The sequence below is a fragment of the Gorilla gorilla genome, chromosome 4, assembly GCF_029281585.2.
Source record: "Gorilla gorilla gorilla isolate KB3781 chromosome 4, NHGRI_mGorGor1-v2.1_pri, whole genome shotgun sequence".
Taxonomy (NCBI): Eukaryota; Metazoa; Chordata; class Mammalia; order Primates; family Hominidae; genus Gorilla; species Gorilla gorilla.
This window is the reverse complement of record NC_073228.2, coordinates 40,929,514-41,217,871: the sequence shown is the minus strand read 5'-3', so window position 1 is coordinate 41,217,871 and position 288,358 is coordinate 40,929,514. Positions and strand designations below refer to the sequence as shown.

Below are 288,358 nucleotides of genomic sequence, written 5' to 3'. Positions count from 1 at the left end.
TAGTTAAAGAGCCTCTGGTGACACCTTAGTTTCTAGAAAGGTTGACTGCAAAGATTGCAGCTATCTTAAACCTTGTATTAAAATGGTTTAAGAGATTCCTATCATGTTTTCTGGAAATAAAAAGAAATTAGAATAAAGTAAGTCACCAGGGCTCCACAAAACTTTAGAATGGCAGGTAGTTTGCAAAACTAGGAGAGTTCTTTTTGGGAAAAGAGATTTGAGGGCAGTAGGCAGATCTGGATAATCAGAGTGAAGAAAGAATAGGCATTGTCATTACAAAACAAAACAAAATTAAACCTTCATCCTTACTAAAAATGCATCGATGGGGCCGAGCGCAGTGGCTCAAGCCTGTAATCCCAGCACTTTGGGAGGCCAAGGCGGGCAGATCACGAGGTCAGGAGTTCGAGATCAGCTTAACCAATATGGTGAAACCCCGTCTCTACTAAAAATACAAAAATTAGCAGGGCGTGGTGGCACGTGCCTGTAATCTCAGCTACTCAGGAGGATGAGGCAGGAGAATTGCTGGAACCCGGGAGGCGGAAGTTGCAGTGAACTGAGATTGCGCCACTGCACTCCAGCCTGGGTGACAGAGGGAGACTCCATTCCCCCCTCCAAAAAAAAAAAAAAAAAAAAGGAAAAAGAAATGCATTGATGGCTAGTGGAGGGGTGGCAAGGGAAAGCCATCTGAAAGGAATACCTGCATTTAGTGCAAAACAGAAAAAGATGTTCCTATGCCTGGGAACTACTGAACCTGTGTCACAAGGTGTCTGGATACTGTACTAAAGTGTAGAATATTTGCAGGGTATGATGATTCCATTTCTTTCTTTTTCTTTTTTTTTTTTTTTTTTGAGATGGAGTCTTCCTCTGTCGCTCAGGCTGGAGTGCAGTGGTGCAATCTCGGCTCACTGCGACCCGCCTCCTGGATTCCGGTGATTCTCCTGCCTCATCTGCCCCAGTACCTGAGATTACAGGCACGTGCTGCTATGCCCTGCTAATTTTTGTATTTTCAGTAGAGACGGGGTTTCACCTATTGGTCAGGCTGGTCTCAAACTCCTGACTTCATGATCCGCCTGCCTCAGCGTCCCAAAGTGCTGGAATTACAGGCATGAGCCACCACACCCGGCCAGTAATTCCATTTCTTAAATCATACTGATATGATACTGATAGCATTCCTTTCTATCAGTATCCAGAAGTCATCTACTTATACTCACCATTTGCTAGAAAACAAGCTAGACTGATGCCACGTCCATTCTTGACACTCTTTCTTTCTGGCCTAAAGGAAGCACAAAATTGTTTTAAGTCAGTCTTCACACTCCAAAAGAGTGTGCAACATAATTTTCCAGCTTTCTCACTAGCACTAAGAAAGAGGAAAAAAAGACCTCAAGAGCTGTAGAAGGGCATGTGGAGAATCAGAGTTTAAAAATAGCTGCAACCTGATGGCCAGGAAGGAAGTTTATGTTTAACATTCAGTGCAAAAAACAAAACAAAACAAAACAAAACAAAACAAAACAAACCCCACATAAAATCAATGTCTAGCTCATTTTGTCAATGTGGTTTTTCCACAATTATTTTTGAAACACTTGAAGAGTGTATAGGCAGAAGGGATGCGACCTACGGTATATGCCAAAGTTTGTCTAAAAATATTTTACACCTGTTCTCTGTACTGCACACTGGTCATATTTTATCAGTGAAGTAAGTACTCATAATGCCAGACGGAATGTGTTTTTCCTTCCAAGTCCTCTATGTTTTTCCCTTTGGTAAAGCAAACCTCCTCTTCTTTTCTACCTGCACTAAAATAAAGCTAGCACCATTATCCATGTGACGTATCCACCACCCAGCTACATTTTAACTACTATTCCTCAGGCAATATTGTTTAAATAAGAACAACTATGTCAATATTTTTCACAACAGCAAGGACATTCTAACTTAGCAAACACTTATGGCTGCTCCCAAAAGGAAATGTCAACTAGTATACTGAGTTTTAATCAACTTGCCAATTGTATGAAAAAGAATGCACTAGTTTCCTTCAGTGCTTCAAAACTAGAAATACAAACTCCGTGATACTTATTTTTATGAAAATAATTATACTTATTTTATGAAACATGAGCTTTTAGAATATTACTGTAGAATTTCAATTTTCTGTTGATGCAAATAACTGACAGCAAAATGTTCACATAAGGCAGTTATAATCTTCATTTACTTTCCTCATTTTAAAGGGCAGCGAACATGGCTAGAATTCTGGACTTTATGGCTTCTAAATACTGTGAGCCCCTATGGACACATGTTCTATTAGTTCACTGACAACTCTTAATAGCAAATGATTAGTTCTCATAGCTCCTCAGGGAAGCATATTGGTATCACTGTACTCATTTTGCAGATGAATAAACTGAGCCATCTGAATCAAATGACTTAATACAATTAAGCAAGGAATTTAGACCTATAGTTTCAGTTAGCCACTAGACAACTAGACAGGGACTGCCTGTTGATTAAATGCTTTCGTCTAAGGTTTGCCTAATTGTGAGATGATCTCAAAGTTCTCACTAACGGACTATATATACAAACCAAGTACCCTAAGACATAAAATCTTAAAACTTCAAATATTGAGAAATGGTTAATATAGGTTTTACTATTAATACTTACGAGTCAAATTCCATTAATAAGACTTTCAGCCCAATCTAAACCACCTAAAGCTCGACTAAGGGGTCAGCAATATTTGCTTCAATCAAATGCCAACTAACCCAACAATGTAAATAGTATTTAGTATAACAGGATTTAATCCACATAGAAACTACAGAAATTCTCCTGAGCCTTTTTTTTTTTTTTTTTTTTTGAGATGCAGTCTTGCTCTGTCGCCCAGGCTAGAGTGCAGTGCCGCGATCTCGGCTCACTGCAAGCTCCGCCTCCTGGGTTCACGCCATTCTCCTGCCTCAGTCTCCCGAGTAGCTGGGACTACAGGCGCCCGCCACCACGCCCGGCTAATTTTTTGTATTTTTAGTAGAGATGGGGTTTCACTGTATTAGCCAGGATGGTCTCGATCTACTGACCTCGTGATCCGCCCGCCTTGGCCTCCCAAAGTGCTGGGATTACAGGCGTGAGCCACCGCGCCTGTCCCTGAGCCATTTTTAAAATGGGCTTTTCTCTTTACTGTGCAAACATACTCAAAACTAATAGCAACAATCAAAGGTATGTAAGCTTGTCCACAATAGGTCATGCTTCTAAAATATGACTTTTTATTTTAAACCGAATTGTATTTTTTTTTCAAGAAAGGTTTTCAGAACGAGTTTGAAATGAGAAGTCAATTTGTTTCTTTAATGTTTTAAAATAGGCTGGGCATGATGGCTCATGCCTGTAATTCCAGCACTTTGGGAGGCCAAGGTGGGTGGATCACTTGAGTCCGGGAGTTCAAAACCAGCCTGGGCAACATGGTGAGACACCAACTCTACTTTAAAAACTATAATTAAAAAAAAAGTTTTTAATGTTTTGAAATAAAAGTAAAAGACCATTAATCACAATATCTATACGTACAGAAATCCTTAAGTTAGCTTTTCAAAGTAATTTAAAAACAAATCATAGGTACTAGAAACACATTGTTTGAAGGTAGGTCACTTGGCTTTTATTTTATTTTATTTATTTTATTTTATTTTATTTTATTTTTGAGACGGAGTCTTGCTCTGTCGCCCAGGCCGGACTGCAGTGGTGCCATCTCAGCTCACTGCAAGCTCTGCCTCCCAGGTTCACTCCATTCTCCTGCCTCAGCCTCCCAAGTAGCTGGGACTACAGGCGGCCGCCACCATGCCCGGCTAATTTTTTGCATCTTTAGTGAGACGGGGTTTCACCATGTTAGCCAGGATGGTCTCGATCTCCTGACCTCATGATCCGCCCACCTCCGCCTCCCAAAGTGCTGGGATTACAGGCGTGAGCCACCGCGCCCGGCCTTGGCCTTTCTTTAGAGTGTTTATCAATAAGCACAGACAAGGAATGGTTGTGAAAATAGCAACAGGAGGTTAACGGTTACAACTTTACCTGTAACCAACCACTAAATATAGTCAGGGAATCATCCAGTAGTTCTGAAAAGAGATGTAATTTATATGACTGAATTATGAAAACCAAAAAAACTAGAGCATTGCTAGGTGTGGTGGCTCACGCCTGTAATCCCAGCACTTTGGGAGGCTGAGGCGGGCAGATGACCTGAGGTCAGGAGTTCGAGACCAGCCTGGCCAACATAGTGAAACCCTGTCTCTACTAAAAATACAAAAATTAGCTGGGTGTGGCGGTGTGCACCTGTAATCCCAGCTACTCAGGAGGCTGAGACAAGAAAATCGCTTGAACCTGGGAGGTGGAGGTTGCATGGGAGGTGGAGGTTGCAGTAAGCCAAGATTGTGCAACTGCACTCCAGCCTGGGCAACAGAGCAAGACTCCATCTCAAAAAAAAAAAAAAAAAAAAAAACACAAAAACTAGAGCAATGATATAACAATGATTTCTAAAAACATTTCCTTATTGCCTATGAGTTCAGTTTATGACCAACAGAAATATAAAGTCTCACTCAAAATATCATCATGGCATATTCTGAGCATGTTTAATAGCCTTCCACTAGACCCCTCTCATTAACACTTTTGTAAAGGTTCTGCAAATTACGTAGCTAATACATCGAAAATGGTGTTATTACCCTGACTTCAAATCAGAATAGCAACTAATCTGAGGGAACAAAGCATAGTGCTTAAGAGCGGGAACTCTGGAACCACTACCTGCATTTGAATCACTAGTCTGCCATGTATTGGCCATGCAATCTTGGGTCCGTGAAGCTTTCTGTGCCTCAGTCCCATCCCCCTCCCCCTGACCCAGTCTATAAACTGGGTTAGAACTACACTTGACATATAGTAAGTGCTATATGTTTATTTCCTGATTTAAAAGATTTTTAAAAATGGCTCCAACTACCTGTTTACATAAGCCACTCAAAAATGGTTTCAAACTGGGCATGCAATTGGAAAATGTGCTAATTTTCCAACTGTATGCCCACAGATAATTGATCCTAAATCATTTAAACTACAAGATATAATCTTCCTAATATACCACAAAAACTAAAGCACTCTGATCTCAAATGACCTCCTGGGCCAAACTGATAAAGCATCAACTGATTGGTATACTAAACAATGCAATGGGTTTTATTCAGCAGTGACCATTTTACATACTTGTCTTCTGTTTCTCTTGTATCTGTTCTTGCACTAGAATTGTTACCCAGCATCTGACAAAAGCATGCATTTCCAGCCAAGCAAGGGTACGTATCTGATGTACCATGCCTATGCCATTTTCTGTTTGTGTAGGGAAAGGATATAAAGGAAGGTCTACCAACCGGCATTTTACTTCATTAGCTTAAGTATGTCCAATGAGACATACTTTATTTCTTTCTGTGTTACAGTGACTTATTTTAAAATAATCGAAGTCCTGAAGATTTGTTAAGTCTCTCAATTAAAATGCCAGACATGTATATGGGAATGAAATTTACACCCAATTGGAAAAACATTATTTTATTTTATTTTTTTGAGACTGAGTTTCGCTCTTGTCACCCAGGTTGGAAGGCAGTGGCGCAATCTTGGCTCACTGCAACCTCCGCCTCCGGGTTCATGTGATTCTCCTGCCTTACCCTCCCAGCCTGTAGCTGGGACTACAGGTGCATGCCATCACACCTGGCTAATTTTGTGTTTTTAGTAGAGGTGGGTTTTGCCATGTTGGCCAGGCTGGTCTCAAACTCCTGACCTCAAGTGATCCACCTGCCTTGGCCTCCCAAAGTGCTGGGATTACAGGTATGAGCCACAGCACCTGCCCTGGAAAAATATTTTAAACTCAGAGTACCTTTAGTTTCACCTTCAAAAGCTAAGTTAACTAATCACAGCATATATTGTTATCTTTAAGGAGGCATTTTGAAGAAGGCCTATATTTACATTTGCCATCTATGTATAGGTGAAAAGGACATTTCACAACATACCTGATTTCAGAAACGACAAGGCAGGGCAGAAAACGAATATACTAAACTTAGAAAGCCATTTTTTGGTATAATATTCCTTACTCATCCATGAGCTATGAAATCTGTAAGGCAACATTTTGGACACTCAGGGTATTCAGAGGCTGCTACAGTATCTGTAGTTATAGGAGTCAAAAAAATGGGAAAGGCCTATGAAAATAACGAATTCATCAAATTGTCAACCGAAATGGTCTCCCCACAGAGAGTCAAAAGTGTGATGGCACCTTGGGGAGAAAATGACTTGGAACTAAGATGTAAGCTTTTCTCAGATGTGCTAGGCAAAAGCACCTTTTAAAAATTCCCATTCCTAATGAACAAAAAGGGCATGTAAACAGGGCCTTTGTTCATTTTTTAAAAAATTATGAAGTCCTCGCTGGATGCGTTGGCTCACACCTGTAATCCCAGCACCTTGGGAGGCCGAAGCAGGAGGATCATGAGATCAGGAGATCGAGACCATTCTGGCCAACCCTGTCTCGTCTCTACTAAAAATATAAAAATTAGCTGGGTGTGGTGGCGGGCGTCTGTAGTCCCAGCTACTTGGGAGGCTGAAGCAGGAGAATCACTTGAACCCGACAGGCGGAGGTTGCAGGGAGCCAAGATTTCACCACTGCACTCCAGCCTGGCAACAGAGCGAGACTCTGTCTAAAAAAAAAAAAAAGATGAAGTTCTCAAGGACACCAAGCTCAAGTTTTAATAAAACCAATCAAGATCACATTTTGAGTTAATCATTCTCCGGTGTCAAACATAGGTACCAAGATGAAATTTCCCTAAGATTTTTGTCAATACATATATTCTTAAGATCTGAAACAGATATTCAGGCTTATGTTAACCTCAGTATTTAAAATCTGAATATATTAGTGCTTGGCTGGGTGTGGTGGCTCATGCCTGTAATCTCAGCATTTTGGGAGGCCAATGCGGGCGGATCACCCTAGTTCAGGAGTTTGAGACCAGCCCAGGCAACGTGGCGAAACCCTGCCTCTACAAAAAATACAAAAATTAGCCGGGAACGGTGGCACGCACCTATAATCCCAGCTATTCAGGAGAGTGAGACAGGAGAATCGCTTTAGTGGAGGTTGCAGTAAGCCAAGATGGCCCCATTGCACTCCAGCCTGGGTGACAGAGTGAGACCTTGTCTCAAAATAAAATGAATATATTAGTGCTCCAGACAGTTTCAAATTCTATTGTTGACCAGGCACAATGGCTCACACCTGTAATCAGAGCACTTTGGGAGGCCAAGGCAGGCAGCTCACTTGAGGTCAGGAGTTCGAGACCAGCCTGGTCAACATGGTGAAACCCTGTCTCTACTAAAAATACAAAAATTAGCCAACATGGTGGCGGGCGCCTGTAGTCTCAGCTACTCCGGAAGTTGAGGCAGGAGAATCACTTGAACCTGGGAGGTGGAGGTTGCAGTGAGCCGAGATGGTGCCACTGCACTCCAGCCTGGGTGACAGAGCAAGAGACTCCGTCTCAAAAAAAAGAAAAAATTATGTTCTGTCCAGCTGCCTTATGATTTTCAGAAAAAGCACATTACACTCGAGCCTTCATTTATAAGTAGAGTTTTCTCCCAAATGTAACTTTATCAGTCTGTAGCAGAAACTAGTGCTTAAAGCCATTATCCTGATGGTTCTTACAGCTATTCAAACTTCGTGATCACAAAAGCATGTAAGTGGTAAGTGTTGGCAGACCAGATCTCTGCGCTTGCACCCATTATTCCAATACTTCTTCATAGCCTCATTCTGTTCCCTAAAGAACAAAAGCCTCACCATGGAGCTGACAAACAGCTTAGCTCTGTTATTTCCAGTGCTTGTTTCCTTAAAACTTTTTATTGCTCTACACTGCATGGGTAAATGACAAAAGGCTTTTGTAGACCGGTGTCCAAAAAGCTCATGAGACCAAATTTATTTCATTGGTAACCCAGGCAGTGCTGGTTTCTTACTATAAAAGTACATATAAAGTTTTTTAAGACAGCTTTCTCACCAATACTATGTCAACACTGTATCAAATGGACGTTAACTTTCTCACCAATACTATGTCAATACTGTATCAATTGACATTTAGTGAAATGACTCATTTAGTGTTCTTCCCTCCAACTCTTCAGTTTTAAAAAACTCCATCCTCACCAAGCCACTCCAATTTGATACATTGTCAATATCTCTAAATCCTTCAAACCAGCAGGTTGGGTACCCACTTGCAAAAAATTAAATACATAAGCGTTTTTGCTGGGAAAATGAAAATGCTAACATCTAACAATCTGTCCAGCCGTGAATAGATTTTGACCATAAGTTCTCTAGCTACATGCAATGGCTAAACTTTAAAGATTAGTAAAGTGATGTAAATTTTTCTAAGTTCAGTCAGCCGTTTTGCCCAAGCAAGTTTTCTCAGCAAAAACAGAAAACTGATCCAATGCTCTCTCCATATAAATTTCAAATAAATCATCTCAGATCACACGAAGGAATTTCATCTTATCACCTGACTCCTCCATGTCAGCATGACATTTTGAAACTTGCTGTATAGCTAACCTTACCATACCATCTCTATAATGGGGTAGACAAACGTGGACTGAAGAGGGCTGTTAAAAAATAAAGTTGTCCCAAGCACCGGTCAGGCTATAGATTTGATAGCATTTTTTATGTGGCAAACCACGATCTGGTGCATTAGTAGAGCAACTGCTTTCCATTATTCCTTCGTGACTCAATGAGTCAGGCCTTTTTCCATCATTAGCATTTACAACATAATAACTCCAGAGGTCGATCTTCAGAAAACACTTAAAAACAAAGACAGTAGGCATTTTTAATTTTAAAGAATTTTAATACAAACTTAATATAAACTATTTCAGTCCCTCTTAACATGTAAGACACTGACTCAAAATACTTTTATACCGTTTTTTTCAAGTATTGCACAATATAGGTACAAAATTAATATTTACGATTACATTTTTCTTCCATAATATATAGCAAAAATCTTTAAACTTTTAACAGAAAATACATTTTTTTGAAAAAGCAAATATTCGTACATTTTAATTCCACCACTAAAGGAATATCCTGTACACAATTTTTAGAATAGTTGATGTCTTTAAGATGGATATTTTACAATTTCAGTAAAAAAAATACAACATGAAGCTGCTGCTGTCACAGATCACTGTAGTAAAAAGATATAAATGCAATACCATGTCGTAGAAACAATATATATATATCCTCTGATATTTTACAAACTTTGTACTAAATTAAATTATACAATTAGAAAAGACCAATAAACCCACTTATTAGTGCCAATTTTTATTAAAAAAAAATCAGCCATGTCCTTGCTATATCTTAAATACTGTAAGAGGCCATATCTGAGAGTATACTTTAAAATATACAGTCAGTATAAAATAACTTTGTGCTTGGTTGGCAAATGAAAAATGATGCATGTTTTATTATTATTTTTTTAACCAAGCTTGAATGTATCCTTACTATAAGCTTAAAAAAAAAAAATTCTCAAGGAGGTGAAAAAAAAAAATCCCCCTTGGGCCCGTGCATTTTAACTTGTACGATACATTTTCTTTTTTTTAGTTAGCCATAACAGGCTGGAATTGCTGGTTAGAATACTGCATGTTATTTAAGCTAAAATTCAAGCCATCTACAAAAGACTTCTCATTGAGGCCTCCATAGGCCGCAAACACATCAAAGGCATTACTGTACTGGAGAGGACTGAGGTTAAGGGGGCTGTCACCTGGGAACATTCCATTGGTACTACTACCTTGACCCTGCATATTAGGAAAAATAAATTCCTTGGCATTAGGAGAAAGAGCAGAGGTTTTCTGCTGTTGTTGCTGCTGTGGTGGTGGTGGTGGCGGTGGCGGCTGGGCTGGCTGTTGCTGTTGCTGTGGCTGCTGCTGGCTACCCAAGCCAAGCCCATACAGAGAGTGCATTGAGGAAGAGATGGCTTTCTGCTTCAAGAGGTCATTCACATTCAGGCCGAGGTTGATGGGAGAAGTACGTGCAACCTTGTTGCTACGGCCACTATTCTTCATTTTGGTAGAGCCGAACTTGGTGGCAGCAAAAGTGGCAGTGGTAAAGGTTAAAGGCTGAGTGGACCGGGGCATGAAGGTAGGGCTTACAGCAGCAGAGTGACCAAAAGGAGGCGATGGAGAGCTGGACACTGATGAGGCTGGGTCACTTATGGGCATAAAAACCTGGGCCTCTGGGTTAAAGCTGTTTTTGATCTCCTTATCCAACTCACATCCATTTTCATTATTATCATCCACGTAAAGCACCTTCACTGGTCCCTTTTCACCAATTTGGTAAGAAACCTCAAATGGGTCGATCCAAACACTAAGATCCTGTGGCAGATTGCCACGAACATCATCAATGTCCAAACCACTCTCTTTGGATGCTTGTTCAATCACTGGGTCCACTTTCTCCCCTATGTGTATACATCTAAACCCCGATCCTTTGTATGGCTTTTCAGGATACCAGTGCCCTTCATATTTCTTCTTAAGAAGTCTTTCAAGTTCTTCACCAAAAATGTTGACACGTCTCCTGGGAAGCTTATTGTACAAATACGAAATAATAAAATTTAGTGCTACTTGGATTTCAAGCTGCATAGCTGCTACGCCACAAAATTAGGTTTCAACTCCCCCACCAAAAAAAAAAAAAAAAAAGATGTTCAGTTTGTGGCAGAGAAACAAATTTTCATTCAAAGTGCTGGTATTGGTAGATTATCCTTCACCTTGAGTGATCTTGTTCCTTAAAACAAAAGCAAACATATCCAAATAAGATAAATGTAATATAAGTCCCATGACCTTCCCCCCTCCAAAGTAATTTCACCTTTCAAAATGTCTAAGATCCTGTGTTAGTCTGCTAAAGATAAAAAGAAAAAGAAAACGTCTACTAGGACAGAAAGCCTGAAAACTGTTACTAGCACAAAATAAACATAAAACAGAAAATCGTTTATTAAAGTTTAAAATCACACAGGAAAATGTAGATTTACAAATGAAATAATGCTTTTAAAAACCTGTTTCTGAATAGAGTTCTAAGAAGAAAAATCTCTAGAACATGTATTCTTCTCTCCTCAATTCTCACAAGAATATTTATTGTACTCAGCATCCTCCCCCTACCCCCATATATATAGATGCCACTTTTAGGTAGTAATTTTTATTGTTATTCACCAACTTAGAAGTGAATCCACGTTTTAGTTTGCTTTGGATATATACTGTTTAAATCTGCTCTGTCACTGACATTTAAAAATTTGGTAAGTTAGGAAGATCATTTTAATTTCCATAGTACATGATGCTAAAATTAAAGACACTGAGTACTAAATGAATTTCATCCTAGTGAATAATTATGAACCAAATTATTCTATATAGTTTCGGCCTTAAGTATACTAAGAGCATACAATATAATAAAATCCAGCTTCTCTGGGCCTTTTGTTTTCAATGTGTATTTTTCTAAATCTGAAAATACCTATTCGGCAGCAAGTATAACAAAAGCAAAGACACAAATTAAAACTATTGATTATTCTGTTTAAGGCCAGAGTTTCTGAGTTTTAGTCTGATTTTAAAAAACCTCCGTCCGTCCCTCTCTCCCTCCCTCCCTCTCACGGTAACAGCCGGAGAGGCAAGTATGGTAAGGTCGACCTTTAAACGTTTGCTGGATCAGCACTGGGTGGGGATAAGAAAAGATCAAGGGCAAACAGAAGATATTTGCGAAAGGGATCTATTTGCACACTGAAGTTGATTTAAAAGTACGTTTAAAAATCAAGTTGGTCTTAATTCGTCTGTTCTATTTTCCATATTCGTGGTGACAAAGGGAAAAAGAATCTCTGGCTGCCCCCAAACTACAAACACTTTCCAAGTCAAAAGCCTGAGTGCCGGCAGAGGCAGCTGATTAAGCCCAATTGCTTGAAGGTGCAGCCGAGCGAAATTCAGGCTCGGTGGAAGGTAGTTACAAAGCAACGCCTTAACACAGGCAGGATTGTGAAGAATTACATAAACAGCCAGTTAGATCTCATTAGATTTCTGCTCACAGCCCTCGGAGCCCAAGCGCTACAGCAGCAGCAACAGCAAGAGGAGGTGGAGGTGGAGGAGGAAGAGAGTACGAGCCGCCTCGGAGAAGGAGGAGGAAGGTCCGGGAAATGGAAGAGCAACCTCTCCCGGCTGGGCACCCAGCACCGAGCAAGTCGGGGCGCCGGGTCAGCCGCTCCCCTCCCCCGCCGTAACCCGACCCGCTGCTCCCCGCCCCGTGGCCCCCGCCCCGGGCTCCTGGGACCCGGCCAGAGCCTGGGGGAGCACCGGTTCCTCGGCACCATTTTCAGCCTCGCGGCCACCGGCCCCTCGAACCCCAGCGTTCCACTGCGAGCTCGTCGCTCCTCCGGGCACCCCAACCCCCCAATTCCCGTCAGCTCGCCCCGGGCCGCCCGTCCCCGGCCAACTGCCCAGGACGAGCCCGACGCGCCGGCGGCCCCTCGGAGCCGCTCCCCTCGGGTCCTGGCGCTGCCCCCTCGGCGCCCAGGGCCGCGACCCCGCCGTCCCCGAGCTCCCGAGGGCCCAGGGCTCGACGCCGCTGCAGCCCCTCCTCCGCCGCCTGGGCCCGGAGCTCCCGTCTCCTCGCCGACCCCGCCCGGCGCCCCGAGATACTTACGGGCTGCTTCGGGGCGGCTTGGACCACAGACCCGCGGCTGGGCGGGGAGCAGCGCGGCAGGGCGGGGGCGCGGGAGGGTCGGGAGCGGCGAGCTCGCCGAGTGCAAGACGTCGCCTCTGCGGGGCTGAGGACAGGGGACAGAGGCCTCGGGCAGGCCTTGGGAGATCGCCGTTGGTGGCTCGGGGTGGCGGGCACGGGGGTCAGACGAGCGCGCTCACTTCTCCACACAGCCCGGTGCCCGGCCCAGCGTCCCCGTAGTGCGCCCGCTCCACGCCGGGCCAGAGCTTCGCTCCTTCTGCCGCGGCGCGCGCCCCGCCTCTCGTTTTATGGCCTCCTCCCCGCCCCCATCCCCTCCGTCGGGGTGCGCGCGCCCGCCTCGCGTCACACAGCTCCGGCGGCGCAGCCATTCCCCGCGCTCCCCGCCCCGCACCCCGGTCCCCCGCCGGCCGGCTCCGCCCCTGCCCTGCCCCCCGACGCCATTGGCCAAGTCCCGCCTGCCCCTGTCCGGACGCGCGGTGGACGCAGGGGTGGGGAAGCCGCACCCTCCGGGCTCCAGGAGGGCCAATGAACCGACGATCGGATCACTGGGGACGGAATGAAGAGAACGTCTGGAAAGGGACTGTGGGGGTAGACGTGCCAATGAGAGAGAAAGAGGTGGGGTAGGGCGGCTGACGCCCGGTTTAGGCGGAGAGCGCCGGGCAGAGGGGGAGGGGGACGAAGCTGGTGGCGAAGCGGCTCAGGAGAACCGGGGCTGGAGGAGCGGCAAGAGTACCCAGAAAGTGCCCTCTCCGCGGGGGTCTGCGGCCAAGGAGGATCCTGCTCGTGGAATAGCTACCAAATCGGCCTCCAGCCCACCTCAGGGGCGGGGTAGAGAAAGGGCAAACTGTGACCGGGACTTGTGCACCCGATTAATTGAATATTAATCACCCCAAGGCCTAGGCCAACCGCCACCCAGAGAGTGGCAGCTGCAGAACCCAAAGACGTGGAGCCGGGCTGGGGGTGGGGAAGGGAGGCCGCCACAGCTCCCGCCCCGCCGGCAGTTTAACTGCTTCCGCAGCCTCAGGTCTCCCGGTGCGACCCCGGCTGCGACTCGGATCCGTTTATTCCAAATGTCCCAGCCCACGCCGTGCCCAGAGTGTGGCGACACGAGGCCAAACTGCGTATGTATCTGTGTCCATGTCTACACACACACGCATGCGTGCATTTCTAGGGCTTGCTGGATCGCAGGTGCACAGAATAAACGCGGTGCCTGCTTGTAAAGCGCGTTTAAGATCATTCTTGGCTGAAATATGTGCGGGTACCTAGGGAGTGGGGTAAGAGAGGGACTCGTGGTGGGGGGCGGGTAAGTGCCTTTTTCACAACCTGCCCCAGAGAAATACACGAAATTACATCGGGAGTGGAATCGAGCGTCCCTCTCAGCTAAAAATATTACTCACAGGTAGCAACGACGCCTGATTGGCTGCGCTGGTCCCTTCTCAACGAGGCGATTGGCTGCCTGGTATCCAGGAGACCGACGTCAAACTCGGACTGGGAAAAGGGGAAAGTCTGGGGGGAGAGAAGGAGGGGACGGGGAGAAAGAAGCAATGAATGAAACGCCCATCGCCTGGCCTTCCCCTTTCCCCTTTCCCCTCTCCTCTCCATTCTTGGAGCACTTCCTGGAAAAACACCAGTTGGGGCGCCGCCTTCCCCTCCAAACGTTGGGGCCTGCACTCTCAACCTGCTATAAGGAAGTTAAACCGCAGCTCACCGAGGAGTAGGGTGTCTACGGGGCGGGCCCGTGTAGACCAGCTGCGCTCCTCGGGCACAAACCCGCCGTACATGCCAGGCCTAGAAGCTTTTGGCTTTGTGGACGCAAAATGTGGTTGGAGCCGCCTTCTCCACCCCGACTCTCCCGCCTCTCCTTTTTAGAAGGAACCGCACTGAGAAAGGGTATTTCTGAAGGCTCAATGCGTAGGAGAAGGGGTGGGAAGATGGGTTTGTGGAATGGGCTGAGGGTGGGGAGTGGTCAGGTGACTGATTTCATGTTTATTGTACAGATTCCGAAAACATAGTTTTTTTTTTTTTACTAAGTGACTCCTTAAATTCTGATTAATGTGATTTTTTTTTAAGTGTTTGGGTTTTTTAGTTGCAAACAGGAGTGGAATTGAAATGTGAAAGTATGGCAAAACTGTGAAAGCATTTAAATTAAAATGTCCCTTCCTCTGCATTGAAATGTCATCAAAACGTCAAATATAAATGATTTGTTCGGTTTTCTTTTTTTATTTGTTTGTTTTGGTTTTCTGTAATGACAAGTCCATCTGTAATAAAAGTGAGTTATTTTTAGTTTTCTAATTAAGCACAGAAATTTCAAGAAACTAGACAGGATATCCTTGGAATGCCTTACCAAAAGAAACACTTCATTTTTCACGTGTTCTAGAAGCACAACTTCTCTTACCATTAGGCAAATAATGGTACTGTACCAAACATCTAGAACTGCGGGACCATGTGTCTTGATTAGTAATTTTATATTGGGGGGGCATATTAGGCATGGCTGAGACTAAAATGTCTAAAGATAGGTGAATTGTAATTTTGTCAAACTTATCTGTACTTTTCAATAATTCTCTAAAGAGAAGGGACAAGTTCTCTTTTCTGAATGTCTTCAATCTGTAATTCCAGATTTGAAATACGAGAGCAGTCATCTGATAGGTACTGATTAAATATCAGTAGCATTAAAAGCATTTTTAAGTCAGAAATGTAGATGTCAAAAATTTATGAGTTATTGCTGCTTGGCCTAGGAGTGTAAGAAGATGTCTGACCAAATATAAACACACATACACACACCACACAAACACACACGGAGGCCCCATGGCATACTGGAAAAAGCAATGAAGGGTGGGTACTGGGAGGTCTGAGTTTCACACCAGTTTCTATAAACTTTTAGTTTTCTCACCTATAAAAAGGGTTGAATTAGATCATATCTAATGTCTCCTTCAATTAAAAAAAAATTCCACACTTGGCTGGAAGCAGTGGCTTACGCCTGTAATCCCAGCACTTTGGGAGGCTGAGGCAGGCAGATTACCTGAGCTCAGGAATTTGAGACCAGCCTGGCCAACACGGTGAAACCCCGTCTCTACTAAAAATACAAAAATTAGCCGGGTGTAGTGGCACACGCCTGTAATCCCAGCTACTTGGGAGGCTGAGGCAGGAGAATTGCTTGAGCCTGGGAGATGGAGGTTGCAGTGCGCCGAGATCGTGCCACTGCACTCCTGCTGGCCGACAGAGCGAGACTCTCTCTCAAAAAAATAAATAAATAAAATATTCCGCCCTTAAAACTCAATGTTCCTAACATATATACTGCAGCTGTTTTTCAAATACAGATTGCAAGTCAGGGCGCGGTGGCTCTCGCCTGCAATCCCAGTACTTTGGGAGGCCAAGGTGGGCGGATCATCTGAGGTCGGGAGCTCGAGACCAGCTTGACCAACATGGAGAAACCCTGTCTCTACTAAAAATACAAAATTCGCCTGGCATGGTGGCGCATGCCTGTAATCCCAGCTACTCGGGAGGCTGAGGCGGGAGAATCACTTGAACCCGGGAGGCAGAGGTTGCGGTGAGCTGGGATCGCGCCATTGCACTCCAGCCTAGGCAACAGGAGCAAAACTTCGTTTCAAAAAAGAAAAAAAAATACATATATATGGATTGCAAATAAAAGGGAAAACTGATTCACATCTCTGAACATTGCCAGTCACGAGGTATAAAATGTTCTTTATCCAAGTTTTGCATATGGCTTATTACTATCTAACATTTACTTTGGAATTGTGCAGGGGAGTGGAGGGCTAACTGCTAATTGTGCAGGGAATTAGACTTACGGGGGAAAAAAGAATTTGATATTAGGCTCCAAGTGTATCACAATCAAGAGGTATTCCTCTCTCTGAGCAAATAACAGTCACTAGAAACTACAGCCTTTGCCTTTCACATCCCTACGTTCTACACAATTCCCAGTGGGCCCTTACAATAAAGGTAATCGTTTGGTAAAAAATAACTTCCAATATCTTCATAAAATACAGCTCTTGAAAGTGCCTTGAATTATTACCTAATCCACACAAGGACACACACATGCAACACCTTGATTTCTGAGATAGAGACATCCTAAGCTTTCTAATTCTTAATATGCTTCCTTGTAAATTGAGAAAGGGTTACAGGAGAATAGCTATCACATGATGTATAATTATTAATACTCATTTTACTTCTTTTTTTTTTGAAACAGAGTCTCACTCTGTCGCCAGGCTGGAGTGCAGTGGCACAATCTCGGCTCACTGCAACCTCTGCCTTCCGGGTTCAAGTGATTCTCCTGCCTCAGCCTCCCAAGTAGCTGGGACTACAGGCATGCGCCACTACTCCCAGCTAACTTTTGTATTTTTAGTAGAGATGGGGTTTCACCATGTTGGCCAGGATGGTCTCTATCTCTTGACCTCGTGATCTGCCCGCCTCGGCCTCCCAAAGTGTTGGGATTACAGGCGTGAGCCACCGCACCTGGCCGACTCATTTCACTTCTAAGGAATCAACCTTTTACCTTTATTTGAAAATAAGACAGGCAAGGCAAGGTGGCTCACATGCTCGTAATGCCAGCATTTTAGGAGGCTTGAGGCGGGAGGATCCCTTGAGCCGAGGAGTTCGAGACCAGCCTATGCAGCACAGTGAGACCCCTATCTCTATTTTATTTAAAAAAAAAAAAAAAAAAAAAAAGGCGGGAGTGGTGATGCACACCTGTAGTCCCAGCTACTTGGAAGGCTGAGGTGGGAGAATCTATTGAGACAAGGAGGTGGAGACCAACCTATGCAGCATAGCGAGGCCGTTTCTATTTTATTTTCTTTTATTTTTTAAAAATTAGCTGGGCGTGGTGGCGCACACCTGTAGTTCCAGCTACTTGGAAGGCTGAGGCAGGAGGATCTCTTGAGACCAGGAGGTCGAGGCTGCAGTGAGCAGTGATCGTGCCACTGCACTCCAGCCTGAGCAACAGAGGGAGGCCTTGTCTCAAACTAACAACAACAAAAAAACCCCATAATGTTCTTATCATGATTTTTATTTATTTCTTTTTAAACGGTCATGCAACATAAATCATAGCACACACATTTTAAAATTATTATTATTAATTTTTTTTGAGACAGAGTCTCACTCTGCGCCCAGGCTGGAGTGCAGCTCACTGCAGCCTCCCGGGTTCAAGCGATTCTTCCACCTCAGCCTCCCGAGTAGCTGGGATTACAGGCACCCGCCATCATGCCCAGCTAATTTTTGTATTTTTGTAGAGACAGGGTTTCACCATGTTGGCCAGGCTGGTCTTGAACTGCAGGGATTACAGGCATGAGCCACCATGCCTGGCCTAAAATTAATTTTTTAAATCATGTGCTAGTCATTGAGTTATTGAAAACCAAGTAAACCAGTTCTCTTATAAACATTTCTCAAAAAAAGGCAATCCAGTTACGTCTGAGGAAACCTCAGTGTGGTTTCCTGTGGCTTTTCACATGGGTTTGTAGTGGAGGGCTATATAGTCTCCAGAAGACACTGGCACACAGACATTTGTAATTAAAAGATAACTAGATAATGTTGAACAAGCCTACTAAAGCAATGTGGTCTGATAGGAGAATGTTTCCTTATAATTTGCTCACTTTCTATTATCTTGATGAACAAAATCCAAACCAAATCTTGCAATTTCTTTCCATTAGCCAAGGAGGAAGATTTTGATTTCAGTAAAGAGATTATAGTGCGGGTTCTAGGAGTGATACGGTGTTCATGACATTCTAAGTACAAAGAACATTTATATAAAGTACTCTGAGAGCAAATGTTATTAGAGTACTTTAAATACATTTAAAGCATGGGTTGCATATGTTATTATGCAGCTCTGCTTACTAAAATAGAATGTAATTTTATATATATAACCAATTGTGGCAGACACTGTTGCCAGCTCACCCGTTTCCCATGCCCCATCCTCATTCCCTTTTCTTCCTGACTAAAGAGGCTAGAAGAGCTAAATGCATGTTTTCCCAGGCTTCATTGCAGTAGAGATGGCACTGTGACACTGTTCTGCAGATAAGATGTAAACAGAAGTCAGCTGGGATGGTTTCTGAGGGTGTTATGCTTTTCCTATCAGAGAGGTTTGTTCTAGTTACTATTGCTGCATGAAAAACTATCCAAAACACGCATTTATTGTGGCACAAAAGGTCAATTTTATTATACCCTTGGATCCTGTAGGTAAGAAATTCAGGCTTGGCCTGGTGGCTCACACCTGTAATCCCAGCACTTTGGGAGGCCAAGGAGGGCGGATCACTTGAGGTGAGGAGTTCGAGACCAGCCTGGCCAACATGGCAAAACCCCCTCTCTACTAAAAATACAAAAAAATTAGCCAGGCACGGTGGTTTGTGCCTGTAATCCCAGCTACTCAGGAAGCTGAGGCAGGAGAATCACTTGAACCCAGGAGGCAAAGGTTGCAGTGAGCCAAGATAGCATCACTGCACTCCAGCCTGGGTGACAGAGAGAGATTCCGTCTTAAAAAAAAAAAAAATTCAGACAAGGCACAAGGGGATGGATAGCTTATCACTGCTCCATAGTGTCTGGAACCTCAGCTGGAAAGGCTCAAATGCTCAAGTATCATCTGAAGCAGGTCTAACAGAACTTCCTCCAGTGATGGGAATATGCCATATCCGTGCTGTCAAATATAATAGCCACATGCAGCTCTTGAGCACTTGAAATGTGGCCAGTGTGACTGAGGAACTGAATTTTTACTTTAATTTAGTTTTAATGAAATTTAGATTTAAATAACCACATGTGGACAGCAGCTTCTGAATTGGACAGCATGGACCTGGAGCCTTTTTCAAAGCACATGTCTAGCACCTGGGCTGCAGTGACTCAAGGGCTGGGCTTAGTTGGCACTGTTGTTTGGAGCATTTCCACATGGCCTCTGAATTTCCCCTGTGGTTTGGGCTTCTTATAGCGTGGCAGTTGAGAGGAAGCAGAGCAGTTTCTGGAGAGTGAACTTTTTAAAAATTAAAACCATTTTTTTCAAGTTTTTTCTAGAGATAGGGTCTTGCTGTGTTGCCCAGGCTGGTCTCAAACTCCTGACCGCAAACAATCCTCCTGCCTTGGCCTCCCAAAGCAGTGGGATTACAGGCATGAGCTACCATGCCTGGCCACCATGGAAGCTGCCACCATGGAAGCTGCATGGCCTTTTATGACCCAGTCTCATAAGTCACAATGCACCACTTCCATTACACCCTAATGGTCAAAGTAACCACCAGCCAGATTCAAGGGGAGGGGACATAACCACCACCTCTCATGGAGGAGTGTCAAAGAATTTGAGGCCATTTTTAAAAATCACCACTGGGTCACTTCTCTCTTCTTCCTGCCTTGAACATGGATCTCATGGCAGGAGCTGCAGCAGCTCCTACTGAATAAACCATGAATAAAACACAGGTTAATCACAGGGACAGGGGTTCTCACCAATGCTAGTCACTGCCTAGGTCTGGTCCACTTTTTAACCGACATTAAGTGTTCCATGACTTGCAGCTGAAGTATTTCCAGCAAAAACACTAATTTTACATCTTTTAAGGAAACCTGAACTTGATTTTCAAAAAATCCAAAATAAATTTTTCCTCTAATCTAAAATATCAGGGCTTCTTTCTCATTATAAAACCTGGAAATGCTCATTATAGCAAATTTGGAACACATAGAAATAAAGAAGAAAATAGCAATCATCTTTAATCTCTCCACGCAGTGCTAACCATCTTGCTCCATTTCTTTCTGAAAGAGTTTCTATCACACACACAATTTTCTATCCTGCAGTTCACTTAACATTACATTTTTCCTATTTTCTCCTGACATTAAGCATTTGTCACAATCATCATTTTTAATGACTGCATATTATATTCCACTCTATGGATTTAGAATAATTTATTTAACCATTGCTGGCCATCTAAGTTGTTGAAAATGTTTCTGTATTAAAAACAAACATATTTAACAGGCATTTTTATATGTAAATCTTTAGCTACCTCTCTATTTCCCTGGGCTAGATTCTATAAGCAAACTTAGCGAGTGGAAGAGAAGGAATATTTTTTAAGGCTGGTAACATAATGACAATCCACTTTCCAGAGAGATTGTACTTTTTTACCTTCCCAGAGGATATGCACTGCAAAATCACTACATTTTTAGCCAGCATTGCCTACTAAAAATTTTTTTTCTATCCTTGGCTAATTTGGTAGGTAAAATGATATCTGTCGTTTAATTTTTATTTCTTTGATTACATGTAGGATGAATAGAGTTTGACATGTTTGTCAGCTCGTTGTACTACTGTTTTTATAAATTTTTTATCTATGCCTTTTCTCCATTTTCTCTTAGAGGTCTTTGTGTTTTGCTTCAATTTGTATGAGTATCTTGCATATTGTGTACAGATACGTGGCTGAACAGGATCCTGGTCATAAACCTCACTCTAGAACTTGCCCAAACATTTTAAACATGTGATTTTGATGCCTAGAACCTTGATTTTCAATCTACTGTTTCACTTTATAAGGTCCTGACTAACTCCTGGGTTATCCATAAATGCTTAAAAAAAAAAAAAAAAGCAAGCCAGGTACAGTGGTACCTATAAGCCTAGCACTTTGGGAGGCTGAGATGGGAGAGAGGATCATTTGAGGCCATGAGGTTGAGACCAGCCTGGGCAACATAGCGAGACCCCTGTCTCTACAAAAAAAATAAAAATATTAGTAGGGTGTAGTGGCAAGCACCCGTAGTCCCAGCTACTAAGGAAGTTTGAGGTGGGAGTATCCCTTGAGCCCGGGAGTTCCAAGCGGCAAGTGATCATTTCATAGCACTCCAGCCTGGGCAACAGAGCGAGACCTTTTCTCAAAAACAAACAAACAAACAAACAAAAACAGTTCTAATCATTTTTACTTAGGCCTCTGTCTTCTTGACCTTTCTGTCACATTTCACACTGTTTACTAATAACTACTTCAAATATTTCCTTTTGACTTTTAAGACTTTGCCCATTGTATTAACATTCGATGTCCTAACATGGCCCCCACTTCCTATCTCAGCTGCAGTGGAGCAGAGAAGAAAAATTATGAATTCAAAATTAGAGAATTTGTGTTTGGGTCTTGCCACCTGGTATTAGTTGGGTATGGCTGCTCTGAGTCTCAGCCCTCATCTTATAAATAATTAGAAGCAATAATTACCCTCAGAGTTGTGTGAGAATCAAATGAGGTGACGCCTATGAAAACGCTCTATGAACCGTCAAGCCCCCCATAAATGTGAATATTTTCTTCCTTCCTCTCCCCCTCCCTCTTCCCCTCCTTCCCTACTTTCTCCTCCTCCTCTCCTCCTTCTCTTCCTTCTTTGCTTCTTACATCTGGCAGAAATTCAAGTATCATTTGATTCAGCTCAAGTAAAAATACATGTGAAATTGCTTTTAAACTACAAACAAGTATTATTAACACTCTCTTCTGTCAGATACAGTGTTGCCAACTCAGTCCTTTTCACCTTCAAAAAACCTCTCAGAATCCCATGGCTTGATGTTTTATATTATTATTTAATTATTAGTTTATTTAGCCTTCCGTGTGTTTTGTCCTAGCCTTTGTTGGATTCCAAGCTTTTTAAGAGCAGAAAGCATGTACCTTTACACGAGCTTTATAGTGCCTTGCAGTCAATCAGTATTGACTGATGGCTTCGCTAGGTCGCTGCTTAATCCAATGAAAGAACACAGAATATTTGAGGAAGGGTAAGTGGCTCAGAGTGGCTGCTGTGGATGGTTCAGAGGTGAGAATCTAGAGAGGAGGCTGGTTGGTAGGCAGAGGCCAGATTACCAAGGGTCTTGTATTAGGAAATCTGGAATTTTGCCTTTAACAGATGGGAAGATGTTGGGTGATTTTTCAGTTGGGAAATGACATTATTGGAATTCTGTTTGGAGCACATTTTATTTATCTCTAAATGCCCCAGAGCATAGTACATTACTTGATACTCAGGAATTGCCCTGCCAATGTGTGTTCAATTGCTAGACGTAGTTTTATCACCCAATGGAATATTCTTCAATTGTTTGGTTGTTCTGAAGAAGAAATACTTGCTGTCTTTCAAGGAAGATACAGACCCCACCTGGAGACCAATACTTCTATCCACTTGGGAACAAAAGGAAAAGTTTTGGCCGGGCGCGGTGGCTCATGCCTGTCATCCCAACACTTTGGGAGACTGAGGTGGATGAATCACTTGAGGCCAGGAGTTTGAGACCAGCCTGGCCAAGATGGTAAAATCCCATCTCTACTAAAAATACAAAAAGTAGCCAGCTGTTGTGGTGCGTGCCTGTAGTTCCAGCTACTTGGGAGGCTGAGGCATGAGAATTGCTTGAACCCAGGAGATGGAGGTTGCAGAGAGCCGAGATCATGCCACTGCACTATAGCCTGGGTGACAGAACGAGACTCTGTCTCAAAAAAAAAAAAGAAAAGAAAAAATAAAAGATTATGTGGCAAGGTATTAAGTAAAAAGAACTTTTGGTTTCTGAAAAAACTAAAACCTTTCTGTAGAAAGTTCTACTGTGGTACCAGGAGGGTTGATTACTTCCACCTTTCCTTGTTGTTAGCCTAGACAACATCTGTTCCCCTTTCTTCCAGCAACAGTTGCGATTTTTATGTGAGAACCTATACCTCTCCCACCCTTCATCCATGAGCTTCCAGTGGGACTCTTGACAAGGCAAAAGCCAGCGAAAGCATCGCATTCTCCTAACTACTGTGATGGGTTTAGGAATGGCTGATCAGAGCCAATAACTCAATTCTGGGACTTCTGTCTGAGGTCTTGGGATAAGGACTCTTTCCTATGAAATATGAACCTGGAAGTATTCATTGTGGGGGCTCCCAGGGCCATCTTAGTACCACAAGGAGAGAGCCTGTCAGAGAATGCAGCTAACCCAGGTAAAACCAAGAAAAACCAAGTCCTGGAAACAGCCTTTTGAGCAGCCCCTGAATCAACTTTACCTGGACTTTCAGCTACAGGCTGTCTTAGCATAGGTTCCTAAATAAGCAGAGCCCAAGGCAAAGGGCTTTGTGCTACCACTTTATTTTTAATTTTTATTTATTTATTTATTTATTTATTTATTTATTTATTTATTTCGCTCTGTCGCCCAGGCTGGAGTGCAATCGTGCTATCTCGGCTCACTGCAACCTTCGCCTCCCGGGTTCAAGCAATTCTCCTGCCTCAGCCTCCTGAGTAGCTGGGATTACAGTCGCGCGCCACCACTCCCAGCTAATTTTGTATTTTTAGTAGAGACAGAGTTTTGCCATGTTGGTCAGGCTGGTCTTGAACTCCTGATCTCAGGCAATCCACCTGCCTTGGCCTCCCAAAGTGCTGGGATTACAGGTGAGAGCCACTGCGCCTGGCCTTATTTTATTTTATTTTATTTTATTTGAGACGGAGTCTTACTCCGTCCTCAACCAGGCTGGAGTGCAGTGGTATGATCTCAGCTTACTGCAACCTCCGCCTCCCAGGTTCAAGGGATTCTCCTGCCTCAGCCTCCCTAGTGGCTGGGATTACAGGTGCCTGCCACCATGCCCAGCTAATTTTTGTATATTTAGAAGAGACGGGGTTTCACCATGTTGGCCAGGCTGGTGTCGAACTCCTAACCTCAGTTTGCTACCACTTTAAGAGGGAGTGAAATCCCAGGAAGCAGGAGAGAGGGGCAAAGAGAGTAAAACAGCAAAGGAGGAGAACCTATTCCAGGTTGCGTTATTAAACCAATTGCTGTTAAGTAAAATTGCTTGATTCCATGGATTAGTCCTCCAAGAAGCCCTATAAACTGTATCCCTTTATGTGAGAAAAGAAAGGGGAGAATTCATCCATTGGTTCCCATCTCCCGCTGGTCAAAGAATTTATGCCATGTTGCATAACTGTATTGCATGGGTGTGTGTCCCGTCTCTCCAAGAGGCCTGCATTGTCATGAGAGCAGGCCCGTAGCTTCTACTGCCCTGTGCCTACACCATCCACAGAATGCTTAGTAAATATTTGACTGAACTGACTTTTCATAAAGTTCAGCATTCTGCTATTTGATCATTTGCATCCCAATGTGTTTTCCCCAATTTGTGCTGTTTTATTAACCTGTTAAATGTTATCATTTGAGTGGTGCTTACACAATCAAATGCCAGCTGATTTCACATACTCAGTGGCATTTGGATTCTAAAGCCAAATCATTATCCTTCTATTCTCAATATGGTTAAAATCAAAAAATGTTAAATGACATGTAAACTAGCTCCAAGAGATTTGACGTTGACCAACACAGGGATTCCAGAAACTAAGAATGGAGAGACCAAGGGGAAGGAAATAACTAAAGAACTCAGAGGAGAAAAAATTGATGTATCAGTTAAGTAACAATTAAAGTTTTGGCTAACATAATTAATAAACTTGACTTGGTAGATATCGGTGTTCTTATAGGACTTTCCACATATAGACATTCTTTTCAACAACCCATGGACTAGTTTTAAAATTGCCTGTGTAATATGTAACCAAGAAAATTTACATAAATTCCCCCAAATAAAAACCTTATGACCTATATTGTTCATAGATCATTAAAGCTAGAAATTAACAACAAATATAGCAAAACATCTCTTTACTTGCATTTTTTTTTTCAGACAGGGTCTCACCCTATGCCCAGGCTGGAGTGCAATGCTGTGATCACAACACTTTGGAAGGTTAAGGCAGGAGGATCGCTTGGGCCCAGGATTTCGAGACCAGCCTGGGCAACATGGTGTGACCCCGCCTTTACAAAAATTTTTAAAAACTAAAAAACTAAAAAAAAACAAACAGAGCTTATTAAATGATTAAGAGCATACTATGTACAACTACATTAAATTTACAATCCTTAAGGAAAATGTAAATCATCTAAATTGATTTAAGAAATAGTATCAAACCTAAATAGACCATCAACAATGGAAAAAAACTGGTTTAAGATCTACCTCCAAAAAAGACACAAAGCCAAGGTGGTTTTATGGTAAGCTCTGCCAAAAAAATTCCTGTATTTGAATTTTCAGAGCTTAGGGAAGCATGAAGGTCTTGAAGTTCTTATAAACTCACTCTACTAGTTGGTATAACACGGATACCAAAGTGGACAATGATTTGAGCAACAACAACAGAAGATAAAATCAGGCACGGTGGCTCACGCCTATAATCCTAGCACTTTGGGAGGCCGAGACAGGCACATGGCTTGAGCTCAGGAGTTTGAGACCAGCCTAGGCAACATAGCAAAACCCTGTCTCTAGAAAAAAAAAATACAAAAATTGGCTGGGTGTGGTGGTGTGCACCTGTAGTCCCAGCTACTTGGGGGGCTGAGGCAGGAGGATCACTTGAACCTGGAAGGTCAAGGTTGCAGTGAGCCAAGATCACACCATTGCACTTCAGCCTGGGTAAAAAAGTGAGACCCTGTCTCAATCAATCAACCAATCAATCAATAACGAAAGCCTAAATTTGCTTATGAATACAGATTTTAAAATCCTAAATGAAATATTAGCAAATTGGATGAGTGTATTAAAAGTATAATGCAAGGATGGCTCAACATTAGGATATCTGTTAATGCAATTCACTATATTAATAAACCAAAAGGGAGGAATGACCTTTTCAACTGATGCAACCAAAAAAGCGTTTAATGAAATCTAATACTCTTTCATGATTAAAAACAAAACTCTTTTTTTTGTTTTGAAATAGAGAATGACATGTCTTTAACTTGATAAAGTATCCATCAGAAACCTACAGCAAAGGTTGTACTAATGGGGAAGTGTTAGAAACTTTTTTTTTGAGACGGATTCTCACTCTATCGCCCAGGCTGGAGTGCAGTGGCGTGATCTTGGCTCACTGCAGCCTCCACCTCACAGGTTCAGGCAATTCTCTTGCCTCAGCCTCCCAAGTAGCTGGGATTACAGGTGCCTGCCAAAACGGCTGGCTAATTTTTGTATTTTAGTAGAGATGGGGTTTCACCATGTTGGCCAGGCTGGTCTCGAACTCCTGACCTCAAGTAATCTGCCCACCTTTGCCTCCCAAAGTGCTGGGATTACAGGTGTGAGCCACTGTGCCTGGTCTAGAAACATCTTAAAGTCAGTATTGAGACAAGCAGGGTTGATACCATTGCCATTAGTCAGTATTGAGACAAACAGGGTTGGTACCATTGCCATTATTAAACAAGCCTGGAGTACCTAGCCATTTTAATAAGACAAGAAAAGGAAATACGAGGTATACATCATAAGAGGCTGAGGTGGGAGGATCACTTGAGCCCGAGAGGTCAAGGCTACAGTGAGCTGTGATTGCCCCACTTCCCTCAGCCTGGGTGACAGAACGAGACCCTGTCTCAAAATAATAAGAATAAGAAAAAATATATATATATATTCATATATATAAGAATATATATAATATATATAAATTATACATATATTATATATAAAAATATAAATATATATAAATTACATATATATAATATATATGATATATTTTATAATATATATATATATTTTTTTGAGATAGAGTCTTGCTCTGTTGCCCAAGCTGGAGTGCAGTGGCACAATCTCAGCTCACTGCAACCTCCATCTCCTGGGTTCAAGCAATTCTTCTGCCTCGGCCTCCCAAGTAGCTGGGATTACAGGCACGTACCACCATGCCTGGCTAATCTTTGTATTTTTAGTAGAGACAGGATTTCATCATGTTGGCCAGGCTGGTCTCGAACTCCTGACTTCAGGTGATCTACCCCCTCTCCCCCAGCCTCCCCAAGTGGTAGGATTACAGGCATGAGGCACTGCACTCGGCCTAGAAGAATAATATTTTTTAATATGGTTGAATAATTTTGATGCATCTTGTACTTTGTGGCTGTTGGTGAGTTGAATTCATATAGATGGAGAAGATACTATGTACCAGGTATTGTTCTTCCTGCTTTACATTTAAATCTTCACAAAAACCCTATGAAGAAGATACCATAATTAATGCTATTTTATAGATGAGGGAACTGAGGCACAGCGGGGTATGCACTGGGCCTCATATGAAAGCACACAGCCAGTAAGTGGCAGAGCTGAGATTTGAACCTCAACCATTTTGCTGTAGAGTCTATGGCTTAACCACATGATATGATATCCTTGGAAGATAAGAAAGCCACAGAAAAAGAGTAATCTCACCTTTATTAAAAGTAGGCTGAGTGCAGTGGCTCATACCTGCAATCCAGCCCTTGGGGAGGATGAGAGGGAGAATTGCTTGAGGCCAGGAGTTCGAGACCAGCCTGGGCAACACAATGAAGCCGTGTCTCCACAAATATATTTTTTTAATCCATCTGGTTAGATAGATTGTAAGAACAAAAACAAGCAAACAAAAAACAGGGGTGGTGGCGTGCACTTGCAGTCACAGCTACTTGGGTGGCTGAGGTAGAAGGATCTACTGAGCCCAGGAATTCAAGGTTACAGTGAAGTATGATTGCACCACTGTACTCCAGCCTAGGTGACAGAGCAAGACCCTGCCTCTAAAAAGAAAAAAAGTAGGCCGGGCGCGGTGGCTCACGCCTGTAATCCCAACACTTTGGGAGGCCGAGGCGGGCGGATCACGAGGTCAGGAGATTGAGACCATCCTGGCTAACACAGTGAAACCCCGTCTCTACTAAAAAAAATTAGCCAGGTGTGGTGGTGGGTGCCTGTAGTCCCAGCTACTCGAGAGGCTGAGGCGGGAGAATGGCGTGAACCCGGGAATGGGAGCTTGCAGTGAGCTGAGATCGCGCCACTGCACTCCAGCCTGGGCGACAGAGCGAGACTCTGTCTCAAAAAAAAAAAAAAAAAAAAGAAAGAAAGAAGGAAAGTGGAAAACATGTTTTGGTGCATAGGAGAAAGTAGTTACATTTAGCGAGGTGTAGCTCTGTGGGTGAGTGAAGGGACACTTCACTTTTGACTCCTCTCTTCATATGTTGCTTGGATTTTCCACAGTGGTCAGTTACCTTTGCAATTAAAAAGAAATTTGTTTTGTTTTGTTTTTTGTTTTTGAGACAAGGTCTCACTCTGTCACCCAGGCTGGAGTGCAGTGGCATGATCACGGCTCACTGCAGCCTCAGCCTCCTGGACTCAAGTGATCCTCCTGCCTCAGCCTCGTGAGTAACTGGGACTAGAGGTATGTCTAGTCCTCCATGCCTGGCTAATTTTTTTTTTTTTCTATATTGCCCAGGCTGGTTTGAACTCTTGGGCTCGAGCAATCCTCCCATCTTGGTCTCCCAAAGTGCTGAGATTATAGGTGTGAGCCACCATACCTGGTCTAAAATAAAATATTAAATACATTTTAACATTTATTATATTTATATATTATACATACTTTTTGTACAATTTGAATATATACATATATCATCTTTATATTTGGGGCTCACTTCTTTGTTTATGTAGTGTTTGTTTCCAAAAGCTTCCTTTATTATCTCTCACAAAAATGAGAACAGAATGCACACACCACACCTATCTGCCCTACATTCCAAAAGCATTAATTTATCACATTGGAAGAGATCTGTTTTGTTTTATTTCACTAGACCTCTTCTGTGAACAGAGATCTGATTTTTGTGCATTCTGAAATACCTATTTATTATAAGAACTCTGTAAATGGTTGGCTAAAATGGCTTTAATTCAATCCTAACATACTCCCTAATAGAGAGTTAGCCCTTTTGTCCTGTTTCCCTGCGTCTGGATTCCCATTCCATAAGCATCGCTCACAGGACTACTCTACTGGGTGCAGGAGAATAGGAGGCTGAGTAAGCCCCAGGCTAGTGGGACAGACACTTCCCAAGCCAGAAACCCAGGAGTCTTCTGAGACACCCCCTTTTGCTCACTCTGTCCCTAATTTCAAGCTGCCACTGGACCCATCCGCCTGACCTCCTACCTATTGATCTTGTCCCTTCGCCACTCTGCAGGCCATGAGCACCTCCTCCCTGGACCACCACACCAGCCGCCTACTGGTTTCCCTGCCTTGACTCCTGCCTTCATTGCTAACACCTTCTCCACCCCACAAACAAGGGATGGATCTTTTAAAAGTGCAAATCAAGCCTAGGCAACATAGCAGGATCCTGTCTCTACAAAAAAAAAAAAAAAATATGTATATATATATATATATATATATATATATATATATATATATATATATATATAAATTAGCCAGGTGTGGTGGCGTGCACCTGTAGTTCCAGGTAATTGGAAGGCTGAGGCAGGGGGACCGCTTAAGCCCAGGGGTTTGAGGCTGCAGTGAGCTATGATCGCACCACTGCACTCCAGCTTGGGAGACAGAGGAAGACTCTGTATTAGAAAAAAAAAAAAATGCAGTCCAGGCGTGGTGGCTCATGCCTGTAATCCCAGCACTTTGGGAGGCTGAGGTGGGCGGATCACTTGAGGTTAGGAGTTTGAGGCCAGCCTGGCCAACATGGTGAAACCCTGTCTCTACTGAAAATACAAAAATTAGCCAGGTATGGTGGTGCACGCCTGTAGTCCCAGCTACTCAGGAGGCTGAGGCACGAGAATTGCTTGAACCCGGGAGGCAGATGTTGCAGTGAGCCAAGATGGTGCCACTGCACTCCAGCCTGGGCAATAGAGCGAGACTCCTTCTCAAAAAAAAAAAAAAAATGCAAATCAGTCATGTTCCCGTCACCCTGCACCCACTGGGGTGAACCTATCAGTGTCTCCCATGACTTTTAGGGTGAGGACCAAAGCTCTCACTGCAGTCTACAGACCCTCGAGGATCTGCTGCCTGCCTGCCTACCCAGCAGAAGGCCAGAGCTTGCCCAACCTTCCTCCACCCTCTCTTACTTCCTCAAATACACCAGGTTCCCTCCCACTTCAGGGCCTTCTGCTAGTCCTGCCTGCAGCCTCTCACTTACTCCTCTCACCTCATTCATCCCTACTGAGCTTAGCATTCGGCTTTTATTTCCCTTCTTCAGGGGAAGCTGCCCCAGTCCTATTACAGCAAACCCTCAGCTTTTTGCTCCCATAGTTCCTATGCAGTTATTTATTCAGTAGCTGTCTCCACCGCTGAGCAATGCAGTCGAAAGGGATAGGATCTGTGTCTACTTTGTTCCTTGCAGTATCCTGGGACCCCAGCACAGAGCCTGGTTCATACAGGACTTAATGAATGAGTGAGTGAATGAATGAATGAGTGATCCTGCTGTATTACCAGACAGATTGTGGTAGGGGCAACAGTTGCTGTGGGGTTTTGGGAAGCTGTCTTTGCCTGGGAGGTGGGGAAGGCAGGGCAGAGCCTAAAGAAGCCTTGAAGGGAGAGTGTTGCTTCATGGACAGGGAAGGGAAAATGACATTCCAGACTCAGCCCCTACACAAGTGTGAGGCAGACTCCCATGGTTGTCAGGTCAGAGTAGGGAGAGGCAGAGATAAGGCTGCGATTGTGGGTGAGCTCAGCCTGGGAGGAGCTCTGCATACCAAAATAAGGACTGAACCTTGTGTAGGTAGTGGGGGAACCTGGGAAAGTGTGTTAGGCAATCTTTCCCCACCTCCTCCCTCTTTCCACCTCTCCCCTGCTTTCCTTCCTCCTGGAGATAGGGAGCAAGGTCTCCAGGGGCCAGGCAGGTGCTTCCGGTTGGAAAGGCTGTGAGCAGGACTTGTTGGGTCCATTTGACTCAACGGACCCCTTTCTTGGCCCTGTCCCCAGATGTATAGGGCAGAGCTAGAGTTGTAGAAAAAGGGGGACACACTCCTCAGGGCCACCACACTCACCCAGCAGGGGTCTGGGAGCCCCTGAAGCACCCGGGACCCCAGCCTCAAAGGTGGATGCTGGAGGGAGGATTTGAGGCAGCAGGCACCCATCAGTGAGAATGACGAGTTGACGGCACAGCTGACAAGTGTCTGGGGGTGTGCCACCTCCCTGTGCTGCTTCTGAGCTGTTTGCTTTGCCTTGGTACACTTGAGGGGTTGGAAGTCCTCAGCCTTCAGAGCTCCAGGTTTGAGGCACAGACAGGTTCCATTTTGCCCAAAGCCAGGCAAAGGCTCCTCTCTCTGAGCAGAGGTTGCTGGGTCACAGGAGCTCAGGGTGGCACTGCACTCAGGATTCGCAGCTGCCTTGACATCACCAGTGTCCCAGGTGAAGGCACAAACTCCTGGCCTAAGGTGAGGCTGAGGGAGACAAGAGCCCACCAGGCTAGGCCAGCGCTTCCCATGGGCTTAGACCCCTGCTCTCCTGCCTCCTCTGATATTTCAAATCTTTCAGAATTTCAAAACCGTGGGACCTATTGACTTCTAAGCTCCCCACCCTGCTCTTTGGGCTTAAGTTGTGCTTTATCTCAACAGCATTCATTGAGTGCCAGCTCTGTGCAAAGCCCTGTGCTAATGTGCTAGGCTCTAGAGTCATAAAGATGAAAATTTTTCTTTTTTTAAAATAGAGAATAGTCAGTCTCACTTTGTTGCCCAGGCTGGTCTCGAACTCCTGGCTTCAACTGATCCTCCCATATTGGCCTCCCAAATACTGGGATTATAGGTGTGAGGCACCTTGCCCAGCCAATGAATACTTTATGATATGATCCCTGTTTTCAAGAGACTTACAGTCTAGTTAGGGAAATGGACACAAACAGACCCTTTCAGAACAATGTAAAGACCTCAGAAGAGGTCAAATTCTATTGGAATCCATCTGCTTTTTTTTTTTTTTTTTTTTTGAGATGGAGTCTCACTCTGTCACCCAGGCTGAAGTGCAGTGGCACCATCTCAGCTCACTTTAACCCCCACCTCTGGGTTCAAGTGATTCTCCTGCCTCAGCCTCCCCAGTAGCTGGGACTACAGGCTCGTGCCACCATGCCCAGCTAATTTTTGTATTTTTAGTAGAGAAAGGGTTTCACCATGTTGGCCAGGCTGGTCTCAAACTCCTGACCTCAAGTGATCTACCCGCCTCGGCCTCCCAAAGTGCTGGGATTACAGGTGTGACTTTTTACTATCTGTAGGTAACTGCTATATATAATGCATGATCCATAATGCCCGACCCAACATTTTGTCATCTTTGCAATCCTTGATTTTATTTTTTTTCCTGTAATATTTTGGGGTTTGAGATTATTTCGTTTGGTTTGGCTACAAGGAAGCCTAGATGTGCTTCAGAGTCACCTTGAAATTTCTTCTGCATTATCAACCAGCTCAATCTCCTCTGAATTAGACCTGCCTTCTCATCTGGGAAAGGCAGATCTTTAACAGGTGGCTGGAAGCTATTGAAGGAAGAAGCCAAGATGTGGTTTCTGAAGAGCAGGCAGGAGGGTCCCTGGCCATAAATATGTCCTTGATAAGGGCCTGAAATCCCACTCTTAGAATTTTATTTTTTTGAAGTTGCACGAGCACCTGGGAAGAATACCGCCTTAAATCCTGACCACTTATCCACTCCGGGAAGATTTGTTTATAGCCAAGAGTTCCCACGATGGGCCGAGGAAGAGCAGGGGGGCAGCCAGCTTTCCAGGCAGGCCCTAACATATTATCCAGATTTTGAGGCTGTTTTAGTTATGTGTTTGTAACAAACCACCACGAAACATAATGGCTTAAAACAATGATTTATTGTTTCTCACAATGCTGTGCGTTGGCTAGTTCGACAGTTCTATTGGTCTCACCTGGGGTCACTCAGATGGCTAGAGTCATTGTAGATTAACTGAACTTCATCAATGTGCAGTGGTCTCAAGGTTATGAGAAGGTGATCACAGAAGCAGGAAGACCTGTGACCGGGCGTGGTGGCTCACGCCTGTAATCTCAGCACTTTGGGAGGCCGAGGTGGGTGGATCACTTGAGGTCAGGAGTTTTCCACTTTCTTGTGCCCTTCTGCTTAAACAACCTTTGTGCTTCGGCAGATTAAGCACAAGTCCAATAAAATGTAGCTTGAAAACAAGTATCAACAAATTAATGAAAACAACACACAAAGGGCAGCCTTGTCTTGCCATGGGAGGAGAAGATGCTTGTTTTTAAGGAAAGGTCTTGTCATTTAGGATGAATATGAAAGGAGGGTCAGGGAGAAGAGCACCTGCAGACCAAGACAAATGGAGAATGGAAGGGAAAAAACCCTGTAAAACAAAAAGTGCTGGTGATGCTGACTCCTCCCTCAGCTCAGAGCTGTGTTAAGGGCTGAATGGGACAAGCTGGAGCCCCAATGGGGAGATTTCTTTTTCAGGCCAGGCTGACCCATAGGGGCCATCACCCAATCACTTGGAAGTGAAACCAGTTTAGCCCAGCCTTCGTACTTTTCTTGAAGCAGTCTGTATTTTCTGCATTACTTCTAGCTCCCTGGGTGTGTGTGACCTCTTCCTTGTCACACTGAAGCCTCTTTGAGGGAGGTGTGGGGGAGGGGGGAGCGGAGCTTGCAGTGAGCCAAGATTGTGCCACTGCACTCCAGCCTGGGTGACAGAGTGAGACTCTGTCTCAAAATAATAATAATAAATAATAAAAAAAATTCAAAGCAACAAATATATTGCAGATGAGCTTTACTAGTTTTTTGGGGGAGGGGTGAACATGGAGAGTTGGGAGGAGGAAGGAAATAAAAAAATGAAAAGATGATCTGAATACATCCCTGCCTTAGAGAGCTTCCAGGTAAGTCCAAGAGACTGACTTCAACACAGACCTGGGCTAATTGCCCATTTCGCTCCTTGCCCTGGGGCCTATTGTTTTCCACAAATTGCGTCCCCACTTGAGACTCAGTCTTCTCTCCCTCATCGCCATGCAGTCATTTCAGCCCAGTTGCAGAACAGGAGAACATGAATGGAAAAAGGATTGAGTCCACACTGTGGTGGCTGCAAGAGGTGATTCAAGATCTGACATTCTGAGTAGTTTCCAGACAGTTGAGGACAGCCCAGGCTGGGGTCCAGAGGTGGGGATCAGGCAGGAGGAGCAGGAGCAGCCAGAAGGCAGGATCAGCCAAAGCCCTTGAAGAATGCCAAAGGGCAAACTGCAGAAAGCGAGTTCAGGGGTCAGATCCCAAAGGCGAGAGGAGGGCTGTAAGTGGGAGACGACCCAGGGGGCCCTGGAATGAAGTGGGAGCAGGTTGGGCCAGAAGTGGGAAAGCTATCACCCTCACTAGTGACTGGGAGAATTCCCAGAAGGACAGCAGAGGTGCCCACTGTGATGGCGTGGATGGGCTAGGTCAGCACAGGTGCTCAGGCCAGGACAGATACTTCGTCCCTGGCCACCCAGCCTTGGCCATGGTCCTCACAACCAAGCCCCACAAGGTAGCCCCAAGCCTGGGCAGAGGAGCCCTGGGCATGAATGCATCCTAAACTCTACCCATCAGCGCTGATCCATGACAAAGTTTTTGTCCATCAGCTACAAACTGGAAACAACAACAACAACAAAACATAAGTGAGTTTTTAATAACGTTAATTTTTGTTTCTAGTTTAAATTCTGATATGATGGCTGTTTTACTTTTGGTGATAAGATGGCTTTTCTTTTATGAAGACATGGTGATGGAAGGTGATAGGGCTTTTTTTGGTTGTTTGAATTGCCTCACTAGGTCGGGAGCAGTGGCTCACGCCTGTAATCCTAGCATTTTTGGGAAGCCAAGGTGGGTAGATCACCTGAGGTCAGGAGTTCGAGACCAGCCTGGCCAACATACTGATACCCCATCTCTACTAAAACACAAAAATTAGCCAGGCATGGTGGCACGTACCTGTAATCCCAGCTACTCGGGAGGCTAAGGCAGGAGAATCGCTTGAACCTGGGAGGTAAAAGTTGCAGTGAGCTGAGATTGTGCCATTGTACTCCAGCCTGGGTGACAGAGATGGTGTCTCCAAGAAAAAAAGGAATTGCCTCACTTGGCTAAATTTAAAGTTGACAATATTGGTTCCCAGATTTGAGGAAATTTTTTTTTTCTTTTTTTCTTTTTGAGACGGAGTCACCCAGGCTGGAGTGCAGTAGCACAATCTCAGTTCACTGCAACTTCTGCCTCCCAGGTTCAAGCAATTCTCCTACTTCAGCCTCCTGAGTAGCTGGGATTACATGCGTGCGCCACCACACCTGGCTAATTTTTGTATTTTTAGTAGAGACAGCGTTTCTCCATCTTGGTCAGGCTGGTTTCAAAATCCTGACCTCAAGTGATCTGCCTGCCTCGGCCTCCCAAAGTGCTGGGATTAAAGGCGTGAGCCACCGAATCCTGCCCCAGAAATTTTGATAAGGCATCAAATCCCAGTCTGGCCACCTCTGCTCTAAGAAACTAAGAAATCCTGTCCCTGAAACCCAGATCCTGGCTGCCAAAATAACACCATCATCCTTGCCATCAGCCACCACAAGGGCACTTACAGGGCATGCACTTTGAGCCAAGCTCAATCTAAGCCTTTGCATATGCTAATGAACTCCTTCCCTGTTTTGACCTCTTGCCCACTTACTGTCTGCCAGATTTCTTGATTTGGCCCTCCCAGCTCTGAGCTCTGACAGATCCCACTGAATACCAGTTCCAATGGCTCCGTTGCTACAGGTTTCTGCAGGTCGTGTCATGAGATTAGCTGCTATCTTAAATGGAAGCACATGAAACTGCTTCTCCGCTAAGGTAGAAGGAAACTCCATTTCGAACTCTCTTTGTCACTGCTGCTAAATGTCCCTTTTCCCAATGCTGCTGGGAATCTGACCCATGGACTTCTACAAACCTTCAGCAAATATGTGTTCCCTGGACTCTGGCTGCCTACCTGGAGGCTGACTTTGCCTGGAACTTTGCAGGCACCTCTCCTTCAGAGCTCTCATACCTACTAACACCCAGTTGCATCCTTCATTCTTTCCTAGCTTTATCCAAATGACAGTCAAGCTGCCTGGGGCTAAGGGGGATGATCTCTGAGTCCTGCATATAGATGGTGTATGAGATTTAAAGAAGGTGTGATTTTTAAAAAAGTGTGATTTGAGGGACGCTATTTATTTTATTTTACATAAAAAAGAAGAACCAGGATGCTGAAAATGATGCTATTGATTATAAATAGGAAGAAAACGCTAGTCGGTTGAAATAGCCAGTATGGTCTTGGTCGTTCATAAGGAAAGAATGGCCCCTGTCCTGGGAGCTGGCTTTAGAAGAACCCACTGTGGCAGAACTGGTCAAACCCTCCACCATCTAGTACCTGCCAATAAGGCATCAAGGTCTGCCTGAGACTTGACATCTAAAAAGCTCATAATTGGCCAGGTGTGGTGGCTCATGCCTGTAATCCCAACACTTTGGGAGGCTGAGGAAGGCAGATCACTTGAGGCCAGAAGTTCAAGACCAGCCTGGCCAACATGGAGAAACCCATCTCTACTAAAAATACAAAAATTATCCAGGCATGGTGGCTGGCGCCCATAATCCCAGCTACTCGGGTGGCTGAGGCTCAAGAATCCCTCGAACCCGGGAGGCGGAGGTTGCGGTGAGCCGAGATTGAGCCACTGTACTCCAGCCTAGGCGACAGAGTGAGACTCTGTCTCAATAAATAAATAAATACATAAATAGCCCACGATTAAGCCAGGCATGCTGGCCCATGCCTGTTGTCCCAGCTACTCAGGAGACTGAGGCAGGGTAATCCCTCGCGCCCAGGAGTTCAAGGCTGCAGTGCACAATGATTATGCCTGTAAATAGCCCCGGCACTCCAGCCTGTGCAAATAGCAAGACCTCATCTCTAAAAAAATAAGATAAAAGCCAAAATGCACACTATCTGACTCACCAAAAGGTGTGTATTTAAGGCGTTGTCTGCAGTGCCTGGCTGAACCTACTGAAGCCTGAGGAAAAAAGAAAAATCAATAATACAGGTTCTGTCTTCATTGAAAAGTTTGATATTTTGCTTCTCATGGATTTTTTGCACTAATTTGGATGTTGAAAATATTGCATTCAAATATTATCTAGCGTATTGGGTGTTTTAGGCACTCCCTTAAATTTTGTGCCTAAGGTGAGTGCCTCACTCTCCTGGTCATAGTCCTGGTGCAGTGATGTCTACAAAGACTAATAAGATTTACCTGTTACCAAGCTCCTACTCTAATAAACATACTTAGCTCATTAGATTAGCTAGTTGATACCAGCCCCATCAGCTCACATAATTGCTTCCCTGGCCCTTGTTTATCCAGAAAGTAGAGTACTGCCTCAAAGTTCTTAGCCAGTGTCCATGTCTGTACTCTTTGCTGCCAAACCCTTTCCAGACCCTTATACTGACTGCCTGGTTGGGCCCCGACTGACACTGTCGACCCTCTGAACATTGTGCAAAACCCTAGGAAGGAGCACTAGGTGCTGCCTAACTCTTTCCCGGACACTAACTCCCTGGCCCAACTGGACTCTTTCTCATTTATCTGCATCTGAGTCTCCTGGGCCTCATTCCACCCTCCCAGAAGTTCTTCCTTTACTGCTTGCCCCCTGGTCAGGTCTTCCCTGAAAAAATACCCCACCTGTGTGTGAATCTTTCTGGTTTCTGGGTCTCGTGCCTCCCCTAAGCAATGCAAACCTTGAGTCAAGTATTATGCTCTTGCCCCAGGCCTGGGATTGTTACGTTAATAACCATTGAGAGCATACCATGTGCCACTGACCCATGCTTTCCTTGTGTTAACCCACATGCACCTCATCGTAACCTTATGAGTAGATACTATTGTCATCTCCATTTTACAGATGAGCAAACCAAAGCCCAGAGAGGCAAAGTTATTTGCCCAAGGTCACACAGCTAAGAAGTGGCAGAAATGGGCTACAAACTCAGTTTCTAGAGCCCAACTCTTAACTATCATGTTACCTAGCTTCTCCTTACAATCTAAGAAGCCCTGTGTGGAAAGTTTGGAATCAGATGAGTCTCAGATTCAAATCCCAGATGTTCAGTTTATGAGCTTCATGGCTGTGGGGTGTCACTTTAGTTCTCCTGGTCCCAGCTCCCTCATCTTGCATGGCTTCGTAAGAAGTGACATTAGGCCCTCAGTACGCAGTAGACACAACCATCACCCCCAACCTTTCCTGCACGATAACCCTAGCAACCACAAACATGCCGTGAGCAGGGCCTAAGGCACTTAATTCCACACTCTGGAAATGTCAGTAACCGTTGAAAAGAATAAAGCCAGTTCTATTTGTAAAGCATTTTACTGCCAATGGAGGAGGTGAAGTGCGTGCTGCGTTTGAAGGTTTGCAGCATGAACTCTAGAGGTCAGCTACCGAAGCTGAAGCCTGGATTCCACAATCGTGTGTGACTTTGGGCAAGCTTCTTTCTCTTTTTTCTTCCTTTTTTTTTTTTTTTTTTTTGTTGTTGACGGAGTCTTGCTCTGTCTCCCAGGCTGGAGTGCAGTGGCACAATCATGGCTCACTGCAGCCTTGACCTCCCAGATTCAAGAGATCCTCCCACCTCAGCCTCCCAAGTAGGTGGGACTATAGGCGTGCACAATCACACCTGGCTAAGTTTTGTTTTTTTTTTTTCCAGAGATAGGGGTCTTGCTATGTTGCCAGGGTTGGTCTTAAACTCCTGGGCTCAAGTGATCTCCCCAGCTCGGCCTCCCAACGTAGGTTGCTACCACCATTTTGCAGTCCAGGAAACAAAGACACTGAGGGGTTGAAGGATTTGCTCAATAGCCCTCAGCTTTTGCAGAGTGGACCCCAAATTGAAATTCAGAACCTCTGGTTAGAGGGTTGCTGGCTCCTCCATTTCATCCAGGAGTTTCTTATTTCCATTTCTGACATGACTGCAATTGGCTCTGATTCCCAAGCCACGGGTTTCCAACCTTATTAATGCGCTCCTGCAAAAGCCAGGCTCCTCCTCACAGGCTCTGCTGCTGTTCGGAGCAGGCCCGGGCTGCTGTGTACCTCACAGCTCCCCGACAGAGTGCTGCACAATGACGACCTTCGGGGGGGGAGACATTCGCCTCCATCAGGCGCCTAATTATGCAAACCCTGAACATGAGACTGAAGAGGAGACTGGCCTGCCCAGGGACGATTGATGAGGCTGGCTGGTTTTATCTTCCCCATAGTGTAGGCCAGAGGCTTCATAATGGGAGCAGCTCAGCTGCGGTATCTCGGTTGCTTTGTTGCAGGCGCTGGGGCAACGAAGGGTGAACTGGGTTAATAAAATGTGCTGGTGACTCACTCCTAGGAAAGAACCTGTGATGGATCATTAAGCTGTCTTGGAACTTATTTCAGGCCCACACCCGCAAGATGAACGCTCTCAATTTGTTTATCAGGTCTCCAACAATAGGCCACTATTCTCCTTCCCCACAACTCAGTTACACAATCTTTCCCCTCGTGTCTTTCAGCCACCTACTGAAAATCTGTCTGTGCGCTGAGCACGCGCTCCCCATCCCTCTACCAAATGCCTGGCTGGCGCGTCATCCCTGGCTTTGATGGGTACATTCACTTCCCTAGCGCTGGCTTCCCCTAAGATGGAGGGACTTACCCTCCTGCCTGAGCTCTCATGCTGGCAGATTTGGTTCTTTCCATCTCCCTCTCCGCTGAGGTCTTCTCACCCTCACTGACTCCATGCTGGATCTAGACCTCTGAATGGTCCATCCTAGTGCCTGTCCTGGCTCTCCCAATTCCCCTTTAATCCAAAGTTCTTGGGTTGATCCTTTTTAAAAAGAAATTATTTTATTCTTTAAAACTATATATACATAATTCATGTTTATTATAGAAAAAAGAAATCATTTATAATCTTGCCACTCAGAAATAATCTCTGTTAACATTTTTGTGGTGGGGCATGGTGGCTCATGCCTGTAATCCCAGAATTTTGGGAGGCCAAGGTGGGAGGATTGCTTGAGCCCAGGACTTCAAGACCAGCCTGGGCAACAAAATGAGACTCCATCTCTTCAAAAAATAAAATAAAAAATAAGCCAGGCATGGTGGTGTGCGCCTGTGGTCCCAGCTACTCAGGAGGCTGAGGTGGGAGGATTGCTTGAGCCTAGGAGGTCAAGGCTGCAGTGAGCTGTAATCGCGCCACTGCATTCCAGCCTGGGTAACAGAGCAAGACCTGGTTTCAAACAACAACAACAACAAAAGCACGTTTTTAGGGTATAATCTCTTGGACCTCCCCTCATTCTAGAATTTACCTCTGTGCCCATCTTTGCTGGGACACTTCTGATAGGTGCCCCCGTGGTGTACTGGAAGTATGCAAATGCCACTTCAACTAGTTTTTTTCTTCTAAAGTCAGTAAGATAGGTACCCGGCAAATGTCACTTCTTAGTGAGCATCTACTGCAGGATAAGATGTATTTGCCAGCTTGCATGTGGATCTAGATTGTGGAATCACCTTCCTTGTGGCCTCTGCACATCTCCAAATGAGAATGTCTTGCCTGCATTTTTGGAATAGCCTCCTTCTAGTTACGTGGCCTCCAGAGTGAGCAGAACAAGACGCTAACACATCGGATCACTCCTCCGATTGCAATCTTCCGTGGCTTTGCGTCCTGATTTGGGACAGACTCGGGCCACCCGCCTCCTGTGTCTCTTCAGGACGCGAGACTTGTTTGCCTTTCCAGTTTCTTCGCTTGCCTCCTTACTGGGGGTGTTCATGCTGTAGCCTCATCAGACAATTTGCTCTTCCTAGAATGGGATGACTCTTTGCACCTAAGGATCGTTGTACGGTCTGCTCCAGCTGCCTGGAGTCAGTTTTCCTTCCCCGTTTCTTGTCCGACTAGTATTCCTACTCTTCCTTCAAGGCTTAGTCCAAATATCATCTCCCCTAACTACCCCGCCCCATCTTGTCTACTGTCACTTATGCGCGTCTCCTCTGTGGAGACATAACAGGCCACTGTTAGACTTTGACTCATTAAAAATCTGTCATCTGTCTCCCTCACCAGACTATGAGCTACCTGAGGGCAGATATTGTATTTTTTCTTTTTTTAGACAGGGTCTCGCTCTGTCACCCAGGCTGGAGTGCAGTGGCACAATCACGGCTCACTGCAGCCTCAACCTACTGGGCTCAAGTGATCCTCCTACCTCAGCCTCCCAAGTAGCTGGGATTACAGTCACACACCACCGCACCCAGATAATTTTTTTATTTTTTGTAGAGACAGGATTTCATCATGTTGCCCAGGCTGGCCTCAAACTCATGGGCTCAAGCGATCCACCCATCTTGGCCTCCCAAAGTGCTGCGATTATAGGCGTGAGCCACCATCCCTAGCTAATTCTTGCATTTTTTGTAGAGACAGGGTCTCACCATCTTGCCCAGGCTGGTATTGAATTCCTGGGCTCAAGCAATTTACCTGCCTCGGCCTCTCAAAGTGCTAGGATTACAGGCGTGAGCCACCACTAGGGATTGTATTTTTTAACACTTTTTTTTTCTTCAGCCAGTCACAAAAAATCTGGCCCACAATGCATACTGAGTTCAAGAGGATTTTTTTTTAACTGACTAGAATAAAGGAATAAAAACTATACCTATAGCTGCTCAATGTTATTGTTGCTTAAGAGGTAAGCATTTTTATTAGATCCAGGTACAGAAGAAATTTCAAAATTGACTCGGACAACAAGTTTGTACACACCTATGATCTTAATGCTTTACATTATGTAAATTACCTCATGTGAATTACTTAATTTAATCCCATCTCAACCTCACAACAGCCGCATGAGATGAGAGTAATTTTAAGTTATAGATTAGCCAGACTCAGGGATATATCAGGATCTTACAAATAGCAAATAATAGGACCAGAATTTGAACCAAAATCAAAATTATGATCATTCTCTAAACCAAAATGATTAGGATTCAATTGTCTTTAAAGTTTTCTGGGGCCAGGCACAGTGGCTCACCCTGGGAGGCCGAGGCCGGTGGATCCCTTGAGCTCAGGAGTTCGAGATCAGCCTGAGCAGCATAGAGAGACCCCCGCCTCTACAAAAATATACAAAAATTGGCCGGGTGTGGTGGCACAGACCTGTATTCTCAGCTACTTGGGGGACTGAGGTGGGAGGATCACTTGAGTCGGGGAGGCTGCAGTGAGCTGAGACTGAGCCACTGCCCTCCAGCCTGGGTGACAGAGTGAGACTCTGTCTCAAAAATAAATAAATAGATAAATAAATAAATAAACAAAGATTTTTGGATGCAGAAATTTGTTTCCAAAAGCAATATCCCTAAACCTGGACCCTTAGTCGCCTGGTTCCTCATAATGTAGCAGCTGAATAATCACGGGTTCACATCCTTCTCAAAGGGTACTGGGTGTGGTGGCACATTCCTGTAATCGCAGCTACTCAGGAGGCTGAGATGGGATGATTGCTTGAGCCAGGAGTTCGTGCCCAGCTGGGCAACACAGTAAGACCCTGTCTCTTAAAAAAACGTAACTAGCGGACTTATGATCAAATCTTTTCCCTTCCTTCATCTCAACTATGATAAACTTTCTCCAGTCATCTTTCCTCAACTGAACATTTTCTGCATAACTTGGAAAAGTGGTAGATTGTTACCCACAAACAAAGGACTGCTCATCCAGGTAGTATATGGGGTGCATTGATGTCTTGAAGATCTTAACAGAAGGACTCTGATACTGGAGGTTCTTTATGCGTAGAAAAGTGCCTTGTTCTACTTAAAGTTCTCATTCACTCAAAAACATTTACAGAGGAGTTAATAATCACAGATAATAACAGTAGCTAACGTTTATTGAGGGCTTAGTATGCGAGAGGCATTGCTCTACCTGCTTTATGAATAGTAACTCATTTAATCCTCAACAACCCTCAGGCAGGAACTATTGTTAAGACAGTCTATAGATGAGCAAACTGAGACAGAGAAGGCAAGTAACTTGCCCAAGGCCACGGAGCCTATGGTATATTGCCTCTCCCTCCATGCACAGGGCTCTCAGCCAGCTTAGGGTAGATGACACAGGCCCCGCCCTCATGGAGCCTAATTGCTCATTCAAGAGAGACATGGAACAAGGAACTTCGGTACTTGGTGCTGGGGACACATACAAGGTGATAAGAGGTATAAGAAAGAAATGTTGGGCCGGGTATGGTGGCTCACACCTGTAATCCCAGCACTTTGGGAGGCTGAGGAGGGCAGATTTCTTGAGGTCATGAGTTCAAGACCAGCCTGGCCAACCTTGTGAAACCCCATCTCTAATAAAAATACAAAAAATTAGCTGGGTATGGTAGCACACACCTGTAGTCCTAGCTACTCAGGAGGCTGAGGCAGGAGAATCGCTTGAACCTGGGAGGCAGAGGTTGCAGTGAGCCGAGATTGCACCACTGCACTCCAGCCTGGGTGACAGAGTGAGACTCCATCTCAAAAAAAAAAAAAAAAAAGTTGGACTGCTGGACTGCTAGCTGATGACTTCAGAGGATCAGAGGAGGTGACATTTTAGCTGGATCCTAAAGGATAAGTAGGAGTTCAGTAGGCTGACAAGGGTGGGGTTTGTTGCAGAGAGTAACCTTTGCGAAGAGGATAAAACATGTAAAACGTGGAGGTGGAAGAAGAATAACTTGCTTGAAGAACAGTGAGAATTTCTGAGTGATTGGCTCCCAGGGTCCACAGGGGAAGCAGCAGGAAGAAGGCTGGAAAAGTAGGTTGGGCCAAATCATGGAGGGGCTAAAGGAACTGTACATTAGTTGGTGAGAAAGGAAGACTTACTGGAGATATTTAAACAGAGGAGCAGCATGATTACATTTGTGTTATACTTATGAGCAATGGGGAAGATGGACAGGTAGGTGAGAGTTTAAAAAGGAAACCAGAAAATCAATCAAAAGGCAGTTGGAGGCTCACACCTGTAATCCCAACGCTTGGGAAGGCCAAGGCAGGAGGATCGCTGGGGTCCAGGAATTTGAGACCAGACTGGGCAACATAGTGAGACCCCATCTCTAAAAAAAAAAGTTAACCTGGTATGGTGGTGCATGCCTGTGGTCCCAGCTACTCAGGAGGCTGAGATGGGAGGATCGCTTGCACCTGGGAGGTCGAGGCTACAGTGAGCCATGATCACACCAGTGAATTCCAGCCTGGGTGACAGAGCAAGAGCCTATCTCAAAAATAAATAAATAAATAAATAAATAAATAAATAAATAAATAAAAGACCGTTAGAATTAGCTAAGAAACACATAGTCCCCCAAGGAAGGAATTGGTGGGCAAAGTATTTTAACAAGCAGAATGAATCAATAAAACTCAGTGACCCTAAAGCTTCTCACCTGGGCCTGTGTGAATGGGGAGGACATTAACCTTGGCAGGGAATAAAGGAGGAAGGGCTCATTTGTTCATCTATTTATTTGTTCAACAGACACTTTGTCAGAGCACAGGAACCTGCCTCAGGTACTGGGGCTACAGCGGCGATTCAGACACAGGCCTGCTCTCACAGAGCTCATAGCCTCATGGGCAAGGCAGACAAGTAAACACACTGATTACAAGGCAAAGTAGTGTGTGGGCCGCCCCCTGAGTCAGAGTCTGATGGTGACGTCTTGACATCTCGCCCTCGCTGGCATGGCCAGCCCTAGAGGCAGCACTGGTTCCTCTGGTCACTCTGCCACCCCCTCACTGAAGAGGTCCACTCTGGCTTCCCCAGGGCACAGGGGAAGAGCCTGATGTGGACATTTGGTGATGGCAGAACTGGAGCCAGGGCACAGCTTCTATGAAGGCAGGGCAGAAACTGGGCCTCCCAGTGGGTGAGCCACGTCAGTGCCCATCTGGGAAATCCAAGAGCCAAATGCTGGTAGAACTGGATAGAAACCCCTAATCAAGGCTGTGGGGGGAACAGAGCCAAGAGTTTATTTTTAATTTATTTTTATTTTTTTAGAGACAGGGTCTCACCCTGTTGCCCAGGTTTAAGCGCAGTGGTACAATCACAGCTCACTGCAGCCTCAAATTCCCAGGCTCAAGTGATCTTTCCACCTCAGCCTCCTAAGTAGCTGGGACTACAGGTGTGCACCACCACGCTCAGCTAGTTTTTAAATTTTTTTGTAGAGACAGGGTCTCCTTACGTTGCCCAGGCTGGTCTTGAACTCCTGGGCTCAAGCGATCCTCCCAGCTCTGCCTCCCAGAGTGCTGGGATCAGAGGCATGAGCCACCGTGCTCAGCCAAGAACCAAGAGTTTAAAGCTGGGCAGATATGAGACAAGAACAAGCCAGAATATCCAGGGATGATTGCCCTAAACCCCAGGGAACTCGCTGTTTTCTCTGATGGCTAGTATGCGCATGGTACTCGGGTTATAGGGGCTGGCAAAGAGGGTCAGAAGTAGCCCTCTAACCAGTGCACTGGTTTCTACATGCTGCAGAGAAGTGGCCCAGTCATCACATCCTTTTCCATCCTCCCAGATAACCCGCATCAGTTCATCTGGGTGTGCTGTGGATTGCAAGGCATGAAGATTGACTATCTGTAATTGTTTCTGCAGGAGGCAAGCTGCAGGAGACGGAGGGAGGTACAGCGAGGGGCCAAGTACACAGAGAGCAGGGCCTGTGAGGAGAGGATTGTCCCCCACTCCCCCTCTCCAGTTTCCTCTCTTTAGAAAGAAAAAGGAATGGACAGGGTCAGCAGAATCTGGAGGCTGCGTTGAAGCTGCCCGTGCTTCTGAACGAAGCAGCCAGTGCCGCTCGACCATCTGGGACACCCGTGGAATTCAGGGCCCCTCTCAGGACATTCAGGGCATGTGGACAAGGTCAGCCACAGGGTGAGGGAGGTGGGTAGAGAAAAAGATAACAGGAAATGAACAAGAAAGGGAGCTGCAAAGAGAAAAAAGAGAGCTGGAGAGGAGTAAAGAGGTGAAGGCCCTGTTTCCTGTCCTTGGATTCTTACAGCTCTGCTCACAGCAGCTTCATTTCACACAGTGGCACCGACGACTGATGTGACCGCTTGGGGAGGCAGTAGTGGCGGGAGAAGGCTGGGTTGGGGACCAACTGGGTATGGCGTGAGTTTCTGAACCTGGAGAACCTGAAGCCTGATGATCCCTGATGGGAGATGACAACAGGTGGACTGAGCCACTGAGGGGAGGGAGGCGAGGTAAGAGGGGAGGGGGGTTCCACGGCAAGCATGTGAATGAGGACACTGGTGGCTGGAGTCCTGGGAGCACCGCAGTCTCCTTTTGGGGTTGATTGGAGCCCTTGGCAGCTTGGACAGCAGCCATTCATTGCTGTCTTTTCATTTTATTAACTTTAATTTGTAACTGGGTTGATCAGCAACTGTTCTTCCTGGAGGGTGTAATTAGGGTTATAAATAAAGCCAAGTGGAGAGTTTGGACAACCAATGGCTGTGCATTCTGTGCTATACTGAGCCCGGGGCCCCCCACGACACCCTCCCTGGAGGACGCCATTCTCCAGCAATAGGTTTGTTGCCTCATTGACTCAAAGGGAAGGCTGAAGTCGCACAGAACCTCATACTTCATGATTTGGAAGGAGTCAGCTTTGGCAAACTTGATCTTCTAGAAACCAGCCATTTGGGGTATTTCCTGGTGGAGCCTTTTTAATTTAGAGCCCACAGCATTCAATTGATCCCAGATGTCCCAGCTCTTCCTTGAACCATCCAGGTATAGTGCATGCTCCTCCCCACCTACCCCATCCAGGCTGGACCAAAGGTCCCTCAGATCTGACAGCTTCTCTCCACCCCTACTACCCAGGCTTTAGTTCAAGGACAACTCAGTTTCCCTCTGGATTATTCCTTGGTCCTCCTCGTCTCCCATGGCCCTCTCACTGTCTCCAAAGTAACCATCCTAAAGTACAAATATCTCCTTGTTACAGCACTCCAGGACAACCCCAAACAGCCAGCCCCTCACATCTCTTGCCTTTGCACATGCAGTTTCCTTCTCTTTGAATTTGTGTCTCTCTCTTGCCCTTACACGTCCATCATTGCTTGGTCTGAAATTGGTCCTCTACTCTCTTAAATCCTGTGTGTCAGTGTCATTCTGGATTTGCAGATGCATTTTGGACAGGGATCGTATCTCTGAATTTTTTTTCTCTAAGGTCTATCCCAGATAAGGCCCATATATAGATGTTCTAGATGATAAGGTTCTAAATGTTCTATGTGATAAAGCTGCTGCTGTATATGTGGCTAAGTGTTGAAACCAACACTCTCCAATAAAACTTTATGTGGCGATGGAAATGTCCCATATCTGCCATGTCCAATATGGTAGCCACTAACAACACGTGGCGATTGAGCATTTCAAATGTGACTATTGCAGTGAAGGAACTAAATTCATTGTATTGAATTTTAACTTAAGTAATTTAAATTCAAATAGCCACATGTGGCTAGTGGCTACCATATTGGACAGCACAGGTTTGGCTTAAGCCAACTTGGAATAAGGGTTAGTTAACAAGACTTCCTGCCTGTATCAAATTCAGCACCTCACAGCTATTTTTCAATCTTTGAATAAAATAAATAGCAGTAACAACAATATTTAATCCAGGATTAAATATTGTTTTGATAGATCAGACTGGGGCAATGTCACAGGCTTATCATCCCAGGCAAACTTTTGATAGTCCAGGGCAATTTCATCTGTTTAAAACATGCTGAGGCTGGTGGGATCTTGCCAGCAAATGCCTTCTAAAGAAGGTGGAACATGGCTGGGTGTGGTGGCTCATGCCTTGTAATCCCAGCACTTTGGGAGGCTGAAGCAGGTGGATCACTTGAGGTCAGGAGTTTGAGACTAGCCTGGCCAACATGGTGAAACCCCATCTCTACTAAAAATGCAAAAATTACCTGGGTATGGTGGTGCATGACTGTAGTCCCAGCTACTTGGGAGGCTGAGCCAGGAGAATCACTTGAACCTGGGAGCCAGAGGTTGCAGTGCACTGAGATAGCACAGCTGCAACTGCACCCCAGCCTGGGTGATAGAGTGAGGCCCTGTCTCAAAAAAAAAAAAAAGAAGAAGAAGAAGGTGGAGCATGATGAACCCAGCTAAGTGAGCTGCTCCAGGCATGAGTAGTGGTATTCCCCAAGCAGGGGAGAATGGTTTCTTAGGTATCCTGAAATGTGAGAGAAATTATATCCCGAGAGTCTTACAGGGAAGTTCTGAATTTATCCTAAAAAGGTTATTTATTGGCCCAGCCCTAAAAACTTTAAAACAGGGGTAGAAATACGACTAGTTCAGCAGATGTGCAGTGCCAGGCTGTTAGGTTTCCTTAACTCTTGCTCCAAGGGTAGATCCTTTCTTCTGCCTGTACTTTCTTGGCAATTAGCAATGTGTCTGAATACAAAAAGAAAGCTTAACCCTTTCTTTCTGGGCAGCTGCATCCTTTGAGTTAGGGAAGCCCGGAGCTCTCTGGTGACTGATGGCAAGGTGGAACAATGGGTCAGACAGGGAGGTGAGAGCAGGGGTAGGACACTGACAGCAAAAATACAAAGTTCTCCAGCTCCAGTGCCTACCCCAGTTATCAGCCTGTGCTAATGAAAAGTGAAGACTCAGGAAAAGAAACTCTCAGCTGCCTTGACCTCTAGAAGAAATGGTTTTGATGGGGGTCGGGGAGCAGCAGGCTGGGGAATGGGATGAGGCTGCCAGCATGGCAGTAGCTCTGTTTAAAAACACCCTTGGCTAGGTGCGTGGCTCACGTCTGTAACCCCAGCACTTTGGGAGGCTGAGGTGTGTCAATCACCTGAGGAGTTCGAGACCAGCCTGACCAATATGGTGAAACCCCGTCTCTACTAAAAATACAAAAATTAACCGGGCGTGGTGGCATGTACCCGGCACTCAGGAGGCTGAGACAGGAGAATTGCTTGAACCTGGGAGGCAGAGGTTGCAGTGAGCCGAGATCGCATCACTGCACTCCAGCCTAAGCCACAGAGCGAGATTCCGTCTAAAAAAAAAAAAAAAAAACAAAAACACTCTCACAGGTTGGGAAGAGCTACCAAAAGGAAAATAATTATAGCATTTTAGCCAACACTGTATCTGCTTAAACTCACATATAAATAGATCCTTAAGCCCTTCTCTACTCGGCATAGCCACTTTAACCTCATCCATGAGCAGGGACTTTGAGGGGGCAGGAGAATGTTTTCTGGTGAAGCAAAGAACCGCCCCCACAACAAAAGCACCACACAAACTTACGAAAAAAACAAACAACAACAACAACACCAAAAAAAAACAAACCCTGCTCAGTCCCTGGGGAAGAGAAAAGGCCAGGATATGGAACAGGGAGGGAAGGGCTGCATTCAAAATCCCGTCCTACCCATACATTGTAAAATGGTACAACCACTTTAGGAAACAGTTGGGTGGTTTCTTTAAAAGTGAAACATACACTTACCACGTGACCCAGCAATCCCTCTTCTAGTTACTAATGCGAGAGAAATGAACACATGCATCCACATGATGATTTATATACAAATGTTCATAACTGCTTTATTCATAATAGCTGCCAACTGGAAACAACCCAGATGTCCAAACACAGGTGAATGGCTACACAAACTATAACATATCCATATAATGGAATATATTACTCTGCAATAACAAGGAAAGAACTATGATAGACGCAACAATATGAACGAATCTTGAAATTAGGCTGAGGGGGAAAAGTCAGAGGTAAGAGTAGAGTAGAAACTGTATGGTAACGTATACGAAACATGCAAATCTGATCTGTCATGACAGAAAGCAGATTGGTGCTTGCCTGGGGCCAGGGAAGGGGCATGACCGACTCAGAAGGGGCCACAGGGAACCTTTCAGGGTAACGGAAATGTTCTCTACCTTGGTTATTGTGGTAGGTATGCAAACATACAACAGTGCACCTAAAATGGGCACATTTTGTTGTGCGTAAGTTAGACCTCAACAAAGTTGACTTAAGAAATAATTCCTTCCTGAGAGCCTGGCCTACGAGGTGCGGGCAAACAGAGAGGCCTCCCTCAAGGCGCTGGCGATACTGCCAAGCTGGAAAAACGGCTCGCTGGCAGCCTGGAAAAGGCCGTTCTCTGGCTCTTGATCCTTAAAAGGCTGGAATTTCTGGCTGAACAAGAAGGCCTCGGCCCAGTCCCCAGGGGGTAGCTTCTCCTCAGCTCTGGGCAGGGTGCCCGGCCACCCCTCACACAGGTGCTGGCTTGCTGCCCAAACACAGGACCAGGGGGCCTGGGCAGGCCCCCACAGCCCTGCCGGGGGAAGAGGAGGAGACCAGCCCGTAGCCAGCCCAGCCTCAGCCCCAGCAGCCTGTGGCTGGCAGGGCCTCTGCCTACACAGCAAGCTCTCAGAGTGGGGGGATGGGAGCAGCGCCCAGGCACCCACCCAGCTCCCCCAACCCAGAGTGTCACCGGGGACCTTTACCCTGAATGGGGATGGTTTTAACAGCCCCTAGAGAGGGTCAGGGCATCTGTGACAGGACAGGGTCTGAGCCCCGGACTTTCACCTCTCAGCCCAGTGCCCTTTTCCCCGCAGCAGCCTAAGCTCCCAGTGATTCGCTGGGGGAGGGATTTCTGATGGGGCTGGTTCTGAAGAAAAGCTCTCCAGGGCAGGGCCTGTGAAACCCAAGGACTGACTGCTGCGGGGGCTGGATAGCCTTTGGGGACAGAGGAGGGGAGAGGGTGGCAGAACCTAAACAGCTGCGGCCGCTGCTTTGTCCAAGGGCAACCCAGCCTCCCAGGTGTGGCCATCGCCTCTGCCTCTGACCTGAGTCTCAGACCAGAGCCAGCTGAGGCCTGAGTGCTCCCTTCAGCCCCTTCTGGTTCTGCAATTCAAGGCCACTGCAGTTAACCCCCTGTGGGGTCATAGAGAAGTTTGCAGAGGGTGGAGCCTGGGACCTGATTCTGCTCACCCTGGACTCTGGCCCAGCCAGTGCCTTCTGGCAACAGGGACCCTCCGGGGTCCCAGGAGCCCTGGAACCTCCTCTGCTCCCTCTGGCTCTGGCTCTGTCTCCTGCCCCACCCCCTTCCCTGTTGCCACCTGCACCTGTTTTTCCGGCCTTGCTCAATCTCTCCAATCCACAGGCTGTTTGTTCCCAGGGGTCGCCTCCCCTTATCTCCCAGGCAGCTGTTGGCCATGGCCTGAAGGTACAGAATTCATTGTTAACTCTTCAGCTTCCCTCACACACTCCACCCCCAAAAACCATAGCAGCAAAGAGCACCAGGGAGGGCCCAGGGTTGGGGGCTTAGGCAGTCTGGGGTCTGGCCCTCCCTGCTGTGTGACCTTGCCGCATTGTGTGACCTTGAGCTGGTCACTTACCCCCTACACTTCTGTTTTCTCATTGGTAAAATGAGAGCATTTTACCTTTTTATTACCCCAGCTCTGTACCTCTTCCCCCACCACACACACACACACACTCACAAACTCTTTCTCTCTCTCTGTCTCTCTGTTCTTAAAATGTAGGGCTATCAAATAACACTCATCCAATAATTATTAATTCAGGAGCTGATTTTTTTTTCCAGACAGTCTTGCTCTTGTCCCCCAGGCTGGAGTGCAGTGGCGCGATCTTGGCTCACTGCAACCTCTGCCTCCCAGGTTCAAGCAATTCTCCTGCCTCAGCCTCCCAAGTAGCTGGGATTACAGGCACCTGCCACTACACCCAGCTAATTTTTGTATTTTTAGTAAAGATGGGGTTTTCCCATGTTGGCCAGGCTGGTCTCAAACTCCTGACCTCGTGATCTGCCTACCTCGGCCTCCCAAAGTGCTGGGATTACAGGCATGAGCCACCATGCCCAGCCAGGAGCTGATTTTGTATGAAGCAAAACTAATCAGAGCTTCTGAGCAGCATGTCCTGGTTTTGTTTTATATAAAACAGAATCCTGAATTAGTAATTACTGAATAAATGTACATTTATCATGTCCCTCATAATTCCAGCAATGAAACTTGACATTTTAGTTAAGCCAGTGTACCCTTCTCACAGATAAATATTCTATTTTCTGTTAGGATTTTATAAAGATAAAAAACAGCAACAGGTCTCTTTCTCCCTGCTCTTTTCTGATCTGGGGTGGGGCGTGGGGAGCCAGGAACAGGTGATCTTCCAGACCCCTTGTATTGCTGGGTTAGGAGGCCCACGTGTGTTCCACTGGCGAATACACTAGTCAATCATTAGGCCCATCATCAGTCCCACCTACCAATGCCTGGCCCCCATCAAAGACCAGTACAGAATAGAGAAGGGCCAGCAGGAGCGGGGCAGAAAACCCTGCTCCCATCACAAACCCTTCTGCCTCTGCCCGCCCAGCCCACAATGAACACCAGAATTCAGAGCTACTGCCAGTGGAAATGGGAAGGGACCACTTCTGTGAGCACTTTAGGATTTCTCCAAGGGATGAGAAAGACTGGTTAAGAGTTCTTGGGGGCACAGTGGCTCACACCTGCAATCCCAGCACTTTGGGGGGCCGAGGCAGGAGGATCACCTGAGGCCAGGAGTTTGAGACCAGCCTGGTCAACATGGTGAAACCCCGTCTCTACTAAAAACACAAAAAATTAGCCAAGCATGGTGGCAGGCACCTGTAATCCCAGCTACTGGGGAGGCTGAGGCAGGAGAATCGCTGGAACCTGGGAGGCAGAGGCTGCAGTGAGCCAAGATTGCGCCACTGCACTCCAGCCTGGGCAACAGAGTGAGACTCTGTCTCAAAAAAAAAAAAAAAAAAAAAGCTGGGCGCAGTGGCTCACGCCTGTTATCCCTGCGCTTTGGGAGGCTGAGGCGGGTGGACCATGAGGTCAAGAGATCAAGACCATCCTGGCCAACGTGGTGAAACCCTGTCTCTACTGAAAAAAAAAAAAAAAAAAAATCTCTACTAAAAAACAAAATACAAAAAAATTAGCTGGGCATGGTGGCATGCGCCTGTAGTCCCAGTTACTCAGGAGGCTGAGGCAGGAGAATCACTTGAACCCGGGAGGCGGAGGTTGCAGTGAGCCGAGATTGCACCACTGCACTCTAACCTGGGGCGAGACTCCGTCTCAAAAAAGAAAAAAAAATCCATTCCCTACTGGACAGTCTACCATGATGTCTTAGAGGTGCCTCAAATTCAATTTGTTTAAACCAACCCATTGTTCTCCCTCTAGGGATGGGAGAGATGCCCCTCTGGCTGAACCCCCAACCTATACATCTGACCGTCAATCACCCAGGCTCTGCCTTCTGACCCCTAACTCCCCTCAGCCCCTGTCAGGACTTCTAGGCCAGAGCTCCAGTTCCTAATGGTGTTTTCTCCTTCACCTCCCTCAGCCCAGTCCTCACCAGGGCCCTCATGGCTCATGGTGGGGGCCTCCCATCTTCCCACCCATCACCACACTGGAGCCAGGGGGCTTTTTCACATCACGTGTGATTGATCATCCGTAGCCTTGATCAAAACCTTCAGTGACTTCATGCAAGGACACAGCATGTATGCGAGACAATGGGGAGAAAAACAGGGAGTAACTAAAGTTCTTGGGGGAAAGGTGGTGCACCACTGATCACTCCAGACCTTTAATTTCACAAATGAGAAATATGAGACTCAGAGACACAGAGTACCCAGCTCAAGGTCACCCAGCAAGGCAGAGGGAGATGGTGTATTTGGGGGACAGTGACGCTCTGTCCCACCTGGCATGCTGTCCACCCCCCATGTCCTCACTGGGCACTGTACTCCAGCCATATGAAGCTTCTGTGTGCCCTAAAGTTGAACACCTCTTTCACCCTACTTCCTTCTTCATGTAGGCATGTCCTTCCTCTCCTCCCCACACCCACAGTCCTAGCCACCCGCCCAGGCCCAGCTCAAGTGCTGCCTCCTCCAGGAAGGCTTCCCTGAATGCCTATGCTGACCTCCTCTGCATGCCTCCCCTCCCATCACTCAGCATTCTCAGGTTTGGTTAGAATCATTCTTGGGCATGTCCTCCAGGCGGGGTGGGACTTGTCTTACTCACCTTCATATCTTCAAGAGCACCCTGCACAGTGCCTGGCCTGTCACAGGTGCTCGACAGGTATTTCTGGAAGGAATTATCATTACATTTATATTGTCATTATGCATGTCTGGCATTGACAGTTGAGTCAGCCACTGTGCTCAGTGTACGAGTCAGAAGACATGCGTCTTCAAAACAGTCCCAACGATTAGCCCCATTTCACAGATGAGGAAACTCAGGCTCAAAGGAAATTGATTGCTTGCCCTGGGTCTCACTGCCGGAAGGAGGCAGAGTTGAAACTTGACCCCAAGTGCGGCTGATTCTAAAGCCTGTGACTCTTTTTTTTTGTTTTTGTTTTTGTTTTAAAGACGGAGTCTTGCTGTGTTGCCCAGGATGGAGTGCAGTGGCATGATCTCTGTTCACTTCAACCTCCGCCTCCTGAGTTCAAGCGATTCTCCTGCCTCAGCTTCCCAAGCAGCTGGACTACAGGTACGTGCCACCATGCCCGGCTAATTTTTATAATTTTAGTAGAGACGGAGCTTCACCATGTTGGCCAGGCTGGTCTCAAACTCCTGACCTCAGGTGATCTGCCTGCCTCTGCCTCCCAAAGTACTGGGATTACATGTGTGAGCCATAGCATCTGGCCCAGCCAAGCCTATAACTCTTAATCTCTGTGTTCTCTCTGCAGCAGGGATGACGGCGCTCCTGGAGGCTGGCTGGGAAGCTGGTCAGGGTCCCAGGACTCTGACACCCCCAATGGCCCTTGTAGCCTTGGGGAGTCCTGTGATCCAAGGCTGGAGGACTGAGTCCCCTCCAGGTCTCATAGCAGACGAATAGCAGGTTCACCCAGGCCTGTTTTGTCGTGGCCCCATTCAGAGGCCGCCCTCCTCTGTGGTTTAGAGCATGCCCTGGAATCCCTAGCACAGCCAGGTGACGAGAGTTCCCCGCTGGCCCCCTGCCGCAGGAACACAAAGTACCTTTGCACATAACCTTTCTTTGTCCCCTGCTGGTGACGGCAAATAGGGCAGGCCCAGGGCAACGTGGTAAGGTGGCAGAAGTTTGTTTTGGACAGTGTTTGCAGCTTCTCTGTTCCCTTTCCACCAGGGGTTACCTCCTGCTGGCTGACCCCTTCCTGTGCTGCGGGCTGGAATATAGGGTTTAACCCTGTTATAACCCAGAGGAACACGAAAGGAGGAACATCAAGCTTTATGGAGAGACTGGAAATGAAGTGGAGGTTTTCCTTGCTCATGAAACCTGGCTCACCCTACAGGTAGTCCCAAAGAGAGCTTGTGATTTTCTTTCCCCTTTGGTCCCCCGACCCCTTCAGAGCTCTCTGGGAAGCTATGCTCTCTCACTGCTTTCCCTCCCCTGATCAGAGTCCCTGTGCCAAGGCTCCTGGATACTGGGGCTGGAAAACCTCCTGTCCCTTCCACCACTCCTGTGCCCTCCAGGGAAGGGGTCTGGGGTCTTGGGGCTCACCCCCACCTGTGTGCCAGTCCCTGTGCTAGGCCTGCACAGACATCAGCTCGCTGATCACTACGAGAACCTCAACTCTTCTCCCCATTTCATGAGGACACCGAGGCTCAGAGGTGTTCATGATACCCAAGATCACACTGCCAGAGCGTGAGTTACTGGGATTTGAACTTTGGTCCGTGTGGCTGCAAAGCCAGTGCTGCTATGATTCTCTTTCCACTTGCTGCAGCCCACGTCCCTCTGGGCAAGTCTGACACCCTAGCTGCCCTCAACTGCCTGGCCCCGTGGCATCCCAGAGGGTGAGGGGAGCACAGGGACTGGGCACAGAGGCCAGCTGGGGTCAAGGCAAGGGGGTTGCCCAGCACAGTGGTTCTGCTCCAGAGGTGCAGTCAGACTGCCTGGGTTGGCTCATGCCTGGGTCTGTCATCGTGGGCAGCGTGACCAGCCTAAACCTCAGTTTTCTCTTTTGTCACCTATGTGCTAAAAATACCTATTTCTGGAGATTCTTGTGAGGATTAAATGAGATCTTCCAAGCCAAGTGCTTTGCATAGTGACGCAGGGTAGGTGCTCAAGAAATTTTGTTGTCTGCCTGTGGTCTGGGTGGGGGCAGGGTGGGGCTGCGATGGTGAAGAAATGACACAGAAACCCACAGGAAACTTCATCATCTAGATGGTACATGGATGGCACATTCAAGGGAAGTAACAAAACGAGAAGAAAAAACTTTTACATTTTGGCTGAGCAAAGGCAACAATATAATTACCATCATTTATAAAAACTGCCTCCCATTAATGTCTAATTCCCACAAAGCGCAACAATGATTATCTCATTAACTATGTGTCAGATTAACTTTGTTGCAGGTTTTATTTGATTAAAACAGTGAACTCACAACACGTATTATGCTCATTCTTCATAGTTTGTGGTTTCTGGAGCATAGTCCTCTGTTGGTAACTTTTTCTAAATTAGAGGGCACGTTTCTGGGTAAGTTGTTTTTTAGAAATTTAGTTATCTGGAGTCCCAAAGCACCCAGGGTGGAGGGAAGGGCTCAGAGCTTCCTATTAGCTTCCACGTTTGGATTTGCTAAGGCCAGTGATGAAAGATGAATTATGTATCCATATTTTCAAGACTTTGGGGGCTGGGCTTGGGCTTGGGCCGGGCGCTGTGGCTCATGCCTGTAATCCCTGTACTTTGGGAGGCTGAGACAGGTGCATCACATGAGGCCAGGAGTTCGAGACCAGCCTGGCCAACATGGTGAAACCCTGTCTCTACTAAAAATACAAAAATTAGCCAGTCATGGTGGCAGCACCTGTAATCCCAGCTACTCAGGAGGCTGAGCCAGGAGAATCACTTGAACCCAGAAGGTGGAGGTTGCAGTGAGCCAAGATCATGCCACTGCACTCCAGCTTAGCCAACAGAGCAAAACTCTGTCTCAAAAAAAAAAAAAAGTCTTATTCGAATATTTTACTGTGTGCATTTGTATTACTTTTGTGACATATATAATTTTTTAATGTCTGGTAGCGGAAGACACTGTTTTTATTCCCTCCCCCTCCCCCTGGCCCCGATATATTGAAAACTCTAAAGTTGTTATATCCTGGATTCTGTTTCCTCCATGAGGAGGAAAGTTTGTTATCTGTCATATGCACTTAAGCACCTGATGTTTTTCTCATTTTCTGGTAGGTGGTGCAGACCCCTGTCCCCTCCTCCTCACCCCTACCTTAACAGGGAGAAGCTGCCTGTGGACAGCTCTCATCTGCACAGGGCAATCGCTGAAGATTTCTAATAGGGAAGTGTCACACTTTGCCAACTCTGGAGAAGACAGAATAATTGGCTGGAATCGCAGACCGGGTCAGTGGTACAAGAGAAGGCAGAAGCTCGGTGGGGAGGGGTTGGTTCCCCAGCATTTGGCTGGGCATCTCCCGCAATGCCAGACCAGAATCATTGTATCCTGAGGCTCGGGCCATTCCGTGGCCCCCGGTCATCCCCAGGACCTGGAGTATGTGTCTGCTGCACTGTGGGAGAGCCCCTGCACCCACACTGAACCCAAGGGTGACCCTTTCCCTGAGATCAAGTGATGTAGAGGCTCAGGAAGAGCCCAGCTGCAGTGCTCAACTCCACCGGAAGGGAAGGGGAGGGAAGGGGGCAACAGAAACCCCTGTTGTCATGCAGAAAAGGAAAGCTCGTCTGGGAAAGGGTGTCCGCACTGTCCTTCCCCAGGGCTGTGCAGACTGATGGTCTGTAGGTACAAGTACCAAGCAGAGAGGGCCTGCTCTGATTCACACTTAGCTCTCTGGGAGAGAGACAAGGGCAAGCTTGGATCCTGGAGGACCAGAGAGAAAAGCCCCTGACCTAGGAGGTAGGAAGGGGAGGGCATTTATTTGTTCTATCTGCTCCTGATCAAAATGCAGTCTCCACATGTGGCCTGCGGAAACAGACCCCTCACCTCCAGCTCAAGGCTCCTGTGTACTGTCCTCCTCTAGTCCCTGTCTCTGTGGTCTAGCTACTTTGCCTCAGCCACTGGGCATCAGATGTGGGGCAGCATGGTCTAATAGAAATATAACCCGAGCCACACATAGAATATAATATTTTCTTTTTTCTTTTTTTTTGAGATGGAGTCTCGCTCTGTCACCCAGGCTGAAGTGCAGTGGCGTGATCTCGGCTTACTGCTTGCTGCAACCTCTACCTCCTGGGTTCAAGCAATTCTCATGCCTCAGCCTCCCAAGTAGCTGGGATTACAGGCGTACACCACCATGCCTGGCTAATGTTTGTATTTTTAGTAGAGACGGAGTTTCACTATGTTGGCCAGGCTGGTCTCGAACTCCTGACCTCAGGTGATCCACCTGCCTCGGCCTCCCAAAGTGCTGGGATTATAGGCATGAGCCACTGCACCCAGCCAGCATATAATATTTTCTAATAGCCACATTTAAAACAAGGAAACAGGTAAAATTAATTTTTCGAATATATTTTGCTTAACCCAATATGTCTAGAATATTATAATTTCAACACGTAAACCATTTAAAAAGTAAAGAGATCTTTTATATTCTTTTTTCATACTAAATTTTCAAGATCTGGTTGGTATGTAGTTTACTCTTGTGGCACATCTCAGTGTGGACTAACTGTTCCAGTGCCCATGGGCACATGGCCATGGCTACCATATTGGAGAGTGCAGGTCTGGCACTTTCCTTGTGCCCTCCACTCCCCACAGGGGAGGTCAGAGGCCTCCTCAGAGGCCCCTGTCCAGACCCCTTTACCTTTCCCTGACCCAGGAGCAAATCATCCTTTGGGCCGGGGTGCCCATTTATGTTTCCTTATCGGACAGTGGGGAAGGCAAGAGTCCTGGACTGGGCATCAGAAGGCTCTGCCACTCAGCCTGCTGCGTGACCTGGAGCAAGTTACCTCCCCTCTCTGGGCACTGGCCTCATTCTCTGTCAGATGAATTTTCATTAGATTTGTGACTTTCAAACTGTGGAACCTGTTTTTCCAAGGCAATCTCATGCCGAACCCCCCATGTATAAATCACAGGAGAGTGGAGCTGCTCAAGGCACTGTGAGCTGCTGCCTCCAGCTCCCAGCCTGGAGATCACTCAGTGGCCAGGCCCTGGAGCACAGAGGGTGAAAACCCGGCACTATCAGTCTGCAACTCACATTTTCAGACCTAATTTTCTTTTTTTTTTTCTTTCTTTCTTTCTTTTCTTTTTCTTTTTCTTTTTTTTTTTTTTGAGACAGACTCTCGCTGTGTCGCCCAGGCTGGAATGCAGTCTCAGCTCACTGCAACCTCCGCCTCTCTCCCAGTTCAAGCGATTCTCCTGCCTCAGCCTCCTGAATAGCTGGGACTACAGGCGCCTGCCATCATGCCGGCTAATTTTTGTTTTAGTAGAGACAGGGTTTTGCCTTGTTGGCCAGGCTGGTCTCGAACTCCTGACCTCAGGTGATCCACCCGCCTCTGCCTCCCAAAGTGCTGGGATTACAGGCATGAGCCACCGTCCCGGCCTCACACCTAATTTCCTAAACCTGCAAATGACACCGTAGGTTGCTTATGGGCCCGTGTACATAGTAAAAGTATGAAAACATGCATAGGAAATGTGCTGGTTTCAAGTTAGTGGTCTCCTCTGATGAGGGAGGAAGAAGGATGGGCTAGGGATGTCACTTCCGTTCTATTGCCAAAATTTAATTTTTTGATTGAAAGAGACCTAAAGAGAATAGAGTGAAATATTAACATGTGTCCAAATTTAGCGGTGGGTTTGTGGCTGAGATATTACTCTGTACTTTTCTGTATATTTGAAATCTTTTACAACTTTAATTTGAAACTTTAAGAAGGACAAATAAATATAATCTGGTCTCACCTTAGGCATAGAATTTATTTATTTATTTATTTATTTATTTATTTATTTATTTATTTATTTATTTATTTATTTTAGACGGAGTCTGGCTCTGTCTCCCAGGCTGGAGTGCACTGGCGCAATCTTGGCTCACTGCAACCTCCACCTCCCAGCTTCGAGTGATTCTTCTGCCTCGGCCACCCAAGTAGCTGGGACTACAGGCACGTGCCACCAAGCCCGGCTGATTTTTATATTTTTAGTAGAGATGAGGTGTCACCATGTTGGTCAGGCTGGTCTCGAACTCCTGACCTTGTGATCAGCCCACCTCGGCCTCCCAAAGTGCTGGGATTAGAGGCGTGAGCCACCGCATCCAGCCAGGCATAGAATATTTTTAAAAGGTCAAGTAAAATGTAACTTTCCCTCCCCACAACACACTTGGTAATCCCTAAGACCCCACCCCCCCCACCCCCGCCGACCATCTCCCTGCTCTGGTAGTTCAGGAATGTAGGCGCTCAATTGACCAAGGGTCAGGAGTTCTGAGGAAGCAGACAGCAGCTGAGCATTTATTCAATAAGTATCAACTCTGCCTTTGGGGTATCAGGTATGTGGGGGTCCCAGGGAATTGAGACCCAACCCTGGTTCAAGAGGAGCCTGAGACGGGTGAGACCTTTCATGGTTAACCTGGCCTCAGGGATGGCTGTGAGGGGCCGAGGGAGGAGGAGGGATCTGCACCTCTCTGGCTCCCATGCCCCCAGCCTGCGGTCTCTGGGTGGAGGGAGGCCCCTCCTCTCCATCACTCACTGCTCTTTCCTGTCCTATCGCAGCTTGACTCTCCAATGCACTGCGGATTGCCTTGGGCCCCTCTGGTTGAGTTTTGGGGGGCTCAACTCACCCCTCTGAATGTGTGTGTGTTCTCCCCTGGGCCCCATTGCTGCTTCCTCCCAGTCACCCTTTCCCCCACATCCACTGATGACGCCCCAAGCTCAGAAAGTTTAGGAGACCTGCCAGGGTCACCCTTCTGGGCTGGGCATGGCAGGAGGAGGGTTGTGGGAGGGCAGCTATGTACCAAGTCCAGTGAGGTTATTTCACCCCAGCAAACAGGTCCTGCTGGTTTGCCATTTGGAGAGAGTTTGGCCCCAATTCCCATGGGCTGGTTAAATGGTAACTTGTCTTCAGTTGTTTGTGGAAATGTGACAGGGCACAGGCCACCAGCTAGGCCGGAAAAGCCGTGTGAGGCCCAGCTAGCTCTGGGCATTGGACTGCAAGCCATGCTTCCCTCCCCTCCCCTCCCCTCTCCTCTCCTCTCCTCTCTTTTGAGACAGAGTCTCACTCTGTCACCCAGGCTGGAGTGCAGTGTCGCGATCCTGGCTCACCACAACTTCTGCCTCCCAGGTTCAAGCAATTCTCCTGCCTCAGCCTCTTGAGTAGCTGGGATTACAGGCGCCCACCACCACGCCCAGCTAATTTTGTATTTTTAGTAGAAACAGGGATTTACCATGTTGGCCATGCTGGTCTCAAACTCCTGACCTCAAGAGATCCACCCGCCTCAGCCTCCCAAAGTGTTGGGATTACAGGCATGAGCCACTGTGCCTGGCTTTTTTCTTTCTTTCTTTTTCTTTTCTTTTCTTTCTTGCTTTTTGTCCCCCCCAAGGTTTCACCCTGTTGCCCAGGCTGGAGTACAGTGGCATGGTTACGGCTCACTATAACCTTGAACTCCCAGGCTCAGGTGATCCTCCAGCCTCAGCCTCAGCCTCCCAAGTACTAGAAGTACTAGGACTACAGACACATGGCACGCCTGGCTAGTTTTTTTTTTTTTTTTTTTTTTTTTTTTTTTGAGACTGGGTCTGGCTATGCTGCCCAGGCTAAGCAATACTTATTTTCCTTATTTTTATTCTAATAAGATTCCAGAATCTTCCCCTTTCACATGTCTTCCTAGCCAGATGAGTAAGAGCAAGGAGGAGTGGTGATGTTAATAACAGAGTGACACAGCCATTGAGGGCCTTTCATTGGCAGATTTCTTAACCAAGAGCAGCTGTGCCCATTTTACAGGAGGAACAACTGAGACAAAGAGGAGTGAGGTCACTATGAGTCACTGGCCTTTCTGGCCTAACTCAGACTAGGCTCAATATGGCTGAACCAAAGAGACAGAGCAGGCTGGGGGTGGGGATGGAAAGAAACTCTGGTTCTTCAAAGAGAGTTGACTGTTCTTGCTGGCCTTAGACATCACCCCTTCCCTTTATTCAGTGCCTGCCTGATTAGAGCTGGACATACAGGATCTCATCTGCTCCCACAACCACCATCTAAAATAGGCAGAGCAGGTTTTACTTGCCCTGTGTTAGTTACAGACAAGGAAACAGAGTTACAGACAAGGAAACAGAGTCAGCAAGATTAGGAGCCTTGTCCAGTTCTACAGCTGGTCAGGCCCAGGGAGACCAGGCCTCTGGACACCAGCTCAAGATGCAGGCTTATCTGCGATTCCCAAGCTTATACCAGGCCTGACTGTTTCCAGCGAAAGAACCCCAGGACATAATGTTTCTGAGCTGAGTGTTAGATGGATCAGGGGCTAAGGAGTTGGGAGGACCTTTCTTGAAATTAACAGCGGCTTCGAGAGTGAGGCTTCCGACCTGCCCTTTCTTTATTTCCTCTGGGCCTAGTTTGGCAGACCTCCACCCCCAGCCCACAGTCCCAGGTGGACAGAGGTAGTTCTCTCCAGCTTTTGGAGACCTCGGGGAGGAAGAAGCCTCGCTCACCCACTCCTAGACAGTGTGTGTGAACCCTCAGGCACCCAGGGTGGGCAATGCTTCCCAGGCAGAGAGGGCGTGCAATGCAAGTGAGGTGTCCATTAGACAGACCCAGGGCACTCCAAGCCCCATAGAGTGACTCACTTTCTTTCTTGGCACCCCCAAAGACTCTACCTTCCTCAGCAGGTCTTGTGAAGGTGCAGTGACACAATGTGCATGAAAGAGGCTCGAGCAGGGCCTGGTGCACAGTAGGTGCTCAACAGCTCCGCCCCGCCCCACCCCGGCCCCCCGCCACAGCTTCCTGTGCCCCTGTGCTGTGATTTCAGCCTCAGAGGAATGGAAGACCCCAGGATTTCCCCAGGAGGGAGTCTGGCATCCTCGCCATCGTGGTTGGCCCGTGTGCTCACCCATCGAGGCCACTCAATGCTGTGCTGGGGTGGGAGATTCTTTATTGAGGAATCTGCAGAGGTCAGGGGAAGGCAGGAGCCAGGGCCACAGGGGAGGCCGGCCAAGGACAGCTGCCCACAGCAGGCCACAGCTGGGGCCCTCCCCACACTGCATGCTGGCTTGTTTTTCATGCAAAACCATGTTATGTAAATCAGTGCTGGGTTGAGCACACTCAAGTCAGAATCAAGAATTGGGTCCCCCACTGCCCATCCAGGGTGTCTGAAGGCCTAGGCCAGCATGCCCATTATTCAGCCAGAGCAGGTGGCCGAGCCAGCTGGGCTCGTCCCCAAATACTTTCAGGGAGGGACGCTAGGCCTAGGACCCGGGGTCTACAGCCCTGAGGGGAGGGGGCAGAGGATGCAGCCTCGGAAAGCCCAGTACCTGGTGAGTAGGGAAGTGTCCTCCCAGGTGGTTCCAACCTTTAACCCAATTCCTCTGTCTTGGAGGCAAAGGGAAAGGATGTGGCTGATCCCCGCAGAGCCCAAGGCCAGCCACCATCCTTTCATGGAGCCAGGCAGCTTCGAGAAGCCACTGAGGCTCCTTGTGCTCCTTGTGTGGGCACAAAGTGTGGACTCCTGGAGGGGGTCCTTGGACCTCTATCTCAGCAGGGACATTCCTCCTCCCCCCGCCTTCCAGACCTCCTGCTCCAGATGCCTGGCTTCTCCAGGGCACCCCGATGGGTGGCTCTGCCACCCCAGGACACTGGACTGGGGCCACCCTTACAGAACCGGTTCGAAGCCAAACAATGGCACGTCACAGTCCAGCTGAGCCGGAGGCCTCAGCAGGGTAAGCACAAGTGAGGCTGTGGCCAAGAGGGGCATAGGTGCCAGGGACTCAGAGGCGGGTGCGCGCAAGTGCCAGCAAGCCCTCACTGCCTAACATGGCAGCCCCATGGCTTCCTCTCTTCCCCGTGACCTGACTGCAGCTTTGAGGACAGCACTTGCCCTCCCCTCCCAGGCAGCAGGCCCCTTCTCTGGCCCCAGAGGTGAAGGAGGGCGACTTCCCCGGGGAGAGGAAGCAGAATGACGGCCTGCAGCTTTCCTGCCGCGGGAGGGGCACTTCAGGTCAGAATGGCCGTCTCAACCTCATGGAAGCCTCCCTCTGGACTGACGAGTGACCGCTGTTGTGGTGGGAGGTCCACCTTCCCGCAAAGGGAGCCAAGAACCCAGAGGGGTCACTTGGGCCCAGGGAGGGTAGGACACAGACGTCTGGGTGGAAGTTGGACAAAGTCTGGCAGAATGGGGCACCAGGGCACAGTAAGACCCTGGCTGGGACACCGAGTGGGGACAGTCCCCAGCAATTCCCTTGGAGATAAAGAGCCTGCGGCAGGTCCCAGACCCTGACAGAGGACAGACGGGAGGGGACAAGCTGGTGGTGGGGGTGAGCTGGCTAGGCAGAAAGCTCTGTGGACACCTGAGACCTCCTCTTGGAATTGCCCCAAGCCATGTGGCTAAGACCTAGGGAGACCCTCACCATGTGGGGTGGGGTGGGGTGGGGGCCCCTAGCCAAAGCTGGGAAAAGGCAGGGCCTTCAGAGAGCCTCCTAGGGACAGCAGCAGAGAGGAAGCCTTCGAGGCCTTTCCGAGCTCCCCGCTGCCCAGCTTTCCTCCTGCCCAGCACACCGTGGGTGGACTCCAACCTACGGCTTCACTGATCTCAGAAGGTCCCACCCTCTCCCGCCTTGTGCTTCTGACTGTTTATTTCCTGCAGAGGAGTCAGTGTTACTGCCACTGAGAACAGAGATGGCTCCACCCAGAGGGCCCACCCTTGAGGCACAGGGGACCCTTGCCCATACCCCCTGCACCCTGGCTCCATCCTAATGCAGGGATATGAGCTTGGGCCTGTGTCACAGCTGCTTCCTGGGCCTCTGAATCCTCATCCTTGAGCTGAGGGTGTGAGACCGGAAAATCCAAGCCACCATCCAGCCCCAATGTCTCCCCATCCCATGACTCTCTTCCCCAAATAACACGTCTCCCCAAATACCTCTCCTCCTCCCCAGTGAGAGGAGGCGCAGGGGAGGTTGTTGGATAACTGTGCCTTCTCCTCCCCGAATCCCAGCCTCTCCTTCTGGATCCCACACCCAGGGGCCCAGCAGTCAAGGGGCTCAGGGTGCTCCCCAGCCTTTACAGTTTACCCATCCCTGCATAGTAGCCATGATTTCATTTCCTCCTCACTGCAGGGTAAAGATCATTAGTTCTCCTTTATAGGTGAAGAGACTTAGACTCAGACAGACCCTGTGTCTTGCTCAAAGTCACCTGGCCAGTCAGGGGTAGGGCTGGGTTTCGAACCCAGGGGCAGGCCCTCTCCGCCCCCCGGCATCGGTGCAGAGCCCTGGGTCGCCCTCCTCCAATGTCGTTGTGGTGTGAACAGCCAGGCGCCTTCATTCAGGGCCTGACTCTGCAGCCGCCAGAGCCTGGTGATGTCAGCGTTGCCATGGAAACCCTTCCCCGGGCGTCGGGCAGGACCAGCCTCCCCAGCGCAGTTTCCCTTTGTGTGGACTTTGCAATGCGTTGCCAAGGCAGTGGGGCCTGCTGGGCGGGTTGGCATGGGGTGGGGAAGGCAGACAAAAACCCACACTGCAACTGGCAGCTCACAACAGGGCCCACGGTGCTTGTGGGAGGGAGGGGCTGCAGGCTGGTGGCCTAAGGCGTGAGAGTCGGTGGGCAGGGGGTTACCCACACACCTGCTTAGGACCCCCATCTGGCAACAGCCTTTTGGCGTCTTTAGTGCTATTTTGGGGTCCTGCTGCCTAAGAATCACCTGGGCCTGGGTGTTGTGGAAAAGGCAGACCTGCTGGGCCGGGGTGGAGAGGAGTCAGCAGTTTAAACAAACCCCCAAGGCAATTTGGGTATGCCACCAATTCCGAGGACACCTTCAGGGAAGAATGACATTTATTGAGCACCTAGCTATGCCAGGCAGGCCCTTCTGCCTATTTTCTTTCTTTCTTTCTTTCTTTTTTTTCAGACAGAGTCTCACTCTGTTCCCCAGGCTGGAGTGCAGAAGTGCGATCTCAGCTCACTGCAACCTCCGCCTCCCGGGTTCAAGCAATTCTCCTGCCTCAGCCTCCCGAGTAGCTGGGACTACAGGTGTGTGCCACCATGCCTGGCTAATTTTTGTATTTTTAGTAGAGACAGGGTTTCACCACGTTGGCCAGGCTGGTCTCTCTAACTCCTGACCTCAAATGATCTGCCTGCCTCAGCCTCCCAAAGTGCTGGGATTACAGGCTTGAGCCACTGCACCCAGCCCCCTTCTGCTTATTTTCTCTTGCATTATAATCCTCACAGCAACCTTGAGTGGGAGAGGGGGACAGAAGAAAATTTTTTGTGTGGTTTTTTAAAAAAATCCTCATTTCCCAGAGGAAGATGCTGAAACTCAGAGAGGTTAAATCTCTGCTTGCCCACGGTCACTCGGCATAGATGTGGCTGAGTCCAGATTCTAACGCTGTAGCCTCCTCGCCATCCAAGCTGGGCCTGTGGCCTGGCAGTGTTCGCTTCCTCCTCTTGCTGGTTTTCCAGGAAGAATCCTAAAGTACCTTTGCAGAGTGGGCCAGCTCTGTCCGAAGCCTCCCACGAGCTCCCGGATCTAAGAGGGGATTGAGCCAAGCGAGAATCTCCAAGCCCAGGCCCCTCCCCAAACTGCCTGCCTGCAGAGGCTTAGAAAGCCTGCCCAGCCTAGTAAGGAAAACCAATGCCCTGGCCAAAGTCTCTCCTGTCCTCCAGCCACCTCGGCCCTCCAGCCATACCCTCCTCTGTCCTGCAGGCTGCCCTGGCCTCCGTGCTCCCTGAAAGAGCTCCTGAAGCCTCTGCTTCCTCCCCCCGCCCAGGGATAGGTGGCCTCTGACCCAGTCCACGGAGATGCCCCCTTCTTGGAAGTTTCCAGGAAGAGAAATTCGGTGACCTTTGCTGGCGATGTTGCAGAGCCTCCCCTTACAACCGACAGCCTTCCTGTGTCCACCCTCCACACTTCTGCTTTCTCTGAAGCCTGATTCCTTAAGAACTGTCTCTCTCTTTCTTTCTTTCTTTTCTTTCTCTTTTTTTTTTTGAGATGGAGTCTTGCTCTGTTGCCCAGCCTGGAGTGCAGTGGCACAATCTGTGCTCACTGCAACCTCCGCCTCCCAGGTTCAAGTGATTCTTCTGCCTCGGCCTCCCTAGTAGTTGGGGTTGCAGGTGTGCACCACCACACTCAGATAGTTTTTGTATTTTTAGTTCAGACAGAGTTTCACCATGTTGGCCAGGCTGGTCTCAAATTCCTGACCTCAGGTGATCTGCCCGCCTCAGCCTCCCAAAGTGCTGGGATTACAGGTGTGAGCCACTGCACTCGGCCTCTCTCTTTCTTAACAACCTCTCTGAGGGCTCAAGGGGGAGGGACCCTACCCTTCAGCCCCGGGGCCCTATTTTGCCTGCTGACTCTGAAGCTGAGACTCTGCCTGATGCCACAGCCCCAGGATCCAGGCCCCTCCCTCTCCACCTGCATCTCCTTTATTTCTCATTTACTTATTTATTCATTTTTTTTGAGACAGAGTCCCGCTCAGTCACTTGGGCTGGAGTGCTGTGGCACCATCACAGCTCACTGCAGCCTCAGCCTCCCAGGCTCAAGTGATCCTCCTGCCTCAGCCTCCCAAGCAGCTGGGACCACAAGTGCCCACCACCAGGCCCAGCTAATTTGTAAATTTTTTTGTAGAGAGAGGGTCTTCCTATGTTTCCCAGGCTCGTCTCCAACCCTTAGGCTTGAGTGATCCTCCTGCCTTGGTCTCCCAAAGTGTTGGGGTTACAGGCACCATGCCCAGCTGTGAATCTCCCTTACTAAGGTCAACAAACACTAGTGACCTCCACTGAGAGCTGGTGAGAGCTAACCTCATGCCAGGGATGCCAGGAATGGTTGGATGGTGAATGGTGTTGGGGTTCAGCTTGTGCTGGGCACACCTAAAGCCAGCCAGGGTTCCAGTCCCATCATGACCAGGCCCTGCCTGTCCCTTCATTGAACAAGTATTTCCTGAAGTCTGTGCTATGTAATAGGAAGCGTTTTTTTTTTTAAGTCCCCAAACAAGCCAAGGATGGAGGAGAATTAATAAAAGACAAACAACGGAATAACTGTGACCCCTGTGTCCCCATTGTGGAAGAGTACAACCTAGTCACAACCTAGTCATAGTTCATGTTTGACTTTGGGATGAAGAGGAGGCATACTCCTGAATGCTGACAATGGTCATCGCTAGCTGGTGGCCTTTTAGGTGACTTTTATATACATTTGCTGTGCTTTCCAAACTTTCTATGCTGTAAGATGGAATTTTTATAAGCAGAGGAGCCCTGGCAAGCCTGAGTATTTGTTGAGAGCCTCTTAAGGAAAGCTCGTTGTCTACAGCCTCTGGGTCTGGAGGATGGGGCAGAGGTCAGCTGGTCCATGCTTTCTCCTCCCTACAGGGGCACACCCAGATCAGTCGATAAATTCCCTGGCCCCACCTGTGCAGGCTGGGTGAGGCTGCCTGGGTGGAGAGCCTGGGCCCAGGGGGCCCCTGGAGACTCTGACCCCAGCCAGAGTCCATAACAACCACAGGACCAGAAGGCAATGAATGGGTAACATCCACCATGGGTCTTATAACCTCCTCCCTGGCCCAGCCAGGCTGGGAAGCAGAGGAGAAGAGATGGGGGTGCTGGTTGTCTCAAGGAGAGGGACCCCAATGTGGAACAATAATGCCTCTTGCACAGGCTGTTGGGGGAATTAAATGTGATGACTGGCCCACAGGCCACAGCGGAGGAAACACTCAGTAAACATTGTTGGGCATGTGGATAAATGCACAAGCTGGCCGTGCTCCCTTATGGGGTTGGAAATCCTCTCCACACTGCAGAGTTGTAAAATATCCTCTCCTTTACGATCTGGGTGGAAAGCACTCTCTGCTCCTGAATTCCCCCACACAGGCTGCAGCAGGATGTCCATGGCTGAGGCAGCCAGAACCACTCTTGATATCTGGCTCCCGAAGTTCTCTCGGTGCCCTGGGGCCCAGGCAGCCCCTGTTGGAAGTGCCACGTCCAGTCCTACCAGAGCCCAAGCTGCAGCCACAGAAACCAAAAGGATGATAGCTTTGTGGGAAACTCAAACATTAAAAAGAATAAAAAATTTAAAAACTGTGAAGGCCAAAAGAAGTCCTTCTGTGGGCTGCAATCTCTGTTCTAAATTTTAGCATTGATCTTACTAAAATAATACCTTTGCATTTTTATCAGGGCCTTTCTGTGGAATGATTTCCTCCAAAGAGAGGGACCCCAGTGGTGGGAAGCTCAGGCCCTTTGGCTGTGTCTGGGTCGCACTAGGCATCTGTGTGTCCTGTGCTGACTGACCAGCTGTGCTCCCCAGAATCCATCCTCAGGCACCAGTGGATCTGAGATTTTGGCAACAGTCCAGGGCATTGAGGTTTTGCCAGAAAATAGGGTAGAGGCCTCTCTGGAAGCAGAGGGCGTCAGCTATGCCCTGTGTTTGCAGAGATCATCTGCTACAAGGCTGTGGGTTTGGGATTCTGGGGCAGGTGGAGTCCCAGAAACATCCTCTCCCCAGGCTAAGCAGATTAAGGTTTCCACCTGTTCTTCCCTTCAATAATCCCTGCATTTGATTCTCTAACCAAACAGGAACCAGGCCAGGTAGATGATCATGATTTCCATTTTGCAAATGAAGAAACTGAGGCTCAGCAAGTGACTTACCCGAGGTTGCACAGGGACTAAGTTCAAGCCCTAAGAATTAGGACCATTTTATAGCAGATCTCCTAAAGGCCACAGGTATCTTATGATATTCTCCCCCAGCAGACTTTGTGGCTCTTGTGGCTAATGAAATTTCTTTCTCTTTGTAAACTGTATTTTTTAATCATTACGCAAACTTCATGTCAATATCTATTACAAGAACCCTCAAAGACCAAAAGATAATCCATAACCCATGAATGTCATTATATTGTATTTTCACATTCTACCCTCCAATCATCATTCATAGGAAAATCCTTTTCCTCGCCTCTGAGATACACAGTTTTCAAATTTCTAAACTGTAAAGGTGCATTTGTTTGTTTTGAGATAGGGTCTCACTCTGTTGCCCAGGCAGGAGTGCAATGACACCATCATGGCTCACTGTAGCCTCAGCCTTCTGGGTTGAAGCTATCCTCCCACTCAGCCTCCCAAGTAGCTGGGACTACAGGCACGCACCACCATGTCTGGCATTTAAAAAAACTTTTTTTGCTGGGGAGAGATGCGGGTCTCACTGTGTTGCCCAGCTGGTCTCTAACTCCTGGATTCAAGCGATCCTCCAACCCAGGCCTCCCAAATTGCTGGGATTACCAGCATGAGCCACTGCACTGAGTACAAATGTGTCTCATAGTTGATGTATTCACACAATGTGCCTGCAAATGTATGCCTTTTCTTTCCACCAAAAAAAACCCTGTCTTTGTAAATCAATTGTGTGTCATATAATCAAGGAAACAGGATAGATCATTTTGTAGAGATGTAAGAAAATCATCAATATGATTTGCTTCCCACTTCATTCACTTCCCTTTATATTCCCTGGCATTGGCCAACGTTTTAAAATAAAGACAACTCAGTATTTCCTAATCCCTGGCCAGCTGGCCACCTGGCCACCGCCACCCCAGGCACTTGGGCACTGGAACTAACTTTAATATAAATCAAAACAGCAAGAGGATGTGTGTAAGCCCCTGCTCTAGAAATTCCAAGGGGAAATGGGAAGGAGAGAAACTAATGCTTAATGAGCATCTGCTATGTGCCAGCCTTGTGCGGTGGAATTGGAGTGAGGAGGGCTTCTGTCTCCAGATTGTAAAGGAAAGGATGTTTCACCATTCTGAAGTCAGAGGGAGAAACGTTTCCAACTGAATTAAGAGAGAAGAGCCCAACTTGCAGTGTTCCCTGGCCCCTGGTAATTAATTAATCAAAGTAAGGTTTTCTTTTCAAAAAGTGTCTTTAAATTGACCATCTCTTGTAAAGCTGGTTATTTTCAGATGTGCCATGTTCCTGTAGGCACCAGCTTCACCTCACACTGCCTCGGTCTGAGATTGTGCGCCTCAAATTGTATTGAGTCAGAATCACCTGGTGAGCTTGTTAAACTGCAGCTGGCTGGGCCCCACCCCCCCCCCAGAGATTCTGATTCAGCAGGTCTAAGGTGGGGTCTGAGATTTTGCATTTCTAACAAGCTACCAGTGATGCCGATGCCACTGGTGCACTTTCGAATCACCTGAGGAGCTTTTTTTCAAAAAGGCTGGTGCCTGGCTCCCACCCCTAGGATCTGATTTCACTGGCCTGGATGCAGCCTGGAGTTAGGAATGCCATGGCTCCACAGGTGATTCTTGTGTGCTGCCCAGCCTAAGGGCCACTGGGTTGACCGAAAGAAGCCAGCAGACATGATGAGCATTTCCTGAGCCTATGAGATTCCTTGGATTTCAGGGACAATCTCCTAAGTCTTCCCAGATCAGGGCCTGCCAGGCAGAGTCTCTGAGGGATGGAGGGAAGCTGTCCTATATGAGCCGTACTTCCACACCTGCATCTTTCATACCAAGTCAACTGGTTGCTAATGCTAGTGGGGAAAACCATGTGAACTGATTAGTAAGATTTCTGGCTTCTCTGGCCAAGCTTCTGGACCACATGGCTGTTGCCAGTGCTCCCTCAGATGGCACACACTTGCTAGCTTGCCACAGTCCCCATCACCCCCTAGTGTGTTACCCTCCTTGGCCTGAGACTCACTGATTCGAGCTACGTGGCACCATTGATTGTCCGTCTTCCTGTTTGTGGTTGGGTGTGAATGGACAGGTGCTTTAGGAACGGGAACTCAGATCAGTACTTTCAAAGGAAGACAGGAGACACGGGAAAAGGACCCTGTGTGTGCTTTGAGGATGATGGTGACCTCAGGCCCTGCTCTTAGCCTAGAAGGGGTGGGGGATGTTAGACTGAAACCCAAGAGACTTGTAATCTCACCCCAGCTCTGTCGCTAATTTGCAGAGCGACTTTAGGTAACTAACACCGTCTCTCTATGCCTCAGTTTCCTCATCTGCAAAGTGATTGAGGGTAAGACATGCTGAGCACCCGTGTCCTTCCTGTTCTAGGAGCCGGAGAGAAAAAGAGCCCAAGTCTTATAACTAAGAGTTGGGAGGAGGGGGACCCTGAAGCCTAGGGAGGGAGAGAGCTGGGCCCCAGGATGTGGGCTGGGAAGGAGGCATGGTTCGTATCCGGTTTGACCACAGGCCCAGCCATCCCCAGCTCCTCAAAGCTGGACTCTGCGCCCCCACCCATGTGTGCAGGTGAAGCCTAATTCTTATAACAACCCTGATGCAAGGCGCTGTGGGTAGTGGTTGAACCCTGGACTCTGGAGTCGATGTGGCCCAGTCCTGTGGCTCTGCCACTTCCTGGCTGTGTGGTCTCAGGCAGGTTACCAACCCCTCTGGAGTCTCAGTATCTCACATGTAGTAATGGGTTGCTGTGGGGATCAAATGAGCTGCGCCTGGAAAGCATTTAGCTCTGTGTGTGGCAGATGCTCAGGGGTCACAATCATCATCATTAAGAGGAGGCACTCAAGTTGTACCTAGGGCCTCGTTTATGCCCCAAAATCTCAGCCCCAACCCCAAGATGTGTCTCTTTTTTTTTTTTTTTTTTTTTTTTGAGACAGAGTCTGGCTCTGTTGCCCATGCTGAAGTACAGTGGCACGATCTCACTGCAACCTCTACCTCCTGGTTTCACACAATTCTCCTGTCTCAGACTCCCGAGTAGCTGGGATTACAGGTGTGTGCCACCACTCCTGGCTAATTTTTGTATTTTTAGTGGAGACAGGGTTTCACCATGTTGGCCAGGCTGGTCTCGAACTCCTGACCTCAGGTGATCCACCACCAGCCTTGCCCTCCCAAAGTGCTAGGATTACAGGCGTGAGCCACTGCACCCAGCCCCAAGATGTGGGTCTTGATAATAGGGATCCCACTGACCTCCTAAATTCCTATGATTGAGCCCAGCTTCCCCGAAATGGGGGTCTGGCCCAGCCCAAGTTCACTGAATGGCTCTCAGACTCCCTACGGACCTGAGCGCTTGCAATCAGGTTGCCCTCTGTCCCTGCCCCAGTTTCCTCTGCCAGCTGCCACACTCAGGTGCCCTGAAGCATCCGGGACATGGAGTCAGACAGTATAATCTCCCCTAGCTGTGTGACCTTGGGCAGGTTACTTAATCTCTCTGGGCTTTTGTAAAAGGGGAATGATAACCTCCACTAGATCCTAAGCTCCTCGAGGGAAGGGATGGTGTTTGCTTTATCCACCAGTGTATACCCAGCATCTAGTCCAGTGCCTGGCACATAGTAAGTGCTCAAAAAATATTTGTTGGATCAATGAATGGGTGGCCTGAGGACTAAATTGAATAATATATGTGAAGCACAGTGCCAGGCACACAGCAGCCCCTAAATTAATGTTTCTTGGAACCGAACCTATCTGATTCCCTGAACTTCTGTATTTTCCTTTGTGCTTTCTTGTGGCCTACATGTTGGGACACATTCCAGGAACTTGGACCATGAATCGTTAAGACCTTGGTCATCACACTTGGCCCCTACAAATACCTCTCAATTTCAGCAATAGAGCCAGCCCCAGGGCCTGTCCCACAACCCTGGCCCACTTTATCTATCCTAACGAACTCAACAACCACGTCTGTGTGTACATCCATCCACCCATCCACTCACTCATTCATTCATTCAACACATTTTAAGGAGTGTCTACTATCTCCATACTTCCTCCCCAGGCTCCCCCAAAGCTATGGATTCCTACATACCATGGGTTACTTGATGTCTCCACCTGGGCCTGCCATGATGTTGTAAAAGGCCAAACCAGACCCTCCTTTTCTCATACCCACTTTTCCTCCAGGGCTCTCTAAGCTGATGGTGCCACTGCCAGCCTGGTCACCCAAAAGGGGAGCCCAAGAGTTGCCCATAATACCCCCAGATGGGCACCCAGGCCTGACTATTTATTTCTTATGTTCTTCTCAGATATCGTCCCTCCCAAACTTTTCTGCTCCATTAACCTGGGGATCTCCAAGCTCTTTTTCCTGAGATTCTCTCTCCTCACTGCTCTATCCCCATTTCTCTCTCCCTCCTGTCTATCCTCTCAATGCTGCTCCCAGGAGGCTCCATTTCGTGCCCCCACCTTCAAGCCTCCCAATTGCTTTCTGTCCAACCTGTTGGCCTGTTCTGAAGATTCTCACAATCTGGGGGCCCTGCGACCTGCTCAGCCTCATCTCCTGCTCTCTGTCTCATATGTCATAAAGAGTCCCCTGACCAGTATCATTCTATGTCTTACCTCCAGGGCTTACTCCTTCTGCCTGAAACGTCTTTCTTTCCTCAGCTCACCCCTTTACTTGGCCAACCCTTACTCACCATTCAAAGCCAGTTCAATGTCACCTGCTCCAAGAAAACTTTTCAGACCGCACCCAGCCTAGATTACAGACTCTTCAGCTCTGCTCCCATCTGACCCATGCCTGACTCCATCGTTGTAGTTGCCACATTATTTCATAATTATCTGCTTATGTGTCTGGCTTCTGCATGCTTATTCATTGTTCTACCCCTCTGTGCACAGTGCCTGGCACAGAGTAACTCCCTTTGCAGATACTATTGCTCGGTAACAAATCACCCTATAATTTAGTGGCTTAAAAGTGCTATTTAATCTTGCTCATGGTTTTGTGGGTGTAGAATTTGGGAAGGTCTCAGCCAGGCAGTTCTCATTTGGGTTCTGCCATGGACTGGATCACCCAAAGTCTCAAGAGGTTGCATGCAAATGGGCTTGGGTTCTGCCATGGCTGCATTGGATGCTGGCGATTGGCTGGGAGTTGGCCAGGCTTTCCACTGAGGTGTTACATGTGGCCTCTTGAGCACGGCAATCTCAGGGTAGTCAGACTTCCCCCGGAACCAGCGTCCCAAGAAAGCCAGAAGGAAGATGCATAGGCTTATCTAATCTAACCTTGAAAGTCAGGCAGTATTGCTTCCACCACATTCTATACGTTACAAGTGAGTGGCTAAGGTCAGCCCAGATTCGAGGAGAGGGGACAGAAGCCCTGCCTTTCGATGGGAAGAGTGTTAAAAAAATTTGCAGACATGGTTCAAAACCACCAGAACCCTCAACACATGTTTGTTGCATGGATGGTTGAAGAGATGGATGCCAAGTTGCTTCCCACCTATCCCTAACCTGCCCCATGAATACCTAGTTCTGCTTTTTTTTTTTTTTTTTTGAGACAGAGTCTCGCTCTGTTGCCCAGGCTGGAGTGCAGTGGTGCCTTCTTGGCTCACTGCAACTTCCACCTCCCGGGCTCAAGACGAGGTCTCATTATATTGCCTAGGCTGGTCTGGAACTCCTGGGCTCAAGCAATTCTCCCACCTTGGCCTACCAAAGTGCTGCGATTACAGACGTGAGCCACTGCATCCGGCCAATACTTAGTTCTTTTCTTCCTGCCTCTTTCTCCTGCCCCACCGTGACTCCAGCACATTTGAGGGTTGGCAGAGTGGCCTGGTGGTAGAAGAACACAGGCTAGCAACCTATAGCTTCTGCCTCCATGTGCCTGCTGCCAGCTGGTGTGAGATGCTAAGACAAGTCCCTCTCCTGTCCTAGGCTTCAGTTTCCCTACCCAGATAATGAAGTGCTGGGCCAGATATTCTCTAAGATCCTCCCCACCTCCCACCTTCTGCTCTAACTTTAGGCATCTCTATAATTCCTACTTGCTTTCTGAAAAGGCAGCTGGAAGCCCAGGCCAGCTCCATGCTGCAAAGCTGCCCCCAGCCATCATGTCTTTGGGAGTTCGCATCTTAATGACACAAGCACACACAGTACACTGTGGTGTGAGAAACTCAAATACTACAGAAGTATGCAGAGTAAAACGTGAAATTCCCCACGACCTTCCTTTACGCCCTGCCTCCCTCCGAAGGGGACTGCCTCCATAGTTCAGCGATTGCCCCAGCAGCCTTTTGTACACCTACTGTCAGGCAACGTGCAGCTTTCTCAGAAGGAGAAAGCTTTGCTGGGGATATGTGGTTCGTTTTATCTTTTAACAAATAAAATCATACTGTTCATATTTCTGCAAGTTTCTCTTTTTCATGTAATTCTATGTCTAGGACATCTTTCCACCACGTCCCCCAGCCTTTTTTTTTTTTTCTTTTTTTTTTTTTTTTGAGATGGAGTCTCACTCTGTCCCCAGGCTGGAGTGCAGTGGCACAATCGCGGCTCACTGCAACCTCTGCCTCCCGGGTTCAAGCGATTCTCCTGCCTCAGCCTCCAGAGTAGCTGCGATTACAGGCATTCGCCACCACGCCTGGCTGATTTTTGTATTTTTAGTAGAGACGGGGTTTCGCCATATTGGCCAGGCTGGTCTCGAACTCCTGAGCTCAGGTGATCTGCCTGCCTTGGCCTCCCAAAGTGCTGGGATTACAGGCGTGAGCCACCGCTCCCAGCCTTTTAAAAAAGATGCTCTATAATTTGAGATGGTATGGTTGCTGCAAAGTTTATGAGACTATTCTCCACATTGTCAAATATTTTGGTAACTTCCAATTTTAGTTATTTTATACAATCTTGCAAAGGGCCGTGTTCAGCGCTCCACGGAATTGCAGGGCTGGGGGACACTCCATTCCTGCGTCCTAGAGAGCCTCTTTCAAGCAAGCTCTTTCAAGCAAGCAAGGAGTGCAAATCCTCCTGCCTGCAAATTGCGGGCTGTGAGGCCTGAGCCAACTCACTGGAGCTCTCTGAGAACGGCTGTGACGAGCCGAGCTAACAATAGCCCTGCTTAGCAGCCCCGCGGCGGCTGACTTGGTGAGGCCCGCAGGCCCGCCCCAGCCCGCCCTCCCTCCGCCGTCCGGGCAGGAGGTGCAGGGGCAGCAGGGCCCGCCTGGCTCGCTGCGGCCGCTTATCAGAGCCGGCTGTGGCGCCGGTTACGTAACCGGGCGGCTAATGCTGTTTTACTTGTCGATGAAACCCAAATTAAAAGAGGAAATTATTGTCCTGATGCTCAACTCGCCTAATCCCCATCTGTCTCTTCTCTGGTCCCCCGCGCTGCCGAGCGCTCGCATCTAAAGGTCTTGAACGCGTTCCAGATTTCTAATTTCGTTTGCTTATGCAACCAAAAATATTATGGCCGCGTTTCCTGGGGGTGATGAAGTCTATATTCTGGGCTACAGGCACACTAAAAACGGCAGCGCCAGGGCCCAGCGCCGCTCGCGGGTGCACCACGCGCCGGCTTTTTTTGGTTCCTCCGAGGCGCGGGCAGCTCTGCAGCCGCGGGGGCCGCAGGAGGTGGGGGCTGGACCCGCCCGGAGCTCGGGAGGGCCCGGGATGGCCCCGGGGAGCGCAGGTCCCAGAGCCGGGAGGCAGGGGCCGAGCGAACAAGGGCCGGCCTGGGGCGCCCAGAGACGCGGGGGACCGTTCTGGTCGCAGCTGCCTGGGTGACCTCTTGGAACCTCAGCTTCCTCCTTGTTTTTTTCTGATTCCTGTGTGCTGAATCCAGGCTGTAGTGAGCTGTGATCACACCACTACATTCCAGCCTGGGTGGCAAAGGGAAGATCGAGAGAGAGAGAGAGAGAGAGAGAGAGAGAGAGAGAGAGAGAGAGAGAGAGAGAGAGAGAGAGAGAGAAATGAGGGAGACATCAACACCCTGGAATATTGTGTAGATGAGTTTTAAAAAAAAACAGGGTAGATCAAGATGTATTAACATGTATCAGATTGTTAAATTTCTTTAAGAAATAAAGTCATTGAAAAATAGAAAAATACAGAACATGGTTCAACTTGAGTTTTTAAAAATCCATGGGGTGGTGAGAAGCAAAACAGACTTCAGTGTTTTTACCCCACTTCTGTATTGTCTGAATCATCTGAAGAGACGCTGTTCATGTATTTCTTGCATAATTTTAAGTATCTGATTTTAATGGTATGAGGGACGGGATAGCAGGGGCCTTCCTGACCCTGTAATTCTCTGGAAGCAGTGGTCAGATCAGGAGTGGGACTGGCTGCAAGGCTTCTGCCCCCGACCCCCGACCCCCGACCCCAGGCTGGGGCTTCAGGATGCCTGACCACAGTGTTCTGAGGGCCTCTGACCATCAGGAGGCCACTGGAAGTCTTAGGGCTGAGGGAGGCATGGGTACTGGACCTGGGAGGGCAAACACTGAGGGCAGAGCAAGGGCCCTGGAGTCAGAACCCAGGCTTCTAGTCCCTGGAGCATTGGCTCAAATGGCAGAGTCTCCCTTGTTCCTGCGGCCACTCTGGGTCTTGAGACTGGTGGCATCCTCTGCCCTGACAGCCAGGCCAGGACCAGTGCGAGGAGGAGCCAATGGACCCTGGCTGGCTCCGAGGCTGCGGGGCTGGGTGTGAGGCCTCACCTTAGCCAATTCTGGAGACGTGCCCCTTGACGTGGCTTCTCTGGGTGAGGCCAGGCTCCCTGTGGGCCCTAGATGCAGAGAGCCAGGATTGATTCTCAAGCCACGAGGTACCCCCCATCCCTGAGATAGGCCCAGCCTATGTGCGTGGCCCTCATCAGCCAGACACTTGGAAATATCCGCACAGTTGCTGGAGAAGCAGAGAAGAGGCCGCTTGAACACAGGGAGCCATCTCCCACAGCACACCACAGACTTCCCCGTGTGCGCGCCGAGGAGCACGGATTCTGACAAGGCGTTATACCTTCAAATCAGGTTCTAATAGCCAAGAATTGCAGGAACCCCTGTGATGAACTAACTTAAGCAGGTTTCTTTACTTCAGGACTTCTCAGGACCTTTCCTATGCTTGGGTACATGATGAGTCTCCATGAAGGTGTAATGAGTGCAACTTTTACTAGAAACCCACGGACTCAGAAGCCCTTTCCTTCCAGAGCATCTCGCAGGGATAGAGGGCTCCAAAAACACTGAGCCAGTGAAGGTGGGAAACAAGCACTGAGGGTGCAGGACCATCGCAGACAGAGTTTGGGAAAACTTAAGAGGAGGATGAGGCCTGGCGCAGTGGCTCACACCTGTAATCCCAGCACTTTGGGAAGCCGAGGCGGGTGGATCACGAGGTCAGAAGTTCGAGACCAGCATGGCCAACATGGTGAAATCCCATCTCTACTAAAAATACAAAAATTAGCCTGACGTGGTGGTGGGTGCCTGTAATCCCAGCTACTCAGGAGGCTGAGGCAGGAGAATCGCTTGAATCCGGGAGGCGGAGGTTGCAGTGAGCCAATATTGCACAACTGCACTCCAGCCTGGGTGCCACAGCAAGACCTATCTTGGAAAAAAAAAAAAGAGGAGGATGAGTAAGCACTGTCCTGCATCACTCAACAAGGGGGACACGTCCTGAGAAATGCGTCCTCAGGCAATTTCGTCATTGTATGAACATCATAGAGTGCACTTACACAAACCCAGATGGTAGTATGGACTACCACACACCCAGGCTACTGCTCCCAGGCTACACACTCAGAGAGCTTGCTACTGTACTGAATACTGTCGGCAATTGTGGCACAATGGTAAGTATTTGTGTATCTAAACATATCTATACATAGAAAAGGTAGAGTTAAAATACAGTATTATAATCTTGTGGGGCTGGGCACAGTGGCTCATGCCTATACTCCCAGCACTTTGGGAGGCTGAGGCAGGTGGATCACTTGAGGTCAGGAGTTCAAGACCAGCCTGAATAACATGGTGAAACCCCGTCTCTACTAAAAATACAAAAAATTAGCTGGGTATGGTTGCGGGTGCCTGTAATCCCAGCTACTCAGGAGGCTGAGGCAGGAGAATCGCTTGAACCCAGGAGGCAGAGGTTGCAGTGAGCCGAGGTTGTGCCAGGGCACTCCAGCCTGGGCAACACAAGCAAGACTCTGTTTCAATAATAATAATAATAATAATAATAATAATAATAATAATCGTATGGGCCCACCGCTTTAGCTGCAGCCTGTAGTTGACTAAAACATCATGAGGTGCATGACTGTATAAGAAGGTGTGAGAAAAGTGGAGGCCACCTCACCTGTGAGAGATTTGTTTAAAGACCAGTCCTGCCAATAGAATGCAGGTGGGTAGGGGGTGGGGAAAGCCCGTCAACAGAGCAGGTGTGGGACTAACATTCATCTCTTTTCTCGTTTGACACCTGGGCTCATGCACATATGTGCACCTACCTAGGCACATACCCAAAGGTACACACACAAAAAGCTCACATACAAGCATGTGCTCACATGAAACACACACAAGCACAAATGGAAGAACATATCCCGTCATGGGCACACTCGCATAGAGCAAAGCACACACCCATGCACACCCCCAGGTGTGTGCCCACACAGACCCACCTGCCAAGGCAAACTCATACAAAACACATGGAAACACAGATGGAGGCACGCATATCCACACACATGAGCCGGAGCACGCACAGACATGCACTCAGCGCACCACACATCAACACTCGCATACACGCACTGGGGTGTGCATGCGGAAGACAGGTGCAGGCGCAGGCTCAGAGCACGCACCTGCATCCACACACTACGCATTCACAAGCACAGCGTGTCTAAGGCCATAACAGCTTCCCTGCCTCTTTGCGGAGGTGGGGCCAGTGGGGGTGGGAGTGACACTGTGTTTTAGAGGGAAGCTGAAGGACTCCCAAGCACGTTGAGTAAAGCAGTTCACAGAAGGCATATGTCCTTTGAGTATTTTTATCTTTAGCACTCATATGTCTAGCAGAGTCTGGGTGGCTCCATATTGCTACCAGGAAGGAGGACAAGTGGCTGGATTTGAAAGCAGATGGCCCCTGGGTGCAGAGGAAGGATACCCCTTGCTGCCTCCCCCGCCACACCACAGCGTTTCCTACCTCAACATATGGGGTCCCCCAAAGGCCTGTGCAAGCCACCTGCTTCCCACCAGGGAAACAGCTGGCAGAGCAGATTCCTCAGCCCCTAGCTGGGTGCCTGGAGAGAGGTTCTGACAGCCCCCAGCCTCCAACCAACCCCCCGTCTTGGGAGCTCAGGTCTCCAGAGCACTTTGGGCCAGGACCATCAGTCTTGGGCCTGGGCTGTGACCCACTGTGGGAGGCTCTCTGCAGCTGCCTCGAATGTGTGCATGGATGGTGTTTTCCCCTATCCCTGAGCTGGCAGGAGGTCTGGGCACGTGCCCTGGCCCTCTGGCTGGTCAAGGACAAGCCGATGGATTTCGAAAGCTATTTAATCCCTGGGTTCTGACGCACCCGGTTCACCACCAAGCGGGATCTAGTGCCCACAATCTGATGTCAGAGGGCGGGAGTGGCCTTGGCATGACTCCATCTCCTGCCCACATGGCACTGTGGTGGAGCCGGCAGGGAGCAAGAGGCGCCCAGAGCCTTCGCCTCTTGAATCACAACCATTTGTTAGGCTTGCAAACATCAGCATGGCCTAGAAAATGAGGTAAAACAATAACAAGGAAAAATAATCAGGTGCTATTAAGTGAAAAGAGCAGATAAGCAAAACATTATAATCGTGTTTATTTGAGAACAGTAATAAATATATTTAGGCAGAGGGAAAAAACTGGAAAAACCAACAGTGACTATCTTTAGAAATGTACCATTCAACAAATATTTACTGAGTACCTGCTATTGGTCAGATTGTTTTAGGTGCTGGGCATATAGTAGTGAAGAGACAAAACCCTTTAAGAAGCTTATATTCTAGAGAGTTAACAGGCAATAAACAAAATATACGAGTTCAATATATAGTCAATTAGCCAGGCACAGTGGCTCAGACCTGTAATCCCAGCACTTTGAGAGGCCGAGATGGGCAGATTGCTTGAGTCCAGGAGTTGGAGACCAGCTTGAGCAACATAATGAAATGCCATTTCTGCTAAAAATACAAAAATCAGCCAAGTGTGGTGGTTCATGCTTGTAGTCCCAGCTACTTGGGGGGCTGAGGTGAGAGAGTTACTTGATCCTGGGAGTTAAAGGCTGCCGTGAGCCGAGATCAAGCCACTGCACTCCAGCCCGGGTGACAGAGTGAGACCTTGTCTCAAAAAAAAAAAAAAAAGTTAAATGGTGTAAATTGTGTTAAGTATAAATGGTGTTAAGTACAATGGGAAAAGGCAGGTTTGGGTTTGGGAATTGTGGGTTGGGGGCTGTAATTTTTAATAGATTCAATTTTTTAAGCTCAGTTCCAGTTTTACAGAAAAATTAAGAAGACAATATGTCACAGATGGGAACTGAACAATGAGAACACATGGACACAGGAAGGGGAACATCACACTCTGGGGACTGTTGTGGGGTGGGGGCAGGGGGGAGGGATAGCATTAGGAGAAATACCTAATGCTAAATGACGAGTTAATGGGTGCAGCACACCAGTATGGCACATGTATACATATGTAACTAACCAGCACATTGTGCACATGTACCCTAAAACTTAAAGTATAATAATAAAAAAAAAGATGACACACAAAATAAATAAATTCTTGAAGAGCTGTTAAAAAAAAAAAGACAATATAGTTACCCCCAAACCCTCCCTCCTCCTGCACCCAGTTTCTCTCATCAGTGACAACTTACATTAGTATGGTACATTTGTTGCAATGAATGAACCAATATTGATACATTATTATTATTAGAGACAGAGTCTTGCTCTGTCTATGTGGTGGTGCAGTAATGGCTCACTGCAGACTCGACCTTCTAGGCTCAAGCCATCCTCCTGCCTCAGCCTCCAGAGTAGCTGGGACCACAGGTATGCACCACCACACCTGGCTAATTTTTGTATTTTTTGTAGAGATGGGTTTTGTAGAGATAGGAGTTGCCCAGGCTAGTCTAGAATTCCTGGGCTCAAGCAGTCCTCTCGCCTTGGCCTCCCAGAGTGCTGGGATTATAGACATGAGCCACTGCACCAGGCCTTGATACACTATTACTTACCAAAGTCTATAGTTTATTTAGATTTTCTGGGTTTACCTAATGTGCTTTTTCTGTTCCAGGATCCCATCCAGGATCTCACATTCTACGTCATTGTCATTGTCTTGCCTCCTGAGGCTCCTCTTGGCTGTGACCACTTCTCGGACTTTTATTTTGATGAAAATATTTTGATGACCCTGACAGTTTTGAGAAGTCCTGGTTTGGTGTCTTGGAGGATACTGCTATATTGGAATTTGTTTCGTGTTGTTCTCATGTTTAGACAGGGGTTATGGGTTTTTGGGTGTCTGATCACAAAGCTGAGGTGCCGTTTTCATCATGTATCCTATCAGAGGTCCTATCAACTGGAGTTACAAAGATGCTGACTTTGTCACAGGTATCCCTGGGTTTCTGCACCGCAGAATGAGCCCCCTTCTCCCGTTCCACACTGTACTCTTTGGGAGGAAGTCACTAAGTGCAGCCACACGTAAGACCTGGGACTTATGCTTTCAGCCCCAACTCATTAAGGGTGAAATAGTGACATAAATTGGCCTGGTGCAGTGGCTCATGCCTGTAATCCCAGCACTTTGCGAGGTCGAGGCGAGCGGATCACCTGAGGTCAAGAGATGGAGACCCTCCTGGCCAACATGGTGAAACCTTGTGTCTTCCAAAAATATAAAAATTAGCTGGGCGTGGTGGTGGGCACCTGTAATCCCAGCTACTTGGGAGACTGAGGCAGGAGAATCGCTTGAACCCAGGAGGTGGAGGTTGCAGTGAGCTGAGATTGTGCCACTGCACTCCAGTCCGGCAACAGAGTGAGATCCCATCTCAAAAAAAAAAAAAAAAAAATCGACATAAATTATTTGAAATTCTTCTGCGTGGGTTTTTTTGTGTGTGTCTTCTCCCCCATTTATTAATTAATCCAAGCGCTTATTTATAATGGACTCAGGGATATTTATTTTACACTTGGGTTATAATACTACTTCATTTTACTGCTCAATTGTTGCAGCGTTTGGTTGTTGGGAGCTCTTTCAGTGGGCTCCTTCATCCCTTTGATACCCCTCTCTCCAGCACCAATGTGGTTCTTTTCTTTTTGAGCCCTTCCTTACTCTCTGGCACTACACGATGCTCCTGTCCCAGTCCTGGAATCAGCCATCTCTCCCAGGAGCCCCGGATCCTTTCACTGAAGAATGGTATTAGAAACCAAGGTAGTAGATGTGATCTTTTTGTTGTTGTTTTGAGACAGAGTTTTGCTCTTGTTGCCCAGGCTGGAGTCCAACGGTGCGATCTCAGCTCACTGCAACCTCGGCCTCCCGGGTTCAAGCGATTCTCCTGCCTCAGCCTCCTGAGTAGCTGGGATTATAGGCGCCTGCCACCACACCTGGCTAATTTTTTGGGGTGTTTTTTTTTTGTATTTTTAGTAGAAACGCGGTTTTGCCACGTTGGCCAGGCTGGTCTCGAACTCCTGACCTCAGGTGATCCGCCCACCTCGGTCTCCCAAAGTGCTGGGATTACAGGTGTGAGCCACTGTGCCCAGCCTGATCTTTACTTTTTAACATGGTGGTTAGTGAAGGCTCTTCTGAGAAGATAACACGTGAATGAAGATGTAAAGAAGGTGAGGGACAAACTGTGGGGAGCTTCAAGGAGGGGACTTCAGGAAGGAGGGATATCCCTTGCTCCCTCCCCTGCCACCCCACAGCCTTCCCTCCTCCAACATACTGGGTACCCCAGAGGCCTGCCCAAGCCACCTGCTTCCCACCAGAAAAATAGCCAGCAGGGCAGCACGTGCAAAGGCCCCAAGGCCAACATGTGCACTGTGTAGTCAAGGAACAGAGGCCAGTGAGGCTGGAGCAAATGGGCCATGGAAAGAGATGGTGTTGGAGAGGTGGGGCAGGAGCAGATGACAGAGGGGCCGCCCGACAGGACCTCGGCGTTGCCTTAGACTGCAGGGGAAGCAGACAAGTGACACTATCAACTCACTTTTTAATAAAACCACTTTGGCTACCATGCTGGGGATAGCATGAAGGGGCAAGGGCCGATGCTATTTTAAGAATCTAATGAGTGAGGATGTTGGCTTAGACTGGATAATAGCAATGGAGGTTGGGTGAGGGGCTCAGTTTCTGAAGGCAGAGCCAACAGCATTTTCTGACAGCTTGGATGCTGGGTGAGAGAGAGAGGGATGGTGCTAAGGTTTTGCCTGATCATCTGGAAGGAGGCAGTTGTGATTAGTCACACTGGGGGAAGACTGGAGGAGCTCACATGGTGGACACATTAAGTTTGAGATGCCCATCATCCATCCAAGCAGAGACGCTGGGTTTGTGGCCGTGTGTAGGTCTGGAGTTCAGGGGAGAGGGTGGGCTGGAGGGATAACATGAGAACAGTCTCCCAGCTCAGCCCTGTTCCCCGACACAGGTGTCTCCAGGCAATGGATTTACACCTGTGGGCTTAGGCTGAATCCAACACAGGACCTTGACCAAGGAGCCAGCCTGTAACTACATGGGGAGGGGGGCAGCTTTGAGAAAACCTGGCCCCAAGTCCCGGCAGGTGGAGCAGAAGCTGCATGCGGCTCTTGGTCAGCTTCCCAAGGACCCGCCGCCTTGCTCTGCATGGGGGTGCCCCGCAAGCACCCAGGGCTCAGGGTGTGGAGAGGCCCCAGGATGGGGACTGGGCTTTCCCTCCATCTGAGCTGCTCCCCAGGCCAGAACTTGGGGGCCACACGTACTTTTTCTTCCGCTCCCAGCCTCTGGGTCCTGGCCACAGTCATCAAAACTGCTAAGTGAAAAAAGGCACAAGGCCATATCCAGAGGGCAGCCTCTCTGACTTTTGGGAGGTGACAGCACCAGGTCACTGGACTCCCGAAACAGGAGGAATGGACAGGAGAGAAGGAGGGGGAGAAGGGGGTGAGGAAGGAGAGGCCAGGGGACAGGACAGAAGACAAGGAGAGGGAGGAGGAGGGGGAGAGTCCAGAAGTGAGAGGAGGTAGGAAGAGGCTGGTGTCCTGGGCTGTGTCCTGGTCCCACAGCCTGGTGAAGGGGCAGCTGACAGCAGGGGTCCTTCTTGCCACCTACCTGTCTCTCACATGCCACATCTAGTCCACCAGCCCATGCTGTGTCCACCAGCCATGCCGTGGGCTCCCCCTCTTCCCTCGCTGATGCCTCCACCCTCGTCCAGGCCACCCCTCTCTCTGACCCGTGCCTCTGGAAGGGCCTCCTCCCACTTCCGTCCTCTACAGTCTGTTCTCAGAGCAGCCAGAATGACCCTTCTCAAACAAAACCCAGATGAGGCCATCGCTTCAGAAACCCTCTCCCTTCCCTAGAGTGAAAGGCCCCCTCTCGGGCCACCGAGTCTGCCCTCTGGTCTGCAGTCCTCCCTTCAGTCCTCCCACAGCGGCCTCCCTGCTGCTCCTCCAGCAGCCCAAGCAGGCTCACAGCTGCCGCAGAGCCTCTGCACTTGCTGTGCCCTCCGCCCGGCCTGCTCTGCCCAGCAGGTGCCTTGCTCCTTTGCTTCTTTCAGGTCAGCGCTGAAGTCTCTTCAGAGAGGCCGCCCTGCCCACCCAATCTGAAACAGACCCCTCCCACCACCGCCACTGTTCCCTTCCCCAGCTTACTTTTTCTTAAGACTTACACCACTTTATATATACATACACACACACACACACACACACACACACACACATATATTTTTAGATAAGGTCTCCCCCTCTGTTGCCCAGGCTGGAGTGCAGTGGTGCGATCTTAGCTCACTGTAACCTCCACCTCCCAGGTTCAAGCAATTCTCATGCCTCAGCCTCCTGAGTAGCTGGGACTACAGGTTTGTGCCACTACGCCCGGCTAATTTTTGTATTTTTAGTAGAGACAGGGCTTTGCCATATTGGCCAGGCTTATATAAGTATTAACGCTTCCCCACTGGAGTAGAAGCTCCCTGAGGACCAGGCATTTGTTTTGTCCACCAACGCATCCTGGCACCCAGAACAAGCTCCAGCAGGTGTGGGCTCCATGGATACCTTTGAATGAATGCATGGCCATGCCTCACCTTCTACAGTTCCCTAGGGCTGGCTCAGGGAAATTGGTTGGGCCTGGCTGTCCTCCTCAGGCCCAACTAATTTGGCTCTCAGAAGTTCTGAGACCAAAGTGGAACCTATCACACAAAAGACGGGAAGGACACTGGGCGCAGTGGCCCATGCCTGTAATCTTAGCACTTTGGGAGGCCAAGGTGGGCGGATCACTTGAGGCCAGGAGTTCAAGACCAGCCTGGCCAACATGGTGAAACCCTGTCTGTACTTAAAATACAAAAAATTAGCTAAGCGTGGTAACGTGCACCTGTAATCCCAGCTACTCGGGAGGCCGAGGCAGGAGAATCACTTGAACCCGGGAGGCAGAGGTTGCAGTGAGCCGAGATCGTGCCATTGCACTCCAGCCTCAGCGACAGAGTGAGACTCTGTCTTAAAAAAGAAAAAAAAAAAAAGAAACATGGGAACATGGGAAGGAAATTCACCAAAACCTCTGCGAGTGAATGACTCCTTTCTCCCAAATCTGTAATTTTACCATGTCTTCCCCAATCCATTCCTCACACCTTCCTGATGCCTCCTCTTCCCCCATTCCCCAGAGCCTGCTATGCCCCAGGTCCTTCCGGGACACCTCTTTTATTTTTATTTTTTAATTTTTGAGATAGAGTGTTGGTCTGTTCCCAGGCTGGAGTGCAATGGCATGATCTCGGCTCACTGCAACCTCCATCTCCCAGGTTCAAGCGATTCTCATGCCTCAGACTCCCAAGTAGCTGGGATTACAGGTGCCCACCACCACACTCAGCTAATTTTTGTATTTTAGTAGAGATGAGGTTTTGCCATATCGGCCAGGCTGGTCTTGAACTCCTGGCCTCAAATGTTCCACCTGCCTCGGCCTCCCAAAGTGCTGGGATTACAGGCGTGAGCCACCGCACCCAACCCAGGACACCTCTTAAACATCTCTCCTCTCTCCGGCCCACTGCCTTGGTGCTTATCAGCTCAGGGACCCCAGTGGTCTCAGGGTTTGCTCTCATCACCACAAGGCAGTTTCCACAGAGATCCAGGATGATCTTGCTAAAAAAGCACGTCTGATCTGCTCACTCCCAGGCTTAACCCCCTTCATTGGCCCTCAGGATTAGGTCCAGAGTCCAGAGCCATCTGCCCCTGCCCTGTCTCCACGCTCCTGCTCCCTCCTGGGCTCCTCCTGCTGAGCCTCCTGTCTGACTCAGCCGCATACCTGCCGCCAGCCCCTCGTGCCCACAGCACCTGCTCTTCCTCTCTCAGCCCTCTTCTTACTTGATTGTGATTCATTGTGTTACTGCCATCCAGACTGCCCATTTCGAGTTCCCGTGTGCAGCCTGCCTGGACGGAGGCCTTAGCCTCTGCCCTGAGTCCCGGTTGCATGGGAAGTCCTCTGGTCTCAGCTTGGATGTTTGTGAGTGAGGAGCAGCTGCGGTGGGTAAGGGGTGGCTGATGAGGATCATGGGGTGTGCTGAGACTCCCTGGTCCTTCCCTCAGTGACGCCCCTGCTGTCGCCACTTGTCCCCAGGCTCTAGAAGAACTGGGTCTCTCTCTTGTCCAGCATCTGCCAGGGAAGAGGCTCTTAGGCTCTTATCTGTTGAATGGTTGAATGGGTCACTCTAAACAGTAGCTGTAAATAATGTCCATCTTTTTTTTTTTTTTTTTTTTTTTGAGACAGGGGGCAAACTTTGTCACCCAGGCTGGAGTGCAGTGGTGCAATGGCTGACTTCAACCTCAACCTCCCAGGTTCAAGTGATCCTCCCACCTCAGCCTCAAAGTAGCTGAGACCACAGATTGCATCACCACACCTGGCTAATTTTTCTTTCTTTCTTTCTTTTTTTTTTGATATAGAGGCTCGCTCTATCCCCCAGGCTGGAAAGCAATGGCGTGATCTTGGCTTACTGCCACCTCTACCTCCCAGGTTCAAGCGATTCTCGTGCCTCGGCCTCCCGAGTAGCTGGGATTACAGGTGCCCAACATATCCGGCCAATTTTTGTATTTTTGTGGAGAGAGGGTTTCACCATGCTGGCCAGGCTGGTCTCGAACTCCTGGCTTCAAGTGATCCGCCCACCTCGGCCTCCCAAAGTGCTGGGATTACAGGCATGAGCCACTATCATTTTTTGTTTTTAAATAGAATGGAAAACAAAAACTTACCTTGAAAAATCATTCTTACTGAAATGTTGATTAAAAAGTAACATTCCTGTATCTTCCAAAGCTGAGCAGACACACACCCGGGCCCCGTCATCCCTGCCCTAGGTATTCACCCAACAGAAATGCATTCATATGTTCACAATACACAGGAACTAGAATGTTCATAGTGGCACTATTCACCATAGCCAGGAACTGGAACCTCCCCAAATGTCCATTAGCAGTAACATAGGTGCATACATTTTAACAGAGTCACACGATGGCAAGCCACCAGCAATGGGGACGAACAGCCCTTGACTGCCTGTGAGAGTACTGACAAACCTCACAAACATAATATGCAGCAAAAGAAACCAGACGCAAAACGGCACCCACTGTATGGCTCCATTTACACACAGTTCAGAAGCGGGCCAGAGTGCCTGCGGGCTGAGTCAGGAGAGAGGCTGGACTCGGGAATAGTAGGTGGAAGGGGTCTCGAGGGGCTTCTGGGTGCCGGTGAGGTGCTGTTTTTTAATTTGGGTGCTGGTTGCACAGGTATGCAAAGCATGTGCAAATTCTTTCAGTTGTACACTTTGATTTGTGCAGTGTTCTGTGTGTGTGCTTTACTTCAATTTTAAAAAGTCTTAAAAATAAAAGTCATGTCTCCTGGAGCAGGTTAAATCCACCTCCCTTTTCTATCCAAGGGCAGGTGGAGAGCAGGTGGCTGGCCTCCCTGGGGCACAACCACGTGTCCCCTCATGGGTGCTACCAGAGTCCCTCCCCAGCCTGAGACTCCTGAAGCCCCAGACTCAGGGATTTTCTTTCCACTAAGCTCTGGTAAGTCCCACCATCACAGACCAGGCCTGTGTCGGCCCCAGAAGCAGGACCAGTGTTAGCTGCAGCCTGGCCCTCACTGGCTGGGTTACTCCGGGCCTCCCTTGCCATCGGCCACCCCCAGGCTTGGCGCGGAGGTGCAGGCCGCCTGGGTCCTCGGGTTGTGTCCGGTGGCCTCCCTCCACCTTCTTGCCCCTGGTGGGAGATGGGAGTGGGGCTTGGAGGTGGGGAGGTGGGGCTGTCGGTGCTCCAGGGTCCCCGCAGAGGGCAGGGAAGCCCTGGACCTGGTCTGACCTTGCGCGCTAGCCCCAGAGGTCGCCGTGCTCTGCTGTCGGGATTCAGATGCCCGCGGTCGGGCCGGGGAGGGCAGTAATCAAGCCGGCCCGGCGGCTGGCGAGGGGCGCGGGTCCAGCGCGCTGCCCTCGGCCGCCGCCCTGAGCGGTTATTTATAACCGCGGGTCGCGTTACCTCCTGACCTTAAGCTGGGGCGGGCGATCCGCACCGATTAGCATCTATCTCCTCCCCGCCGCCCGCTGCGAACAAACACCCCTCTGTGCGCCCTCCCCCGCCCGCCCCGCGGGAGGCCCTGCAGGAAGCAGGATGTTGACCCGGAGCCTCCCTGCGCTCCTGCGGCGGCCCCGCCACGTGTGAGTGGCAGGCGGTGGAGTGCGGGTTGGGGGGAAGGGGGGAGCAGGAGCTACTCGTGTTTGATGGCTTCCCGAGTTGCCAATGTCCTGGTCTATTCTGTGTGACCGCCTTATTTACAATATAGGGCTCCCCAGCCCGTGTCTGCCCAAAGGGGTGCCCTCTCCCAAGCCAGTGGGGGCCAGCCAGCCCTGGTTGGGGCAGCACCTGCACAGGTGGTCCCAGAATCACAGGCTGCAAACCGCATCCACCAACAGCCAGGCCGTCGTTGCTCGATGGCAGCTGAAGGCCATAGGGGAAGGTGGCTGCGTCGGGGTCCCACAGCCATCCACGGCAGACCCCGGCTCCTGCCTGATGGTTTTTCCCAACGGCTCCCAGAACTCTTGATTCTGGTCTGGAGAAGCCTCATGAAAGGAGGCTGGGGTCGCAAGATTGGCCCATTCATTCAACACATTTTTATTTTATGTATTTATTTTTGAGACAGGGTCTTGCTCTGTCAACCCAGGCTGGAGTGCAGTGGTGGGATCAAAGCTCACTGCAGCCTCAAACTCCCAGGCTTAAGTGAGTCTCCTGCCTCAGCCTGAGTAGCTAGGACTGCAGGTATGTGCCACCATGCCCAGCTAATTGTAAACATTTTTGTAGAGGTCTTGCTATGTTGCCCAAGCTGGTCTCGAACTTCTGGCCTCAAGCGATCCTCCTGCCTTGGCCTCCCAAAATGTTGGGATTACAGGCATGAGCCACTGCACACCTGGACCATTCAAAACTTTTTTTTTTTTTTTTTTTGAGTCGGAGTCTTGCTCTGTCGCCCAGACTGGAGTGCAGTGGTGTGATCTCAGCTCACTGCAACCTCCGCCTCCTGGGTTCAAGCAATTCTCCTGCCTCGGCCTCCCGAGTAGCTGGGACTGCAGGTGCCCGCCACCACGCCTGGCTAATTTTTGTATTTTTAGTAGAGATGGGGTTTCACCATATTGGCCAGGCTGGTCTCGAACTCCTGACCTTGTGATCCATCCACCTTGGCCTCCCAAAGTGCTAGGATTACAGGCATGAGCCACCGTGCCCAGACTCAACAGCTTTTTTTTAAGGCACCTACTAGGTGCCAGGCACCTTTCCAGGCAAAAAATCCTTATCCTGTGGAGCTGACAGTCCAAGGGAAAGAGAGTCCTTCCCTGGAGCCTGGGGCCCCATGATGGAGCCACAGTCTAGGCAGTTGCTGAGGGCCCTGATGGGTGAGTCCTAGGGAGGGAGACTGAGGCAGGGAGTGGGAGGGCCAGGCTTGTAGTGCATTGTGGGACTGCAGCCTGCACTGGGTATTTGCTGAGCAAGGCCAAGGCTATGTGAGACACTAACATCCTGAGCCTGTGAAGGCTGAGGCCCAACAGTGGGTGTGCCCCCTGCCTAGCTTCAAATGACCTTGCACCCAGGGCAGAGGGTGAAAAGCTCACCCAGTCTTGGGAGTCATCCTGGAAGAACTCATGGAAGAGGACCCACTGAGTCAGGACGTTTGAGGAGCGCATTGAGGGTGGAGGGAGCCTGGGCTGCCCGCCTTTCTGCCACGCTCTCAGGCACTTGGAGGCACTTGGGAGGAGTTTGCCTGTGTGACGTGACCAGCCCCTGACCACTCCTTGCCCTCTCTGGGCCTCAGTTTCCACAAATGAGCAGTGAAGGGGTTGGCTGAGATGAGGCATTTCAAGTCTGGCCGCCTGTGCCTCTGATCTAGAGACCCCCCCCCCCCAAGGCCAGAGACCCTGCCACCAGAGCCTGGCTCAGGCCGGGTGCATCTGCCTGATGTAGCCCAAGAGGCTGGGCCATGGTGGACCAGGAGTAGCTGTGGCCGTGGGTAGCTGGTGGTGCCCAACAGCTCACACCAGCGTATGAGGGAGTGGCACATACACATACGTGTGGGAGTCCGGTGTGCTGGGTGTGCCTCAGTAGGTAGGTGGCTGCCCAGGGGAGTGTGTGCTTGGCATGTGTTTACAAGGGGTGTAAGGAGTGTCTGCAGCAAGTGTGTAGGGGGTGGGCCACATGTGTGTAGGTCAGGTATGTATAGTTGGGGTGTGGGCGGATATTGGAGGAGTGTCTTAGTGGTCAGGGGGAGGCTTGAGGCAGGGAGGAAGGCCTGGAGGGGCCCCTCCCTCACTCTGCAAACCCCTCTCTGGCCACATGGTCAGCCTGTGGCCGATGCGCCCTGACCAGTCAATGAACTCAGGGTCTGGAAGAGTCAGCGGCTTTTCCAACCTCTTTGCCAAATGGGATGTCAGCATGGGGGCAGGGGTGGTGGGGGTGCGGGCTGGGGAAGGTGGCAATGACTTCATGACCAGACTGCTGAGCAGCTGGGGAGAGGGGGCAGGCCGCTGGAGGCCGGCTGGGTGGGGGATCCACTCTGGGTAGGGAGGCAGCCCAGGCTCATGCTTCCTCAGGACCCCTGGATTCCCTTTGTGGGGAGGACCTCCTGGAGGGTCTGCAGGGGGCTCCCTTGGACTGAAAACCCTCCAGGGACTGTTGCATGGGGTCCCAATAAGCTAACAACAGCCCTGGAAGGTAAGGCCTCTTGTCCCTATTTGACAGATGAGGAAACTGAGGCTGGGAGAGGCAGCCACACAGCTAGAGTGAATGGTGAACTGGACTAGGAACACGGGTGGGCGCGTTTCCCACACTGCCCCACAGTGACACAGCGGGGGCGGGGACAGTCCTTAAAATCCGATCCTCCGCGAACACCTTGAATCCTCAAACCTCAATCCATCCAAAAGGGGCTCCGTCTTGGGGAGGCCCTCCGCACACTTCTCTACAATTCGGGGGGCCGTCGGCTGCAATAACCACATAGTGGGGCCACTACAAGTCAACAGAAGCAGACCCTCTCTCCAAAAACACAGCAGACCCTGTCTCCAACACAGACTAGGCCTAGTTCCTACTTCCAGAACGCCGTGGTCCAGCCCTGGCATTGCTGACTCACGGGGTCAGGCTGGCGTTGCTCCTCTGTGGGGCTGGAGGGGCCCCAGATCACAGACCTGGGGGTGGGTGTGAGCACTGTCTTCGTACCCAGAGGCTGAGGTCAGCTTTTGGGCTGCTCTTTCTTCAGCCATTTACTAGTTTCCCATCGTAATAATAACTACCCCTACCTAAGCTTTATAGCTCAGCAAGGACTTTCACAAACATTCTGTCACTCACACCATCCTTGCACCAGCCCTGTGATGAGGAGTTAATATACCCATTTTATAGAACAAGAAGCTGAAGCTCAAGGAAGGAGGTTCTGGGACTCATCTCAGATCCCATGGCCAGGAAGCGGTGGCCACTCTGGAATTCTTGACCCTGCCCAGACCAGCACCTTCCACAGCAGAGACCCCCTCCAAGGAGCGGGTGACGTGTGACTTCCCCATGGGTGGACTCTGGGCTGCAGCGATCGGCTAGCGGTGCCAACTTTAGTCTGGGAGCTGTGTGAAGCCTGCTCCCCACCTTCCCCCTCCTGCAAATATTGGGGGAGGGGCATGGAGGACAGGAAGATAGAAGCAAAAGTGGCAGTGACCGGTGCATGAGATTGGGAGATACGTGCTGGGGAGGGGTTCCCCGGAGCAGAGCTGGCTGCCCTTGGCACTGGGCCCAGGTGGAGGAGTGGCAGGACCAACAGTTCCTGGAGCACAAGTCCATCAACCGGTGCCCAGTGCCAGCCATCGCCATGTTCTCATCTGCCAGCAGCAAAATGAGAAAAATAAGGACAATATAGTGAGGTTTTACTAAAGCTAGGTTTACTCAATCCAAAAGACTGTCCTTTTATCTGAGCTTTGTATTTTCAATCGTGTGTGTGTCTGTGTGTGTGTGTCTGTGTCTGTGTGTGTGAGCACAAAAGGACCTTTCCTTTGACATTTCCTTTTAATGACCTCAAACTCAGCAAAATAAAAAAACTGGTGACTAGCCGGTGTCGTGGCTCATGCCTGAAATCCCAGCACTTAGGGATGCCGAGGTGGACAGATCGCTTAAGGCCAGTAGTCTGAGACCAGCCTGGCCAACATGGTGAAACCCCTTCTCTACTAAAAATACAGAAATTAGCTGGGTGTGGTGGCGGACGCCTGTAATTCCAGCTACTCGAGAAGCTGAGGCACAGGAGTCGCTTAAACCTAGGAGGCGGGGGTTGCAGTGAGCTGCGATGGCACCACTGCACTCCAGCCTGGGTGACACAGCGAGGCTCTGTCTCAAAAACAAAACTGGTGACGACATCAGATCCTAAATTTTTTTATTTTTTTGAAATGTTAGTGATGTGAGAAATCCGAAAGGCTGAGACCCACTGGGCTAGCTTGTACGTGGCTCTGGGTGAAACCTGGCACAGGGGGGCGATGTTTTTTAATTGAGGGATGAATCTAAACAGCTGGAAGCTTCTCCCGGGGGGAGGAGGGGCTGGGTTCTTGCCCAGACTCAGCCCCTGAGGCCCCAGCCTAGGCATCCCCAGGAAACCTGAGCAGAAGGAACATTCACATAACTGTACTGGGAATTCTGAGAAGGGCCTAGGGGCCAGTTCCCCATGCCACACACCCTCTGCTCATCCCTGACCGGGAGCTGCGAGGAAATCTTCCCTTAAACCCTACCTCGGCCTCCCCCAGCACCCCCAAGGCTGGTTCCAAAATAGTCCAGGCCCTTGGAGGAGACATCATGGGTCGGGCTGCCTGCCTGTCCCCTGAGAGGACATGGCAATAACGCTGTGGCCGAATATAGAGGGACAGTAGACACTGACGGGCCCTGGGGCCTGGGAGCCTCGCAGGTTCCACGGTGCCTGCTCCACCCCCATCCCTTCTGAGCCCTGCACCCCCTAAACTGGACAGCTGGGAGGCTGGCGCCCCTCTCCTGGCCCAGCCCGGCCCACCTGGGGACAGGTCCTAACAAGCCCAGGTAGAACAGGAGGCCGGCCTAGGAGGGCCCAGGGCCTGGGCTGGGCATGAGCTTGGGGCCACCTCTCTCTAGGGACTCAAAGCATTTTATAAGCTTAACTTCCCACAGGACATCCCGAGATCAGGAGACCGAGAGGAACCGGGGTGTCTGCTGCAGAGCCACTCCTGCTCTCTGTTCTCAGCTTCCGAAGGCGAACAGGGCCATAAAGCTGGGGTGTGGGAGGCTGAGAGGAGGGCAGGAAGCCAGTCCAAACCCCAATAAACTGCTGGTTGAATCGAATCACAAATAATTAGTCCCGATGGCCAAGATTGCCTCCACTCTCCTCTCCTGGGAATTAAAAGTCAAAGGGCAGAGCTGCTGACGCAGATGTCAGGGGAGACATGAGGCTTGGAACAGCTGGGACTCAGCTCCCAGGCTCCACTGCCCCAGGTCGCAGGCCCCGGTTGCCCTGGACACGATGTCCCCCAGGCAGGCCCCTAGAGTTTCACTGCCAACTCAGGGAAGGGGGCTCTGCTCCCTCACCCTTCCCCTGGTGCTACGTCAACAGAACTAGATTCAAGGTTAATCAGGATGCCCTGAAAACTGTTGCCAGATGACAGCCTGGAAGAAGCAGTTGCCAGCCTCTCTCCCTCCCACCCCTGTAAGAGGAGGAAGAGATCTCTGCCTCCCTGTCGAGGGGGAGCCTGGCTCCCTGAAACCCACTGTGCCCCTTCCCCTAGGTCGGCCTTGCCGCAGGCACACCCTGGACGGCTGCACCAGGTCTGCGCGCCAGCGGTGACCCCCAGTGGTCAGTGCAGGACTTGAACCTGAGCCATGGGCATGGCTGCTGCAGACTCATCACTGCAGCCTCAGCCCACAGCCAGTGACTTGGGAAGCCTTGCCGTGTGAGTGGTTTGGGGATTTGATCTTGGTAAGGCTGTTGCTGGCATTTAGAGGTACTTCGTAGGTGCTGATTTTTCCTAATTGAACTGTGGCTGGATCTTGGCCTAAAGGTCCCACTGTCAGCAAATCCGTGTCCACATGCCTAAGAATGAATTCATCATCTTCTAGCCCTAACCCGGCTCCTCCTCCTGACTTCCCTGTTTCTATTAATAGCACCGCCACCCTCCAAACCTCCGAGTCATCTTCAGCCGCTCCCCACACTGGGCGGGGTGCCTGATCTTGCCCCTCCTCCCTCCGCAGGTCACCCTTGCATTACTCTCCTGGACACTCGTAGCCTCTCACCTGCGTCACTGACATCCTCAACGATGCTGCTGGGTCAGACCTGGGCAGGGGACCCACCCCTCTTCCACTTACTGGCCTCGCGACCCTGGGCAAGTTACTTAAACTCTCTGAGTCTCAGCTTCCTCAGCTGTAATGTGAGGCTAATAATCACAGCCTCTCTCTCATAGGGCATTGCATGAATTAAATGATAGGCTGGGTGTGGTGGCTCATGCCTGTAATCCCAGCACTTTGGGAGGCCCCGGTGGGAGGATCACCTGAGGTCAGGAGTTCCAGACCAGCCTGGCCAACATAGTGAAACCCCGTCTCTACTAGAAATACAAAAATTAGCCATGCCTGTAGTCCCAGCTACTCCGGAGACTGAGGCAGGAGAATCGCTTGAACCCAGGAGGTGGAGGTTGCAGCGAGCTGAGATGTACCACTGCACTCCAGCTTGGGCGACAGAGCCAGACTCCATCTCAAAGATAAATAAATAAATAAATAAATAAATAAATAAATAAATAAAATAAAAAAGAATTAAATGATAGAATGGACATGAAGACCCTATCATGTAAGAAATGCTCGGGCCGGGCGCGGTGCCTCACGCCTGTAATCCCGGCACTTTGGAAGGCCGAGGCAGGCAGATCACGAGGTCAGGAGATCGAGACCATCCTGGCTAACATGGCGAAACCCCGTCTCTACTAAAAATACAAAAAAATTAGCCGGGCGTGGTGGCGGGAGCCTGTAGTCCCAGCTACTTGGGAGGCTGAGGCAGGAGAATGGTGTGACCCCAGGAGGCGGAGCTTGCAGTGAGCTGAGATCGTACCACTGCACTCCAGGCTGGGTGACAGAGCGAGACTCCGTCTCAAAAAAAAAGAAAAAAAAAAAAAGAAATGCTCAATGGGTATGGATTATTAGAAATCATCCAGTCCAACGCTCTCATTTTATAAGCAGGGAAACTGAGGCCCACGTGTCTTTACAACATGCTACAAAGCCAGGGACTTGGAAGTTCCTGAAATCTTGAAGCTCTTCCACTCCCTTCCTCCACCATCACGGCATTCTAGAACTCAGAACAAAAGGCCAGCTCTTGAATCCTCTGGGCCCCTTCCTCTGCTTTCAGGGGCAGGTATGCTTGGGTAAGTGTGGTGGTCACTCAGTCACAGGAAGTATGTTCTGGGATGGGACAACCACAGCTAGTATCCAGCCAGCTGAGTCAGGGCCACCCATCTGCAAGGTGATGAGTGAGGCTCGGCACGTGGGCTGGCACAGCTGCCCGCCTCAGGGCACACAGGGGCGTGCTCACATGGCAGCTGTCCAAAAAGGGCAGACGTCTCTGCCTTTGGCAATCCCGCCTTCGCCTCCCTCTCCCCACACACACCGCACCCCAGTCACAGGGTGATCACACAGGGGTCAGAGGAAGGAGGGCAGGCTGATTCAGCCTCTTCCCATCTGGTTCTGCTTCCCTGTGGGCAGGTGTCCTTAATATTCTCTCCATGAATGAGCACCTGGCACCCACAAACTCCTTGAAATTGAAGGTAGGAGCCTTGTTCCAGGATGAGGGTCATATAGCTGTCATCAGATTTCAAAAAGGATTTTACTACCAAAAAGGCAATAGGAAGAAAAGCAAGTGAGCTGGGTGTGGTGGCTCATGCCTATAATCCCAGCACTTTGGGAGGCCGAGGCGGGTGGATCACCTGACGTCAGGAGTTCGAGACCAGCCTGGCCAACATGGTGAAACCCCACCTCTACTAAAAATACAAAAATTAGCCAGGCATGGTGGCACGAGCCTGTAACCCCAGCTGCTTGGGAGGCTAAGGCAGGAGAATCACTTGAACCTGGGAGGCAGAGGTTGCAGTGAGCTGAGATCATGCCACTGCACTCCAGCCTGGGCAACACAGTGAGACTCTGTCTCACAAAAAAAAAAAAAAAAAAAAAAAAAGAAAAGAAAAGCAAGTGGACAGGCTTTAGAATTGGATGATCCATGTTCAAACAAAGGCCCATCCTGGAGTCCTTGGCACTTACTGTCTGCGACAGTGGTTCTCAAGTAGGGATGATTTTGCCCCCTAGGAACATGTCTGGAGAAATTGGGTATGCTACTGGCATTTAGTGGGCAGAGGCCAAGGATGCTGCTATGTATCCTATAATGCACAGGGCAGGCCACACAGCAAAAAAGCACCCAGCCTCACATGTCAGTACTAGTGAGGTTGAGAACCGCTGGTTGAGGTGTCCTGTCAAATGAGGAAATCTGTGCCCCACAGCCGCCTTGGGGATTAAGGGAGGCAATGGATGAAGAACCCAGGACTGGGCCCTGCACACGCTCCACAGTTGCATGGGATTCTCCTCTCCTTAGGACTTTTTGGCCTGGGACATGGTAGCTAGCGGGCAGAGGTGGAGTAGGCACATATTTTGGCTTTCATGAGAGAACTTTCTGAAATGATCTTGATGCTCCTGCCCCACCCAGCTCATGGCACAGTTTCTCTAGAACAATCCCATGCTCATTTATCAACAAGGAAAACCCAGGCATGGTGGCTCACACCTGCAATCCCAGCACTTTGGGAAGCTGAGATAGGAGGATCACTTGAGCTCAGGAGTTCGAGACCAGCCTGGGCAACATGGTGAAACACTGATTCTGCAAAAAATAAAAAAAAAATTAGCTGGGTGTGGTGGTGTGTGCCTGTAGTCGTAGCTGCCTGGAGGGCTGATGTAGGTGGATAGTTCGAGCCTGGGAGGTTGAGGCTGCAGTGAACTATGATTGTGTCACTGCACTCCAGCCTGGGTGACAGAGGGGAGACCCTGTCCCAAGGAAAAAAAAAAAAAAAAAGAAAGAAAGAGAGAGAGAGAGAGAGAGAAAGAAAAAAAGAAAGAAAGAAAGAAAGAAAGAAAGAAAAAGTGGGCTCTGGAAGGAGCCAGCCACCGTTGCCCTCTGGGCACTCACCATCTCACCCCTCAGGCTCCAACAGGGTTCCACGTGACCAATCCCCGAGGGGAGAGGAGACTGCGGAGAGGATGGGAGGCAAAGCACTTCCTTCAAGCTCCAGGGAGGCAGGAGGATTTGTTTAGGAGTGGCCCTGTGCAGAGGTAGGGGCATGGCTGAGAACACCTTGGGAGGTGGTGTGAAGCTGAGTCCAGGAGCCGCCAGCCCTCCCTGCCACTCAGCTCAGCAGTCACTTGGGTAGCTTCAGCCTCAACAGCCGTGGAGTCAAGTGTCTCCTCTACAAAAATAATTCCCAAATAAGTCACTGCCTTCACCCCTGGGACTGGCTGGTGCACCCAAATTGGAGTCGCCACCCAGCCCCCTTGAGCATTGCCTTGCTGGCTGATCCAACAGAGGCGGAATTAGCTGATGAGGCTACCACAGCGGGAGGGAACTGACCTGAGGCCGCCTGGAGAGATGGGACCCCGAGGGCCCTTTCTGGCACTACTCACTTGTTGGGTCTGGGGAATTAAAACACACTCCCCCTCTCTGGGTCTCAGTTTAACAGGGAGGAGACCACCACCTTCCAAACCTCAGTGACGGCGTCAGGCTGGGGGTGGTGCTGGGCCTCCTGCGTCTGTGTCTGGAGACGCAGCTGACTCCCTGACAAGCCCAGACATGCAGCTGTTCCTGCAGAGGAAGCAGCAGGAACTGGGGAAGGGCAGAGCGCTGAGGGAGGGGCAAGAGGGATGCAAGGACACCACAGTGACCGCGTGCAGCGAAGCGAGCATGAGCAGAGTCCCAATCTCCAGGTCCCTTCTCCGGGGAAGCACTTTTGTCTTTATTGGAAATTTCCTCCCATGTAACATCTGACCTCTACCTTCTCTTCTACAGATAAGCTCTGCTGTGAGTCCCAGCGGGCTGAGACACTGTGACTGCCCACCTGTCCCCGCGTGCCCCTTCTATACAGCCCCATCCCTTCCCAGGGATGCTCAGTGGCTGCAGCCACCCTTGCTTTCTGCCACTCAGCCCTTGCAGGGGCTTCACACCCCAAGAGGGGCAGTCTGGGCTGGGGCTCCTGGACTCCCTAAGGCATTATCCCATCCCCGCAAGTTGCCCGGCCGGGCCCTGAAGGAAAGGGGCCCCAGACCCAGACCCGAAGGCTCCTGCTCACCAGAGGCTCCGCCCAGGGACTCTCACCTCTCCAGCCACTCCAACTCCCCTCCGGCTTTCTTGTCATTTCCTGATGCCACAAATCTTCTGACATCCTCCCTCTTCCCCAGTGAATTTCTTCCCCAGGCCCTTCCCTTCCTCAAACTGCTTCATACTGGACATTCCCAGCTGGTAGGATCTGCCTGTGGCTCTGCACAGGAGGCTGGGCAAGGGTGGAGAAGACTGGGGGAGCTGTCTCCCATGACCCCAGCAGAGGCGAGAGACAGAAGCTGCATCTGGGACCTGTCGGCTGCAGTTTTGGGCATTCATACCCACCTAAGCATTCTGGAACAGCCCTGAACCTGGGCATCAAACTCCCCAGGCTTGAGAATGGTGAACACTACTATTAGGCGCCCCTTCCTCCAGGCCTATGCCGACTCCCCTGTGCCCATGGAAGCTGTGTAGTCCATGCTGGCTCTGGCTCATGTGGGTGTCCAGACAGAGTGAGGCCGAGGCGGCAAGGGCCCTTTACTCTGTGCGCTCCCAGCTTCCCATCCCAGCCAGGGCAGCCTTGACCCTCCTGCCCCCTCGCTGTGCCATGTGTCAGTTGGCTGGGATCATGCTCTTCCCCCTTCTCCATCAAAAGGATGCAACAGCATCTTGCAGCTAACACTGGGGCGTGGGAGTGAGGGAAACAAACATGGTACCCACTCTTCTGTCCTAATGTTTAGAATCATGGGGCAGAAAAGCATCCTAGAACTCATCTAGCCCAACTGTCATTTTACAGAAAACAGGACAGAGAGAAAATGACCAGCCTAAAGCTCATGGCTACTCAGGGCAGCTGGGACAGGGGTCTGGTTTCCCGGCATGGAGCCACAGTGTCTGGATGTGCTGGAACTCCGCACGTCCCCCTGAGAGTTAGCTGCAGAGGTGGCGTATGGGAGAGGAGGCTGGAGAATAGGCTTGGAGGTTTCGTCCAGGCACACAGATTCTCTCCCCCTAATCCTCAGCCCCTCCTTTTCTCCCTTTCAGCAGCAGTTATAAAATCCAGGAAATAAATGTGGATTGATGGCCTACAAAGGGCTTAGTTAGTGCTGTGACCTGCTGAGTTATGTAACTGCTATTTATTATCGGCCTTGGATGAAGTTTCCATTGAAGCAACTCACTAAGCTGATTCCGTGACATTTCTTTTAGCCTTGTTCAGAAGCAGCAGCCGCAGAAATTCTTCTGAAACTTCAAAGACTAGAAATTGATAGCGTGGATGCTTTTAAAGATTCCCTTCTTTCATCCTTTTTTAACTTTTTCTTTTTCTTTTTTCTTTTGAGATGGAGTCTCGCTCTGTCACCCAGGCTGGAGTGTGGTGGTGTGATCTTGGCTCACTGCAACCTCTGCCTTCCAGGTTCAAGTGATCCTCCTTCCTCAACCTCCCAGAATAGCTGGAATTACAGGTGTGCACCACCACACCCGGCTAATTTTTGTATTTTTAGTAGAGACGGGGTTTCACCATGTTGGCCAGGCTGGTCTCGAACTCCTGACGTCAGGTGATCTGCCTGCCTCAGAGTCCCAAAGTTCTGGGATTACAGGCGTGAGCCACCGTGCCCGGCCCCTTCTTTCATTTGGGTCAATTTTTCTCTCATCCATATCGACCCTGTTGACCTCAGCAACGGTCCCAGGCTTTAGGTGCTTGGGTCCCTGGGCTATGGGCTGCATGATGGGGGCTGAGAGAAGCTGTTTTCCCTGCCCCTGGCAAAGGAAAGGGGTTGAGAAGAACCCAGGGCTATGAGAATCTGGAGCAGCCAGTGGAAAATGCACAGAATGAAGTCAAGATTCTAGTCCCACCTCTGCTGCCACTCTCGGTCTCAGGTTGATTATTAGTAAAGTGAACTGCTTCCCTCAGCTCTACAACTTGACCCTCCGTAGTGCAGCACCCTCCTTGGTCTGGCTTGCTGTCATGCAGGGGTCGCCAGCCCAGTGAGGATGAAGAGGAGGGCTGAGGGGCTGGTAGGCTCTGGGTGCTGGCAAGCGGAAGGGAGGAAGGGTAACACTAACATGGCGCCACCGTGTGTTCAAAAGGGAGCAGAGCTGGGTCTCTCCCCAGCAAGGCAGCTTTCCTCTCCCCAACCCCTTTCCTGCTCTGGGAGTGGGTGGTGGCGGAAAGCCAAGGATCCTCCTAATTCATCTTCACCTCTCAGCCATTCACCTTAGTTGCCAAAGGGGCCCTTGGGAGAAGCTCCCCGAAGGCTGTAATGCCATCCTAAAGTAGACTTTTGGAGACTTCCAAAAGGTTCAAGAAGGAAAAGACCTGAAGGAAGTCTAGGACCCAGAGAACTCAACAGTGTCTCTCTTCCTAATTAAGACACATTCCTCCCATTCACGGAAGGGTTCATCCCGATGCCTCGGGACAAACTGGTGCGTCAAACAAAGCAGTTTGTACCAAGTGGTGCAGGCTACATGATTCTCTCCATTAAGGATCTGAGCACGTTTGTTGACTATTGGGATCTGGCTGGGCATGAAGGCTGCTAGTCCACACAACCCAAGTTGCAATGGAAGAGACGGCCCACCCTCAAAGGATGTCACCTTGAACATAGCCTTATAGGGCATCCAAGCCAAGTCCCTGCTTGTCCCCAAGGACAACTACAACTGGGGACTCAGAGAGATGAGATGACTTTTGATGGAGCAGTGGCAGGGAGGGACTAGAATCTACAGTTCTTTTTCTTCTTTTTAAAATAGGTTTTGCTATGTTGCCCAGGCAGGTCTCAAACTCCTGGGTTTAAGCAATCCTCCTGCCTTGGCCTCCCAAAGTGCTGGGATTACAGGCGTGAGGCACCATGCCTGGCCTTACTTTTTACTTCTTATTATTTTTTCAAGACGGGATCTTGCTCTGTCGCCCAGGCTGGAGTACAGTGGCATGATTTTGGTTCACTGCAGCCTCAACCTCCTGGGCTCAAACAATCCTCCCACCTCAGCCTCCTGAGTAGCTGAAACTACAGGTGCGTGACACTATGCCCGGCACATTTTTTAATTTATTTTTTTGTAGAGATGGGGGTCTCACTTTGTTGCCCAGGCTGGTCTTGAACTCCTGAGCTCAGGCGATCCTCCTGCCTTAGCCTCCCAAAGTGCTGGGATTATAGGCATGAGCCAGCCACCGAGCCTGACCCCAAAACCTACAGTTCTTTACCATGACTTGGTTTTTGAGTTGCTCACTTCCAGCTCACATCTTAACACACCAGAGGGGTCTTTGGGAAGAAACGGCTGTCACTGCGGGGTCCCAGAAACATGGCTTTAATATGGGTGGGAAGGTCTGATAAACCCTTAATCAAGTGAAGCCCAGGACTGGGACTTTAAATCAGTCAAGGCCTGCCTAGAGGCATCTGCCCCGTTTCTGCTCTTCTCCAGCTAGGCTCCTTTAGGAAGGATCAACGTTTGAGATGTCTGTAAGAATCACATGCCAGATTTCTGCTCCTAGTTCCTTATGAACAGCCCCAGGCAAACTCTCCAAGACAGAAATGTAGACGGCATACACAGTAAAAGCCTGCTTGCTCAGAAGCCTATCAGGCCAAAATGCACCAACAGGCAAACAGCTGAAAATGCTCTCCTGAATTTGGAACTCAAACCCACTGTCACTTGTCTGGGGCTGGCCAAAGGCAGGGGAAAGTCAGCTTGATGAGAAAGAACAGCAGGAAAATAAATCGAGGCCTCTGTGGGGGAAGCATACAAGTATCTGTTAACTGTCGAGTACTACATCTTTACGTGATCTCATTGGTTCTTTCCAACAATCCTGTGAATGAGAGACCATCATGACAATACAACTGATGAGGAAATCTAAGTTTCTGAAACACCATTCAACTCTCTTTGGGTATCTCTGTACCTGAGATGTCCTACAAAAAATCTTAATCCCACTTCACATTAAAGCCATGTTTCAGGAACCCCAAGGTGACAGCCCTTTCTCCCAAAGACCCCTCTGGTGTGATATATGAGCCAGAATTTTGCATTCTTGCTTAGAAGGAGTGATGCTAAGCTTTTTAATCATGTAGAAAAGCATACGACCATCCTTGCCACTGTTCCAGACCATTGTACATCTGATGATGCTAATATCTTATTTGGTCCTTTTTATCTGCTGTACCCACTTATATGCAGTGACTGTGAGTTTAATTATTGTCATAAAGCATTATGAGCAACAGATACTGAATAAATGTTTTGAGGACATCTGAAAATGTGAAATTTACCACTCTTTCATGCTTCAGTATGCCCCTCAATGTGCCTGCATAGGAATGAAATTAACTCTTAGATGCAAAAGAGAGTATGAATTATCTTGTGTTTAATTTTCACAGAATACTCCTTTTCCTTAAAATGGGGGGTGGGGGGGGGGTGGGACAACAGAGAACAGTATTCCCCAGAAGATCCAATAGGCCCAAGCGACCCCTGCTTCCTAACACAGTTCTGTTAGGACAGACATGGCCTGGAACACTGGTAGACAGAATAGAGATAAGAATATTCTGCATTCAACAGGACTTGCAGGCAGTTTTTCTTTTTATCACATTACAAAGTAGATACCATACCTACATCATTTGTTCAACTACTGCTTCTAATATGCAGCCACAGCACTTGATCACGTCACCATTTCCGCATCTGCTTTCCTTGACTAGCCCAGTCTCCTTGAGAGTGTCATAGTCATCTTCAGACACCTGGCATCTAGGAACCTCAGGTCTGCTACTGAGTGCCTAGCAGGGCCAGGTGGCAAGAACCCTTGGGGGTGTTACTCTTCTGACAGTAAGGAAACTGTGAGTGAAGGGTCACAAAACTGGGAAACAGGAGATCCAGGATTCAAACCCAAGTCTCCTGATTTGAGATGTGGCACTTGTCCCAACACACCTGCAGTAGCCTCCAGTGTTCAGTTGTTGTACCGCCCACTGAGGCACCTGAGCCTTTACTTGTCTCAGTCGGACCTCTTTACCAGTGGGCAAGGCCACACCTGTGGTTAGGCCTCTGGATCATCTGAAAGCTGTAACACTCTAAAAAGGGGGTTTCCATGAAGATCAACTGTGAATTTATAGGCTAAATACTTCAGAAAAAAACTATCAGATGTTATGCAAACGCAAGCTAGGCATGATAACAACTAAATGGTTATGGCTTTTTCTAGAAAAAAAAAAAAATCAGGAAACAGCCCTGACACGTGAATACAGACTAATAGGAAATAAAATATTTCCTTTAAGCTTTTAATGTAACAATTAACTTCCCACCTCCCTTCCCAAAGCACTGGGATGACAGGTGTGAGCCACCGTGCCCAGCCTGAGTTCCTCTTGGGCAGATGTTCCCAATGGGAGGATCAGAATCACCTGGTAATTGTTTCCCCATGTTCCCCAATAGAGTCTGATATTCTTGAGAGGAGAGAAAAAGAAAAAAATGTTTATTCTGTGAATAGCTCTCGGGGTGATTCTGGCCATGCCTCTCTCTCCCAGCTTAGCTGAGAACTGCAGCTTCTAAGTGAAGACGCTGTTCCCACGGAGCCGGGGCTTATTTGGTCCACTTCTCCTTTGGTGCTTCAAATCAAATTATAACTTCTTTTGTTTTGGAGACAGGCTCAACCTCCCCAGGGCTCAGGGGATCCTCCTACCTCAGCCTCCCAAGTAGCTGGAACTACAAGTCCACACCACCATACTCAGCTAATTTTTAAAATTTTTTGTAGAGGTGGGGGTCTCACCATGTTGCTCAGGCTGGTCTCAAACTCCCGGCCTCAAGTGATCTGCCTGCCTCAGCCTCCCAAAGTGCTGAAATAACAGGTGTGAGCCACTGCGCCCAGCTCCGTAACTCCTTTATGTCTGTGGGTGGGAGTGAATGTTCTGTGGTTAAAAGCAAGGAGCTAAACTATCTGGCTTCTTTTGTATAGTGTCATTCTGATAAATTGGAAATTCTAATTAATCCAATCCTACCCACTGGCTATCTGGGCCTCATGAGGGACTGGGCGACAATGGACTTGCAAGCAGGAGTGGTCCTTACCTGTATAGACAACAACCAGGCAAATCAGAGCCAGGGCCACAGAACCAGGGAGGGTCAGAGCTAGGATTTTTTTAGATTACCTGACTAAGCCACCCTGCATTTTAACACATGAGAAAACAAAGGTCCAAATACAAGAGAGTTGCATGCTTCAACCTCTGCTAAGTATCACACTTACCCACTACTCTTTACAGACGCCTGGGCCCAGACCCCACAGGAGGGTCCGATTCCACAGCCCTGTGTGGGAGACTCTGGGATACTATGTTAAAGTGATTTGCTAGGGTCACAGCCTGGGTTATACAGCCTTCTTTCACACCATACCACTATGTCTTTCTAAAGAAAACGAGTTTAAAGCAAAATTCTATCAATTATCCAATATTTAAGGCATTCTGAGAAGTCCCCTAACTATAAAACCTTTCCTAATAAATTGGCTGCTGCTGAAGATTAAGTCCAGGCCCCTTGTGATCTCTAGGCTTTCATGCCTACACTGAGTCTGAGGGATCGGGGGCTGGTTAAGGAAGAGCCTGGGGGCTGAAGCAGTCTCTCTCCACTAGTCTGAAAGATAGTTCTTCCACAAGGGGGACATTGCAGACTACAGTTCTAGTGATGAGGCTGGTGCTCCTGCCCTGTTCCCCAGGGACTAAGGGGCAGGCAGGGTAAGGTCCTATAAAGACTAGGAATGAGCCGCCCTAGTCATTGTATTCTAGGGCATCCAACCTCACTGAACAGATGACTATGCCTTCATCTAGTGAATGGTCCTATTAACATGCCAACTGGGGCAACTTTTACTATCACGTTAAAACCCCACGTTTCTTGAAGGCACAAACAAAACACACTGGATGAGACTAAATCTCACTGCACTGAATCTGGAGTCACATTGTGCTGCCACATTATCAGTTTTATAATCATTCTTCCTTCCCGAGTCTTGCCCAAGCAAATGGATCACAAATAAGCACGCTGCGTTAAAATTACATTACAACCTGCCTCTTATTATTGAATAATTCGGCAAATAGTATGCCTTAGTATCATGTGTGGGCTGTTACTCAGGGATCCCACATTTCTCCTAAGCCCTCTTGTCTATTCTCATATCTCACCTGAACACGTGAGCCAAGCTGACTAGCATGAGTGTTCCCCACTGCTCACCTTTAGCTGGTGCCAAATGGCAACAGTCCTGACCCTCAGGAATGACATGTGTGATGGGGAAGATTATTGGACTTGCAAATAAAAACCAAGTTCAGATCCCCAGGAACGGTAAAAACAAAACAGAACACACTAGACCTCATACATGTTCATATACATATTTATATATATTTCATGTACAAAGTTACATTCCGAACCCCAGGGATTCCATAATAGAAATAAATACTGAAATAACTACATTGCTAAATGAGCTCTTTGCTCATAGAAATGAAGCTCAGCCTCTAAGAGACAGCAAGTGGGACATTCTAGAACCCATTTTTCAGATTATAGAGGCAAGTAAAATTCTGATAGAATGTCTTGGACAAAAAACGAATTTGGAACATAAAATGGTTAAGATATATTCAAATAGAGAAATGTATGACAAAATTAATAAAACAATCTTTTAAGAGAAAAGACAGACATTTAGTGTTACAGAATAGCACAACCCTGTTAGAAAAGCATTTATGATTTCCACATTTAATTTTCTCTTCTCTCTTCCCATGTTACAAAGTGGGACCAAATGAGTCCCTTTCTGAACATGATCAATTAAGAAGAGCCCTAAATCTGGTTGAGTCCTTTGGTAACGGTCATAATACTCACAAGGAAATAAATATTCAGTTCCATGGCATTTGCAAGACACATGTTCTTTAGGACAGTTAATATTATGAGACATCTGTTTTATTTTGTTACTAAGGCAGCCTATGTTAAAGGGTCTCGTCTCAAATGTAGGAAGACCTTTACAAGAAATGAACAATACAGTAACTGAAAGAATTGATTTTAACCTTTTCTATGCAAACACAATCTGAAAAGTTATGTGCTGCATATTGTGCTCAAAATGTTTTATACTCTCCACAAGCTGCAATTAAGAGATTCATTCCTATTTTTAAAATTTAGATCTACATGGGTTAGAGAAAAATATTCTCAAAAGTGAGTTCCTAGAGAATATTATCCCTTTGCCTCACAGAGATTTTAACCTGCATTTAAGAGTAAGTGTTAGGTTGAGGCATATGATATTGTCGCTTTTGCAGATCAGCAATGGTTGAACATTGGCAATTTCATATGGTTCAACCTTGCACATGACTCAAGTGTAAAAAAAGGAGAAACCTTCAAGTATCCCTTATTTCTTCCAATAGGGGTACACTTTTTTTGTACGGTGAGATCAACCCAAAGTACGCAAGCCTCTTCTCTCCCTTGATGTGGTAGCTACAGGCAGTTACATTCCTTTGCTGCTTGTGAGAAGCTTACATTTTGGCATTTTCTTCCAAAAATTACCACGCTGACCAAAGTAAACATTACAAGAATATGAACTTGTTATTGGGGGAAAGGGGAAGTGAAGCAATCTGTAGAAAATATTTAACCGAAATTACAAACATAAGGACAAGCCTTTAAAGCAAATTATACAGGCATTTTTGTCCTCTCTCTGGTCCCTGCAGTTAATTAACAGGGCCACAGATAATCTGACATCTTTAGATAAAACAACTACACACCTATATTACTTAAGTTAAAGCCAGTAAATTCAAAAAAAGCAATTACAACCATTTGACATGTTTGTATTTTTCATCTTTAACTCCTGATTTCCTAAATTACATTCAGTCATACAAACATGGCTGAACAACAGCAAATGGGATCTGACTCTGGGATGTTTACTTCTTGGGATTAAAACTCCCAAACACTTTGGTGTCTCTTTCTTGTGAATCTATACAACATTTCCAATAAATGTTTAATAATGATTTTTTAAAAGATATTGCCAAAAATGGCTCAGATTTAAGATGAAATAAAAACATAGCAAACAAGCTATGGAAAAGTAGCCTACGTTTTGGTGCCCTGCAAAAAAGTGACTAAGTAGCTCAAGCAAAAAATTATTCTTTTAATACAGCTTTTACCAAAACAGTTTTAATACATGAGTGGCTACAATTTTATTGTGTACACAATGTGCTTATAGTCACATGTGGCCCAATGGATCCAAATGCCTCCTCTGGCTCATGAAATCCCACATACTTCACAATCTAGCCTAATCATGTATATGCATAAAAGCCACTGGTATACTTTTTACAGACATCTTTGTATAATAGTCCAGAAAAAAAAAAATCAGTGGTACTTAAGAATGCTTAGACAATTTGACATCTACGTTTGCTTTCTTTTCAGTAGTCCTTCTGATGATTGGGGGCCTTTATCCCATAGGTTTATACTGTTAAAACAGTACATAAAATTACATTTAGCTTTGCTTCGGCCCGGCGCGGGGGCTCACGCCTGTAATTCAAGCACTTCGGGAGGCCAAGGTGGGTAGATCATCTGAGGTCAGGAGTTTGAGACCAGCCTGGCCAATGTGGTGAAACCCTGTCTCTACTAAAAATACAAAAATTAGCTGGGCATGGTGGCACACACCTGTAATCCCAGCTACTTGGGAGGGTGAGGCAGGAGAACTACTTGAACCTGAGAGGTGGAGGTTGCAGTGAGCTGAGATCACACCACTGCATTCCAGCCTGGGCAACAGAGCCAGACTCCGTCTCAAAAAAAAAAAAAAATCATATTTAGCTTTGCCTAGAGTAATAGATAAAAAAGGGTAAATCACACATTTTCAAGAAGCTTGAGGGGGAAAAAATTGCAGCATCGTGGTTTTAAAAAACTTATTAAGCAAGAAAATCAGTGAAATCCAGACTTTAATCTATTTTTTGCTTGTTTGTCTGTTTTGAGACAGGGTCTTGCTCCGTCACCCAGGCTGGAGTGCAGTGGTGCTATCAAGGCTCACTGCAACCTCCACCTCCTGGGCCCAGGTCATCCTCCCACCTCAGCCTCCCAAGTAGCTGGGACTACAGGCATGTGCCACCACACCCGGTTAATTTATTTTGGTTTTTTTTTTGGTAGAGACAGGGTTTCGCCATGTTGCCCAGGCTGGTCTTGAACTCCTGGGCTCAAGCAATCCACCTGCCTCGGCCTCCTAAAGTGTTGGGATTACAGGCGTGAGCCACCATGCCCAACCTATTTTTTTTTTTTTTAATGGGCATTGTGAATGAAAATATGTAAGGTCAACCTTTACTTTATGGTATCTTAGGTTTGTCTTCTTCCCCTTCATAGTTTTCCCCTTTGAGGATAACCCTTCAAGCTCAAAAGGGCACAAAAGCTAAAATGTTATTCACATACAAAATACCAAGTATATAGCTGTTCTGCAGTTTGATACAGAACAAAAGAAAATAACTTTTCTAATTAAATCCCTCATTCTGTACTTAGGCCAGACTCCATCCCCACTACAGTTTTACTTGTATTAACAGGTTAAGAGCAATCTAGGAACATTTGGCAAACAAGTACATTTTTTACATGGAAAAAACTCAATCAACATCACCATTCTCTGGTACAAGAAATACAAAACACATTTCCTTTAAAAAATCCTCCCAGTGCTGAAGTATCTTCTAAGCTTCCCAGAGTATGTTCTAAGCTTTATAAATAATAAATCTTTCAGACATGTCAGTATGAAAATGAGACTGGTCTCAAAAAAACCCCATCAGAATATTCAGAGAAGTAGGCCTCATAAACTTTAGAGCTCTAATAAGTCAGAAACAGGAAACGTTTATTTAAATAGTGTAGTCTTAATTTCTTTAATATAAAACCCCCCCAAATCTGATGAAAACAAAGTTTTATATACCATATAAACAAGATTTGTCAGATTTGAAAGTGAAAGTTAAAGTAATTTACAGTTAGCTTTTAACCCTCTCGGGACATTTAGATACATCCTGATAATCCATCTTATATTAGTGTGTGTCAATTTTACAATACACTGGGGAAAACTCGGCTATTGTATTTAATGGTACAGTTTCATTTATCAAGGGTTTCCCATTAATTCCATTATTAGTGACAGCTAACAAGTGACCCCATCAAATGAAGTGAATGACATTAGACTGTGGCAGAGTAAACCACATCTGGATTGCTTTCTATAATTCACCAGTTTGCAGGAAGTAAACATTCTTTGATTTGTTCATAATATACTGAAGTTACCTATAACACTGGTGCAGTAACACAGCTAGTTCCTCTGTATTGTTATGGTAGAATGGATTTTGTAATATAAAGTTAACAGGAAAAAATGCTCACACATTATGTGGTGAAACTTATCTCACAAAAGAGCATTAAATAAAAGGATAGAGGGAAAATAAACCATGCAGAAGAGACGGCTTCCCCATCTCCACCTGTTTCCCATGGGCTCACTCACTGCCATACATCACTTGCCACACTATCAAGTGACTCCTTTCTGCTTTGGTGACAGAAGGTTCAAGTGGAAGATCCTCTCCAAGAAGTTCTGATTCTCCACCTTCATCACCTAGTGAATGATAAGAAGACACAAGTTAGGCTGAGCACAGAAAATATAGAACGATGTGAGTCAGATGTAATGCTCGTGGTTAGTCCATGAACAAGATGCCCAAAACTTGTCTGACTTTCACTGGAGAGTAAACAGTAGAAGAAATACTATGAGTCAGAATCCTCACCCATATTCACCCAAGCCACTGCTTGACTTCAGAAAACGTTAATTCATTTTTCAGACTGTATTTATAAAATCCAGTTCACTATACTACGTTAAAAAGCCACCCCAATATGTCTGCATACCGATGGTCCAGACATGGGAAGCTAAGAAGGCAATTAATTCTGTGTTCATCCAAAATGAAGAGTCTACTCTCACTTATTTTAAACTAAGAACTGAGAACAGTGTTATAAAATGCATGAGCACAGGTACAGAGCAAACTAACTAAACCCAAATAACTCACACTTATTATCAATGACAGGTGTAATGTTCTCCAATTGAAAATAATTGACACAAGCATATGGAAATTAAAATAATTAGCCTGCAGCACTGCAGATGGCAGATTCACCAGCTACTGGGTTTTTCTTCCAGTGATTTTCAAGTTTAGGATAGGTTGCAAATTAACAGTGTATAATGGAAAAGAAGAAACATAGAGGTTGGGGTAGCAGCCAAGATACAGGTTCTTCGGCATCACGGCTAAGTGAATGTGATCCATGGTGTCCTGATCAGACACTGGCTTCCAAGGCCCAGTCTGGGGTACACCACACTCCTCTCCATAAGACCCAGTGCAGGGCATACCATAATTCTCGATACAAGCTTGTATCAATTGTATCTGTTGTCACAGAGCAGGGTTATTTTGGCACAACCCAGTGAATAGTTGTCTAGTGGGATGGATTCTTCAGCAGAATCCTAAAAACATACACACCACAGGACCTAAAGATATATTCCACTGATCTAACAGAATTTTGTAATGTGCCCCATGTGAATTTCAGCTGGACAAAAGAAAATATTGATACTGTTGACTAGAAACAACAGAAGAGAAAAAACCCTAAATATCTGCATTTTTCTCTGCAGGCCAAACTTTCCCTTACCCAGCCCTGTAATGGCCTTTTCACAGCAATATCAAACTAGAGAGAGGAGAACACTCAGTTCCAACTCCCATCTCTGAACTGAAACATACCCAGGTGGTTAGAAGGTAAAAAAATTAAGTTTGGCTCTTAAATTTTAAAAAATTTCAATGAAAAAAATTAACTGGCTGAGACAAAAGGCTGTCGGCATTTCTTTTCTGAGTTGTTCTGAAGATTTTACTTGTAAGAAAATTATCCTGTCTGCTAGGGTCTCTACAGCCTAAGTTTTAAGTTTAAATCATTAAAAATATGGGACTGTTAGAATCAATTTCTCACTGTTAAAATATTACAGGAAATGAAAAAGGAAATGGACCCCCAAAAAAGATCAAATTTGATTTTTTACAACAGTATATTCACTATTAAAACTAGCCTATGCTAAAGACAAGTCTGTTTTTCAGGCTGGAAATAACTAGAGATACTGCCAAACCTGGTTAAGCAATTTTTGTTCTATTTTCAGGATCCACAATGGAAGGAATTTTTAGTGGAAATGGAAAAACCACAGAGATTTTATTAACAAACTCCTCAGTACGGTTCCAACTGACATACTGCACTCCAACACAAAGTTACAAAAATCACCCCAGCCAAGTGGAGTCCCTAACAACTCCTCTCATAAAAGGGAATTCAACAATAGTCAATTATTCAAAACACTTTGAAATGACTCCATTCCTGCTGACATCCCTGGAATCAATTTCTAAAGTTAACACTAACAGCCTTCCCCTCTTAAAAGTGTCAACAAACTTTTTGCATCAGATATTGGTGACACTAATCACATTTGTCACATTGTCATTTAAATGACCCTAATTTTTTTTTATTCCTTTACAGAATTCATATCTAAAGTATTTGTTACTGATCTACAACACTATTATATTCTCTCAAACTGCCTACTGCCTTATGTCTGGGAACTTTTTGAAGCACTGAGATTTTAAGCGAGTCCAAGGGATCAATTTATTTATAGCAAATAAGCTGGGTGCGGTGCCTCATGCCTGTAATCCCAGCACTTTGGGAGGCTGAGGCAGGTGGACTGTTTTGAGGCCAGGAGTTCGAGACCAGCCTGGCCAACATGGTGAAACCCCGTCTCTACTAAAAATACAAAAATTAACCAGGCGTGGTGGCACATGCCTGAAATCCCAGCTACTCGGGAGGCTGAGGCATGAGAATTGCTTGAAACCGGGAGGTGGAGGTTGCAGTGAGCCAAGATTGTGCCACTGCACTCCAGCCTGGGTGACAGAGTGTGAGACTCTGTCTCAAAAAAGAAAAATTATAGCAAATAAATAAACTTATATTTGTACAGTGTCTTACAATTTACAAAGCACTACTCTTTCACGAGCATCAGTTCTCCATGTTTTCTTTGTACCTCTCTGGCCATTCCTTCTCAGATCCCTCCATAAGCTCTAATGATCTTTAAATGGAGTATGAATTCAGGGTTCTATCCTGGAAACTTTCCTTTTTCTTTCTTTTCTTTTTTTGAGATGGAGTCTCACTCTGTCACCCAGGCTGGAGTGCAGTGGTGTGATCTCGGCTCACTGCAACCTCCACCTCCCGGGTTCAAGCGATTCTCCTGCCTCAGCCTCCTGAATAGCTGGGATTACAGGTACACGGCATCATGCTCAGCTAATTTTTGTATTTTTATTAGAGACTGGGTTTAGCCACTGGAACCTTTTCTTTTAGCTCCTTGGGCGAACTCACCAACCCTCATGGCTTTTAGTACCACTCCATGCTGACAGCCCCCAAATCCCTCCCTCCTAAGATAGAGGACCTGTATATTCAGAAGCCCAGTGGAAATTTCCCACCTAAATCACCACTATGCTCTTCAAGATCAACATGATCAGCACTGGACTCCTCTTTCCGTCCCTCCAGACCTGCTTCTCCTGTTGACAGTCCTGAGCTCTATGGCCCATTCTCTCCTTCCCCATATTCCCATCATGCTTCTTATCTGTTCACACTGTTACTACCTTTCTTGGGCATTCACTTGTTCCCAACTCATTTCCCTAGGTCTAGTCTTGAACCTCCAGTCCATCCTTCACACAACTCTAATCACATTGCTCCTATAGTTCTCTTTTGTTTGAAAGATAAAGTACAATCTTCTTAATCTGGTATGTAAAGGCCTCCCATACTCCAGTCCCTCCCTCCCTTTTGACAACAAATTCATACTTTCTTCTACTCCACACTCCTGTCATTTTAAAATAGTTTTTCTTCCATTAAGATGGTTTCATATCTCTAAACCTTTGGCCAAGCTATTCTCTTACCTCGGAGTGCCAACCCCTGGTCCTCCCCACCCCATTCCCCAACCTGACCCTTTGTGCTAAGACTATGCAGTGCTGAGTCACCTCAAGCATCATTTCTTGACTTCCTTCTCTCCCTACCCTTGGAAAGAACTGACTACTCACCACCAGAGCATCAGTAACATTTTAATTTATTAACATGTCTCTATCTCTGCACTGTTCTATAATCTATTAGACGAAGGCTTTGTCTGATTTGTTTCTGTATCTCCAGTTTAAGAATGACAGGTACACAGTAGGCGCTCAATTAATGTTTGTTAGGTGAGAAAATGAACAAATGAAGTTGTTTAAGAAATATTTTTATTTCTCCATTTTGACAGAAAACCAAGGCTCTAAGAGGTTGAATGACTTGTCCAAGGCCTTCTAACCCTAAATCTTATGCTTTTCACATAAAACTTCACATTGACCACATCCTGCTATTTCTAATGCTCCTTTCAAACAAATACATTTTGGTATGAAAAGAAATACCAAGGGCCGGGTGCGGTGGCTCGGGCTTGTAATCCCAGCTGGAAGGCCGAGGCAGGCGGATCACTTGAGGTCAGGAGTTTGAGAATAGCCTGGCCAACATGGTGAAACCTTGTCTCTACTGAAAATACAGAAACTAGCCAGATGTGGTGGTGCATGTCTGTAATTCCAGCTACCTGGGGGGCTGAAGCAGGAGAATCACTTGAACCTGGAGGCAGAGATTGCAGTGAGCTGAGATCATGCCACTGCACTCCAGCCTGGGTGACAGAGTGAGACTTCATCTCAAAAAAAAAAAAAAGAAAAGAAAGAAATACCAAAAAGAAAAAAACAAAAAACAAAAACCCACAAAATCCTTTCGTATGTAAAGAGCTCAAAGAGAACCTCTTATAAATCATTATCAGAGTGGTTTCTTATTTACTCTGGGACAAAACCCAAGTCATAGCACACAGTGCAAACTGAGCACCCAGAACCAATGACATACCCATTCGGAAGTCGATGTAGCCCTCTCCTCCACTGATGACAAGCATAGACTTCAAGGGCGTCTGACTACCAGGCTCCTGTGCAGATGGCCCTGCTTTGTCACCCGTCAGATCCGTGCCACTACTGCTACTTTGTGGGCTGATGACTTGACCTGTTTTATACAGAAACAAAAGTGAATACTACTTATCACAGAAGGGAGGCTGTTTTTTTTTTTTTTAAATATTTTTAGAGTTAAACAAAAAGGTAAATATATTCTAATAACCAAATACTGGGGAAGCTAGAAGGCTCTGCATGATCAGAAAACATTTACATGAAGGTTTTAAGAACCCGATTTGAGGTCAGGCATGGTGGCTCACACCTTCGAGAGGCCGAAGTGGGAGAACCACTTGAGGCCAGGAGATTGGGACCAGCCTGGCAAATATAGTAAGGCCTCATCTCTACCAAAAAAGTTAGCCAGGAATGGTGGTATGCACCTGTAATCCTGGCTTCTTGGGAGGTTGAGGCAGAAAGATCACTTGAGCCCAGGAGTTCAGTGTTGCAGTGAGCTGTGATGCGCCACTGTACTCCAGCCTAGGCAACAGAGCAAGACCTTGTCTCTAAAAAATAAATAAACAAACAAACAAACAAAAACCAATTTGAAAATCTAAGTAAAGCAATTTTGTAACAAAGCAGGAATAGGCCCCAAATCCAATATGAGATATATGTATGGCAAGGTGGGTCTTAGCTGCCTGCTTCAAACTACCTTTTTTTTTTTTTTTTTTTTTTTTGAGATGGAGTCTCACTCTGTCGCCCAGGCTGGAGTGCAGTGGCACAATCTTGGCTCACTGCAACCTCTGCCTCCTGGGTTCAAGTGATTTACCTGCCTCAGCCTCCTGAGTGGCTGGGACTACAGGCGCGTGCCACCATGCCCGGCTAACTTTTTGTATTTTCAGTAGAGACAGGGTTTCACCATGTTAGCCAGGATGGTCTCAATCTCCTGACCTCATGATCTGCCTGCCTCGGCCTCCCAAAGTGCTGGGAATACAGGCATGAGCCACTGCACCCGGCCCAAATTACTTTATTTATTTATTTTTGAGACAGAGTTTCACTCTTGTGGCCCAGGTTAGAGTGCAATGGCACGATGTCGGCTCACTGCAACCTTTGCCTCTGGGGTTCAAACGATTCTCTTGCCTCAGCCTCCCAAGTAGTTGCGATTACAGGTGCCGGCCACCACGCCCGGCTAATTTTTGTATTTTAGTAGAGATGGGGTTTCACCAAGTTGGTCAGGCTGGTCTCAAACTCCTGACCTCAAGTGATCCACCCACCTAGGCCTCCCAAAGTGCTGGGATTACAGGCATGAGACACTGTGCCTGGTCTTTTAAAAATTTTTAATGAAGTCTTGCTATGTTTGCCCAGACTGGTCTCAAACTCCTGGGCTCAAGTGATCCTCCTGCCTCGACTTCCAAGTTGTGGAATTACAGGTGTGAGCCACCATGCACAGCCTACCTGCTTCAAACTATTATAGTCTAAATCTTTTGATCTGAGAAGACAGTGGAAAAGGTCTCTCCCTTGAAAAGGAATGTGCTTATTTGTGTAAGAGACTGAGAAAAGTCTTCAACTTAAGCCCTATGAGTTTGCATAGTCATAATTAACATTTAAATTTATTTCAAATCTATGGCTTTCCTCTCATATTTAAGGAAAGTACAGGTTATTTTTAATTTAGATTATGCAAACAAAATTACTAGTAAATGTGCTGTTTGTTCTAAAGCTTAAGTTCTAAGGTAGAATCCTTGAGTGTGAAATAATAGAAAGAGAGAAACCTTTAAATATTATTCACACTATGAACAAATGAGCAATCTCTAAGCCAACCCTCTTAGCAAGATTTAATTGTGGGCTATTTTTTTCCTTGTCAGAATCTGCTGTCCTTTGGTCAAACTACCCAGACGGCGCCTCCAGGAGCTAGCTGGACAGTCATTAATGCGACACACTGTAACAAAATTAATATGTTGAAAGTGGATAGGATAGTCTGACGTATCCCCACAGGGATTCATTCATGCATTACTCAATTATACTTTGGAAGAAATCAAGCATGCCAGCAATGACTTCTGTTGGTAGACGAGTTAGTTCTGCCACAGAAGCAAGAGCACAGTGGTATTACTGATAAGGCCAACCAGAACGGTTTAATCTTTAGGGCCAACTGGCCTTGCAACAACCATGTTGCTAATTACACTTTTAGATTTATACCCAACAAAAAATTCTTACACATGCACACAAGAAGGTCTGCTTCAGTATTGTTTTTAATAGTGAAAAAAGAAAGGGGAGAAGCCTAGAGGTCCATCAACAGAAGAATGAATAAAATGTAGCACTTTTATTCAGTTATAATACCAGTTAAATGAATAAACTAGATTTTTATGTATGAACATTGATAAATCTCAAAAAATGAGAAGCAAGTTATAGAAGCATACATATAAAACACAACATTTAACATGTAAAGTCCAAAACCACAAAACAATCATACATTGTTTATAAATACATTCAAACATAGCAAAAATACAAAAACAGGGGCAAGAGGATTTGCATCGACTTCAAGATAGTGGTTACCAATGGAGAGGAAAAGGAGAGGAGAATGGGATTGGAGAGGGATACAAAGGAGATTTAAAGGAAACTGTGATATTTCATTTTTTTTTAAGCAAGAGAAACACTGTTACCAGCAATCCCATTTCTAAGAAGGAAATGACTATACAAATATATAAAATGTACAAATGAGGTTTCAGAAAGCTCATTATCACTGTTGTTAAGAATAACTGAATAATTGCTTAGGGTACCATATGCCAGCCCTTGCCCCATGTACATATAATCATTTAATCTTTGGAAGACCCTTGGGAAAATAAGTATGATGAGTAATCTGACGTGTTAGCTCGATACCCAGATATTTGGTCAAACACCAGTCTAGATATCATTGTGAGTCTTTTTTAGATGTGAATTTAAAACAATAGACTTTGAGTAAAGCAGATTACACGCCACAGTGTGGGTGGGCCTCATTTAACCAGTTGAAAGCCTTAGAAGAAAAAGACTGAGGGATCCGGAGGAAAGAGAAATGTTGCCTCCAGACTGCTTTCAGATTTGGACTGCAACATCCACTCTTCCCGGGGTCTCCAGCCTGCCAGCCTGCCCTGCAGATTTCAGACCTGCTAGTCTCCACAATTGTGTGACCCAATTTCTTACAGTAACTCTCTCTTCATACGCACATACACATGCATCCTATTGGTTCTGTTTCTCTGAAGAACCCTGGCTAATATACTACATCACACAGTTAGTTGGTGGGGCAAAGTCAGATTTGAACTTCGTCTAGCTCCTAAACTTGCCTCTTATGGGGAAAAAAAATTCAAAACATGTGTCCTGCTTACAGATGGTCAGTGACATCACTTAAGTATTGTCAATGGATAATTTGTCATTTTTCACTGGACATCATCACTTCCATCTTTTTTCTGGGTGGTGCTTTATAGCTCCCAGTAGCATTTTCATTAATTTTCATAACAAATGAAGTAGGCAGAGCAGATATTAATCACATCCACCTAGGAGTGAGGAAATGAGTCTCTGAGGTTAAGTGCCTTGCTCGAGGTTAGTGGCAGAGACACAGGGCCCAGACCCCCAGGCCTCCTAGTCCACTGCTTTTTCCTATTAAGCTGCTAAAGGTACCAGAGTGCATTCTCTCTTCCTCCATGCAGCCTTGATGATAGAAGCTTCTTTCTAGTGATTTCTCTTACTAGGTCAAGACCATTTTTGGCAATCCACGATGATAAAATACTACTACTGCTTTTCAAAAGTTAGCAAGTCTCCTAAAGAAAAATCAACAAATTTATCTTTGGGGGTGGGAGAGATATTCCAAAGTAACTTCATTCAAGTATCCCTATAGCACCTTACTCACACCTCCATTACAGAACTTCCTTCGTATATATTGAAATTACCTGCAATTCGAGTACTTAGCCTTAGACTATTAGGTAGTGGAACCAAGAGATGACAGAAGAGAGACAATTACACGGAACATCTCAACAGAATAATCTAACATACCTGGGACTGCCACAAAGAATTTCACAGCATCCCGGTGCCCATGGAAGCAAAGCTGTGCATGTGCCATTGAACAATAGGGTATAAATGTCCCTGGAGTCACTTTATCACTGTTTTCATCACCATATACACGGATTACACTTCCAGGACGATTTCCTGGTACACCTGAGGTTTTATTTGCTGCAACAGAAAAACCAAATACCAAATATTTTCCCCTAGAAAACAGTAATGAATGTAAGAGGTTACTGGTTAATCCTTATGATATTATCTAAAAGCTACAGCCAGTTGAGATAAAACAAGGATGGCAATGCCAATTCAAGACAAAGCTGGGAAAAAAAGAGATACAGCATGCTAGTTATTTTTAAGTACCTCAGTAAATGGAGTAGGGGATTTTGCCAGTCTAGCAATAAGTAAGCTTATTTTTTAAACACATCTATTCATTTAAAAAATAATTTTAGTTAAAAAAAAAAACAAATTTGAATCTTAGTTGTTTCTTGTTTTGTTTTTGATGCCCATGTTAGAAAACTAACCATTATACAGTTTAAAGTAAATGGGTATATTTGCAAATAAAGTCTTTCTTTATAGTTTATCTTCTGATTTTTCTCCCTCACAGTAAGAATATTTCCCTTGAGGGGGTTGGTAAAAAGCTGTGCTTACAAGAATCCAGCCACTACAATAGAGCAGCTTTTATTGATACCAGACTGATGGTGTGTTGCGTACTGTAAAAGACCAGACTCACAAAACATCCCCATTCCATGGGCAAGTAAGTAAATGAAAGAAATATGATCGGTAACAAGAGTAAACGATGTAAATTAATGACAGCTTTAAGAGATGTTTCATGTTTATACTGGAAGGAAAACAAAGTCTGAAAGAAAGTTCAGCTGCAACAAAAGATGATAAATAGACTAAGCTGCTGAGCAGTTTGGTGGCCATGTAACAAACATTAAAAAAAAAAAAAAGACACCTGCTGCGATGCAGTGACTGCAAGTGGATAACATTTAGGAACATTCAAGAGGGTATTCTAGAGGAGTGGTAACAGCCTTACAGTGGCTATTAGAAGCCAGGAAGAAGAGTTTGGTTCAGAATCTGCACTTACCCCTCAGCCCCAGTAAACGTCCCTGGTGGAGGATTACGGCTAAAGTGAGAAAGGAGGAAAGGGGACATGGAGAGGTGCATGACAGGGAGGAGAGAATCACTGTGAGCCACCACTCTCAGCGTCTTCTATCTGGTAAACCTGGTGCTCAAAGCCCCTAACGAAAATAACAAGATCCCACTTGGCATAATACCAAGTAATACATAAAGTTCTTCCCAAGGCTTCTATTAGAATCTCTGCTGAAAAAGGAAAATCTGATTTATGGTGTTTTTTTTTTAAATAATAAAGCAATTTTAGTCAATCTGAATCAAAACACTAAGAACTCAATGTGCAGCACTTCCTAAACGCTAAAATTTCTCCTTTGTTTCTCTCTGTGTGTGTGTTTTAAAAAACAAATCCTGTTCCAATAACTATGCTAAAATGAAGCTCTTACAAATAACTGAAATGAACTCTAGGGGATCCTGGAATCTCTTAAGATATAAGGAGAGGTCTAAATATGATTTATAAGTAACTGCAGAAAAGACAGGTGGGATTGAAACCTTGTTTTCTTTTAAAGGCTTCCGAAATACCTTCTAGTCTTTCTCCCTCCTCTGGCCTGAAAAAAGGTACGGTGATTTTGATGTGTATATGTATTAATGTATTTTATAGACTTACAGTATTTGCTTTTAAACCATTCCCTGCCATGAATTTTGCAACACAAAAACATTTACTTAATGGATGATTAATGTAATGGAACATCATATGAGAAACACACAAGGTATATTTTATTCATAAAAACAATAAATCACATTCTTTTAAAATAGAAGATAGATGGAAAGGCTTGCTGAACTCCTGAGAAACTTCTTCCACAACTTTTTTTAAACCTCAAATAAGACAAATGGAATATACTAAACTATCTGCTAAGGAGATATGAAAAACTAAGATGAATGCTAGGTAGTGTTTTTGGATAATGGTATAATAAGGCTTAGGAAAAATGGACTTTAACTTTTATTTCAAAGATGAAATAGGACTGTGATTCCTGAACTGTGAAAATGTTTTCACAATGAAAAACTTTTAATTATGAGTATTGGTCTTGATACATGAAAACTTATTTTCCTAGAATTTATAAGTTTCATTGAGTGAAGTAACTATAGCTAGATCTTTGCCATCACTGATTTTCTGAGCTAACACAGATTTGAATTTCAGACATAACTATTTCCTATAATTCTCCTATTTGTCCCATGGCAGTTATCTAAAAATATACTTACTTTCTGTCAATGGGATGGAGATAATGACACCATTTCCTGTCCCCACCCACAAACGATTACAAGACACCATAAGAGCTGTAATTCTCACAAAAGAGAAGCCCAGTTTTCCAGTACCTGTAAAGAAAGGAGGGAACACGTTATTCAGAAACTAAAGCAGACAGTGTGTTACATTCCAAGTTCCTTAGAAGTAGCAGGATTACAAAAAAAAAAAAAAAAAAAAGAAAGAAAGTAGTAGTAGCAGGATTGATACAACACAGAGGAAATGTGACTAGAGCTAGATGGATGTTTCCTGAAGGCTCACATCAAAGTAAGCTCATATTGGGGCTTATTGTCTATCTGACAATTCAGGGTTAATGGAAAAAGAAAAGCCTAAAAGTGGGTAACATAACATTATTAGTTAGAAGAAAAGTACACAGGAAATAGGGTACATCAGGAACTGTGACACAGGATTTACTTAGGGAACTGTAAAACCAAACCAACACATAAAACAAAAAACCCCAACAGAAAACAGTGAAACTGGCAGGGCACGGTGGCTCACTCCTGTAGATCCTACAAGGTGGGATGACTGCTTGATCCCAGGAGTTTGAGACCAACCTGGGCAACAGACCTCACCTCTACAAAAAGTACAAAAATTAGCCAGGCATGGTGGCACATGCCTGTAGTTCCAGCTATGTGGGAGGCTGAGGTGGGAGGGTCACTTGAGCACAGGAGTTTGAGGCTGCTGTGAGCTGTGATCCAACCACTGCACTCCAGCCCGTGCAATGGACCAAGACTTTGTCTCTAAAAACAAACAAACCCAGATAAATCAAGTGTCCTTTGATCTTATAAGCTGAAAAAGTTCTGGTTTCCCTTAAGTTTTCTTTTCACAGATAAAAATCTTTGTAAACAAAATCTATACTTTTCCCCTCATTTATATACTTAGGTTCTAAAGCAGTTTAAACATTTTAAGTATTATACACAAATAATTTAGGGAGAACAAATGCATTTTTGTATTTCAAGTTAATTTTTACAACTGATCTTATTTTCAGTGACTTGAAAGACAAATTTATTGAGCAGGTAATACATTTAAGAAAGACAACACTAGTACTCATAAGTTCTACTTACAAGAACTGAGGGCATGATCGCTGAATCACAGTGTTAGAAGGAGGCTTAATTACCATTCAGCCTAACCTAGGAACCTTTAACCTCCAGTCAAAGTAGATCCCTGATATTAGTTTGTGTTTGCATGTGTATACATTCTAGGGAGAAGGTACATAGCTAGAAATAAGGTTTTCTGAGGGCAGTAACTCTAAATGGTTGAAAACCACTGATCCAGTTCAATCATTTTTCATGAAAGGAATCCTTTATGACATTTCTAACAATCATTATAACACTAGGTCAGGTGCTAAAGATAGAGCAGGGAACAAGACAATGATGGTCCCTGATCTTCACAGGGCTTAGGGTCTGTAGGGGAGAGATTATAAACAAGAATCACATAATACTGGTACGATCACAATAATGATAAGCCCATGAAGAAAAAGTATGACAGGACCTAAATGGTCTCTCCTGATTATGACAGGTAGGCTATGACCTGAAAGCTAAGTAAGTAAAAAGGGACCAAGAAGAACTTCCCAGGTAGATGATACAGCAGCACATGTGAGGACCCTGAAATGGGAAGGAGCTTGCTGAGCTGTGGGTCGGTATGAGCAAGGAGAGTGTTTGAGAACATGTAAGGTCTCCTGGTCATGTCACCTCACCTAAAGGCAACAGTGGAGGTGTGTGAAGGTAATATCTGCACCTTGGTTACCAGGCAGAGAACAGACTGGGGTGGCAACAGGGAGCCCAGTTAGGAGGCCTGGGGGTAAAAGGATAGTGGTAGAGATAAAGAAGTAACTGATTTAATACAGTTTTAGAGGCAGACTTGACAGTTCCCGGTGACAGATTAGATGTGGGAAATAAGAGAAGAGGAGTCCAAAATGATCCCAACTTTCCGTCAAGAACAATAAGGGGCCAGGTGCATTGGCTCATGCCTGTAACACCAGCACTTTGGGAGGCTGAGGTGGGCCAATCACTTGAGCCCAGGAGTTTAAGGCCAGCCTGGGCAACATAGTGAAACCTCATTTCTACAGGAAAAAAAAAAAAAGTAGCCAACATGATGGTGCAGGCCTGTCCAGCTACTGGGGAGGCTGAGGTGGGAGGATCACTTGAGCCCAGGAAGTCAAAGCTGCAGTGAGCCGTGATGGTGCCACTGCACTCCAGCCTAGGTGACAGAGTGAGACCGTGTCTTGAAAAAAAGAAAAAAAAAAAAAAAAAGAACAAGGTAGATTGAAACATCTGTCTGACACTTTCAATGATAAAAGTTCACTACTCCTGAGGTAACTTAATTCATTGGTTCTACCCAGCATTTTAGACTATTTAAAAATAAAAACAAGGACTGGGTGAGGTGGCTGTGCCTACCTACAGTCCCAGCTACTCCGGAGGCTGAGGTGAGAGGATCGCTTGAGCCCAGGAGTTCAAGGCTATAGTGTGCTATGACTGCACCTGTGCATAGCCACTGCACTCCATCCTGGCAACAAAGCAAGACCCCATTTCAATAAACAAATAGATAGATAAAATAAAACACCCTCTTTGACTGGTAAAGATAAAACGCGTTGGAAGCTTACCTAACATTTTGCTTACATAAGGCTCAATGTCCACATCCTGTAGATGTTGATAAGTGTGTGCATGATAGAGACGGAGCGTAGAATCCAAGCGAATGGAGACCCACACGCCATCCCCTACCCACGCAAGCTGTCGCACTTGGCTCTCCTTCCTGGGATGTGCATCAAAAGATTTCTAGGAGAGATTGTCCAATCACAAAGTTACTTTTGCTACACAGAATTTCATATTTAAAACTGTGCTAATTTGCACAAGTTAGCAGACTATTAAAAGAGAAGCCCAAATATTATATATTAAACATGATTACTCTTATATACACAATTGTTTTCATCCTGGAATGCAAAAAATAAAGAACTAAGAACGGGATATTGGACTTGAGCACTATATAGGATATCACCTTATAACAGCAATACTAGCACATCCACACTATGTAACAGTGTTCAACAGAAAGATTTTTTTTATTTCTTTATTTTTTATTTTTGAGACAGAATCTTTACTCTTGTCGCCCAGGCTGGAGTGCAGTGGCGCAATCTCGGCTCACTGCAACCTCCCCTTCCTGGGTTCAGGCGATTCTCCTTCCTCAGCCTCCTGAGTAGCGGGATTATAGGCGCACACCACCATGCCGGACTAATTTTTGTATTTTTAGTAGAGACAGGCTTTCATCATGTTGGCCAGGCTGGTCTCAAACTCCTGACCTCAAGTGATCTGCCCACCTCGGCCTTCCAAAGTGCTGGGATTACAAGCATGAGCCACCGCACCTGGCCTAACAGAAAGATTTTATCTCCGGATTTTGTGTTGTTGCAGAGCCACTGTGTTGAAATAAGATCACAATTATAATTAATCAGGCTGGGCGCTGGTGGCTCACACCTGTAATCCCAGCACTTTGGAAGGCCAAGGTGGGAGGATCTCTTGAGCACAGGAGTTTGAGATCAGCCTGGGAAACATGGTGACACCCCAACTCTACTATAAATACAAAAATTAGCTGGGAATAGTGGTGCATGCCTGTATTCCCAGCTACTTGGGAGGCTGAGGTGGGAGGACTATTTGAGCCCAGGAGTTTGAGGCCAGTCTGGGCAACATAGCAAGATCCCGTCTCTACAAATAAACTAAAGAAAAATTAGTCAGGTATAATGGTGTGTGCCTGTGATCTCAGCTACCTGGGAGGCTGAAGCAGGAGGCTTGCTAGAGCCCAGGAGTCTGAGGCTGCAGTGAGCTATGATTGCGCCCCTGCACTCTATCCTGGGTGACAGTGACATCTTGTCTCAAAACAAACAAACAAAAATACCAAAATATAATTAAACTAAAAGGAACCCACACTGCTGTATATGTGTGTGAGGCACAGGCTGAGCATTCCCAATCCAAAAATCTGAAATCTGAAATGCTTTAAAATCTGAAAGTGTTTAAGTGCCGATATGATACCATAAGTCACGCTGAACACAGTATTTTTTTTACTGCACTAATGGTATATCCTATTTTTCACTGTTATAAAGTATACAGGAAACATAAATAAATTTTATGTTTAGACTTTGGGTTCCATGCCCAAGATATTTCATTATTTATGTATATGCAAATATTCCAAAATCTGCAAAAAATCCAAAATCTGAAACACTTCTGGTCTCAAGCATTTTCAATAAGGGATATTCAACCTGTGTGTGGATAGATGGATGGATGGATGGATGGATGGATAGACAGCCAGACAGCTAGCTAATTAGATAGATATAAACAGATATACATATAAAGGTAGATAGATAGATAGATATAGATAGATAGATAGATAGATAGATAGATAGATAGATAGACAGATAGAAAGAATAGATAGATAGAATTGATATAAAAAACAAACACCAAATGGTTGACTTTGAGACTTCTAGGGAAAGAAATGTGATTTGGGGGAGCGTGAAGGAGAGCTTTCACCTTAAAATTTCCTGTATGCTTTTTGTCCCCCTAAACAATTAGAATGCATTTATGTATTGTGACAAAAAAAAAAAAAAAAAAACCATAAGAAAACAACGCTAGGCCGGACGCGGTGGCTCATGCCTGTAATCCCAGGACTTTGGGAGGCCAAGGTGGGCGGATCACGAGGTTGGGAGTTCGAGACCAGCCTGGCCAACATGGTGAAACCCCGTCTCTACTAAAAATACAAAAAAAATTAGCCGGCTGTGGTGGCGGGAGCCTGTAATCCCAGCTACTTTGGAGGCTGAGGCAGAAGAATTGCTTGAACCTGGGAGACAAAAGTTGCAGTGAGCCAAGAACGTGCCACTGCACTCCAGCCTGGGTGACAGAGCAAGACTCTGTCTCAGAAAAAAAAAAAGAAAAAAGAAAAAAAGAAAACAATGCTAGGAGGTTAGGAGGTTTTCATTTTTACAACAAATTCCCAGTGCAATGTTATTTATGTCTGGGACACATATGTGGATGTGCCTGGATTATACATGGGGAGGACAGGGAGGAATCCTCTTCTCAAACAATCCTCATATAACTAAACATAAAAAGAACCATGTATTCAAACAAAAACACATACATATCTCTGGATACATACACAGACACACATTTAAACATTCACGTATGAATCCTCTTTCCTTTTTTAAAAAGCCACTTTCTACCCTCACAGTCAAAACTGGCAAGAGAGTTAAGTAACACAGAAAGCTAAGATATTCAAATACATTACTCAAGTGCCCTAAAACACACAGATCCAGAAACAATTTCTAAAGAAGCTGAAAATAATTATAGTCTAATAGTCTTCGGATAATACAAATTCAATAAATACAGAAAACATAGGCTAATAACTTGCCTCTATTTTCATGGCCTTTGGCTGCACCACATAGATTTTGTTCCTATAGCCACACCAGACTTTGTCATGTACCACAGTCATGCAACGGATGGAATGATGAGGCCGTCCAAGGTCTAAGAGGTGATAGTTTGACAAATCCCACTGCCCATCTTTAAAAAAAATAAAAGGTTATAGTAAATGCATACCACCTGTTACTCAATTTCAACACAAGAAACATTTTATTTGTTGTATAATTAAATTTATTGAGGAAGCACTCAAAGTACCATGTACTAAGTATACCTTTTATTTGCAGCCTGGGTTCTTTTATTCCATAAGCTGCAAAGTTGGAAGAGACCCTCAAAGGTCATCTGCTTCAAAGTGCCACCCAGTACCTAGACTCCCTTTAAAACATGCTCACAAAAGCAGTGATGTGATGATAAATCAGTTACAAGTTATCTGTTTATCATAATATTTTTCGAATTAGAATGGACTTAAGGTTATTTTGGGAATAACGTCTCTCACTCACGTGCATTTTGATGTATTTTCTTGGGTAGAAGTTGAGGGCAACTCATTGCTAACACTTTAGGAATTATGCATACTATATTTTCAGTGATACTAGAAATATGAAGGAGAACCAGTCAGCAGAACCTCGCTTTGCTTTGTTAGCTTTTGTGAGCACACTGCCTCACAAAGCAGCCATTCTATTTTCAGACACCTTTAATTGAAAAATATTACCCACACCTAGCTAAAGTCTGTCTTTTTGTATGTAATCACCCACTCGTCTGCAGTCTTGCAGAGTGGAAACAAAAGAATAAATCCAGTACAAACTTCTTCATTACAGCCCTATGTCTCCTCTTTTCAAAACCAAGTATCTTTGGCATGTGCTCTGTACCTACCACAGTTTATAGACCCTTCATCCTAACTCTGTTTTATTGATGTCCATTGAATATGCTGTCTTTATCTAGCCTAGTAGAGCAGGATTATCACCAGCCTTGTCTTTGAGGCTTAAGGCATTAAACTCATATTGAGTTTATAGTCAACCTTTAGGTAATTCTCACTCTTCAGACATGTCTCCCCATCGTGCTCTTCTGAACTCAAATGCAGGACTTTACATTGACACTTACTAAATGCATTTTACTTGTCTTATTCTGTCAATATTATTTTGAATTCAATTTACCAAAACATGCATTGTTTCATTTTTTTTCTAGGCTTTTCCACTTATTAGCTGAGTGGCCATGAAAAAGTTACCAAAATGCTCTGTGTTTCAGTTTCCTCATCTATAAAATGAGGATGACCATGGAACTTTCTTAATAATTTACTGTAAAGATTAAACATAGATAAAGGGCTGAAAAAGGTAAAATGGAGCCCTCTCACTCTTTGATGATATGGAGTCATTAACCAGCAATTTTCAGGTACCAATCAATTACAAAAGCACCTAACTGTCATCTACTCCACATTTCCCCAGCCCAGAAAGATAGGAGATTTTGGGAAAAGCTTTTCTAAAATCCAAATTCAGGGTATCTATGTTTCATAATACTTCCTAGATATACCAATCAAGTGGGTAGAAAATGATGTATCATTTTTGGTTGACATAAGTACCAAGGAGTTATGGAGGAATACATCGTAAATTCCCTCAACTTAATTCATTTAAGGTAGGGTTTCTGATACCACCACCCCTCTATAGATGAAACAATGGTTTTAAAGGGGGAGAATATAAATAAGGTGACATGAAAATGATTAAATCTTACCCAATTAAAATTCTTTAAAAAAAAGTCCAAATGTTAAGTGGACACAAATTATTTTTAACACATAGGACATTAAAAAAACACCAAGTTTCTCCGAATTGCATAAGTATATGAATGAAAAACAAATGCCTCCCTATCACATTATTTAAAAGTACTGGCCGGGCACGGTGGCTCACGCCTGTAATCCCAGCACTTTGGGAAGCCAAAGAGGGCAGATCACAAGGTCAGGAGATCGAGACCATCCTGGCTAACACAGTGAAACCCTGTCTCTACTGAAAATACAAAAAAATTAGCTGGTCGTGGTGGCAGGCGCCTGTAGTCCAGCTACTCGGGAGGCTGAGGCAGGAGAGTGGTGTGAACCCGGGAGGCAGAGCTTGCAGTGAGCTGAGGTCGCGCCACTGCACTCCAGCCTGGGCGACACAGCGAGACTCCATCTCAAAAAATAAAATAAAATAAAAGTATCATAAAATGCCCATTGTGGTAAACACATTTTCCCTAAGGTATCTGTTAATGTATACCTCCATGCACGCACTAATATATTTACTGATGTTGTGTATTGTTAGTATTTATTCTTTAAACTGAGTATCATTTCTTTAAAACATAAACCAATCTACTTAAAAATGCTTTGCAAAGCAACAAATTAGTGTCCATGTTATACACACATCACCACTCACCCACTCCTCTGTGAAAGATTGCAAGGGTGCCGTCAGCCAGGGCTACTAACACGATTCCCTTCACGTGTCTGCAAACAGGAAAGGGGAGTTCAGAACTCTCCATTCAGGAATACAGAAGGGACCACATGCTACTGAACTAGTTCAGGGCCTCACAAAGGGCCAATCTGTGATGAGTTAAGGAGCTGACACCTGAATATAAATGAACACACCACTTTCTTCACTGTGGATGTCCTGCTATGAAAAAATGTCAGCTGAACTAAATAAACAGTATGAATGGTATCTCAGTTATTTCACTTTCTGGCCCAAGGTTCTCCTCTCATCACAGACAATCTACACAAACTCTAAAGACCAGAGACATGCACCTTGAGTGGAACCAACAGAGTCAGCCCTGTAGGCTCAGAGATAAACTGTCTGATTCTTTTACAGTGAACACATAGAAAAGAACTAGTAAATCAATGCCCCAATCAACATATTCACAAGCCATAAAGAATATTCTAAAACAAACATAAATTAATAGGTATTGGTTATTTCCTGCAGTGCTAAATAAATCGCAGTATGGTGAGGACTCAATCAAGCAAGTTATCCTTTCTACTTTGTTTTCTATTATACAGTTTCATTCTCACTTAACTTCTCTAGTTCCATAAAAAGGGTTAAAAAAACAAACAAATTGGATACTAATTTAGTCGTGAAACATGTATTAGCTTTCAAAGTCTTAAAATCTAGTTTATACCAAAATGCATAGTTTTAACAAGAAGAATTTCCAAAATAAAACTTACACAATACTGAGAATCGAATCTTTAAGTTTAATGGAATGGAGACATTTCCTCCACTGGGCTACAGATGAATGGACATACAAACTGCAAGAACAAAGTCAACACTGGTAAGGCATAGAGAACATCAAGACATTGCATATATCTAACAATGATCGCGAAGTTCATTCAGAAGGAAAGAAGAGTAACATACAAATTTTAGGAAAAGGTGCTGCTGCTTTTGTGCAATGGTCAGAAAAGAAAAATGAGAGTGAGGGTAGGCCTAAGGTAAAGAAATAGGCTGCTGAGCAAAGAAAAACATATGAAGACTGAAAAGCAGGAACTAGTGCAATGCACAGTCAGTTTCACACACTTAGTCCTTGGGCAAAACTCTTTTTTTGAATTGCCTTACTTCTCTATTACACTGATCTATAACTTTTGGATGACAGAGTGGCCCACATAGGGAGTGGCAAACTATGGCCTACAGGCCAGATCCAGTCTGCCACCTGTTTTAATCCAGCCTGCAAGCTAAGAATACTTTTTACATTTTTAAAAGTGTGTGTGTGGGGGGGGAAATCAAGGGTATTTTATGACAGGGGAGATTTATATGAAATTCAAACTACAATGTCCATAATGCTCTACTGGAAGAGAGTTACACTAAGTTTGCCAACTCTTCACTTTATAGTATTGGACTCATATGAAAAAGACATACTACAGGTTGAGTAACCCTTATTTGAAATGCTTGGGATTTCTGACTTTTTCAGATTTTAGAATGTTTACATCATACATAACAGTTGAGTATTCCTAATTCAAAAATCCAAAATGCTCCAATGAGCATTACCTGCCAGTGTCATAACAGTGGTCAAAGAGTTTTAAATTTTGGATTAGAGATGCTCAACAGTAATCTTGCTTAACCTTTGTAAATGCACAATTTTGTAAAACTCTCCACACAACTGGAAAGTGAACAAACCATATAATATTAGTCATCATCATCTGACTTTGCAGATTGTGATTTGTTTTACCTATCTTAGTAAAAAATTCACTAAAAGTTGGGATTGGGCCTTCCTGCAGCCAAAATGTTGGTTTAATCCCCGTTTTCCTGCCCACATTCTAGCCTACATAAATTAAATATTCTCGTCTTTGTGCCGTTCAGGATCTTCTATTTCTGGAGCACCTCGATTTTAAAATTTTACATACCTCTTCTTCCAAGAATATTATAGAAAGGGAACATTCTGTGACAAAGAAACATATGGCTTACTATTCAGAACCAGTGCAAGTCCAGTTTATGTGGTAGTTGCAACATAACATCAAATTGTGTGTATATATAAAATTCTTTGCATTAATCCACACTTTTTGTATTTGTTTACCATATTTTACTTATCTTCCGATTTCAAAAGCAAAAGTAAAACAACATATTCTAATGTTAAAAGTGTTGACACCTACCAGCCATTTTGAGCTCCAAGCCACATAGTTGGTAAAAGACTACTCATTTTCTGGGCTTCTTCTCTCACCAAGTCTTGTTCATTTGGCAGTACTGATATTTGATCTTTATATGCATCTGAGTCATTGCTGGAAAGGGAGGGCAAAAGGAAAGAAATCTGAGTATACTTAACTATCGTTATAGTTTTCAGGGACTGAATACTTCTATATTTAAGTTTGTTCATTTGTTTATTATTTATTTATTTTTTAGAGATAGGGTATCACTCTGTCACCCAGGCTGGAGTACAGTGGCACAATCAGGGCTCACTGCAGCCTTGACCTCTCAGGCTCAAGTGATCTTTCCACCTCAGCCTCCTGAATAACAGGGACTAGAGGCACACACACTATCACACCTGGCTTCAACTTTAAGTCAAAAAAAAAAAAAAAAAAAAGAAACCACCAAAATTCCAGAAAAGCCAAAGTCAAAAGCTTACATCACATATTTCAACAATTGTACCAGAAATAACATTAACAAACTAGGAAGCCCAAGGAGCAGAAAAGATAATAAGACATGGTAATGAAATACAGCAGTTAATATTCAGACAATTACTATGGCTGTCTCTTATTTTGGGTTTTGTCATAGTTTCTTCTCAGGTGAGAGAGAAGGGAGGGATACACATATACAAAAAGGAGGGAGAAATATAAAGAATTACCTAAAATAAATTAATAAACTGAAATATGTTTAATATTCTATCACAAAACCTTTCCTTTGAATTGTCAGGGCATATTTAGTAAAAGATATATAACCAGGCTATCAAATTCAAACATGACTTATTCTTAAATTAATAATTCAGGCCAGGTGCGGTGGCTCACACCTATAATCCCAGCACTTTGGGAGGGTGAGGTGGGCGGATTTCTTGAGGCCAGGAGTTCAAGACCAGCCTAGCCAACATGATGAAACCCCATCTCTACTAAAAATACAAAAATTAGCTGGGTGTGGCAGCACATGCCTGCAATCCCAGCTACTTGGGAGGCTGAGGCAGGAGAATCGCTTGAACCCGGAAGGCGGAGGTTGCAGTGAGTTGATATTGCACTGCTGCACTCCAGCCTGGGTGACAGGGTGAGATTCCATCTCCAAAAAAAAAAAAGAATTAAATGTTAACCCATTTATGCCGGAGGTTGCAAATTTTTTTTGTAAAAAATCAGACCTTAGCGATGACCTTGAGCAGTAGGATATGAATAACTCCCACAAGCTTAGCATTCCAATAATGGACCACTAGGCATAAATGGGTTATTAATTAATCTTTCTTACTTTATACACTAAGAATATTAAACTTTAAAAAGGATCTAGTTTAAAGAGACTCTCATCCAGACGGGATCTAGAAAAGGCAGGAAAGAAAATGAAATAATTCACTAAATGGGCCTAGATTAACCAACCCTTTAACGGAGGAGCCTAAAACAAAACAGTTTTCTTTGGTTTGTTTGTTTTCTGAGACAGAGTCTTGTTCTGTTTCCCAGGCGGCAGTGCAGCGGTGATATCATGGCTCACTGTAGCCTCCAGCTCCCAGGGCTCAAGCAATCCTCCCACCTCAGCCTCCTGAGTAGCTGGGACCACAGGTGCACGCTACCACGCCCAGCGAATCATTAAGTTTTTTGTAGAGATGAGGGTCTCACTATGTTGCTCAGGTTGGTCTTGAACTCCTGGACTCAAGCAATCCTCCTGCTCAGCCTCCCAAAGTGCTGGGATTATAGGCATGAGCCACTGGAACTATCTGAATTGTTTTTTAATAAAATATTTGCATGAAAACTAAATTCAAAAAGGTCATCCACACCCATGTGGGAAACTTGTACAATGGCAGATTTAAACAATGGCCAATTTTGCTGATAACTGGAGTGAAAATTAGAGTAGGGATGGGATTAAAATGACAAGGAATTACTAATAGAATGGAAGACAGTAAGTACAAAAGAAAAAAGAAAAAAACAACAGATCAGAGGAGAAAATGAACAGAAAGATTTTGACTAATATATAGTCACACACCTGGTAAAACCATTTTGGAAAATGATGGACAGCATATACGGTGGTGGTTCCACAAGATTATACTACTATATTTCTACAGTACCTTGCGCATGTTTACATACACAAATACTTACTGTTATGTTCCAATTATCTACAGTATTCAGTACAGTAACATGCTGTACAGATTTCTAGCCTAGGAGCAATGGGCTATACCATATGGCCTAGGTGTGTGATAAGCCATACCATCTAGATTTGTGTAAATGCACTCTATGATGTTCACACAATGATGAAATCACCTAATGACACATTTCTCAGAACATATCCCCATTGTTGACTAATGCATGATTATACTTTTATAGATAAGATTTTTTTTTTAAATTGGAAGGTGTACGGAAGAAATGAGGGGGAATATCCAGCGAGAATGATGGAGCGGGAATACATGAAATTATCACAAGAATAGGTATCTTTTAATCCACCACAGTGACACTAATTAGTGGAAATCTTTTGACTGTTTGAGATTATTTTGGTTCCTTTTATTTGTGCACTTCACCCAGTTGCCTAAGTTGATGACCCATTATTATACCTCGACTGATACACTGGGGAGAGGTCTTCTGGGATCTGAACTCCCAAAGGATCTGTAAAGACATGCTCTGTGTAGACGCCAGTTTGGGAGATGTCCACTGTGTCTTCAGCTGACCCTGCATTCCCTTCTGTAGCTTCAGTTGCTTCTTCTGCTGTTGGAACATTTTCATCAACCTCACTATTTTCTGCTTCCATTTCTACAAAGTAAATAAAACACTATTCCAAGTCTGGGCTTTTCTCCTCCAATTATTTCCCCACACAAACCCCTGTTATAGAATTCCATTCCATCTACCCACTCCTTCACACTGTACCATGAAATTAAGAATTCTTGATTCCATTTAACAGTCATTACAGCATTTTTTTTTTTTTGAGATGGAGTCTTGCTCTGTTGCCCAGGCTGGAGTGCAGCGGCGTCGATCTTGGCTCACTGCAAGCTCCACCTCCCAGGTTCACGCCATTCCCCTGCCTCAGCCTCCCCAGTAGCTGGGACTACAGGCACCCGCCACCACGCCCGGTTAATTTTTTGTATTTTTTAGTACAGACAGGGTTTCACTGTGTTAGCCAGGATGGTCTTGATCTCCTAACCTCATGATCCACCCGCCTTGGCCTCCCAGAGTGCTGGGATTACAGGCGTGAGCCACCACACCCGGCCTACAGTATCTTCTTTCAAGTTCTTTCAACCTTGTTACTTAAGATCTAAATTAAGTCCATAATGAGGCATCTGAGCATAGCCTTAGACTCTGTACAGATGGCAGGTAAAGAGAATGGATATACCTGGTGGTTTATCCATCACTGGAGAAGCACCATTTGTACTAGGGGAAGTGGCAGCTCCCGTCACACCTTCTGCAGAACAACCAACCACTGTGATGCCTCCTAACAGGCTGTCTGTCTCTGCTGAGCTGTTGCTTGTCATACTTCCACATAAAGATGCTTTGTCTACCTGACCAGATTCTGAAAGATCTTCTCCTGCAGGGTAGTCTGTTTCTCGTGCACCTGAAAAATAAATCTTCTTGTAACAGCAAAGTAAACTTCTATAAATAACATTTTTTTTACTAAAACAATTACAGGTTTGAAATGAGAGTTATGCAGGTGAGATGTACAGGTAGTTGAATACAGGTAGCATTAAATTTACATAAACAAATCTTCACAATATGGGAAGGTAACTGAAAAAATTAAGAAAATACTTCTATTAACACAAGTGCAAATAAACATAAAAATGTCAGAAAATAAACTTTTTTTTTTTTTTTTTTTTTTTTTTTGAGACAGAGTCTTACTCTGTCGCCCAGGCTGGAGTACAGTGGCAAGATTCAGCTCACTGCAACTTGGCTTAAGTGATTCTCCTGCCTCAGCCTCCTGAGTAGCTGGGACTACCGGTGTGAGCCACCACGCCTGGCTACTTTTTGTATTTTTGGTAGAGACAGGGTTTCGGTATGTTGGTCAGGCTGGTCTTGAACTCCTGGCCTCAAGGGATCCACCAACCTCAGACAAGTCCTAGGATTACAGGTGCGAGCCACCACGCCTAGCCAGCTTCTGTTCTTAGTGAGCTCCTCAGCAGCCACAGGTTAAAAACAATCTATTATATCTGACAACGTCAGCCAAAAAAAAATTCTTTTAAATCATCAAGACTACTGCTACTACTTGAAGTATAAGCTTCTATCCATTACTGTTAAAAATTAAATACCCCAAGTATATAGGGTGATTAAGATATTAGTAAAACATTAAAAACTAAGCATTTATAATATAAAAATATTTACAATATAAAAATAAATCTCATTTTTTAATTTAGAAAATTGTTTTATTTATATCACACTAAAAACTTTTATTGCAGTAAAAATAATATATATATAAACAAAATTTGCCACTTTAACCATTTAAAAGTGTACAATTCAGTGGCACTAATATTTACAATATTGGCATTAATATTTATAACTTTGTGTAGCCATCACCATTATTTTTTTTTTTTGGCGACAGAGTTTCACTCTTGTTGCCCAGGCTGGTGTGCAATGGTACAGTCTCAGCTCACTGCAACCTCTGCCTCCCAGGTTCAAGCAATTCTCCTGCCTCAGCCTCCCAAGTAGCTGCGATTACAAGCGCCTGCCACTGCACCTGGCTAATTTTTGTATTTTTAGTAGAAACGGGGTTTTACCATGTTGGCCAGGCTGGTCTCGAACTCCTGACCTCACGTGATCCGCCCACCTCAGCCTCCCAAAGTGTCTGGATTACAGGCGTAAGCCACCATGGCAGGCCTTTTTTTTTTTTTTTTAAACACAGGGTCTTACTCCCATTGCCCAGGTGGGTGTGTAGTGGTGCAATCGTAGCTCATTGCAGTCTTGACCTCCCTGGCTCAAGTTATCCTCCCACCTCATTTTTTGATTTTTTGTGGAAATGAGGTCTCACTATATTGCCCAGACTGGTCTCGAACTTCTGGGCTCAAGTGATCGTCCCACCTTGGCCTCTGAAAGTGCTGGGATTATGAGTGTGAACCTCCATGGCCGGCCTATTTCTAAAGCTTTTCCATCACCTCACACAGAAACTCTTATGTTTTTATGAATGTGCCTATTCTAGATATCTCATATAAGCGGAATCATATAATATCTGTCCTTTTGTGTCCGACTTATTTCCTTTGGCATAGTGTTTCCAAGGTTCATCTGTGTTATAACATGTGTCAGAACTTCTACCTAGAGGATAATGTATTGTACTCTTAAAAATTTGTTAAGAGGGCTGGGCATCCCAATACTTCGGGAGGCCAAGGCAGGCAGATCACTTGAGCCCAGGAGTTCCAGACCAGCCTGGGCAACATGGTGAAACCCTGCCTACAAAAAGTACAAACAACTTAGCCAGGTGTGGTAGTGTGCGCCTGTGGTCCCAGCTACTTGGGAGGCTGAGCTGGGAGAATCACATGAGCCTGGAAGGTCATGGCTGCAATGAGTTGTGACTGCACCACTGCAATCCAGCCTGGGCAACAGAGTGAGGCCCTGTCTCAAAAAAACAAAAACAAAAATGTGTTAAGAGGGTAGATCTCAGGCTGGGTTCAGTGGCTCATGCCTGTAATCCCAGTACTTCGGGAGGACGAAGCGGGTGGATCACCTGAGGTCAGGAGTTCAAGACTAACCTGACTGCCGGGGGTGGTGGGTCACGCCTGTAATCTCAGCACTTTGGGAGACCAAGGCGGGCAGATCACGAGGTCTAGGAGTTCGAGACCAACCTGGCCAATATGGTGACACCCCATTTCTACCAAAAATACAAAAATTAGCCGGGTGTAGTGGCTCGTGCCTGTAGTCCCAGCTACTTGGGAGGCTAAGGCAAAAGAACCACTTGAACCCAGGAGGTAGAGGTTGCAGTAAGCTGAGACAGTGCCACTGCACTCCAGTGTGAGTGACAGAGTAAGACTCCATCTCAAAAAAAAAAAAAAAAAAAAGACTAGCCTGACCAACATGGTAAAACCCCGTCTCTAGTAAAAATGCAAACAGTTAGCCGGGCGTGGTGGCAGGTGCCTGTAATTCCAGCTACTCGGGAGGCTGAGGCAGGAGAATCACTTGAACCTGGAAGGTGGAGGTTGCAGTGAGCCGAGATCATGCCATTGCACTCCAGCCTGGGTGACAGAGTAAGACTCTGTCTCAAAAAAAAAAAAAAAAAGTAGATCTCATATTAAGTATTCCACAATAAAATATAAAAAAGAACTTCATTCCTTTTTATGGCTGAATAATATTCCAACATATGGATATATCACATACACTTCTTTAATTTTTAAACTAATGTTTTAACATCACATAATGTTTAATCCAAAACTTTAGAAGACCTTTCCTTATTAATTAATCCAAACAGTCCTCTGGCTCCCAGTTATTTTCTCATATTCCCATTGTTTTATTTTCTTCACAGTATTTTTCACTACCTGAAAATATCTTCTTTATTCAATGGTTTCCAGTTTGTTTTTTAATCTTCCCTAACTAGAACATAAGCTTCATGACAGCAAGGTACAGAACTGCATCTTCAGCTGCTACATCAGTGCCCAGCAGGTAGGTGGATGGAGGGGAGGGCAGAGGAACGCATGACTCACTCTTACCTGGCACACTTGCAATGCACAGAACATGAGAGTTGCAAACAGTGAAACTGTCTAGGATGTTGCCAGGTTGAACAGCATCAATAATAAGAACTTTTGTAGCCGAATGAGTGCTGGTACAGATCCAAACAAGACTGGATAATTCTTCTTGATTTTTTAACTCCTTCTGCTGTTCCTGTATAGGCAAAGGAGGAAAAATGTTTAAAACAATATGTATGTACAAATATTCATAAGGTGGTGCTGTTACAGTAAAAGGCAATACTATTTCAAATTTATTTCCAGATTATTTGGAAGGGTAAAAATACAACCACTGATGTGGTTTGGCTGCATCCCTACCCAAAACTCAACTTGAATTGTATCTCCCCGAATTCCCACATGTTGTGAGAGGGACCCAGGGGGAGGTAACTTAATCATGGGGGCCAGTCTTTCCCATGCTAGAATCGTGATAGTGAATAAGTCTCACGAGATCTGATGGGTTTATTAGGGGTTTTCACTTTTGCTTCTTCCTCATTTTCTCTTGCTGCCACCATGTAAGAAGTGCCTTTCATCTCCTGTCATGATTCTGAGGCCTCCCCAGAGGTTACCTATGTAAGCCCAATTAAACCTCTTTTTTCCTTCCCAGTCTCGGGTATGTGTTTATCAGCAGTGTGAATACAGACTAATACAACCACCTATCAATATTAATTAGTAGATGAAAAACTAGCAGGCTGGCACAGTGGCTCACGTCTGTAATCCCAGCATTTTGGGAGGCTGAGGTGGGAGGACTGCTTGAGGCCAGGAGTTTGAGACTAGCCTGGTCAACATAGTGAAACCCTCGTCTCTACAAAAAATAAAATTAGCCAGGTGTGGTGGTGTGGGTGTGTAGTCCCAGCTACTTGGGTGGCTGAAGTGGACAGATCACTTGAGTCCAGGAGGTTAACACTGCAGTGAGCCATGATCATGCCACTGCACTCCAGCCTATGTGATAGAGCGAGACTCTGTCTCTAAACAGCAACACAAAACTAACAGGTAAAGCAGAACAATGATAAAATGTTCCATTATCTTGATCACTGTAGTGATTACATAGGTGTACACGTGTCAAAACTCTGACCTATACCCATTTCAAGTGCACACTTTATTGCATGTAAATTATACCTCAATAAAATTGATTTTAAAAGGGTGCTGAGGGACAGTAAGCCAGGGCATAGTAATCCCAATTAGAAGCTGGACCCAGAGGCAAATTTTGGATGAAAGAGTTAAACTCATAGTCTCATAAACCAGGTCAAATGTTAGTACACACACTTACCTTAAGTTCCTGATCTAACTTATCTAAACTACTCTGAGAGGCACTTCGCTGTTTACTGCCTTCTGTATCCAAACCAGCAACATCCTTGTAAAATACACTTGCTCCAACAACAGAACCACCATCTCTGGTCTTCCCACCAGATAAATTGACTCCAACAGCACACCACAGCTTCTCAGGTGAAAAAGAAAACAATATTAAGTCTAGAAATGTTTAGAATTTTCATGTTTTCTTAAAATAACTAATGGTTGTAAATACAGGTCTCTAATATAACCTAATATTATAAAATGAACAATAACCTCACCATAGAAGTAATACTTATACTTTTTTGGTTTTAGAAAAAAAACTACCCAGAGTTTAGAAAACATCTCCTTTTAATTCACAATGAACTTACCTTCATTGATGTATCTTTTTCATCCAGAGGTCTGAGATAGACAGGCACAGGTAAATTTTTCATCTTATTTTCACCTTGACCATTGGTTACCTAATAATGGTGGAAGGAGGAGCAAAAAAGGTACATTAGTAAGCCTCATCAAAAGTGAACTTCTTACAGATCCACTGAGACATGAGCAAGCACTGCTGTTATTTACTCCTTGAAATCAAGTTCAGGTTTTTTGTTTTTTTGTTTTTTTGAGACAGGGTCGCTCTACTGCCCAGGCTAGAGTGCAGTGGCTTGATCATGGCTCACTGCAGCCTCAATCTGTTGGGCTTAAGCGGTCCCCTCCCACCTCAGCCTCCAAGGTAGCTGGGACTACAGGCACAGGCCACCACACCCAGCTAATTTTTTAAATTTTTTGTAGAGACGAGGTCGTGCTATGTTGCCTAGGCTGGTCTCAAACTCCCTGAGCTCAAGCCATCCTCCACCTTGGCCTCCCAAAGTGTTAGGATTATAGGCATGAGCCAATAACAGGCACCATGAGCCAATGACAGGCATCAGCCAATTTTGCCATTCTTATTTGAAAAACAGAAAAATCAATTTAAGCAATTCAATAAACAGGATATAATGGGAGCTCAAAAAGAGACTCTAATTCACTCATATGCGCACACGTGCACACGCATATGTGTTTGTACATGAACATGTGAGTCTTTTGGGGTAGGAATTATGGAGTAGACAGATAAAGTTCCTGAAGACCTGAACTTAATTTTAAATGAACAGTTTGAAAAGTTCCATGCCAATAATTTTTTCAGCAATGATGTTGGTTTTTTAAAAAATGAAATCTTCAAATATTAAACCAGAATTGCTCTGGTTACAGCAGAGCGGGTACCTCAAACTCCATGCACTTAGCCACCCTTTATTGACTCCTCCCCTCCTCACAGACTCAGAGCATTTCATTTGAGTTCTACAGCTCTAGAAAACAGCCTGAAAACCACCACCCTCCATGCTTAAATGTGTGCCCAGTCCATGCGGCTGAGATGAGCAGGGCTGGGATGCGTACAGTGAATCCTTCATGCCCAGGCACACTCAACTCGCCCTCTTCTTTCCTGCTGGATGCTCTTACCACATGTGCATATTACCTGTTTGTACTTCTGAGGCAGACTCCAGCCAAAAGCCTGCACTCTACCGTCTTCCTTCTGAACATGTGCTTTTACCTGACGATACTGCTCTCTCTTTTGCTCTCTGCGTGAGGCTAAACTAGCTTCAGTTCTAAAAGGAAAAAAGATTTTCCTAATTACATGAATACATTTAATTACGTTTATCCCCAGTTTTATCTCTCCTCTGTCACTAAAACAGCAAAAACAACAAAAATTTACATGATTTCAAATTAGTTTATTTCAACTATAACAGCTCCTTAAAAAGTGTTATAATAGGCCGGGCACGGTGGCTCATGCCTGTAATCCCAACACTTTGGGAGGCTGAGGAGGGCAGATAGCCTGAGGTCAGGAGTTCGAGAGCAGCCTGGCCAACATGGTAAAACCCCGTCTCTGCTAAAAATACAAAAATTAGCCAGGCACGGTAGTGCGGACCTATAATCCCAGCTACTCGGGAGGCTGAGGCAGGAGAATCATTTGAACCCAGTGGAGGTTGCAGTGAGCCAAGATGGTGCCACTGCACTCCAGCCTGGGGGACAAGAGCAAAACTCCATCTCAAAAAACAAACAAACAAACAAACAAAGTGTTATACTAAAGCTGGTATTTTTAAGTTTGTGCAGTGAATTCAGTGCCTAAGCTTTAACAGGTTACCAAGCAGCTTTGTTACATTAAATTGAATCATCAGCCACCAAATTTATATCAGGTTTCAGATGCTGGCCATATGAAAGGGGAAAATTCTTAAGTATGTTTGGCTTTTTTGTTGTTGTTGTTCATTCAACAAATATTTACTGAGAATATCCTAATGCCAGAAAACGTGCTAGAAGTGATTTAAAACTTCAGTAAATCAGTATCTGCTTAGGAAGATTGATATAGGTTAGATTTTTAGAACCCATTAACTTGTTTCAGAAGATAAAAATGCAAACTGATTTGGTAAACTTTGGAGTTATAAGGTAAAATATTATTAAAATGATTTTGAAAATAATTTGCCATTATTTTGGCCATTTAAATTTTCATAAGATGAGTTGCTATGTATATATAGCACAGTTAACATATCTACCTATATGCCAGATACTTTACAGATAACTGTATAATTGGATCCAATCACCTTTGAGATAGGTTATCAGATTAATTTTACAGACAGAGAAACTGGGGGCTCTGAAAGGTTAATTTGCCCAAGTGTTTGTACCTAATGAGTAGTAAAGTCAGGATGGAAAACCAAGTCCTCTGACACCAACAGAAATGTTCAAACATTTAGGATAAAGGCTCATTTATCTCTAAAGGCCATTCACATTTCTATTAATAGGTATTTATCAATGTTGTCATACCAGCAAAAATGAGGCATTTAAAAAAAATCCTTCTCTTTTATAAAAACTGAAAAGCAATTTTCATAAAAACTTTTGACTACAAGTAATTTACTTAAAGACAGCCAAGTTACAGAATGATTTTTTTTTTTTTTTAAGATGGAATCTCACTCTGTCACCCAGGCTAGAGCAATGGCATGATCTCGGCTCACTGCAACCCCGCCTTCTGGGTTCAAGCGATTCTTCTGCCTCAGCCTCCCAAGTAGCTGGGATTACAGCCACACACCACCACGCCCAGCTAATTTTTGTATTTTTAGTAGAGACGGGGTTTCACCATATTGGCCAGACTGGTCTCGAACTCCTGACCTTGTGATCTGCCCACCTCGGCCTCCCAAAGTGCTGGGATTACAGGTGTGAGCCACCGTGCCCGGCCCAGAAATGATTTTCTTATAGATTTACCTGAATCCTTAGAGCTGATAAGGGGCCAAAAATATTCTGAACCACTAACTTAATTTAGAATATAATGATTAATTTGGAAAAGACTTACTCTTCACTAAGGAAATCAAAGGCTTTGGACTTATCCCCAGGGAGCTGAGATAAGGTGCTGCTTCTTTTCTTGACGGACGGAGTAACATGAGACGTGGGTGCATTGTACTTCAGATTAACAGGTGGTTCAGGCTTCTTAGTCGTGTTACTTGAGGAGCTGAAAAGTCGGCTGAAACTAAAAGAAGAAAGTATGTCTGTGTGTCACATGTACTATGAGAAACAATTCTTGGTTTTCCACAAACTTTAATGTTGAAGAAAATTTCAGAGTATTTTTACAAGACAATGAGTTAGAAATTGGCAAAAACAGTTTTTGTAGTCATACGCTGCAGCCTTAGCAGTAACTCGTAGCCAAACTCAGACATTCAGTGAAGAGAAACTATTGCTTAGAATGGCGGGTGCCTGTTCTTTAACTAGCAATTTGTATAATGAAAGCAAGAAGCTCTTAAATAGAGGAAACTTCTCCTACTGAATAAATATATTTTGGTTTTTTTGCTAGCTCCTACTTGGTGCAAGGTAAGAGCAATTGTTAAACAGCAAGGTTATGGCTGTGTGATGTGATATAAAATGGTTTTTTTGCTAACTCCTACTTGGTGCAAGGTAAGAGCGATTGTTAAACCGCAAGATTATGGCTGTGTGATGTGAATGGAAGCTTAGTATGCCAGTTCTAAAAACAGCTTATTATAATCAAGTACTGGAACACATATTACCATGTTAACACACATTTTATACATTTTCTGATTAAGCTCAATTTAAATAACTACTTTTGGGTCTATTTCTTTTTTAATTGACACTTCCATTAAATAGCAGATTCACCAAAAAAGGGTAAGTTTTAATCACAGTAAACACATAGTACTTCTAGCACAAACATAACTCAAGCTCAATACATACGCAATATTACTCAAACCCTATAAGCACTAAATTTCTCATCTTCACTTTGTAAAGTTTCTTACAATCACAAAACCAGCCAATCAGAAACTTATTTAACGGGGATCCAGGTCATTTTCAAGTCTCTAAATAATTCCCCATTATTTAAATTTGGCAGAGGATTGCAACAAATGCACAATCAACATGATGCAGCTTACGATATCATATTTTTTGTCCTTGAGAAGAGCCTTACCGAGTTGGCACACTATATATTTAAAAAAAAAAAAAAAAAAAAAAAGTTCAGTTTAGCTACTTAACCATTACCCCTAGTTTAAAAAAAAAAATGAAGGAAAGAAAATGGACATAAAATCATTCTTGGAAATAAATTTTGACTGTAATTTTCTTGTCTCATGTGCTGTCTAACATCTTTGTTTTTCAATACTTACAACTGCCAAATGCTTGACCTTTTTTTTTCCTGCATGGCTGGATTTTCTCGTGATGCCCTACATTCAAAAAGAAACATTTATCAGTGAGGTATTCTACCTTTCTTTCTGAAGAACAAGAGACCCAAGAAGTTCATGGGATACACAGAGAGGAGTCAACAATTAAGTTCAATAAATACTGTAGTTACTTTGACCTACCATGTGTCAGTCAATCTGCTAAAGATTGACTTTAATTCTACTAAAAAAAAAAAAAATCATCCCTCCCTCAAAGAGCTTAGTCTACCGACAGAGGATTGTAATATGTGCTAGACAGATAGCCAACATGCCTGAATGATATTTAAAATTTTTTACTGAAAAGATACCCTCTAACTTTCCCTTTTATTAAAATGTTGCCTTGTAAATTCCCATCTTTACATAAAAGTCTCTATCATCTATACTCGGAGCTCTCACAAAATAGCTTGAAACTTTGGCGTCCTGAGGGGTCATTTTTCACAAGACTAAAACTTTTCCATCACTGGAAAGATGACCACAGCAGGCAAGAGGATAAACTGGATTGACAGGTGATTCAACAAAATTTCAGAAAATAAGATATTCCAAATTGATTTATGAGGTGGTAGGGATTCTGCCATCATAATCAGAGCTCTCTTTTCACTACTTTTTTGTTATGAACTAAATTAAAAACATTCTTTACTTCAGTGAAGTAGTTAAAAGTAAGCTACTATTTCCTTTAATTTGTTGACTACCACTTGGCTGCTAGAGTTAAAAACAGCAATGGAAAGTGAAGTTCGGGTGGGCACAGTGGCTCACACCTGTAATCCCAGCACTTTGGGAGGCTGAGGCAGGCGGATCACTTGAGGTCAAAAGTTCGAGACCAGCCTGACCAACATGGTGAAACCCTGTCTCTACTAAAAAATACAAAAATTAGCTGGGCACCTGGAAAAAATTAGCGCACACCTGGAAACCCAGCTACCAGGGAGGCTGAGGCAGAACTGCTTGAACCCAGGGGGTGGAGGTTGCAGTGAGCCGAGATCACACTTCTGCACTCCAGCCTGGGCACAGAGCAAGACTCCATCGCAAGACTCCATCTCAATAAATGAATAAATAAATAAATAAATAAATAAGGTCCACTTTCAGTTTTTTGAATATTTACTTATTATTTATTCGATATCCACTAAATACTGCACTTAAGAACATACACTTTCTAGTGGGTTAGTTTCCTTGTCTAATAAATATAGATTAGAATACTGATCTTCCTTACGGGCAGTTATAAGCAATTACAATTACAGCAAATTGTAAAATGATATGTTAAAACACTTGATTCTAATATAACATTGGTAAAGGGTACATAAACTGTGAAATAAATGATGTAATCCTAAAGAAGTAAAAGTTGGCAATTAGAGAATGTGTTCATAAACTTGAAAACAACATGTCAATGCATACTATTATTGGTAAATCTGATATGACAATCCAAACTCAAAAATATGGGTAAATTAGGGGGCAGCTCATTTACAAACTTTTCAGTTCTTTCTAAATTAAAGAAACACTATTACTGAGACTACGACCATTAGATGGCAGCATTGGGTGAGATTTAAGAGCCATCTGACTGAAAGATACCAATGGAAGGGTGTACTTGACGTGAACAGTTAGAAAACTGAGAGAAAGAAATCAAGCAAGAGTATTTTACAGAAAGACACTGAGTCAAAATAATTTATTTTCCTGTGTTGCATATGAAATTGTGATCTTTTCCTGACATTACTGGGGAAGTAGTATTGATTTCTATACTTGAAAAATGACCATCATTCCTAAGTAATAATAATTGCCTTTTAGAGGTCGTAGTAACATCCTCCAAGATCCCTTACTGGCCCAAAAAGCACCTCCTTCGATCACATTCTGTTGCTAATTCTGAGTGTTACTTTAAAAAGTCTCTCCTAGTAAACAGAGAAAGGGGTTTGGATCTTACAGGGCAGGACTTAAGTTCCACATGAAGGAATATTCAAACCTACAAAATAATAGTAGGAAAATAATGGAGTGCTTGTCATACAAACCGAATCATCTCTGTCCATCGAACAGCTTCCTGAAGCTCCATCAATCTCTCTTTATACTGGTTTCGCTCCATGAGAACACGGGCCATTTCTACTCTAGTAAACCGTTTCCTCTGGGCTGTGGGAATATCACTCTATAATGACAAGAAAATGACATATCATTCTGGAAGCTTATAAATGTCTCGGTGTTCATCTCAGAGTTATGCAAAATCTTTCAGTTTTTAAGCATTACTTAATTTTTAATCTAGTAGATCATTTAAAGAAAAATGGCCTTATAAAAACAAAATCAACAAAGACTTTTTTAAAAAAATATATATTTTTTGAGACAGGGCCTTGATCTGTTGCTCACCCTGAAGTGCAGTGGTGAAATCATAGCTCACTGCAGCCTCGAACTTCTGGGTTAAAGCAATCTGCCCACCCCAGCCTCCTGAGTAGCTTGGACTACAGGTACATGCCAACACGCCTGACTAATTTTTAAATTTTTTTGTAGAGACAGGGTCTCGTTATGTTGCCCAGGCTCATCTTGAAATACTGGACTCTAGTGGTGCTCCTGCCTCAGCTTCTCAAAGTGTTGGGACTACAGGTGTAAGCCACTGTGCCCAGCCAACAAAGAGATTTAAATAATCACTCATGACTACAAAGATAAAAGGCAGCAATTTCTGAATATATACACAGATATTTGAACATATTATAAAGAAATCATAAAGAGTAGTGTAGGTCTGTTCTCATGGTTCTTAAAAATATATAAAAAATAAAGCTAAAAAATAAAAAGAATAGTAGGGGGCTGGACGCAGTGACTCACGCCTGTAGTCGCGGCACTTTGGGAGTCTGAGGTGGGTACCATGAGCTTAGTTTGAGACCAGCCTGGGCAACATAGTAAAACCCTGTAGCCAGGAGTGGTGGCACACACCTGTAGTCCCAGCTACTTGGGAAGCTGAGGTAGGAGGATTGCTTCAGCTGGGAGGTCAAGGCTGCAGTGAGCCATGACCATACCACTGCAGTCCAACCTGGGCAAGAGAGTGCAATCCTGTCTTTAAAAAACAAAACAACAACAACAACAACAACAACAACAAAAAAACAGTAGGGCCAGGCACGATGGTCCACGCCTATAATCCTAGCACTTTGGGAGTATCACTTTGAGCCCAGGAATTTGAGACCAGCCTTGGCAATGTGGTGTGAGATCCCATCTCTACAGAAAATAAAAAATTAGCCACGTATGGGGTGGCGCACAACTTTGGTCCCAGCTACTCAGGAGGCTGAAGTTAAAAAAAAAAAAAAGCATAGAATTGCTTGAGGCCAAGAGTTCAAGACCAGCCTAGGCAACACAGTGAGACCCTGGCTCTACAAAAAATAAAATTAAATTAATAGCCAGGTGGGGTGGCATGCACCTGTAGTTCCAGCTACTTGGGAGGCGGAGGCAGGAGGATCACTTGAGCCCAGGAGTTCAAGGCTGTGGTGGGATGATTGCCACTGTACTTCTCCAGCCTGGAGGAGTGACAGAGCGAGACTCTGTCTCTAAAAAATAGTAATAATACTAAAATAAAAATAAAGGATAGTGCAGATTTTAAACTAAAACCAAAATTGTTATCTACATAGATTTAATACACTATTGTAAGTTTCACCTAAAAATGTTGCTCTACCATTATTTTAATTCATGCTCTGTAACAATCATCAATCAGAAAATAGTTGTAAGTTAGTTCCATTTATCTCAAATTACCAAACCACATACTCACCCAAGACCAGCATTAAGGGTAAACTTATTACCTAGTTACCAAGGTACTCAACTATAAGAGTCGCTAAAATACCAACATAAATGCAAACAGATGGAGACAATTGTATTAGCCAGAATTACTCTTAGACAGAGTATGTGAATATAGGGTAAGCACAGGGGTAAGACCTCAAGGGAACATGGCTCAAGTCAACGTCCTATAGGCTTTCATTATCCACATTGTGGATCAAAGCTGAAAGGTTTGGGACATAAGAAAGACACTAAGCTTAGCCCTTAGCAGTCCTCCTCCTTTGTTGTTCTGTTATACAACCTGGGCCTCTCCTTTCAATAAAGTTAAACAACAAATGATAAAGATCTTAAGTTTATAACACAGCAAGCCCACTAGTAGGTATGTACTCTGGAAAGGCTACTGCTCCTGCCCACCTGGAGACTTGTACTGTAATGTTTGTAACAATAGCATTGTAAAAAGCTGAGACAAACTAAATATTCCTTAACAGGAAAATAAATACATAAATTGTGACTATTCATTCAATGGGATATCATAAAGTAGTGAATATGAATGATAACTACAGCACTGTACTACATGGATGAATCTCAAAAACATGCCACTGAGGAAAAGAATCTGGTCTCCAAGACTAAATATAGTGTGAAACACAAAAAAGGAAAAATTAAACCATATATACATATGTGATATGATAAAATTTTTTTTTGAAGTTAAGCAAATGATAAATATAGGATAGCAGCTTTCTCTGCAGGGGAGGAACACAGAATAGTTCAACGTCTAGTAATATTCTAATTATCAGATTGGGTGGTAGGTTCACAATGTTAATTTATTATGATTCATAACCTGCATGTCTTACATGTTTTTGTGTGTATCATTACATAAGATACTAAAAAACAGAGACTGAATGGGCACCAAGTGATCATTCTGTCCAAAACAACCACATAATCTTTGGTCTGACCTTTGACCTGCAAACATTTGTTATAAGAATGATTATGAGGCTGGGCTGGGTGGCTCACACCTGTAATCCCAGCACTTTGGGAGGCTGACCGGGGTGGATTACCTAAAGTCAGGAATTAGAGACCAGCCTGGCCAACAAGGCAAAATCCTACCTTTACTAAGAATACAAAAAATTAGCCAAATTAGACTTGTAGTCCCAGCTCCTCAGGAGGCTGAGGCACAAGAATGGCTTGAACCTGGGAGGTGGAAGTTGTAGTGAGCTGAGATCGCAGCACTGCACTCCAGCCTCGGTGACAGACTGAGACTCTGTCTCAAAAAAAAAAGACTAGGGGTATGCTAAGGATATTAGCAAGAAGCTCATATTTATTCTTCTGTACTTATGTTCACAACAATATGAACTAATTGACTAGTACTAAAGTTCTAGACTTCATCTTTTTAATACTGTTAAATAATTTTTATTATTAAGCTTTCATATTTCTAAATCAAAATTTGAAACGAAACAACAATAACAACAACCAAAAACCCCAAAATGTCCCAGTTGGTCCTCAAACTTGAACATGCAAATACAGGTAAGAGCACAGAGGCACAGAGGGAAAATGAGCACACTGCATGGAGCTAGAAAGCTCAGCATCTGGATACCATGCAGAAGCATGAGCTATCCTATTCATGACCATAAACATGTTTCCTGACTTTTAAAAATCTTTATAGTATTATATCCAAAGCTTACTTAGGAAGATCTTCCCGAAACACCAAAACATGGTAAGGTAAGAAAAAAAGTCCAAAATTGTAAACCTACATCATCGTCATCTTTTGCTTTTTGCCTTGCATCTTCAGCTTCTGCCCGAGCTCTAGTGGGGAAAAAACAAAACAAAACATGTTATTTGAATTGAGCTCATCTTTTCAAAAAAATAAGAGTAGGTCAACAATTTTAACTACCACTAAAGGATTATTTTTCTTTTCCCAAACAGGGTATTTAGCCACCTTCATTTGGTGGAGTATCATCATATCATAGTATTGTTCAGAAATAAACAGGTATTAAAGAAAGTGGGATAAAAAAATAATGTTTTACATTTCCTTATTATCAAAACAAAGATGTTTGAACAGTCTCTAACTCTTTTTGCATCATTACAGACATAAAAAATAACAATATTTAGGCCGGGTGCAGTGGCTCACGCCTGTAATCCCAGCACTTTGGGAGGCCGAGGCAGGTGGATCACCTGAGGTCAGGAGTTCAAGACCAGCTTGGCCAACATGGCGAAACCCTGTCTCTACTAACAGTACAAAAATTAGCTGTGTGTGGTGGCAGGCACCTATAATCCCAGCTACTCAGAAGTCTGAGGCAAGAGAATCGCTTGAACTCGGGAGGCAGAGGTTGCAGTGAGCCAAGGCTTTGCCACTTCACTCCAGCCTGGGCAACAGGAGTGAGACTCCATCTCAAAAAAACAAAAAACAAAAAACAAAAGACAATAATATTTAGATGACAGGCTAGCAACGGGAGGGGCCTGCTCACAGCAGAGGCAATGGGCTGGGGCACTTTGTCCTCTCCCAGGCAGCTCTTGGCCTTCCAGGCTTGAGTGGACAGAAGGTCTCAGTCTCAGGGTTACATCTGTAACCCTTTGTGGCATAACTGGCAAAGAGTTTGGTTTAGAACAACACAGTTAAAACTTACTTCCTAAGCTCTTCCTCCAATTCTCTGTTCTTTTCCTCTAGTTTCAGTTTGGCTTGCTTCACAGCCTCCAATTCCCCTTGCAGCACATCTTTCTCACAGGTCAGTTCATCCACTTTTGCTATCAAATCATTCTTCACTATGTTCAAAGCATTTCTAAGAAACACATATTTCAAGTGCATCATTACAAATAAATATTCTTTCCATCTTTCAGCTATTCCTTTGTAGACTAAACTGTACAACCATAGACAATAATAATTTAATACTTCAAGACATTCTACCCGATGTTGTTTGTAGATAAATGCAAAAAGAACACAAAGCAACAGTCTAAGGTTTTACTCATTTATCAAATGAATAAAACAAGACAGACCATCAATTACTAAAAAGTGAGAAGATTAAATTTTAAAAATAGCATTCAAAAGGTTACTATTGTTAATAATTCCTCAGAATATATTACCCAATCAATAAAGTAAAATTATTTCTTGATGTTACCTTTAATAAATAATGAGAAAACAGTTTAAACTGGAAAGTTAAGACAGTCTACGCTGAAGAAAAAAACCTGAGATCCAGTTCCTTTGGGTATAGTGGGCATAGGACCTTATTATAACTGCATTCTGTCTTGGATATACACAGATGTTCCAAAGTTGCTCTGACACAGCAAACTGACAAAGGAACCCAGTCAGCTTTTCCACATGACTGGGGATCTGTCCCATTAAATGTGTCTGAGGGCTTAAGACTCCACAAATTGCACCCAAGAATGCACAGCTATGGAAGACAGCTCTGAAGAGGAAGGCTGAGTATACATGAAAATATTTGTGTGGAAATAAAAGAAACCCCAGGAGAAGAGATAAGAAAACAGACAAATGTTAAGGGAGGGAGCAAAAAAAGTGTAAAACCAGGACAAATTTAGAAGATTAAGAAAAAGGCATGGATACTTATAGAGTGAAAAGGAGATGACAATCTGTGTTTCTACCAAAAAACAGGGCAAGGGAACATATCTAACAGGGCAGTGTAGGTCCCAACATTAGGGGTGTGTGTGTGTGTGTGTGTGTGTGTGTGTGTGTGCGCACACACTCAGAGTTGGGGAACGAGATGGGACAGGGAGATTCCATTAGTATTATGTTAAAACGATGAAGTGTCATTGACTTGGACAAGAAGAAAATTCTTTATCTTCTGTTAAAATTTCACATATACTTACTTGGTTTCCAACAGTTGTGTATTTTCTAATATAAGATTCTCAACTTCCCGACCCATTCCTATCAAACGAAAAAAGATAAAGACTTTGAAAATAAATGCATCAATAATTATATACATTTAAAATATAAGCTATAGTCACAAGTTTTATTTTAGAAATTTTATCTGTCCTTTATTAATTTTATTTTGTCTATAATTTCATTTGATGGACCTACTTTAATAGATTATAAAATTATAAATAATTATTCATTACGAACAAGGCTAAAGATTTTGTTGGCCTATTTCTTTTTTAAATGTGAATCAGCTTGCTAGGGAATGAGGCCAATTTTCAATATCTGTTAGTCTATATGTCTCACAGATAATATTTCAAAAGGATCAAGACTTTTCTGCCAAATATTTTAATATTCCAACATTACATAGGGTAAAAAAGAACAGCTTTAATATGGATCGAAATTGTTTCTAAATCACATCTGACCTTGTAGGCTTTTGCCTAAAAATTAGACCTTATTAATAGAGAACAGGCAAAAACAAGGCTAAAGAAAGATAGAACCCCAAGGCAGATGAAACCTTACCAAAGAAATTATGGTCTTAAAGCCCATGCATTCCATGTAAAGCAAAAACAAAGAACAAGAAATGTTTTACGTAAGAAACAGCATGAAAACAGATTATTAATCTATAAAGTTTTATACATGATATGAAAAACATCTGGAATCACAATGTTATGATTTAATGCATAATGATGTGCAAAAGACAGAAATAAAGATGATTTCCTTCATTCATAAGGATGCTGATATACCTAAAAAATGCTTTACCAATTCTTTCTCACAATAAGATTAACTATAATTAGATTGAAAATCTTCAATTAACAATACAAACTTTCCTTCAAAGTGCCACCTATAAAATAATAATGTTCAGTTATCACTTGAGTGAATGTCTTTGATCGTGTTTGACATTTTAATGACTACTGTGAGATAAGTACGTAGAGCATCCAATGCAAGATCCAATGGAGTGGTCTTTAGGGAGAAGAAAGCTATTAATTTGCTTTTCCTAAGAAACTGAAGAAATGAAATAACACACTAGGGAATATCACTCAAAAAACAAAAAATCAAAGCAAAACAAAACAAAACAAAAAAAACCCACCAGTCACTCATCTTCAAGGAATTGTGAACTAATAATGTGGGAAAATCACATACAATGGAAGAAGTAATAATCATAACCCAAGTAAACAGGAAAGAAATCTTTCTAAAGAAAACTACATATGACAAAGGAGTTAACATGTCCCTTTATTTTAAAAAAGGTAATTTTCCAAATGATTTAAAAATTACTTAAAACAAAAACAGCCAACCTAGGAATGCTACATATTCTGTGTACCTGGACTCATATTTTGTCTATATTCTAATTTTCTCAAAGATCAGGGTACTTACACCAGAAAGAATTAAATACCAGAAATAGATTAATCATCTACCTATGTATTATCCACAAACTGAAACCAAACAAAACAAAATAAAAGTCCCAAAAAAGTTTCCAAATTCTAACTCCAAAATGATCTTCGGCAAGATATTTGCTTTAAACACTAATGCTAACTTTTTCTTCCTTTGTAGATACAATGGCTGGGAATGTTAACTTTTTAATAAAGTTATAGAGACAGAAGAAATAAGAATGTAGACTGGTTGAAAAAAGTTTATATAGTAACTATGTTTGCTATAAACTCTCAAGCACTTAGATAAGCGTGAAAGCTGAAAATATATGAAAGGCAAAAAAATAGTTGAGCAGAAAAAAATGATGAGAAAGCATTAGATGAGAACAGCAGCCAAGAACACCTAGCTTAAAAAGCAGTAATATTAAAATATTCAAAATCATACACACCAGAATATTCCCCTAGGTAAGCAGCCCAAGAGAAAAATGAATGAGAATCTCAATTAGATTGTTTTCAGAAAGCAAGAACTAAACTCATTTACTTTAAAATGAGAGAGAGGAAACAAAGAAATTGACAAGATGTAGAGAAACCATTAACTAAACACAATGAAGTGTACATATTTATAAAAAGGAAAAAAATTGAAATGTGTGCTACAGGAAAAACAAATCCTATAATATAGTTTCTAAAGTTTACATTAGCCATGAAGCCAGTAGACAAGACAGATAATTCTGTAAACTGGAGGGTATACAGGACATTTTTGAAAAGGTACGAAGTCCTCAGTGGGCTTAGAAAATTCACTGTATGATCCATATATTATCCTACTTGGCTTGCACGTCTTTGGGTGCATGAATATACTGCTACTGCGTCCTCACCATCACCTAAATGTGACTCAGTCTGTCCCACTATAATATGTTGTGAATTTCCTTGTACTGTACTTCTATTGTTGGTCTTTTTGCATCAATGATACAACAGCAACAACATTTTAAAATTATCGTTAAAAGATTAACTGGCAATGTACAGAGCTTACTCTTAAGGGAAAACACTACAAAAAGTCATGAGGATACCAAATGGAAATACATGATGGTGCCTTTGAGTCTGCACGAGACCTGGATGAAGTAGAAATAAAGCCTTTCCGAGATGGCAAAAATAAATAAATAAAGTTTACATTAAATGTACACATTCCCAATGAAGAGTTATCTTAATATATGGTGTATAAATTGAATATATAACCAGTAGGATTATCTAAAATTTCATTTTGAAATGATCAATAACTCTTTATAAGAAAAACATAAAGTGGCCTCATTTCTATTCAAGACTTAAATGAAGCACAAACTTAGGTCTAATACATTTGAAAACTTTACTTATTAAAAACAAGCAAAATAAAAAAAAAAACTGCCTGGCAGTTTTTAAAATCACAGAAGTTTCATTTGGATTTTAACACTGATTCTCAAGCTAGGTCCATAGATGAGCTTCAGAGTTACATGGTAATCCCTTGAGAAGATGCACAATTTTATCTAGTTCTACATGTGTGTTTTTCCAAAGGTACATTGCTCTCTTACAAATTCACCTGTAAAGAATTTTTAATCCCAAAAGGAGAAGAATCACCAATTTTGAGGTGAAACAAAACTGTCAGAACTATTTAGCAATCCCATTCACTCAGTTGCTATGTGCTAAATATGCAACAGTGAACAAAGACACAGTTGTCTCAGCCACATTGAGCTTATAGTCTGTCCAGGGAGACAGGTACCTAAAAAATAACAGTAAAGTATGAAGAGTGGTATAATAAAATGCAGTGCCATGGGAATACATTTCAGGGAAAACTAAGCTTTAATTAGGGGATCAAGGCAGAATTCCTGGAGGATGTATTACTTAAGCAAGGCAAGAAAAGAAAAAAAATAAAAATTAAAATTAAAAAAAATATATATATATATATGTATGTATACACACACACATTTAGGAGAGGGAACAAACAAGTCTTGGTGATTGGCTGTGAGGGAAAGTGAGAGGTGCAGGATGGAGAGCTATTCATTCACTGAAACAGTGCCTGTTGGTCCAAGAGCAGCCTTGGGGGACAGAACAATAAAGATAACAAACTGAGCTTTCTACATGTCAAACGTAAAGCCCTCCAAGTCATCTTAGGGGTGTCTAGCATGCAATTAGGAAATAATAGTCTTGGGCTCTAGAAAAAGATCTGAGATGGAGGTAAAAACTTGGGAGTAATTAGCCATGAAAACCAAGAAACAATGAGAGCAAACATGATTTCTCAAACAAAGTATCAGGCCTAGGACAGGAGCGCTGATACCTGAAAGACAAGCAAAGGAAGCGGATCCTGTTAAGATGACTGAAAAGGTAAGAGTCGAGACAGGAAAGGACACAGGCAAGTTGATATCACAGAAACCCAGCAAAGAGAGTTTTAAATAAGAAAGTTGAGGGATGAGACACCAATCAAGATAAAGGACAAATTGTTGAGATTCTTTTAAATTAGTAAAATCAGAAAAAGGTTGTGCTGGCGTGATGGTGCATGCCTGTAGTCCCAGTTACTTGGGAGGCTATAGGCAAGAGGATTCCTTGAGCCTAGGAGTTCCAGGACAGCCGACACAACGTAGTGAGATCTCGCCTCAAAAAAAAACAGTAATCGAAGTACTGAGTCCATATATAATGATTCAAATTTGTTGTCACTGAATTACACAGAAGAGAAGCCAAGGACTTTTTTTTTTTTTTGAGACGGAGTTTTGCTTTGTCACCCATGCTAGAGTGCAGTGGTGCAATCTTGGCTCTCCGCAACCTCCACCTCCCAGGTTCAAGCAGTTCTCCTGCCTCAGCCTCCCATGTAGCTGGGATTACAGGTGCATGCCACAATGCCCAGCTAATTTTTGTAGTTTTAGTAGAGATGGGGTTTCACCATGTTGGCCAGGCTGGTCTCGAACTCCTGACCTCAGGTGATCTGCCCACCTCGGTCTCCCAAAGAGCTGGGATTACAGGCATGAGCCACCATGCCCGGCCAGGAACATTTTTATTTACCATCTTTGACCAAAAATATTCATAAGTAACTAAACTTACAGTAATATATTAAAATATTCTAATCTGGACTATTCTAGAGATAAATGTATCAACATCTACAAAATGGAAAAGATAGTTTGTAGTCTGTTTCTTATCTTCAAAGTGGAAAAGAAACCAAAGCATCAGGATATTACTTTTAATTGATTTAAAAGACAACAGATATTTCTAAGTACTATGGGGCTTCTAAATACTTCATAAGAAAAGAAAGTTTGGGGCCACCAACCTTAAACATTTTATCACTCATTACTGCATTATGAGGTAACACAGTGTACAAATTATATTCAGAAGTACTTCATTCTTGTTAATACAAACAGCATAAAGGAATTTTGTGGGGTGATGTATATTGATTCTGGTGAATTTTACTGCACTGAATATACATTTTAAAATTCTTCTAACATTTTTTCATCTGCTCCTCAAATTTGCCAGGGAGTTAGTTTCTTAAACTAATTATGTCTTAAAAGAAACTTTTCAGGTATAATTTGATGTTAACTAAAATTAAAACATAAAATTAAATATAAAAATGAAGTATTCCTTAAGAATTAAACTTTCAGGCCGGACGTGATGGCTCATGCCTGTAATCCCAGCACTCTGGGAGGCCAAGACAGGCAAATCACGAGGTCAGGAGTTTGAGACCAGCCTGGCCAGTATAGTAAAACCCCATCTCTACTAAAAATACAAAAATTAGTCAGGCATGGTGGTATGCGCCTTTAGTCCCAGCTACTCGGGAGGCTGAGGCAGGAGAATCACTTGAACCAGGGAGGCAGAGGTTGTGGTGAGCCAAGATCGCACCACGGCACTCCAGCCTGGGCAAAAGAGTGAGACTATGTCTCAAAAAAAAAAAAAAAAAAAAAGAATTACAACTTTCTTAGCCCTCCATGAGAAACGCAATTCATTCCATTTCTTCCGAAGTTTTACTTAAACTTTAATGGTGACAATCCCTTTCTGTCTAACTATATGTACTTAAAATACTTTCAATCTCTCTTACTAGATACATTATTTATTTATTTATTTATTTATTTATTTATTTATTTATTTATTTATTTTTATGAGACAGGATCTGGCTCTGTCACCCAGGCTGGAGTGCAGTGGTGCAACCCAGGCTCACTGCAACCTCTGCCTCCCGGGTTCAAGCCATCCTCACACCTCAGCCTCCCAAGCAGCTGAACTACTGGCATACTCCACCATGCCTGGCTAATTTTGATATTTTTCGCCATGTTGCCCAGGCTGGTCTCGAACTCCTGAGCTCAAGCGATCCACTTGCCTTGGGCCTCCCAAAGTGTTGGGATTACAGGCGTGAGCCACTGCAACCGGCCTAGATAGACATTTAGATAGAACTTGTGTTTTCCTTCAAAAACACTTTACAATGTCAAGGACATAACTGGCAATCAATAAATTTAACATAAAATAATGCAAGCAATGTCACTCCACTCCAAAGTCATAACAATTAACAAACGAAACCTTTTGAGAACAGTGTAATCTGTACTATAATTATACCAATAGATACAAATTTTTTTTAGCTTAGTATCTCCAAAGGTATATATTTTTAATTCCATATAGTTTTTAATTTCTATAGGGTCCTAAGTTATAAGGAAGGTATACCAAAACTAATTCATAGGAGCCAGAACCTTGCACTGAAAGGAACTTCAGAGATCATCTAGGGCAGGGGTTGGCAAACTCTTTCTATAAAGGGCCAGACAGTAAATATTTTAGGCTTTAGGTTTCAGTTGCCTACTCAACTCTGCTGTTGGTAGGCAAAGGCAACCACAGACAATAAGTAAGCAAATGGTGGTGTCTGTGTTCCAATAAAACTTTATTTACACACGCACACAAGGGGTCAGCTGGATTTGGCCCATAAGCGGCAGTTTGCCAGATTCCTGAACTAGGGTCCAGCTCCTTCATTTTACACACAAAGAAATTAAGGTCCAAAAAGGTTAAGACACTTGGCAAAGGTCAGCAGGCAAATAGTCGAAGAGCCAAATGCAATATTCTTTTCAGACCATGTATTCTTCTAGAACACAAACTTTAAAATGATTATATTTACCATAGGGCTAAAACATAATATACTCTGAGAAAACTTAGAAAAATCAAGTGTTATAATTTCTTATTTAATTAAAGTCAACAGAATATAATGAAATTTATGTAAGCCAGGGGATAACTAGGCATCAATCCATACACACACACATACACACACACACACACACACACACACACACACACACATCACCATGTTCTTATGTGTAGTTATCTGTTTTGAAATATAGCAGGAGTTCAATAAATTGTGTTGTATGAATTCAAAACATGAATTTAAATGCCATTCAGTTTTAAGCATACCCACATGCAAAGGTGCTTTCATTTAAAACTTTCATGATCACAGAGAATATGTTCCCAATAATTACCTAAAAGGGCAATAACCCTGTATCATGAGCAGTTGGGGATATTTTAAAGGACTTTTCAATTAAATCATTTAAAAAATCAATTTAAAAAACAGTATGATATTTCTTCAGATGAGCTATCATACCTAGTAAATCTGCTCCTTCATCCACATCTCCTATTAGGCCTGAGCCAGCTGAAGACAGTTCTTCAAAGAGAGATTCTGTATTGCGATCAAAAGCTTTGTTCTCTATGCCTTTGGTGGGAGTGCTATGCAACAAGAACAACAAAACCAAATCAACAAATGACAAAGACTTTTTTGACGCTGTAAAATGAATACAATAGGCTAAGCTACATAGGACTTTCTTACCTATAATTTACGTTTACTAGAAAATATAACTTAAAAAGATTTCTCAAAGGCTTCCTAAGAAATTCTCACTAAGCTCCATGGAAATAGCTGGTGAAGAAATTATAGAATGTTTTTGTTGTGTGATCCCAGCAAACACAAGCAATAATGGCAGCTCCTCTGCTCTATACCAGGTGCTGGTCTCAGTGCTTCCCATAGATTACCTATGTCACAAGAAGGCAATTATGTATGTAAAAGATGGTTAGAGTAGCATTTCTCATAGTGGCAAAAACTGAAATGACCTAAATGACTGTTAACAGGGGACAGATGAGGTAAGTTATACACATATAAAATTAAAATTTTTACCTTTAAGGTTAAAAACATAAATAGAGCTTTATAAACTAAAGAAACTCATTATACAAAGTTTTTTTTTAATCAAGTTGCAAAACAGTGTATATACTATATGCCCTATTTTGCAGGGGTGTATAGGGGAATGGGGAAGTGTATATGTTTGTGCCTGAATACTATTATTAATAGAAAAAACTCTGTAAACCATTTCCAGCTAAATATGGTGGAGAGAACATAGTCATTTATCACCTAATAACTCAGAAGCTCAACTAAAATGAAAGTTAAGAAATTAAAAAGGTATACACCCAAAAGGACAAAGAGAATAGAAAAAGAAACTATAGCAGATGAAATGTGAACAAAATTCTGTAAGATGGAAAACAGATGGGCAAACAGTAGAAAGTGATTCAATAGACCAGAGAAAGCTGAAACCTAAGCCACTGGGGTTTAGGGAGGAGGTCAATCTGCTGCCAGAACCCCTGAAAGGCCTAGGACTTGAAGGTACCAGCAACCACAGGGAGGGCATGCAGGGAGGAACATGAAACAGAAGGACAGGATTTAAAAAACTGTACAAAAGGCGGTACAGGACCTAGACACAATCCTCCAGAACAGTGAGACCTCCCTTCTCTTGGCACAGCTCCCTAATAATGGAAGCCAAGTTTAAATGTTATAGGCAGGAAAGTGGAGAATCAGCATTATTTACTTAAGTATGAATAAAACAGCCACAGAGTACCAGATGTCTAAAGAAGGCCTCTATTATAAAAGAAAGGGCTCAAAACAAAGAGGATGTGACAGAGACACTAAGAGCAAAAAAAGACAATGCAGGCAGCAGCAACAACAAAAAAACAAAGCACTTAATTTTCTTCAGAATAAATGTTGCATTCGTAAAATAGCAAGATGGTATAAAAAGTACCAACCAAGAAAAAGAATTTGGAAAAAAAAAAAAAGAATGAGGGTTAAAAAAAAAAATCTGCCAGCAATTAGTATAAAACAAAAGAGATAGGAAAGAGGGGAGAAAATAAATTATGACAGTCACTCCAGGATGTTCAATGCATACCTGAGAGGTGTTCCAGAACGACAGCAGAAGAAACAACAATAAGAAGAAAGAGATAAAATTTCCCAGGACTGGAAGATAGGAACGTTCAGATGAAAAGACTTACTTCATATAAGAAGATACAAAAAAGACACCTACACCAAGCACAGCATCATTAATTTTTAAAAAATCAAGAAAGTGACAATCTTAAAAGATTTCAGAAAGTATATAAAAATGAGCAAGAACTCAAATAACAACACCCTGAACTCAACATGAAAATGAAGTAATGTCTTTGCAATTCTGATGGAAAAAAAATCTCCCAACCCATATAGTTCTTTATCTAGCCAAACTATCAAGTATGTCTTCTTATGAAATTTGTAACATTCAAGTTCATAGTGCTCAAAAAAAAAAAAATTTACTTGTCATGCACCCTTTGCCCGGAAACCTAGTAAGGATATGTTCCATCAAAACAAAGGCATAAATCAAGAAGCAGGATGATGTGGCATCCAGGAAACAAAAGATACAACAGAGAAGAAAGGTGAAAAGAATTCCAGGGATGATAGTGAGGGCATATTCCAGAACCAGAACAAATATGACAGCAGTCTCAATTGGAGAATGGGAATAGGAGGCTGCAGGAGAGTAAGCCCTAGGAAACAGACAGGTTTTGTGTTTGGTCATATTGGGGACTTTTACATTTATGAATTGCATAGTGTCTGCCAATGATTTAGTAACAGGTCCGCAGAAACATAAGGAAAAGAAACAAAATAACCCAAGGCTTTATTAATTTCAGAAGAACAAAAAGTTGTAAAAGAAATGAAATGGGCCGTAGCTGTGGCTCACGCCTGTAATCCCAGCACTGGGAGGCCAAGGCGGGTGGATCATGAGGTCAGGAGCTTGAGACCAGCCTGACCAACATGGTGAAACCCCGTCTCTACTAAAAATACAAAAATTAGCCAGGCATGGTGGCTCACGCCTGTAATCCCAATTAGGATGCTGAGGCAGGAGAACTGCTTGAACCTGAGAGGCAGAGGTTGCAATGAGCCGAGATCACACCACTGCACTCCAGCCTGGGCGACAAAGCGAGACTCCATCTCGGAGGAGGGAAAAAAATAAAAAAATAAATGAAATGTAATTATATTGTATTCTGTGGCTAAGTAGAATTACAGATTAATTTTATATAGTCATACTGATATAAATAATGAATTTAACTAACAGAATTTGAAATATATAATATTAGGAGGATGAAAGGATGGTGGTTTAGGCATTATATCCTCATCTACTACAGAAAGCCAACAGCTAGCATCACAGCCTTTTTCAACCAGGGTTCCATATTTGATCTACAAAATACAGAAAAGGATTTAAGTGAGTATTTTCTCCATTCTCCCAAGGTAAGTACATACCTAGAATCCTATTCTAGACGCACAGGAGCATAGCTAATTCATTATATACAAGAGATGCCTTAGGGCATTAGGACTACATTTTCTCACAGAATCTCAGCTGAAAAAGGGAGGGATGAAGGAGGGGCAGGACGAACATGTTATTTTAGATACCTGAAGACAAACAGCATAAGAGAGAGCTAAGAAGTGATAGAGTTGTGCACCCTTTACCCAGAAAGCTAGTAAGGATATGCTCTGTCAAAACAAAGGCATAAATCAAGAAGCAGGGTGATGTAGGATCCAGGAAAAAGAGTGGCGACAGAATGAGAACCTGTCTGAGAGAGAGAGAGAGAGACAGAGGGTTCTGGATTTGAATCCCAAGTCCACCTCTTGCTAGCTTGGTAATCTGGGACAAGCTACTTTGAACAAGTTCTAAGTCTCTTTATTTATAAAATAAGGATAAAAAGATCTACCTCATAAGGTTGTAATTAGGATCAAATTATATAAAATCATGATGAAAACAATATTACTTAACATTTATTGAATGGGGCATTTTGCAATGATTTATCATATATTGATTCATTTAATCCTCACAACCATCTGAGGTATTAACACAAAGCTGTTTTATAGATGAGAAAACATACCTAAGATTCAAATCCAAGACAGGATTTGAACCCATGCAGTCTTACTCTAGGGTCTATGCTTTTAACCGCTACAGAGTACTGACTGCACAATGCTTAACAGAGATCAATAAATGGCTTGTATTTTTATAGTCATTAATTAATTAAAGGATAAACTTTATGGAAGAAATGAAAAGAAAGGCAGTAGCTCCTGTCTGACATTCTTGAGCATCAATGTATTTTGGATAATCCTGATTAAGATGATATCTAATCTCCCAGCACTTTGGGAGGCTGAGGCAGGCGGATCACTGGTGCTCAGGAGTTCAAGACCAGCCTGGCCAACGTGGTAAAACCCCATCTCTACTAAAAATACAAAAAGTAGCCCAGTGTTCGCCTGTAGTCCCAGCTACTTGGGAGGCTGAGGTGGGAGAATCGCTTGAACCCGGGGGAGGGGGTGGGGGTGGGAGTGGGGTGAAGGTTGCAGTGAGCTGAGATAGCACCACTGCATCCAGCCTAGGCGACAGAGCAAGACTGCATCTCAAAAAAAAAAAGATGAGATCTAACTATTTTCTTCCTACCATTAAACAGCCTTCCCATGTAAAATGATACTAAAATGAGACTAATTTCTTCCAATAATGAGATTACAGTTCTCAAGATGGAAGTACATTCTCTCTTCCTGATCTGGTGGAAGGTACAAAACTTTGTTCAAACTTTTTTGTTTTGTTTTTTAAATTACATTTATTTAGCATATGTACACGTAAAAAAGAAATCACCTTCTGAACCCATCCAGCAGCAGGAAACATGCACAAACTCCAGGTAAGTGCTAGGGGGAGGGGCCCTGGACCCAAGTTAGTGTCTGGGACAATGCAATCTTGTGAGTAATAAGGCCCAGTCAGGAGGGGGCTGGACTGAAGTGTCCGGCAGGCTGGAGTCCCCGGCTGCTAGCCCTAAAATAAGCATGCTCCATAGCCAAAGGTGTGTTTCATGCCCTCAAAGTAGCACCGCTGCCAGCCCTGCCATGTCCACTCTGTTACTTCCTTCACTCCCGCTTCTTGGTTTCTTCAAGTTACAGAAAGTACGGGATATGTCTTGGCTGTCTTTTTTCCCCTATCTGCTATAGTTTGAATGTGTCCCCTATAAAATTCAGCTGTTGCCAATGTGATAGTATTAAGATGGGGCCTTCAAGAGGTGATTAGGCCATAAGGGCTTCTCCCGTATAAACAGGATTGGGGTCCTTATAGAATAATGAGGCTTTATCCAGTGTTCAGGGCTCACTTGTCCTTCTTCTATTTGAAGACACAGAGTTCCTCCCCTCCAGAGGATGCAGCAACAAGGCACCAACTTGAAAGCAAAGAGCAGCCCTCACCAGACACCTGACCCTGCCAGCACCTTGATCTTGGCCTTCCTAGCCTCCAGAACTGTGAGAAAATTAATTTCTGTTCTTTATAAATTGGCCAGGTGCAGTGGCTCATGCCTGTAATCTCAGCACTTTGGGAGGTCGAGGCAGGCTGATCACCTCAGGAGTTTGACACCAGCCTGGCCAACATGGCGAAACCCCGTCTCTACTAAAAATACAAAAAAAAAATTAGCTAGGCATGGTGGTGGGTGCCTGTAATCCCAGCTACTCGGGAGGCTGAGGCAGGAGAATCACTTGAACCTGGGAGGCAGAGGTTGCAGTGAGCTGAGATTGCACCACTGCACTCCAGCCTGGGCTACAGAGCGAGACTCCATCTCAAAAAAATAAACAAGGCTGGGCGCAGTGGCTCACGACTGTAATCCCAGGACTTTGGGAGGCCGAGGCGGGTGGATCACCTGAGGTTGGGAGTTCGAGACCAGCCTGACCAACATGGAGAAACCCCGTCTCTACTAAAAATACAAAATAAGCCAGGCGTGGTGGCACATGTCTGTAATCCCAGCAACTAGGGAGGCTGAGGGAGGAGAATTGCTTGAACCTGGGAGGCGGAGGTTGCGGTGAGCCGAGATTGCACCATTGCACTCCAGCCTGGGCAAGAAGAGCGAAACTCTGTCTCAAAAAAATAAACAAATAAATAAATACATAAATTACCCACTCTGGTATTTTGCTATAGCAGTACAAAATAGACTAAGACACCATCCTTCCTGCTCATACACCTAATTTGTTATCCTGCAAAGATAACATTTAACAAAAAATTTAAACCATGTACAGTGTCCAGTTTCAAAAATAGGAATTAGAATATAATACTAACATTTCTTCAACAAAACATCTGAATCCATTTTGTGCAGAGACTGGAGAACAGTGTTTATGGGAGTTGGGGGTGGGGGGGTGCAGAATATGTCTTCATCTAACATTTATGTTACCTTGAACCTTTATATCCACTGAGATCTTTGTCCATATCCAGCTCAGGAGTAGATTCGATGATTGCTTGAACTTCTGACTTTTCTTCATTTTCAGCAGAGCCTTAAAAAAGGACATGATGAAATAAACAATACATATATTACACAGCACCCCAATATAAAAATCCTGTTGTTTTTATGGGTGTAAAGGTATCATTTGAACATTTTTTAAAAATGTGCAAGACTGGATTTTAGGAAATACAGCATTACACAATATATCACATATTCAGTTAACAGATCGTATCAAAAACTAATAAGCAACCAAAGAAAGTTTTCCTTTGTGTTTTGTGGAACACACAGTACAATGTATCCAAGGCCCTGCTTTCATTCTTATTTAAAAGATGGAATTTAAAGGAACTAAAGACAAAGACTAAACTAAGATAGGGGACAGAAAAGAACTGTCCTCCCGTCTTTTAGGTTCTGTGACCTCCTGGCCCCCAACTCCTGGCCCCAATAGTTTCTCTCCAAGACTATTTAAACATTACCTCTTTTAAGCTTATTTACAATTGAATACAATTAAGTGCAGTCTTATCTCAGTATCCATGGGGGATTGGTTCCAGAACCTACCACAATACCAAAATCCATGGATGCTCAGGTCCCTTATATAAAATGGCATTGTATTTGCATACAACTTATCAATATCCTCCCATATACTTTAAATCATCTCTAGATTACTTATAATACCTAATACAATGTAAATGCTATGTAAGTAATTGTCATACTGTACTGTTTAGGGGATAATAAGAAAAAAGTATGTACATGTTTAGTACAGGCACAGCTATCATTTTTTTTTTCAAATATTTTCAATCTACAGATGCAGAACCACAGATATAGAGGGCCAACTATATCTGCCTATTTTATAAATACAAAGCAGGCAACACCCACAAAGACATATTTTCTCATACCCACATTATCCAGGTTTACTGAATACTTTCCTAGTAAGTAAAGAACTAGGGTCACTCACCAGTAGATACATTTCTAGTTTCCTGGGCTACCTGTACTTCAATGTGTTTGCTTATCTCTGACTTATTTGGCACATCTGTAACCTTCACAAATCCTTCGTTTTCTTCCTTTAAGGGAGTATCAGTAGGAATTGTTGCCACATCTGAATTAGCTGTTGATGCTGGAGTGGTAGCTTTAGATCCGCCTTGGCTAACATCAGAAAGCTCATCCTACAAATAAAAATAATTTAAAATAAAATTTTAAATGACGAATTTACTCTAAACCACATTAAATGGGTTGAGAAATAAATCTACCAAAGATAGTTCTATTTTTTTTTCCAAAATAAATGCAATAAAGAGCCACTGATTACCGGTAAGTACTCTCTTTAGACCCTCTGCAAATAATCAGGAAATATTTAAGTAAACTGTATTTTTTCAAATGAGATTTTTCTAAACAGAAAATTTGAAAATAAAAGAATTATTAGCAATAAAACTATACATTAATGTCAACATCATTCTTAATGGCAATTGCAATATTGTACAATCACTTGGTAATAAAGACCTACTTTAGAACATTTAGAACACATACTCTGAAATAGCTGATCTAAAACAGAAGTAGAATAACCAAATTCTTAACCTCGGTTATCTTTGTAAAGTGTGGTATTAAAATATCCTGCATCTAAATCATTTGAAGTGCTTAAAGTGCTTGTTAAAACGCCGTGGCTCACACCTGTAATCCCAACACTTTGGGAGGCCGAGGCAGGCGGATCACGAGGTCAGGAATTCGAGACCAGCCTGGCCAACATGGTGAAACCCTGTCTCTACTAAAAATACAAAAAGTAGCCAGGCATGGTGGCAGGCGCCTATAATCCCAGCTACTTGGGAGGCTGAGGCAGGAGAATTGCTTGAACCTGGGAGGCGGAGGTTGCAGTGAGCTGAGATCACGCCACTGCACTCCCACCTCAGCAACGGAGCTAGACTCCATCTCAAAAAAAAAAAAAAAAAAGCGGGGAGAGGGGGCAGATTCCAGCCACGCACATGCCTGTAATCCCAGCTGAGGCGGGAGGATCCCTTGAGCCCAACAAGACCCTGTCTCTTTGAAAAAACAGAAAAGAGTAGGGAGTAGGGAGGAGTAGACAGAGTCTAAGTCCAACTCTAGACTTAATGCACCAAACTTTGGGCAGTGAGAATAGGTCATCTATATTTTAACAAGCAATCCAGGTGAGTTACATACTCATTGAAATTTGATCACTATTATAGGATCTACAGATAGGTTTCAAGAGGTATATGCAAATTGAAATTGTATGCAAAAATTTGTGTACAATGTATTTCTCTGGGAAAATAATCATAGCTTTTATCAGATATTCAAAGGGGTTTGCAGCTCCAAAATAATTATAAACAATTGTCCAGTGGCTATCAAAAATGAAGTTCTTTTGGAGCACCCAGGTTTTAAGAAAAGAGAAACTGACAAAAAGTTTACAGCCACCACCACTAATAATAATAATAATAATAATAATAATAACAACAACAACAACAATAGGCCGGGTGCAGTGGCTCACGCCTGTAATCCCAACACTTTGGGAGGCCGAGGCAGGCGGATCACCTGAGGTCGGGAGTTCAAGACCAGCCTGACAAACATGGAGAAACCCTGTCTCTACTAAAAATACAAAAAATTAGCCGGGCATGGTGGCGCATGCCTGCAATTCCAGCTACTCGGGAGGCTGAGGCAGGAGAAACACTTGAACCTGGGAGGCAGAGGTTGCAGTGAGCTGAGATTGCATCCAGTCTGGGCAACAAGAGTGAAACTCCATCTCAAAATAATAATAATAATAATAATAATAATAACAACAACAATAAATCAGGGTTAGGGTAAATTAAGTGAATTTATCATTCACTAAATGTATGACCTTGGGTAAGTAATGTATTCTTTCTAAACCTTTGTTTTATCATCTGTAAAATATAGATAACAGTATCTACTTCTTAAGATTCTTATTAAGTTATTCTACATTATGGCTTAGCAATGTTTAGTCTAATGTCTAAACTTACTTAAACTAATGTCTTAGTTTCACACATACTAAGAATTTAAAATATGAACTATTATTATAATAGTAACTATTTGTATAATTCTAAATACATTATATATTTTTATAATTTATAACTATTATAATAGTAACTATTAGTATAATAATATATATTTTTATAATTTATATTTATAATATTTTAATTATAAATTATATATACTATATATAATTCCCTTAAAAGAGTATCAGCAGGAATTATTGCCACATCGATTTAGCTATTGATGCTGAAGTGGTAGCTTTAGATCCACCTTGGCTAACATCAGAAAGTTCAACCTACAAATAGAACTAATTTAAAAGAAATTTTAATTGAGTAATTTATTCTAAAGTACTTTAAAAATTGGTTAAGAAATAAATTTGCCCAGAGAAAGTTACAATTTTTTTAAAAGGCAATAAAGAGTCACCGATTATCAATAAATAATCTCTCTAGCTCCTCTGCAAATAATTGGGAAATATTTAAGTAAATCGTATTTTTCCAGGCATACATGAGATTCTTCTTTTTTTTTCTAAGACAGAGTCTCATTCTTGTCACCCAGGCTGGAGTGCAGTGGCATAATCTCAGCTCAATGCAACCTCCACCTTCCAGGCTCAAGCGATTCTCGTGCCTCAGTCCCCTGAGCACCTATGATTACAGGCGTGCGTCACCATGCCCCACTAATTTTTTGTATTTTTGGTACAGACGGGGTTTTGCCACGCTGCCCAGGCTGGTCTCAGATGCCTGGCCTCAAGCGATCCGCTGGCCTCAGCCTCCCAAAGTGCTGGGATTACAGGCGTGAGCCATTGCGCCCAGCCGATTTTTCTAAATAGAAAATTTGAAAATAAAATATGAAAGGCATTAGCAGCCAGGCTCGGTGGCTCACGCCTGAAATCCCAACATTTTGGGAGGCCCAGGCAGGCGGATCACCTGAGGTCAGGAGTTTGAGACCAGCCTGGCCAACATGGCGAAACCCGTAATCTACTAAAAATACAAAAATTAGGCATGGTGGCAGGTGCCTGTAATTCCAGCTACCCGGGAGGCAGAGGCTGCAGTGAGCTGAGATCGCACCACCGCACTCCAGCCTGGGGGATAGAGTGAGACTCTCTCCAAAAAAGGAAAAGCATTAGTGATAAAATTACACACTGATGTCAACATCATTTTAATGGCAGGTGCAATACTGTATCACTATTAATTACAGTATATTGTACATATTAATTATAATATATTGTACAATATATTTTACACAACATATAAAAATAAAATAGTATATCCATGTTAAGAGTACAATACTTTGGCCAAGTGTGGTGGCTCATGCCTGTAATCCCAGCACTTTGGGAGGACGAGGCAGGCAGATCACCTGAGGTCAAGCGTTCGAGACAAGCCTGGCCAACATGGAGAAACTCCGTCTCTAAATCAGCCAGGCGTGGTGGCACACGTCTGTAATCCCAGCTATTAGCGAGGCTGAGGCAAGAGAATCACTTGAACCCAGGAGGCAAAGGTTGCAGTAAGCCGAGATTGCACCATTGCACTCCAGTCTGGGCAACAAGAGCAAGACTCTGTCTCAAAAAAAAAAAAAAAAAATTGTACAGTACTTAATGTATGCCTGTAATCCCAGCTACTTCGTTCGGAGTCTGAGGCACAAGAATTGCTTGAATGGCCTGGGCAACACAGCAAGATCCCATCACATAAAACAATAATAATGTATTGTACACTTAAAATTTTTAGAGGGTAGATCTCATATTAAATGTTCTTACCACAATAAAATAAAAAAGGCTGAGGCAGGAGAATCGCTCGAACCCAGGAGGCAGAGGTTTCAGTGAGGCAAGATTGCGCCACTGCACTCCAGCTTGGGCAACAGAGCAAGACTTCATCTCAAAAAAAAAAAAAAAAAAAAAATTGGCCAGGTGCAGTGGCTCACGCCTGTAATCCCAGCACTTTGGAAGGCCGAGATAGGTGGATTAGTTGAGGTCAGGAGTTCCAGACCAGCTTGGCCAACATGCGGAAACCCCATCTCTACTAAAAATACAAAAATTAGCCAGGCATCGTGGCACATGCCTGTAATCCCAGGTACTCAGGAGGCTGAGGCAGGAGATTCATTGAACCCAGGAGACGGAGGTTGCAGTGAGCCAAGATTGTGCCACCGCACTCCAGTCTGGTGACAGGGTGAGACTCCGTCTCAAAAAAAAAAAAAAAAAAAAAAAAATTGCTATTTTCTTGAATTGGTAACTGGCACCCAATATAAAATATAAAAGTATCTGATAGAAACCTACTAATTCCAGCAAATTCATTTGTTTGGAGTTGAGTCAAAAAGACTGACAGTATTAATAAAAATAAAAAAAAAAACTGACAGTATTTAACACCTCTGGAGCCAAAGAGATTGATAGTGAAAACAACTAGAAGTCCCTCTGAGCACCATTTGCATTGTCTTTGCTTTGATGTATACTCGATTAAAAAATAAGTGGTATTTGGCTGGACATGGTCGGCTCATGCCTGTAATCCCAGCACTTTGAGAGGTTGAGGTGGGCATATCACTTGATCCCAGGAGTTTGAGACCAGCCTGGGAAACCTGGTGAAACACTGTCTCTACTAAAAATGCCAAAAATTAGCCCAGCATGGTGGTGCATGCCTGTAGTTCCAGCTACGAGGAATGCTAAAGCATGAGAATCGCTTGAACCCAGGAGGCAGAGGCTGCAGTGAGCTCAGATTGCACCCATGTTATCATGTACATGAATTCTCATTCTTTAAAAGTTTCAAACGTAACACACATTTAAAAATATAAACAGTCTGTATTTCTGATAAACAGTGTTGATGAAAGCACTTAAAACCCATTAAGATGGCGGATTCAGAAAGCCCTAGAGAATATTGAGTTCATCTATATGAGAAAGTGATATGCCTTTGAAACTATGTCAAAAATAAATAATTTGAGGTCAATCTTGGAATTCTCATTTACCTCTTAAATATAGAGAAATTATTTCTTCTTCCTCCTTATTATTCCAGTCCCCCACTCCCCATAAAAGGCAGGTTATTTTCACCTCAGAAAAAATTGTATTTAGTAATTTAAAAGTTCACAACATATGAAGTGTGGCAAAGGCCTACTTTCCAAATTCATTTGTGGATCTGGGAGCATGAAATAAAATAACCAGGAGACAGTCTAGATATCATGGGGTGAAAAGAGAAAAAAAAAAGAAATAACCAGGAGAGAGCTGAACCTAAAACAGGAAAGGGACCATGATACCTCAGCAATCCCAAGGTTTCAGGCTACAAGGAAGTGGTTAATTAGGATCTACTTAGAAGAAAATTATGTTTTAAATTTATCCTAGGCTATCCAAATAAAATGAGATTTACTTATATGTAACTTACTTCCCTTTTATACTTACCACATAAAAATATTTTACACTCTTTAAAATAGCCCAATGTGTGGGCTATATTTCTGACAACTAGATCCCAGAGATACAGCATGAGAGCTGAGAAGGGAAAAGCTCTGATTTTAGGGGTTGAGCCCTTTTCTTTTTTTTTTCTTTTCTTTTTTTTTTTTGAGACGAAGTTTCACTCTTGTTGCCCCAGGCTGTAGTGCAATGGCGCAATCTTAGCTCACCGCAACCTCTGCCTCCCAGGTTCAAGTGATTCTCCTGCCTCAGCCTCCCGAGTAGCTGGGATTACAGGCATGCGCCACCATGCCCAGCTAATTTTGTATTTTTAGTAGAGACGGGGTTTCTCCATGTTGGTCAGGCTGGTCTCGAACTCCTGACCTCAGGTGATCCGCCTGCCTCAGCCTCCCAAAGTGCTGGGTTTAGAGATGTGAGCCACTGCGCCCGGCCGGGAAACCATTTTTGAAAGAGGTCTTTCTTCTTGGTATCCCAGGCAGTGGTGACATAAAGCTTCTAAGATTAGCAGAAAAGCACTTAGATGGGAAATCGGACAAAGCATTTGGCCAGGGGCACAATATTCTTGCATTATACCTCACTAACTGCCTCCAACTAAAGACAGAACGAGGCTAAGCACAGTGGCTCATGTGTGTAATCACAGCCCTTTGGGAGGCCAAGACAGGTGGATCACTTGAGGTCAGAAGTTTGAGACCAGCCTGGCCAACATGGTGAAAACTCATCTCTACCAAAAATACAAAAATTAGCTGGGTGTAGTGGCATATGCCTGTAGTCCCAGCTACCTGGGTGGCTGAGGCATGAGAATCACTTGAATCCAGAAGGGGGAAGAGGTTGCAGTGAGCCAAGATCATACCACTGCACTCCAGCCTGGGCAACAGAGCAAGACCTTGTCTCAAAAAAAAAAAAAAAATCATCGACCTGTTAAAAATTAAAATATACTACTTTTGGTCAACAGTACACTCATAAGATAATACGATCATGTGCCACATCTGCATAATGACATTTTGGTCAATAATAGATGGCATACAGCATATATAGTGGTGGTCCCATAAGATTAAAATGAAGCTGAAAAATTCTTGTTGCCCAGTGATGTTGCAACTGTCATAATATCCCAGTGCAATGCCCTAGTGTGTTAACAAAACTATTGCACTGCCAGGTGTATAAAAGTATAGTACATACAATTCTATACAGGACATAATACTTGATAATGATAAACAATTATGTTACTGGTTTATATATTTACTAAAATTTTCATTGTTATTTTAAAGTATACTCCTCCTTCTACTTAAAAATAATAATAAAGTTAACTATAAAACAGCCTCAGGTAGGTCCTTCAGGAAGTACTCTAGAAGAAAGCACTATCATCATAGGAGGTGATAGCTCCATGTGTGTCATTGCTCCTGAAAACTTTCCAGTGGGACAAGATGTGGAGGTGGAAGATACTGACATTGATGATCCTGACCCTGTGTAGGCCAAGGCTAATAATATGTGTGTGTCTTGGTTTTTAATAAAAAAGTTTAAAAAGCAAAAAAAAAAAAAAATTTTTTTTAAATAGATAAAAGCTTATAGAATAAGGATATAAAGAAAATATTTTCATAGAGCTATACAATGTGTTTGTGTTTTAAGCTAAACATTATTACAAAAAAATTAAAAAGGTAAAAAAATTTAAAGTTTATAAAGTAAATAAGTTACAGTAAGCTAAGATTAATTTATTATTGAAGAAAAAAATAAATGTAGTATAGTTTAAGTGGACAGCATTTTATAAAGTCTACAATAATGTCCAGTAATGCTCTAGGCCTTCATATTCACTCACTGCTCACTCACTGACTCACCAAGAGCATTTGCAGTCCTGCAAACTCCATCCACGGTAAGTGCCCTATAGAGGTATACCATTTTAAATTTTTCATATTGTATTTTTACTGTATCTTTTCTATGTTTAGGTACACAAAATAGTTACCACTGTGTTACAACTGCCTACAGTATTCAGTACATGCTGCACAAGTTGCAGCCTAAGAGCAACAGGCCATACCATATAGTTCAGGTGTGTAGTAAGCTATACTGTCTAGGTTTGCGTAAATTCACTCTATGATGTTCCTACAACAAAATCACCTAAGTACACATTTCTCAGAATGTATCTCTGTTGTTAAGCGACACATGACTATGTATGCAAACAACGGAAAATTCTTAAGAGGTCCTAATTGAAAAGCATTTATTATGAATCATTCAACATAAAGTTCCAGTGGAGTTGCATGCTGTCATTTCACATTCAATCTGTGGCTTCTTGAGACTGCAAATTCCTATTTTATATTAGACTTTACAGGTCACTTGCCAGGTTGTGCTGTTTTGGCTAATACTCTTGACTGCAAATGACCACTAGCCTATCAAATCCTACTGTCTGACATCATTAAGATATCTTTTTCAATGGCATGAGTGGTGGCAAACACGGAGACTTACGCAGTCATCAAGTCTCTTTCTAACATATTTATTTTATAGCCCCATTTTCCCCTTTAGAGCCTTTAGGGAACGCCACATCGTAGGTGTACATGTCACTAGAGAATGTTCACAAAAAGCTAGTACAAGATTTGGAAGTGCATATAAAAGAATGGCATGTCTGTGCATATTTAAATTGTGCTTTGAAAAAAAATAGATGTAACACAAATGGCCAAGAAGCATATAAAATGATGATCAACACCACTAATCATTGGAGAAATGCAAATCAAAACCACAATGAGATATCATCACCTGGCCCCCATCAGGATGACCACTATCAAGAAAAAGAGGATGTGAATACATTAGACACTTGTGCATTGTTGGTAGGATTGTAAAATGATGCAACCACTCTGGAAAACAGTATGAAAGTTCCTAAAAACATTAAAAATAGAACTACCATATCATCCAGCAATCTCACTTCTGGGTATGTATTCACAAAAGCATTATTCGTAACAGCCATAAGGTGAAACCAACCCAAATGTCCATTCACAAATAAATAAACAAAATATGGTGTACACATACAATCAAATAAATATTACTCAGCCTTAAAAAGGAAGGGAATTCTGTCACATGCTATATAACATGAATGAACCTTGAGGACATCATGCTAAATGAAATAAGCCAGTCTCAAAAAGACAAACACTACATAATTCTATTTATGTGCGGTATTTAATATGTGACATCGAATTCATAGAAACATAAAGTAAAATGGTAGTTTCCGGGGGCTACAGTAGTTGGAAAGGAAGTTATTATTTAATGAGTGTAGAGTTTTAGATTTGCAAGATGAAAAAGCTCTGGTGCTGTTTTACAATAATATGAATATACATAACACTATTGAACTGTATACTTACACTATTGAACTATATACTTAAAAATGGTTAAAATGGTCATTTTTTTCCTCCCTGTGGAGACCACATCAGAGGTCGTAAGATGGTAATTTTCATGTGTTTTTACCACACACACAAAATAAACGTCATTACTTTCAGTTTCACTTGAGATACTGCAGTAAAAGCAATCTGGTCTTTGTGCCATTTTCTTATGGGTTTTAGATATCAGGCTAAGTCTATAAGCTCTTCAAAATATTTTCAGTTGTTCCATTTACCAAATGCACCATGTGCTTAGTGCTATATAGAATATATATGTCATGGATTATCTGGCATTGCAGCATAACTATTTTCTAACAGACTATAAACTATGTTTACAACTAGAGAAAATGAATTATCCCATTCAGTTCAACTTACAGACACTACATGCCAATGTAGTGTTTTCCTGAGTAGCCTAACTTCTGAAATAAGCCATATAAAGGCAAGCAACTCTGCTACCTAAGTTGTCTCTTAGATTTGAGGGTTTTAAGCCAAATGAAAATAAAGACAAAACTACAAACAAGTAACTAGCCCCACATAGGATCCCTCACTATTAACATAATTATACTTTTATACCTACATTTCTTTCTCCCCAAGTAAAAGTAAGTCTCTAAAGCATTGGTTCTTAAAACTCTTTTGATTTACAGCTATGTGGCATAAAAGAGTTACAAAATGGTGTGTACATACATTCTTCTGGAGAGTTTCAAATAATTTGACTCCTAAGAGTCTGTGACCCAAAGGAAACACTAAAAACCTTAACTCTAGATACTCACATTTAGGTAAAATCCATCTAAGTGTAAACAGAATGGCAGCTTCAAGAGAATTCAAATTATTAAAGGAAAGGTATGAATGTCCTAACTCTGAGTATATTTCAAAGGAAGAGGATACTGTTTCACTGTTGATGCTAGAGGGCTTCCATGGACCCAGGTCAACCCCTGACCTAGCACGTAGGAGAAAGTCACAGATATCCTGTTATCCCCAGTGCCCAGCATATCAAGCCTGACATGTAGCAGGCTTTTTTTTTTTTTTTTTTTTTGAGATGGAGTCTTGCTGTGTTGCCCAGGCTGGAGGGCAGTGGCACCATCTTAGCTCACTGCAACCTCCACCTCCTGGGTTCAAGCAATTCTCCTGCCTCAGACTCCTAAGTACCTGGGATTACAGGTGTCTGCCACCATGCCTGGCTGATTTTTGTATTTTTAGTAGAGACAAGGTTTCACCATACTGGCCATGCTGGTCTTGAACTCCTACTCCTGACCAAGTGATCCGCCTTCCTCGGCAGAGTGCTGGGATTTCAGGCATGAGCCACCACACCTGGCCCGTAGTAGGCTCTTAACAGATGTTTGATGAATAAAGCTGGATGGTGCCCTGACTGGAGATGAAGAACTCTATTAAACTAAGGAAGCAGTCCACTGTAAGATGACACACTAGGCCACATTCAGGACAAATACAAGTTACATACATTATGCCCTGAAGAAGGTATTTCTGGAAAGTATACCATTACATAGAGCTGGATAAACGCAAACAGGCTGAATTTCACAGAATTTACTTATATTTTCTTTCCTTTATTTAAAAATGCTTACTTTGGGGAAGGAATAAATTACAGATTGCAGTAAAGCCCTGACAACCACTATAGTGGAAATAATTTTCTTTTATATTTCAATGAATTACAACAATAGTCTTCCAAGCTGAGCATCTGATGTCTTGAGAATAGCAGTTGAGGAAGTAATCAATAGTTAATCACTTTAGGATACTTTTTGCAAAATGTTAAGAAGCACCATTCTCACCTCCTGTTCTACAGCCTTCTGAGGTTCAGGACTATTGCTGACCTAGGAAGAGGGAAGATTATAAAAGAGAAAAAAATTATGTGTTTACTAGGTTTTAACACAGCTGTAACTTTGGCTTGTACTATCTCCCAGGATACAAGATTCATCTACTATCTACTGTGTTTAAAATGAGGGTTTGGAAGCTTTGTTTTGTTTTGACTTAAGCTGACCTTAACACTCTAGTTTAAGTAATATCATGGTTCAGAAGCCACCACTTGGATCAGTGTCTTATACTTATCAACATGCAGCTCATTGTTTAACCTTTTTTTTCTACTTACACCACTTTATGAAATCTTCCTGATGTTTATTCCAGTCCCTTTGACTATTTAACATACTAATAATCCAGTGCAGCATACTCAGAAATGTTTATCACACCTCCTTCTATCATTTCTGAATTAGTTAGATAACACTAACGATCAAAGGATCATTAAAATCCAAATCCTTTTTCTTATTTTTTTTGAGACAGGGTCTCACTCCTGTCGCCCAGGCTGGAGTGCAGTGACACGATCACGGCTTGCTGTAGCCTCAACTTCGCAGGATTCAGGTGATTCTCCCACCTCAGCCTCCCAAGTAGCTGGGACTAGAGGTGTACCCCACCATGCCTGGATAAATTTTTATACTTTTAGTAGAGATTTGGTATCGCCTTGTTGCCCAGGCCGGTCTTGAACTCCTGGGCTCAAGTGATCCATCTTCCTTGGCCTCCCAAAGTGCTGGGATTACAGGCATGAGCCACGTGCCCAGTCCCAAATCCTTTTTCATAAAAATATATTTATTCATATTCTTTATTTCTATCTATACATTTTCCCTCTATGAGATGGATGTGTTTCTCTTAAATACAAAGCAACAGTTTCAAATACTCTTGGTCTGGAAATTTATCAAAGTCTTTTTGAAAGGCTGCTAGCTCTCAGTTATGCCCTTAAAAATACACAGATTAGGCCGGCCGCAGTGGCACACACCTGTAATCCCAGCACTTTGGGAGGCTAAGGCAGGTGGATCACCTGAGGTTGGGAGTCCAAGACCAGCCTGACCAACATGGAGAAACCTTGTCTCTACTAAAAATACAAAACTAGCTGGGTGTTGTGGCGGGCTCCTGTAATCCCAGCTGCTCTGGAGGCTGAGGCAGGAGAATCGCTTGAACCCAGGAGAAGGAGGTTGCAGTGAGCGGAGATCACGCCATTGCACTACATCCTGGGCAACAAGAGCGAAACTCCATCTCAAAAAAAAATACAAAATACAAAATACACAGATTAGCAAGGCATGATTCACTTTGTAGGAATCAGACTGCCTCTTCTTTAACAGATGTGGTTTTTTTTTTCCCCCTAGCTTTATTGAGATATAACTGACAAATACAGTATACAGTTAAGGTGATTTTTTAAATACACATTGTGAAACAATCACCACAGTCAAGCCAATAAACACACCTAGCACGTCATACTTTTTTTTGGTGGTAAGAGCACTTAATGTTTATTTATAAGATCTTTGATTCTAGATTCTCATCATCTTTAATCATTCTCTTCATCAAAAACTAGGTAAAAACTTGGGTAGCTCTCTCTATATAAAAGTAGAAAGATTGTCAAGCTATGTCATTAAATGAAAAAAAAAAGCAAGCAGCAGGAAAACACTTATAAACCCACTTATTTTAAAAAGATATTATATCTATGTGCACCTGTAAAGAAAAAGGCCAAGGATACATCAACTATTTACAATGACTGGGGGAAAAAATGAAATTTAGGGTTGAAGAAACTTCCCATTCCTACTCTATATTCTTCAGTATTACTAAAAATTGTGAAACTGAATTAATATAATTTTTTAGACACAGGATCTTGCGATATTGCCCAGGCTGAAGTGCCGTGGCTATTCACAGGCACCATTACAGTGAACTGCAACCTGGAATTCGTGGCTTCAAGCAGTCTTCTCACCTCAGCCTCCTGAGTAGTAAAATAACTTTTTAAAAGAAATTATAAAGGCCTCTTTTAGAAAATATTTGGACCTCTGAGCACCTTAACAACATTTCTAGTACATGGCATTGTGCCTAACACAGTGAGCATCAATAAATTTTTTTGAGTGAAAAAGGTAATTTTTTCAGTAGAAAGTGTTGAACAACTTCTCCTATTCTAAAAGTCTGTTTAAACAGTAAATGTAACTACTAATAAATACCTATGTGCCAATTACCTCAGATGAAGTCACATTTAAAATACAAGCTTTAAACACCGCCATTTTGAAAGTGCTGCTTATTTACATCTTTACCAGTTTCTATTCTCAACATACATAATAGGCATCTTGGTCAACATACAACACAACAGAATCTTTACCCTTTTTTTCCTTCCAAACCCTAACAGTCACCTATGGGTGGTTCCTAAAGTTATCACATGCAGATATATGTGAGGAAAAAAGCTTATAAGCAAAAATTGAGTTTATAGAACAAATTCCTTATCCACTGTCATAAACAAAACAATACGAAATATTACAACACATAATCCTTTTTTTATTAAAACTCTACTTTTATTTTACCCTAGTATGCACACTAATACAAAATTCTATAAAGGAGGTATAAACTAATGGAAAAACCCAAACCAGAAATAAATGAATGAATAATGCCTAGATCTTGGTTCCTAAATACGCTTCTCCCAAAAAATGTGCCAGAGCTCCTTTGAGAAGTAGTCCAATTTTTAAGAGTGGGGCAGGGAAAATACAACAGCTTAGAGCATCTTACGGTGCCAATAAGGAAGAAAGCATTCAAAAAAGGATGGGGTATGTCAAAAGAGCACAGGAGCCAACCTGAAAGAGCTCTCAATGTCCAAAGCTAGAAAAATTTGAGAAACCAAAGAAATGATAGGTTCGCATAGCCCACAGAATAATATATGTATATATCCCTTGAATTCAAACTGGACTGGAGGGAAGGAGGGAAGAAGACAACTCTCCCTGATAGAAGAATTCCAATTAATAAATGTAGAATGAAGAAAATAGAAAATAACTATTAGCAATATTTTACTAATAATTGTTGTAGGCAAAACCCACTGTGGATGCTAAAATCAGTGAATGAAAGTTTGAGCAGAAACAGGGTATCTGCATAGTCTCAAAGTATATCCACACCAAGATACTAGATTCTGTTATATTCTCGCCAAAAATACATAACCTCAATCTAATAATGAGAAATCAGAGAAGCCCAAAGGGAGAGACATTCTACAAAACAACTAACCAGTACTCTTCAAAAGTCTCAAGGTCATGAAAGACAAGACAAGACTGAGGAACTGTTACACACTGGGAAGACTGGCGAGACATAATGTACAAAGGCAATGTGGAAGCCAGGTGTGCTGGCTCATGCCTATAATCCCTGCACTTTGGCAGGCTGAGACAGGAGGATTACCTGAGGCCAGGAGTTTGAGACCAACCTGGGCAAACATAGTGAGGCCCTGTCTGTAATAAAAATTTTTTTAAAAAAAGCAATATGGGATCCTGGGCTGGATTCTGGAAGGGAAAAAGGATATTAGTGGAAAAACTGGTAAAACTCGAATACAGGTTTACCTAACAGTATTGTACCAAAGTTAATTTCATAGCTTTGATGATTGTATTATGGTTAGTTAACATCAGGGGATGCTGTGTGAAGGGTATATGGAACTCTGCACTATTTTTGCAACTTTTCTGTAAGTCTAAAATTACTTCAAAAAAGTTATTTAAAACTGCGAACTTTAACTTTTTAAATTACATATGCATTTTATAATAGGAATTGTAAATAACAATAGATATGATTCAACTACTATAGAGATTAAAGCTTGTGGAAACTAAAGAAATAGGAACAATTTCAGAACTTAACCATAAATGGAGGAGGACGGAAAATTCTCTCAACAAGAATGCTGGCTCTGTTTAGACATTTCCTGTTCTGCATGCTAAGCACATCCCCTGAAGAATGCAGCACACATTGACTGGCTTTACATACCAAACTCTGCTAACAAGAGCTTCTCACAGCAGTTTACTAAAGTATCACAAGTCATGTGATTTTATGAGAACTCTCTAAAATTTTCACAAGTAGGTGTCTATCCAATTGGTTTAGTTAGTTAAAATTGCTTTTCTCAGATCTAAAGGTCACATTCTACTAATAATCAACAACCAAGGATGCTCTTCAAAGAAAAAAATACTTTTTTGGAGTACATATGTATACACATGCATACATGTGTGTGCATGCTCTATGCCAGCCATATAATTTTCATGCTGCTTTCTAGGCCTTGGTTGGTTATTTACCACAGTATTATTTGTAACAGCAAAAGACTAGGAAAAATGAAGCTGTCTCAGCAACGAAGGAGATCTGAATTGCAGCTGGGATATGTGATCCCTTCCCCTCTGCCCTTCTTCTAGGATTCTGATATATCAATTATCTTTCTTCACTCCCTTGTCTTCAATTTTTCTCTCTATTGAACCCTTCTTGTAAGCATAGCAACAACCCAATCTCTCTCATTCTATACTTTTCCCTCTGCTCTGCCAATCTCCACCTCAAGTTATACTTTTTCTCTCCTCCCACCACAATCACCATTTTGAGTAGTCTACACATGTTATTTCCTCTTTTTATGATTTACAGTTACTCCTGTTACTGGCCCTACAACTTAAACTGCTCAAATCTACACCTATAAATTTACAAATTCAGTCCTCATTCTACTTGACTTCCCCACACCAGCTGACCCTGCTGACATCTTCTTCCATTCTAAAACTCCCTTTGTGCCTCGACTTTCAGCGCTCAAGTCTCTTACGGTCTCTCTTCTCTGCCACTACAGCCCTCCACTAATACCCTTCTTTTCCCATGCATCTTCTTTCTTCTCCACTCCAGCCTCCTCTCCCCCTACCACACACAGATGCTGCCTTCCTCACCTTCTCAGGCTCTGACACTCTATACCTGGGACCTCTCCTTGGGGAGGCTCTCATCATCCTGTTTAGGGTCTTGTACCCCCAAGCCTGGCTGCCATCCTGCAGGGATGTCCTTAATGCTGCTGGGGCCCTGACTCTCTACACCAGGCTACCCCATATGGATTACCCTTGTAACTTTGCTTAGGTTATGATAACAACCCCACCCCTGCTCCTAAGCACCATGGAAAGCCTTACCTTCCTCTGCCCTGCCTGGTGGCTTTAGAACTGAATTGTGCAGAAAGGAAAGAGAAAGGGAAGATGAAGCAATACTATACCACCTTAATAATTAAGCTTTATAGTAAATCTTAATACCTGGTAGAGCAAGTTCTTGTACTTATTGTTCTTCAGGACTGTCTTGGTTATACTTGGCCTTTTGTTTTCCAATTCCTTCATTTGTAGCTTCTTTGTGAATATAATTCAGTAAGATTAACTGTCTCACCTTAACATTTTGTCCATTCTCAGTCTTAGCCCATGACTATTACTATTATTATTCATTATTTTTCTTGAGACAAGGACTTACTCTGTCACCCAGGCTGCAGTGCAGTGGCATGATCACGGCTCACTATAGCCTCAGCCTCCCAGGCTGAAGTTGATCCTCCTGCCTGTGCCTCCTGAGTAGCAGTGACTAGAGGCGCACACCACCATGCCCAGCTGATTTTTAAATATTTTGTAGAGACAGAGTCACTTGACACTGGAGGAATAAATTTTAAAAATACATAAAAAATAGGCCGGGCGCGGTGGCTCAAGCCTGTAGTCCCAGGACTTTGGGAGGCTGAGGCAGGCGGATCACTTGAGGTCAAGAGCCTGGCCAACATGGCAAAACCTCATCTCTACTAAAAACACAAAAATTAGCCAGGCACGGTGGTGGACGTCTGTAATCTCAGCTACTTGGAAGGCTGAGGCAGGAGAATCACTTGAACCCGGGAGGTGGAGGTTGCAGTGAGCCGAGATTGCACCATTGCACTCCAGCCTGGGGGACGAAGCTAGACTCCATCTCAAATTAAAAAAAAAAAAATTATATATATAAATAAAATAAGTAAATATATGTGTTATATATATATATGTGTATATATATATGTATATATATATATATATAGTGTGTGTGTGTGTGTGTGTGTGTGTGTGTGTGTGTGTGTGTGTGTGTATAAACATTTTTTTTAAAAAAGGAAAAAGAGACGGAGTCCCACTACGTTGCCCAGGCTGGTTTTGAACTCCTGGACTCAAGTGATCCTCCTGCCTTGGCCTCCCAAAGTACTCAGACTACAGGCACGAGCCACCCGTCCAGCCTATAGCACTTTTATAATATGCTCTTTTAACGCAACAGCTTTGATAATTTAATATAAGGAGTTTCTTTTTATCAATTTCACTAGAAGTCCCCCGGTACGAAATTCCTGTTAATGAAGCAATACAAAACTCCTCTGCTTTCTTCTTGAACTGATCTCCAAACTTGATTTGAGGACAATCAACAGGGTGTTAGTCTCTAGGGCGTTAGTGAGACTACATGTAAACTGTGGTATTGGGACTGGCCTTGAATTAGGGTATTTTCACTAGTGGTAATCTAGGCAAGGTAAAGCATATGTATGTGAGGAAACTATAAAGAAAAGCAATTAGATGCAGAGGTCTAGAGTCCAGGGAAGGGATATGAGTTGTAGATTCAAATTTGTGAGCACTGATGCATAGATGGCATTTACAGACATGGAATTTGAGCTACCCAGATTAAGTAAAAAGAAGGGCTGACGAGTACCCCAACATTTAGAGGTCCAAAAGCAGAAGAGAAACCAGCAATGGAGAAGGAATGGTGAAGAAAATCAGTGTGTGTTTGCCATGGGGAATCCTGGAAGAAAACTGAAGGAAGTATTTCAAGAAGCTGAATATATTGAAATATATAAATGCTACTAAAAGGTAAGTTGAGGACTGAGAATTTTCCATTATATTTGGAACGATGGATTCTTTTGGCACCCTTGACAGAAGGCATGTTGGTGCAGTAGGTAGGACTGAAAGTCTGAGTGTGATGAAGAGAAAACCACCACTTAAACATGCTGAAGTGCTTCCCCACGTCAGGGCCTTCACAATTGCCATCTCATCTTCCTCAACACGTACTCCTCCAGACCTTTCCATGCACCTGCACATCCCCATGTCAGGATGCAAGTCATCTTCCAGAGGCTTTCTCTCATACCCTAAAATGAGTACCCATCCTTACTAATTACTCTTTAGCTTACCTTGCTTTAACAATACTTGAAGTTCTATTATTTCATTTATTTGTTTACTTGTTTGTCGATCTCCATGAGATTGTGATAAATCAAGAATATGTACAAATATTTCTTTTTAAGAACTTGTACATTTTTCTAGGTGCATCATTCCTAGAAAATCTATTAGATTATTTAGAACCTCACTCACCACAGGTCTCTCACAGTGAGAAATTTGTAATACACCAACAAAGAAGGCCTATAACTTTACAATCACTGGCAAATCCCCTTATCTGCTGCTCTTCTGCCACAAAGTTTTCTGTCGTTCTCTCACAGGAAATTTTCACCTTAACCTTACTTCACAGAAAAATTGTGGTAGTAACACTAATGTTAATTATAAATTTACACCTTCCATTTTTTCATAATGAAGTCAAAACATGCCCTGAGATGGCTAGGTCATCCTCAATCTCAGGGGAAATGATATTTTAAATTAGAGTCTAGTCCAATTCCTGTTATACACAGAAACCAAAATGACAGGGCATGTGACATACCTGTGGCATAGCCCACAAGTGAATCCTAAACCCCTGACTTCCAGCCCTGGTAAAGTAGAAAGTTATCTAGTGAACGACAAGGGCTTAGGTGAAAAATAAAATACTGTACATCCCAACTAGTAACATGATTTACAAACTAGACTTTTGCCATTTTGTAAGCACCACCCCATTCCTGGAAATCCTTATTCATTGAGTCTTTATCTCATTCAGTGGCTCCAGTTCCAGACCAAGTAGAGACAGGGTTTTGTTTTAGAAATCCTCTGATGAGTACCTGCCTTATACTAAGGCAAGTCCTCCTCTAGGGAGGACACGAGAAACTCCTCTGCTTAAGTCTATAATAATAATTTGTTAATCGGTTTATAAGTTGTCAATAAAGTTCTGGCATAGCCTATCAGTGGATTAAAAAATAAAGAGAATTATAATAATCTCTTAAGGCGCACTTTTGGGTAGTATTAAAATATAGTTACCACATGGGATACTTTTTTTTGTACTAAAAGTATCTCTCCTACTTTTGTTTTGGGAAAGCACACACAGCAAGTAGGCAATTGAGAGATGAGTGTTTTGGAAAATCTATTAAACCTACAGGAAGGCTAAAAGACCCACTGTGGTACAGAAGTAAAGAAAGAGAGAGTTGCAGCCAGGCGCAGTGGCTCACGCCTGTAATTCCAGCACTTTGGGAGGCTGAGGCGGGTGGATCACCTGAGGTCAGGAGTTCGAGGTCAGCCTGACCAACATGGTGAAACTCCGTCTCTATTAAAAATACAAAAATTAGCCAGGTGTGGTGGTGGGTGCTGTAATCCCAGCTACTTGGGAAGCTGAGACAGGAGAATTGCTTGAACCCAGGAGGAGGATGCAGTGAGCCAAGGTTGCAGTGAGCTGAGATCTCGCCACTGCACTCCAGCCTGAGCGACACAGCAAGACTCTGTCTCAAAAAAAAAAAAAAAAGAGAGAGAGCGAGTTGCCCAGTAACATCACTGTGGGCTAATACTGAGCACTATTAGCTTCTAACAAATTGGGGCAAGAAGGGAGAAAAGGTAAGGTAACCCCTATTGTTAAAAATGCTTTTCAGTGGGAGAAAAGCTATCAAATATTTATCAACTGCTTACTGTTTTGAGCACATTTCAAAGGTCAATAGAATGATTCTGAATGCCTCTACATTCTAGAGTTGAGAGAAAGACCACTTATATTGTCCCCAAAGATTCCTTCTAACATCTAAAACAAATCATTCACTCAACAAACATGTTCTGAGTACCTATAATGTGCTAGGCACTTTTCCAAGTGCTGGGGGATACAGCAGTAAATAAACCTCATAGAATTTATGTTCTTAGGGAAGAGTCTAGAGGCAACTAAATACAGTAAATGACAGTATTTTAGAAGTACTGTTAAGAGCTATCTTTACATGCTTAGACCATGATAAGTATTATGGAGAAAAATAAAGCAGGAAAAGGAAATAAGATACATGTAACTCATTTCTATTCATTGCAGGTGGCCTGTTTCATGATGAGTAGATTTCATAAGGTAACAAAAGATCTTTTATAATCAATATGATGAATATTTCATTTTAAAAGATACAGAACTTCAAATATTCTTAAAAGTTAATTATTAGCTTATATCCACTCAGCATATATTATTGTTTATATTTATCACTTATTTGATGACAAGTTCTTGGTCAAGAACATATCTATAATTAATTTACACCATGCCTTTTTAGCTAAACATAATGCATTTTTGTAGACTGCTCTATGAAGCGGCTTTAAAGAAGGAACAGTGTGTTTGTTTTGTTTTGTTTTTCTGTAAGTGAAACCCTACTAAATTGGAAAGCCTCTAACATGAACCAAGACTTTCTGGTAATAGCGATTTTCAATTCTAATATAATTAGGTTCACTAGTCACCCTACTCTAAACTCATACAGCCTAAATCAAATAGAAATTAATTTTTGTCATTAGTATACTAATCAAGATGATATAATGCTTCACTTTTTTTCTATATAATTTGAAATAAAATAATAAAAAACACACTCTTTGGTAAGAGCTCATTTCCAATTTAAAAAACCAATTTTACAAACTAAATGTATACAAACAATTACATTTTACTATACTGTGGTCGTCTAGCACTTCAATTAGGATAAGAAAGTTTATGAAATATAAACTGACACAATTTCAGCAGCATAAAGCTTACCTTCAGGCTGGTATGAGAACGTGGTTGACTTAATTCCTGAAATTTCCATTGCTCAGATCCAGGGGTCTCTCCTCCTTTCTGAGCGTCAGGTGTAAGCAATCCATCTCCAGCAGGTAATGGGAAAATTCCTAATGATATAGGACGTTCTTTTCTATTTGAAGAGGGGAGAAAAAATTCGGCATTCATTTATTTTGACTTTTTATTTGCCATGACTATAAGTAATAAGCCTGGACTGCCACTGTTTCACAACCATCACTCAAAAATGACACTGTCTGCCCATCTGAATAAAACAGACTTACCAAAGAGGAAGGACAGTCTCAGTTTAGTTAGCCTCAGGAAATTAGCCTCAAGAAATCAACTAAGAAAAGTGGTAAGAAGGGTTAAGGAAATCTTAAAAGTTACTGATGAGTTCCTTGCCCAAGAAGCAGTCAGTGGTCTAGTGTGGTCTGGAGAAGAGCTGCTGCTGAGTTTTTAACCATACGTAGCTTAGCCCTAGGGAACTTGCAACCTCCTTCTTTGGAAGTGAATCCAACCCATTTCTTCCCAAATCCTCTCGCTAATCCCTGGATGTTTACTGAAGCTTCTTCAGGGTATGACTTTCCTGCCTAGAGGAAAATCAATATATTATCTAAATCAGGGCTACCTATTAAATGATGAAAAGAACTCAAAATATCTTTCTCCCCACCACCCAAGTAGGAAAGCTCTGTTTTTCTACAGAACCACTATATGAGTTCCTTTCAAGCACAGTACATATGAGAAAACCATTGTCAGTTTTTTCCAGATAAGAAGGCCAAATAATTCTATAAAAGATTACTGAATTTCCAATGCTTTGTGAGAAGTTTCAATGAACAAGAGTTACAATTTTAATACTAACAGAATTTCAACAAGAAACACATCCTTTGTTGATGCACAGAAGATTCCAAATCGAAGAGCTTTTAGAGGGTGGAAACAAGCCTACTAACGGGTCATCCTGGGTCATTAACTCAAAAGTGTAGAAACAAGAAAGAAATGAGACACTAAAGGTTTGGTGCCTCCTGGAATTCATACCTCTACTGGTAAGAATGTAAGTTAGAATAAAAACATTGAGCTCATTAATTAAAGTGGGAAAATTTCAGTTTTGCTAAGTAAGTCTTTAATTCTGTAGTTCATTTTTATTCCAAGAAACTTCAGCCACTTTTGAAATGTGTCTTCACTTAATACAAAGGTTGTGTTCTTCCATTCCTAACAATCTAAAAGGACTAGTAGAACTGTCCCAATCCCTTCTTAAAAATGAGGTGAAGCAAAGGAGTTGAGAGACTACATTTAGTCAAAGTTGTATGCACAAGGAAATAAAATTTAAAAACAGAACTTTGATTTAGGGGGGAAATTCAAAGGCAGGAAGGCAGTACAATAAGAGGGTAGTTTTTGTTTGTTTGTTTGTTTGTGTCTTGCTGTGTTGCCCAGACTGAAGTACAGTGGGACGATCTCGGCTCACTGCAAGCTCTGCCTCCCAGGTTCAAGCAATTCTCCTGCCTCAGCCTCCCGAGTAGCTGGGATTACAGGCATTACCACCACGTCTGGCTAATTTTTGTATTTGTAGTAGAGACGAGGTTTCACCATGTTGGCCAGGCTGGTCTTGAACTCCTGACCTCACGTGATCTGCCTGCTTCGGCCTCCCAAAGTGCTAGGATTACAGGTGTGAGCCACCACACCTGGCCAAGAGGATAAATTTTAACACCAAATCTAAGTTTGCGACTATGAGCTGCCGGGACAACCAAATGACAAAAATTAAAGTGACTAGTCAGCTACCATATTTACACCAGTTATTCCCAAATGCTGTTCAGCAACAAAGTTTTTACAATAAGTCCATGAAAAAAGAGGCATTATTTATTATTTCCTTAGTGCATAGATAATATAGTAACTATTGTACACATACACATTCCCATATACTATAGAACCCTGTTCTTTCTTGAAAATGACCCTTATTTTAAATTACATCTTTTCTTCTTCTTTGATTTTAAAATGCCCTTTCTTTCATTAAATGATGGTGACAGTGATAAGTAGCTAGATTTCCTTTTCATATTCATTCTGGACAAAATAAAAAGTTGTCAATCTGATGTTTTCCCCCCATATTTTGTGAACTGAAAATCCAAGAGGACTAAGAGCTACTAGCTGACTTTTGTTTATTTTCTAACATACCTTAATGAGTTAAGCAAAAGGTGACTGGGAATTTAATGACTCAATATAATGGAAAGCTCTCTAATTCAAAATGCAAAGACAACCAGGAAGATGATATACAGACTTCATAAGACTCTCTCACACTAATAGAAATCAAAATATAAGCCATTCATTTTCACACATATCAAATATTGAAAAAGTTTAAAACTATTGGGGGAAGGAGTCTTCTATGAATCCAAATTTTACTTTCCAAAAAGTAAACAAAATCAGTTGACAAAATCTACAATCAACAGTCAACAAAATCTACAACCCAAATTGCAAGTAGAATTCACACCTTTTTAATTTGCTTGTATCAATCATTCAGAAACTACTCTACAGGGAGGGGAGATCTCTTCAGAGACTGACAGCTATCTGTCAAGTGGGTCAATGATGCTCTAGGTTACAATGTTCCAACTCTGAAAAAATAATTACTACATACTCCTCCCCTTACTTTACTTACAAATTACATATAGTTGGGGTAAGGGAGAGAAGGACGCATAATTAGGCAAGTTCATGAGAATCCTACTTTTGAAAAGAAACCCTGAAAGGTAAACATTAGTCCGGTACTACGTTGGCATGCATTAAATGCTTCAAACTCACAGAAGAAGGAAAAAAATGAGATACACGTGGAAAACTATCAAGTGGCAGATTTATACCTGCAGACCGAAACATCTGCTATTACTTGTCTAGAAAACGAAGCTATCAACAACTATCAGAGTTCTTTTTTCTTAATTGCCCTACTTCTATATATCCATTTTTGAGTTGGTTATTAAATGTTAGCTTATGTATATAAATAATTTTACAACTACATTTTTGGAACAGCTTTTTGGCTATATTCACATTTGATACAACTAATTAGTAAAATCTACTTTATATATAAAGGCAGATAAAAGAAAAAGTACATTTGTTGAACACTCATCACGTGGTGGGTACTGAGCTAGATGACTTATTTACATTATCGCATTTAATCCTTATCAAGAAACGGGGATTATTTTTCCAATTTTTCAGAGTAGGAAAAGTGATGCTCAGAGATTTTAGGCACTAGTAATTGGCAGAGTTTCGATTCAAAGCCAGTACTGTTCAATTCCAAGCCCTTTGCTTTCCTTGGAACTTCCTACTTGGAACTACCAACTTTTTGACAATTTAATCTTAATATCAAAGACTTTGATATCTTTATTTAATCAGATCAGTAGCAATTTTTGTGGTAAAGAACTTTAAAATTTTAATTATAAGGTATTTTAGCTGTAGCTAAAACAATTTCTGCTAAAAATGGACACATATAAGTAACTATGAAAATTATTTACTCGAGTAATTTACCATATATCTTACAACTATAATTAAATACAAAATAATAAAATCACTTGATTTTTAAAACCACCCAACGAGGTAAGTCCCATCAGGAGAGAAAACTCAGGCAGAGAGATTAAGCAACTTGCCAAAGCTCCTACGGCCACGTGCAATAGAGCATTTGCACCCAGGCAGTTCAATTCCAAAGCCTTGTTGTACCCACTTGCAGGCGCCGCACAGCAGCTCACGGCACTGCCCTCTCAAATGAAGCCTAAACCCAAGACATCCCCTTAACATTAGTCTTATATTAATATTCTACATATTCTTAAGTTCAGTTGCTTTTAATTTCTTCAAAGCCTAAATATACAGATACACGTACACAAATATTTTATGTACTAATATACATACAAGTAGTAAGATTATTGCCAATTTTTATAAATCAGGAAAGAAAATAAAAGACCAAGTATCTAGTTTTAAATCATCGATGAAATTTAATTTCTGGGCTTTCAACTAATATTAAACTTGAACTGACCTATGAATAAAAAGAAACACATTAAGGGAAGTTACTACTTTAATTCTTCTTAATTTATCTAAATCTACAATTAGGGTTTAAATATTTTATAAACATTTAAATAATAAATAAAAACTATATACTATGAACTTTCATTTAAAACCATGCACAAAGCAGAAATCTGAACAAATCAGAGACTGCTAGTCTGATGGTTTAGAAAACAAAAGAAACCACAACCTTAAGCCTCTAAAATACAGAAGATGGCTCTTACAGGGTGTAAGTAGAGTGAGCAACAGTAAAGCTACAGAGATTAATGACTACCCCCACAAGCAGGCATGGATATTTGTCACCCAAGACTACAAAGAAAAGAAAGGGCAACATCTGACAAAACAATAGTGAATAGGCTTTGTAAAGCTTTCACAACTTTGATGTGTAAATAATGGGGAAAAAGGCATTCCTTAACCTAAAAGTCTTAAATTTTTTCACTTTAAAACATATTTTGTTTTAGGAGGAAAATATTTAAATTGTCAGTTCCCATGAGCTATTATCAAAAATTACAAAAATGATACCTGAACCTCTATCATTCAAAGGATAATTAAAACAAAATAAACTTACGGCCTGTATCTAACTGACTGCAAGTCCAAGCATAAAAGATATTTGTCCCTAAATGCTCAGAAGCTAAATGCAGAGGTTGTATAAACTTGGAGCCGGTGCTCTACTCTTGCTCTTCTTTTACTTTGAACATTCTGCTTAAAACAAGACCACACTGACCTTGTACTTGTGTGTAAGTACAATATGAAAATCCTTTTCTTTAGTTAGTGGTTTCCAAACATAAAGCTATAATCCTAACTGATGATGGTCTACAAATTACTATAAATTAGAATCAAAAATCCTAGCTTCAGGCCATTTTCCATTGTTTCAATCTGCAACAGAAATGGTTACAAAGCAGACCCGTGGAGCTAAAAATTTAATAAAAACCAGCTAAGCAGGGGCTTCTAAGAGAGATGGGAGTACCTGAGTATCCTTGGTAGGTTCTGCGTCAGAGCTGGCACACCGGTAGAAATAGAAAAGTGCACAAGCAGCAAAACAGAGAGAGATACTAAGATAGCAGAATTAATGACCACCGCCCCGCCAACAAAGCCAAACACAAACAGCAGCATGCATCCAGGACTCATGGCGCTGTGCTGGCATGGTGAAACACCCGAACCAAGGAGGCCTACACGGGGGCCAAAGGGGTATCTTTGTAGTGAGGATCTGTCATTCAGCTTGCTGCCACAAAAACAATGCCATCAGCAGCAGCTTTCCACTCCATCCTGCAGCAGCTCCCAAGCGATGACGTCATTCCGTTCTCCCCACCTCATAACCATAGAGCTGCTGCTCCTAGCATTTATGCAGCAACCCCAAGCGACAGCCAGCCTATTAACTATTTTCCCCTCCATTAAGAGTCCTGGCTTAGCTCATTGGCTACAATGCCTGAAGATCTACATAATTTATTCACACTCCTACATCAAACAGATGGCTAGCTAACCCTTTCAAACATGCCTCTCTGTAACAAAAAGGACTTCAAACCAATTACACGGGAGAAATAAAATATTTCAGCATTCCCATAAATTACAAAATTTTAAACCTAGTATAATCTCCATCAAGTATCAGAAAACAATCTAAATACTCAATGTGCTGCTTATATGGATGGCTCATAATTTATCTTTTTAACGGTAAAAACCGTTTCTACTTTTCTGTGCTATTCTCTCCTGCAGCATTCCAACCACAGTGGAGAGCTTTTTGAATCAGCCTAACTATTGTTCCAGGATTAAAGAACAGAGAAAAACAGAAACAAACATATTATTTATTTTACTTTTTCTCAAGGCAAAATACACAACAAAGCTTACCTAATTCTACTATGAGCTGTGGATTCTAGTTGATCACTCCCTGAGAGCTGATGAAGTTTTGTTCTTTCTAAATGTTCCATATAATTATGGATCATCTATTTTAAAGAAAGAAAAAAATTACACAATATTTAAGGCTAATACCTGGAATAAAATCATAGTGTTATAACAAGGAAAACATTTTGGTACAATTTTCTTATCTATCAGACTACTCGATTCCAAGTAAGAGAATATTACGGAATGAAAAAAATTTTAATGGAAAGTAATATGCAAATGCTTACATTTAAGGATGCTGGTGTCCACAAAAGTAGTTAATATCTTGCTTAGGATGGCAAAAAAAAAAAAAACCCACTTTTTTTACAATATGTGATGCTATTAAAATAATATTGATGTAAAGAACACAAATTAGTAAACAGACACTGGGAAAGAAGTCATAAAAGACCATTGGTTAAAAATAATAGATGGCATTTGAGAAAGCCATTCACTAAAATGAGACACAACAAAGAAATTAATGTGAAACTTCTGAAGAAACCATATCCTTATGTGCTGATCTCTTCCATTTTAAAAGGAATTAACAGAATAAAGATCACTTTCAATTTAATTAATTTAATACCAAGAAAAGTTTCTTCTTTCTGTATATTTAGTTGAAAGAATGTTAAAATACTTTCTCCTTTGACTGTTACTGGTATCATTACTTGGTATAATCATCTATTATAACAGCAGCAAATACAAATGTAAAAAATTAGAATACTTTTTGAGTCTTAGATAAGGAATCATATGACAGACAAGCTGAATATGAAAGTAAAAACTTCAAGAATATAAAGTACATAAACTGCCAAGAACTTCTAATGTCCTATTTGATTCTTGATAATATATAGTTTCACTTTTAAAAAGCCTAAATTTGGAATTAAGACATAAAATCAAAAGGCCTTTGCTAGAGATACTAACATGATATGAATAAGAAAAAAATGAATTTTAAAAAACAAGAAATAGTGTGTTAGTATTTAAAGGGTGTAAATATTAAGAGGCAAGCAAAGGTTGATGTCTTTCTTGGGAATATTACTTGAATTCTTTTTTTTTTTTAATGTCCCTTCTCACCATTCCTAAGGAATATTACTTGAATTCTTAACACTGTACATAGAATAGCTTTGGAAGTCACTAAACTTTAGCTGTATTAAGATGCATTTCAATCTCTTTATAACTTAAAATATGCACTGTAGCATATTAAGTAACCAAATAAAATTTTTAAAAAGTCTAAATTCACTTTACAAAGCATGCTTTTGTTGTAGAAATTTTATTTGGCATGTACAAATATTAGGAAATGTAAGTTAATTTTAAGATGTTATTTATCATCAAATAAACAAAAAGCTGAACTCTGATGCATGAAATAAAACAAATTAACCAGACTGTTCCTCAATGAAGACTAGTCCAAACAACAAATGTTATCCACAAAGAATGAAAACAGAATCACATGAATATAGTATCTTAAAATTTTTTAATTGACGTACTTTTTATTTTAAATTTATAGATTTTACCACCATTTACACAACAGTTTTGGAGAAATACACCTTTCATCTATCAGCAAGTCAGAAATAATGAGCTTCCTTGTGTCAGGAAGAATTTTCAGGAACAAAAATCAAACTGAAACTAATATAACAAAGTGACTGTCAGGCTTAATCAATCTCAATTTAAATTTTCAAAAGGTTTTAGAAGGCCTAAATTAAGGCTTTGCAGTGGCTCATGCCTGTAATCCCAGCACTTTGGGAGGTAGGAGGTTTGCTTGAGGCCAGGAATTTGAGATCAGCCTGGGCAACACAGCAAGACATCAGCTCTAGAAAAAAAAATACAACAACTAGCAGGCACTCGCCTATAGTCCCTACTGCTCAGGAGGCAGAAGTGGGAGAACTGCTTGGACCCAGAAGTTCAAGGCTGCAGTGAGCTATGATCATGCCACTGCACTCCAGCCTGGGCAACAGAATGAGACCCCTCAAAAAAAAAAAAAACACTTTAAAAATAAAAGAGGTCAGGTGCAGTAGCTAATGCCTGTAATCCCAGCACTTTGGGAGGCTGAGGTGGGAGGACTGCTTGAGCCCAGGAGTTTGAGACCAACCTGAGCAACACAGGGAGACCTTGTCTCTACAAAAAAATTTTTAAAAATTAGCTGGGTATTTTGGGATGCGCCTGTAGTACCAGTTACTTGGGAGGCTGAGGTGGGAAGATCGTTTGAGCCAGGGAGATCAAAACTGCAGTGAACCATGAGTCTCACTCTGTAGCCCAGGCTGGAGTACAGTGGCGTGATCTCGGCTTATTGCAATCTCTGCCTCCCACATTCAAGCGATTCTACCTCCCAAGTAGCTGGGTACTACAGGTGCCCGCCACCACACCCAGCTAATTTCTGTATTTTTAGTAGAGACGGGGTTTCACCATGTTGGCCAGCCTGGTCTCGAACTCCTGACCTCAAGTGATGCACCCGCCTTGGCCTCCCAAAGTGTTGGGATTACAGATGTGAGCCACGGCGCCCAGCCGTGAATTCTTATACACACTGGATAGTAAAGTAATTGTATGTATGGGATTGATTTGTTCAAATGGAGGACCTAAGTTTCTTTAAGCATTCAGATGAAGAAAACAAACTCACCCCAGATTGCTGTATAGTAATCTATGAACTCAATATAGAAAAAGAATGACAAGCAAAATCCAAAAATAGTTCTCCCCCAATAGCCATTCTACAGATTGATTCTCTATTATCTTATTCTAAACTTTCTTTTAATGACTAGTCCAATGTAATTACAGATATAGTATTCTGACATTCCAAAATTATCTATATAATGAAATCAATTCTAACTCAACCAAACTAGCACTTTAAAGGAAAGAACTGACAACCAAAAATGACTGAGGGGGAAAAGAAAAGAGAGAACAATAACAACAAAATGGCAGCTATTATTTATTGAGCACCAATTATAAGTCAGTCAGTGCAGTTACAGCCATTTTTTCTCCATTTAATCCTCACCATATCATGATTTCATAGGTAAACTCCAAGTTGATTGTCTGGTCAATGACTAACTTTTCAAGTTGTCACTAGCTTTGGGGCCAGAACTCTGGCCTGCCTGACTCAGTCATCTGAGTTATTAAGAATTACAGGACTCAGGCCGCCTTTGTACTTAACTCTCTGAGCAGGCAATGAGCCCATTGTCCTTTCTTCCTCATACCCACAAGAAAATCCCATACCCTAAAGCATTTCCTGATGTCTGGAATAAAATGATATGCACTATAGTCTATAAAAACACAAAAAAGAACAAAAATTATACATAAAAATTTAAATATTAATAAGGCCTCACAGTATCACTCAGGTTAAAAAAAAAAAAAGTGAGTGGGAGGGAGCACCAGTGTTGTTAGACAGAAAAGAGAAGTGAGAAAGTAAAATAGGACACGCTTCAGATAATCTATTCTTGGGTCCACCAGGTCCATTGCTTCTGGTCTCAGAACTGCAATTCTCAGTTTTCTCAGGTATGCATATTAATTCACACATTCAGGAGTCAATTCAGCAATAAACAACTGAAGAGAGAGAGAAAAAGAGAGGAAGGAAGAAAGGAAAGAACGAAGGGAGGGAGGAAAGGGAAGGAAGGAAAGAAAGAAAAGAAAGGAAGAAAGAATTTAAAAATAAAAAAAAAGAAAAAGAAGGGAGGGAGGGAGGGAAAAGAAAAATGTCTAGTGGAACTAAAGGTGTAGTGTGTTTTTTTGTTTTGTGACGGAGGCTTGCTCTGTCACCCAGGCTGGAGTGCAGTGGCACGATCTCAGCTCACTGCAACCTCCACCTCCTGGTTCAAGAGATTCTCCTGACTCAGCCTCCCAAGTAGCTGGGATTACAGGTGCCTGCCACCATGCCCGGCTAATTTTTGTATTTTTAGTAGAGATGGAGTTTCATCATGTTGGCCAGGATGGTCTTAAACTCCTGACGTCAGATAATCCCCCCACCTCGGCTCCCAAAGTGCTGGGATAACAGGCGTGAGCCACCGCACCCGGCCCAAGGTGTTAGTGTTATTAAAAGTTCAGGGAGACTGGGTGCTGTGGCTCACACATGTAATCCCAGCACTTCGGAAGGCCGGGACGGGCAGATCACTTGAGGCCAGGAGTTTAAGACCAGCCTGGACAACATTGCGAAACCCAGTCTCTACTAAAAATACAAAAAGTAGCCGAGCGTGGTGGCATGTGCCTATAGTCCCAGCTATTCAGGAGGCTGAGGTGGGAGAATCACATGAACCCTGGAGGCGGAGGTTGCAGTGGGCCGAGATCACGCCACTGCACTCCAGCCTGGGCAACACAACGAGACTCCCTCTTAAAAAAAAACCAGGCAATAGAATCTGACAAACCTGGCTTCAAATCTAGTCACTAACTAGCCTAGAATTTGGGGCAAATCATTTTATAGACTCTTTCTAAACCTCAATCTGTAAAATGGGAATGGATGAGAATTTAGTCAAAGGATAAAATGAGAATGCATTCAAACACTCCCTGATGTGAGACTCTCCCAAGATTCCAAAGGGCTAAAGTTTTTGGTGATTAGCATACATATGTGGGCCCAAGTGCTTCAAAATTGTCCTTTATATTTCTTCCACTGCCCTCTTTAAGGCATGTCTTTTAAGCAAATTCAGTAATGTATAGAAAAATTTGATTTAAGAATAGTTGACTATCTAAATTTAAGAATAGTTATTCTTAAATCAAAATTAAAAAGCCACAGTAGGTTTCCCTTAAGCAACAATGAATGTGTTTCATAAAAGTGCTAAACAACTATTAAAAGACATTATCTTCTTTGGAAATAATAGTGAAAAGGTTAAGGTTAAACCCCTTCAGGCTTCCTTTCCCTGAATGTTTTCAGAGTTTATGTTTTAAGGGCGCCTAGTTCTTTGGCTTTAGATAGCTATTTATAATTGCTAATTGAATGACATCTCTAGAACAGATGTATAAACAGAAAAAATTGTGGGCTAGAGCAGAACAGACCCACATTTCAAAGCAGCCCTATCTATGTTACATAAACCTTCCTTCCTTGAGGCAAAACAAAATATAGGGAGCCTATCAGGTCAGAGGATAGAAGCTGCTCATAACTGAGGGAGGAGATCTATGAAAAGAGCTTTTGGGCGGCGTGGGAAATCTGCCTTGGTTACTGGACAGACCTAGCTCTCTGACTTGGTAATTAAAATTTTTCCTGAGATCTTTTTTTCTTCCTAGACTATCTTTTCCTCAAGGAATAGAAATAGACAAAAAAAAAAGTATATGTTTTCATTTAAAATTAGTATGTCAGGCTTCTTTATAGAAGCGTATCTTCACCTTTATTAAACATATGGAAAAAATATGAAATTTCACTTTACCGTTATTTTTAAAGAATGTATATATTTTAGGCCAGGCATAGTAGCTCACGCCTGTAATCCCAGCTCTTTGGGAGGCCAAGGTGGGTGGACGACCCGAGGTCAGGAGTTCGAGATCAGGCTGGCCAACATGGTGAAATCCCATCTCTATGAAAAATGCAAAAATTAGCCGAGCGTGGTGGTGCACTCCTGTAATCCCAGCTACTTGGGAGGCTGAGGTGGGAGAATTACTTGAACCTGGGAGGCAGAAGCTGCAGTGAGCCAAGATCACTCCAGCCTGGCGACAGAGCAAGACCCCATCTCAAAAAACAAAAAAAAGTATATATTTTACATTTTATACTTTAATATAGCATAATTTAATAATTTTCAATTATTAAAAAAGATTAGAGCTTCATTTTAAAAACAAAAGCATTATTATTTATCACTATCAATTACTTCCCCCAAATATATTTATATTTATAAAATTATAAATTATAAATTTATCAATTATAATGGATACAGTGGCTCACACCTATAATCCCAGCACTTTGGGAGGCCAAGGTAGGAGATCACTTGAGCCCAGGAGTTCCAGACCAGCCTGGGCAACATAGTGAGACCTTATCTCTACAAAAAATAAAAATAAATAAACATTTTAAAAATTGGCGTGCACTGGCCAGGAGCGGTGGCTCACGCCTGTGATCCCAGCACTTTGGGAGGCCAAGGCAGATGGATCACGAGGTCAGAAGTTTGAGACCAGCCTGACCAATATGGGAAAACCCTACCTCTACTAAAAATACAAAAATTAGCCAGGCGTGGTGGCACACTCCTGTAATCCCAGCTACTCAGGAGGCTGAGGCAGGAGAATCACTTGAACCCAGGAGGCGGAGGTTGCAGTGAGCTGAGATCAAGCCACTGCACTCCAGCCTGGGCGACAGAACGAGACTCCATCTCAAAAAAAAAAAAAAATTGGCATGCACGTGTGTGGTCCCAGCTACTGGGGAAGCTGATGTGGGAGGACTGCTTGAGCCCGGGAGGTTGAGGCTGCAGTGCGCTATGACTGCGCCACTGCATTCCAGCCTGGGAAACAGAGTGAGACCCTAATTTAAAAAAAAAAAAAAATATATATATATATATATATATATATATATATATATATAACATATATGTATTTATAATTATCAGCTTTAATAAGTACTACTTAAGCAAACAGTACATAGAGTACATTGTTTAGGCACTGAAATGAATGATGTGAAAATCAGTAACAGGCCTTTTAGCAACCTTAATATCTTAATATCCACCAAATGCCATTAAATCTTAATATCCACTAAAATTAAACCTTAATGGCTAACAAATGTCATTAAAATATGAGGGCTTTTTTTTTTTTTTTTTGGAGACAGGGTCTGTTGCCCAGGCTGGAGTGCAGTGGCACAATATTGGCTCACTGTATCCCCTACCTCCTGGGCTCAAGTGATCCTCCCACTTCAGCCTCCTGAATAGCTGGGACTAAAGGTGCAGGCCACCATGCCTGGCTATTTTTGTATATATTTTTTTTGGTAGAGTCGGGGTTTCACCATATTGCCCAGGCTGGTCTCAAACTCCTGGGCTTAAGTGATCCGCTCACCTTGGCCTCCCAAAGTGCTAGGATTACAGGCATGAGCCACTGCTCCCAGCCAAAATGTGGGTTTTTTTGGTTTTTTTTTTTTTTTTTTTTGAGACGGAGTCTCGCTCTCTTGCCCAGGCTGGAGTGCAGTGGCGTGATCTCGGCTCACTGCAAGCTCCGCCTCCCAGGTTCACACCATTCTCCTGCCTCAGCCTCACGAGTAGCTGGGACTACAGGCTCCCTCCATGACGCCTGGCTAATTTTTTGTATTTTTAGTAGAGACGGGGTTTCACTGTGTTAGCCAGGATGGTCTCAATCTCCTCACCTCATGATCCACCCACCTCGGCCTCCCAAAGTGCTGGGATTACAGGTGTGAGCCACCACACCTGGCCAAATGTGGGTATTTTTTACACACTGAAAAAGCTGCTGTATAACCTGCTCCTGTCTTCCCTGAGCTCTATGGTTCAAGCCCTTCATGGACCATCCTTTCCATCTGCTACTGGATATGAATTCTGTGATACTTCATGCTTTGGGTATGGTTATTAAGCTAAGATTGTAATAATCAAATCTCACGTGTCAAGGCTAACAGGGAAAAATTCTACACCCTACCCCAGGAAAGTGCTAACCACATTATTCAAATGCAATGTGTGGTGGGGTTTTCTGTTCCTTAAAAGCAATGGCTAGTATTAAAACATTTTTTTAAATAAATAAATAAACAAACAGCAACGTCCAGGCACACTGGCTCACACGTGTAATGCCAGCACTTTGGGAGGCCGAGGTGGGTGGATTGCCTGAGGTCAGGAGCTCAAGACCAGCCTGGCCAACGTGGAGAAACCTTGTCTCTACTATATTAAAAATACAAAAGTTAGCCGGGTATGGTGGCACACACCTGTAATCCCAGCTACTTGGGAGGCTGAGGGAGGAGAATCGCTTGAACCCAGGAGATGGAGGTTGCAGTGAGCCGAGATTGCGCCACTGCACTACAGCTTGGGCAACAGAGCAAGACTCTCTCTCTCACACACACACACACACACACGCAAGCAACAACAGAATATAGCTACAATATAATAATGTAAATACAATCTTTGTAGCATTAATATGCTTACTGTATACAGAATACAATCTGTGTGGATATTCTCCAAAACATGATTTTAAATTGTTTTATGATTATAGATTATAAAGGTTTTTATACGCTTCTAAAGAAAAACAACAACATAGTTTCTACCAGACGCAGGATAAGAGATCACACAAACTAGGGAGAAAAAAAAACGGGCAAAGACTGGAACCATATGTATCATGGGAAATATAGGACTAGCAAGGGGAAAGAGAGAGGAATTATTTTTTTCATGTAACAAATATTGTATAAAACTATAAAAATTATATTTATTTGGGTATGTGAACCCCAGACTGACCATGACATACAAAAATAATTTTCACATTAAGATAACAGAAACAAAAGCAACATGAAAGGCTGACAGGGAATCATAAAAGGGTTAAAAAACCCTCAAGTACATCTTCTAATTTCCTTTGAGGAGACTGCTGAAACTGTTAATTTAAAATACTGAAAACTCATGCAAAAAACCTACTTTTGAGTTATTTTAACACATTATAATTTGTGCTTATATTATTTGTTATGAGCTTAATGCAAATAAGTCCTTTACAATGGATAATAAATGTAGAGACCCTTTACCAATAACTTACCAATCCATAATTTCCAAACTCATAAAAAAACAAATCAGTTCTCTCATCTAAGCATCACAGAAACTTCATTATGTGCACATAGGTTTTTGCTTAGCCAGCCAAGGAGAGAAGTACTATAGCTGCCTTAAATAACTAAATTATTCTGTAGCATACTAATTCACCCCATGAAAAGCTAATTCCAAGAAAAGTTGACATTTGGTAACTAGGTAAATGCCACATGAAATTTAATGTTTTCTTGAAAGAATCCCCAAGAATTATTCTTTTTTAAAAAATTCTGATTTTCAAAGAAAAATTAAGACATATTTTCTAAGGTTCATTTCTTTGTCTCAATAATAGCATGGTAATGAAAAACCTAGAAACCCACCTCAGTGTGTCTTTGATGTAATGCATTATATTCCTTCTTCAGTTCTGCTTCTCTTTCTTCAAGTCTGCTAACTGAAATTAAGATACATACACTTGATCAAAACAAAATAAGAAATTTACTTGAAAAAGTACATGTTAAACTCAGAATGGGCTATCCATAATCCTTAGCAACTTTCAGACTCAGTGTTCCATATGCAAGTCTTCACAAAGCAGTGACCTCATTTCGTCATCCTTAATAATGAAAACTTTCAGATGAGCGAAATACATTAGATTGGTTCTCTAATATTCCTATATTTATCAGGTCATCCCCCTAAACAGTTTTTTTTTTAACATGATACAGAATTAACTCTTTCAAAAACACAAATCACCTCATCAAAGTTTTAAACTGGGATTAGGGCCCAAATAATGTATTTCCAACACTACTCAAGCTCTTTAGCATTGGCAGTTTGTGAAAGTTGATTGTTTATAAGTACTTTTTCTGCTTCAGGTCTCCTCAATTTCAGGGACTCATCTTCTTTTATTTAGCTCCCTCTGCTGATGGGTTTTGTGAGTGGCACTGACTTGAGGTAGTGCTCACAGAGTACAACTTCAGGATATTTAAAAAAAAAAAAAAGTTTTATTAATAGATCCTGAGATACAGAATGTCAGGACAGGATTCCACAGGAAAGAATAACTGATAGCAAAGAGGAGTGATTCAGGGAGGAGGTGGTGTCCACACAGAACCACAAAGGAAGAAATTACAGTACTCAAGACAGATGGTAATGAGAGCATTCCTGACACTGTTACCACAGAGAAGGGAACACAAAACCATGCCTGTGGTGAGGCAGAGGGTGGTGGTGAGGCAGAGGGGAGACTGGCCAGACTGGAGGAGCCCATACTTGGCTAAGGAGCAGTGGGAGACAGTCTGGGGAGAAATAAAGCTGGTGCTAGAGGAGTTTGTCAGGGTACTCATTTAGTCTGTTGGAAAGCCTTAGCATAGTTGAAAATGTTCCCTGGATTTAAGGGTCAGCTGGCCGCAAACAGGCAAGGCTGTGTGTAATCTACAACTGGTGACTGTGGAGGACAGCTGTAGAAGGAACTAGTATGAACTAATATTCTGACAGCAGATAAATGAATGTTTTATATGCCTCCTAGTATTAACACACCAGACACCAAACAAAACATACCTTGTGCCGCCCAGAAAATTCATTTTGGGTTTGTGTACCTTTACTTGCCATAATTTGTTTAAATATCTTGAAAATATGTGATTAGGAAAACTGTAGCTGTCTTTGTTTTGATTTGTTTCTAATTCAAGCCTATGTGTCGCTGGCTCATTACATTTGCACCAGAGAGCAAACACACACTACAGTACCCACGGAGCACATTTTATCATGCCACACAAGTATTGAGTACATCTGCTGCTCATCTTATCCTGTGGCTGAAAGTGATAATAAGCAAATTTATTATGCAGATGTGTTGTGATAAAATAATAGACGCTAAAACCATAAATTAATTTTTAATAAAATTTAATTCTATGATTTTTATTTAAAAACAGGAAGTCCAAGCAAATTATGGATATTTAATAATTTCAAAATAAACATTTTCTACTACTTGTCATTTAAACTGATTAAAAGCTTAAAGGAATTCTGAGACTACTGGACAAACCATATCTATTTTCAATTGTTCATCTTTTTGAATCATTATTTTCTTGATAATGTGCAACAAAAACAAAAATTGGATGCTGAGGCTAAAATAGAATCCAACTATCATTCATAATCCTCAATTTCAAATTTGTGCTCAATAGTAGAGCCTTATTATTCTTGTCAGCTGATATAAATTCATAAATAAATTTGTATCACCAACACCACCACTACTAATAGCAGCCAACAATATCAAGTGCTTATTATGTACCATACAGTCCTAAGAACTGCATATAAACTAACTTATTTGAGCCTAACATTAACCTTACGATGAAAGTATTATTATTACATTCATGGTAGAGATGAGGAAACTGAAGCAAATAGGAGCTAAGTAACTTGCCCAAAGTCACACAGATAGAAAATGGCAAAGCAAGGATTCCTATCAGAATCTGGCTCCAGAATCTGTGTTCTTAATTACCATGGTATACTGCTTCTCAGCAAATACTCATTTTAATCTGTTTTGTATATTGGAGTTTACTTTAAGATATCACTTTGGGCAGAGGGGAGTAGGCTTCAAACAAAAAACTCCTCTGTTCTTACAGAAACAACCCATTCACAGATACTTTGATACAAACGGCATCAAACTGCCAAGCAAAATGTGTACCCAAGTCAGGGAGATGCACGTTAAAATCAAAATGCAACACCACCATGCTTCTGAATGGCTACAATGAAAAACACAATACACCAAGTGCCAGTATGGATGTGGAACTACTGGAACTTTCATAAACTGTGGTGTATGGTTTCATACACCGTAACTTGGTATGCCCAATTTAAGAACTGTTTGGCAAGATTTAGTTAAGTTTCGAATGTTTGCCAACCCTATGACAAAACAATGTCATTGCTAGAAAGCCTATATATATGTCCACCCAAAGGTATTTAAAACAATGTTCAAAGAAGCACAATCTGAAAACAATCCAACTGTCCATCAAGAGTAGAATGGATAAATATTCATGTACTGGAATACTGTACAACATGAATAAACAAATTATTGCCACACACATCACGGACCAATAGCACAAATATGATGTTGAAGGAAAGAAGCAGAAACAAAAGAACACAAAATTCAAAGACATAACACAAAACTAATCTGAAATGTTAGAAATCAGGATAGTAGTTACCTCTGGGGAGGAGTTAGTGATCTGATGTATTTATGTCTGTATAGCCCCAGCCCACCTCAGTTCAAACACAATGTGCATCCATTCACACAGGCACTTTCCTCTGCTTGAATACTCATTCTTCCTTATGTTATCCTACAATGGCTATGAGTTCAACATGTAGAATGGGATTTAAACAAACTATTCAGAACCATAACAAACAAGCTTTATTGCTCTGACTTTAGCATTCTCAGGGAGAGAACAAAAATGTTACCGAATAGACTGGATAAAGAAAATGTGGTGGGTCACGCCTGTAATCCCAGCACTTTGAGAGCCGAGGTGGGCGGATCACAAGGTCAGAAGTTCGAGAACAGCCTGGCCAACATGGTGAAACCCCATCTCTACTAAAAATACAAAAACTAGCTGGGCGTGGTGGTGCATGCCTATAATTCCAGCTACTTGGGAGGCTGAGGCAGGAGAATCGCTTGAACCCAGGAGGCAGAGGTTGCAGTGAGACAAGATTGCACCACTGCAACTCCAGCCTGGCGACAGAGTGTGACTCCATCTCAAAAAACAAACAAACAAACAAACAAACAAACAAAAAACCAGAATCTCACCACTTTTACCACCTTCATCACTCTCACCTTGACCCAAGACATCATCTCTTGCTTAGGTTATTACAGTAATAATCCTAGTCTCCTGACTAGTTTCTCTACTTAGTCTTTGTTCCCTACATTCTCAAAATAGAGATGGAATCAAACAGTGACTAACCGCTCAAAACTTCTAAGCTTCCGATCTCATTTTTAAAAGGAAAAAAAAATTCTTACAATGGTCTGTAAGACTTTTCTGTATCTGATTGTCAAGTCACAACACTCTTTGCTCCCCATCCCCACAGAGAACTCTTATCTCCTGACCTATTATGGACTGAATTGTGCTCCCTCACCCCCCAAATTCATAGGTTGAAGCTCTACCTCCCAATATGACTGCATTTGGGGGATAGGGCCTTTAAGAAGATAATTAAGGGCCGGGCGAGGTGGCTCACACCTGTAATCCCAGCACTTTGGGAGGCCGAGGCAGGTGGATTACCTGGGCAAGAGTTGGAGACCAGCCTGGCCAACATGGTGAAACCCTGTTTCTACTAAAAATACAAAAATTAGCCAGGCGTCACGGCAAATAGCAGTAATCCCAGCTACTCGGGAGGCTGAGGCAGGAGGATCGCTTGAATCTGGGAGATGGAGGTTGCCGTGAGCTGAGATTGTACCACTGCACTCCAGCCTCGGTGACAGAGCGGGACTTTGTCTTTTTTTTTTTTTTTTTTTTTTTAAAAAGGCAGAAGAAGGTAGGTAATTAAGGTTGAATGAGGTCATTAAGGTGAGGCCCTGATCCAACAGGGCTGGTATCCTTATAACAGCAAGAGATAGGCAAAAGGCCATATTAGGACACAGAGGTAAAGCAGCCACCTGCAAGCCAAGGAGAAAGGCCTCAGGAGAAACCAAATCTGCTTGTACCATGGATCTCAGATTTCCAGCCTCCAGACTGTGAGAAATAAATTTCTGCTATTGAAGCCACCCAGTCTGTAATATTTTGTTATGGCAGCCCTAGCTGACTTATACCATTAAGCAAACCTCAGAGAAAAGGGTTTTTTGTTTTTTTTTGTTTTTTTTTTTTCCTTGAGACAGAGTCTCACTCTGTCCCCAGGCTGGAGTGCAATGGTGCGATCTCGGCTCACTGCAACCTCCACCTCCCTGGTTGAAGCGATTCTCCTGCCTCAGCCTCCCTGAGTAGCTGGGACTATAGGCGTGCACCACCACACCCAGCTAATTTTTGTATTTTTAGTAGAGATGGGGTTTCACCATATTGGTCAGGATGGTCTCGATCTCCTGACCTCGTGATCCACCCACCTCGGCCTCCCAAAGTGCTAGGATTACAGGCATAAGCCACCGCGCCCCACTGAGAGAAGCTTTTATATAAGATGTTTGTCAACTGACTTGGTCAGAGAGCTGGGTTTATACCTTACAGAACAAAACATTATAATGCCACAAAACAAAGTCAGGTCCTTACTGATTTTATGCCAGTTTCCTGATCAATTTGTTTGCATTGCTTTGTGTCAAATGTACACCACTTAATAGTGAGATTAGGCCAGGAGCAGTGGCTCAAACTTGTAATCCCAGCACTGTGGGAGGCCAAGGCGGGCTGATCACCTGAGGTCAGCAGTTCGAGACCGGCCTGGCCAACATGGTGAAACCCCTCTACTAATACTACAAAAATTAGCTGGGCATGGTGGTGCACGCCTGTAATCCTAGCTACTCAGAAGGCTGAGGCAGGAGAATCACTTTAACCTGGGAGGTGGAGGTTGCAGTGAGGTGAGATCGCAACATTGTACTCTAGTCTGGACAACAAGAGCGAAAACTCTGTCTCCAAAAAAAAAAAAAAAAAAAAAAGGCTTGTGGGAAGGAGACATAACAGAATATACCATTAATTTTGGGAGATTTCCAATATTTATCTAAATGAATATGACCATTGTTCACATAAGCTTAGGTCCATCCATAAAAATTCCTTAAAGTTCTAGTAATCATTTTGTTCTCCTTAAGCATTTTGAATTATTTCTATCATTAATTCCTTCAGCCTCCATTCACAGCTTTCTAACCCATCAGGGTTACTTTTTGCTAAATTTACTTCCATTTGGCAACACAGTCTTACTTTCACCTCAAAAATAACATTTGATAAACTATCAATCCATTCTCTAACCATCTCTTTCAAAAGGTGAAATGGTTATATTTACTAATCTCATATAAATAATACACATACATATCTTTTTTTTTATTTAATAGCAACCATTTATCACAGAAAAAGGGCATTTAGCACATGCAAACTACCTGGAGTTACAAATGACTTGTCCCTTTTAATTTTTAATAGACTTTATTTTTAGAGCCGTTTTAGGGTCACAGCAAAATTGAATGAAAGTACAGAGAATTTCCATGTATTTGCAGCCCCCCTACACACGCAACCTCCCCTACCATCAACATCCAGAATCAGAGTGGTATACCTTTTACAATCGATGAACCTACACTGACACATGCTTATCACCCAAAATATATCAATTACATTAGGGTACACTCTTGGTGTTGTATACTCTACAGCTTTTGACAAAAATGTGACATGTGACCACCATTATAGTATCAAACAAAATAAGTTCACTGCCTTAAAAATCCTGTGCTCCACCTATTCATCCCTCCCTACCATCTCCCAAACCTTGGCAATCAATGATCTTTTTACTGTCTCCATAGTTTTGCCTTTTCCAGAATGTCACATAGTTGGAATCATATAGTACCTAGCCTTTTCAGATTGGCTTCTTTCACTTAGTAATATGCATTTGAGGTTACTCCATACCTTTTTTTTGTTTGTTTTTGAGACAGAGTCTTGCTCTTTCACCCAGGCTGGAGTGTAGTGGCATGATCTCAGTTCACTGCAACCTCCGCCTGCCAGGTTCGAGCAATTCTCGTGCCTCAGCCTTCTGAGTAGCTGGGACTACAGGCACCCACCACCATGCTTGGCTAATTTTTGTATTTTAGTAGACACAGTGTTTCGCCATGTTGGCCAGGCTGGTCTCGAACTCCTGACCTCAGGAGATCCACCTGCCTCCGCCTCTCAAAGTGCTGGGATTACAGGCGTGAGCCACCACACACAACCTACTCCACGTCTTTTCTGGACAAACAGTTTATTTCTTTTTAGCACTGACTAATATTCCATTGTCTAGATTACCATAGTTTATGCCTGTTATTTTCATAAGAGCTAAAGGTCTTAAAATTACAGGTCTCAAACTTTTACTATCTCTTTCACGCACAAAATTTCATGTTTTTAATGCACAAAATGTGGTATTTTAAGATATTTTCAACTTACTGTTACATATTAGAAACTTGTATGCTGGCCGGGCACAGTGGCTCACGCCTGTAATCCCAGTACTTTGGGAAGCCGAGGCGGGCGTATCACCTGAGGTCAGGAGTTCAAGACCAGCCTGGCCAACATGGTGAAACCCCATCTCTACAAAAAATACAAAAAAATTTAGCTGGGCGTGGTGGTGCATGCCTGTAATCTCAGCTACTTGGGAGGCTGAGGCAGGAGGATCGTTTGAACCTAGGAGGTGGAGGTTGCAGTGAGCCAAGACTGTGCCACTGCACTCCAGCCTGGGCCACAGGGCGAGACTACATCTCAAAAAAAAAAAAAAAAATTGTATGCTGACGATGTCTATCTTTTCGCTAAGTTTTTGATACAAAATAAATCATAAAGTATACTTGAATTAACCTCTGTCTCAGCTTTTCATATAAATGTATTTTGTCTGTAACCTGTTAAATAACAGGCAAAATACTGAATTTTGCAACATCTGAAATAAAAGCAGGCCAGGGCCAGGTGTAGTGGCTCACACCTGTAATCCCAGCACTTTGGGAGACCAAGGTGGGTGGATCACCTGAGGTCAGGAGTTGGAGACCAGCCTGGCCAACATGGTGAAATCCCATCTCTACTAAAAACAAAAATTAGCCAGGTGTGGTGGCACATGCCTGTAATCCCAGCTACTTGGGAGGCTGAGGCAGGAGAATTGCTTGAACCTGGGAGGTGGAGGTTGCAGTGAGCCAAGATCGTGCCACTGCACTCCAGCCTGGGCAACAGAGCCAGACTCCATCTCAAAAATAAATAAATAAGTAAATAAGTAAAAAATAATAATAAAATGGAATTTTAAAAAATAAAATAAAAGCAGACAAAAAATAAAATAAAAGGGTTAAAATATCTACATAAATTAGACGTTAAGTATTATCCTCTAGCATAAGTATCATATCCACTTCCATCTTCCTCTCCACTCCAGTAGAAGAGTAAATGAGAGTCTGTTCACCTCAGTCTACTTACTTAAGGCCCTTAACTAATTCATTTATCTTTCCCATTAAAGTTAAACAGAAGGTTTATCATTCTGCTTAGTTATATTCAGATGTGTCACTGATAGCTAATTATACAAATAAAACAAGATGACTAATATACTACCTACTCCTAGTAGGCAACCACAGCATTGTAAAGATGGTTCAAACATTAAGTTATCTACTTACCCATTTATGAGGAACTAAACGAGTCAAGATGCCAAGAGGAAACCCAAGGAATATCTTCCCAAAGTGTTGTTCATTATACTCAGCTCTTCAAAACTGTATTACTACAGACTTTCAGATAGCAAAGTTAGAGTTTTGGTTGTTTCTAGCTCTAGCAGGATATATAGGCAATTGAAATGGGGGTGGAGGGTATCCCAGAAAAGAATATTATTCGGTTATGAAAAGGAAGGAAGTACTGACACATGCTACAACATGAATGAACCTTTATGCTAGGTGAAAGAAGCCAGTCACAAAAGACCATATATTGTATGATCCTATTATTATGAAATGTCCAGAACAGGCAAATCTATAGAGACAAAAATTAGATTAGTGGTTTTCAGGGACAAGGGGAAGCAGAAAAGCAGAAGTAAGTGTAACAGGTATGAGGGGGTGGTTCTTCTTGGGGTGATAGAAATGTTCTGGAATTAGTGGTGGCAGTTGTACAACCTGAAAATTGTACTAAAAACCGCTGAATTGTACACTTCAAAATGGTGAATTTTGGCCGGGTGCGGTGGCTCAGGCCTGTAATCCCAGCACTTTGGTAGGCCAAGGCGGACAGATCATCTGAGATCAGGAGATTGAGACCAGCCTGGCCAACATGATGACACCCCGTCTCTACTAAAAATACAAAAAATTAGCTGGGCATGGTGGCAGGTGCCTGTAATCCTAGCTACTCAGGAGGCTGAGGCAGGAAAATTGCTTGAATCTGGGAGGCAAAGGTTGCAGTGAGCTGAGATCGCACCATTGCACTCCAGCCTGGGCAACTAGAACAAAACTCCATCTCAAAAAAATATATATATAAATACATAAAATAAAATGGTGGATTTTATGATATGTGAATTAGATTTCAATTTTTAATTTTATTTTATTTTTAAATAGAGACAGGGTCTCGCTATTTTGCCCAGGCTGGTTATGAACTCCTGGGCTCAAGCAATCCTCCTGCCTCAGCCTCCCAAATTCCTGGAATTATAGGCACGAGCCACCAGGCCCAGCCTGGATTTCAATTTTAAAAAGAGTCATTTGAAACCTATCCCTTAACACAAGTATGAGGAAATTATGTCTTAATTTAATAACCTATTTTTTAAAGAAAAAGTCAAACGGTAAGGGATCAAAAAGAAAATCTCAACATTTATGCTATAAGAGAAGGACATTTCATTAAAATGTCCTTCTCTTCTCTTCCTCAGATAATTCACAGTAGAAAGAATAGGCAGATGGTTGCTAAGCCTTAGGCAGAATCATTCCTTTGCCACAACACTTGGGCAAAATAACATACTAATGGCCCCTACTAAGGCCGTTAAGCTGAGGCAAAGACTGGCCAGATGTTAACCAAAACAGTTTCCTTTTTTGCTTGGGCAAATAGCTAGGCTATCCATCCCAGCCCCTGCAGGTAGCCTCTGACTGACTTATAGCCAATGAAGTAGTAGTAAAAGTGATGTGTGCTACTCCTAGGCCTGGTCCAGTAAAAACCCTCCACACACAATGCTCCATGCCCTTTACCCTTCCTCCAACTTAATGCAGGTAAGACAAACTTAGAAGCTATAAAGGGGGAAATGCCCATGTCTCCGCAAAAGCCACCCACTTATCTGAAACATCCACTTTTTAAACTTTACGTAAGCAAGAAATAACATTTGAGTCATTAATATATAATTTTTGTGGCTAGTTCGTTATAGCAACTACAGTTAGCTTAACATATATCAGCTTATAAACATGTACTAAAATCCTCTTAAAAGTCAGCATTCCAAATTATCAAAGGTATGTTACCCCATTATGCTTTTTTTTTTTTCTTCAGACAGGGTCTTGTTCCGTTTCCCAGGCTGGAGTGCAATGGCACAGTCACAGCTCACTGCAGCCTTGACTTCCTGGGCTCAAGCAATCCTCCAGGCTCAAGTGATCCTCCCAAGCAGTTGGCACTACAGCTGTGTGCCACCAGGCCAAGATAATTTTTTGATTTTTTGTAGAGACAAGGTCTCACTATGTTGCCCAGGCTGGTCTCGATCTCCTGGTCTCAAGCACTCCTCCCGCCTCAGCTTTCCAAAATACTGAGATTACAGGTGTGAGCCATTGCCTCCAGTCCCCATTATGTTTTAAAAATAGTTTACTTCAGCTACTTGGGAGGCTGAGACAGGAGAATTGCTTGAACCCAGGAGACAGAGGCTGCAGTGAGCCAAGATCATGCCATTGCACTCCAGGCTGGGCGACAGAGTGAGACTCCGTCTCAAAAAAAAAAAGAAAAAAAAAAAAAAAAACCACGGCTCATGCCTGTAATCCCAACACTTTGGGAGGCCAAGGCGGGGAGATCACGAGGTCAGGAGATCGAGACCATCCTGGTCAACATGGTGAAATCCCGAGATCAAGACCATCCTGGCCAACATGGTGAAACCCCGTCTCTACTAAAATACAAAAAATTAGCCAGGCATGGTGGCACACTCCTGTAGTCCCAGCTACTAGGGAGGCTGAGGCAGGGGAATCGCTTGAACCTGGGAGGTGGGGGCTGCAGTGAGCCGAGATTACACCACTGCGCTCTAGCCTGGCGACAGAGCAAGAGTCCGTCTCAAAAAAAAAAAAAAAGGATAGTTTACGTCTGTTATTATAAATGATTTTCTGAATGTTTTTCTGGTGGTATATTCTCTCCTGCCTAACACCTACAGCAAGAACCTGAACAGAAACTGTTTTATGACTTTGTGTATTTCATGTTTTCTTTACATATACTGTGATCCTAAATTTTATTATTATCTTTGTAGGTACTTAGAATATAAATCGGGTAACACAAAGATCATATATAATTGATCATATAATACATAGAAAATATACACACATACACCAAGATCAAATAATACAAATTCAGAACCTTTTCTGAAAATACTTACAATAACTCAGTACAACAACATATCCAATGAACTCAGCTTACTCAAGGCCTAAGTCCCATAAGATGGTATAAACACTTTTGAGAAGTCATTTTAAAGTGTGGAAGAGCCATCTCTTTAAAGTCCTGAATGCCACTAAGGAATCAGTTAAAGGGAAAAGAAAAGGAAGTAGAAGGGAAGGGGAAAGCAGGAAAGAAAAGCCCACCTGGCAAGGACTATAGACATCCTCGAAAGCCTCAAGTACCATGAAGTTAACCTATACCTATATTGTTGCATTCCATTTGAAGTGTATTAAAAGGTCATTTCTTGTTTAATAGTTATCACATAAACCTAAACTTCAAAACGATCTCAGGGAAAATTCTAAAACCTTGTCACTTTACTCATCAAAACTAGCTCCAAGCCGAGATTAACTGGAAATAAACAAGATTCTGTTCATCCTATCCCAAAACAACTGATAAGTAACTGCCATTTTTAAAATTGCTAATTTTCTGGGGAGTTAAAAAAAAAAAGGCAAATCATGTTATCTAAAAAGAAAAAAAAGGTGAGGGGGCAAGAAAAAAGAACAATCAAAAGACAAATCCAAAATTTCCCCTTTATAATAATGATGGAGATACTTCAGCCTCATTTTGAGCGCTCTTTCTATCCGTCTTTCCAAAAAGCAAGAGGATAAGATTAAGGCAGGAAGAGCCACCTGCTCTGCCGGCTCAAAATCAGAGCTTACCTCCTGAGATTGATGGCCTTTGCCAAGTTTGGAACACCTTCCATCTCTGTTGTCTTCTGCCCCATCAGACTGCTGATAGGCCTACGGGGGGAAGAAAGAGAAACAGACCTGCTAGAATGCCATATCCAACTCATTATTTGCCTTCTCAAAAGGAATCATCAGTTTTTACTGTTCCTGGAAGGCAGATACTCCAACTGTTGCTGGGCCTCAGAAGATTGACATGTGGTCTTTCAGAAACTTCTCCTTGAACAATTTAGCATCAGAAGTCCCAACAGGTAAGCAAGGCTGACTTAAGAGCAAAGAAATCCCAGACAACCACATCAAAACAGTAATAACAACCTCTCCTCACCAACTAAGTCCTTTACCATGTCTCTCAACTTCAAAAAATTTTCAGATATTATGTTATTAATCAATGACACAATGTGAAATTATGCATATTTTAAAGCTACCATGAATCAATGATCATATTCTCAAAACAGAGTAGGATAACTTCAAAGAATCCCAGCGGTAGAAAGTTCTAGTGATCTGACAGTTCCCTGTCTTGAAGATGTTACTTAAGCCATCCACAACAAAGTTGATGATTCTCCTACCTAAAGTCTCTACGTAGGGACAGTCCACGCTTAACCTCTGCACTGTGTATCACCCTCATGGCCAAGAAATACTTCCTCATGACCAACCAAAGCCAAAAAATTCATTTTCTCTCACTTAATCTTCCAAAATAACAGACAAACAGCTTGCTACACTCCTTATCCATCCCTTTATATGTTTGAAAGAATAATCAAATTATTCGTATTTTCCCTGTTCTCTAAGCAAATCACCAAAAATCCTTTAACTTTTACTCATAAACTTAATTTTCTGATACCTTTAGTTCTAGATATCAATTATAAATTACAACTTTAAGCTTCTCAATAGACAACACTAGACTACAAAAATGAAAGAGCCCAAATACAGATAATAAAACATAAAACAGCTAAAGACCACAAGTACTACCTAATGAAGCAGAAGTAATGTTAGTGTTTGCAAAAACTATCTTGTGCCTAATTTTCTACTTTCCCACTCATATGTAGGCTCTAAATAAGAAACAGCTGATATATATTGTTTATTAAATATATAGATATTCTTAGTATTGCAAAGAACTAGATTCTGATTAAACAGACTAAAAGTAGCTTTCTAAATAATTAACTTGTCATTCTTTTAAAACCAAAAGATATAATTCAAACTCCTAAAGCTGCCTCATTAAAAAAATACTTTCAACAAAAACACATATCATCATTAAAATATATATATACAAATCTTCGTAATCTACTTTTATCATTCTTAAAATTATGTAGAAGGAATTGCCTATTGACATAGAACTAAAGTGGAAAAAGTGTCCTATTACAGTATTATTTAATTTTTTCAAAATACTAACATTCATTGCTAATCACAAAGCACAGTAAAGGATCTGATAAAGTTTTGTACAAGCCTGAATGTATTTTTTTAGGTGATTTGAAAAACAGCGACAGAAAATATTTAGGCTCTCTCAAATATTAACTTTGATATGAAATGATACTTGGCAACTTTAAAATGGTTTATGTGCTGTAAAAATTCTTAATTTATCAATCACCTTGTGTTGAAGGTCTGTTTTAAGCCTTATTTAATTCCTTTAAATAAATTTAATTAATTAAATAAAATTTAAACATTCCTTTAAAATAAAAATTATGTTATTGTTTATGTTAATATCTCCCCCAACTTTCTATCTAGTGGAGTGCTTATTCTTATGACCAAGAAATAAGAAGTGTTTTCCTTCTAATAATAATGTTTCAAAGTGAAGGCTTGCAGGTATTTTACTAGACTAAGATCCTGACACAAGATGTAAAAAGCAAAGGAATGTTATATGGGGGACGAAAAGGGTAGAAAGGTCAAAGTATAAGGATCTAACACATTTGACTTCAGTGCCAACGACATTTTTCCACTTAATTCAAAAAGATGAATTTTCATTTAAAGGAAGGAAGGGAGGAATTAAAGAAGAGTCTAAATATAACAGCTTAAAATCACAGCCATGGGTGCAGTGGCATGCACCTGAGGTGGGCCCCCTCACGGGAGGGCTGAGGTGGGAGGATCACTTAAACACAGGAATTAGACCCTCATCTCTTAAAAAAAAAAAAAAAAAAAAAAAACCTGTACTCCCAAAAAACATAGCCACCAAATTAAGAAGTACTCACTAAAAAAAAAATATCACTGTCATCTAAATCTTTTCATCTTCTCCACAAAAGGCAATGGCTCTATACTCAGGGAAAAATAAGTTGTAAATCCAAGGAGCCTGAGGGCAACAGAAGCTTCCTAATAGAGAATCAAATAATAAATGATTCTATATCAGCTCTGTGTGCTAATATGCTGTAAATAACGGTTCAAATTCATAAGTTATGACAAGCAAAATGGAATTTACTACTAACCCTTACTTCTCCAATTCTATTGATATTAGAAATGGCCAAACTATTATATGCCAAAAAGCACTAAAATTCTTTGACCTACTTCCTTAAATATATTCTAAGAAAACTACCAATAGAAGGGAAAACTTGTAGATGTAAAAAAATATTTACTGCAATATGATTCAGTATACCAGAAAAAATGACCAACCAACCAAAAGAAGTTTTTGGTTTTTTTATTTTAAATTTCTTACATTTATTTTACCCTGATTCACCTCTTCATTCCACAAAGGATTTGAGACAGTTTACAATAGAGCATAATATATTAATTATACATGTATAAAACATGGATCAAGAAAAAAACAATTTAAATATGCCAACCAGGTAAGGTTCAAACTAGTTGTTATGGTTGCATTTCAACGTTTGTTCTGTTTCTGGGCTGCCATGGTAAAAAACACAGTGGCCATTAAATAATTCTCATTAGAGGAAAAAATAAAGCATAGTCCTCAGGGAAAACAAAAATTGTTAATAGATGGCATAGCTTCTGGATGGTGGATTTATGTGGACATAAAAATAATAATGAAGATTATACAACAAGGAAAAATACTTATGATAATGTTAAGGAAAAGATACAAAATTAAATATACATCCTAACCGCAATGATATAAAAATATAATATATATGGGAAAAAGACTAGTAGGCCATATGCATAATCTTCCCCTTCCTCCCCCCACTAAACTATGATTTCTTTGGCCACAAGGACCATATCATACTCTTGTGTACCACAACCATACCTAGGCAGAATGCTAGGCATACTGGACCAGTTTAATATTTTCAACTGTATTAAAATATCTATACTTGCTTGACTCAAATTTTAGATATTTGGCTTACAAGATAGAAATACACAACATACAACAGAGACAATAACTATAAAAAGTACTTTCTGACAAAGACCTATTACTGCCACACTATGAATGGCAAAGTTGATTACACTCCTTACACACTTGAAAAGCACCAACAAGGCTTTCTCAATTCACAACTTCCTTATTCCACACAATATCGATTACAGACTCTTCCTTAAGGTTCATAAGATATTAACAGGACGTATTATTGCTGCTCCAGATAAGGAATAATATACAGCATTTTAAAAAATCCTTTATTCATGTTGGAAAAAGTAACAAAATATTTCTTATATTCATTTAGATTTTGAAAAGTAATCAGAAATCTCCAAAATCAAACATGACCAAAAATTGTTAAAAAACATATTATAGACTCAACTTTTCAACATTGTTAAATCATGCAACATGATAGATTCCATACTATCAAAAGCTGTAAAGTGTGTCTTTTAATTCAGTTCCTATTTCTTTACTTTTTCTTGCTTCTCAAATAGCAAATAACTTTAACCAAAATTTCCCCTTTTAACAAAGGAAGTAGTCTTTAGAGCAGAACTTGAATTTTTATTGTGGCTATTTTTTAAAAAGGATGTGTGCGCCTAAAATATGTTCATGAGAATTGACAAACTCAGTCTTTTAAAATTAAAGACACTAATACACTGTATAAACATGAAAACTAGAAAAGGCATCCAGCACTCAAACAAATGGCACTCAACAAAAAAATTGCATCCACCTCTCCTCCCACTACAGGTACTGCCAACAGTCATCTCAGTGCCCCTAAATAAATGTTTATTTTAAATTAAATGTTGGGTTACATTTACTTTGTCACAAAATTCATATTTTCTTTTTTTGTTTTAGACTGAGTCTTGCTTTATTGCCCAGGCTGGAGTGCAGTGGCGTGATCTCGGCTCAATGCAACCTCCGCCTCCCAGGTTCAAGCAATTCTCCTGCCTCAGCCTTCCAAGTAGGTGGGATTACAGGCATGCGCCACCACACCTGGCTAATTTTTGTATTTTTAGTAGAGACGGAGTTTCACCCTTTTGGCCAGGCTGGTCTTGAACTCCTGACCTGAGGTGATACGCCTGCCTCGGCCTCGCAAAGTGCTGGGATTACAGGCGTGAGCCACCGCGCCTGGTCTCATATTTTATTTAAAAAACAAAAAATCAGGCTAGGTATGGTGGTTCATGCCTGTAATCCCAGCACTTTGGGAGGCCAAGGTGAGCGTATCACCTGAGGTCAGGAGTTCAAGACCAGCCTGGCCAAAAGGGTGAAACTCCATCTCTACTAAAAATACAAAAATTAGCCAGGTGTGGTGGCATGCACCTGAAGTCCCAGCTACTCAAGAGGCTGAGGCAGAAAGAATCTCTTGAACCTGGGAGGCGGAAGTTGCAGTGAGCCGAGATCGCGCCACTGCACTCCAACCTGGGTGACAGAGCGAGACTCTGTCTCAAAAAAAAAATAAAATAAAATCAGTCACATTAAGATTAGATAGCCCAGATCATCTGTTTTCTATTATACAAAACAAGAATTAATGAACTCCTGACATAACATTTATTTCAATTTTTCATCTTTTAAAAAGCACTCATTCCCAATCTTGGTTTTCCAATAGTATAGGGAACTAATGATACTTAAAGATTACTTCCTACATCACCTTTTTAAAAAATAAGAAGTTTTTAGGCTGTGTACAGTGGCTAATGCCTGTAATTCTAACATGAGAGAGATCAAAGCAAGCAGATTGTTGAGCCTAGGAGTTTGAGACCAGCCTAGGCAACACGGCAAAACCTTGGCTCTACAAAAAATACAAAACTTCAGCCGGGCGCGGTGGCTCATGCCTGTAATCCCAGCGCTTTGGGAGGCAGAGGTGGGCGGATCACCAGAGGTCAGGAGTTTGATGCCAGCCTGGCTAACACGGTGAAACCCCATCTCTACTGAAAAAATGCAAAAATTTTCCGGGCGTGGTGGTGAGCGCCTGTAGTCCCAGCTACTCAGGAGGCTGAGGCAGGAGAATGGCGTGAACCCAGGAGGCGGAGCTTGCAGTGAGCCGAGATCACGCCACTGCACTCCAGCCTGGGCAACAGAGCAAGACTCCGTCTCAAAAAAAAAAAACAATTAGCTACGTGTGGTGGCATGTGCTTGTAGTCCCAGCTACTCGGAGCAGAGGTGAGAGTACTGCTTGAGCCTGGGAGGTTGAGGCTACAGTGAGCCATGATCACACCACTGCATTCCAGCCTGGGCAATAGAGCTGGAATGTCTCAAAAAAATTAAGAAATAAGTAATTTTTAAAATTAAAAATAAGAAGCTTTGATTCATATTGCAGATTTAAAAAACAAAAACAAAAACAAAAACCTAAGGTGGTAAAGTGAAAAAACAGTCAAATAATTTCCCCCCAGAAAAACTGGGGGAATGTTTAAGTGTGGTAAAATAAAAACTCTGAAGAAAATTTAAGATACACTTAGAATTCATATTACACCAGTTAAGGCTTAGAAAAAAACAAAAGGAAGAGAAAGGAAAACAATTCACTAGAAAAGAGAAAAAGACTCCAATTTCAAAAACAGGAGAAGGGAGTAAGTTCCAAAGCATTAATAAAAGATGACTCAGGCCGGGCACGGTGGCTCACGCCTGTAATCCCAACACTTTGGGAGGCCGAGGTGGGCGGACCACAAGGTCAGGAGTTCGAGACCAGCCTGGCCAATATGGTGAAACCCCGTCTCTACTACAAATACAAAAATTAGGCCAGGTGCGGTGGCTCATGCCTGTAATCCCAGCACTTTGGGAGGCCGAGGCAGGTGGATAACGAGGTCAGGAGATCAAGACCATCATGGCTAACACGGTGAAACCCCGTCTCTACTAGAAATACAAAAAATAAGCCGGGCGTGGTGGCAGGCGCCTGTAGTCCCAGCTACTCGGGAGGCTGAGGCAGGAGAATGGCGTGAACCCGGGAGGCAGAGCTTGCAGTGAGCCGAGATCACACCACTGCAGTCCAGACTGGGCGACAGAGCGAGACTCCGTCTCAAAAAAATAAAAACAAAACAAAACAAAAAAAACACAAAAATTAGCCAAGCATGGTGGTGCACGCCTGTAATCCCAGCTACTCGGGAGGCTGAGGCAGGAGAACTGCTTGAACCCAGGAGGCAGAGTGAACCGAGAGGTGCTACTGCACTCCAGTCTGGGTGACACAGAAAGGGTCCAGCTCAAAAAATAACTCAGTTCATAGAAAAAAGATTTCATGTTATCAACTTCGTGCATCTGAACAGTCAATTTTGATTAACCACAGTTTGTAAGTTCCTTAATTGTTCTTTATACAGCAAGCTTTATTTCAGAAAGGAACAGCAGACTCCCAGGGGAGAAATTCTTTGGAGGATAATATATTCATAACAAAAATAAAGTTTTTAGATCAAATTAAGCTCAAGACCACATCTAATACTTGACGAAGAATTTCTTCCTCCTTTCCCTAGAGTATTGTCAATTATTTTTAAATGATCTCATTTTTATAAAGTCTTTGAATTAAAATGGAAAACATAATTAATGCTTCTGGAGAGAGGAATGAGAAGATGGATACCACAGAATATGACAATTCCAAAAAAGGTATGACTCTCTGGACTGGATAACAAATCTGGGACAATGAAAAAAAAATTGACATACTCAAACAGTCCCCTAAATTGATCACTTCCCTTAATTAAGAAACCACTAGGCCGGGCACAGTGGTTCATGCCTGTAATCCCAGCACTTTGGGAGGCTGAGGCAGGTGGATCAACTGAGGTCAGGAGTTCAAGACCAGCCTGGCCAACATAGTGAAACCCCATCTCTACAAATATACAAAAATTAGCCAGGCATAATGACGGGTGCCTGTAATCCCAGCTACTCGGGAGGCTGAGGCAGGAAAATCGCTTGAACCTGGGAGGCGGAGGTTGCAGTGAGCCAATATCACGCCATTGCATTCCAGCCTGGGCAACAGAGCCAGACTCCATCTCAAAAAAAAAAAAAAAAAAAAAAAAAAGAAGAAGAAGAAAAGAAGCCACTATATTTTGTTTACATTTATTAGAAAGGAATAGGAAACAGATTTTTTAAATTTAGTAATAAAAGGGCTAATGTATGTGAAATAATTAGTAATTCATTCCACTTAGATACTTTTGGGAAAAAAAAGCAGTATGTTCTGCTTCTTTTTTGAGTGTGAGGCATTTTAAAGGTACTTTGATATCAAAAATGCAATTTCAAGTATAAGGTAATTCTTCCTCTAATCACAGAAGCCAATTACTTAATGCACAAAAGGATTTTAGACAAGGAATTCCTTTCCAAGTCAAAAAAGGAATTCTGGTCGAGCGCAGTGGCTTACACCTGTAATCCCAGCATTTGGGGGGCCAAGGTGCAAGGACCACTTGAGACCAGGAGTTCGAGACCAGCTTGAACAACATAACAAGACCCCATCTCTACAAAAAGTTTTAAAATTAGCCAGGCATGGTGGCTCATGCCTGTAGTTCCAGCTATTTGGGAGGCTAAGGTGGGAGGATCACTTGAGCCTGGGAGTTCAAGGATACAGTGAGCTATGATCGTGTCACTGTACTCCAGCCTGGGACACAGAGCCAGACTCAGTCTCTGAGAAAAAAAGAAAAAGATCCAGCACTTTAGGAGGCCGAGGCAGGTGGATCACGAGGTCAGGAGATTGAGACCATCCTGGCTAACACAGTGAAGCCCTGTCTCTACTAAAAATACAAAAAATTAGCCGGGGGTGATGGCAGGCACCCGTAATCCCAGCTACTAGGAAGGCTGAGGCAGGAGAATCACTTGAATCCAGGAGGCAGAGGTTGCAGTGAGCCGAGATCGCGCCACTGCACTCCAGCCTGGGTGACAGAGCAAGACTCCATCTCAAAAAAAAGGAAAAGAAAAAAGAAAAAAAGAAAAAGAAAAAAAATTTTTTTCAGGCTGGGCAAGGTGGCTCATGCCTGTAATGCCAGCACTTTGGGAGGCTGAGGCGGGCGGACTGCTTTGAGCTCAGGAGTTCAAGACCAGCCTGGGCAAAACCCAGACATGGCAAAACCCTGTCTCTACAAAAAATACAAAAATTAGCCAGGCATGGTGGCTTGTGACTGTAGTCTCAGTTACTCAGGAGGCTGAGGCTAGAGGATCGATTGAGCCCAGGAAGCACAAGTCACAGTGAACAGCAATCCTGCCACTGCACACGTTAGACAGAGTGAGATCCGGTTTCAATAAATAATAATTTCTTATTGAAAACTTGGTACCCAGGCTGGGCGCGGTGGCTCACACCTGTAATCCCAGTACTTTGGGAGGCCAAGGCAGGCGGATCACCTGAGGTTGGGAGTTTGAGACAAGCCTGGCCAACATGGTGAAACTCCATCTCTACTAAAAATACAAAAATTAGCTAGGCATGGTGGTGCATGCCTGTAGTCCCAGCTACTTGGGAGGCTGAGGCAGGAGAATCACTTGACCCCAGGGGGCGGAGGTTGCAGTGAGCCGAGCTCACACCACTGCACTCCAGCCTGGGCGATAGAACAAGACTCCGTCTCAAAAAAAAAAGAGAGAAAGAAAACTTTGTGTACACTGCAGATACCAACAAGAAAACTTAGTACGTAAAACAATGAAAGGTAGGCTGAGTCTGTCAACTGTGTCTTTAGTGTTTGGTTCTAAAAGATTATATAATCCCTTCATGCTAGGCATAGTGGCTCATGTCTGAAATCCCAGCACTTTGAAGCCCAGAAGTGCGAGACCAGCCTGGGCAACATAACGAGATCTTGTCTCTATCTATCTATCTTATCTATCTATCTATCTAGCTAGCTATCTATCTAGCTATCTAGCTAGCTAGCTATCTATTTCTCTGAGACAGTTTCACTCTTGTTGCTCAGGCCGAGTGTAATGGTGTGATCTCGGCTCACTGCAACCTCCACCTCCCGGGGTCAAGTGATTCTCCTGTCTCAGCCTCCCGAGGAGCTGAGATTACAGGCAAGTGCCACCATGCCCGGCTAATTTTGTATTTTCAGTAGAGACGGGGTTCTCCATGTTGGTCAGGCTGGTCTCAAACTCCTGACCTCAGGTGATTCACCCGCCTCGGCCTCCCAAAGTGCTGGGATTACAGGCATGAGTCACCGTGCCTGGCCTTGTCTCTATTTAAAAAAAAGTACAATCAAATTAGGATTTAAACATTACCTCCAATAGTTAAATTTTCTTTCTTGAACAGAAAAGGCTCAACTCCTGAAATGTACCAAAAGCTTGCAATTGCCACAAGACCATTTCTCCAGATGAGTAGTATTCATAGTAATGTGACTACAGTACTATATCTATTAGTGGATGCCCTGTGGAGTCCATCATGCAGTCCTCTGAGATTTCAAATTTTTTTATTCTTTTGAGACAGGGTCTCACTCTCTTACCCAGCCTGGAGTGTAGTGGTGCAATCTCAGCTCACTGCAACCTCCACCTCCCAAGCTCAAGCGATCCTCCCACCTCAGCCTCCCAAATAGCTGGGACTACGGGTGTGCACCATCATACCCAGCTAATTTTTGTATTTTTGGTAGAGACAGGGTTTCACCATGTTGCCCAGGCTGGTCTCGAAACCCTGAGCTCAAGCAATCTGCACGCCTCGGTAGCCTCCCAAAGTGCTGGGATTACAAGTGTGAATCACCGCGTCTGGCCTCGTTTTCTTAATTTTTTTATCATAAAGACAGGATCTCGCTATCTTGCTCAGGCTGGTCTCAAACTCCAAGGCTCAAGCAATCCTCCCACCTTCACCTCCCAAAGTGCTGGGATTACAGCCATGAGCCATCATACCCAGCAAACCTCAAATTTCTATGGTAGAAATCATAGAAGTCACTCAATGTATTCAATGGTAACAAAGGTATCCAACAACTCTGGGTATCCACAAGGCTAAAAACACAAAGCATGGCACATGGCTCATTTTCTCTCACTCAAGTTGGCTTCTGTTACCAAACATCCATTGGCCCTCTTCTAGGACATCTGCTTAATAGCCACTTGAGTTCTCCTTGAATTCTAGAACGCTTGAACTCCAGATTTCCAGTGGTTTTAATTTAGCTCTATTCCGTCTTTCCAGAGTACTAGAGAGAACAGTCAGTTCTCACACACGCCCCAAGACTGCTGGCGAAGGCATTCCATCATAAATGGCTGTACCTTTATAGCTGGTGTCACTATGTAGCCTTAATGAGTAATGTGGATAGAGCAGCTGCCTGGCCATCCTTTGCTCCCTAGGATTCTGAAAGTTTACAATGCTGGGAGAAAAGCAGAGAATTGTCTGCCCACCTATATCAGACATGAAAGTAGGCCATGAAGTTTCTCACGTTTTTTTTTTTTTTTCTAATTTTGACTTAATTAGGTCTGTTTTTATTAGCCAAAGGGGAAAATCATCCTTGAGGTTTGAAACAATAATTTTAAAAACCAAGAAAATATGAAATTATATTAAAAATAAAATGATTCTGAAAAATGAAGTTCTATTCCCCCCAAATGGCCCCATTTTTCCATTAAAAAAAGGAGCAAAAAAGAGGATTCAGTACTTTTTTTTTTCCAGTATCTAATTACATGCTTAGGTAATTTTTAAATACATACTTCAAAGCTGTAAGTTTACCTTACATTTTTACATTTCAAAGCAAAACAGAAAAAATGGAGCTTTGTGTACTTGATCAAAATTAGAGGAAATGATCCACATATACACACACACTTGCATAATGGTTAAAGCATAATGTTAACTACAAACAAAGGCTGAGATCTAAATTGAAGTGAGTCTGATCGATATATCTGGTTTAGTCAGTTCTGCACACATGGGTACCATGTGAAAATGTGAATAAAAAAGAACTAACCCTAGGTCCTAGGTCTCACTCTTGAGTCTGGCATGACAATTCCAAGTTTGTATTTAGAACCTTAGTCGAATTTCAGGATGAGTCATTGCACCATTAGAGCCAATTCTTTTTTTTTTTTTTTCTGGGGGGTGGGGGGACACAGTTTCATTCTGTTGCTCAAGCTGGAGTGCAGTGGCACTATCTTGGCTCACTGCAGCCTCTGCCTCCCGGATTCAAATGGTTCTCGTGCCTCAGCCTCCTAGGTAGCTGGGATTACAGGCATGCACAACCATGCTCAGCTAATTTTTGTATTTTTAGTAGAGATGAGGTTTCACCATGTTGACCAGGCTGGTCTTGAACTCCTGAACCCAAGTGATCCTCCTACCTCGGCCTCCCAAAGTGCTGGGATTACAGGCGTGAGCCACGTCTGGCCAAGCCCAGTCTTTAGTGTACTTATGAGAAGAAATGTTTTACTTACTCTGGTCAGCATAGTTTTTCGCTTTCAGCTCAAGTTGTCTTGTTTGAGATTCTAAAGATTCCACTCGGGTCTGTAAGTCCTTTTTTTCCTGTTCTTGAGAGTCTTCAAATTCAATGAATTTCTAATAAAGAAAAACAATATAAATTTAATCAGAGAAATTAAACTTTACATTTTCAACTCCTGTTATTTCTTGGAATCAATAATCACTATTAGGTATTAACTACTTAGATCTCAGAATTATGACCTTGGGTTGATTTTTAGTTTTTCTATAAAAATTAAGTTTTAAAAAACTCCCAAATATAGAAGAAAAAAATAACAAAATAAGGTGTTTCCACTTCAGGTTATAGGCATTCCATATGATATACATATCTTACTACAAATATATAAACCCTTTTGTATACTTGCATATGCATCTTGACTTCCAGAAAACTTAAAAATCTATAACATGTACAATAGAGAACAAAAGAATGATGGAATAATCAATAAATATTTGTTAAATGGTTGTGTGATTAATAGTCATAGATTCACCTGAACCATGGAGTTTAAATTCCTAAGAAAAGGACATGTTCTAGGAATAACTCCACCACTCAAATCTAACTTACCAAACCTGTTCTCATCAAGGATAGTAACACTAAGTGCAATCATTAAATCTCGGTCTTCATCTTGATTGTTGTATCAGCAACATCTGACAAGTGATCCGCTCTCCTTAAAACTTTTTTTTTTTTTTTTTTAATTTGGCTACCAGGATGTTTTCTTGTTTGCTGCTCGTTCTTGGTCTTCTTTGGTAGTAACCTCCTTTTCTCCCCAACTTCTTAACATTGGCATGCTCCGTCCTTGGACACATCTTCTCTTCCTTGTTTACACTTATTCCCTAGTGATCGCATCCAGTTTCGTGGCGTTAAGTACGAACTATATGCTGACAACTTCTGAATTTCTATCTCTAGCCCAGACCTGAATTCCAGATTTGTATGTCCAACTGCCTACTAGAAAACTTCAATTGGATGTCTAAAAAGCATCTTAAGGCTGGGTGTGGTGGCTCACGCCTGTAATCCTAGCACTTTGGGAGGCTGAGGAGAGCAGATCACGAGGTCAGGAGTTCAAGACCAACCTGGCCAACATGCTGAAACCCTGTCTCCACTAAAAATACAAAAATTAGCTGGGCATGGTGGCACGTTCCTATAATCCCAGCCACTTGGGAGGCTAAGGCTGGAGAGTTGCTTGAACCGGGACCCGGGAGGTGGAAGTTGCAGTGAGCCGAGATTGCACCACTGCACTCCAGCCTGGGCTACAGAGCAAGACTCTATCTCAAAAAAAAAAAAAAAAAAAAAAGCATCTTAAATTCTTAAATTTAGCACGTGAAAACTTGCTCCTCTCCTGGTCTTCTCTAGCTCATTAAATTACTGTGGTCAGCTGCTCAGGACCAAAACTCTGGAGTCACCTTTGACTCTTCTGTTTCTCTAGTACCTCACGTATCCAATCCATCAGCAAATCTACCTTCAGATCTGAACGCTTTTCATCATTTCCACCACCATCCTGGTGTGTGCCACCATCATCTAATGCCTGGATTACTGCAACAGTGAAAGTCTCCTAATTAGTCTTCTTACTTCCACCCTAATCCTCTACAATATATTCTGAAGGAACTAGGAGGATTCTTTAAAAAGTAAGTCAGCCAGCCTGGCCAACATGGTGAAATTCGGTCTCTACCAAAAACACAAAAATTAGCTGGGCGTGGTGGCAGGCTCCTGTAATCCCAGTTACTGAGGAGGCTGAGGCAGGAGAATTGCTTGAACCCAGGAGACGGAGGTTACAGTAAGCTGAGATCACGCCACTAAACTCCAGCCTGGGTGACAGAACAAGACCCCCTCTCAAAAAAAAAGCAGGCCAGGAGCAGTGGCTCATGCCTGTAATCCCAGCACTTTGGGAGGCTGAGGCGAGCAGATCACCTGAGGTCAGGAGTTCGAGACCAGCCTGACCAACATGGAGAAACCCCGTCTCTACTAAAAACATAAAATTAGCTGGGTCTGGGGTGCATGCCTGTAATCCCAGCTATTTGGGAGGCTGAGGCAGGAGAATTGCTTGAACTCGGGAGGCAGAGGTTGCAGTGAGCTGAGATCATGCCATTGCACTCCAGCCTGAGCAACAAGAGCAAACCTCTGTCTCAAAAAAAAAAAAAAAAAAAAAGTAAAAACAATTTACTCCTCTGCTTAAAACGCTCTAGTGGTTTAAATTCTTTACCATAGCCTCTAAGGATCTACACAACATGCTTCCACCATTCTCTTACTTCTTTGACATCATCCCCTACTTCTCTTCCTACCCTCTTCTCCTTCCCATTCTCTGATTCAAGCCTCCATGCAGTTCCTCAAACACTTCAAGCCTCAGCACTTGCTTCCTACTACCTAGAATTCTCTTCTTCCAGATATCCAAACAGCTTGCTCTCTACTTACTTCCTTCACATCTTTGTTCAAATCTCACCTTCTTGGTGAAGGCTTCTTTGGCCAACCTATCTAAAACTGTGATACCAGGCCAGGCATGGTGGCTCACACCTGTAATCCTAGCACTTTGGGAGGCGAAGACAGATGGATCACTTAAGGTCAGGAGTTTGAGACCAGCCTGGCCAACATGGTGAAACCCCATCTCTACTAAATACAAAAATTAGCCAGGCATGGTGGTGCACGCCTGTAATCCCAGCTACTCGGGAGGCTGAGGCAGGAGAATTGCTCGAACCCAGGAGATGGAGGTTGCAGTCAGCCTAGATTGTGCCACTGCAGTGCATTCTGGCCTGGGCAACAGAGCAAGACTGTCTCAAAAAAAAAAAAAAAAACAAACTGTGATACCTACTCCCTATCTCTCCTCCCTGTTTATTTTCTTTAGAGTACTTAACCTCATCCAACATGCTATTTTAGTAACTAATGTTACTTATTACTTGTCTGTCCTCACTAGAATGTGGGTTCCATGAAGTCAGGGATTTTTGTTTTGTTCACTGCTGTATACCCAGTACAAAGAATGATGATAGCAGCACATAGCAGGTTCTCAAATATTTGTTAAACAAATGAATAAATGAAGAAAATTTTCCAAGTTAAAAAAACTGAAACCCTTATAGAAAAATTTATAATTCACAAAAAACTTAGGTATCACTACAATATATCCTAGTTTTAACGTGAAATTGTCAGTCTATTACCTATATTAACTGTCCTCAAACTTTTCAATCACTGCAGAGGACACTGGGTTTTTGTTTTTGTTTTTTTGTCTACACATATTATGTTCCTTTGGGGAACTTTCTCTCTCCAGTTTCATGCTAAGTATATTCAGTCCATGTAATTTGATTGGTGATGACTCCGTCTCCCTAGGGGTGGGCACATGATTTGAACCAGACTGAGATGTCCTCTCTGGGACATCTGCCAGTTCTTAAACTCTAAAAACCTAGCAGGCCTAGGCTGCAGACTGACATCTTTTTCCAGCATAGAGAAGAGCAGGCCTGAGACTAAAGCCAATATAGAGAAAAAGAGCAAAGGGGAGAAAAACTTTAATTAAAGATACTATTTGTACCCAGGATTCCTGGAGCCAGAATTTTCCCAGTGTGTTTTGTTCTTTTCAGTTACAAAATCCAATAAATTCCTTTTTTACATAAGCTTGAGTTGGTTTTTCTTTTTTTCTTTTTTTTTTTTTTCTTTTTTGAGACTGAGTTTCGCTGTGTCCCCTAGGCTGGAGTGCGCTGGTACCATCTCAGCTCACTGTAACCTCTGGCTCCCGAGTTCAAGTGATTCTCCTGCCTCAGCTTCCCGCACAGCTGGGATTACAGGTGCCTGACACCGCACCCGGCTAATTTTTGTATATTTTTAGTAGAGACGGGGTTTCACCATGTTGGCCAGGCCAGTCTCGAACTCCTGACCTCAAGTGATCCACCCACCTCGGCCTCCCAAAGTGCTGGAATTACAAGCGTGAGCCACCACACACAGCCTCTTTATTTTATTTTTTTTATTTATTTATTTATTTATTTATTTATTTATTTATTTATTTAAGATGTAGGTCTCACTATGTTGCCAGGCTGGTCTACAACTGCTGAACTGCTGGCCTCAGACTCCTGGGCTCAAGCAACCCTCCTGCCTCAGCCTCCAGAGTAGCTGGAACTACATGTGTGAGCCACCATGTTTAACTTTCCTGATCTTTGAAGCCTGAAAACTACAAACCCTCTAACATTGGTTCTTAATTATTAGGGGGTCCAAAGACCAATTTGGAAATTTGATCCATCTATGAACCATATTTCCCCAGAAAAAACGCCCCCGCCCATGTCAAATGCCACCTATTTTTCTCAGAGGGCTTAGAGACACTGTAGTTCCTTCCACAAACCCCAAGTTTAGCACCTCTACGCTATACTTTTCTATGAAAACATTTCATATTTGTGGGACTTCTGGGGAAATCAAGTCATTGTTTATTTTTCAGAATATTCAAGATGACCATATATAGGAAAAGTAAAGGTTACAGTAAATATAGGAAAAGAGGCAAACTAATAAATCATTCATTCATTCAAGAAACATCTACTGACTACTTACTATGTACCAGGCACAGGGAACATGACTATGAGTATCCAACTAGCCCTGCCTTCCAAGTGTTCATTGGCTAGAACTGAATGCAAGCAGATGATGTAAGGTTACGTTAAATAGAAAAGCAGAAACTATGAAGTCTGAGTAAGTTATTTCAACATTTTGCCTTGATATATAAGCAAAGACTAAGAATTAATAGGAAAATGTAATTATTTTTTGGCCTGCTTTGAAAATGATGCTCCCTTGGCTAACTTAACTACTATATCTGGGAAAGTAACCAAAAAAAAAAATTTTTTTTTTGGAGATGGAGTCTTGCTCTGTCACCCAGGCTGGAGTGCAGTGGTGCCATCTCAGCTAACTGCAACTTCCATCTCCTGGCTTCAAGCAATACTCCTGCTTCCAAGCAATACTCCTGCCTCAGCCTCTGCGTAGCTGGGACTACAGGCATGGGCTACCACGCCCAGCTAATTTTTTTGTATTTTTAGTAGAGACGGGGTTTCACCATGTTGGCCAGGATGGTCTTGAACTCCTGACCTCAAGCGATCTGCCTGTCTTGGCCTCCCAAAGTGCTGGGATTACAGGTGTGAGTCACTGCACCCAGTCCAGAAATTCTTATATTAGGCACCTCTTGTGTTACGGATAAAATGCTGTTTTAAAGAACATACAGCATTATGTTTACCAAGTAACACTTAAGATGCTGTGCTATCAAACTGCTAACAAAAAATTTTACCACTATTTTGCTTTTTATTTATTTTTTTTTTTTGAGACGGAGTCTGGCTCTGTTACCCAGGCTGGAGTGCAGTGGCATGATCTTGGCTCACTGCAGCCTCCGCCTCCCAGGTTCAAGCAATTCTTGTGTCTCAGCCTCCCGAGTAGCTGGGATTACAGGCATGAGCCACCATGCCTGGCTAATTTTGGTATTTTTAGTAGAGATGTGGTTTCACCTTGTTGGCAAGGCTGGTCTCCAACTCCTGACCTCAGGTGAACCCAGCACTTTGGGAGGCCGAGCTGGGATTACAGGCGTAAGCCACTGCACCCAGCCCAGAAATTCTTATCTTAGGCACCTTTTGTGCTATGGATAAAATACTATTTTAAAAAACATACAGCATTATGAAGATGCTGTGCTACTAAACTGCTACCAAAAATTTTTACCACTATTTTGCTTATTTACAACTCCTTTCTGCCTAATAGGAGACACCTAATAAGGGACACACAGTTTCACATCTGCTTTGTTGCTTAGCGACCAAGTTCAGCTTCAGAAGATGGATACCACAGAATACGACAATTCCAAAAAGACCTACCTTTGTGGAATGATTCAAGCTTCAGAATTTTTCATGTTTTATTATGACTACTGAGGCTTTTTATCTATATCACTTTAAATAAATATGGCAGAGAGAAAAGAGATTTTTTTTTAAGTGATGTGACAGGTCTTGGATTGGCAAGGCTATTATCTCCAAAGAGAAATCTCGTTTCTTTAGTTTCCTTTCACAGGAAAGTACGAGCAATAAAAATATTTCAAAGCGAATACATACTTTGAGTCATTTCCTTCAAACAAATTAAAACAGATAAACTTAGAGATTACAAAATGGAATGTTGTCTTTCACAAACGTGTGCACATTTTCTCCTTTCTTGTTCTAAGTAGATCTTAAACTTCTTGGAATCATAAACTCTTTTGAGTATATTGTGAAAACAGATCTTATACCCAGAAAGATAAATAGGTAAAACTCAAAGCTATATACATTTATCAGTGCATCTTCAAGTTCTAAAAGAAATCAAGCAGGATTTTTCCCCATTTATAAACACTATTGAGGTTGATTTTGTAAAAATAATTTTTTATCCTCTTGGAAATCCCTTCTTTTTTTTTTTTTTTTTTTTGAAACAGAGAGTCTCACTCTGTCACCCAGGCCGGAGTGCGGTGGTGCAATCTCAGCTCACTGCAACCTCCACCTCTTGGGTTCAAGCAGTTCTCGTGCTTCAGCCTCTGGAGTAGCTGAATCACCATAGCTGAATCAGGCATGCATCACCACACTCAGCTAATTTTTGTATTTTTGGTAGAGACAGGGTTTCAGTATGTTGGCTGGGCTGGTCTCAAACTCCTGACCTCAGGTGATCTGCCTGCGTCGGCCTCCCAAAGCGCTGGGATTACAGGTGTGAGCCACCACACCCGGCCGAAAATCCCAATTTTAAATGTGTATTAAGTCTTGGTTTGGAAACGTACAGCTGCCATCCTCATTTAAAATGCTAATCACAGCCATGTGCAGTGGCTCATTCCTGTAATCCTAGCACTTTGGGAGGCTGAGGTGGGCAGACTGCCAGAGCTTAGGAATCTGAGACCAGCCTGAGCAACATGGTGAGACCCCATCTCTACTGAAAACACGATAAAAAAAAAAAAAAAATTAGCCAGGCATGGTGGCATGCACCTGTAGTCATAGCTACTCGGGAGGCTGAGGCACAAGAATCGCTTGAACCCAGGAGGTGGAGGCTGTAATGAGCCGACATCCCACCACTTCACTCCTGCCTGGGCAATGGAGCAAGACTCTGTCTCCAAAAATTACAGGCTCATGCCTATAATCCCAGCACTTTGGGAGGCCAAGGTGGGTGGTCAGGAGTTCAAGATCAGCCTGGCCAAGATGGTGAAACTCAGTCTCTACTAAAAACACAAAAGTTAGCTGGGTGTGGTGGCAGGTGTGTGTAATCCCAGCTACTTGGGAGGCTGAGGTAGGAAAATTGCTTGAACCCAGGCGGCAGAAGTTGTAGTGAGCTGAGATGGCGCCACTGCACTCCAGCCTGGGTGACAGAGTGAGACTCCGTCTCAAAAAATAAATAAAATAATAAAATAAAAAATAAAATGCTAATCACTAATATGCAACAAAAATAAAAGTTCCTCATTTCTGATAAGACATCCCTAATAGCTTACACAGGGCACTGAAAGCTGAGTAGGATAAATGTAATACTAACTTTCAAAGAATAATCAAGAATCAAGAAAAAGTAACAAGTCACTGGAAGTTTCTAAATTGCTATCCAAGAAAAATATCCATCAAATAGTCTAGTTTTGGGCCACTGTTTTGAGAAATATCCCTGACAATATAGGTAACCTCATAAACAGAAGTTGCTGTAGGGTAGAATAGCTCAGAAAGCAGAACACTCATAATTACAAAAATACTTCAGAAATGGCATAGCTCTATATAGCAATTAGCAATCACGTGAAAGTGGGAATCATTGATATAAGAATTTATGAATGAGAAAACAGGAATAGAAACAGAGACGGTGTCATGAAATTCAAACAGATGCCAAAATACAGCTCTTGGCAGAAAAAGGTTTGGATTCGTGGTCCTAGTAAGAGTCCTCTTTTTTCCTGGATGAAGGCTGGAGGTATAGCATAAGGGAAGTAATGAGAATAGTTTCTTTGTCTCTATACCTAACCTTTTCATACTATCAACGAAATACTTAGGCAATGAGTGGCATGGGTTACACTAAAAAGAAAGTTCTCAGGGCTTTCTGCTTCCCTTCTACGTTCAGAGATTTTAGTTGGGCTGGTAGCACATGAGTTCTGCTGAACCTCATTACTAGGTTTGTATAGTACAAGCATGGCTGACCTTCTTTATTGTTTAATTTAATTTTTAATTTTCATTTACTTATTTTTTAGAGACGAGGTGTTGTTCTGTCATCCAGGCTGGAAGTGAAGTGGTACAATCATGGCTCACTGCAGCCTCGACTTCCTGGGCTCAAGCGATCCTCCCACCTCAGCCTTCTGAGTAGCTGGGACTACAGGCATGTGCCACTATACCCAGCTAAATTTTTTTTATTTCTTATTTTTAGTAGAGACAAGGTCTCACCATGTTGCCCAGCCTGGTCTCGAATTCCTGAGCTCAAGCGATCCTCCTGCCTCAGCCTCCCAAAGTGCTGGGATTATAGGCATGAGCGACCATGCCTGGCCCTGACCCTCTTTTTAAAGTCTTCTTGATTTACTTCAAAGAAACATGTCTGCCTTCTACTTCTATAATTTCCACTTAACACACTAACTGAGATAACATAAAAATAGGAAACATCCCAGTCCGTCACTTTGTAGTCAAAGAAAAACTTGTCATAGTTAAGAGACTAGGAAAAAGCTGTTGTAATAGTTAAGCCACACACCTATTCACAATGCCTATTCTCCAAATGTTAGGCAGTTAGGCAGCATGATGATATTTACTACAAACTAGGTAATGTCATTCATAAGATTTATTCTTAGATAAAATAACATGTTAAATATAAAACTAAAACTCTTTGCCCACCCATCCAATAGGAGTACTCACTGTACGAGAGCCATCAAAGACGTATCATAAACATTTACAGTGTAACACACTAAGTGCTATAATGAAAGCAGAGAGGAAGAAGTGACTAAATCTGCTTTAAAAAAGGGAAGTCGAGGCTGGGCACGGTGGCTCACGCCTGTAATCTCAGTACTTTGGGAGGCCAAGGTGGGCAGATCACGAGATCAGGAGATCGAGACCAACCTGGCTAACACGGTGAAACCTCGTCTGTACTAAAAATACAAAAAAAATTAGCCGGACTTGGTGACGGGCGCCTGTAGTCCCAGCTACTCAGGAGGCTGAGGTAGGAGAATGGCGTGAACTTGGTCGGCAGAGCTTGCAGTGAGCCGAGATCGTGCCACTGCACTCCAGCCTGGGCGACAGAGTGAGACTCCGTCTCAAAAAAAAAAATGGGAGGTGGGCACAGTTGCTCATGCCTGTAATCCCAGCACTTTGGGAGGCCAAGGCAGGTGGGTCATGTGGTCAAGAGATGGAGACCACTCTGGCCAACATGGTGCAACCCCGCATCTACTAAAAATACTAAAATTAGCCAGGCGAGGTGGCACCCGCCTGTAGTCCCAGCTACTCGGAAGGCTGAGGCAGGAGAATCGCTTGAACCTGGTAGGCAGGGGTTGCGGTGAGCGAGATTGCGCCACTGCACTCCAGCTTGAGCAACAGAGGGAGATTCTGTCTCAAAAACAAAACAAAACAAAAAAAAACACACACACAAAAAAAACAGAAGTTGAGCCAGGCACGGTGGCTCATGCCTGTAATCCCAGCACTTTGGGAGGCCGAGGCAGGTGGACCACCTGAGGTCAGGAGTTCGAGACCAGCCTAGCCAACATGGTGAAGCCCTGTCTCCACTAAAAATACAAAAATTAGCTGGGCCTGGTGGTGGGCGCCTGTAATCCCAGCAACTTGGAAGGCTGAGGCAGGAGAATCACTTGAACCCGAGAGGTAGAGGTTGCACTGAGGTGAGACTGTGCCATTGCACTCCAGCCTGGGCAACAAGAGTGAAACTCTGTCTCAAAAAAACAAAAAAACAAACAAAAAAGAAGTCGACAGGTGCACCGAAATCTCGGAAATCACCACTAAAGAACTTATCCATGTAACCAAAAACTACCTGTTCCCCAAAAAATATTGAAATAAAATTATATAATTATATATGTGTATATCTACTTATTATATGTATATATATACATTTTATTTTATATAAATATACATATATAAATATATATATATATGTATATACACACTTTTTTTTTTTTTAATATGGAGTCTCGCTCTGTGACCCAGTTGGAGTGCAGTGGCATGATCTTGGCTCCCTGCAACCTCTGCCTACCAGATTCAAGCAATTCTCCCTGCCTCAGCCTCACGAGTGGCTGGGATTACAGGCGCCCACCACCACGCCCAGCTAATTTTTTGTATTTTTAGTAGAGACAAGGTTTCACCATGTTGGCCAGGCTGGTCTCGAACTCCTGACCTCAGGTGATCCACCTGCCTTAGCCTCCCAAAGTGCTGGATTACAGGCGTGAGCCACCGTGCCCGGCCATATATACTATTTTTTTAAAAAGAGAGAAGTCATTTTAGCTTACTCTAAAAGGAATGGTTTGCCTAAAACCTTTACTGAGATAAAGACATTCCAGGCAGAGGTCACAGCACATGCAAACGTCTAAAGATCATGGCATGCCCAGGTAACTACAATTCACCATTAAATTTTGAGTCGACGTAAAGGTAAACTATAAACCAAAGAATAAGTTGAGAATCTCTCTGATTCACAAAGTGAGTAAAAAAGATTCCACTTGGCCAGGTGCGGTGGCTCACGCCTGTAATCCCAGCACTTTTGGGAGGCCAAGGCAGGCAGATCTTGAGGTCAGGAGTTCAAGACCAGCCTGGCCAACATGGCAAAACCCCATCTCTACTAAAAATACAAAAATTAGCCAGGTGTGGTGGCAGATGCCTGTAATCCCAGGTACTGGGGAGGCTGAGACAGGAGAATTGCTTGAACCTGGGAGGCAGAGGTTGCAGTGAGCCGAGTCCAGCCTGGGCAACAGAGTAAGACTCCATCTCAAAAAAAAAGATTACATTCATCCATCCATCTTTTCAAAACACAACTTGAGCCCCTATTGTTTTAAATATTCCAAAGTACTGGGAAATGTAGTAAGTTACAAGAGAGCCCTATGTTCTATTGATTGAAATTTAACAGAAGATGAAAGGTCTTAATCATGGGTAATTACATTTTATAAAAAAGATCGATTTACAAAAGATCTTGCATAATTCAACAGTCACCTAATTGAGGTTAAGGCTGATAAGAGATGGCTGATATTTCTGTTACTGCCTAGGTAATACCAACATAGGCTAACAGCACAACATTGGTTTACAGCTCAGTCAGGCTTGCATATAACATGATTTCTGAAGACTTTCTGAAATGAGAAGGTAACATTTCAAACTCTGAATATGAAATGAAACTTTTAAAAATCACATAGTTCAAGTCTGCATATAATGTAACCACACTGAAATTACATATGTGAACAAGAAAAAGCACAGGCCAGGCACGGTGGCTCATGCTTGTATAATCCCAGCACTTTGGGAGGCCAAGGAGGGCTCATCACTCAAGCTCAGGAGTTCGACACCAGCCTGGGCAATATGACTCTGTCTCCACGAAACCCTGTCTCCATGAAAAATATGAAAATTAGCCTGGTGTAGTGGTGTGCATCTGTAGTCCCAGCTACTCAAAGGCTGAGGTGGGAGGGGATCACCAAGCCCAGGAGGCAGAGGTTGCAGTGAGCTGAGAGTGAGCCACTGCACTCCAGCCTGGGCGACGGATCAAGACCCTGTATACAAAAAAAAAAGGAAACGAATGCTCATAAAAAGTCTAGGATAGTCATTACTGATTTAATGTGACTTAATTGCTTGCCAGTGGCATGACTTTATAAAGTTGGTCACCCTCTACTACGCTTGGCAAACCTTAGAATAACCACGATAGGGTTAGGCCAACAGCAAAATCGTGGCAGGAGAGGTGCAGCAGTTTTTTGGTTTTTTTTTTTCTGTTTTTTTGTTGTTGTTGTTTTTTGCATATTATAAAACCATATTAGCCCTGGAAATTCCAGCGAGTCCCCTCAGCACAAGCATTTGTCAGATCACTCAGGTATGTTGGTATAAAACGCACATACTCCTCCCCTTTTCTGTTTTTCTCACACACATACCCACTTTTTTTTTAAGGGCTAGGGGGATTAAGGGCCTGTGAATGAGCTTTTTCAGCAGGTATAATAACACATCTTCACTAAATACCCCTCTTCCCTTTCAATAACTAATAGGCCAGCAACAACATTAAAGTGACTTCAGACAACTCTCCTGGGAGCAACTAGACACCGTTAAAAAAAAAAAAAAAATCAGTGGACAATACAGACTTATGTCAGGATCTAAAAAGAGTAAGCTTTGTGATGAAGCAAAATGCTTTTAAGTCCAGATGGCTTATAGGGACTGTTTCGCCCCACTGTTCTGGGGAAAAACAAATGAATACTTTGAAAAGACAAGCTCCCAAAGTTAAAAAAAAAAAAAAAAAAATTCCCTAAAGGTTGTTGCTTGTTGGAGTAAAGATGCAGAAGAAAAAAGAAAGAAAAGAAAAAGAACAGCCATTTAAATACTTTGACTATAGTACTTGTCTAAAAAATAGTATCAAATAAAGGCCTGGCTTATTAAGTGTCCATCAAGATATTATATTAATTAGTTAAATGTAATTGTTTTTAAATGTAATTTCTTTTAAGAAATAAGACAGGATTGAAGACCATATTAAATAACACTCAAGGGATATAATCCCTTCCAAGTCCAAAATGTGGAAAATTTTTTAACACAAATGATTTGGTTTCTTCTACAATAAATGTCAAGTGGGGAAAAAAAGAAAAAAAGAACCATTATATATAAAGAGGAACTTGAGACATATTGAACCAAGTATAAATGTATAGACTCTCTTGTTTAGATACTGATTGAAAACAACCAACTACAAAACTACATTTAAGAGACAATTAGGGAAATATGAACACTTATTAAGTATTAAATATTATTACAGAGTAATTGTTTATAAGTTTTAGATGTGTTAATGGTGTTGTGGTTTTATTTGTTAAACAGCCCTATCTCCTAAAGATACAATGATATAGTCTTTGGTCTGGCTTAATATTATGGTGAAAAATTGGCTTGGCCAGGCACAGTGGCTCGCGCCTGTAATCTCAGTGCTTTGGGAGGCCAAGGTGGGAAGATCGCTTGAGGCCGAGAGTTTGAGAACAGCCTGGGGAACATAGAGAGACCCTTGTCTCTACAAAAAAAAAAAAAAAAGAAAGAAAAAGAAAAATTTAGCTGGACGTGGTGGCAGACACCTGTAGTTCTAGCTACTCAGGAAGCTAAACTGGGAGGATTGCTTTAGCCCAGGAGTTCTAAGCTGCAGTGAGCTATGATCACACCACTGCACACCTGCCTGGGCTACAGAGCAAGCAACTGTCTCTTAAAAAATTTTTTTTTCTGAAGAAAAAATATTGGCATTTTGTTGGTAACTGCTGAAGTTGAATGATGGGTATATGGGAGTTCAAATATATTCTACTATTCTCGGTAGTCATCAATGTTTAGATATTTCTGTAAAAAAAAAAAAAAAAGTTGACCAGGCATAGTGGCTCATGCTTGTAATCCCAGCACTTTGCGAGGCTGAGGTGGACAGATTGCTTGAGCTCAGGAGTTCGAGACAAGCCTAGGCAAAATAGCAAAACCCTCTTTTTAAAAAAACAAAAAAATGAAAATAAATTATTGGAATAAAAGTATCAGTGGTGTTTAATATGAAAAAAGTTTGTCCTGCCATTAAAAAGCAAATATGCAGAAAGGGGCATGTACAAAGACATTCATTGAAGGGCTATTTGTAACAGTTCACAACTGGAAGATAACTTAAATGTCTATCAACAGACAGTGGATAAGAAAATTATAATAGATCCGGCCGGGCATGGTGGCTCACGCCTGTAATCCCAGCACTTTGGGAGGTCGAGGCGGGTGGATCACAAAGTCAGGAGATCGAGACCGTCCTGGCTAACACGGTGAAACCCCGTCTCTACTAAAAAAATTAGCCAGGCGTGGTGGCGGGTGCCTCTAGTCCCTGCTACTCGGGAGGCTGAGGCAGGAGAATGGCATGAACCCAGGAGATGGAGCTCACAGTGAGCCGAGATTGCGCCACTGAACTCCAGCCTGGGTGACAGAGCAAGACTCCGTCTCAAAAAAAAAAAAAAAGGAAAATTATAATAGATCCATACTATGGAAAGTATGTAATAGAAAACTGGTGTGGTGTGTGATGATGGGACTGAAAACAGGAGGGTTGAGTGGAAGTCTAAAATCACTAGTTAGTAATATCCCTAGTAGGTAGACAGTCCCACACCAGACTGGCCAGGTGGCCTTCCTTGCTCACCCACACAGGAAATAAGAGGTTTGTTTTCTCAGTAAACTCAACCAGAAATTTTAGACTAGGAACACTCTAGGCACAGCCAGGCAGGTGCCAAATGACAAGTGGAATTACACGAAGGTCTAAAGTCTACGTACTAAACAGTAATAGGGCCTCCTTCCTGCCTTCACCCAGGTTGCAATAATGTAAATATCTAGGCTTACCTACCACTTCACCAGCCATCCCTCAAAGAGACTATCCTTCTCTGGAAAAACTCAAGTGTCTCTACGAAAGGACCATGGGATATTGAAATCTGGGTTGCCAAGAGGCAGTAAACTGTATCCAGGCACATAAAGCTTCCAACCCTCCTTTTTTAGTGTCTCACTTTTAAAACATGAAGGATAATTAAGAATTATAAGGCACTTTAAGTTCTAGCCTGAAAGAGAGAAACCAAAACTATAAGAAATAAAAATGGGACTCTGACGAAACAGACAAAGCAGGGAACAAATGAAAACTATAATTAATATACTCAGAGACCAAAGAAAAGTCATTGCTCCCATGGAACCAGAATAGTATGCTATTTTTAAAAGTAGTGAGGAGGGAAACAAAACAGGAAAGAGCACTTGGAAATTATTAAAGTATGAATTGATGAATCCAGCACTTTTTGTCTTTCTTATATACAAACTATACCTTAGGGTAACCAAACAGTTGATGAGGGGAAGTTTCCTTTACAAGAAAATTTAGCTGATAAATGTTGAAGGAATAACTGGATTGAAATAGCACCATTTCCCAACCCCTAATGATATAATAAGGAATATCCAGTTTTCCAGGTTGTCTCATATATGTTTTTACACTCATGATCCAAACAAGGTTCATACATTACATTTGGATAATATATCTCTTAAGTCTCTTTTAAACTCTGGATTCCCCAAGTAATGATCCTTTTCACCTAAGTGATGATCCTATAATGGAATACTATAAAACCATTAAAAATATATAGCTATGTACTTCCAGACATAGTTTATTGCCAGTTATCAGTGAATGAAACTGAATAGGCAATTCACAGAGAAGTAGAATCACCAGTAAATGTAAAACATGCTCAAGCACACTACTGATCTGACAAAAGCAAATTAAAATAAGAAGTGGTGGCCGGGCTGGGCGCGGTGGCTGACGCCTGTAATCCCAGCACTTTGGGAGGCCGAGGTGCATGGATCACGAGGTCAGGAGATCGAGACCACCCTGGCTAACACTGTGAAACCCCGTCTCTACTAAAAATACAAAAAAAATTAGCCGGGCGTGGTGGCGGGCACCTGTAGTCCCAGCTACCGGGAGGCTGAGGCAGGAGAATGGCAGGAACCCAGGAGATGGAGCTTGCAGTGAGCCGAGAACTCGCCACTGCACTCCAGCCTCGGGGACAGAGTGAGACTCCATCTTTAAAAAAAAAAAAAAAAAAAAAGTGGCAGCCAGGCACGGTGGCTCACGCCTGTAATCCCAGCACTTTGGGAGACCGAAGGGGCAGATCATGAGGTCAGGAGTTCAAGACCAGCCTGACCAACATGGTGAAACCCCGTCTCACTTGATCTTAGCCAAAGGCTGAGAAATGATGAAACCCCTTCTCTACTGAAAATACAAAAATGAGCCAGGCATGGTGGTGCGCACCTGTAGTTCCAGCTACTCGGGAGGCTGAGGCAGAAGAATCACTTGAACCTCGGAGGTGGAGGCTGCAGTGAGCCAAGATCGTGCCACTGCACTCCAGCCTGGGTGACAGAGTGAGATTCCATCTCCAAAAAAAGAAAAAAATGTGTGTATATATATAGTGATATATATATATATAGTGATATATATATAGTGATATATATATAGTGATATATATATAGTTATATATATAGTGATATATATAGTGATATATATATAGTGATATATATAGTGATATATATATAGTGATATATATAGTGATATATATAGTGATATATATAGTGATATATATATAGTGATATATATATAGTGATATATATAGTGATATATATATAGTGATATATATATAGTGATATATATAGTGATATATATAGTGATATATATATAGTGATATATATAGTGATATATATAGTGATATATATAGTGATATATATAGTGATATATATAGTGATATATATATAGTGATATATAGTGATATATATAGTGATATATATATAGTGATATATATAGTGATATATATATAGTGATATATATAGTGATATATATATAGTGATATATATAGTGATATATATATAGTGATATATATAGTGATATATATATAGTGGTATATATAGTGATGTATAGTGAGATATATAGTGAGATATACAGTGATATATATAGTGATATATATAGTGATATATACATATAGTGATATATATAGTGATATATACATATAGTGATATATATAGTGATATATACATATAGTGATATATATAGTGATATATACATATAGTGATATATATAGTGATATACATATAGTGATATATAGTGAGATATATATAGGGAGATATATAGAGATATATAGTGACATATATATAGTGACATATATATAGTGATATATATATATATATATATATATATAGTGATATATATATAAAGTGGTTTCACACCTGTAATCCCAGAACTTTGGGAGGCTGAGGTGGGTGGATCATTTGAGGTTAGGAGTTCGAGACCAGCCTGGTCAACATGGTAAAACCCTGACTCTACTAAAAACACAAAAATCAGCCAGACGTGGAGGAGGCATGTGCTTGTAGTCCCAGCTACTTGGGAGGCTGAGGCAGCAGAATTGCTTGAACCCAGGAGGCGGAGGTTGCAGTGAGCCAAGATTGCTCCACTGCACTCCAGCCTGGGTGACAGAGTGAGACTCTGTCTCAAAAAAAAAAACAAAAAAAAAGAAAGAAAGAAGTGGTTTCAACCACATCAGACAGGCAACAGAAACCAAAAAGTCTGATAGTGCCAAGTGCTGGCAAAGATACAAGAAAATAAGAAGTCTTTTATACTACTGATAGGAATATAAATCACTGCACTCCTTTGACAAGCAATGTTACCTTATCTAGTTAATTTTACAAATAAGACCTGACATCCTATTTCTAAAATATATACTTTGAGAAGATCTTACATATGCACCGAATGTTACTGCAACAACATTTGTAATAAATAATGTGGTAATGAAGAATGGATAGTGGTATATTCATGTCATCGATGGAATACACAGCAGTTAAAAGGAAAGAATTAGATCATATGTATATCAACATGGACAGATCAACAGGTAAAAAAAAATAAAATGCAAGATTATATAAGAATGTAACAGTGTGATATTGTGAAATACGTATTTGGTCTCTGACCCAGTTTCCTAACATATAATTCCTAAAATATAATTCCTAAAATCCTTAGAATCTCCAGAGATGTCTTTTTGTATGTTAATGGGTAGATTCATGGCTGGCAGCCCCTACATAGCTTAAGGATGGGAGCTGGTCATTGGAAAGACCAAAAGCATAATTAGAGGGTTAGGACTTTCAGCCCACCCCACACAACCCCCCAGGAGGGGAAAGGGGCTGAAGGTGAAGTTGATCACCAATGACCAATGGCTTCATACCTACGTAGTGACGCCTCCATAAAAACTCAAAAGAACAAGGTTGAGAGATCTTCCAGATAGCTGAACACATGGAGGTTCCTGCAGGGTGACATGTACAGGGAGGGCATGGAAGCTCTGCACCACTACCCCCATACCCTGCTTTACGCATCTTTTCATCTACATCCTTTGTAACAGTAAACATAACTGCTTCCCCAGGTTCTGCAAACCACTCAGCAAGTCAACTGAACCTGAGGAGGGGGTTGTGGGAACCCCAGTTTATAGCCAGTTGAGACTGTACTGGACACAGAGGATTCATCAAAAATAAAAGACAGTAGCTGGGCAAGGTGGCACATGACTGTAATCCCAGTGATTCAGAGGCTGAGGCAGGAAGACAGCTTGCACCCAGGAATTCAAGATCAGCTGGGCAACACAGCAAGACCTTCATCTCATAAAGAAAAAAAATTATGGTATCTATATTATATATACACACACACATATACATATATATGTACATATATATATATGGCAGGTTGGTCAGAAGCACAGGTAAAATAACCTGAGGCTTGAGATTGGCATAAGTGTTGTCGGTAGTCTTGGGGACTGAGACCTCAAACTGTGGGATCTGACACTATCTCAAGTAGACAGTGTCAGTATTAAGTTAGAGGACACCTAGCTGGTGCCTGATGCAGAACTGATTGCTTGCTGGTAGGGAAAACCACTCCCATATTTTTTATTTGTTTGCTTTTTAAGATAGGGTCTCACTCTGTCGCCTGGGTTGGAGTGCAGGTGACACGATCCCAGCTCACTGCAACCTTGACCTTCAGGGCTCACTGCAACCTCGACCTTCAGGGCTCAAGCAATCCTCCTGCCTCAACCTTCCAAGTAGTTGGGACTACAGGCACATGCCACCATGCTCAGCTAATTTTTGTATTTTTTGTAGAGACGGGGTTTCATCATGTTGCTCAGGCTGGTTTCAAACTCCTGGGCTCAAGCAATCCACCTGCCTCAGCCTCCCAAAGCGCTGGGATTATAGGCATGAGCCACCGCACCTGCCCTACCCCACGTATTTGGTCACAGAAGTCTTCTGTGTTATGTGTGGGTTTTTTTTCAGGTCTGAGAATGTGCCAATGTTGTAACAAGGTTCAAGGGTGGCATATCTCACACACCTGCATGAACACCCAATCACCATGCTCATGAACTACAAAAACAGCGGGCTGATTGTTTTTGGTGTGAGAGCAGAAGACAGACAGTTCATGGTTTTTTTTTTCCACTCTTAAGCAATGGTTTCTGAATTAGAGGGAAGGGTGAGACAGTTATAATCACAAACACCCTGAGTGATTTTTTTTCCAAACACACAGGCCCTGCCTAGCGGCACTTCTTCCAACCAGTCTCACAAGCCTGTGGGGGTAAATGGGTTTTTACTTACTTACTTACTTACTTACTTACTTACTTACTTACTTATTTATTTATTTATTTATTTATTTATTTATTTATTTGAGACGGAGTTTCACTCTTGTTGCCCAGGTTGGAGTGCAGTGGTGTGATCTCGGCTCACTGCAACGTCTGCCTCCAGGGTTCAACCGATTCTCCTAACTCAGCCTCCCCAGTAGCTGAGATTACAGGCATCTGCCACCACGCCAGACTAATTTTCTGTATTTTTAGTAGAGACGGGGTTTCTCTGTGTTGTCAGGCTGGTCTGAACTTCTGACCTCAGGTGATCCACCCCCCTCGGCCTCCCAAAGTGCTGGGATTATAGGCATGAGCCACTGTGCCCGGCCGGATGGCTTTAAAGAATTGGTTACTTTGGGCCGGGCACAGTGGCTCACGCCAGTAATCCCAGCAACTTGGGAGGCCAAGGCGGGCGGATCACAAGGTCAGGAGATCAAGACCATCCTGGCCAACATGCTGAAACCCGGTCTCTACTAAAAATACAAAAATCAGCCGAGTGTGGCGGCGCTTGCCTGTGGTCCCATCTGCTGGGGAGGCTGAGGCAGAAGAACTGCTTGAACCCAGGAGGCAGAGGCTGCAGTGAGCTGAGATAGTGCCACTGCACTCCAGGCTGGGTGACAGAGCGAGACTCCGTCTCAAAAAAAAAGAATATGATGTACCATTACTACAGTGAAAATTGGCCAGGCGTGGTGGCTCATGCCTGTAATCCCAACACTTTGAGAGACCGAGGTGGGCAGATCACCTAAGGTCAGCAGTTTGAGACCAGCCTGACCAACATGGAGAAACCCCGTCTCCAATAAAAATACAAAATCAGCCAGGCGTGGTGGCGCATTCCTATAATCCCAGCTACTTGGGAGGCTGAGGCAGGAGAATCGCTTGAACCCAGGAGGCGGAGGTTGCAGTGAGCCGAGATAGCGCCATTGCACTCCAGCCTGGGCAATAAGAGCAAAACTCTGTCTCAAAAAAAAAAAAAAGGAAAAAAAATACAGTGAAATAGTATGTTCAAAGTAACTTGTGACATCATCTCAGCACGCAAAAAGTTTCAGATTTTGAAGCATTTCAGATTTCAGATTTTCAGACTAGGAATGCTCTACCTGTGTTATGATGTTTGCTACATCAGCCAAGTGATGCCTTACTAACTTTGTTACACAATTATGTGCTTCTGTAGGTATATGGCCAACATCTTACATTTCTGACTTTAATTTACAGATCTTCAATCCTGACACTGTGGTTTTTGCTTCAACTCTTGACTCTGTTATGAAAATATTCTTCTATTATTAAAAAAAAAAACAACTAGAAATTGTTATCTTAAAAAAGACCCGGCCAGGCGCAGTCGCTCACGCCTGTAATCCCAGCACTTTGGGAGGCCGAGACAGGTGGATCACCTGAAGTCAGGACTTCGAGACCAGCCTGGCCAAAAAGACAAAACCTTGTCTCTACCAAAAATAAAAAAATTAGCCAGGCATTGTGGAAGGCACCTGTAACTCCAGCTACTCAGGAGCCTGAGGCAAGACAATCACTTGAACCTGGGAGGCGGGAGTTGCAATGAACTGAGATTGTGCCACTGCACTCCAGCCTGAGCAACAGAGTGAGACTCTGTCTCCAAAAAAATAAAAATAAAATAAGGGTAAATAAGCACTTTGCACTTAAATGTTTCTTCAGCAAGCCAAGATAACAAACTTTAATGCTTGAGACATTTGATTTGGCTGCTGAGAATTCTGTTTAATTCCTGGCCCTTGCCTAGGTTAAGGATGGTTAAAACTGAGCCAATTACGGACTGAATTCCTATCCCAAGATAAAAGTATTTTTTAAAGAGTTAAAACTAGGGTCGGGCACAGTGGCTCACACCTATAATCCCAGCACTTTGGGAGGCCAAGGTGGGCAGACTGCTTGAGCCCAGAAGTTTCAGACCAGCCTGGGCAACATGGTGAGATCCTGTCTCTACAAAAATTACAAACATTAACTGGACATGGTGGTGTCTGGCTTGATGCCTATAATACTTGTGACAGTACCTACAGTACCTGCTACTTGGGAGGCTGAGGTGGAAGAATCACATGAGACTGAAGTCAAGGCTGCAGTGAGCCATAATCGTGCCACTGCACTCCAGTCTAGGACAGAGAGACCCTGCCTTCAAAAAAAATGGCCAGGTGCAGTGGCTCACATCTGTAATCTGGTACTTTGGGACGCCAAGGCGGGAGGATCAACTGAGGTTGGGAGTTCCAGACCAGCCTGACCAACATGGAGAAACCCTCTCTCTACTAAAAATACAAAATTAGCCAGGCATGATGGTGCATGCCTGTAATCCCAGCTACTTGGGAGGCTGAGGCAAGAGAATCGCTTGAACCCGGTGGGGCAGAGGTTGCGGTGAGCCAAGATTGCGCCATTGTACTCCAGCCTGGGCAATAAGAGCAAAACTCCGTCTAAAAAAAAAAAAGTTAAAACTAAACAAAGCCAAAAATCAGTGTGTAATTTCTGCCAAATGTGTCCAAATTACATCAAACAAGTTCAAATGGACTATTTTCACAGAGAAACCATAGGCAATCGTCTTTTTAAAAGTGACCCTTATGGGGCTGGGCACAGTGGCTCATGCCTGTAATCCAAGCATTCAGGGAGGCCAAGGCAGGCGGATCACGACGAGGTCAAGAGATCAAGACCATCCTGGCCAACATGGTGAAACACCGTCTCTACTAAAAATACAAAAATTAGCTGGGCTTGGTGGCGCACACCTGTAGTCCCAGCTACTTGGGAGGCTGAGGCAGGAGAATTGCTCAAACCCAGGAGGCAGAGGTTACAGTGAGCCGAGATCGCACTACTGCACTCCAGCCTGAGTGACACAGTGAGATTCTGTCTCAAAAAAAAAAAAAAAAAAATTACCTTTCTGGTTTGATGCTACACTTTGAAAAAACTGCTTAACCTTTAAAAAGGTATTTGTTTTGCCATCATCTGATGCCTGGCAAAAAATAAAAATAGAAAACAAACAAACAAAAAAGGTATTTGTTTCTGACAGGTAGCAGTAACAAAATGTGGCTAGGCTAGAACAGGTAACTGAAAGAAAATTCAAAATTGAGGAGTATATAATTAAAACTAGAAATTTGATTTATACCATAATAGTCCTTTTTTTTTTTGGGGGGGGCGGGGGAGGGATGGAGTTTCACTATTGTTGCCCAGGCTGGAGTGCAATGGTGCAACCTCAGCTCACTGCAATCTCCACCTCCCAGGTTCAAGCAATTCTCCTGTCTCAGCCTCCGGAGTAGCTGGGATTATAGGCACCCGCCACCATGCCTGGCTAATTTTTTGTATTTTCAGTAGAGACGGGGTTTCACCATGTTGGCCAGACTGGTCTCAAACTCCTGACCTCAGGTGATCTTCCCTCCTTGGCCTCCCAAAGTGCTGGGATTATAGGCATAAACCACCGCGCCTGGCCTATACCATAATAGTCTAGCGCAGGCTTTTAACCAATATGGATTTCCACGCCCCCAAAAATAATTGTTTATTTTTCTTTAGAACAAATGTTTTCTTCAGAAATAAATGTTGTTTTACTCACCATTTTATCTGTTACTCTAAGGTACTGTTGAATCCTGATTAGAAAGGTCTAACATGGGCCATGCACAGTGGCTCACATTTGTAATCCTAGCATTTTGGGAGGCCAAGGTGGGAGAACTGCCTGAGCTCAGGAATTTGATACCAGGCTGAGCAACATGGTGAAACCCCGTCTCTAAAATACAAAAAACATAAAATACTAAAATACAAAAAATTAGCCAGGCATGGTGGCACACGCCTGTAGTCCCAGCTACTTGGAAGGCTGAGGCACGAGAATCGCTTGAACCTAAAGGCCAGAGGTTACAGTGAGCCAAGATCATGACTCTTCACTCCAGCCTGGGTGACAGCGTGAGACTCTGTGTGCAAAAAAAAAAAAAGAAAAAAAGAAAAAAATAGAAATGTCTAACATAAGAGAAGAAACAAAGAGTTAAAATTAAGTTTTGGCACTTAATCTTCATTTGTATGGAAATTTTTTTTTTTTTTTGAGGTGGAGTCTCGCTCTGTCACCCAAGGCTGCAGTGCAGTGGCATGATCTTCATTCACTGCAACCTCCACCTCCTGGGTTCAAGCGATTCTCCTGCCTCAGCCTCCCCAGTAGCTGAGATTACAGGTGTGCACCACCACACCTGGTTAATTTTTTGTATTTTTAGTAGAGATGGGGTTTTACCAGGTTGGCCAGGCTGGTCTCGAACCCCTGACCTCAAATAATCTGCCCATCTCGGCCTCCCAAAGTGCTGAGTTACAGGCATGAGCCACTGCACCTGGCATTATTAATATTGTCACTATTATTTTTAGAGATGGGGTCTCGCTATGTTGCCCAGCTGGCCTTGAATCCTAGGCTCAATCTCTTGAGTAGCTGGGACTTCAGGCGTGTGTTGCTATACCCGGCTTGAATTCCTACAATACTTCTGAAAGTAATTCCAATGATCTTAACATTTAGATTTTTTAAATGCACAAATATTTACAGAATAGTATGTATAAGGCAATGTAGGTAAAGTGTCTGAAATAAGTCTGAAATAATTATACCCAGGAGAAGTCATGGTTTTTCGGTATATGCAAAAGTGAAAGGACTTATTGAAAAACTTTTTGGAAGTTTTAGCATAACTTGGCACCAGAAGTAGGAACGATAATTTGAATGCACAAAGAGAACTTTAAATGGTTAGTCTTAGCAATTTGACCTTTAGCATATTCATCCATCCAACCAACAAATTTCTGTTAATTATCTACTGCATCCTAGTTGGTGGGAGAATAAAAGCAATAGGTTAGTTTGACACAGCACTGAAAGTGCTACAAGAGGGCAAGAGGACAGTAAGCTGTGGAAGGATATAAAATGTGCCCAATCCACACTCGGGTGTTAAGGCTTTCCAGAATTGAAACCTGAAAGATAAATAAAATAAGGCAACAGAAAAGAAGAGAAAGTGAGTGCCAAGCAAAGGGACAGCTTTTAGGAAGGCCTGGAGAGAGAATACTTTTTACAAACCAAATTCAAAATGTTCACTGTGGCTCAAAAAGAAACAGATGAGACTGACAAGATTGGGGCAGCCAGATCACAAGGTCTTGTATGTTAGGAACTTAAGTCATTTTCAAGAGCTTTAGAAAGAGCAACTGGCCAGGCACGGTGCCTCACATCTGTATTCTCAGCATTTTGAGAAGCTGAAGTGAGAGGACCACTTGAGCCCAGGAATTTGAGAAAAAGCCACTAAGGGCTTGTGGAATGATCTGATCAGATTTCCATTTTGGAGACATGGGCGGTTTATAGGTTGGCCATACTGGAAGCAGAAAAATCAGTTATGGACTAGTTTTAGTTGTCCATTCATCTATTCAGAAAAATTGCCCTGGCACTTTCAACGTGCTAGCTACTGGGATATAGTGGTGAATGACAAACTTCCAGGTCTATGGAGTTTGCATTCAGGGTGAGCGATATTGGTGTCCTGTACCAGAGTAGTATAAATGGATTTAGAAAGCAATGAGATTCCAGCAATATTTAAAAGATGAAAACAAAAGAAAGTAGCAATGGGAATGAGGAAGAGTTAGGGATGGTAACCTGATTTCTGGCCAGGTAGATGGTGGTATCCTTCATGAAGATAGGGAAGAAAAGAGAACCAGGTTTGGGAAATAAGTTCAGTTTTGGACACGCTGGGAGATATTCACGCCCAATAAACAATCATAAGATGAATCTGAAACTCCAGAGAGAGATCTGGCCTTAAGGTAGGCTATCAGTTCCATGAGAGAAGGACCTTGTCTGTTTTACTCACCACTGTATGCCCAATGGGCACAGTATCATGCACATAGTTGGCACTCAATGAAAGTATCTGTAAGGCCAGGCGTGGTGGCTCACACCTGTAATTCTAGCACTTTGGGAGTCCAAGGTGGACGGATCACCCAAGGTCGCGAGATCAAGACCAGTCTGACCAACATGAAGAAACACCATCTCTACTAAAACTACAAAATTAGCCAGGTGTGGTGGCGCTTGCCTGTAATCCCAGCTACTCCAGAGGCTGAGACAGGAGAATCGCTTGAACCCGGGAGGTGGAGGTGATGGCGAGGCGAGTTCACACCATTGCACTCCAGCCTGGGTAACAAGAGCAAAACTCCATCTCAAAAATAAATAAATAGGCCAGGTTGCAGTGGCTCACGCCTGTAATCCCAGCACTTTGGGAGGCCAAGACGGGTGGATCACGAGGTCAGGAGATCAAGACCAACCTGACTAACATGGTTAAACCCCGTCTTTACTAAAAATACAAAAAAATTAGCTGGGCGTGGTGGCAGGCGCCTGTAGTCCCAGCTACTCGGGAGGCTGAGGCAGGAGAATGGTGTGAACTGGGGAGGCAGAGCTTGCAGTGAGCCGAGATCGCGCCACTGCACTCCAGCCTAGGCGACTGAGCGAGACTCCGTCTCAAAAATAAATAGATAAATAAATAAATAAATAAATAAATAAATAAATAAAATCTGTTAGATGAGTAGGTTAAACATTTTGTAATAATCAACAAATGGTAAATTGAACCCCTGGGAATAGAAATTCTTAGAAAGAATGCCCAGGAGCACAACATTCATCTGAGTAAGAAGAATCCACAGAATGGTCACGTAGGTAAGAGGAAAGCCAAGGAATTTCAAAGTCAAACAAACTAAATGTAATGTTTCTCAAAGGAAGAAGTAGCCAAAAAACACTGCTGAGACATCAAGTATGAGAAGGAATAAGATAGAAAACAAGACAGGCATTTATGAGAGCTAACTTTTCTGAATGTTCAAGAATAATGAGTAGGAGACACTCTGAATATGTATCTAAAGTTTCAGATCTAAATAATTATCTCATGAGACGAAATGAATTATTTGCTGAAAGAGCACCTTAACCTTTTCTTCTTCCCTTTTCTTCCCCAGTAGCTTGAAAAAACACTTAAAGCTCAGCCGGGCGCAGTGGCTCAAACCTGTAATCCCAGCACTTTGGGAGGCCGAGGTGGGCGGATCACGAGGTCAGGAGATCGAGGCCATCCTGGCTAACACGGTGAAACCTCGTCTCTACTAAAAATACAAAAAAATTAGCTGGGCGTGGTGGTGGGCGCCTGTAGTCCCAGCTACTCAGGAGGCTGAGGCAGGAGAATGGCGTGAACCTGGGAGATGGAGCTTGCAGTGAACCGAGATTGCGCCACTGCACTCCAGCCTGGGCGACAGAGCAGGCTGTCTCAAAAAAAAAAAGAAAAAAAGAAAAAACACTTAAAGCTTAACCTTTATTAACTTGTTTGTTCCACCTAAAGTGCCTACCTCCTCACTGCTGCTTGCTTGGTTAAAAAAAATAAAATTATGGCCAGGCGCAGTGGTTCATGTCTGTAATACCAGCACTTTGGGAAGCAGAGGCAGAAGGATCACTTGAGGCCAGGAGTTCAAGTGCCCATCCTGGGCAACATAGCAAGAACCCCATCTCCACAAACACACACACACACACACACACACACACACACACACACACACACACACACACTAGCTGGGCATGATGGCATACACCTGTAGTCCCAGCTACTCGGGAGGTTGAGGCAAAAGAATCACTTGAACCCAGGAATTCGAGGCTGCAGTGAGCTATGATCACTCCACTGCACACCAGCCTGGGTGACAGAGCAAGACCGTGTCTCAAAATAAATAGATAAGAAAAATAAAATTAAAAAAAATTTTTAAGTAAAATAAAGTACCTGCCACTCTAGTCTTTATCCCATCACCCTGTTTATTTCCTGCATGGCATCTATCACAATCTGTAATTAACTGGTTTGCTTATTATTTATTGCAATGTAAACTCCAAGACAAGATGGGCTACCTTCCTTGTCTGTTTCATTAGTGGCTACATACCCAGGGCTTAGAACAGTGCCTTGTTCTGCCAGGCGCGGTGGCTCATGCCTGTAATCCCAGCACTTTGGGAGGCCAAGGGAGGTGGGTCACTCAAGGTCAGGAATTCAAGACCAGCCTGGCCAACACGGTGAAACCCTGTCTCTACCAAAAATACAAAAATTAGCCAGGTGTGGTGGCAGGTGCCTGTAATCCCAGCTGCTCAGGAAGCTAGGGTGGGAAAATCACTTGCACCTGGGAGGCGGAGGTTGCAGTGATCCGAGATCAAGCCACTGCACTCCAGTCTGGGCAATAGAGCAAGACTCTGTCTTAATTTTAAAAAACAAAAATAAAAAAGTCCAGGTGCAGTGGGGCTCACGCCTGTAATCCTAGCACTTTGGGAGGCTGAAGTGCGCAGATCACAAGGTCAGGAGTTCAAGACCAGCCTGGCCAATATGGTGAAACCCTATCTCTACTAAAAATACAAAAATTAGCCGAGCATGGCGGTGCACGCCTGTAGTCCCAGCTACTTGGAAGGCTGAGGCAGAAGAATCACTTGAACCCGGGAGGCGGAGGTTGCAGTGAGCCAAGATCCCGCCACTGCACTCTAGCCTGGGCAAGAGCGAGACTCCATCTCAAAAAAAAAAAAAAAAACAGAAAAAGAACAGAGCCTGGCTCAATAAATATTTGTTCTTTCTAAGCATCTATGTTTCTGTTTATCTTTCCACCTACTTGGGGGAATGGGATAAGGTAGAACTAGAGAATCATAAAGTTCCTGTCCAGCTCTTTAAAAGAAACTGCAGGAAGGCTGGACGCAGTGGCTCACACCTGCAATCCCAGCACCTTGGGAGGCCGAGGCGGCAGATCATTTGAGGCCAGGAGTTTGAGACCAGCCTGGGAAACATAGTCTGACCCCCATCCCTACCAAAAAAAATTAATTAATTTAATTAAAACTGCAGGAAGAACAAGAGAAAACACACTTTAAAGGGCAATAATAGTCAGACACGGTGGCTCACGCCTGTAATCCCAGCACTTTGGGAGGCCAAGGTGGGCAGATCACAAGGTTAGGAGTTTGAGACCAGCCTGGCCAATATGGTAAAACCCCATCTCTACTAAAACTACAAAAATTAGCTGGGCATGGTGGCACACGCCTGTACTCTCAGCTACTCGGGAGGCTGAGGCAGGAGAATTGCTTGAACCCGGGAGGTGGAGGTTGCAGTGAGCCGAGATCATGCCATTGCACTCCAGCCTGGGCGACAGCAAGACTCCATCAAAAAAAAGGTTAAAAAAAAAAAAAAGGCAATAATAGATTTTGCATGTGGCTCACAACTATAATCTCAGTTACTTGGGAGGCTAAGGTAGGGGGATAGCTTGAGCCCAGGAGGTTGAGGCTACAGTGAGCTCTGATTGCAACACTGCTCTCCAGCCTGGGCAATAGCATGAGACATTGTCTCAAAAAAAAGGGAGGGGGGCAGTAATAGAATCCAGAATCATAAAAATTCTAGGCCTATACCCCAGAGGAAATCTTATCAGCAGGTAAAAGAATTTCTCAGGCTCTATAACCCTGGCAGAGTAGGTAAACAAGTCAGAAACAAGATATCCTGGAAATACATGATTTAAGAAAAAAAAAAAAAAAAAAGATGGCCATGGGGCGGTGGCTGGTGCTGGTTATCCCAGCATTTTGGGAGGCTGAGGCAGGCAGGTCACCTGAGGTTGCAAGTTCAAGACCAGCATGGTCAACATGGCGAAACCCCGTCCCTACTAAAAATACAAAAATTAGCTGGGTGTGGTGGCAGGCACCTGTAGTCCCAGCTACTCAGAAGGCTGAGGCACAAGAATCACTTGAACCCAGGAGGCAGAGGTTGTGGTGAGATGAAATTGTACCACTATACTCCAGCCTGGGTGACAAAGCGAAAGACTGTCTCAAAAAAAAAAAAAAAAAAAAAAAAAATAGTTACTTGCAAAAATATTAAATGTAGGGTCAGTTTCTGTATTTCTATATCTCAAAGTTTCAAAAAGGGGAAAAATAATTTGTTTTCTTTTTGAGACAGGGTGTTGCTCTGTCACCCAGAGCAAGTGGTGCTGTGTGCCAGAGTGCAGTGGCACAATCAGGGGTCATTGCAACCTCAACCTCCTGGGCTCAAGGGATCCTCCCACCTCAGCGTCTCAAGTAGCTGGAGCCACAGGTGCATACCACCACACTCGGCTAATTTTTCTATTTTTTGTAAAGATACGGTCTCACTATGTTGCCCAGGCTGTTCTGGAACTCTGGGGCTCAAGCTATCCTCCTTCCTTGGCCTCCCAAACTGCTAAGATTATAAGCATGAGCCACTGTGCCTGGTCCATAATAGTTTTTATGTGATAATTTTATTTATTTATTTTTATTTTTTTTTGAGACAAAGTTTTGCTCTTGTTGCCCAGGCTGGAGTGCAATGGCATGATCTCAGCTCACTGCAACCTCCACCTCCCGGGTTCAAGAGATTCTCCTGCCTCAGCCTCCCGGGTTCAAGCGATTCTCCTGCCTCAGCCTCCTGAGTAGCTGGGATTACAGACGTGCACCACCAAGCCCAGCTACTTTTATATTTTTAGTAGAGACAGGGTTACTCCATGTTGGTCAGGCTGGTCTCAAACTCCTGACCTCAGGTGATCCGCCCGCCTCAGACTCCCCAAGTGCTAAGATTACAGGCATGAGCCACCACGCCTGGCCAATGTGATAATTTTAAAACAAAATTAGCCAATTTTAATTCCGTTTTATATATTTCACATTTAAATTTCTTTTTCTTTTTCTTTTTTTTTTTTTTTTTTTGGGATGGAGTCTTGCTCTGTCGCCTAGGCTGGAGTGCAGTGGCACGATCTCAGCTCACCACAACCTCCACCTCCCAGGTTCAAGTGATTCTCTTGCCTCAGCCTCCGGAGTAGCTGGGATTACAGGCACACACCACCATGCCCAGCTAATTTTTGTATTTTTAGTAGAGACGGGGTTTCACCATGTTAGTCAGGCTGGTCTCGAACTCCTGACCTCGTGATCTGCCCACCTCGGCCTTCCAAAGTGGTGGGATTACAGGCGTGAGCCACTGCATCCGGCCTCAAATTTAAATTTCTTATAGAAAAGTAACTAAAATGCAAACACCTCCTCCCAGATGAGTTTCATTAATTCATTATAAACATATCAAGAAGCTAGTTAGCTATATAATAACGGACATATACTGTGCTCTTAAAAATTAATTCAAATTAATATTAGATGATATTACAAAGGTTCTTTTTTTTCTTTTCTTTTTTTTTTTTTTTTGACAGAGTCTCACTGTGTTGCCCAGGCTGGAGCACAGTGGCATGAACACATCTTACCTCAGCCTTGACTTCCTAGGCTGGTGCGATCCTCCTGCCTCGGCCCCCCAAGTAGCTGGGACTATAGGCACATACCACCACACCACGCTAATTTTTATATTTTTTGTAGAGACAAGGTTTTGCCATGCTACCCAGGCTGATCTTCAACTCATGAGCTCAAGTGTTCCGCCCACCTCAGCCTCCCAAAGTGCTGGGATTACAGGCATTAGCTACTACACCCGGCCTTGGAAATGTTCTCAAACGTAAATAATATGGTGGTTATATGGCAGAATATTCTCATTTTTTAGGAGATAAATATGTTAAGTACTGAGAGGCAAAGTATCACAATATCTGTTATTTAAATATGTTAAGTACTGAGGGGCAAAGTATGTCTGCAATTTAAAATGGTTCAGCAATTAAATATGTGTATGTGTGTATATGTGTATCCACACCCACACATCCACATATACAGACAGATAAATAAAACAACAACTACTGAATCTATATAGTGGGTATACAAATGACAAATGTACTTTCCATTTTTCTATATGTTTGAAAGTTTACCTAATAAAAAGTTGGGAGGGGTGGTGGTGGATTTACTGAAAAAGTTTACTAACCTTAAAAAAAAAAAAAAACCCTAGCTGGACGTGGTGGCTCACGCTTGTAATCCCAGCACTTTGGGAGGCCGAGGCAGGCAGATCACTTGAGCTCACAAATTTGAGACCAGCCTGGGCAACATGGTGAAACCCGTCTTTACAAAATATCAAAAATTAGCTGGGCGTGGTGGTGTACACCTGTAGTCCCATCTACTTGGGAGGCTGAGACGGAAGGATGGCTTGAGCCCAAGAGGCAACAGTTGCAGTGAGCCAAGATCGCACCACTGCACTCCAACCTGGGCCAGACCTCGTCTCGAAAAAAATAACATAAAATAAAATTCTATACCCTCAACTTGGTACTTCTCTATTACATTAATATATAAATTCCCATGGTTCACTTCACACATTTTTGGGTGTGCCTATTATGCCAAACTACTGAATGCTGTAATTCTTAAGAAAATAAAACACAGTATGGCTGGGTGGGTGCCTCATGCCTGTAATCCCACCACTTTGGGAGGCCGAGGCGGGCAGATCATGAGGTCAGATTGAGACCATCCTGGCTAACGCAGTGAAACCCCATCTCTACTAAAAATACAAAAAATTAGCTGGGTGTGGTGGTGGGCGCCTGTAGTCCCAGCTACACGGGAGGCTGAGGCAGGAGAATCGCTTGAATCCAGGAGGCGGAGGTTGCAGTGAGCCGAGATCCCGCCACTGCACTCCAGCCAGGGCGACAGAGCAAGACTCCGTCTCAAAAAAAAAAAGAAAAGAAAACACAGTACTATGTTCAAAGCAATAATTAAATATCACTGGTCAAGATTTCAAAGTATAAAACAGAACTTATATATACCCATTTCCAAATAACAGCTTTTTAAATATATGTAACATTACATACATTATTAAACTGGTCTATGCAGATATTTCTGACCACAACCTAATAACTTATTTAGATAACAGCTGTATTCATTGAGTGCAGAGCAGAGCAAAATAACTTGGGTAGGTTCTAACATCAGTTCTCCTGGGAAGCAAAGTTCAGTACAACATAAGTAAGCAGCATGTAGTTAAAGGTAAGGTAAAGATTTCAAGAAGCAGGAATCCTGTACTCTCTCAAGCACAGAACTGGATGTGTGAACTATGGCACACACTTCAGCAATCCAGTGAATAGTGAATCTACTAATCTACCCTCTGAACCAGTTTGGTACTATACCCAGTTTGGTGTCCTCTTTTGTGATTTTTTTTTGTTTTGTTTTTTCTTTTGAAGACACAGTCTCACTCTGTAGCTCAGGCTGGAGTTCAATGGCAAGATATTGGCTCACTACAACCTCTGCCTCCCAGGTACAAGTGATTTTCCTTCCTCTGCCTCCGGAGTAGCTTGGATTACAGGCATCTGCCACCATGCCCAGTTAATTTTTGTGTTTTTAGTAGAGATGGGGTTTCATCATGTTGGTCAGGGCTGGTCTTGAACTCCTGACCTCAGGTAATCCACCACCTCGGCCTCCCAAAGTGCTGAAATTACAGGCGTGAGCCACCATGCGTAGCGTTCTTTTGGGATTTTTAACTAAATAAAAATATGAGTGTCACTACAGCAGGGACACATAATGGTATCTCATTTAGATATTCACATTCAGAAATCTCAAATTTAAAAAAAGATGTCTTAATCCAGAGCTAGTCTTTGTCTTTAAAAAAAAATGTCTTAGGAGCTTAAGTAATAATTAACTAACAAATTATTATTTCATAAAGCAACAACCATACCCCTTCCCATTCCACTCCCGCCAGAAAACAAACATAGATTGTTCATTTCAGAAAGTGTCTGAATGACTAGGTGCAGGGGCATATCTCTATCTACTCTGGCTAGGGGCAGTGTGAACATTATTCGAATTGTTAACCATGGCCAGGTGTGGTGGCTCACACCTACAATCCCAACACTTTGGGAGGCTGAGGTAAGAAAATGTCTTGAGGCCAGGAGTTCAAGGCAAGCCTCGGCAACACAGTGTGACCCCATCTCTACAAAAAAAAAAAAAAAAAAGGCCAGGCGCAGTGGCTCACACCTGTAATCCTAGCACTTTGGGAGGCTGGGGCAGGCAGATGACTTGAGGTCGAGATCGAGACCATCCTGGCCAACATGGTGAAACCCCATCTCCACTAAAAATACAAAAATTAGCTGGGTGTGATGGCGCGCGCCTGTAGTCCCAGCTACTCAGGAGGCTGAAGCAAGAGAATCGCTTGAACTGAGGTGGTGGAGGTTGCAGCAAGCCAAGACACTCCACTGCACTCCAGACTGGCGACAGAGCCAGACTCTGTCTCAACAACAACAACAACAACAACAAAAAAAAAAAAACCAAAACTTTGGCAGGATCCACAAGGCAGGAGGATCCACTTGAGCCCAGGAGTTCCAGACCAGACTGGGCAACATAGTGAGTCCAGCCTGCATAACATAACGAGACCCTGTTTCTACAAAAAAAATTAAAAATTAGCCAGGCATGGTGGCGCATGCCTGTAGTCACAGCTGCTCAGAGGCTGAGGAAGTGGGATCTACTTGAGCTCTGGAGGTCAAGGCTGCTGTGGGCCATGATTGCACAACTGCACTCCAGCCTGGACCTCATCTCTAAAAAAAAGAAAAAAAAAAAAACCCAACCAAAGGAAAAAAATCACAAAAACAAACAGTTCAGAAAAAAAAATGGTATTTTTTAAAATATGAAAAAATGTTGGCCGCTGCCGGGCGTGGTGGCTCACACCCGTAATCCCAGCACTTTGGGAGGCCGAGGCCAGCAGATCACCTGAGGTTGGGAGTTCGAGACCAGCCTGACCAACATGGAGAAACCCCATCTTTACTACAAATACAAAATTAGCTGGCCATGGTGGCACATGCCTGTAATCCCAGCTACTCAGGAGGCTGAGGCAGGAGAATCCTTTGTATCTGGGAGGCGGAGGTTGCAGTGAGCTGAGATCGCTCCATTGCGCTACAGCCTGGGCAACAAGTGCGAAATGCCATATCAAAAAAAAAAAAAGAAAGAAAAGAAAAAGAAAATAGGTTGGGCGGGCACAGCGGCTCACACCTGTAATCCCAGCACTTTGGGAGGCCAAGGCAGGTGGATCACCTGAGGTTAGGAGTTCAATACCAGCCTGGACAACATGGTAAAACCCCATCTCTATTAAAAATACAAAAGTTAGCGAGGTGTGGTTGTGAGCACCTGTAGTCCCAGCTGCTCAGGAGGATGAGGCAGGAGAACTGCTTGAACCCGGGAGGCAGAGGTTGCAGTGAGCCAAGATCGCGCTACTGCACTCCAGCGTGGGTGGCAAAGCAAGACCCCATCTCAAAAAAAAAAAAAAAAAAAAAAGAAAATAGGTTGGGGGCAGTGGCTCACACCTGTAATCACAGCACTTTGGGAGGCTGAGGTGTGAGGAACGTCTGAGCCCAAATGTTCAAGATCAGCCTGGGCAACATGGGAAACCCATTTCTACAAAAAATATAAAAATTAGCCAGGCATGGCGGCATGATCCTGTAGTCCCAGCTATTCCGGAAGTTGAGATGGGAGGATCGCTTGAACCCAGGAGGCAGAGGTTGCAGTGAGCCGGGATCACACCACTGCACTCTGGCCTGGGCAACAGAGTGAGATCTTGTCTCAATCAATCAATCAAAAGATCTATAAAAATATTAAAATATGTGTTTTTTAGGCCAGGTGCGGTGGCTCACGCTTGTAATCCCAGCACTTTGGGAGGCTGAGGCAGGGGGATCACCTGAGGTCAAGAGTTCGAGACCAGCCTGGACAACATGGTGAAACCCCTTCTCTATTAAAACTACAAAAATTAGCCGGGCGTGCTGGCGTGTGCCTGTAATCCCAAACTACTAGGGAGGCTGAGGCAGGAGAATTGCTTGAACCTGGGAGGTGGGAGTTACAGTGATCTGAGATCGCACCACTGCACTCCAGCCTGGGCGACAGCACAAGACTCTGTCTCAGAAATAAATTTTTTAAAAAATGGGCCAGGCATGGTGGCTCATGCCTGTAATCCCAACACTTTGGCAGGCCAAGGTAGGCAGATAACAAGGTCAGGAGTTCAAGACCAGCCTGGCTAACACAGTGAAACCCCATCTCTACTAAAAATACAAAAAGTAGCTGGGCATGGTGGCTCATGCCTATAATCCCAGCTACTCAGAAGGCTGAGACAGAAGAACTGCTTGAACCCAGAAGGCAGAGGTTGCAGTAAGCCAAGATCGTGCCTCTGCACCCCAGCCTGGGCAACAGAGCGTGAAACTCAGTCTCAAAAATAAATAAAATTAAAAAATAAAATATCAAGTGTGGGCCAAGTGTGGTGGCCCACGCCTGTAATCCCAGCACTTTGGGAGGTCGAGGCAGATGGATCACTTGAGGTCAGGAGTTTTACACCACCCTGGCCAACATGGTGAAACCCTGTCTCTACTGAAAATACAAAAATTAGCCGAGTGTAGTGGTGCACACCTGTAATCCCAGCTACTCGGGCAGCTGAGGCAGGAGAATTGCTTGAACCTGGGAGGCAGAGGTTGCAATGAGCTGGGATCGTGCCACTGCACTCCAGCCTGGGTGACAGAGTGAGACTCTGTCTCAAAAAAAAAAAAAAAAATTATGAATGAATGAGAACACTAAAACAAGAACAATGAATGTCAATACCTACTTTCCTGCCCATGAGTCTTATGGGTCCCATGTTCATACACTTCCAAAGACAAGAAGTGTCAAAAGTCTCCATTTAAACAAAAATCATTTTGTTACTGCTTTAAGTGCTGATTCCGTGGGAACAAGTTAGAAAATTCTCAGTAGTGTCTCTCACCTCTGCATTCAGTCATCCTATTGTTTTGTTTTTTGGTAAGAAACAGGGTCTTGCCCTGTTGTCAAGGCTGGAGTGCCGTGGCCATGATAACTCACTGCAGTCTCAAACTCCTGGGCTTAAGTGATCCTCCTGCCTTAGCCTCCTGAGTAGCTAGGACTACAGGCTCACACCATCACACCCAACTAATTTTTTTTATGGTTTTTGGGGAAGAGGGGTCTCACTACGTTGCCCAGGCTTGAACTCATCCTTTTTTTTTTTTTTTTTTTAAAGCAAAAGGCCACAAAAAAGCAGACACAAAATCATATAATCCATTCCCAGTAAAGATATTCTCTCTTCAGTCCATTCTCTCCATGTATGAGTCTATCTCAAAAAGGAGGGAAGGAGCCGGGCGCAGTGGTTCACAGTGGCAATCCCAGCACTTTAGGAGGCCGAGGCGGGCGGATCACCTGAGGTCAGGAGTTCAAGACCAGCCTGACCAACATGCAGAAACCCCAACTCCACTAAAAATACAAAATTAGCCAGGCGTGGTGGCGCATGCCTGTAATCCCAGCTACTTGAGAGGCTGAGGCAGGAGAACTGTTTGAACCCAGGAGGCAAAGGTTGCAGTGAGCTGAGATCGCACCATTGCGCTCTAGCCTGGGCAACAAGAGAAACTCCATCTCAAAAAAAAAGAAAAGAAAAGAAAAAGAAAAGGAAGGAAGACAATGCCTCTTCATTTTTATGTGTAATCTCCCTCTACTGAACGATGCTAAATGAGCTCTCACTTTGAGAATAACAGTGATAACATACAAGACCCACAGAATCACTAAGAACTAAATTCCTAAAGGTTCTTTAAACTCGTATGTCTACTTTTCAGAAGTTTCTTTTTTTTTTCTTTTTTTCTTTTTGAGAGGTAGTCTCACTCTACTGCCCAGGCTGGAGTACAGAGGCACAATCCCAGCTCACTGCAACCTTCATCTCCTGGGTTCAAGCAATTCTTCTGCATCAGCCTCCCCAATAGCTGGGATTACAGGCACCCACCACCACACCCGGATAATTTTTGTATTTTTAATACAGACAGGGTTTCATCATGTTGGCGAGGCTGGTCTCACACTCCTGACCTCAAGTGATCCGTCTGCCTCGGCCTCCCAAAGTGCTGGGACTATAGATGTGAGCCACCACACCTGGCCCTTTTTTTAAAAGTTACAGCAAATCATGCCTGTTTTAAAAGAATCAGAAGTTGCAGAAAAACCCTAACATACCCAGTTATAACCTCTCTCTCCAGATCATTTTGTATCCAGATTTTTATTTTAAAAAATCACTGGGCTGGGGCACAGTGGCTCACCCCTGTAAGTCCCAACACTTTGGCAGGATCCACAAGGCAGGAGGATCACTTGAGCCCAGGAGTTCCAGACCAGACTGGGCAACATAGTGAGACCTTGTCTCTGTAAAAAATTTAATTAGCCCAGTGTGGTAATGCATGTCTGTGGTCCTAGCTACTCAGGAGGCTGAGGCAAGAGGATCACTTGAGCCCAAGAGATTGAGGCTGCAGTGAACTGTGACTGTGCCACTACACCCCAGCCTAGGCGATTGAGACTCTGTCTCCAAAAAGAATTTAAATTTAGAAGTCACTGATTTTAAAATAAATTATTCAATAGGTTCACGGGGCTTATTCTGGATAGAGTCAACAGGATGTTCTGGCTGAAAAAGTGAAATTGAAACAGAGTAGAAAGTGAGGAGCTAGCTATGTAAAATTCTAAGGAGAGCATTCTAGAGCATGGGCAAAGGCATCAGACGGGTCTTGGTTAAAGAATGGAGAGGTGTGTCGCAGGCAGCCCAAAGGAGAGAGTGATGGGCGATAAGATGACAGATTTATTGATTAGCATCTGAAACCGGTCCAAATCTATCTAAAATTAGCCCTTCTTTAGGTTGTTTTTAAAGAATCCCTAAAACAGCAGACTAGCTCCACACTAGAAATTCAAATAAAAGCAAAGGAAAAAGTCAGAAGGTATTCAAAATATGTCCTATCAATATAAAGATTAAATTTTTGATGCCTTGCTGAGAATTCCTGCAAGCAAGAGATCATAGCACCTCACACATTCCTAAAACATTCTATCTACATACCCACCTAAGTTTCCACAGAGGTGCTCAGAATTTACTTTACTCTCTCTGGTAATGGATAATTTCCATGCTTTCAAATCACTTTTGCTGTAAATACCCTGAGGCACTTACTTTGGTATAATAGACTCTTGGTCTCCACATTAAAGACACAAACAGGACGGCACGGTGGCTCACGCCTGTAATCCCAGCACTTTGGGAGGCTGAGGCGGACAGATCACGAGGTCAGGAGATTGAGACTATCCTGGCTAAAATGGTGAAACCCCGTCTCTACCAAAAATACAAAAAAATTAGCCAGGTGTGGTGGCACGTGCTTGTAATCCCAGCTACTCAAGAGGCTGAGGCAGAATCGCTTGAACCCGGGAGGTGGAGGTTGCAGTGAGCTGAGATTGTGCCACTGCACTCCAGCCTGGGTGACAGAGCAAGACTCTGTCTCAAAAAAAAAAAAAAAAAAAAAAAGGCGCAAACAAAGCACTCACAGAAAACTAAACACAGAATTCACTCTACATATTGGCCAAACGGAGAAAATTTCTGGATACTGAGCAACACACAATTTATGATCTTATGTGAAAACTGATGGCCGGGTGTGGTGGCTCACACCTGTAATCCCAGCACTTTGGGAGGCTGAGGTGAGTGGATTGCCTGAGCTCAGGAGTTCAAGACCAGCCTGGGCAACAAGGTGAAACCCCGTCTCAACTAAAATACAAAATATATATATATATTAGCTGGGCGGGGTGGCACGTGCCTATAGTCCCAGCTACTCGGGCGGCTGAGGCAGAAGAATTGCTTGAACCCGGGAGGCAGTGAGCCGAGATCGTGCCACTACACTCCAGCCTGGCGACAGAGAGAGACTCTGTCTCAAAAAAAAAAAAAGAAAGAAAGAAAAGAAAACTGATAACAAGGTGTGTTTATGTTTGTGGCCTGGGAGTTGGCTCATTTAGCGTTTCATAAATGTTCTCTGTTCTCAGGTCATGACCCTTTGCCCAGTGGTTTCACTATGGAGAATTTACAGATGTAACTGAAAAAATATAAACTACAAATACAGTGGATAACCTACTTTTTTTAGAGTCATTTACTCAAGAAATTAATACAGAACCCAGAGTCTAGCACTCGGGCAATTTTGTTTTCTGATTCTGCAACCTGTGGCAGATGGTTTTCTTGGCACGTGTGACCCTGGCATTTTGCCCATATTTACACGGACTGACAGGAGTTTAAGGCTGGAGGGAGCATTTATTTTACGTGAGGTAAAAGGTCATGTCAGGCTTGCTTGTCACCTGTGTGTACATGTGGTCAATTCCCAGTCACTTCCATGTAGATCCACACACTGGCAAGGGGCTATATGAGCATGAAGCAGCAGGTAGCACTTGACCTCTGTTCTATAAAGAGTGCTAACAAACAAGCGGAAATTGCGATCCTATCATTATTTGGTTTTTCATCCCTTCCTTCCCTATATGAAAGGAAAAGCTCTTGAAATAGTCCATTCTGGCGGGGTGCGGTGGCTCATGCCTGTAATCCCAGCACTGGGATGGTCGGCCCGAGGCCAAAGTGGGCAGATCACTTGAGGCCAGGAGTTCAAGACCATCCTAGGCACCATGGAGAAATCCTGTCTCTACAAAAAACAAAAATTAGCGGGGAGTGTTGTCCTAGCTACTTAGGAAGCTGAGGCACAAGAATCGCTTGAACCCGGCAGGCAGAGGCTCACCGGGAGGCAGAGGTTGCAGTGAGCCAAGATCACTCCACTGCACTTCACCCTGGGCGACAGAGTGAGACTACGTCTCAAAAAAAAAAAAAAAAAGGCAATTTTGTTTGGCAAATTCAATAGCATTCCTTTGAGAAAATTGGATCCCACAATCAGAACTAAAAATCATCACTACAGTCAAGCTTTTAAAAAAGGAAAAAGAACTATTTAACCAGATGCAAAGGTATACGTGACAAAACAAAACAAAAATTTAATGGTGTTACTATTCAGTGTCAGGAAATGAGCTACAAACCTCACATCCTAAAAACTCTTCAAGTCTTTTTGAAAAATACTATGTCATTCCTTCAATAATTAGTTATTTCGCCTCCTTTAATCACCATGTATTTAACCAGGTATGCTAGGTGCTTGAGAAACAAAAATAGGACACATCACCTGCCTTTGATGAGGTCCACAGAAATAACGCCAATGCAGGCTGAAAGCTAAACTCCTTGTCAGTCTCAAGAAGCCAAGGACCTATCACTTGCACCCTAGAACTCCAAAAGGTTCACAGAGTCGAGGTGAGGGCGCCCAGGTCACTGCTCGGGTGCTAGAGTTAACAGGAGGCCAAATGCACGTATAAACAGCAGTCTAAGAAGGAAACTCAGACGGAAAAAGTGTTGCCAACTGTCACCTACATCTTCCCAACCCCGCCCCCCAATCCTTTTTATAAATAAACGGAGGGTTTTTTAAGGGAACTGTCCAAGGTTACAACCTGATACGGAGGAATGCTGTGGTTTGGGATACCAACGAAATTGTTTATATATTTATTGAGTACTGCCACACAACATCTAAAAGTTGATAAAGTGTCAACCAAGGCACACAGAACATAAAATAAGACCTCTTTCTCAACAAGATTAAAACGTCAAGAAGAAACTGACCGAAAGAGGGAGATGTCTAACTTCCCAAAGCAAGGCAACCCCCTGGAAAGGTACTGGAACTAGCGGAAGTTACATATCCAGGGCAGAAGTGTCCCCCTCCCCAAGGGTAAAACTTTGAACCGCCATCTGACTATCCCACGGTGGTCGGAAACTTCCCTCAACAAGAAGCAACCACTCAACAATCTCCGCCCTTGGCCAACCCCAGGTGTCCTCAGGCCAGGCTGTCGCTTCCTCCCCGGGCCCTGCCTCCTCCATCTCGCTCCCTTCCCAGGACACTCAGTAGCCGGCCTCGGCTTCCAACGCCGGCCTGGCTCCCGGGGTACCTGGAGGCCGCCGGGATCGGTCCCGGGGGGCATCGGCCTCAGGCCCGCCCTCCAGGAGGCCCGTCGCGCCTCTAGTCCCCGACCGGGCCGCGACCCCCGCCCCGGCCGCCCCCGGAGACGGATCCCGCGGCCCCCGCCCTGCCGCCGGCCTCACCTCCTCAGCGTGCTTGCGCAGCGCCTTCTCCCGCTCGTACTGGGTGATGAGCTGCTCGTTGTCGTCCCGCAGCAGCTCCAGCTCCACCTGGTGCTCCTGGTCCTGCGCGAACACCGAGTCCAGGTTCTCCAGCACAGCCACCACCAGCGGCATCAGCTCTTTGACCACCTCCTCGTCATAGCGCCCGATAAGCCGCTCGAACTCGCGGTAGATGGAGCCGGCCAGGCCGGACACCCGCTCCGACATCACGGCCCCGGAGCCGCCGGGCTCCTCCTGATACACCACACCGTCCTCCAGCTCCATGGTGGCAAGCGGACGGGCGGGCGGCCCGGGGCGTCGCCGGCAGAGGGGCGGCACCTGCCCGCACGGGACGGACCCGACTCGGGCTGGGACGGGTACTAGGGCTGGAGCCCGGGCCGGGGCTGGGGCTGGGCCCGGCGGGGTGGGGGCCGGGGCCGGAGGAGGGGAGGGGTGGCGTAGGCGCTCTCACCCCAACCGCCGCTGCACCAACTGCCGGGGCGGCCCGGCCGCGCGCGCCACACGTCATCCGCGGGGCGGGGCCGGCGCCGCGTCGGCCCGATGGGCGGGGCGCCGCGGGAGGCCAAGCGCGGCCGGGGGCGGGGCCATGCGTCTTCGGGCGCCGGCGGAGGAAGCCATGGCGTCAACACCCGGCGCCGCGAAGATGGTGCGGGCGCCAATGGGAAAGACTGCGGTCGGCGGGTGGGGAGAAGTGCCCATCCACGGCGGGATTCGCGGGGCGGGTCCCAGGGGAAAGGGAGGGGTTCGGAAAGAATGACGAGTTAACTTAGCTGGCATTTCTGTGGCTTTTTAAAGCTCACAAAGCACCTACTCACTTCATCCCCACAACAGGCGTAAAGCGGTAGATGTTTGGACCTCGTTTCACAGACAAAGAAACTAGGCCCAGGAAAGTGGCGTTGCTCTCTCAAGGTCACGCAGCTACAACGGGAAACGGGCTGAGCCGGGACTCAAACCAATTATCCAGATTGAGAATTCCGGGCTCCGAAAAAAACTGGAAACAGAAAGGGAGGGAAAAAAACCGTAACCAGGGTCTGCCTAAGTGGAAAGGTGGTCTCGAATAGAATAGAACTGTTTTGTGCTATGGAAGAGCAAGGGTGAGATGAGGGGAAATGGGAGTGACTGCTAATAGGTATGGGATTTCCTTTTGGGATAATAAAAATGTTCTAAAAATGTATTATAGTGATGAATACACAACTCTAAATATGCTAAAAGACATTCAACTTTACACGTTAAGTGAGTGAATCATATGGCGTGTGAATTATATCTCAAGTTATTAAAAAATAAACAGGAAGGGTGATAGCATTCTGGAGAAGGGTGAAACTGGAACGTTATATGTGGCACTTTCCCAAATAGTGTGTCTGCTACTTCTGGCCAACTTGGGACGGGGGCATTTCCAGGCTCCAGCCACCCTCCTCTCCTCAAGTCTTGAAGTGGGGCGGAAAGGGTAAGTGGGAGGTTGAGGAACAGAGGAGGAAAGGGGTGGAGTCACTGGAGTGAATAAGTCCCATGACAAGTGAGGTTTCTGCAGCCTGGGAGAGTGTCACGTGTGGGGAATGATACAACGCCCACGCCTAGAGCGGGCTGAGTCAAGGATCGCTTCCCGGTGTGCTCATCTAACGTCCGCAAATGGGACGGAAGACACTCTCAAAAGTCCCTTCTCTGTGTCTCAGGTGACTCAGCTCTCCGTCCCGACTCGTTTAAGAAAAGGGGGAGGAAAGGCAGAATAAACATAGGTTTAGGGGGAGAATTGGCCACCCACCGGGATCATAACTACCCTTAGCTTGGGGTTTACAAGTTTAAGTACTTCCCACCAAGTATGAAGTAGTCCCCTAAAGTTTCCTACGCATGACCCACCTGGAGATCCATAAAAACAATATGAAGGTTGGGCAAGAGTAAACCTATAAATTTGGAAGGACAAAGATGAAAATACTAAGTCTTATGAAGTGCCAGATGGGACTGAATTTGCGGCCTGTGTTTTTTCCCGTTCTCACCCTCACCCCACATTCACCCTTGTGTCATTTAGATATTTGGGTAGTAGGAATGCCGACCAGCTGGTTGGCTGTGAGCCCCAAATGCCCTTTCTCTTCTTAACCTTTCATATTTGAAAACTAGAAAAAGTCTTGATCTGAATCTCTCCTCTTTTATTTTCTCTTCCTGAGGGCTGTCACTCACCTGGTCTACCTATATGCATGCCTCTCTTTTCCTGGGGGATCAGAAGAGCCAAAAAACATAGGGCAAGGCTTTACTTTTTCTTTACACAATATTATCATACACATCAGAAAATTTAAAGAAAAAAGTATCAGCCGGGCGTGGTGACTCATGCCTGTAACCCAGTACTTTGGGAGGCCGAGGCGGGTGGATCACGAGGTCAGGAGTTCAAGACCAGCCTGAACAACATGGTGAAACCCCGTTTCTACTAAAAAGTACAAAAATTAGTCGGGCATGGTGGTGCACACCTATAATCCCAGCTACTCAAGAGGCTGAGGCAGGAGAATAGCTTGAACCTGGGAGGCGGAGGTTGCAGTGAGCAGAGATCACACCATTGAACTCCAGCCTGGGCGACAGAGTGAGACTCCATCTCAAAAAAAAAAAAAAAAAAAGGAAAAAGAAAAAAGTATCGATTTTTCAAGTACGAGATTTTAATTGTCATTCCTAATAAGTATACTTCTTTAGGTATACGTTCAACATAGAAAGATACACACTTATGTCTTGATTTTAAGCTTCTGCCAGTTATCAGAGATAACATTTAGTTAAAATAAAATTCAGCTAAATAACCATCAACTGATGAATGGATAAAATGTGACATATGTATACAATGGACTATTATTTGGCAATAAAAAGAAAGTCGTTGGAGGGGAGGGGAGTAGGCGTGGTGGCTCGCGCCTGTAATCTCAGCACTTTGGGAGGTTCGAGGCAAAAGGATGGCTTGTGCCATGAGTTGGAGACCAGCCTGAGCAACATAGTGAGACCTTCATCCCTGACAAAAAAAAAAAAATTTTTTTTTGGCCAGGCACAGTGGCTTACACCTGTACTCCCAGCACTTTGGGAGGTCGAGGCGGGCAGATCACCTGAGGTCAGAGGTCAGATGTTCAAGATCAGCCTGACCAACATGGAGAAACCCTGTATCTACTAAAAATACAAAATTAGCCGGGCGTGGTGGCCCGCACCTGTATTCTTAGCTACTCAGGAGGCTGAGGCAGGAGAATCGCTTGAACCCGGGAGGCGGAGGTTGTGGTGAGCCAAGATCAAGCCATTGCACTCCAGCCTGGGCAACAAGAGCAAAACTCCGTCTCCAAAAAAAAAAAAAAAATAGAAAAGAAAACAAAAATTTTAAGTACATGCCATGACATAGCTGAATCTTTTTTTTTTTTTTTTGAGATGGAATTTCGCTCTTGTTGCCTAAGCTGGAGTGCAATGGTGCAATCTCAGCTCACCGAAACCTCCGCCTCCCAAGTTCAAGCTGTTCTCCTGCCTCAGCCTCCCAAGTAGCTGGGATTACAGGTGTGCGCCACCACACCCGGCTAATTTTTTGTATTTTTAGTAGAAACAGGGTTTCACTACGTTAGCCAGGCTGATCTCAAACTCCTGACCTCAGGTGATCCACCCACCTTGGCCTCCCAAAGTGCTGGGATTACAGGCGTGAGCCACCATGCCCAGACACATAGCTGAATCTTGAAAAAGCTAAGTGAAAGAAGTCAGTCACAAAGGACCACATATTGTACAATTCCATTCGTATGAAATGTGAATTTAGTGATTGGCTAGGTCTGAGGGGCATGAGAGGGTGAGATGAGGGGAAATGGGAGTGCCTGCTAATAGGTATGGGGTTTCTTTTTAGGATAATGAAAATGTTCTAAAAATTGATTATAATGGTGAATACACAACTCTGAAAATATGCTAAAAGACATTCAACTTTACACATTAAATGAGTGAATCATATGGTATTTGAATTATATCTCAAGCTATTAAAAAAAATGAAGTAAAAGTTATGGCTGCTGGGGCGTGGTGGCTCATGCCTGTAATCCCAGCACTTTGGAAGGCCAAGGCGAGCAGATCACTTGAGGTCAGGAGTTCGAGACCAGCTGGCCAACATGGTGAAACCCCATCTCTACTAAAAATACAAAAATTAGCCGGGCATGGTGGCGTGCACCTGTAATCCCAGCTACTCGGGAGGCTGAGGCAGGAGAATCGCTTGAACCAGAAGGCAGAGGTTGCAGTGAGCTGAGATCATGCCATTGCACTCCAGCCTGGGCCATAGACCGAGACTCCATCTCAAATAAATACATAAATAAATAAAATTTATGGCTATAATGATTTTTATAGTAGACCCAATGAAAGCACATCACTCAGTATGATTGAGGTGAAAGAAACTGGTGTTGAAATTAGGAACCTTGTATTCTAGTGTGGACTGGTCATTTTGAACAACTTAGGCCATAAACAAAAGAGCAAGTAGTTACTGATTACCCACTTAGTGACAGTCACAAGGATAAGGGCTGTAAACTTCAGCTTATTCATCTGTATGATGAAGGGGTTTATTAGAAAATCTGTCCCAGCACTTTGGGAGGCTGAGTTGGGAGGATCAGTTGAGGGTAGGAGTTTGAGAGAAGCCTGGGCAACATAGCCAGAGCATTTCTGAAAATAAAAATAAAAAATAAAGCCCAGGTTGTGCTGATGCAGGCCTGTAGTCCCAGCTACTACTTGGGAAGCTAAGCCATAAGGATCACTGGAGCCCAGGAGGTTGAGGCTGCAATGAGCTGTGATGGCACAACTGCACTCCAGCCTGGGCAACAGAGCAATACCACAACTCCATAAAGAAAGAAAGAAAGAGGAAGAGAGTGAGAGAAAAAAGAAAGAAAGGGAAAGAGGGAAAGAGAAAGAAAGAAAGAGAAAGAAAGAAAGAAAGAGAAAGAAAGAAAAGAAAAATCTGTAAAGGCATTTTTTCGTTGTTTTGTTTTGTTTTTTGAGATGAAATCTCTCTCTTGTCCTCCAGGCTGGAGTGCAATGGCACGATCTTGGCTCACTGCAACCTCTGCCTCCCAGGTTCAAGTGATTCTCCTGCCTTGGCCTCCCGAGTAGCTGGGATTACAGGTGCCTGCCACCATGCCCGGCTAATTTTTATATTTTTAGTAGAGACAGGTTTTCACTGTGTTGTCCAGGCTGGTCTCAAACTCCTGACCTCAGGTGATCTGCCCACCTCAGCATCCCAGAGTGCTGGGATTACAGGCGTGAGTCACCATACCTAGCTCCCCCACCTCTTTTTTTTTTTTTTTGAGATGGAGTCTCACTCTGTCGCCAGGCTGGAGTGCAGTGGTGCAATCTCAGCTCACTGCAACCTCCGCCTCCCAGGTTCAAACGATTCTCCTGCCTCAGCCTCCCAAGTAGCTGGGATTGCAGACGTGTTCCACCACGCCCAGCTAATTTTTGTATTTTTAGTAGAGATGGGGTTTCACCATGTTACAGGCCAGAATGGTCTCGATCTCCTGACCTCGTGATCCACCGACCTGGACCTCCCAAAGTGCTGAAATTACAGGCGTGAGCCACCACGCCTGGCCTGTAAAGGGTTTTTGCAGTTCTAAAATCCTATGATTCTCTTGTATAATAGGTTGTAATGACAGACAGGAGACAGGGTCTTGATATTGAGTCCCGTTAGTGAACTCCTTCTTATGTAGGCAGTACTACTACCTCCTATATTCAATTGGCTGGATAGATTCCCAACTTCCACCCCGACCCACAATGAGAGTATCATTAACTAAGAGTTGTTAAGGAAAAATAGGTCATCTTGTGGACTTTAGAGTAAAGTCTTTACTTTTGATTCCTACAGGGGAGGAAATTCCATTTCAAGAGATTCCTTGGCCTTGCAAAAATAGTGAGGACACTCACGGGGGCAGCAGAGGGGAGCAGTTAATGAGAGCAGGAAGGGAGGAGTTTCTTCCTAAGCATAATAACTATAATCACTGGAAGGCTGAAATTACTAGTCCTGTTGTTTGTCCAGCCTTCTGGAACATATACAGTTATTTCTATGTGAATCAATTTCTCTGGTTTCACAAATGACATTTTCCCACCTGCAAGGAGAGAGTCACTGAAAAAGGAAGAGAAGATGGGGTTCCCCGGGCACAAGGCCCTCTGGTCATGGCAGTGTGAAATGATAAGTAATTCATCACTGGGTACAAACTAACATATGTTTGGTGAGGCAGTCTAGCTATGGAATTCCAGGCTCAGAATGAAAAGCACCAGGGTATTTTTCTGAGTCCTCAGTTTTTCCTTTGAAAGCCTTTTTTTTTTTGAGACGGAGTCTCGCTCTGTCACCCAGGCTGGAGTGCAGTGGCACAATCTCAGCTCACTGCAACCTCTGCCTTCCTCGTTCAAGCAATTCCCCTGCCTCAGCCTCCTGAGTAGCTGGGACTACAGGTGCATGCTACCACACCCAGCTAATTTTTTTTGTATTTTTACTAGAGATGGGGTTTCACCATGTTGGCCAGACTCATCACAAACTCCTGACCTCAGGCAGTCTGCCCCCCTTGGCCTCTTAAAGTGTTGGGATTACAGGCGTGAGCCACTGCCCTCAGTTTTTTTTTTTTTTTTTTTTTTTTTTTTTTTTTGAGACAGTCTCACTCTGTCACCCAGGCTGGAGTGCAGTGGCAAGATCTCAGCTCAGTGCAAGCTCCACCTCCCAGGTTCAGGCGATTCTCATGCCTTAGCCTCCTGAGTAGCTGGGATTACAGGTGCATGCCACCACACCCAGCTAATTTTTATATTTTTAGTAGACACGGGGTTCTGTCATGTTGGCCAGGCTGGTCTCGAACTCCAAGCCTCAAGTGATCCACTGGCCTCAGCCTCCCAAAGTGCTGGGATTACAGGCGTGATCCACCATGCCTGGCCAAAGCCTTTTTTTTTTTTTTTAAGAGACAGGGTCTCACTCTGTCACTGAAGCTGGAGTACAGTGGCATGATCGCTGCTCACTGCAGCCTTGACCTCCCAGGCTCAAAAGATCTTTCCACCTCAGCCTACAACTACAAATACACCACCACCCCGGCTAATTTATTTTTGTACTTTTTATCAAGACAAGGTCTGGCTCTGTTGCTCTGGCTGGTCTCAAACTCCTGGGCTCAAGTGATCCTCCCACCTCAGCCTCCCAAAGTGCTGGGATTACAGGAGTAAGCCACTATGTCTGTCCTTGAAAGCCTTTTTAATGTGCCGAAACAAGATGGGTAAATGTATCCAGGTTGAAGTTAGAAGGCCTCTAGACAATAACTATTCTGTTTTACTCCCTGTTCCCCAAGAGCTTTGGATTCACTGGAATTGCCTCTAAGAAGAGGCTGTACACATGGTTGAAGCAGGAATCCCAGTATTGAGGCTGTTTTTGATGGGGCCAAGGAATGTTGGTCATATTTGTGTGCGGGTCTATTTTCTCTCTCCACTTTTTCTGACTTGGGCTGAGTGGATGAAGAGGAGGCCCACCACCACCTCTCAGTATACTTTGTACACATAGAGTTGCATTCATCTGGGAATAAAAGACATATTTTCAAAACAGTAGGTTTGATACAGGACAGGCAAGCTCCCAAATTGGGGCTTAGCCAGGGAGGGTTGTTGGCTTCCTCCAGGAAAGAATTCAAGAGCAAGCTGGTGGTATTAAACAGCAACTTGTATTGAAGTGGCAGTGTATAGCAGCAGCAGAGGTACTGTTCCTAGCAAGCAGGGATACCCCATAATCAGTGTGCCCAGAATAGCATCTCAGAGGCAGTTCTGCACTCATATTTATACCCACTTATAATCATATGCAAAATAGGGGGCAGTTTATGCAGACATTTCTAGGAAAAGGGTTGTAACTTCTGGGTTGTTGGGTCATTGCCATGGAAATGGGTGATAACTTCCGGGTGTTGCCATGGCAATGGTAAACTGACAGGGCACGCTGGTGGGTGTGTCTTACAGAAAGCTGCTTCTGCCTTGGGGCTTTTTTAAGCTAGTCCTCAGTTTGGTCCAGTGTCCAACCTCTGCCTCTGGAGTCCAGTCCCTGCCTCCTACCTCAGGTTGCTTGGGTTTTTCCCTCCCAATTATACAAGAAATGCATACTCACTATAGAAAATTTGCTAAATATGAGCCAGGCACGGTGGCTCACGCCTGTAATCCCAGCACTTTGGGAGGCCGAGGCAGGCAGATCACGAAGTCAAGAACTCAAGACCATCCTGGCCAACATGGTGAAACCCTGTCTCTACTAGAAATACAAAAATTAGCTGGGGATGGTGGCGCACGCCCATAGTCCCAGCTACTCAGAAGGCTGAGGCAGGAGAATCGCTTGAATCCGGGAGGCAGAGGTTGCAGTGAGCCAAGATCGCACCACTGCATTCCAGCCTGGCGACAGAGCAAGACTCTGTCTCAAAAAAAAAAAAAGAGAGAGAGAGAGAAGAAAATTTGCTAAATATGGCCAGGCGCGGTGGCTCACACCTGTAATCCCAGCATTTTGGGAGGCTGAGGCGGGAGGATCACGAGGTCTGGTCAAGACCAGCCTGGCCAACATGGTGAAACCACGTCTCTACTAAAAATACAAAAATGAGCTGGGCATGGTGGCAGGCACCTGTAATCCCTGCTACTCGGGAGGCGGAGGCAGGGGAATTGCTTGAACCCGGGAGGCAGAGGTTGCAGTGAGCTGAAACCACGCCACTGCATTCCAGTCTGGGCAACAGAGCAAGACCCCGTCTCAAAAAAAAAAAAGAAGAAGAAGAAAATTTGCTAAATATAGGCCGGCCGTGGTGGCTCATGCCTGTAATCCCAGCACTTTGGAAGGCCAAGGTGAGTGGATCATTTGAGGCCAGGAGTTCAAGACCAGCCTGACCAACATGGTGAAACCCAGTATCTACTACAAGTACAAAAAGATAGCTGGGCATGGTGGCAGACACCTGTGATCTCAGCTACTCAGGAGGCTGAGGCAGGAGAATCACTTGAACCCAGGAGGGGGAGGTTGCGGTGAGCCAAGATCGTGCCACTGCACTCCAGCCTGGGTGACAGAGCGAGACTCTGCCTCAAAAAAAAAAAGTATGGGAGTGGAATATGGCTTCTGTTACTTGATCAAGGTGGATAAAGATTTATGGAGTCTTTGGATTCATATAGTGACCTTTGCTCTCTGTCTTCTGGTCTCAAAACAATGTTCCTTGTTTTCTTGGTCTCTGAATATCCAACTGGCCTTGAGAGTTGTAGCTGTGAGCTACTAGAACTCAGAATCCATTCTTTTCGCATTGTTCCCTGTATAACTTGGCCACCTTTGACTCTAATGCTACCCAAGTCATCTCTGAAGTGTGGCTGTGATGGTAGCCTTCACTGCAACCCTTTCCTCAGAGCCACCTGCTGTCTACCACCCACCCTACCCCAGCATCCAGGCTAGGATGGGGAAAGATAAACCTCTGAGCTTTCCATGGCCTGATCCCACAGCACAGCCAGTTTGGTACGCTTGTTTTTTAGATTGGTATGGGGTGGTCTTCAGGGCAGCATCTTTCTGAACCCCAGATGAGAAGAGGGTAGGGCCCTCAGGATTACTTTCCGTTATCCAGCCCATCTCCTACTCTCTGGGATGAAACCTGGACTTCCAAAAATGTGGGCACATATCTGACAGTTTTATTCTCTTCATTCCTGTTGTTTTTTTTTCGAGTTGGAGTTTTGCTCTGTTGCCAAGCTGGAGTACAGTGGCGCAATCTCAGCTCACTGCAACCTCTGCCTCCGCCTCCTGGGTTCAAGTGATTCTCCTGCCTCAGACTCCCAAGTAGCTGGGACTACAGGTGCCCGCCACCACACTCAGTTAATTTTTAGTATTTTTGGTAGAGATGGGGTTTCACCATGTTGGCCAGGATGGTCTCGATCTCTTGGCCTCATGATCCACCTGCCTCAGCCTCTCAAAGTGCTGGGATTACAGGCATGAGCCACTGCGCCTAGCCCATTCCTGTTTTTTTGCTTCCATCTCACCAAACTTCCAGACTAAAAAGTGAGGCCAGTTGTGGTGGCTTATGCCTATAGTTTCAGCATTTGGGAAGCTGAGGTGGGAGGATTGCTTGAGGCCTGGCATTTGAGGTTGCAGTGAGCTATGATTGTGCCACTGCACTTTATCCTGGACAGAACAAGACCCTCTCTCAAAAACAAACAAACAACAACAACAACAAAGCTGTGGTTGGTGCTAGTCTTGGTGCATATGTTTAAGCTGATCTTACTTAGCTCTTTCTGTTTGCATTCAATCTTTGTCTGTCTGATCTTCATAGATGCCTCCCCATCCTCTATGCTAATGTGTATTTTTTTTTTTCCCCGAGATGGAGCCTTGCTCTGTCACCCAGGCTGGAGTGCAGTGGCTCAATCTTGGCTCGCTGCAACCTCTGCTTCCCAGGTTCAAGCAATTCTCTTGCCTCAGCCTCCCAAGTAGCTGGGATTACAGGTGCCTGCCACCACACCCTGCTAATTTTTGTATTTTTAGTAGAGACGGGGTTTCACCATATTGGCCAGGCTGGTCTCGAACTCCTGACCTTGTAATCCACCACACCCCCTGCCCTCCATCAGCCTCCCAAAGTGCTGGGATTACAGGTGTGAGCCACTGTGCCCGGCCCCTCTATGCTAATATTAATATAATGGCAATGGTTTGGGTATGAGGAACATTTGACAGATCTAATGAACAGACCTTGGTAGTTTTAAAGAGTGATAGAGAGGGGACTCACAGATTTCTGGTTTGAGTAAATGGGTAAATGGTGGTCCCAGCAATCAAAATAGCTAATTCAGGAAGGAAAGCAGCTTTTGAAAATAAAACAATGAATTCATTTTGGACTCCTTTGGTTTGAGATACTTCTGGATTGAATCTCAAAAAATAATGGTGGCTGTACAAATCTTTTAAAGTCATTAATTTATAAATGTAGTAAAGTCTTATTTGTAAATAATACTCCTAGGAAGAATTATTTTGTGAAACACATCATCCAACATTTACCCTTTTTATTTTTATCTTTTTGAGACGGGATCTCACTCTGTCATCCAGGCTAACTCCAGTGCACTCCCAGTGGCACTATCATACCTTATTGCAAACTTGAACTCCTGGCCTCAATTGATCCTCCTGCCTTAGCCTCCCAAAGTGCTGGAATTACAGGTGTGAACCACCATAGCTGGCCCAATATTTACCCATGATATATATTTTTTGTATTTTTTTTTGTAGACACGGGGGTCTCATCATGTTGCCCAGGCTGGTCTCAAACTCCTGGGCTTAAGTGATCTGCCTGCCTCGGCCTTTCAAAGGAGATAGGCTGGGCGCAGTAGTTCACACCTGCTGGGACTACAGGTGTGAGCCACTGCAACTGGCCTACCCTTTATATTTTCTTTAGTCAACTATTTCTACCAAATAGCTATTTGAAATAACCTCTCCTAAGGGAATGCAAATTTTGCTGGGTAAGGGAAAGAAACCTGAGCTAATTTTGGAATTTATATCACTACTTCTTAGGAAAGCAAATTTGGGGAGAAAAATGAAGATTAAGAAAGAACTTGGGGCCAGGCGCAGTGGCTCACGCCTGTAATCCCAGCACTTTGGGAGGCCAAGGCGGGCGGATTGCCTGAGGTCGGGAGTTGGAGACTCAGCCTGGCCAACATAATGAAACCCTGTCTCTACTAAAAATACAAAAATTAGCCAGGCGTGGTGGCACGTGCCTGTAGTCCCAGCTACTCAGGAGGCTGAGGTGGGAGAATTTCTTGAACCCAGAAGGCGGAGGTTGCAGTGAGCTGAGACCACGCCATTGCACTCCAGCCTGGGTGACAGAATGAGACTCCATCAGAAAGTAAAGGGAAAGGGAAAGGGAAAGCGAAAGGGGAGGGAGAGGGAGGCAAAGAAAGAAAGAACTTTAGTGTTTTTCTTCCCAACCTTTCCTCCCATTTTATTGCTGAGGAAACTAGGGCCTAAAGGGTTCAAGGCTTTGGGCAGAAAGCAAAATGAGGGCACTGGCCCTGGGGAGAGGAGAGTGGAAAAAGGAGGTTCAAGAAGGTGAGAAATAATCCCCAAAAGCTGAATAGAAAAACTACCCTAAAACAAAACCCTAGGATGAGTCCTGTTCCAATAAGACTTTACTACCTTAAGCGAATACCAGGGACTTGTCCCCAAGTTGCCCCATCACCAGAGGGATGACCAACTGTTCCAGAGAAACCATGTATATGAAATCACTTTGCAAACTGCAAAGTCCAGTTACCAGTGTTGCTAACATCAACCATTATTCCTCAAAAACATAAAAAACCCAGGTCTAGTCTGGGCGCGGTGGCTCATGCCTGTAATCCCAGCACTTTGGGAGGGCGAGGTAGGTGGGTCACCCGAGGTCAGGAGTTTGAGACCAGCCTGGCCAACATGGCGAAGCCCTGTCTCTACTAAAAATACAAAAATGAGCCGGGCGTAGTGGCACACACCTGTAATCACAGCTACTTGGGAGCCTGAGGCAGGAGAATAGCTTGAATCCAGGAGGTGGAGGTTGCAGTGAGCCAAGATCATGCCACTGCACTCCAGCCTGTGTAATGGAGCGAGACTCCATCTAAAAAAAAAGCAAATACAAAACAAAACAAAAAAATCCTAGGTCTAAGGACAAGTTCAATCCACAAGGAGAGAACAGGATATGAACAAACTGGAACACAATAACATGCTGTGGAATATATGTTCTATTTAAGGTCTACAGCTTATCTGAAATACAACAGAAAAAGAGGGGCTGGTTGGGAACAAGGGGTGGTGTCTGGTGAGAAGGGAAATAATCCATAGATCCCCTGTGACCTTTGTCACTTTTTTCCTCCACATATTCATGTATGAAAATGACTCAGCCCTAACACCCTGTGGTTTATTTTTAGTAGGGGCAACAGAGCCAGTTGAAAACCTAAGCATAGTAACTATTGCCCATCAACAGCCTCACACATCAGAAGCAGGGAACAAATATTTATTCATTTCAGCTAATATGTGTGACTCAAGGGGCACCAGAGAGTCTGCCCCTTTCAAGATATATATTTGCTCTTTCTTTCTTTCTGCCACAGTATTGGAACCTCCCAATGGGAGAATGACTCCTTTGGACTTGAAATTTCAGTGTTAGGAGGCCCTTAGCCAGCAGTGAGTGGAGTCCATTTCACTCATTTTACAACTGAGGAATCATCCACAGTCACATGTAAGTTTGTGGCTATGTTGGACTCTCAGCCCAGTGCCTCATTGTATCTCCATTGTTCCACATTCCTAAGTCAAAAGCTAAATAATAGCACATGTTTGACACGAGACCATAGTTCCAGAAGAAGAGGACATATTCAGGGCTGATATCCCATTATAATGTAAGTTAAATGTTGAATATAAGGAGATAACATTCTGTTGTTCACTATGAAATTAGTAGACATCAAGACCCATAGGGATATATTCTTTTTTTTGTTTTGAGACAGAGTTTCGCTCTTGTTGCCCAGGCTAGAGTGCAACGGCGTGATCTCGGCTCACTGCAACCTCCACCTCCTGGGTTCAAACAATTCTTCTGCTTCAGCCTCCCAAGTAGCTGGATTATAGGCATATGCCACCACACTCAGCTAATTTTGTATTTTTAGTAGAGATGGGGTTTCACCACGTTGGTCAGGCTGGTCTCGAACTCCTGACCTCAGGTGATCTGCCAGTCTCGGCCTCGCAAAGTGCTGGGACTACAGCCATGAGCCACCGCACCCCGCCTCTTTTTTTTTTTTTTTTTTTCAGATGGAGTCTCGCTCTGTCATCCAGGCTAGAATGCAGTGGCACGATCTCGGCTCACTGCAACCTCTGCTTGTGTTCAAGCAATTCTCCTGCCTCAGCCTCCCAAGTAGCTGGGATTACAGGTGTGTGCCACCACACCCAGCTAATTGTATTTTTAGTAGAGACAGGGTTTCACCATGTTGGCCAGGCTGGTCTTGAACTCCTGACCTCAGGTGATCCATCCCCCTTTGGCCTCCCAAAGTACTGGGATTACAGGTGTGAGCCACCATGCCCAGCCCCAGAGGGATGTATTCTTTACTGTTTCGTTAAAATTCAAAATCTTCATCAAGCATCAGCAACAAACAAGAACAACTGAGAGTGCAAGGATCTGGGGTTAGCTGCGCAGTCTCAACTGTGCTTCTGCCACTTACTAGCTGTGAAGCTACTCTTTTATTTTTATTTTTATTTTGAGACAGAGTCTTGCTCTATCGCCCAGGCTGGAGTGCAGTGGCATGATCTTGACTCACTGCAAGCTCCGCCTGCCGGGTTCACGCCATTCTCCTGCCTCAGCCTCCTGAGTAGCTGGGACTACAGGTGCCCACCACCACGCCTGGCTAATTTTTTTGTATTTTTAGTAGAGACGGGGTTTCACTGTGTTAGCCAGGATGGTCTCGATCTCCTGACCTCGTGATCCGCCCACCTCGGCCTCCCAAAGTGCTGGGATTACAGGCGTGAGCCATCGTGCCTGGCCTGAAGTTACTCTTTCTACCTGTTTTCTGACCTGTAAAATGAGGTTGAGAAAAACAGTACCTATCTCATAGGGTTTTTGTGAAGGTTAAATGAGATAATATACACACAGCACTTAGAATAGTGCCTGGCATATAAATATTGAATAAATGTGATATGATTTCACTCTGTGTCCCCACCCAAATCTCATTTTATAGCTCCCATAATTCCCACGTGTTTTAGGGGGAACCTGGCGGGAGATAATTGAATCACGGGGGCAGGTCTTTCCCATGCTGTTTTCATAATAGTGAATAAGTCTCATGAGATCTAATGGTTTTAAAAAGTGGAGTTTTTGCCTGGTGCGGTGGCTCACGTCTGTAATCCCAGCACTTTGGGAGGCCGAGGTGGGCGGATCGCCTGAGGTCAGGAGTTCGAGACCAGCCTGGCCAACCTGGTGAAACCCTGCCTCTACTAAAAATACAAAAATTAGCTGGGCATGGTTGCAGGCACCTGTAATCCCAGCTACTTGGGAGGCTGAGGCAGGAGAATTGCTTGAACCTGGGAGGTGGAGGTTGCAGTGAGCCGACATCGTGCCATTACACTCCAGCCTGGGCAACAAGAGCGAGACTTCATTTCAAAAAAATAAAATGGAGTTTTCAGCCAGGCTCAGTGGCTCACGCCTGTAATCCCAGCACTTTGGGAGGCTGAGGCGGGTGGATCACCTGAGGTCAGGAGTTCGAGACTAGCCTGGCCAACCTGGTGAAACTCTGTCTCTACTAAAAATACATTTTGTATTTTTAGTAGCTATAGTCCCAGCTACTTCGGAGGCTGAGGCAGGAGAATCGCTTGAACTCAGGAGACGGAGGTTGCAGGGAGCCAAGATTACGCCACTGCACTCCAGCCTGGGTGACAGAGTGAGACTCAAGTCTCAAAAACAAAACAAAACAAAACGGAGTTTCCCTGCACAAGCTCTCTCTTCTCTTGTCTGCTGCCATGTAAGATGTGCTTTTCACCTTCTGCCATGATTATGAGGCCTCCTCAGCCACGTGGAACTGTGTCAGCATTGTGAAAATGGACTAATACAAAATGTAAGCTATGATCTTCCCAGGCTTGTCTTGAACTCCTGAGCTCAAGCAAGCCTCCCTCCTCAGCCTCCTGAGTAGCTGAGAAGTCCCATCAAGCCCAGCTAATTTTTTCATTTTTTCTGTAGAGACGGGATCTCATTATGTTGCCCAGGCTGGCTGGAACTGCTGACCTCAAGTGATCCTCCTGCCTTGGCTTGCAATCCCAAAGTGCTAGGATTACAGGTGTGAGCCACCATGCCTGGCCTGCATGTTACTGTTTCAAAAGCACACTCAGCATATCTGTAGCAGGCTTTCCAGTCTCTTAGAAGGATGCCATATTTGCTTTTTAAGTATTAATGCCAGCTGACTTTTATCCCTTGAAAACTACAGTAGCCAGGTATTTTTGAGGAAAGTGTCCTTATTGGAGAGGGGACTTGAAGTCTTGAGATAAGAAGAAAGTTTGAAGTCATTGGACACGATCATGCTATTGAAGAGCAGCCTGTGACATTAGTGAGCTGTCTTCAAATAGCGTGTCATATAGAGAGACGGCTAGAGGGAGGATGATAACCAAAGCTTTCAAGACATGCATTTTTTCTCAATGTAAGAACTTTAGGCTGGGCGCGGTGGCTTATGCCTGTAATCCCAGCACGTTGGGAGGCTGAGGCAGGCAGATCACTTGAGGTCAGGAATTTGAGACCAGCTTGGTCAATATGGTGAAACCCCATCTCTACTAAAAATACAAAAATTAGCTAGGCGTGGTGGCGCGGGCCTGTTGTCCCAGCTACTTGGGAGGCTGAGGCAGGAGAATGGCTTAAACCCGGGAGGCAGAGGTTGCAATGAGCTGAGATCCTGCCACTACACTCCAGTCTGGATGACAGAGCGAGACTCGTCTCAAAAAAACAAACAAACAAACAAACAAACAAAAAAACATGCCAGATGCAGTGGCTCACACCTGTAATCCCAGCACTTTGGGAGGCCAAGGTGGGCCGATCATGAGGTCAGGAGTTCAAGACCAGCCTGACCAACATGGTGAAACCCCATCTCTACCAAAAATACAAAAATTAGCCAGGCGTGGTGGTGCACGCCTGTATTCCCAGCTACTCAGGAGGCTGAGGCAGGAGAATCGCTTGAACCTGAGAAGTGGTGGTTGCAGTGGGTGAGATCACACCACTGGCACTCCAGCCTGGGTGACAGAGCGAGACTCTGTCTCAAAAAAAATAAAATAAAAAATAAAAGAACTTAAAAAATATCAGTGAGAGTTGTCCAAAAATGGTTAGGGGGATCTTGGGAAATAGTGGAGTCTCCACCACGGCAGTTTTCACACCTGACTTGGACAGCATATGGCAGGGATGTGGTCAAGAGAAACACAACATGGGAGTTGGAATAGGTAAGGATTTTGTTTGCTTGTTTTGTTGTTGTTGTTGTTGTTGTTGTTGTTGTTGTTGTTGAGACGGAGTTTTGCTGTTGTTGCCCAGGCTGGAGTGCAATGGCGCCATCTCGGCTCACTGCAACCTCCACTCCCTGGGTTCAAGCGATCCTCCTGCCTCAGCCTCCCGAGTAGCTGGGATTACAGGTGCGCACCTCCATGCCCAAGTAATTTTGTATTTTTAGTAGAGATGGGATTTCACCACGTTGGCCAGACTGGTCTTGAACTCCCGACCTCAGGTAATCTGCCCACCTCGGCCTCCCAAAGTGCTGGGATTACAGGCATGAGCCACTGCGCCCAGCTGGAATAGGTGCATTTTAAGATCCTGTTCACCAGATCTTAAAATGTTTAGGTTGGCAAAATTTGCTTTTGAAGCCAACTATTTCCCTCTTCTACTCCTTTTTCTAATTCTGATATTCTACCCCCACGGCCTCCATTCCCCAAGACCTAAGGATTGCTTGTTCCATGAGTTACCCAAAGTCTCAAATGCAGTACTTCCCACCAACCTATCAGCTACCCCTCCCCTGCTTTTCTGTACCCAACTTTTAGTGTACAGATTCCAATTGGTTGTTAAAGAAAAAAAAAATGGCTCCCTTAACTAATTCTTACTACGACATAAACGACTAACACTTTATGTGTTCTCTTCTCAGGGATGCACACCGTTTAAAGGAATTGCTTATTTGCTAGTTGTATGTTTGATATAATTACAAACATATAAAAATCAAGACTGGAAAGAAGTATGCAAACAATGACAGTTTTTAGGTTGGGAGAATGAATTTTTCTTTCTTTTGAGTTTCTTGGCCAGGAATGGTAGCTCATGGCTGTAATCCCAGCACTTTGGGAGGCCAAGGTGGGTGGATCACCTGAGGTTGGGAGTTTGAGACCAGCCTGACCAACATGGAGTAACCCCATCTCTACTAAAAATACGAAATTAGCTGGGTGTGGTGGCGCATGCCTGTAATCCCAGCTACTTGGGTGGCTGAGGCAGGAGAATTGCTTGAACCAGGGAGGCGGAGGTTGCAGTGAGGCGAGATTGCGCCATTGCCCTCCAGCCTGGGCAACAAAAGCAAAACTCTGTCTCAAAAAAAAAAAAAGAAGTTTCCTTAAATCAGGAGTGTCCAATCTTTTGGCTTCCCTGGGCTACATTAAAAGAAGAATTGTCTTGGGCCACACATCAAATACACTGACACTGGCCAGGCGCGGTGGCTCACACCTGTAATCCCAGCACTTTGGGAGGTTGAGGAAGGCAGATCATTTGAGGTCAGGAGTTTGAGGCCAGCCTGGCCAATATGGCAAAACCCTGTCTCTACTAAAAAGAAAATACAAAAATTTGCTGGGTGCTGTGGCATCTGCCTATAGTCCCAGCTACTGGGGAGGCTGAGGCATGAGAATTGCTTGAGCCTGGGAGGTGGAAGTTGTAGGGAGCCAAGATTGCATCACTGCCCTCCAGCCTGGGAGACAGTGAGACTGTCTCAAAAAAACAAAACAAAACACTAATGATAGCTGATGAGCTAAAAAATAAAACTCACAAAAAAACTCACAATGTTTTAAGAAAGTTTACGAATTTCTGTTAGGCTGCATTCAAAGTTGCCCTGTGGGTTGGACAAGCTTGCTTAAAGTATGTTTAATCTTATAGTGTGTTTAATTAAAAACAAAAGCACAACATTAATAATCATTTGGACTAGTGTATAAACTGTGGAAGAGGAAGGCCCTTTTCTGCCAGAGTTATGTGGCCTTTTCCCTTTATGTCTGACCTGTATTAAACTGTCTAAGGCAGCCTGGGAGACATAGTGAGAACTTGTCTCTACTAAAAATTTTAAAAAAATAATAATAAAATAAAATTAGCCAAGTGTGGTGGCCTGCGCCTGTAGTCGTAGCTACTTGAGAGGCTGAGATAGGAGGATCACTTGAGCCTGGGAGGTCAAGGCTGCAGTGAGCCATGATTGCACCACTGCCCTCCAGCTTGGGAGACAGTACGAGATCCTGTTACAAAATAATAATAATAAACTGTCCTAGGGAGATAGCGCACCAGGAATGACTCTTGGACCTGGCTTCCAGAGGATTTGTTCAAACCTGCTTTTATCCCTTCAGTGTTTCTTCCATCTCTCTTTCTTCACCCTACTTCACAGAAAGAGTGTTTCTTGCTCTTAGTAACCAAGTGGCTGGGAGGAATGGCTCATGCCTGTAATCCTGGGACTTTGGGAGGCCAAGGTAGGAGGATCATTTCAGGCCAGGAGTTCAACACCAGCCTGGGTAACATAGTGAGATCCCATCTCTGTATAAAACCATTTTTTTTTTTTTTTTGGCTGGACCAGGTGGCTCATGCCTGTAATCCCAGCACTTTGGGAGGCCAAGGTTGGCAGATCACTTGAGGTTAGGAGTTCAAGACCAGCCTGGCCAACATGGAGAAACCCCATCTCTACTAAAAATACAAAAGTTAGGCAGGCGGGGTGGTGGGTGCCTGTAATCCCAGCTACTTGGAAGGCTGAGGCAGGTGAATCGCTTGAAGCTGGGAGCCGGAGTTTGCAGTGAGCAGAGATCGCACCATTGCACTCCAGCCTGGGCAATAAGAGTGAAACTCCATCTCAAAAAAAAAATTTTTTTTTTTCAAAAGCTCCAACTATAGAAAATTCAGGAGTCTTTTCAGACCACTGTCAGCTAGGTAACTCCTGATAAATGACAAGTTTCAAAGCTAGGCATGGAGAAGAGGGAGAAAATATTTCAACTGTAAGGCACGTAAGTTAAAGAGCTGTGACAGTCATCTGGCAGGTTAAAACACTCCAAAGAACAAGAATTGGATTAAGCTATAATTAGTGCATTTAGAGGTAGAAGGTTAAAGCCCAAAGTACAAGTGTATGGGCCAGGACTAGACTGGGAAAGGAAGAGATAAGATCATAGTGTTTCAGAAACAGATCAGAAAGCTGAGAAAAGGGGAAAAAAATTAGAAAAAAAAAGATTGCTGTGTGTTTGGCGGGGCACAATGGCCCCCCCTGGTGTAATCCCAGCACTTTGGGAGGCCAAGGAGGGTGGATCACTTGAGGCCAGGAGTTTAAGACCAGTGTGGCCAACATGTCAAAACCCCATCTCTAGTAAAAATACAAAAATTGCTGGGCATGGTGGTGCACACCTGTAATCCCAAACACTAGGGAGGCTGAGGCAGAAGAATCGCTTGAACCTGGGAGGCAGAGGTTGTAGTGAGCCGAGATCACACCAGTGCACTCCAGCCTGGGTGACAGAGTGAGACTCTGTCTTTAAAAAAAAAAAAAAAAAAAATAGTCCAGGCACGGTGGCTCACACCTGTAATCCCAGCACTTTGGGAGGCCAAGGCGGGTGAATCACCTGAGGTCAGGAGTTCAAGACCAGTCTGGCCAACATGGCGAAACCCCGTCTCTACTACAAATACAAAAATAAAAAAAGCCTCCCGGGAATGGTGGCACTTGCCTGTAATCCCAGCTAATGGGGGTGCTGAGGCAGGAGAATCGATTTAACCTGGGAGGCAGAGGGAGGATCGCTTGAACCTGGGAGGCAGAGGTTTCAGTGAGCCGAGATCGTGCCACTGCACTCCAGCCTAGGCGACAGAGCGAGACTCCATCTCAAAAACAACAACAATAAAAAAAAAATAATAATAAAGATTGCAATGTCTGATATATTTGTTTTGTTGGTGTTTTTTTTGTTTTGTTTTGTTTGTTATGTTTTTGAGACAGAGTCTTGCTCTGTCACCCAGGCTGGAGTGCAGTGAGTGGCGTGATCTCAGCTCACTGCAACCTCCACCTCCCAGGTTCAAGCGATCTTCCTGCCTCAGTCTCCTGAGTAGCTGGGATTACAGGTGTGCACCACCATGCCCAGCAATTTTTGTATTTTTATTTTTATTTTATTTACTTATTATTTATTTATTTATTTATTTTTGAGATGGAGTCTTGCTCTATCACAAGGCTGGATGGAGTGCAGTGGCGTGATCTCAGCTCACTGCAACCTCTGCCTCCCAGGTTCAAGCGACTGCCCTGCCTCAGCCTCCCAAGCAGCTGGGATTACAGGCACGTGCCACCACATCCAGCTAATTTTTTGTACTTTAGTAGAGACGGGGTTTCACCATGTTGGCCAAGATGGTCTAGATCTCCTGACCTCGTGAACCGCCCGCCTCAACCTCCCAAAGTGCTGAGATTTCAGGCGTGAGCCAGCGCACCCGGCCTATTTTATTATTATTATTATTATTTTTGAGACGGAGTTTTGCTCTGTTGCCCAGGCTGGAGTGCAATGGCTCTATCTTGGCTCACTGCAACTTCTACCTCCCAGGTTCAAGCGATTCTCTTGCGTCAGCCTCCCGAGTAGCTGGGACTACAGGCGCATGCCACCATGCCCGGCTAAATTTTGTATTTTTAGTAGAAATGGGGTTTCACTGTGTTGGCCAGGCTGGTCTCAAACTCCTGACCTCGTCATCCACCCGCCTTGGCCTCCCAAAGTGCTGGCATTACAGGTGTGAGCCACCGTGCCCAATCAATTTTTGTATTTTTAGTAGAGAAAGGGTTTCACCATGTAGGTCAGGCTGGTCTCAAACTCTGGACCTCAGGTGATCCACCTGCCTTGGCCTCCCAAAGAGCTGGGATTACAGGCTCTAGCCACGGTGCCCGGCCAGTGTGTGATATATTAGTGAGAAAAAGGCAAAGACATCTCTGGCTTACAGAAAGCCAAGTGTTCCCGCATATTTCCTAAATCCTTTAGCTTTAGGCAGAGCCATTTGACTAGTTTGGTCAATGGGCTGGAAGTGATAGGTGTCACCTCTAGGCCAAACCAACCATTTAATAGGTATTGTGTGATCCTCCAGCTTTCTTTACTCCGCGGTGATACACTTAGGCCTTGTACTGAGATGGCAGAGCTACATTTTGGAAAGGTTCTTAGAGTCGCTGCAGAGGTCAGGTAACTGAAGCGATGCTGGCCCTTGATTTTAGGTGAATGAGAAAGTTTGGTTCTGTTAAACCACTGAGACATGGGATATCTCGTTGCAGCATAACCTGGC

General features: G+C 43.7%; 3 protein-coding genes and 1 non-coding gene across 13 annotated transcripts; 1 reads left to right on the top strand and 3 right to left on the bottom strand.

Moving 5' to 3' along the window:
* Window positions 1-8,807: 8,807 nt before the first annotated feature.
* TOB1 (transducer of ERBB2, 1) lies at window positions 8,808-14,601 on the bottom strand. Of its 2 annotated transcripts, XM_055387632.2 has the most exons (3): window positions 14,388-14,601; window positions 14,077-14,185; window positions 8,808-10,747 (listed from the first exon to the last, which is right to left on the bottom strand). In XM_055387632.2, exon 3 carries the CDS (start codon window positions 10,603-10,605, stop codon window positions 9,568-9,570), a length of 1,038 nt encoding a protein of 345 aa, XP_055243607.1. In that variant the 5' UTR covers window positions 10,606-10,747; window positions 14,077-14,185; window positions 14,388-14,601; the 3' UTR covers window positions 8,808-9,567. The 2 variants fall into 2 exon arrangements, with proteins under 2 accessions (XP_055243607.1, XP_004041426.1); XM_004041378.5 differs by lacking the exons at window positions 14,077-14,185; window positions 14,388-14,601 and adding an exon at window positions 12,641-13,052.
* Window positions 14,602-111,438: 96,837 nt separating this feature from the next.
* SPAG9 (sperm associated antigen 9) lies at window positions 111,439-266,955 on the bottom strand. Of its 9 annotated transcripts, XM_031010861.3 has the most exons (31): window positions 266,418-266,720; window positions 225,373-225,493; window positions 202,312-202,382; window positions 193,314-193,408; window positions 187,431-187,581; window positions 177,581-177,622; window positions 167,029-167,236; window positions 166,029-166,128; window positions 160,120-160,241; window positions 153,129-153,186; window positions 151,934-152,086; window positions 151,061-151,112; window positions 147,578-147,708; window positions 145,536-145,592; window positions 144,227-144,400; window positions 142,364-142,493; window positions 141,243-141,332; window positions 140,852-141,019; window positions 139,570-139,741; window positions 136,281-136,499; window positions 135,508-135,703; window positions 132,932-133,057; window positions 131,516-131,596; window positions 130,740-130,807; window positions 128,342-128,490; window positions 125,559-125,730; window positions 122,917-123,030; window positions 121,673-121,711; window positions 120,580-120,756; window positions 116,531-116,680; window positions 111,439-112,199 (listed from the first exon to the last, which is right to left on the bottom strand). In XM_031010861.3, the coding sequence occupies exons 1-31, from the start codon at window positions 266,718-266,720 to the stop codon at window positions 112,084-112,086; spliced, it is 4,005 nt and encodes a 1,334-aa protein (XP_030866721.1). In that variant the 3' UTR covers window positions 111,439-112,083. The 9 variants fall into 9 exon arrangements, with proteins under 9 accessions (XP_030866721.1, XP_030866725.1, XP_030866724.1 ...); XM_031010865.3 differs by lacking the exon at window positions 177,581-177,622 and having other exon boundaries at window positions 266,418-266,955; XM_031010864.3 differs by lacking the exon at window positions 121,673-121,711.
* On the bottom strand, window positions 244,313-244,417 carry LOC115934873 (small nucleolar RNA U13). Its single transcript, XR_004070610.1, has one exon. It is a non-coding gene; the product is annotated as a small nucleolar RNA U13 (small nucleolar RNA).
* LOC134758518 (POU domain, class 4, transcription factor 1-like) lies at window positions 266,719-267,837 on the top strand. The gene is made up of 2 exons (XM_063706264.1): window positions 266,719-267,102; window positions 267,288-267,837. The coding sequence occupies exons 1-2, from the start codon at window positions 266,719-266,721 to the stop codon at window positions 267,291-267,293; spliced, it is 390 nt and encodes a 129-aa protein (XP_063562334.1). The 3' UTR covers window positions 267,294-267,837.
* The last annotated feature ends 20,521 nt before the right edge of the window (window positions 267,838-288,358 follow it).

Excerpts from the sequence above, each read along its gene's own strand:
- TOB1 (XM_055387632.2), bottom strand. The coding sequence starts at position 10,605 with ATGCAGCTTGAAATCCAAGTAGCACTAAATTTTATTATTTCGTATTTG.
- LOC134758518 (XM_063706264.1), top strand. The coding sequence starts at position 266,719 with ATGGTGGCAAGCGGACGGGCGGGCGGCCCGGGGCGTCGCCGGCAGAGG.
- SPAG9 (XM_031010861.3), bottom strand. The coding sequence starts at position 266,720 with ATGGAGCTGGAGGACGGTGTGGTGTATCAGGAGGAGCCCGGCGGCTCC. Across the intron at positions 166,129-167,028 it reads AACTAGAAATGTATCTACTG|GCTCTGCTGAAAATGAAGAA; the intron begins GTGAGTGACCCT and ends TCCTTTTTTAAG. Across the intron at positions 125,731-128,341 it reads CAAAGGCCATGAAAATAGAG|AAATCTTTTGATGCACATCC; the intron begins GCAAGTTATTAG and ends AATCTCTCCTAG.